General features: G+C 40.1%; 2 protein-coding genes, 1 long non-coding RNA gene and 2 pseudogenes across 8 annotated transcripts; 1 reads left to right on the plus strand and 4 right to left on the minus strand.

The window, feature by feature from the left end:
* Positions 1–7,134: 7,134 nt before the first annotated feature.
* On the minus strand, positions 7,135–54,536 carry LOC106559764 (annotated as a pseudogene).
* A 139-nt stretch (positions 54,537–54,675) lies between these two features.
* On the plus strand, positions 54,676–198,079 carry ZDHHC17 (zinc finger DHHC-type palmitoyltransferase 17). 5 transcript variants are annotated; one of them, XR_005370377.1, is made up of 18 exons: positions 54,679–54,828; positions 81,120–81,223; positions 90,709–90,831; positions 99,028–99,105; positions 99,715–99,859; positions 105,221–105,285; positions 105,916–106,078; positions 113,015–113,140; positions 121,309–121,451; positions 123,170–123,270; positions 130,415–130,539; positions 131,609–131,671; positions 134,301–134,394; positions 135,299–135,382; positions 136,897–137,054; positions 137,777–137,871; positions 157,729–157,910; positions 164,016–165,525. XR_005370377.1 is itself a non-coding variant. In XM_038558507.1 (17 exons), exons 1-17 carry the CDS (start codon positions 54,736–54,738, stop codon positions 179,313–179,315), a joined length of 1,956 nt encoding a protein of 651 aa, XP_038414435.1. In that variant the 5' UTR covers positions 54,676–54,735; the 3' UTR covers positions 179,316–179,436. The 5 variants fall into 5 exon arrangements, 4 of the variants coding, with proteins under 4 accessions (XP_038414435.1, XP_038414438.1, XP_038414439.1 ...); XM_038558507.1 differs by lacking the exons at positions 157,729–157,910; positions 164,016–165,525 and adding an exon at positions 179,120–179,436 and having other exon boundaries at positions 54,676–54,828; XM_038558510.1 differs by lacking the exon at positions 157,729–157,910 and having other exon boundaries at positions 54,678–54,828.
* LOC119869445 lies at positions 80,208–80,384 on the minus strand (annotated as a pseudogene).
* On the minus strand, positions 148,835–162,483 carry CSRP2 (cysteine and glycine rich protein 2). Its single transcript, XM_038558512.1, has 6 exons — positions 162,402–162,483; positions 153,908–154,020; positions 153,364–153,532; positions 150,286–150,415; positions 149,729–149,822; positions 148,835–149,142 (listed from the first exon to the last, which is right to left on the minus strand). The coding sequence occupies exons 2-6, from the start codon at positions 154,017–154,019 to the stop codon at positions 149,066–149,068; spliced, it is 582 nt and encodes a 193-aa protein (XP_038414440.1). The 5' UTR covers position 154,020; positions 162,402–162,483; the 3' UTR covers positions 148,835–149,065.
* Positions 198,080–222,541: 24,462 nt separating the features above from the next.
* On the minus strand, positions 222,542–238,878 carry LOC111099013. Of its 2 annotated transcripts, none has more exons than XR_005369925.1 (3): positions 238,378–238,878; positions 227,346–227,914; positions 222,542–222,731 (listed from the first exon to the last, which is right to left on the minus strand). It is a non-coding gene; the product is annotated as an uncharacterized LOC111099013 (long non-coding RNA). The 2 variants fall into 2 exon arrangements; XR_005369926.1 differs by having other exon boundaries at positions 227,164–227,914.
* Between the last annotated feature and the right edge of the window lie 30,064 nt (positions 238,879–268,942).

The raw sequence follows: 268,942 nt of genomic DNA on the forward strand, positions 1-268,942 counted from the left end.
TTTCTCAGAACAAGGTCCCCGCAGAAGGTTTAGTAATTAGGTTAGCCATTATTAAGATCATGTGGGAAAATAGGTCCTCGCATTTGTGTGTTCCCCCCCCCCCCTTTGGGTTCTCTTTTTGTCTTTGTATTTCTCTTTTTGGATTCTCCTCTTTTAGAATAACATTTGAGGGTTTCTGTGGATGATCTCTCATGGACCTCCTTGTGGCTAGTGCCATCGACTGGGCATAGCAGAGCCCAAACTGTCCCGTTGGTCCACAGGAAAGGAGACCTCTCCCAGGCCTTCCTCCAGTCCAGGCAAACAGGACAATTGTGATTCAGCTTAAGCACTAAGTTTCATTGGAGCTTATATCCACAGCTCCAGAAAGAAATATTGAATGATTTTGTAACCTAGGAAGAGATCCTGTGGCTTTGGGAAGTAACTGGTTCAGGATATCAGATTTGGGGCATTTTGCTGTCTCTTTCTGCCTGTAAGACGTGACTACCATTCAGAGATACCGGTTTCAACCTGGGTGACCTCAATGTCAAGGAGTTAGACAAAAATATTATTTTAATTAAAGGGAATAGTTGATGTCAATTGAATGTTTAGTGTGTGCCAGCTACTGCTTTTAAGAATTTTGAAGTCTTTATTGCTTGAGATAGATGGGGGTGCTTTCTCCCCACAGCTCATATCTTTCCCAGTGTTCTCTGTACATATCACTACTATTGATCTAGGTATTCACATTAAAATCTTGGAGGTGTCCTAGATCCCTTACTTGTACCTTATATGCATACTTTACTCATACCTTATATGCATCAGCAAGTCCTATAGGCTCTACCTACAAATATATATTTCACCACTTCCTAGTTTTTTGTGGTCACCCCTCTAGCTCTCTCTTCCCTAATCTACTGCTGTAGCCCTTTAACTGTTCTACTTCTTCTGTTGACCTACTGGAGTGTATTCTTTATGCAGCAGTGAGAGTGGCCGTGCTATAAAATGTGAGACACATCACGTCCCATCACTCACCCTCCCTAGTCTCTTAGTGGTCTCCAGCATCCATTCCAGGCCTCCAGTATACTTTCTCAGCCTGAGGGGACTGGAAAACTAAGAGGCAAGTTTCTTAGACTCTCTTGCAGTTGTGGCTTGGACACATGTAGGAAATTAGGAGGGTGGAAGTGCAGTGGAGGCCATGTCACCGCTGCTCTGTGATAGCAGATAAGGGATCACAGAGATCAACACCACTAATGTGGTGTTGAGAGATGGTCGTGGTAGCAGCAATGAAGCCTTCCTGTTCCCTGGGTCACAGCCACAGCATGTATTCTGAAAATTATCAGCTCCTTTGCAAACTCTTTTTTTTTTTTTTTAAGATGTATTTATTTATTTAAGAGAGAGAGCATGAGCGGATGTTGGGAAAAGGGACAGAGGCAGAGGGGGAGAAACAGGCCGAGCACGAAGACAGTAACAGTAGTGGGGCTTGATCCCAAGACCCTGAGATCATGACCTGAGCTGAAACCAAGAGTCAGATACTTAACCAGCTGAGCCACCCAGGTCCCCCCCTTGCAAACTCTTGATCGCCCATTTTCCTGATTGTGGTAGTGGTAGAAGCTTTTCTGGCAGAGGCTGGTTTGGTGGTGCTGTTCTGCATCTCATTCCTGAGGATCATCGTAGAGATTGCTCTATAGCTTTTTTTTTTTTTTTTTTAGATTTTATTTATTTATTCATGAGAGACACAGAGAGAGAGAGAGAGGCAGAGACATAGGCAGAGGGAGAAGCAGGCTCCACGCAGGGAGCCCGATGCGGGACTCGATCCCAGGACCCTGGGATCACGAGCTGGGCCATAGGCAGGTGCTAAGCCACTGCGCCACCCAGGGATCCCCCCCTCTATAGCTTTTTTAATGGTTTTATAAGCACCCAAATCTCTTTTTCATTAAATAATGAAAGCATTTTCTTTTCCCTGTGACTGAAGCTTAACTGCTACACTCTAATCACACTTAGAATCAACCTCAAGGGGATCCCTGGGTGGCTCAGCGGTTTGGCGCCTGCCTTCGGCCCAGGGCGTGATCCTGGAGTCCCGGGATCGAGTCCCACGTCGGGCTCCCTGCATGGAGCCTGCCTCTTCCTCTGCCTGTGTCTCTGCCTTTCTCCTCTCTGTGTGTCTCATGAATGAATAAATAAAATCTTAAAAAAAAAAAAAAAAAAAAGGAATCAACCTCAACTCCTCGCCAAGGCCTGCAAATCCTGGATGATCTGCCCTTAGCTACTCTCTGCCGCTGACTCCACTTCAACTGCACTGAGCTCTTCCCTGAGCACACCAAGTTTGCCCCTACTTAGGGCTCTTGCACCTACTATTCTTGTTCCCCCAGATCTATAGTATGACTCATTCGCTTTTTTTCATGTTTGTACTCACACACCACTTCTTCGGAGAGCGCTTCTCTGACCACCTCTCTAAAAGAGCTGTCACTCTTGACCTTTTACCTTCCTTTATTTTTCTTCAGGTACCTAATATCTGCCATTACAGTATGTATTTGGTTAAAGTCTGTCTGCCCTGTTGGAAAATAAGCTCTCTGTTCTGCTAAGGGCTCTATCTTCAAGAGAGTCAAACAATTCTTGGCAAACAGTAGGTATTTCATAAATATTTTTTGAACAGATTCCCATTTTACAGAAGAGGAGACTTGAGGCAAAGATTGATCAAGTAACTTGTCCAGACTCATGACAAGAGGAGCGGCAGCCTGCTGTGGAGCATCTAATGTCCTGTCAAGCACGATACCACGCTGCCTGCCCAGCCTAGCTGGCCTCCAATCACTCACTCACAGACTCCACCTGAAAAAAGACTGATCACACCGCTGCGGGGTGGGAAGCAGGTATAGCAAAGAGGTTGAAAAAGAAAAGGCACAAAAATGCTTAAGGATTTGCCTGCCCAGGAGAGCTACTTCCCACCCACAAACCAACTGCCTGCCTGTGAGGTGGGCACATCCTGTGCTGGGCCATAGCACCGCGCCTGTGGGGCCATCCAACTCCCCAGCGCAGCCGGGTTCTAAAACCACCTATTCCTCTGCTTCCCAATCTCTAAATGTACTGAAATGACTTCAAAATTGCACTATGCTAGGGCGCCTGGGTGGCTCAGGTGGTTAAGCATCCGACGCTTGATCTCAGCGCAGGTCTTGATCTCAGGGTTGTGAGATTGAGCCCTGTGTTGGGCACCACGCTAGGCATGGAGCTTACTTTAAAAAAAAAATTCACGGGATCCCTGAGTGGCGCAGCGGTTTGGCGCCTGCCTTTGGCCCAGGGCGCGATCCTGGAGACCCGGGATCGAATCCCACGTCGGGCTCCCGGTGCATGGAGCCTGCTTCTCCCTCTGCCTGTGTCTCTGCCTCTCTCAATCTCTCTCTCTCTCTGTGACTATCATAAATAAAAAAAAAAAAAAAAATTAAAAAAAAAAATTCACTACCCTACTCAGCACCTGGATCTTCTCTAGGTTGTGGTGGAGATTTTTTTTTTTTAAATACTGCAAGAGCTAAAAACAAAACAAAACAAAACAAAACTGCAAGAGCTGATTTTTACTCTTTATCATTTTCCTTTCTTAAAATTTTTTTCTCTTTTTTGTTCTCTATAGTTTAATAAACAATAGCAGTTCAATGCTGGTTTTATAACATTTTAAAGTTCAGAAGTAACAAAGTGGTACCTTGTTCACATTTCCACTTCAGGCCCCCAGAGAGGGAGAAGTTGATGGCTTTGTATCATCTGTTCTTTTGTCACTACCTGAAGATCTCCATCATTTTCTCCCACATGAAACCTTATCGTATCTCTCTGGGAGTCACCCTAGCTTGGTGGAATGACTCAAGCTCTGGAATCACACAAGCCACAGTTCAAATACTGGCCTACAAGTTTCTTACCTCTCTCAGCCTGATTCTTTACCTCTAAAATCAGAATGAAGACATCTTCCTTGGGGGCACCTGATTGGCTCAGTCCATAGAGCATGCAACTCTTGATCTCAAAGCCGTGAGTGCAAGCCCCACGTTGGGTGTGGAGCTGCTTAAAAAAAATTTTTTTTTTTAAATAAAGTAAAAAATAAAATCTTCCTTGCTGAGATTTGTATTAGAGATCATTTACATAAAGAACCTGGCACAAGCAATAAAACATAAACTATATGTTGGCTAATTGAATTTAAATTAAAAAAATTGAATTACCAAAGGAAAGCAAGAATTTTTCTTTTTCCTCCATTTTTAAAAAGATTTTATTTATTTATTCATGAGAGACACAGAGAGAGAGGCAGAGACACAGGCAGAGGGAGAAGCAGGCTCCTTTCGTGGAGCTCGATGTGGGACTCGATCCCAGGACCCTGGGATCTTGACCTGAGCCAGAGGCAAACCTTTAACCCTGAGCCACCAAGGTGCCCCCTTTTTCCTCCACATTAGAGCATAATAGCATGAAATTAGTATTCTGTGATTGCACATGGAATTAATTTGCACAGTTCACTTCCTGAACATATATGCTTTCTTTTTTTTTTTTTTTTTAAAGATTTTATTTATTTATTCATGAGAGACACAGAGAGGGAGGCAGAGACACAGGCAGAGGGGGAAGCAGGCTACATGCAGGGAGCCCCATGCGGGACTCAATCCTGGGACCCCGGGATCACGCCCTGAACTGAAGGCACTCAACCGCTGAGCCCCCCAGGTGCCCCAAAAGCACATTATTTTGATAGTCAGGAAGAACATTATAAAACAGAACAAAAAAATAAATGTAAGGGATTCCTTAACTGTAGAATTTAAAGAATCAAACAGCAGAGTGGAGTACCCCCAAGCTATCCGTAAGTCTTGCTCTCCCTTCACTGCTTCCCATTCGCATCTTTCCCTGAGAAGGTAACTGGTTCTTGATACTATCACATCTGAGGCAAGATGAGAAAGGCTAGAGTGCCCATGGAGTGAGCGCTGGCCTCTTCTAGGCCTAATGCCCCGGAGAGAACCAGCTCTTACCCTGTACACCCAGCTAAACAGGTTAGGTTCATGTCTTCGCTGTAAGCTGAATGTCTACGTCCCTCCAAAATCCAGATGTCAGAAAGTAACTTCCAATGTGATAGTCCTAGGAAGTGGGGCCTTTGGGAGGTGATTAGGTCACAAAAGTGGAGCCCTCTTGAGTGACACTTGTGTCCTTCGATAAAAGACCTCACTTAGCTCCCTTGCTCCTTTTGCCATGTGAGGGCACGGCAAGAAGATGGTCAGGAAGCAGGTTCCGTCAAGACACCAAATCTGCCTCTGAAATAAATCTAGAACTGAAATAAATCTCTGTTTGTGATGAGCTCCCAGGCTCCGGTGTTCCTTTATAGCTGCCCTGGGAAGTAAGACACTTTCCCTCACTGCTTCCTGGCACTTTCAGTTTCCCTGAGATCACTAGTGTCGGGCAACTGTACCGGGCCCTGGAGATACGCTGTGGCCTTCTTGGAGCTCTGGAGAGAGAAGCCGAAGACACAGTAGAACAATGTGCTGACCACCACTAAGAGGTAGACCCTGGGGTGCTGCGGGCGTCAGGAGACACCTTAGCCCAGCCCATCGCCACCAGCGAAGACTTCTTGGAAGCGTTGATCTGTAGTCCACGTTCACTCCGAACGCACACATCTCTAACCCCTGCAGTCCCACATCCTAGCTTAAGAATTCTTTTACTCGTCATCAGTCAGTTCCATCTCTCATTCTGCTGAGGGACTTCTGAACCCACCGCTGCTTCCCTGACGTAGCTCTCGACCTCCTCACCTTCAGCAGTCAAACGTGTATTTCCAGGAAACCTTGCATTCTTCTTTGCGTGTGCCACTCAGAGTTACATAATTGGCACCTTTCCATTTTTGCCTTTGCTACCAAGAGACTCAGAGTTAAAATGAGAGTCCAATTATTATTAGAGTTTTATACCAGATTCTCTGCTTCTAAATGATTTATGGTTTTTTTAATGGTTTTTGATAACAATGATGCCATTATTTCACGAGGAAGCCTGAGACCATTATATGTCAACTACCTCTACTTTTTTCCAAACGCATTAGTTTTCTGTCTTTGTAATCCTCCCTCCACCCCCCACCCCCACCCCCGTCTCAGGGGAATGCACTCAAATATATGGGCACTGTGAGTGAACTCTCATGGGGTTTCTTCACTGGTTTCCCTAGCCTCTGTAGTCACCTTGCTATGTGACTAATTCTTGTCTATAAAATACCATGTTTCTTAAATATTTTATTTATTTGAGAGAGAGAGAGAGAGAGAGCAGAAGCAGGGGGAGTAGCAGAAGGAGAGGGAGAAGCAGGCTCTCCACTGAGCAGGGAGCCCGATGTGGGGCTCCATTCCAGGGCCCTGGGATCATGACCTGAGCCCAGGGCAGCCATCTAGCCAGCTGGGCCACCCTGGTGCCCCTAATTCTTGTCTATAGATATACACAAAACTTCCCTCCAGGGGACAGAAAGAACTTCCCTTCTCTTCCCTATTGCTTAACTCCCTCTCCCCACCAGTTCCTATAGAAAAAAAAAAGTTTTTTAGTCATTTGTTCTAAATGAATTTGTTCAATTCATTTCAATATTCTTTTACTCCATGTAAGTTTGTGGTTCTCTGACTCCAGATTGGTTGTACCATCTTTACAATTTCCTAATAAAAAATACATAATAATAATCTTTGGCATGCCTTGACTTTATATCTATATTTTACCCCTTTTGAAAACTGTTAACATGTACATAAAATTTTGAAAAATGAAGTCTATCTTTTCTAGTTCCATTTTCTCACTTTTGAGTTACCCATTTAAATCTGTCTTCTGCATCCCATCCCACACCAAATGTATATATACGCTCATCAACTCTATGCTGAAACCATTCTGGAGAAGCTCAGGAGGGTGAACATTTTTCATTTCAGTCTTTGTGTGATTTGCTGCAAGTGATAGTGTTAAGTCCAAGTGATATTTACTGGTGGAAAAGACAAAGGTTCTATCTCATAGTGTCATTTGTATAACCAAAACTGATGATTCTGACCTTGGTTTCAGTATTTTACTTCTTTCCTTTCTTTTTCTTTCTTTCTTTCTTTCTCTTTCTTTCTTTCTTTCTTTCTTTCTTTCTTTCTTTCTTTCTTTCTTCTTCTTCTTTTTTTTCTTTCTTTCTTTCTTTCTTTCTTTCTTTCTTTCTTCTTTCTTTCTTCTTTCTCTTTCTTTCTTTCTTCGTTCTTTTGTTCTTTTTAATTTTGGATGAAAAAGCTGAGATAAAATACTGAAGATATCTACTGTCCCCCATTCTGTATTTATAAAAATTTCTCATCCTGGTGGGGAGAATTGCCCCAGCTATGCAGCTGAACAACCCTGAAGCTTTATACCTTTGAAAAATATGGTGGTCCTTTCCCATAATATCCTGCAAAACTTTTAAGCTTCATTAGGGTTAATGTCCTCTTTCAGATGGAGCACCCCAGAGCTGAGTCCTCAGATCTCTATCTATACTCACTCTTAGGTGTTTTCATCTAGTCTCAAGGCTTTTATATATAGTTCCTTCACTGAAAACTCCTAAATTTACTTCTCCAGCCCAGATTGTTCCCTTGAACTCCAGATTTGTATATCCAACTGTCTTCTCAGTGTCTCCTCTTGGGAATCTAAATGGCTCATCTCACTACTTAACATCTCCAAAATTAAGCTCCTGATCTTCCCCCACCACCTCCTAAACCTATTCCTCCCACAGATTTACCCATCCCAGCAAAAGGCAACGTCATCTTTCTGGTTACTCCGATGAACAACTAGCATCATGCTTCATCCCCGTCCCCACACCTACCTCTTTCTCTTACATTCAATCTATCGGCAAATACTTTTGGCTCTACTTTCAAAATGTGTCTAGACTCTCACCCTTTCTCAACACTACCACTGCTGCCATTCAGTTTCAAGTTTCCATTGTCTCTTGCGTGGATAATGGCCTCCTAACTGACCTCTTTAGTTTTGGGCTTGCCCTCTACCATCTGTTCTCAACACAGCAGACAGGGCAATTTTTATGAAACACAAGTCAGATCATGTCACCCCTCTGCTCAAAGCCCTGCAATGACTGTCCATCTGTTTCAGAGTTAAAGCCAGAGTCCTTAGAGTGGTCTCTTCTGATCCCTACCAGAACCTGGACCTTATCTCCCACTTCTACTTCCTTAGCATTCATGCCTCCTTACTTGTCCTTGAACATACGTAAGCACACTCTCATCTGCAGGTCTTTGTACTCTTGAGCTCTCTGACATCTTCAGGTCTGTCTCTCTCCCTTCATTTACATCTTTGTTCAAATATCACTTTCTCAGTGAAGCCTTCCTTCACTTCCTTATGCAAAATTATAACTGCCCACTAGCCCTACCTTCTAGCCCTCCCTGTTCTATCCTTTGCGTTTTATTTCTCTATAGCACTTGTCATCATCACCTGACATTCCTTGTATTTTACTTTGTTTATTGTCTGTCTCCCCAGGGAAGGCTATCTACAATGCAAAATTGACCAAGTGTTTTCCTTAATGAAAGGTATCCTAATGTCATGTTTATGACCCCTAGTTATAGATATGGAGTCATATCTAAATAGATATAAAGAGACTGCCTGGTTTGAGCCCTGGTTCTATCACTCAAATTCTCTATGCCTCGGCTTTTTTGTTTATAAAATGAGGATAATAAAAGTACTTTTCTCATAGCATTGTAGTAAGGACTAAATAGGACAATGCATATACTTAGCATAATGCCTGGTACATGGGAAATGTACAAATGATAATTTACTGCCTTGGTTTCAGGGCATAGGATATGGGCAGGTATTTGGTAGTCTTTCCTTCTTAATTACTTTTTTCTTTTCTCTTTATTCTTTTTAATTGTCTGGTATTAATTTGGTAATTATGGTGAATAAGTGAAGATTGGTCTGAATAGCTTCAACTACCATTTATACTTGGGCTCAGAGACACTGTAGAACACCCAAGCAAAAATATGGCTTCCTTTGCTCCTTGGGGCAAATAGCAGAACACAGCTAGCAGCAACTCCTGAGTTTTACACATTTATAATTCAGGCAGTGAGCAGCTGACTTGATGCTTTTGGTCTGCAGTCCATTAGCCCAACATGAGCCAGGTGTTCACCTCTAGTTCAATCACTATGGTGATGGCACGGAGTCATGAAGCCTGGGCGGCATGGAGTCTCTATGGAGCTGCTCCCACTGTCATAATATGGATGCAGTCGGCAGAGAGAATTTCTGAAATAAAGCAATGAGGAGAAAAGAGTGCCGCAGGCATCCATTGCATTGGTACAGTATCATTACAGAAACTGTTCAAGATTTCCTACAATGTTTACCAGATTTGAGTCAAAATGATAAGAGGTACCCATAACAAATCTGTAATATTTCAGCTTCTTCAAAGAGACTCCATATCCTGAGTATTCAATGAGGCTCTAACTTCTTGAATATTTTACATGGTAAATCCTGCCCTTTGAGAACAATGTTTCATTGATTTGGGGTTTTCTCAGTTGTTTCTTTGTCTTTGTTTTTGCTCCTTTCTTCGATATATGAGGAGAAAACTGCAGCTATACCAGGGACTGTATGGTTGGCAGCTGATGTTTCTGTATCTTTCTGCCGATTAATGAACTATCAGTATCTGAATTTTTGGTAAATGTAAATTAAATGCATGCACTTGGTGTCTTAGCCAGCCTGGCATGTAGGGCACAGTGTTAAAACCACAAACAAAAATGAAAGCAGTCAGACTGCTCTCACCTGCTAGGAAGCTTATAGATAATATAAAAATATAATTTATGTCATCTTGCTCAGCATGAGCTGATATATTCTTCTATGAAGAGTGTCAGACTGAGAGTTGTAGTCTTAGGATCTAGTAGCACTAGACACTAGATCTCTGTGACACTAGACAAGTCACAGCTGCTCTGGATTCAGTTTTCCCATTTGTAAAATAAATTGATTAGAATAAATGTCTACACATCCTCTCAACTTCTGAAATCTCATTTTGCTAATTGTGAGTCTCAGAGCAGGTAGGTAAACAGTTATTTATAGGACTAACACCTACTATAAAGGCAGGGAGGCAAAAATAGCAAAGAACCTTGAACTCCTCAAAATACAAGCAGACAAACTATTAACAAGCAAACATCAGTTTATCAGTTTAAGTCACTGAGGTCAAGGAAAGCAGTGCCTTAACAAAATCAAAAGGGAAGAGTCAGAGGATTGTGTAGGATTTGGGAAGTCTGGACTCAACGGGGTTTATGGCAGATATGTCAGAGTGAGGGTCAGATTGGGATTGAGCAAGTTTGTGAAATAATAGTTGAGGGTTGGTGGATATAATGAGGTGAGAGTTTTGAAGTGAGTCTTGATAAATAAACCCTGGTTTGGTAAGGGAGGCTGTTGTCTGAGATAAACTCATTTGCAAGGGATTTCCTAAAGCAAACAGTCAAGCTATTTATTGGCTTATGGTTTTATCTTTGGGCAAAGTTAACTGGAACAAACAGCTGAGTTGTGTTGACACAGGTGGTCTCAGTCTTTAAGCCTCCCCGCTCTATCATATTGATGCAGGTGGCCACAGTTCTTAACTTAAGTCGATACAGAACAAAATCGCCTGCAGCAAAAAGTGTTTGATGAAAGCTCTACTCCTGGCCTTTCTTGAATTCCAAACTCATATATTTGACTTCTCACTTGACATTTCTTTTTGGATGCATTATATATTTATCAAATTCCAAGTAGAGCAAATAAATTCTAAAGAGACCTCTCCTCCATATTCTACAGTTCAGCAAATGGCAACTCCCAGACTTAAAAGTATTTATTTACTTATGCAAATACTAAATGTTAAAATAACTTTCTGGGTTTTGCAAATATATTTGAAATCCTATTTCTTCACTTCAGAATAGCAAAATTGAATTGTAGTGATTAAAATAAAAATACTAATTTTTACATGTACTCTATTCAAGCAACTTAGAGTTGGATTTCAGTTGATGAAGGGAGAGGGCTTCCCAGGCAGCACCTGGGAAGGTACCCCTGGCTACAGCATGATGCCACTGAGCTACACAGGTCAGGAAAGCATAGTGCCATCTTGAAGGAAATGAATGCCTACTGAAGGTCTGCGAAACATGCATAAAATGAGTCTGAAAGAGTTGGAGAATTTAGGAAGCTTATCCACTTCATACAACCACAGAACTAGGCCAGAAACTCCTTAACAAATATTAATTGAACATTTACTATCTTCCGGGCACTGAGCTGGCAATGAGAATGTAGAGATTTAAAAAATCCCACAAACCTGTGGTTTCTGCCCTTCTGGTTTTTTCTGTGAAGTGATTACACATATGGAGACCTAAACAGGGTCTAAATCATCCAAGGCCTCATGTGCCAACCTTGAAAGATTTACACAGTAAAGTGACACATTTAGTTTCTAATTTTACAAAGAATAAGTGGTCTGTTAGAATGTTAGAGGATGACTGTGGGTTAGGAGGTAGCTGGTAGAGGTCAGAGGCAAAGAATCTGAGAAACCACATGGGAGGCTGCTGTAGTAAAGCCAAGCAAAGAAATGATGGTGGCCCGAAGTCAGAGAACTAACTGCACCTGAGATGGACATACACAGATGGGAATGCTAAGGACACGGAATTAGCAAAGCCCAATGAATGGTTTGATGACAGGAGCTCAGAATTAGGGAAAAGGAGAAGTCAAGGATGAAAACTGTTGGCAGAGAGAAGGTAAAAAGATCATTGAAAGGATTCTGGTTTTTTGTTTGTTTTTTTGAAGTTTTACACCCCACAGGTTTCTGAGGTAACTTGCTTTCCAAACAAGCAATTAAAAGAACTCCCTACTGTATTAATTTATTCCACAAAATTTACTATTATACATTGTGTTTGTGATTAGAAACCAGCAACTGGTAAGCAAGGAGCTTTCCTGAATTACAAATGTTCTTATCATCCTGATTAAGATTTTGAAGTAAAAGAATGAATATATTTAACAAAAAGCCTGGTAAAGATACCTGTGCTTTCTGTGTGTGTACTAAGTAAACTCTCTGTGTGGTTGGCAAATGCATAGTTTCTCAAATTTTAAAAGAATTCTCTGAATGTAAAGTCATGGGTAGTAGCGATGAGACCACCCACATGGGTTTTATATAGACGAACTCTAAATTATCTATATTAGAAATGTTCTAACCACAATCTTTTCTAATTATCATGTTCTCAAAAAGTACCCCTCAATTAGTCAAATAGTTACATTCAGTCAATTCTTTTCATACATCAGCATAAAGCAGTTTTAATCGTCTCTAAAATTAAAAAAGTAAAAAGAATTGTACTTTTCTTTATAAAATAAGCAAATGAAGCAAGCTTTTTATTTAATCCACAGGTATAGAAAACTGATTATTTCTATTTTGTATAATATATAATATTTTCCAAAGGACTTCCTCTACCAAAGCATAATTCATAAGAAACCTGTGGTTGCATTTATTTACATTTTTAGCAGAATTTCTACAGTTTATGAATTATTCCTTTCTTCTTTAAGATTTTCTATTTATGGGCAGCCCGGGTGGCTCAACAGTTTAGTGCCGCCTTCAGCCCAGGGTGTGATCCTGGAGACCCTGGATCGAGTCCCACATCGGGCTCCCTGCATGGAGCCTGCTTCTCCCTCTGCCTGTGTCTCTGCCTCTCTCTCTCTCTCTCTCTCTCTCTCTCTCTCTCTCTCTCTCCTCTCTGTGTATTTAAATAAATAATAAAAAAATCTTAAAAAAAAAAAAGATTTTCTATTTATTTCCTTGAGAGAGAGAGAGAGAGGGAGAGAGCGTGTGCATGCGCCCAAGCACGGGGCGGGGGGGGGGGGGAGTGCATCAGAGAGAGAAGCAAAGAAAGGTCCCCACTAGCAGGGGGCCTGGTAGTGGCTTGATCCCAGGAGATCATGGTCCTGACCTGAACCGAAGTCACATACTTAACTGGCTGAGCCACCCAGGCACCCCAGTTTATGAATTATTTCAATTGGCATTCTATAATGCAAGAACTTTCTAAGTCTTTGCTCATTAAAAAGATTTTCTACACAAATGGACATTGACATAAGTGTTCTCTGTGTAAATTGTGCAGGCAGCAAATTGGGCAATGGTGAGGTGAAGCACATACGCTTGGACATAGTTTCAGTTCATTATAAATATGTAAAATCTGTAAGAGACGAATGCATTGATAGATACACAAAATCATCTTAAAAGATGACTCATTGCCCGAAGAAGCCCTGATTAGGATCTAATTGATTGCATTAATATTTTCAAAGATAGGAGTTACTAAACATACAAAATATGACAGTAAAGGCAAGCCAAGTCCCCAGTAATTGTCTCAGTCCGTGAGAATGGGCGCCTACACATGGGACCTAATCTGTGGACAGATTTGGGCAGCTTCAGTATTTCCTATGGAAAGGACTTCTAGAAGGCAATCCTTCCATCATGAGAAGTAGAGACCTGTCTTGAAAACTACATTTGCAAATAAGCACATTGTTTTCACTGCAATTTAAGTTGCTTTAGGAATGCTGAAGGATATTGGGGAGGCTCAAGGGCTCTCAAGCCATCCCTTGGTGCTCTGTGAGAGAGCTGAAAGTCTCAGGATGTCTTGGGGGCACAGCAACTCAGAGGAATGTGCCTTCAAATCCAATACCTATTATGCCAATTACTGGTATGATACTTTCATAAAATTATTCAATCTTTCTGAATCTTGGTTTGCTTAGTATCATATCATCTTGATCTTGGTTTGGATATTTGAATCAAGACTGAATGTATTAAATGCCAATTATTATTACAACAGTTTAATGCATTAAATACTTGTCATTTTATCACTCAAAAAATGTTCTGTACCACTGTACTTGTTTCCTGTTGCTGCTAAAACAAATTAGCACAAACGCACTGACTTAAAACAGCCTAAGTTTATTATCTTACAGTTATGGTGATGAGAAGTAGAAATGGGTCTCACTGGGCTAACATCAAGGTGTTAACAGGGCTGCACACCCTCTGAAGCTCTAGAGCAAAATCATTTCCTTGTTTTTTGTTTTTTTTTTTTCCCAAGGTTCTAAACACTATCCTTGGTTTGGGACCTCCAGACAGACAGCAGTCCTGTCATTTGGCCCTCTGCTTCTGTCATTACATCTCCTTCTCCGATTCTGACCTCTGCCTCTCTCTTATAAGGATGACAGTGGGCCTACTGAATAGTTGCAGATAATCTTATAATCCTCTCACTTAATATCTTTAAATTAATCACATCTGCAAAGCCCCTTTTGCCACGTAAGGTAATACATTCACCAGTGTACTAGCCAGGGTGCTCCAGAGAAATAGAATCTATATATATCCCTATCGATCTCTCGGTCTATCTATAGTTTATTGTAAGGAATTGGCTTATATGATTATGAAGGCTGTCATGTCCAAAATTTACAGTGTGGGCCAGCAGCTTAAGACCCAGGCAAGTGGATGGCGCAGATTAAGTCTGAAGGCAGTCTGCTGGAGAATTCCCTATTGCTCAGGGAGGCTACTCTTTTTCTATTCAGGCGTTCGACTGGTGGAATGAGGCCCATCCACATTCTGGAGGGCAATCTGTGTTCACCCATTTAAATGTTCACCTCATCCCGAAACACCCTCCAAGCCTGTAGAGGCCACTTTTTAGGCAAACAGGCTTGAGCAATGAAATACAGACAGGCCCATCAGGTGACCCACCTCAAAATGTGCAGAGGCCCTGACTGGTCAATGGGCTACTTAAAACCAGGCACAGTTCCCACAAAAGGGAGAATTCCTACGTGCCTATACCTCCCTACCTGCCCCCTTTAAATACAGCCCCACCCACTACCTTGTTGTAGACAGCATCTCCTGGCTGCTGACCCGCCCGCAGCTCCCTTGCTGTGTATTCAGTAAACTATCTCCTTTATTCTACTCTCATGAGTTCTTTCATCTCCCATGCCACCAGCGTCCACCCAATCGTTGCTCCACACTGGGGGACTCCCATCCGATTGAGAGACACCTCATTTAGGTTCCACATAGTTGACATATAAAACCATCACAAGAGTTTCAGGGATTAAAATTTAGAATCTTTTGAGAGAGGGGTGATTTTCCTGCCTCCCGCAAATTATCCACCTATCTATCCATATACTGAGCTCTGTGCTAACCACTAAATCCTTAAAAACAGATTAGCCTAGTTTCTGCTTTTAAGGAACTCACATTTAGTGGAGAGGACACATAAATTGATAAGTACAATACAACAGAGTAGGTGTAATGATACAGTTATGCACAGTGTGCCATGGTGATACAGAGGAGAGGCAAGTAATTCAGCTTGGGAGTGGGAAGTACAGGTGGAGAAGGTGGGGGTAACAAAGAAAGCTTTCTAAAAGGGGATAATGCTTAAGCTGAATTTTAAAGGATATGTGGGAGTTTAAAAAGGGAAAAGGCATTGCAGGCAAAGGAATCAACCTGAGCATAGAGAAATAACTACTCCTCTATGTCTGATTCTAGTAGCTTTTTCATTGTATTTTAACTTCATTTGAAGCTTTTTGTGTTTTATAAAGAAATACCATGTTGGCCAGAGAACCCAAGGGCCCAGTTCTCTTGGCAATAATACTTTTCAGTATAAGTGAATAAATGAATAAATAAATGCAGGTGTATATGCCAGTCTTTGTGGTATAGTTAGAGCTATTGGTTACTGACCAAATAACAATCTTGCTCTTATCCAGAAATCCAATTTTGTCCAGAGATTTGGTACTAGAATACTCAGGGAAGGTGGGTCCCTCCTTAGCCCCAGGGGACAAATTGTGAGTTTCTCTAATTCAATAGGAGAAATTCTTTTTTTTCTTTTTTTTTTTTTTAAGATTTTATTTGAGAGAAAGCATATGAGCAGGGGGAGGAGCAGAGAGAGGGAGACATGCTGACTCCCCGTCAAGACCTGAGCCAAAGGCAGACGCTTAGCAGACAGAGTCACACAGGCGTCCCCTAGCCACACTTTAAATACTTCGTTGTCAAGGGCCATTTCTATCACTGCAGAAAGTTCTATCAGACGGTGCTATGTGAGATCTGACAGGAGGGGGAAATTCAGTACTTCACAAATCAGGACACAACAGCAGCTCAGCTGAAAGGTCTCACATTTATTACTGAACCAACCTACTGGTATAGAGGCATAGTAACAGAGAAAATCATTCCCTTGATAAGACATGTCCATTGGCCAGGTAGGAAGGATGTTTCCATATTGATAAGATAGGAACATGTGATCTCCATGTGGCTTAAATATGTGTGCCAATTATGTTTGCTATTTCATGATGTGTGATGCTTCCTCACAGACCCAGCTTGGTTCTTCTCCAGTGTCTCCTCTTGGAGTTGTACCTGATTTTATTACCAGTTTTCATCCGAATCCACTGGGGAATAAGACGATTCTGCTTTTGTTTCTTGGCCAGGAATCACTTGATTCTGAAAGTCTTGTGAGAAGACATGGCGATCACAGTCAACCACACGCAACCAGGATGGCGGCGGAAAGGAGAGATCAATAGGAGAAATTCAATGGAAATATCTATTCCTTTTTGTTCTGATTCCTTTAGGAAAGGCAGGTGACATTGTTGTGGCCATTGAAACAAAAGAGAAAAGAGAAGTTGGCTGGGGAGCTTCTAGAAAATATTTTTCTTTTTGATGAAAACATACATATGAGGAGAGGCTCTTGGCTCTCCTTTCTTGTTTGTTTTTTGACTTTGTCATTTGTAAATGTGACGTTTGGAGCCGAGGCAGCTATTCTGTTACCATGAGGAAAACATTACTACACGCCAAGCATGAAACCAGGAAGATGGAAAGAACCTGGAGTTTTAGAGATATCCTTGAACAGCTAGACCAAAGGAGCAGGGTGGAAGCCAGGGAAGACTTCATATTGAGTGCACCAGACATCTGCAAAATAATCAAGCATTATCTAGATTGACTTCCTCCACATTATTTATAAAAGAGTATTTTTAAAAAATCTTATCATAGTCTAGGATGCTAGACTCCAGGAGGATATAGGAGAAGAAAGAAAATTCCATCCTAGAAAAGATATATTTATTTTAAACATGTTCTAAACTCTTTCTACAAACAATGAAGCTTTGGACTTAGAATTCAGGAAAAATCATCCCACCTTACACTATCCACTTTTCTCTCCTCTTTTTGGAATTTTCTTGTTCTAATTAAGTTTTAGACACTAAGAAAACTTTTTTACTTGCAGTATTTTTTTTAAAGATTTTATTTATTCATTTATTTGAGAGGAGAGAGAGTATGAGTGGCTTGTGGGGGCAGAGGAAGAGGGAGAAGCAGCCTCCCCACTGTGCAGGGAGCCAGATGCAGGGCTCCATGAGGGGCTTGATCCCAAGATCCTGAGATCATGACCCCAGCTGAGAGCAGACACACTCAACCAACTGAGCAACCCAGGCACCCCTACTTGCAGTATTTCTGCACTTACCATTTTATTAGTTTCAACTATGCACAAAATTCTTTTTAGAGACATGCAGAAATGTTTAAATTTAGAAATAATATGGTTTAGTTTTTTCTTTACAAGTTACAATTTTTAAAGTAATCTCTACATCCAGTGTGGGGCTTGAACCCACAACCCCAAGATCCAGAGTCACTTGCTCCACCAACTGAGCCTGTCAGATGCCCCTTTCCTTTACATTTTAATTCATGTTTCTACATGTGTAATTATATCTTTCCACAAGTCTCTAAAAAATGTGAAATTTACATATACACATCTTTAAAATTATGGATTTCACTGTTTTGATATCACATTAACAAATAGTTAATGAATAAATAACTAGAGAATATACCTACAATGAGGATTCCATTCAGTATTTTGGATTTTTTAAAACTATTTTTTATTATTATTAAAGTATAGTAAATGTTCTGAGTCACTATTGTGCATTCTTGCATTATATATTGATTTATAGCACATTTAAGTAGCAATTATTCTCACTGCTGCAAAGTGCTTGTGCTCTGCTCACTCAACATGCAAACATTTTAAATTACAGTACATTAAGATGTCAATGACAGAAGGGAACATTCTAAAAATAAAGTGATTTTTAAGCATTTTATAAAATGACTAACTCCTCTTTTACCAATGAGGATATATTCTACATTCCTTCAAATGCTTCTTAAAAACTTAAAACTTAAAAACTTTTATGAAACAAAGAGACAAACTTCTGATTATTCTATATTGGTGAAATACTGTCTATACTGATTATTCTATATCAGGAAATACTGTCTTCCTGATTCTTTAGCGTTTTCTACCATAGAATTAGACTTGTGTTTCAGGCAAGAATGAATCTTGCTATGTACAAAGATAAATTAATATGATCTTCTTGATGACTTTTTCATTTCCATTTTTGCCTAAAGCACTACATTGATCGGATACTTTTTTTTTAAGGATTTTATTTTCTTTATTTGAGAAAGAAAGTGAGGGGAGGGGCAGAGAGGGTGAGGGAGAAAGGCAGCAGACTCCCCTCTGAGTTCGGAGCCTGACACTCATGATCCTGAGATCTCAACCCTGAGATCACAACCTGAGCAGAAACCAAAGGTTGGCTGCTTAACCAACTGTGCCACCCAGGTGCCCCTGATCAGATGATATATTTAGCCAAGACTTACAGTGATTGTCAATTCTCATTCATGGAATGAAGGAAATGGTCAGAAAGTTCCCCGACTGTGTGTCAATAAAATGAATTTGCCACTTCTTTGCCCCCAACATAGCCTGAAGTGTGTGAGCCAGGAATTTCAATACCATTTTGAGGCTTTGAAGTTTAATATATTTGATAAAACACCTCCTGTTTCTGGATGGGTAATGAAAATATTGTTTTAAGGTAAGTCTGATCCTTGGTGAGCCCAACATTTTGGGTTGCCTTACTCAGAGAAGAGCTTTTTAATTTATTCTTTCAACAAGTATTTATTGAGTGCCTACAATGGGATGGATGCTAGAGGTATATCAATGACCACGACAAAACTGGTTCTCTTTGCTCTGTTTCAACCTAGAGGGAAAGGGATATGGTGAGACAGGATGTAAGAGAAGGAAAACAGCTCACATTAACTGGGCATCTCTCTGTGCTACTTACTGTCCAGGTGTGATCACATTTAAACCTCACAGCAACCCCATGAAGAAGGTATTTTTGTCATTATCCACATTTCACTGATGAAGAACTGAGACTTAGAGGAATATCTAACTTGCTCAAGACTGAAGGGCTCATGAACAGCAGAGCAAGGAATTTAACTCCAGTTTTGCCTGAATTAAAACTCTATCCATTTAAGTACTATGCCCAAATGCCTCTGTTATCTCATGGTGATAATTACCACTGAAAGAAAAAAGATTGTTTTCCTTATTTGAAAATAAAATTTTCCATCATATTGAGTTAAAGCACTTTCTCTATGGGTTTGGCAATCCAATTAGACATCCTTGGGCCTGAGTCCTATCCTTTCTTACTGGTAGAAAGTGGGCTGTCATCTTAAAATAAGCAAACCAGAGTGGCCTCTGTGTGTCTGTGTCTGTATACACCATTTTTTCCATATATATGGGAAATTAGTCCACAACATATGGAGAATTTCAGCAAAGAGATAAAAAGTTTAAAAATTTCAGCAAAGAGATAAAAAGTTTTAAAAAAATGAAATGCTAAAAATGAAGATATGATATTAACTACAAAGAATTCATTTCATGGGCTTAAAAGCAGTCTGGACATAGTAAATAATCACTGAACTGGAAGACATTTGGGCCAACAGACATTACCCAAACTAAACCACAAAGAGAAGAGAGAGATAAAAACAGATTACAACATCTAAGACCTTTGGAACAATACTACTGATCTAAAACATGTAATTGGAGCCCAAGAAAGAGAGATGAAAGAGTCGGGAGTTTCCAGTAATTTTCCAAAATATTTTTAAAGACATTAACTCAACAGAACCAAGAAGCTCAGCAAATGACAAGAAAGATAAATACAAGGAAAACACACATATCTATATTATAGTCAAACCACAACATCTTTAAATTACCAAAAGTAAAGTCAACCTATACTATACTCTAATGGTTCTTTAAAAAGAAATACAAAATAAAGACATTTTCAGATAGATATAAGATGAGAGAGAATTTGCTGACAGCTGACCTAAACCATAAGAAATACCAAAAGAAATTCTTTGGTCTAAAGGAAAAATGATACTCGATAAAAGCTGGGTCAGCAGGAAGAAATAAAAAGCACCAAAAGGCTTAATATATCTTTTTAATATTCCTTATTTCATATAATATTATATGTTACATATATCTTATATGTGCTTACGTAGATAATAGATAACAGAGACAGAGACAGAGATAAAGACAGATTCCTGTAACCTGCAAAAACTGGCAGGAAAAAAAAGGGTCCCGCTTAGAGGGACAAGGAAAAACACCAAAATTTATGGAACACCACCTAGAGTGGTATGGAGTCTTCATGCATGCAATGTAGGCATCGGCAAGGGCGCCCGCACCCTGCAATCCCAAGTTCCAGATATGATTGGCCCAAACCTTCCATCTCCATTCCCTGAATTCTTTCTATTCTCTGCATGTTTGTGTCTATTCTTTTATCTCTCTGTGACTTTAATGCAAGCCAGGGCACATAGTACCTGCTCTGTTCCCCTCTTCCAACCCAAAGTGGTTTTGAAATATAAGATTGTATCAGGTAGCAGAAATTTTACTGAAGATAGAAACCTGCCATCCCACTTTGAACAACTGAACCTTTAGAACATTCTGTTGTAAATGTCTCACCGGTCTCTTCTTCTATGTACTAGGCCTCCATCCACCATCACATAAGCTTCTTTTTGCCTACCTTTCTGATCCTTTTCTCTCTCAAGAACTAAAGAAGAATTTTCTCATGTTCTCATACAGAGAAGCTTAGCCATCCCTCTCATTCATTGCTTTGGCTCCCGTCAACATTCTTCCCTTCTTCGCAGAGGGACTTCACTGCATAGCTCCAGGGGCCTCACGGAGTCCACATCTATCTATATTATAGTCAAACCACAACATCATAGTCAGTCCACATAAATGGGGCTCCCGGGGCTCGTGTCATGCGCAGATTGAACAGCAGTGTGTGGCAGCCCTACCTCTGTTCTGTTAAGATATTTTGCTAATCAAAGACTGTTCCACTCTTAGCTATTATGCTAATAATCACCTATATTACATAAAAGACCTACAGAAACTTTTAGGAGATTGGAAAAAAAGATTGAATAAGTGGAAAAGCTATGCTATATACTTGAACAGGAAATCTAATGTAAAAATGTCTACTCTTTCCAAATTACTCCTAGGTGTCATCAATTCTAATAAAGATACCAACAGATTTTTCTTTTCTTTTTTGGTACATGACAATTCTATAAAACATTTGAATAATTGCACAGAAGAGAATAGCAAAAATAAATCTTTTGGAAAAAAATAATGAGAATAAATATTAGACCTTATAATGATCATTAACACATGTAACCATCAGCTAATTAGCTAGTTTCCCATCAAGCTAGCTATCTTTGATCTATCTTTGGTGAACATTTGAAGCATCTTTCTTTTAATGACATCTTTCTCTTCTTCAGGAGAAGGGCATTACCCCCACTATGCATCCCGTATGGGTTTTGTGAGGTTGCCAATTATAAGACCCTACCCCCTGGTCAAAAAGTGGACATGTACCATAGGCAGGATCAGAGAAGACTTCTCTTCTTGACCATAATGCTTGGCCCAGGGACAGGTAAATGACTCAAGTCACTCAGAGTTTTCCTTGGAAAAATCCAAAATGAAGCTGAGAAAATATATCCTCTTCTGAGAAAGATAACTGGGATGATATAAGCCCAAGGCTGCTGGCAGATATGTTTTCTGCAGTGCAAAAGGCCCATCTGTTACAGGAGAGAGTGAAGCCAAGCAGAAGGAAGTAAACATGAGAGATGGAATGAGTAGAAGGGAAAGTCCTGGAGGTATTAAGTCCCAGACTGAATCTCTGAAAATCCAGAATGCATCTGGTTCTGTAAGGTCTTCTCCATTCTCAATTTCTGTTTCTCTAGTTTATTTCTGATCATATAGCCAGAGATTTAGTGATAGAGCTACAGCAACAGGAAATATTTCACCTCACTCTGCCCATCTGTCTCTTGGTTACCACCCAAAGGAGGAAGAGAAGAGGCACACCCTGATTGGTCAGGATCCCAGACATGTTTTAAAGTTATGATTTGCTATGGGAGGATTTCACTCTAAGTTAATGGTAGTGGTTATGGTGATAATGGTAATGGTGGTGATAAGAATATTCAGAATTGTCAGGCACCTGGCTGGCCCAGTCAGTAGAACACGTAACTCTTGGTCTCAAGGTTGTGAGTTTGAGCCCAATGCTGGATGTAGAGATTACTTAAAAAAAAAAAAAAAAAAAAAAAAAAAAGAATATTTGTCAACATTTTTTTTTTGAAAAAAAAAAGAATATTCCTATTTGCAATAATAGCAGCAGCAGTAGCTCTGCTCCTGGATGTGCCAGGAGGTTCCTGGATGCCCCGAAGTTTCTCTAGATGTTATTTGCCTCTGGGGCTAAAGTGTGAATCAGTTGCTCAGAAAAGTAGATTGTAGAGAAGCCATAATTGGTTTGGAATAATAGCATCTGAACAGACAAATGGCATGAATTATTTTATGCAAACTCTGTGGGAGTTTTACCATGGGTGCAGCTCTACAAAATTCTCCTTTACTAGAAACACTGGAGTTCCCCTTCTTTGGGGGAAATCTGAGCATGCTCAGCCTTACTTTCAGCTATATGACTTCGACCGTGCATTTCTCTTGGTTCTCCTAGGTTGTGCAAGCATAAGGCTCCCTACACATGGAGACAGCAGAGGATTATCATTCTAACTCTTCCTGGCATGCTTTTCTGCCATCGCCCCGCCCCCCCCCCCCCCCGCCCCCCCCGTCACTTCACTTGTATATTTTTATCCCCTCTCATTTTTAAAAAAAATTTTATAATTTTTTAAAATTTTTATTTATTTATGATAGTCACAGAGAGAGAGAGAGAGAGAGAGAGGCAGACACACAGGCAGAGGGAGAAGCAGGCTCCATGCACCGGGAGCCCGATGTGGGATTCGATCCCGGGTCTCCAGGATCACGCCCTGGGCCAAAGGCAGGCGCTAAACTGCTGCGCCACCCAGGGATCCTTTATCCCCTCTCATTTAGGGAGTTTGTAAAACTCTGTTGAGTGTTTCATCTGTCTCGAACATTCGTTCATTGATCCACCCATTTATTCCAATCTATATTTAACGAGTGCCTACTATGTGCCAATCATTATGCTAGTTGTACCCCAGGAACTTTTAACCTGGTAGGAAGACAGACATGGAAACACTTTAATAAACGATTGCTAAACCCAGTCCCAAGTACCAAGGCCTTGATATGGTTGGTCTAGCCACCTTCCCTCAGTAGCTCAGTGTTTCGTGCCCTTTCTTTCCTGTGTTATATACCCAGTCTCCTCCCGGGAGTATAACTGAGGGCGCTTAGTTCCACCTTCTAATCACAACCAATTCAAGCATCTCCTACCCTCCTTATTTCCTTGCTTACGAAACAGGGAAAGAATAAGTGCCCCATCTATAACATGTGATGCTTCCTCCATAGGCACACTGTGTAATACCAGAGCCCCTGGCCATAAGTCCAAAGAATCTGGGTTTTTCTGGGGCAGGGATAGGAAGTGGGGAAAATTATATATCTGTGATCTTGCAAATTACTTCCTACTGCTCTACCAACGGTGGCAATGGAAGGGCAGCGGAAGATGTAAACTTGAAGACAAGGGATTTCACTGTTAGCCAGTGAAAACAGAATTCCATGCAATGAACTTGCTTTCATAAAATAGGATTCAGTAGTTCATTTTTATTGGTATTTGTATTAATCTATTTGTACTCATTTAATCTATTAATGTAGATTAAAAAGTAACTAACCTTGGGCACAGTTGGTTGAGTGTCTAACTCTTGGTTTCAACTCACGTGGTGATCTCAGGGTGGGGATCTCAAGGCTGTGAGATCAAGCCCCGCCTCAGGCTCTGCGCTCATCGTGGAGAGCTTAAGATTCTCTTTTCCCTCTGCTTCTCCTCACCACGTTCTCTCTCTTTCCCTAAAAAGAAAAAAAAAAAAGTGACTAACCTTTAAATTTCACTTTTATATGCTTTTATTTGCTCTCGTACTTTATTGTCCTAAAATACCACCTACTATGACAGTGGCATGTAAGCTTTAATTAATTTTTTAATTTTATAGCGAAGTATAATTGCATTTTCTATTGTTTTATGAGTTGTGTTGTAATGCAAAATTGTGATTAAAAATTTATTATAAAACTATGTGTGTTGTATAAATAGAAGTAGTTGGGAAATAAAAAAAAAATTACCCTGTTTTTTCCTCTCAAATTCTACTTCCCAGAAGCCACATCACTTTAAGGATGACTGATTTTTCTCCACAAATCCCATAAATGACACACACACACACACACACACACACACACCTTATAATTAGCGTTCACCACTAAACAATCTGTTCAATCATATAAATATTCATAGTTTTGATGTACTATGTAGTATGTTTAACTCTATTGAAGTACAATCAGAATAATTTTAGCTTTTTCACTATTACAAACACTGCTATAATAAATTTGTAACATATAATCTTGCCTGATTATGTGATATATCTCTAAGGCAGACTTCTAGAAGTGGAATCAATGGGTCAGTGAGTAAACATATTTGAAATTCAGACAGATACTAGGAAAATGCCGTTTAAAAAGGTTGTGCCCGCCTGTGCTCTCACCAGCAGCATGTATCTGAGAGTGCCTGTTTGTAACCTTTGCCAGTCCGGTAGTCAGCATGGTACAACATTGTTTTGTTAATATGCAGTTCTTTCATCATGAATGGGATCTAGCACCTTATCATATATTTATTAACCATTTGTATTTCTGTTTTTTTGAACTATATTCTTTTTGTGACTGGATTTTTTATATTGCAGATAATTTCCAAGAAGGTATATTATGTACATGTTTTTGTCATTAAATGACAAAATTATTTATTTGTTTGTTTGTTTATTTATTTATTTATTTATTTATTTATTTATTTATTTATTTATTTTTTGACAAAAATTTTTAAACCATATCATTAACATTAGACATAGATGCCAGGGTCTTATATAATGAAATGCTGACTTTTGATATGAGGAAAAGATACCCAATCCGTCTGGGTCCCTGGGACCTTCCTCCTTCCCACATTGCAGAGCACCAGTGGGTTTGCATTTGCAGCGTTGTTTTACAGTATGGGTGGATGATAGTCTCAGACATTCACATCCTCTTTACACAGCTGCACAGCATGGTTTTTGTCGTCTCAAAAACTGTAGCTCAAAAATACAAAAATTGTAGAGGATGGGCTAATTCCATGCCAACAGCACACAAAGGTTTTCAGAGGTTATGTGAGAAGGAGGTAACGAGACAGCATGACTATGCCATGTGTCGCACTAGAGAGAGGAGCTTGGCCTAGCTCTCAGGTGCACCTGTGGAAGACACAGGGGACAGGAGTTGAATGCAAAGAAGATTCTAGTCCTGGGGTGAGATACTGGGACGCCACACAAAGATTAAGCAAAGGACCTATTTGTCTTTGTTTAAATTCAGTTTAAGTAGCTCGCTAACATGGGGACACCCTTGAGCAGAACAAACCAGCTGTTTTAGTTTGTTTGTTGGTTGGTACTGGTGCTTTTTGGTGGCAAGCTCAGGTCCTGACTCAAATGAGTTCAGGCTAAAAAAGAATTCACTAGTTTATGTGAAAGGAAGTTGAGAATTAACTATTTTCAAGCATCAGTGAGTTCAGGGCCGTCCCTTATTTCTGGCTCTGGCCTGCCTTTCTCCACATGGGCTCCTTACCCCATGGGCTTTTCCTATGGTCACCAACAGCAGCAAGGTTTTACCTAACAAATGTCAGGTGATTTCTTAAGTGCTGGCAATATAAACATGAGTGAGAAGACATTATCCCTGTTATTTTTTTTCCATTTAATAAAAATTTATTATTAATTCCATTTTTAGAGAATTCATCTCCCTTCCCTTAAACAGCTAATTCCTTCTCTTCTTGGACTATTTTTGTTCTCTTCTCACCTATAACCTCTCTAGTAAATTCCAAAGTATATACAGTTTTTTACCTTTTCACTTGGATATTTCATTTCAACTTGCACAAGAATATAATTTTTTTTTTGGTAAGAATATAATCTTTATATTTTTATTGATGGTTGCCCATTTGTCCATTGATTCAATATTTTCAGTTGTTTGGGGTTTTTTTAAGAACAGTTTTAGGTTCGCAGCAAAATTCCCATATACCCTCTGCCGCAACATGCCATACAACTTCCCCTATTTATCAACACCTGGCACCAGAGTGGGACAATTGTTACAACTGATGAACCTACATTGACGTATCATTATCACCCAAAGTCTATAGTTTACATTAAGCTTCACTCTTGGTGTTGTGTATTCTATGGGTTATTACACATAAAGATGATATCCATCCATCATAATAGTATCACACAGAGTATTTTCAACACCTCTGTGCTTTGCCTGTTCATCCCTTACCAGCCCCCAACCCCACAATCTCTGACAACCACTGACCTTTTTATTGTCTCCATAGTTTTGCCTGTTCCAGAACATCATATAATCATATCATATGTAGCCTTTCCAGATTGGTTTCTGTAACTTAGTAATATGCCTTTAACAGTCTTCCATGTTCTTTTCATGCCTTGATAGCTCTTTTTTTTTTTTTTTTTTCCCAGCCCTGAATAAAATTCCATTGTCTGGAAGTACATTTACCTATTGAAGGACATCTTGGTTGATTCCAACTTTGGCTATTATGAATAAAACTGCTGTAAATATCAATGTGCAGGTTTTTGTGTGACATAAATTTTCAACTCCTTTGGATAAATACCAAAGAGCACAATTGGTGGATCATATGGTAAGAGTTTAGTTTTGTAAGATATGAACAAACTGTCTTTTTTTTTTTTTTTTTTAGTATTTTATTTAAATTCAATTAAAACTGTCTTTCAAAGTAGAGGTACTGGGGTGCCGGGGTGGCTCTGTTGTTTAAGCTTCTGCCTTCAGCTCAGGTTGTGATCCCAAGGTTCTGGGATCAAGCTTGCATTGGACTCCCTGCAGAGCTTCTCTGTCTTCTTCTGCTCCTTCCCACTACTCGTGTTCACTCTCAAATAAATTTTTAAAAAATCTTAAAAAAAACAAACAAAAACCGAATTAAAGATACCAGTTTGCATTCCTACCAGCAAAGAATGAGGGTTTTTGCTGTTCCACACCCTACCCATTGTTGGCTATTGTCAGTGTTCCAGATATTGGCTATTCTCATAGGTGTGTAGTGGTATTTCACTATTGTTTAATTTGCATTTCACGGATGACATATGATGTGAAGCATCATATGCTTGTTTGCCATCTGTGTATCTTTGGTGAAGTGCCTATTAAGATTTTTGGCCTATTTTTTTTTTATTTTTTATTTATTTATTTTTATTTATTTATTTATTTTTATTTTTTATTTTATTTATTTATTTTTAAATCAGGTTGTTTGCTTTCTTATAGTCAAATTTTAAGACTTCTTTGTTAATTTTGGATAACAATCCTTTAATATATATGTTTTGCAAATATTTTCTCCTAATCTGTGCCTTGTCTTTTTTTTTTTTTCCTTTTTAGAGATGGGGAGGGAGAGAGATGGGAGATGGGCAGAAGGAGAGGGAGAGAGGGAGTCTTAAGCAGGCTGCATGCCCAGCACAGAGCCAGGCACAGGACTGGATCTCACAACACTGAGATCATGACTTAGTCCAAAATCAAGAATCAGATGCTTAGCTGACTGAGCCATCCAGACACCCCTCTTCTCATTGTCTTGACATTGTTTTTCACAGAGCCAAAGTCTTTAATTCTAATGAAGTCTAGCTTATCCATTTCTTTTATGGACCATACCTTTGGTGTTGTATGTAAAAAGTTATCACCATACTCAAGGTCATCTAGGTTTTCTCATCTAGGTTTTCTCATATATTACCTTTTAGGAGTTTAATAGTTTTGCATTTTCCATTTAAATCTGTGATCCATTTTGAGTTAATTTTTGTGAAGGGTGTAAGGCTGAGTCTAGATTCACTTTTTTGCACGTAGATGTCCAGTTGTTTCAGTACCATTTGTTGAAAAGACTAACTTCTCCATTGTATTGCCTTTGCTCTTTTGTCACAGATCAGTTAACTGTATATATTTGGGTTTATTTCTGGGCTATTTTGTTTCTTGATATATTTGTTTAGTCTTTTGCTAATACCGCACTCTTGACTTCTGTAACTTTATAGTAAGTCTTGAAGTTGGATAGCTTCAGTTCTCCAATTTTGTCCTTTTCTTGCAATATTGGCTGGTTATTCTGGGTCTTTTGTCTCACCATATAAGCTTTAGAATTAATTTGTCAATTTTCATAAAATAAGTTACTGGGATATTTATCGGGATTCCATTGGATTTATATATCAAGTTGGGAAAAACTAATATCTTGACAATATTGAATCTTCCTTTCTATGAACATGGAATATCTCTCCACTTATTTAGTTATTTTTGTTCTTCAGAGTTTTGTAGTTTTTCCTCATATAGATTTTGTACATATTTTGTTAGACTTATACTGAAGTGTTTTATTTGGAGGGTCTGCTAATGTAAATTATATTGTGCTTTTATTTTCAGATTCCACTTGTTCATTGGTGGTATATACAAGATGATTGATTTATATATATATTAATCTTGTATTTCAGTAACTTGCTATAATCAATTGTTAGTCACAGGGCTTTTTCTCTTTTTCTTTTTTTTTTAAAGATTTTATTTTAGGGATCCCTGGGTGGCGCAGCGGTTTGGCTCCTGCCTTTGGCCCAGGGCACGATCCTGGAGACCCGGGATCGAATCCCACATCAGGCTCCCGGTGCATGGAGCCTGCTTCTCCCTCTGCCTATGTCTCTGCCTCTCTCTCTCTCTCTCTGTGACTATCATAAATAAATAAAAATTTAAAAAAATAAAAAAAAGATTTTATTTTATTTATTTATTCATGAGAGACACAGAGAGAGAAGGAGGCAGAGACACAGGCAGAAGGAGAAGCAGAGAAGCAGGCTCCATGCAGAGCCCAATGCGGGACTTGATCCTGGGACTCCAGGAGCACACGCTGAGCTGAAGGCAGGCACTATACCACTGAGCCATCCAGGGATCCCTCACAGGGCTTTTTTTTATTGTTGATTCTTTTGGATTTCCTACATAGATGATCATGCCATCTGCAAAAAGACAGTTTCATTTCTTCCTTCCCAATCTGTGTACCTTTTATTTCATTTTCTTGTCTTACGGTATTAGCTAGTACTTCCAGTATGATGTTAGAAAGGTGTGGTGAGAGGGAATATCCTTGCCTTATCCTTATCTTAGTAGGAAAGCTTTTAGTTTCTCACCATTAAGTATGAGCTGTAGATTTTTTGTAATTTTTTAAATCAAGTTAAGGAAGTTCACCTTTACCCTTAGTTTACTGAGAGTTTTTATGATGAGTGGGTGTTAGGTTTTGTCAAATGCTTTTTCTAAATCTGTTGATATGATTATGTGATTTTTCTTTTTTGGCTTGTTGACATGATGGATCACATTAATTGATTTCCTAATGTTGAACTAGCCTTGAATACCTAGGACAAATCCCACTTGGTTGTGGTACATAATTATTTCTATACATTGTTGGATTTAATATTTTGTTGAGGATTATTGCATCTATGTTCATGACAGATATAGGTCTATAGTTTTCTTTTTTTATAGTTTTTATAGTTTTTCTTTTCTTTTTTTTTAAATAGTTTTTTATAGTTTTTCTTGTAACATCTTTGTCTAGTTTTGATATTAGGGTAATGCTGTCTTTACAGAATGAGTTAGAAAGTATCTATTCTGCTTCTATCCTCTGAAGAGATTGTAGAGAATTGGTATAACTTCTTCCTCAAATGTTTGATCAAGGTAAAATTTTAAAGTACAGTTTTCTTTAAAGACTTATGTATTTATTTATGAGAGACACAGAGAGAGGCAGAAACACAGAAAGACAGAGAAGCAGGCTCCTCACAGGGAGCCCGATGCTGGACTCAATCCCCCGACCCAAGATCACACCCTGAGCCTAAGGCAGACGCTCAATGGCTGAGCCACCCAGGCCTCCCTTAAAGTACAGTTTCCATTTGAAAATTACATACTAGCATAGAGTAAAAAAGAGCTCAAATCTTAAGCAGGTATCCTGAATAATTGTCATAGGAAAATGAAGTGCTAGGTCACCTAGAAACCTGTCCTGGGCATTGTGTTAGGTGTTACACATACACACACACACACACACACACACACACACACACACCTATATGGATAAATAAATACACACCCATTTCTTTTGTTTAAAATTTAAAATTTCAATCTTCATATAATTTTAGACCTTTGTTTCAATAACTATGTAACAGTTATTCCATATTTCTATGTGGAAATAGAAAATTTCCACATATCCTTCACCTAAGATTCCTCAAATATTAATACTTTATTACATTTTCTCTTGAGACTTTCAGACATGATGGTCCATTACTCTTAAATACTTCAGCAAATATTTCCTACAAACAGGAACATTCTTTTATATAACCAGAGTATTATGATTACAATTTGGAAATTAACATTGATGCAAAAGTGTTGTCTGATATATGGATCATATTCAAAATTTGCCATTTGTCTTAATAATGTTGGCTATAGCAAAACAAAAGTCTGGGTCATATGTTGCATTCAGCTTTTATTTAATTTGAAATAATTCCACCATCTTTCTTTATCTCATGACATTGACATCTTTTTGGAGTACAAGCAATAATACATTTTGTAGAATATCCCTCAATTTAGGTTTGTCAGATGTTTCTTTATGATCAGATCTAGGATGTAGCAGACATGATGTTTTCTTCTCAATGTATCACTTCAAGAGGCATATAATACCAATTTATCCCATGTCCTTCTTTTTAAAGTACTTAGCATCTAGGATTGGTGACAGATACACAGAGGAAATAACTGTGATATAGTCTGATTAGCACAGTAAGAGAGGCGTGTGTGTGTGTGTGTGACATCTTTTATTCCTTCCCTACAATCTCTTAGCTCCCCTTTTTCTGTAGCTATTTCTGCCATAACCAACTATGTATGCGCTGCCACGGTCTTGCATCAAGTGCACAGATCATCTCTTGCTTTTTTGCACTAAGGGCTTTTTTGCTACCACCATGTGCAATGCCTGCTGCCCATCCAGCTATTTTGGCATAGGCATAGGCTGGGGAGGGTGAGGGAGCTGACACTCAGTGAGGCAACCTTCTATCACTGAGATGTAGAGCCAGTGAATCCATCATCTCCTCTTCTGTGTCAGACAATTCTGATGATTCTGAGACATAATTCACGCAGCTCCCAAAGGCCTCCTCAGTAAGACCAAGCTCCAGGTGGCCACAATATTGACCAGCTCAATAGTTCATCTTTGGATTGGTTTTCTTTTGTTCCATTTGTCATTCTTCTCCAGAATCCTCTACCCCCCTGCTCCTGTCCTCTGGAATTATTTCCCAAAGTAAACCAACTGCATCCAAGTCCTTGTCTCAGACTCTGCCTTTCAAAGGAACTCAGGATAAGATGTTTGATATAAGGAGTAGACCTAGAAAGCAGACCATCAGGAAAGGATTCTGGAATTGAATCCCCTGCCAGTTGGACACTTCCACTGCAGGTAGAAAGTGTAGGTAGTCATAACCCCTAGCCTGACTCAGGATCACTAAGGTTTCCACTGGCAGATGTTTAGAATAAGTAATGATGGAAAGTCAAGCATTTGTTCATGGACTGGGAATGGTCCTTGAACAATTTAAAGACAGGTACTTTTTAAATTCAAGTATAATTAACATACAGAGTTGTATTAGTTTTAGGTGTATAATATAATGATTCAACAATGCTATACATTTCTCAGGGCTCCTTAGGGTACCTGTACTCTTAATCTCTTCATCTGCTTTCCCCAGACCTCTCCCCACCTCCCCCCTGGCAGCCAACCATTTAAGAGTCTGTTTCTTTGTTTTATTTCTTAAATTCCACATATAAGTGAAATCATAATGATATTTGTCTTCCTCTGATTGACATATTTCAATTAGCATTATACTTTTAGGTCCATCTGTGTTACATGAATCTCTTCAAATTAGTGTTTTCATCTTGGGTGGGGGTTAAATACCTAGTAGTGTAATTACTGGATAATATGATAATTCCATTTTTAATATTTTCAGGAACCTTTATACTGTTTTCCACAGTGGCCATATCGATTTGCATTCTTCACCAACACTCATCATTTCTTGTCTTTTTTACTTTCGCCATTCTGACAGGAGTGAAGTGATAACTCATTGTGGTTTTGATTTGCATTGCCCTGATGATTAGTGATGTTGAGCATCTTTTCAAGACAGTAGTATTTGTAAGACCTTGGGATTGGCTCACTTTTGTTAAGGGCTTTTGAAGACTTTTTTAAAAAGAAAAAAAAAATAGGCTCAAGGTACCAAGTTTCAGTTCAAGACAGGCTGTGAAAATCAGAACTCCTCCAAAGCAATATTTAAAGACGTACTTATCTTTTGCACCCATGGGAAAACTGTGTTGATAATCAGATCTAAGACGGATAGATAGTATAGCTACAAGGAGACTGAATACACTGCCTTGACAAGTCCTCTATGCCAAAGGAATGGTCTTGGTAGGGAAAGAAAAGAACCCTAAGACTTGCAACTGTAGCATGTAGGTGGGCAAGTCTGAGAATTCGAACCCCCAGATTCTTTTGAACTCTCTATTAGCACAAGTGGCTCTGTGTGCTTTACTTGAGAAGAATAGCCTCTCATTTTTGGGAGACATTACAAAAACCTCAGATGAGGCAATTGCCTATAATTAAACAAAGAATAGTAAGACTTGGTTAATAATTTACGTGGAAGGATTGAGGATACAGGTGTAGGAATGAATTTTTAAAGTGTTGGGCCAAGGTGAGCAGCATATAAAGGTGGACGGGAGAGATTGAGATTGACATTTATTGACATTGAAAAATACTTTCAAGACATAGCAAGGAAACATGGAGCTAGTCCTAATATATTGCTGAGATGGTTCTCTAAAGTTTGGATAGAATGAAGGGCTATAGGAAATGAAGGAGAGATTCTAGGAATGCCCTAACTGCCTTAAGGAAGGTGTCAGAAGGCTCAGGGTGGTTAGAATAAATTTAAAATACAAGACCTGAGAATCTACCATCTGATTATGTTCCTTGTGAGGGCCCAGGAGACATACCCATCTCCAAGGCAGTCGGAAATACAGTAAAGAAGGTACCGTTGGCATCTTTGAAAAGCTCATTCATAGCTATTCACTGCAGTTGACAGTAAGAGATGCTGCTGTGGAACTGGGCTCCCCAAAATCAATTGGACTGATAAAAATCCAAAATAGCAGAGGCCAGATAGAGCACATGACAGACAGAAGGAAAATGTACATAATTATAATAATGGGCTGCAAGGTCAGAGTGGCAACCAGCGAATCTTCACCCACAGGACTCTGTGATGATGATTAATAGACCATGGTGTTCCTCAGGGCACGTTAAATGAGCATCCACTAGGGTGTTACCTGACCTATGTGTATAACCAGAAACAGTCAACAGCTGCTGAACCGAAGGCTGATGCCAGCTATCTCCATGAAATGTCACAAGCTCTCACTCACTTTACAGATCAAGCAAGTTTCAGACCTGAAACTCATCATTTGAAGGGGAGGCTGAGACCCACCACTAGTAGAACAAGTATATATATACAACAAATATATTTCCAATTATTCTCCAAAAGGACACACACAAGGAAACCGGATAGGTCAGATTCCTCTCACAGTGCTCCCATGAAGTCATAGACCCGGTTTTGCTTATCTCCCTGGTTTCCAAGTGAATGACTGGAAGGGATATACTTAGAAACTAGAAGAAACTTCATTTTGGTTTCTTGTCCTGTGCAGTGAAAATTATTATAAGTGGAAGGACCAGTGGAAGCCCCTGAAGCTGCACATTCTGACTGGCTAAGATAGTGAATCTGAAGGAATATAGCATCCTGAAAGGAAATATAGAGGCCAGTGTCCCCACTGAAGACTTAAGGGATGCGCAGGTGTTGGTAGCCATCATATCTCTGTTCGACTCACCTATTTAGCCTGTTTAGCCACTGCAAAAACCAGATCCATCATAGAAAGTTATGGTGGACTACTATGAATTTAATCTAAGAATATCTTCATCACAGCTGCTGTGCCAGATATGGCATATTTGATAGAAGATAATCACACAGCTTTTGGCACCTAGTCCATAGTTATTGCTTTAGTGAATAGGTTCTTCTCAATCCCTGTCAGTAAAAAGGAGCAAAAGCAGTTATCATTTATGTGGGAAGGGGAGCAGAACATACTCATTTTCTTGCCCCAGAGCTATGTTAACTTGCGGCTTTCTGTCACAATATATGTGGTCCACAAGAACATTGACTTTCTATAGAACATCATGCTACACTGATAAGTTGAGTAGCAAGATGCTTCCACACCTGCTGATAACCATAAATGGACAAATGCAACAGCCTTTATCCAATCAGGCTAAAGCAACGTAGGGCTTTCGCCCCTCCAAGATGAAGAAGCGGGTAAGCCACCAGATAAGCAACCTAGATGAAGCAGAGTGGTGGGAGAGAGAGAGGAAGAATATTAATTATGACCTTGAGAGCAATTGCAGCTGGTAAGGGAACGTTGCTTGTTTCTCTAACGCTCCTGTGTCAGATCTTTTGTGGGCATTGCTGTCAGCTACTGCCTTGAAGGCTCCCTGATAGACTACATGTAAGGCAGGCCACTAGCAGACCTGGGTGACACACATTGTGGAGTATACTAGACATCTCTTACGCTGACCCCAATCCAGTTGGGCAACGTGACTGATAGATGATAGCTACTACCTCTTACTTTCCACCCTGGGGCTTTTCTGCTCTGCAAACCTGGAAGTAGGAGAGTTAATAGGCCCTAAGGCAACAATATCAGTAGGGAACAAGATGCTTCCTTCCATCTATGTGGCAGCGAACAATTCCTAACTCTGCCCTCTTAGATACTCTCCTAGGCCCCTATTGCCTATAAAGGTAACCAGATCAGTAATGTACCTCTGTACTGATTTTTTGGTTACCCTGTTTTATTTCTAGTCCTCTACCCCCAAATTTTGTCCCCTGAGATCATGTCCCAAACTAAGTGAATATGAATGTGAACCTTGTCTCAGATTCTTCTTTTTATAAACCCCAGCAAAGACACCAAAGTAAGATGGAACCCCAAATGTGATGCTATAAGGTTTTTCAAAGAAAATAACAATTGAGTTATGCCTTAAAGTCTCACCTAAAGATTTTCCATGTGGATAAGAGGGAAGAGTGTTCTGCGTAGAAGTAAAAGCGTGGAGAAAAGCAAAGAGGCAGGAAAAGGTGTGGCATATTCAGGAAATCTTAAGCGTTTCACAGTGGTAGAAGCAACAGGGTCATGTACTGGAGGTGGCAGGGGATGTGCAGGGATAAACAGGACACAGGGAATTTTGTGTGCCACGCTAGCTGGGACTTCTTTTGTAAACAATGAAGAAACAATTACATTAATCCTTTTACCAAACTTTCTGCCTAGCCTGAAGGATTGTGAAAACCAGCTTACTTTTTAATTTCCAATTGAAACAGGAGTTGCCATTATCTATGAACACTTAAAGATGAAGCTGTCCTGAGAGAGCTCATTGAAAATTCTAGAGAAGATGTATGGTGACATAAAGTAGACACTGTTGGGGTGCCTGGGTGGTGCAGTCAGTTAAGCATCCGACTCGGTTTCAGCTCAAGTCGTGATCTCAGGGTGGAGCCCCCATGTTGGGCTCCCTCTCAGTGAGGAGTCTGGATAAGACTTTCTCTCCCTCTACTCCTCCCCACCACTCACTTTCTCAAATAAAACTTAAACAAAACAAAACAAAACAAAACAAAACCAAACAGACACTGTTGACTGCCTATCCAAATCCATTTCTTCTCCCCTCTCCTTTCTTGCTGAAAAGGGTCCCAATTTTGTTTGTGCATACGGGCCATACAGTTGGAGCAAGAGAAGGGCTTCCGGACTTCAGGCGACAGTCTAAGCCAGAGGTTAGCAAACTTTTCCTGTAAAGAACCAGATAGTAAATATTTTAGGCTTTATGAGCAATATGGTCTCTGTTTCAACTACTCAACAATACTGTTGTAGTGTGAAGGGCAGTCTTTAATAATGCTAAACTTTATTTATGACACTGAACTTTGAATTTCACCTAATTTTAAAAAAAATGTTTAAAGATTTTAATTCCAGTAAAATCAACATACAGTGTTATATGAGTATCAGATGTACAACATAGTGATTCAACAATTGTATACATTACTCACTGCTCATCTACCTCCTCTCTGGTAACCATCAGTTTGTTTCCTATAGTTAAGAGTCTGGAAAAAAAAAAGTGTGTTTTTTGTTCTTTTTTTTTCTTAAATTCCACATATGAGTAAACTCAAATGGTATTTGTCTCTGATTGACTTATTTCACTTAGTGCTATACTCTCTAGATCCATTCATGTTGTTGTAAATGGCAAGATTTCATTCCATGGCTGAGTAATATTCTATTATATGTATATAGTCCTTCCTTATCCATTCATCTACTGATGGACATTTGGGTTGCTTCCAAATTTGGCCATTATAAATAGTGCATATACCTTTCCAAATTAGTGTTTTTGTATTCTTTGGGAATATACCCAGTCATGGAATTACTGGATTGTATAGTAATTCTATTTTTTTTTTTTTTTAATTTTAAAGGAAACTCCAGGACAGCCCAGGTGGCTCAGTGGTTTAGCGCCGCCTTCAGCCCAGGGCGTGATCCTGGAGACCCAGGATCGAGTCCCACATCGGGCTCCCTGTATGGGGCCTGCTTCTCCCTCTGCCTGTGTCTCTGCCTCTCTCTCTCTCTCTGTGTCTCTCATGAATAAATAAAATCTTAAAAATAAATAAAAATAAAGGGGGGACGCCTGGGTGGCTCAGTGCTTGAGCACCTGCTCCTGGCCTATGGCGTGATCTGCAGTCTCAGGATCGAGTCCCACATCAGGCTCCCTGCCTGGAGCCTGCTTCTCCCTCTGTCTACATCTCTGCCTTTCTCTCTTTGTGTCTTTCATGAATAAATAAATTTTTAAAATCTTAAAATAAATAAAAATAAAGGAAACTCCATACTGTTTTTCACAGTGGCTACATCAGTTTGCATTCCCACCCACAGTGCACAAGCGTTTCTTTTTCTCCACATCCTTGCCAATACTTGGTATTTCTTGTGGTTTTGATTTTAGCCATCCTGACAGGTGTGAGGTGATAGCTCATTGTGGTTTTAATATGCATTTCCCTGATTGTTAGTGATTTTGAGCATCTTTTTCATGTGTCTGTAAGTTATTTGTATGTCTTCTTTGAAGAAATGTCTGTTCATGTCTTCTGCCCATTTCTTAATTGGATTATTTGGGGTTTTTGTTGTTGTTGTTAAGTTGTATAAGTTCTTTATATACTCTGGATACTAACCCCTGATGTCATTTACAAATATCTTCTCCTTTTCAGTTGATTGTCTTTTTGTTTTGTTGATCATTTCCTTTACTGTGTGGAGGCTTTTTATTTTGATGTAGTTCCAATAGTTTATTTTTGCTTTTATTTCCCTTGCTTCAGGGGATATATCTAGAAAATTGTTGCTCTGGCTGGTGACAGAGAAGTTTACTGCCTGTGCTCTCTTCTAGGATTTTTTTTGGGAAATATTTTATTAATTTATTTAAGAGAGAGAGAGAGCAGGGGGAAGGGGCACAGGGAGAGAGAGAGAATCTCAAGTGACTCCACATGCAGCTGTACAGTTTTCCCATTTGTTGGGAAACCATTTGTTGAAGAGACTTTTTCCCATTGCGAAGTCTTGCCTCCCTTGTTGTAGATTAATAGACCATATACATGTGGGTTTATTTCTGGTCTCTCTATTCTGTTCTATTGATCAATGTGTCTATTTTTGTGCCAGTACCATACTGTTTTGAATATAACAGTTTTGTAGCATATCTTGAAATCTGGAATCATGATACCGCCAATTTTGTTCTTTTTCAAGGTTTCTTAGGCTATTCAGGGTTTATTATGGTTCCATACAAATTTTAGGATTATTTATTCCAGTTCTGAGAAAAATGCTGTTGGTATTTTGATAAGAATGGCATTAAATTGGGGATCCCTGGGTGGCTCAGCGGTTTAGCACCTGCCTTTGGCCCAGGGCACGATCCTGGAGTCCCGGGATCGAGTCGCATGTCAGGCTCCTGGCATGGAGCCTGCTTCTCTCTCCTCCTGTGTCTCTGCCTCTCTCTCACTCTCTCTCTCATAAATAACTAAGTCTTAAAAAAAAAAGAATGGCATTAAATCTAGACTGCTTTGTGTAGCATGGACATTTTAACAATATTATTCTCTCAATCTGTGAGCATAGATTATCTTTCCATTTCTTTGTGTCATCTTTAATTTCCTTCATCAATATCTTATAGGTCAGAGTATAGGTCTTTCACCTCCTTGGTTAAGTTTATTCCTAGATATTTCATTATTTTTGGTGAAATTATAAATGAGACTATTTTCTTAATTTCTCTTTCTGCTGCTTCATTATTAGTGTATAGAAATGCAACAGATTTCTGTATATTGATTTTGTATTCTGTGACCTTACTGAATTCATTTATCAGTTCCATCAGCTTTTTGGTGGGGTCTTTTGGGTTTTCTGTATATAGTACAATGTCATCTGCAAACAGTGAAAGTGTTAGTTCTTCCTTACCAGTTTGGATGCCTTTCATTTCCTTTTTCTTGTCTGATTGCTGTGGCTAGTACTTCCAGTACTATGTGGAATAGAAGTGGTGAGAGTGGACATCTTGTATTGTTCCTGACCTTAAGGGAAAAGTTTTTAGTTTTTCACCATTGAGTATGATATTAACTGTGGGTTTTTCATGTGTGGCCCTACTTTTTTTGGGTGTTTTATCATGAATGGATGTCAAATACTTTTTCTGCATCTATTAAAATGATCATTTGGTTTTTATCTTTTCTCTTGTTGATGGGATGTGTCATGTTGATTGATTTGCAAATATTGAACCATCTTTGCATCCCAGGATGCAATGAAACAGCTTCTACTTCATCAATCTGTTCTATTGGTTTTATAGTTTCTATTTCATTTATTACTGCTCTAATCTTTATTTTCTCCTTCCTTCTACTGGCTTTGGGTTTTGTTTGTTCTTTTTCTGCTCCTTTAGGTGTAAGGTTAGGTTATTTATTTGAGATTTTTCTTGCTTCTTGAGGTAGGCCTGTCTTGCTATAAAATTCCCTCTTACAGAAGCTTTTGCTGCATCCCAAAGATTTTGGACTGTTGTGTTTTCATTTTAATTTATCTCCATATATTTTTAAATTTCCTCTTTTTAAATATTTTATTTATTTATTTATGAGAGACACAGAGAGAGAGGCAGAAGCAGGCTCCCTGCAGGGAGCCCAATGTAGGACTCAATCCAGGACCCCAGGATCACTACTTGAGCCAAAGGCAGACACTCAACCACTGAGCCACCCAGGTGTTCCTAATTTCCTCTTTGATTTCTTGTTTAGTAGCATGAAATTAGTAGTATGTTATTTAACATCTATATATTTGTGTTTTTTCCAGATTTTTTTCTTGTGGTTGATTTCTAGTCTCATAGCATTGTGGTCAGAAAAGATGCATGGTATGATCTCAGTCTTTTTTAATTTGTTGAGACTTGTTCTGTGGCCTAACGTGATCTATCTTGCAGAATGTTCCAAGTGCACTTGAAAAGAATGTGTATTCTGCTGTTTTAGGATGGAATGCTCTAAATATGCCTGTTAGATCCATCTGGCCCGATGTGTCATTCAAAGCCATCATTTTCTTGTTGATTTTCTGTTTGGATGATCTACCCACTATAGTAACTGGAGTGTTAACATTCTCTACTATTACTGTATTACTATCAGTTACTTCCTTTACGTTGGTTCTAAGCTGCTTTATGTATTTGAGTATACTCATGTTGGACACAAATATTTATAATCATTATCTTCTTGTTGAACTGTTCCTTTTATTATTATGTAGTGTCCTTCTCTGTCTCTTGTTACAGCCTCTGTTTTAAAGTCTACTTAGTTTCATATAAGTATTGCTACCCCAGCTTTCTTTTCACTTCCATGCATGATATTTTTCCATCCCTTCACTTTCAATTTGCATGTATTTTTAGGTCTAAAATGAGTCTCTTATAGGCAGTAGATAGATGGGTCTTGCTTTTTATCCATTCTGTCATCCTATGCCTTTTGACTGGAGGATTTAACCCATTTACATTCAAAGTAATTATTGGGAAGTATGTACTTGTTCAATTTTATTGTCTTATGGTAGTTTGTCTAGTTCTTCTCATATTCTCTTATCTATGGTTAGCTGGTTTTCTGTAATGATATACTTGGATTCCTTTATTTTTGCATACCTATTACCAGTTTTTGATGTGTGGTTACCATTAGGTTTATATATAATATCTGAAGATATAGCAGTCTGAATTAAGTTGATGAACGCTTAAGTTTAAACCCATTCTAAAAGAGCTAAATTTTTACTCTTCTTCCCCTCCGTGTTTTAGGTATATGGTATCATACTTTAAATCCTTTCATTTTGTGAATCCCTCGACAGATTTTTATAGTTATACTTAATTTTGCTGCTTTTGTACTTCCTACTTCTCTTACTCCTGCTTATGGTCTATCTTTTCCTTTCAGAGTCCCCTTTCACATTTCTTGCAAGGCTCATTTAGTGGTGATGAATACCTTTAACTTTGTTTGGGAAACTATTGCATTTTATATTTGAATTATAGCCTTGCTGGATAGTGCATTCTTGGTTTCAGGTTATTTTCTTTCAACACTATGAATGTATCATGCCATTCTTTTCTGGCCTGCAAAGTGCCTGCTGAAAAATCAGTTGATAGAAGGTTTTCCTTGTAACTGTTTTCTTTCGCTGCTTTAAAAAAATCTATCACTACTCTCTGCCATTTTAAGGTCTTGGTATGGACCTCTTTGGGTTGATTTTATTGTTCTTTGTGCCTCTGGCTCTAGATTTGTTTCCTTCCTCAGATTTGGGTAGTTTTTAGCTATTACTTCCTCAAATTTTCTGCCCTCTTTTCTCTCTCTTACCCTTCTGGGATCTCTATAATGTGAATGTTAATATGCTTGATGGTGTCACTGAGTTCCCTAAATCTATTTTCATTTGTTGCTCTATCCTCTTTTGGTGATCCATTCTTCTGCTTCCTTTAGTCTACTCTTTATTCCCTCTAGTGTATTTTTTTCCTTCTAGTGTATTTTTATTTGTTATTGAGTTCATCTCTGATTGGTTCTTTTTTTATGTTTTCTATCTCTTTGTTGAGGAGCTCACTGAGATCCTCTACTCTTTTCTCTAGGCCACTGTGTATTTTTATGACCACTACTTTAAATTCTCTATCAGGCATATTACTTATCTCTGTTTTGTTTAGCTCTCTTGCTGTGATTTTTGTCTTGTTCTTTCATTTGGAATATATTCCTCTGTGTCCTCATTTTGGGTAACTCTGTGGCTATTTTTTAATATTTTAGGAACATCAGCTATATCTCCTGCTTTTGAAAGTAGTGGTCTTATGAAGAAGAGGTCCTGTGGTGCATTGCAGTGCAATGTCCTCTGATCACCAGAAACTGGCACTTCAGAGGTGTCTCCTATGTGTTGTGCGCACTCAATTGTTGTGGTTAAGCCACGTTTGCCTTTAGTCCAATCATTTGCAATGGCTTTCTTTGCCTTTTGTGGATAGGGTTTGGTCCAGTCTGGGGCCACCTTGGACTTGAGTCAGACCAGGAATTTGCGGGAACTGAGGTAGCACCAAACTCCCTGTGTTGTCCCCGAGAAGCTTTTGTTGGTAGTTGGGGTTGCAATCAGACCAGATGTCTGCCCCTGCCCACTGCTAGGGCCCCAGTTGAACTAGTGCATGTAGTTTTCTTCCTGTCTCCTTGGGACAGAATCACTTTGGAATGGTGCTGCTCTCTGTCATGGCTGTTTGCACACTATTATGCTTGTGGTGCTGCTTTGGATGGACACCCATGTATGTTGCAAGGGGCAGGGCTGCAGTTGACCTTGAGGGCAGGATGTGTTAGTCCAATGCAGAAGGGGACCCGCAGTAGTTCAGGATCTGCTAAGGTCAGACTGGAGGGGGCAGGCCTATATAAGAGCATGGGGGGAGGGCATGAGTATGGGGGGAGGGCATGCTGTTAGCACAGTCTCCACCTAGCTTGCTATCTCCCCCTGCAGGTATTAGTGTATCTAGGCTGGGGAGCAAGGGAAGGAAATGGCACCCTCTGGCTCTTTTGTTCTTGGGGAAATCTCCCAAAGATCCCTGACCCTCTAGCACAGGCTCTGAGGTTAGTAAACATATTTTCCTCCCATATATCCTAGGCATTTTTCAAACTGTTGCTTCTATGCTGTATCTCCATGGGGCTGTTTATTGTGTTGTCTCTTTAAGGGCAGGGACTCAGTTTTCTAGCACCCTTTCATCTCTTCCAGGTGTTGAAGTTCTAGGTGTTAAGCCCCACTGACTGCAATAACTTGAAAAGTTCGGCCCCTCTGGTTTTTAAAGCCAAGTTATGGGAATTCGTCTTCCCAATGCAGGTCCCCCATGGCTGGGGTGCCTGGCATAGGGTCTGCTCATCTCCCTTCTCCATGCCTGTAGTATCCCTCCCTCCTGTGGACAGTCCTGTGAGTCTGTTTGCCCCCCCCCCCCCCCCCCCCCCGCTTTTTTAAAGATTTTATTTATTTCTGAGAGATACACACAGAGAGGCAGAGACATAGGCAGAGGGACAGGCAGGCTCCCTGCAGGGATCCTGATCGGGACTTGATCCCAGGACCCTGGGATCACAACCTGAACCAAAGGCAGATGCTCAACCACTGAGCCACCCAGGAGTCCCGAGTCTGTTTGGCTCCTGATTGTGTCTCTGTCCTTCCTATCCTCTTTGATGTGGCCTTTCTTCTACAATTAGCTTAGAGAGTGTGTTCTGCTGGTCTTCAGGACGCTTTCTGGGTTCTCTATACTGATGTGGATATTATCTAGCTATATCCATGGGACAAGGTGAGCCTAGGATACTCCTACTCTGCCATCTTCCCTGGAAGTCACCCAATTTTTCTGTATCACAAAATATTTTTCTTTTGATTTTTTTGCAACTATTTAAGAATTTAAGACCCATAGCCTGTGGCCCCTACAAAAATAGGCAATGAGCCAGATTTGCTCATAAGCCATAGCTTACCAACTCCTTGTATAAACTAATCAGGGTGGTCTAATTTCCTTTGCCAAAATTGGCTTTACTGTGGACAGGTAGTTGAATCTTGACCAATGCAATCTGAGGAATGGTATGTTGCAAGCTTTCCTTGATTTAAAAAAGAGGCACATGAGAAGGAACAGTCCTTTTATTGCCTGTAGATATTGCTATATGATGAATAATGCCTACAGCTGCTATAGCCATGTTGCAGCCATGAGGCTTCTTGCCTTTTTACTGAGAATAGCAGAGGAGAAAGAAAGAATCAGATTGAATCTTCATATTAATGAGCTGTGGAACTAACCTGGAAATTACTTGAATTCTCCTTAGGAGGATTACTCAAATTACTCAAGTGTTGAATTAACTTGACTGTAGCTTCTTGTTATAAGAAACACTAAAGGTCCTTACTATAATAGCTACTTTTAGTCAAGTTTTCTGTTACTTGAAGCCAAAAATATTCTGATACTAAAGGACTCTGGGGAATACTACGTAAGCCATTAAATAGAATAAAATAGAACTATAAATGCTGCAATGGAAGGATATTTAAATCAAATTAAGTGGAAAAAAGCAATGTATGTAACAGTTTGCACAGTTAGGATATCATCTCAAGGATATATAGGTATATACATTAAAATTTGGGGGAAGACTATGATTAATTATGATTCGCTCTGGGAAGTGTTATTGGAATGAATGGGGAGGAAAAAGACTTAATTTTAATTGTGGATATTACCTATTGTTTAAATGTTTTAAAAAGATGTGCAATTATTACTTTCCAAATTGAAAAGCTCATTAAAAAACAGAAACTTGTTAACATCTAGATAAGCAAATATTGTGACCAGGATTCTGCAGGAGTCTGGAGATAGAGCAACTCAATGCTAATGCCCAAAATGTAGTAAGGCCCTATATTCAGATAAACGATTTCACTTCTATTTTATTCTCTTAATGTGGTATCTTGATCTATGCCACCATCTCTCTGAGTGAAGCTTAGAAAAGTATAATCTAGAAGAGCAGAGCAGAGCATAACAGATACTGCAACTACAACAGTTTAGCTCCTCTTATCTTTCTGAGAGACTGAATATCTAATGGATTGCCTTTGGGTGTTACAACTGCATCTTGTCTCAATTACCATGTGTGTTAATGATTTAAAAGTGGGGGAAAAGGGTACTCAGTAATGGAAGTCTTTCCTTAAGTTTTACTAGTGAGACTTCATTATCTGGGAATGATTTGGGTAAGGAAGATAAAAGAGAAAATCAAGAATACTGAGAAGAAGATAAAATAAAAAGAAGATCTACAGCATGAGGGGTTTAGAATAGCAATCAGGAAGAAATTTCTGATAGTAAAAACTATTACCAACAGAACAGAACAGAGGTTAATTACACACATTGTGGACTTTTCATTATGACAGTTTAAAAGGAAATTATCATCTGTGTAGGATGGTAGTATCACTAGAATCACAAAGATGAAGGAGAGGTTACAGAGCACCTATTCCAAGTCTCTTCATTTTACAGATGACAAAACTGAGACTAAGAAATTAAAGCGACAAAGATCATCCAGTTAATTAGCTACAAAGCCAGAACCAGTGTTCAGTTTCTTATAATAGACTTTATGCCACATTTACTGAGAATTGTCTGAAGGCAGTAGAATAAACTAGACGTCCTTTATAGCTTAAAGATATTACCCAAGAACTAAACCTAATTTATCACAACCAGGGATTTTTTTTTTCACCTGGGGTCCTTGCTCAGGAAGTCTTGAACCCTTTGATATTTATGCAAAATTATGTGTGTGTATGTATGCTTGGAAATCTGTAGTTTCCAGTGCCTTCTTATGATGGACTACTTTAACATCAAGTACCCCAAAAGCTGAATTTGAGATTAATCTCAGAGAATGAAAGTAGGAAAAATCATGCAATCGATGAGGTGATCAGTTAGAAACTAACCTCAGCAAAAAGGGGTGGAGGAGTTAAGGGGACTCTCCAGGTTCAGGGATGCATGAATATTCTCTAGAGCATCTGGTTATATCAGCATATCAAAAGTTGACTGTGTATGGAGGAAAGCTCTCATGTGTTGGGGATTTTTGAAAGTCCAGGTGGCCAACTAAAAGTGCACAAGACTTTTTCTCTTTAATACCTGCCCTCCTCCTCTCAAAAAAGTTCTAGAAAATTCACCAGTTCGGCAACCGAAAAATGAAAGGGGCACACCCTCAAAGTTAAAAAAGAAAAATAAAAAAACTTGCAGGCACACAAAGAAACATGAACATTCTGAAATACCAAATTATGAGATTAGCACAAACATCCCCAAATTCGTAGAGAAATAAACCTAATGCATCTCCTTATATTTTTCATTTTCTCAGTGTACATTACTAGAAATAGCTGTAAGAAAGGCTGGTGAAATGGAGAAAGTGACCTAGGGGTCTGACTCTAAAGAAGGGCTACTCACTAAAATGGGGAGACCATCTGATATCTGAGATTATGTTTTTTTTTTTGATGGGAATTCTCAGCTAGGACAAACAATCAGCAGAGAGAGTATGGCTCAAGTTTTCTAACACAAGTTTTATCTTTCCACACCAGAGCTTATCTCTCCTCCCTCCCATTTCCTTGAGGTACAGAAGAGTAAACAGAAGATGAAATACTCTGCTAACAGAAACTGAGTAGAAACCAAACTGGACTCAGAGATGAAGGAAAGGAAGTAAAAACGTCATCCACTCGGTATCACAGCAAATAGAAGGTCTTTCAAGAGCTATCCAAGCCTGAGCAAGAAGCAAAGAAATGGCATGGCTACCATGTACGCAGGTTATAGCCAGACTGTATGTAACTTTCCCCAGGTCACAGAATTAAGATGGAAGCATTGGGATTCAAATCCAGGGGGTCTGATTAGCCTGGAAAATCTGGATAGAAAAGTGTTTGATTTACTAAACTCTTTCCTAAATGAGATAAAGCTGTTGAGCCAGCTGACTTCCAACTCAGTTTGACCCTTAGATGTCAACAAGCCAACGAAAGAAAGGGACTGTGGTTCCTGTTCTCATAGCCATAGGGGACAAAAATCATTCAGCATCTCTCTCTCCCATGATGGACCAGAAGCCTGGGGACAAAAATCATTCAGCATCTCTCTCTCCCATGATGGACCAGAAGCCTGGGGTAAGAGGTCAGGGACAGCAATGCTGGGGAACATTATGGGCGAGGCCTGGTCACAGTCTAGCTCTACAATAGCTACCACACACTCACACTGCCCTAATGAAGTCCTGCTATAAAAGTTTATGCCTTTTAATGCTTGCTTAAACAGGAGCCTTGGCAGAGGTCCAGCATAGCAGTCAAGGCCCTATTAGCACAACTGTCGCCCTTTCCATTACTAAGTTAAACATGCCTGAAACACGAGTATCCTGTTCTAGAATCTGGGTGACAAGAGAATGGATGTCATAGTTGGGGCCATTTCCTTCATGCATCACAACAACCAGAGCCCTATTTTTTTTTTTTTAAGACAAAATGTGAAGAACACTCAATTTATTCCTGCCACAGGTTTGATCTGTAGTCTTGTAGTCCAGTAGTTTCTGAAAAACATAAATGACACTAACTAAATGACATACAGGGTGCAAGCAGAGGGTGGGCAGAGATGTAGAAAAGATGTGGAAAGGATGCCTGGGTGGCTCAGCGGTTGGGAGCCTGCCTTTGGCTCAGGTCGTGACCGTGGCGTCCCAGGATCAAGTCCCGCATTGGGCTCCCTGCAAGGAGACTGCTTCTCCCTCTGCCTGTGTCTCTCATGAATAAATAAATAAAATCTTTTTTTTAAAAAAAGAAAGAAAAGATGTGGAAGATCACTGAAAACATGTTTTGACCTTTCCAGATTTCCCCTGATTCAGAGGGCAATGGCACAGTTTCTCTCAACTGCTTTCAATGCCTCATGGTAACCACACAAAAGATGTATTTTTATTTTATTTTATTTTTAAAAAATATTTTATTTATTCATTCACAAGAGACAGAGAGACAGAGAGAGAGAGAGAGAGGCAGAGACACAGGCAGGGGAGAAGCAGGCTCCATGCAGGGAGCCTGATGACGTGGGACTTGATCCCAGGTCTCCAGGGTCACGCCCTGGGCTGAATGTGGCACTAAACCGCTGAGCCACCTGTGCTGCCCAAAAGATATATTTTTAATAATAACTAACTTCATTTCCTCTTAAAGTTGTGGCTAATTTTAAGTACTATGTAGATAGTCAATGACAAGAAATTTCCTGGGATTGTTGAATTGTTATATAAAAGCTAGTAGTGTATATGACATTGGATCAAAGAGGTAATTTTATGGCAACAAAACTATCTTTCTATCCAGTCATGATAACATAATCAACTAGCGGGGATCTCTGGGTGGCGCAGAAGTTTGGCGCCTGCCTTTGGCCCAGGGTGCGATCCTGGAGACCCGGGATCGAATCCCACATTGGGCTCTCGGTGCATGGAGCCTGCTTCTCCCTCTCCCTGTGTCTCTGCCTCTCTCTCTCTCTCTCTCTCTCTCTCTCTGATTATCATAAATAAATTTAAAAAAATTAAAAAAAAACAAAACAAAAAAAAACCCATAATCAACTAGCATATATCAACCTAACAGCTTATTACCTGTTGTCTACATATTTGATTTCGGGGCCCATTGATACATCATTAATTATCTGCAAACTACCTCATATGTAGATGTCCTACAGAATCCCATGTAGCCATCATATTAATTCACTGTAAAGTGTTAACTTACCTGTAAAAGGGATATATCTACCATACTTACTTCTTAGCTTCGTATGAGGAATAAATGGGATCATGTACATGAAGGATCTAGAATAATGACTGGTACCTAGAATATGTACCATTAGTCAGGGCTCTTCCAGGGAATAGAATTCCCTCCATATGATGCAAAGAAAGAAGTGTTAGTGAAAGTACAGTGGTGTGGGTAGGGTGAAGAGAATGAGCAAGGGCTGGTAGGAACCCAGAGACTAGCAATGCTCCTCAGGCTGAGGGGACATGGGAAAGAGCCAGCTGCCAGCTAGAACTGTAGAAGAGGGACCACCAGGTAGGCATTAGGCTAAGGGGGATGAAACTGCTGACAGGGAAGGTTTGTCACAGCAGAGGGGGGATGGGAAGAAATACTCTAACCTATTTCTTAATGCCACTGCCTCCCATCAGCCAAACCCAAGCGGCAGCCAGTTTGGCCAGATAGTACAGGACATGCAGTCCTCAGTGATCAATTTGCTAGAGCATAAGGCAGAAAAGAGCAAATCATGGATTTGCAGGGAGTGGGGTGCTGCTAGGGAGAAGGGTAAAGCAGATTAACCAGCATGCTCTAGTTCATGTTCTATTTTAAATTAAAAAAAAAAAAAAAAAACAAAACCAAAAACAAAAAACAAGAAACCCTATCAGAATCCCAACAAAGTTGGTAAAATGCATCTTTTCCCTACTATGAGAAATTATGTAGAATTTTATTCATATAAAGGCTCATATATGCTTTCTTTTTTCATTTATTATTCATTCATGTAACATAATTAGGAAATAACTGCTTTGAGAAAGCAGTATGTCAAGCATTATGTATAGGGTTGGTATTCTTGTCCTTATGGAGATTGTCATTTACAAATCACTCATAAAGGGTAATTTAATATCATGTAAATAATATAATAATATAATAAAAATGCCCAAATTTTCATTTATGTAAAAGGGAGCACTACTTCTAAAAAAATGGAGATTTTACATTTTAAATGTTCCTAGATTTGAGCAGCCTTTTTTGGATCTTATACCCATTTGAAAATCTGTTGAAAGCTATAGATTCTCTCTCCAGGAAAAAAAAAAAAAAACGTGCATATGCATAAAGGCTTTCATTGATCACTGTCCTAGTCTCAAGCTTATTCACTTGAGCCTTTCTTAGATACTCTTCCTATCTCCCCACTGGCAGGTGTTCATAGTATCTTTTTGGACTTAGAGGAACTCAGAAACACTGCAGAGCGTGGAGGGTCAAAAGACAAAAAGAGTAAAACTTAGTGGCCCTGCCTGACATGGCCATACCTTGTTATTCCCCAGTTGTAGTAAAATGATGGAGCCCTGGTGCTTAACAAGAAAAATTTGCTTCCATCTACAGAATAGGTGTTGCCAGGGCTCTGATCCGTGAGGCTCCTGGGCACTCAACATGCCTTCAAAGGGGAATCTTTTCTTCTAGGAGTACACTCCCTCCCTCCAACTCCCCATTTCCTGTCCGCAGGATACTTTCTTTGACAAGTTCAGATCCAGCACTCCATCCTCTTGCTACCTGCGCAATCCTTTCTCCTTGTTCCCCCTTCAATATATACATTGCTATTTCAAATCCTCATTATTTTTCAACACAAAGTTCCACTGTCTTTCACACTGATGGTCCTTAAAGGCTGATCCTAGGTTATCAGTACTGATTCTGTTCTCTTTAGAGATGTGACCACCTGCTCTTAAACATTCCCTAGAAAGGAAGAATTTGCATACCACACTTCCCCCTCCTCCACCAAAAATAATGACAGGGTCACCTGGGTGGGTTCCTAGGTTAAGAGTCTGACTTTTGATCTCAGCTCAGGTCTTGACCTCAGGGTTGTGAGTTCAAGCCCCATGTTTGGCTCTATGATGGACATGGGGCCTACTTAAAAAACAAAAACAAACAAACAAAACCCCCAAATTCAGTTATACATTCATTTTAAGTTAGTAAAACTTAAGAAACAAAACTTTCTATTAAATCAAGTTGGATGTTTTGATCTTCCTGCATTTTTTTTTTTAAGATTTTTATTTATTTATTCACGAGAGACACTGAAAGAGAGAGGCAGAGACTTAGGCAGAGGGAGAAGCAGGCTCCATACAGGGAGCCCAATGTGGGACTCGATCCCAGGACCCCAGGATCATGCCCCGAGGAGAAGGCAGATAGATGCTCAACCGCTGAGCCACCCAAGTGTCCTGATCTTCCTGTATTTTTGTAAGCATATAACTCTGCAAATGATTTCAAGGGTTTTGGGCTTTACATACTGTATTATCTATTGTATAATATATATCTTTTTAAAAAAGATTTTACTTATTAATTCATGAGAGACAGAGAGAGAGAGGCAGAAACACAGGCAGAGGGAGAAGCAGGCTCCATGCAGGGAGCCCAACATGGGACTCGATCCCGGGTCTCCGGGATCATGCCCTGGACCGAAGGCAGGTGCTAAACTGCTAAGCCACCTGGGCTACCCCATAATATAATATCTTATCCCAAAATCAGCAGCTCAGAAAAATAAACACTTAATACTTTACACAATTTTAGTGGTTGAGGAATCCAGGTGCAGTTTAGGGGGATGGTTCTGGGCCAGGGTCTCCCATGAGCTTGCAGTCAAGATGTCAGCTGGGGCTGCAATCATCTGAAGGCTTGACCTGGGCTAGACTATCTGCTACTGAGGTGGCTCAGTCACCTGCCTGCCACATCCAGGAGGCTGCTGGCTGTTGGCAGGAGGTTAGACTTCCTTGCCTTGTGGACCTCTCTCCATGGGGGCTGCATGAGAGTTTTCATGACATGGCAGCTGGATCCTCCAGAGTCGGTAATTCAAGAGAGAATATGAATCCACAATGCTTTTTATGAGCCAGCTTCAAAAGTCACACACAATTTTTCAGCAACATCTTATTGGTTATGCATATTAGCCATATTCAGTGTGGGAGGGCACTACCCAAAAGTGTAAATACTGGGAGAATTGTTGGCTTATCAGTTGACTATCACACATCTCAAATTCCATATATTTCCTTTAATTCTCCACTTTCTTTAATTCTCCAGCTTAATTTTATTTATATCAGTGATTCCTACAGAGTGCAAAAATATGGTTCTCATTTCACTTAAAATAAGATTATAGGGTACTGCTTGTGTGCTTGCTTTTCTGTATTAAAATGGCAATAGCTTGGGCAGCCCGGGTGGCTCAGTGGTTTAGTGTCGACCTTCGGCCCAGGGCGTGATCCTGGAGTCCCAGGATTGAGTCCCACGTTGGGCTCCCTGCATGGAGCCTGCTTCTCCCTCTGCCTGTGTCTCTGCCTCTCTGTGTGTGTCTCTCATGAATAAATTAATAAAATCTTGAAAAAAAAATGGCAATATCTTGCCCTATCCCAGTTTTGAGTAGGTGACATCTAATTTGGTTCTAGAGTCCACAATTCTAATGAGATACAAAATTTATGAAATGACTTCTAGGAAAATCTTGGATTTCCAATGGATCTCATTAGAATCCAAAGGGCTATAACTACTGAACAGCATTTAGCTAAGTCAAATAATCTGTATGGTATCTTAAAAATGATCTCTTTGTTGTGGTCACTAAATCTAGCATTTCACAGAAGAAGTGTTTAATAAAGTATTAAATGGACCAAGTAATAATTCACCCAAGATAATTACAACAGAACCAAGAACAGTAGATGGGGAAGAGTTAGGAGGCTTTCAGACATGGTTCCGCTACGATCTAGTTTGGTGACTTTAAGCAGGTTTCTTAAGTCCCCCAATTATCATTTTCCTATTTGTGAAATGTTGGAGTTTGACTAGAACTGGATGACCTCTAATAGTATCTTTAGCTCCAGTAGTCTCTGAAGTTACATATGAAGCCACTTCTATACAATAATTGCCCATTCCTCTCTGCTTTTAGATCCATTTCACAATTCTCCTCTGACAAGGTCCATGTTCTCTATTTTATTCTCTTTCAGCAACTATTCTGCATTCCTCCATAATTCTGTGCCATTCTTTTGCCAGTTTATCCATTGACATGTCTACTTTCTTGGCTGTCCTTCACAGTACCCTGAATATATCGTCTCAAATCTGCATGTAGATAAGGACTCTGTACTTACCAAGATGGACTTATTGTATCTACAGGGTTCATTTGGGTCCATATTGAACCTCACCCAAACCTCAACTTCAACATATTTTCCCTAAGAATGTCTGCTCTTACTCTTCCTTTCTTCCTTTCTTCCTTTCTTCCTTCCTTCCTTCCTTCCTTCCTTCCTTCCTTCCTTTCTTTCATTCAATAAGTATTGTTTTCAGTCATACAGCAGTGAGCAAGGCAGATATGGAGTCCAGTTGAGTTGCTTTAACTTTTCATTCACTTTTAGTGTTTTGTCCATGTTGTAGAATTCCCGGAAGTCACAAATAAAAGCATCTATGGCAGCCAGGCAATGATGATGAGTGATGTAGGCCTATGAGCCCAGTAGAGACCAAGCAAGGAAGCCCAGATCTCTCATGTTTTCCAGCTAAACTAGGAATCTAGATTTTATATATATATTTATTTTTTTTAAAAAAAGATTTTTATTTATTTATTCATGAGAGACACACACACACACAGAGAGAGAGAGAGAGAGAGAGAGAGGCAGAGACACAGGCAGAGGGAGAAGCAGGCTCCATGCAGGGATCCTGACATGGGACTTGATCCCAGGTCTCCACAATCACGCCCTGGGCTGAAGGCAGCGCTAAACCGCTGAGCCACCTGGACTACCCTAGAAATCTAGATTTTAAAGTGAAATCTCCTGATTTATTGAATTTTGGTATCTACTTCAAAAATATTTGGAAAACTACCATGTAGGCCAAATGAAACATTTTGGTGGCTGAATTTGACCACTGAGCCTTCCATTTAGGGACCCCTGTGAGCCTAGGCGTCCTGGGAAGGCTAAACATCCTCATTTTTTGTAAGCTCATACACCCCAATGTTCCTAACACATGGGCACCTGCAAAACATTCTTGCCTGCTATCTATGCCTTGTGTCTCCGTCACCCCCCAACAATTCAGTATCTTCTTTACCCCATCTCCCAACTGTTGCTTTTCTTTACTCCCATTGTCTCTTTCCAGTAAATGTATGACATAAGGGTAAGGAGGAGCAAGATGAAAATTGAATTGTTGAAGTGAAAATTCTACTTTAGGGCAGCCCGTGTGGCTCATCGGTTTCACACGGCCTCCAGCCTAGGGCGTGATCCCTGGGGTCCTGGGATTGAGTGCTGCCTCTGGCTCCCTGCAGGGAGCCTGCTTCTCCCTCTGCCTCTCTCTCTCTGTGTCTCTCATGGATAAATAAATAAAATCCTTTTTTTTTGTTTGTTTGTTTTAAAGAAAATTCTATGTTAAAATGCATCTAAAAGCAGTTTGGAGCTCCAAAGGGAGAGAACCCTAATTCTGTGTAGTTCTGCAGGCTGGGTGAAAGAGTCAAACCCAAATCCTTGGTTTGGGGTGGGACCAAAATGATGCAAATGAGCTCAGACTGAGAGGAGACCGAGAGCAGCGCTGCCGGGAGGACGGAGGCAGGTAAGCCAGCTGCAAAGTCAGCAGAGGACCTTGCTCTTCCCACCGGCCGTGCAGCAGCTGTGAAGAGCTGTGCCCGCCTCTCCCTCTTATGAATGATGCCTCGACCGTTAGCTATGCAGCATTTCCAGGAGCTAATATCTGCTATTTAGCTATCTTCATGCATTTCTGGGAGCACCCCGTGAAGGAACAGCAGACTCCTCTTGAGAGCATCCAATGCCCGGTCGCTCCCCGCTTTTCCGGGCCCGGCTTCCCAGGGAGCGTCGGATGCAGCGCTGCGCCCCGCCGTCTGCAGACCCTGCAGCTCCCCTTGGCGGGAGCCTCAGCCTGAGGGCAGGCCCCTGACCCTCGCCTCCCTGGGCCCTCCCTCCCGACCTTACCCGGCGGCTGCTCCTGGCTGATGCGCTTGCTCGGGAGGCAGGCTGCTGTCGGGATCTCTAACGCATCGTCCTGGCGGTCTCTGCTGCATCCTCCTCTGAGCAGCTTAGGGCTACAATTTTTAATAATAGCAAAAAAAAAAACAAACAATTTTTTTGGCGATCTCTGCTGCATCCTCCTCTGAGCAGCTTAGGGCTACAATTTTTAATAATAGCAAAAAAAATACAATTTTTAATAATAGCAAAATCAAAGAGGCATGTGTTGTAGGCCTGTTGTTTTAGCACATTTGTAGGAGCCACTCCCCCCCCCCCCCCCCGCCCCGATTCCTACAGCCCTAATATGCGCTTAAAGACGCCCTAGGTCCTTTTATCCGGTTCGAATTTCAGCGAATTCCGTTTTAACGACGTGGGTTCTCAGCCCCCGGGTTACATTAACATGCAGCAGGTGGGGGGGGGGGGCGTGGGCCTCGAGGGTGTACGTTTTTGATGTAATTACTGCTAATTGAAGACCAACGAGGTCCGGCCGGGCCGTCTCCCGGGCCCCAGGCCTCACCCGTTGCTCCGGGCGCCCCCGAGGGTGCATCGCGGGAGGCCGTCCCGGCGGGGGTGCAGGGCCGCACGGGCAACGACCAGCAGGCCTCCCAGGCCCCAGCCGCGCTGCTGCAGCCGCGGGGTCTCGGGGCCGCGCCGCGCACGCGCACAGCCTCCTCCCCCGCTCCCCCCGCCCCGCCCCGCGCGCACGCGCACAGGGACCCCCGCCCCCGAGGGAGGCGGGGGGGGCGCAGGGGGGTGCGCGGGGGCCGCGGCTCGCCCTCGCGCGTGCCCTCGCCGCGCCCGAGCCCCGCCGGGGGGAACCGCTTTCTCCCGGCATGCAGCGGGCGCAGGGATTTAACACCAAGATGGCGGACGGCCCGGACGAGTACGACGCCGAGGCGGGCTGCGTGCCCCTGCTGCACCCGGAGGTGAGGGGCCGCCCGGAGCCGCCCCAGCCCCGGGCCGCGGGCGCCGGTCCCCCCGGGACGCGCGGAGGGCTGCGGCGGGGCCCGGGGCCGTGCGGGGGCTGCGGGGCGCGGACAGGCGGGCAGGCCCGAGCGCGGCCGCGGCTGCGAGCGGATAACGGGGCGGCGGCGGCTGGGCGGCCCGGGGCGCGGGGCGCGGGGGGCAGCGCTGCTCGGCGCCGTGCGGGCCGCGGGGGCGCTTCCGGGGCGGGCGTCCGTGCTGGACGCGGCCGCGGGCACAGGTCGCAACTTTCGGGGGGAAGGCGGGCGCTCGCGGCGGGCGGGGCTGGGGGGGCTCCCGCTGCGGGCTCGGCCCCCGGGGTCTGGCGGCGGGCGGGGGGCACGGCTCGGGGTCCGCCGGCCTGGCTGCAGCTGCGGGCTCGGGGCCTCCGGGCAGCTCGGCCGCCGGGTCGCGGTCTGGAGGCGGGGGCAGGGGGCGGTGCACGGCCCCGGGCCCGCTGGCCAGGCTCCGGCTGCAGGCTCTGGGCCTCCGGTCGCGGTCTGGCGGCGGGGCGGGTCTGTGCGCTGGACGGGGGGGAGGGGGGGTGCACGGCCCCGGGCTCGGGACCTCCGGGGCAGCTCGTCCCCGGGTCGGGGTCTGGGGGCGGGGGGTGCACGGTCCCCGGCCCGCCGGCGTGGCTCTCGCTGCAGGCTTGGGGCCTCCGGTGCTGCTCGGCCGCCCGGGTCGGGGCGGGTCTGTGCGCTGGAGGGGGTTGGTGCACGACCCCGGGCCTTCTGGCCTGGCTGCCGCTGCAGGCTCGAGGCCTCCGGTGCAGCTCGGCCGCCCGGGTCGGGGTCGGGGTCGGGGCCGTGCATGGCCTGGCCTTGCTCCCGCTGCGGGCTCGGGGCCCTCGGGGCAGCTCGGAGGGAGCTCCGGGCTCCCGCGGTCTCTGCGGGATGAAGGCGGGACCACGGCCTCCAGGGTGCGGTGGCGGCGACGGACGTGCACGGCTGCCTGGCTCCCCCGGAGCGGGATGGTTCTGCTGACCTCGGGGTTGGGGCTTCCAGCCTGCGTCGCCCAGTGAAACGTGGACACACACACACACACACTCAGAGTGCCGCGTATTAACACCCAACCACCGTCTTATTCATCACTTTGATTTACTAGAAGCAGATGGGACAGTTCTTTAGGAAGATGCTTGAGCTGCTCTCAACCAGAAAGGGCTCCTCAGGATTTCTGAGAAACAGAGCTGTACAGTAAGTCTTTGCGACCAAGGTAGTGACATTTTTATTTATTTTTTGTTAAGGATTTTATTTATTTATTCATGAGAGACACACACAGAGGCAGAGACACAGGCAGAGGGAGAAGCAGGCTCCATGCAGGGAGCCCGACATGGGACTCAATCCCAGGTCTCCAGGATCACGCCCTGGGCCAAAGGCAGGCGCCAAACCGCCGAGCCGTCACCCAGGGATCCCCAGTAGTAACATCTTTGGAGCTGCCATAGGACATGCCCTTTCTTTTAGTTCACACTTAGGCCTTAAAAAATACACCAGGGCATAAAGTTCTCAGATGATGACTCGAAAATGTTGCCAAGGAATAGGTCTGTTCATGTCTTCTCAGTGAAAGTCTTAAATACTGAGATGTTGATTTTATGTATTCTGACATAGTGTTCTTTCAGTGAACCGTTGGTGTGTGGCGTGGTACATTGTTTGGCACTTTAGGAGTAATTGTAACTGATAACAGATCCCTAGCGCTGTTGCTGGTAGTAATGAAGTGGCCTGTAGGCTTGGAATGGAGAGCCCAGTCTTCGGGTTGCCACTTAAAAGAACGTTATGAGAACATCGGCTTCTCCTTCCGCACACTGCAAGTAGAAGTTGATATGAGATCTGCCATTCTTTTTCATCTGGCAAACACAAGGCCCAACTACTTTAGATGTTTTGAGTCTTAACGCTGTGGTTTCCAGTGTTGCATGCACACCTGGTGCAGACCTGGTAAAGTTCTGCTTCCTTGCACTATGTTCTTGGGCAGACTCCTCTGAGTTCTAGCTTCATCATTTGTATTTATGGTATGAAGTGACAATAACTAATAGGCTATTATGAGGATCGTGATAATGTATTCTTTTGTTGTTGTTGTTAAAACAAGCAGCTTTTGGTCTCAGAAAGAAACCTGTTCTCTGCCTTGGTGGGCAAATAAAATAATAAGACTTTTAACAACTGTAGGAGACTTGGGTTCCAGTTCTGTTATTTGTAGTAATTAATTAGCCAAAGGACTTGAGACAAGTACTTAATCTCTCTCTCTCTCTCTCTTTTTTTTTTTTTTTAAAGATTTGTTATTTGTTCATGAGAGACACAGGCAGAGGGAGAAGCAGGCTACCTGCAGGGAGCCCAGTGTGGGACTTCATCCCAGAAACTCCATCCCAGGACCCTGCGGTCACACCCTGGGCCCAAGGCAGATGCTCAATCACTGAGCCCCCCAAGCGTCCAGTACTTAATCTCTTAAAGCCTGAATTTGTTAATCAGAAATGCAGATGTGGCCTAGTTCACTTGGTTATAAGGGATCAGGCGAGACTGTATGTTGAGGATTAAGAACTGGCACATTGTAGGTGTTCACTTAGTGTTATTTCTTTTTCCTCTACCAGGAGGGAGATGTTACACGTGTGTTTTGGTTTTGGCAAATGGTTTAGAGACTTGTGTGGGTTTTAATTTATGGAATAGAATATTGTAGGAGCAAGTTTTATTTTACTTCAGATTTAACACTGTGTCACAAAAATAGTTTTTCACTTAATATTTGTTGAACAGATGAATTATTTGTAGGATAAAGAAATTAGCCATTCCTTAAATCTGCTCTTAGTATGCATACTGCTCACTATTAAAACCTTTCTCGGGATTATGTAATTAGCTGAACAGGGAAACCTTTTTTTAATTTTTTTTTTTTTATTTTAGAGGTATTTACTGTGAGAAAACTTACTTTTTAATTAATCAAACGATCCATTAATTTAGTGAGTCTTTTAAACATTTGTTTATTTTGTTTGGGTCAGGTACTGTGCTGGGCTCTTGGCACTTTGGGATTTTCGTGTTTAATTCAACGAGAAGCAGAATAGGATGTGGTTGAGAGCCACTGGTAACAAAATCTGGGTTCTGCACTTGCTGTTATTATGGTAAATTTACATTTGTAAAACTGGGTTGTTACTCCTTATAGTGCTTATTGTGAATATTAAGTAAAAAAATAATGTTTATAAATGTTTATCAATGTTTATAGAGTAGCCATCCCAGACCACAGCAGGTGGTCTGCCAACAACTCTGACCTTCTGAAAGCCCTAGCATGTAGTGAATACTGGTGCTATTACTTTGCTTTCTGATGAAATAGGTGATTATTCATTTTATTATAATGGAAGAAATTAGAGCTATTTGGAAAAAGTTGAACTGATTATCCTGGGATTAGGGTGCTAATCCTAGCTCTGTGACTTTAGGCTGTTGGACATTTAACTACTCTTAGTTTCTTTGCTTTTAAGATAGAGAGGCTAGGGGCGCCTGAGTGGCTGAGGTCATTAAGCGTCGGACTCTTGATCTCAGCTCAGGTCATGATCTCAGAGTTGTGAGTTTGAGCCCTGCGTTGGGCTCTGTACTGGGTGTGGAGCCTACTTAAAACAACAACAACAACAACAACAAAAACAGAACATAAAGAGGCTAGACTAGATCTTTTAAGATTTTTTTAAACTCTACTGTTGTAATTGTATGTTGTGATTTTTCAGAATCAGTAGGTTTGAGCATCTATCTTCTACATGCATAGCACTGTCCTAAGTTATATGGATGAAAATAAAATAAGTAAGATATCTTCTGCTTTCCAGAAGTTAATGATCTAATTTGGAATGTATACACATGTGAAACACTTAACAGAAACCAAATAAATGCTGAATTGATTAGCCTATAAGCAGTGTCAGATTTCTGTCACCTAGAATGGTTAGAAGAATGACTTCAACAGAGAGAGAGACCATATGTTGGTCTACAATCCCGTGGACTTGGTATCACCGCTCTTATGTTTCATCCGCTGGTGTATCCTCAGTAAGCCGTCCTAGCTCTTTCATAGAATGAGGCCACAATACCTCCTTTTGCCAGAGTATTATTATAGGGGCTCTGTGTTTCAGCAAGATCTGACTCAGCTTTGAACTGGATTGCCTAGATTATCTAGGGCTTTCATCTCTTGTTTGCTTCCTTTTTTTCTCAATTTCAAAACTTCTGTTACTCCTTTTCTTTAGTTTCTCTGTTTTTTTTTTTTTTTTTTTTTTTTAAATGACAACATTTTTTTTTGCTTCAAATTAATATCTATCTGGGATGCCTGGGTGGCTCAGTGGTTGAGCATCTGCCTTTGGCTCAGGACGTGTTCCTAGAGTTCCGGGATCGAGTCCCGCCTCGGGCTCCTGAATGGAGCCTGCTTATGTCCCTGCCTCTCTCAGTGTCTCTCATGAATAAATGAATAAAATCTTTTAAAAAAATTAATATGTATCTCATTTTTCCCTTTGTTTAAAATGTTAAGCCAAAGTATTACTACATATCTCTTGCCTTCCGATTTTCTAAAATTTCTTTTTTGAAGTTTTTCTTTAGTGAAAATGATTTTGCCTTTTTCCATTGGTATTTTTTGACCTATTACATAGAGATAGACATATGTACACATAACTAAAACATTTGCTTTCAGAAAGTAGATAGAAAATTCCTTTGAAAATTGTTTTTCTTCTTTTGATAGGTTATGGACATATTCCTTATCCCTTTAAAGCGTATCTTTCTGGCAGGCTTTAGAATCTGATGCCTTTTTTTAGGGAGAAAGCTATATGTCATGTTGTTGTAATTTAGATTTAAAAATACTGTAACCACTGAATCAATAGATACAAAATGAAAATGCAACTAATTGTTGACCTCATGGATTGTGGCAAAGCCAAAGTTGAAAACTACTGACCTATACCCCAAAAAATTGTATTTGGTTGTGAGATACCATTTTAAGTTTTGACTTCTTTGTTTTATTTTGCTTGTTTTTATTTAGAGAGTCATCCCAAAAGTATTTATTAAGAATGGATAGTGGAGTGGATAGATACAAGAAGATACAGATTAAAAGTATGAGTAAGGGGGATCCCTGGGTGGCTCAGTGGTTTAGCGCCTGCCTTTGGCCTAGGGCGCGATCCTGGAGTCCCGGGATCGAGTTCCGCGTCAGGCTCCTGGCATGGAGCCTGCTTCTCCCTCCTCCTGTGTCTCTGCCTCTCTCTATGTCTATCATAAATAGTAAATAAAAGAATATTAAAAAAAAGTATGAGTAGTAGTGTTTGGCTGCTTAAGCTTAAATCCTTAGTGTTGCCACTTACTAGCTATGTGACCCTAGGCAAGTTATTGAACTGTGTCCTATTTTTCCAGACTAAAATGGGAATACAATAGCACCCCTGTCTCATGAAGTTGTTGTCAAGGTTAAGACAACATATATAAAATTCTGAGTCTGGTGCTTTGTAACACAATACACGTTAATACTAATGTTGTGGTATGAATTTAGTAATTCTCAAGCAGTAGTAGTAAACATATATTAGATATGGAGGCAACTAAGCAGCTAAGATAAATGAAACTGGGGATTGAGGAGAGGATGGGCAGAGGAGTCTGTCATAAGCTTTTTAAATACTATTACATTTTCTTAAAAATGTGTGCCTTGATATGAGGAGCATTTATTGAACATCTAAATTACAATGCTGATGCTCTGATAGGCCACAAAGTAATGGGGAATATAAAATAAGGCATTGCAGAATAACAAAAGATTAACTGTAGGCCTTCAGATCCCTCACAATAGACAAAAGTGTGTTAAAATTTTGTTAAGAATTAAAAACCCATGGCAAAACCCATTTTCCTCCAGAGGGTATCCTAAGGTTATGTTAGGGTAGTTAGGATTAGTAAAGGCATCTTGATACAGTGTGCTTTTTAATAGAACCTCTTAAAACCACATAATCCCCAAACCATTTCAATATCAGGATTATGTGAAATGCTCTTTCTCAGCATCATCTAACTGTAGTTAGATTTCTACACTTTCTACAGTTAGATGATCATCTAACTGTAGTATGATTTTGTAAATAGATTCTATTACAGATAGGTATTTTAAAAATAAAATATCAAATACTTTAAACTTTGGAGTTTGAAAAATTGATTCAAGGCAATATTTAAAAAATATGCAAATAAAATTCTCATTCAGTATGATTTTCCAGTGGTAGGATAATTTTCTATTGAAAAAATCTTTAAAATAGAGCTACATAGGCAGCTAATTTAAAAGTAATGTGAAACTTCAGTTTTCTGTAAAGGAGATATCACAAAGAACTTAATTTCATGAGTTATAAAGGTATATTTTTTGCTTTTTTAATCGTTGGTGAAAATTTGTCATATGATTATTGCATTTTCTAGGGTTAGTAGATAAAATATGAATCTTTCTTTGATAAACCACAATATTACAATGCCCTGAGCTAGTCTTTCAGATTGTCAATGATTATTATTGAAGAGATGGAGATGAAGGGCCTAAATGTACCTGGAGTATGGTGGGTTTGGTTTCTCTCTCTTTCTCTCTTTTTTTTTTTTTTGCATATATGTTAAATAGCTTATATTTTTAAAAATCAGTTCTTTAATACTAGGAAAAGTCAAGTAAAAAATAGTAACTACTGATTGAGATGTTACTGTACCCTTGTCAATTTTTTTTTAAAGGTTTTATTTATTAGAGAGTTACATGCACGAGATGGGGGAGGGGCAGACTCCCAGCTTGACAAGGAGTCCAATGGGGGTGGGAGGCAGCTCTATCTCAGGACCCTAAGGTCATGACCTGAGCCAAAGGCAGACACTTAACCAACTGAGCCACCCAGGTGCCCCTACCCTTGTCAATTTTTAAAAATAACTTTCTGGATTATCAGCATTTGTTAATTTATGAAGGATTTAATGAGGATGAGCAAAACTATCGCTATTTTCATGAAAAATTAAAAAAAAAAAACTCTTCTGTGAGCTGAAGAGAGAAGTTGCTTGTTTTTTTTTTTTTTTTGCTTGTTGTTTTAGAATCCTTGAGTTGCAAACCCTTTTAAAACTTACTTGGGGGCAGCCCAGGTGGCTCAGCAGTTTAGCACTGCCTTTGGCCCAGGGTGTGATCCTGGAGACCTGGGATTGAGTCCCATGTCGGGCTCCCTGCATGGAGCCTGCTTCTCCCTCTGCCTGTGTCTCTGCTTCTCTCTCTCTCTCTCTCTCATGAATAAATAAATCTTAAAAAAAAAAAAAAAAAAAAAGACTTGGGCAAAAAAGGGAAGTTACTAATTACATAACCCTAACTTAGGATGGCAGGGATGCATTTAAACTCAAGGATACCTGACTTGAGCTGAGAATGTCACCAAGACTATTTTCTGTCTATCCTCATCTCTGCATGTCAGCTCTATTTTCTTCTAATGGGGAGCTGCTGCTTTCTTCTCTGTAGTGGCGACATGCATGCTGACTCCCCTCCCCCCCCGCCCCCCCCATATCTCAACTTTCACTAACCATTAGAGAGGGACTGCATGTCTTCCTTTATTCCACACTGGAAAGTGGCATTGCATTTTCCTGTTTTAGGTTATATTTCCACATGACCATGAAATAGGGCCTGTAATTTGCTAACATCTCTTGGTTGGATTTGGGGAAGAATAGTTTGCTTAAAGAAGGAATGCTGGCAGGCAAAATTATTTGTCTTCTATATTCTTAATGGAAAGAACTGTTTATTTGCTTTGTTTCCAATCATCTAGTTTTTTATATGCTTTAAGAGATATTGTAATTACATTGAACTCATTCTTAATGCCAAATATTCTAATTGGCTTACTGAATAGCATTCTGTATTAATGATCTAGACCAGGAGTTGGGAAGCTTTCTGTAAGGGCCAGGTAGTAAATATTTTCAAGTTTGTGGGCCATATAATCTCTTTAGCAACTGCTCAGCTCTGTGCTGGTCATAGGAGAGCAGCCAAAGGCAATATGGAAATGATTGGATGTGCTGTGTTCGAATAAGACTTCATATATAAAATCAGGTGGTGTGCCAGATTTGACCTAGAGGCTATACTTGCCAGCCCCTTATTGGGACAATACATTGAAACTCCAGGAAATTTATATTAAAATATATGTTTCAATGCCTTGAATTCATTAATCACTTGTGTTCAGTAACTATTAGAACTGGATTCATGTGGGAGATGGGTTGGGTGAACTAAGAGAGAGAGAGAGAATGTGTGTGTGTGTATGTATTAGAATCTTATGGAGACTTTTGATAGAATACACCTATTTCCATCCACACCTCTCAAAGCCTCTAATTTCGTATGTGGATTTGTGCTATGTATATTTTGAAAAAGTCCCAGGGATGATTCTTATACCTCTCTAATACTGGTACATACTTGATAGGTGGGAAAAATTTTACTACAGGAGGAAGAGGGAACCTAATTTGACATTTAATGTATGAGGCATTGTACCATATGCTTTTCATGTTTTCTCTTCAGTTTGATAGCAATGGTAATTGCTAACATTGATGAAATTATAACTATGAGCTAGTCACTGTCCTGAACAGTTTTGCATATATATTCATTCATTTAATTCTCACACTTTTTTTTATACCTATATTACAAGTGAGGAAATGGAGACATAGAATAAGTAACTTGCTGGTAGTGCCCTAATTGAATTTGAATCCAGTTGCTCCTTTTTATAGTGCAGCACAGTGTGAAAGTGATACAGTCGTAGATACGTTTCATTGGATATTATTTACCAGGCACTGGTTAGCTGTGATTGCAAATGCCCTCATTTACTTTTTTTAAAAAAACTTTTAATAGGCTTTGTTTTTTTTTAAGACCAGTTTTGAGTTCACAGCAAAACTGAGCAGAAAGTGTAGAGCTTTCCCATATACTCTCTGCCCCCCATACCAGCACCAGCCTCCCCTGCATCAGAGTCACATGTGTCATGAATGTACCTTAACACTTCATTATCACCCAAAGTCCATACGTTACACTAGGCTTCACTTTTGGTATGTATTCGTCAGGTTTTGACAAACGTATAATGATATATATCTATTGTTACAGTAATATACAGAATGGTTTCACTGCCCGAAAAAATCCTCTGTGCTCTACCTTATATTCATCCCTCCCTCTCTCCCTCCTAGTTCTGGCAACCACTAAATTTTTCTTTCTTTCTTTCGTTCTTCCTTTTTTTTTTTTTTTTTTTTTTTTAACTGTTTCCGTAGTTTTGCCTTTACCATAATGTCGTGTCACGTAATTTGAATCATACAGTCTGTAGCCTTTTCGGGTTAGCTTCTTTAGTAATATGCATTTAAGCTTCCTCTGTATTTTTTCATGACTGGACAGCTCATTTCTTTTTTAATGCTAAAGAGTGTTCCATTGTGTGGCTGTACCATAGTTTAGATACTCATTTACCTACTAAAGAACATTTTGGTGATTTCAGTGTTGCACTCATTTTACTTTTTTACAGTTCTGCAAAGGAGGTGTTACTGAGCTGTTTGCAGATTAGGAAGCAGTCAAGGGGTGAAGTACTTTATTCAGGTTCACGTCATTAGCAGTTGGCAGAGTGTGTATTAGAACCTAAACTCTTGACTCCAAAGCCATAATTCTCATATATATTCTGCTATATAGTTTAATAGGTCAAAACACAAATTGTTTTTGATTATGTAATTGAAAAACTGTCAGAATTACTATCAGCTTTTGTTAAAGGTGTTAGAGGAGGACTCAATTTTGGTAGTTGCTCTAAGTCCACTTCTTTGAGTAGCTATTTGACTTGAAATCCAAAACCTAGATTTTCTTAAAAATACTTTTCTTCAAAATGTTTCTTCAATTTATTCTGTTTTGTCTTTCTCCTGCTTAGTCTGAACCTGTAAGCAAAATATGTTTTCATTCATAAAATCCCTTGAGAGGAAATGAAATAACCCTAGGTGTGGATCAGGGTGGAGGGGCTGGAGGGGTCGGAGAGAAATACTCTTAGTATTAAATCTGTGGCAGTGGCTGATAAGACAAATGTTACTGGCTTGAGTCTAGACACTTGGGGTTTAAGCCTTTTTGAAGAGTCCCTCTTTCATTTGTGTTACCATGCCTCACTGTAATCCTAAGTATTCACTGCTCTGCATTCGTAATTCTGCAGCTATGATCATGAATGAACTGTAGATCTTTCTAATGGAATTTTTGCTTTCTGGTTGAACACCCATTATGAGTATCCAAGATCTTTCAGCTGTTTAAGAAGTTAATTGAGTTGATTTCATAAGTTTCCATTGTTTAAACTTGTTTTTTCCTTATATGTCTTCTTTCCTGTGGATAATTTAATGTAGTCAAATCCTAAGAAAGGCCACACCTGGGGGGAAAAACTGACAAACTGGAATCTAGAACTGTATCATTGCAGAACAAGTAAGAACTTAAACTTTCTGAACTATGATCCCAACATCTGATTTGTTCTATATTGAATAGTGCATATGAATTTTCAAGGTATCAGAAATTTAAATTCCAGTATGGGTTTTATGACTTTTAAAAATAATGACACATGATTATTGTCAAAAATTTAAGAAATACAGAAGGTATATAGTAGAAGGTAAAAGTATGTAACCAATGCATTTTTTTATGAATACACTTTGGATGTAGTCCCATTGTAGCATATAATTATCTTTCCCATTCTTTGTAATGTCTAGACCTGCCTTGTTTAACGTGATAACCACCACCAATGACATGTGCCAATTTAAATGTAAGTTAATTAAAATGAATATAATAGATATTAAGCTTTTCAGTCACACTAGTCAAGTTTCAAGTGTTGATTAGCAATGTGTGCCTAGTGACTACTGTTTGAGACAGCATAGAAATGTAGAATATATCTGTAATTGCAGAAAGTTCTGTTGGACAACACTGGTCTGGATGGTTTTTAAAAAATGTATATGCCTTTAAAAATATTTTCTGCATAACTCTTTGTTAAGGCATATTTTATTTATGATAAATTGTGTGAATTTAAAATGTTTAAGCTGATAATTTTTCTTTGAGTTAAACTTTTTGAGATAGTTTAGATTCACATGCAGTTGTAAGAAAAAGTGCAGAGAGATCTTGTGTACCCTTTACCTAGGTTCCCCCAGTGGTAACACCTTGCAAGATTATAGTGTAGTATCACAACCAGGAGATTGATATTGACTCAGTGAAGATACAGAACATTTCATCATGACAAAGATCCTTCATAGTGCCCTTGTGTGCCATGGTAATCTGTTAATTCATTTTGGGGCACCTGCGTGCCTCAGTCGGTTAACCATCTTCCTTTGGCTCCGGTTATCATCCTAGGGTCCTGGGATTGCCCCCCATGTCGGGCTCTCTCCTCAGCGGGGAGCCTGTTTCTCCATCTCCCTCTGTGTGCTGCTCCACTTGCTTGTGCCCTCTCTCTGTCAAATAAAATTTTTAAAAAATCCATTATCCATTTCTATAGTTTTACAATTTTAAGAATATTATTTAAATGGAATCGTAGTGGTATGTAACCTTATGGGATTGGCTTTTTTCAATCAGCATAATTCTCTGGAGATTCATCTGGTTGTAGCAGTCAGTCATTAGTTCCTTTTTATTACTGAGTAGTAAGTATATGGATATACTACAGTTTGTTTAACCATTTACCTGTCAAAGGAGATCTAGGTTGTTTCCAGTTTTTGGTTATTATAAATGAAGCTGCTTTAACTGTTTGTGTATAGGTCTTTGTGTAAAAATAAATTTTCATGAGGCACCTGGTTGGTGCAGTTGGTTAAGTGTCTGACCCTTGATTTCAGCTCAGATTGTAATCTCAGAATCCTGATATTGAGCTCCACATTGGACTGTCCACCCAGTGTATGGAAGCCTGTTTAAGATTTTCTCCCTCTCCCTTTGCCCCTCCTCCCCATGCACATGCTCTCTCTCTTTATCAACTAATACATAAATAAAGCTTAAAAAAAAGTTTTCATTTCCTGGATAAATGCCCAGGAGTACAATTACTGGGTTATATGGTAGTTGTATGTTAGTGTTCTCAAGAAACTGTCAGGCTGTTTTCCACAGTGGCTGTATATTTTACATTTCAGTCTGCAGTGTATGAGTAATCAGATCTCTGCATCCTCACAGCATTAGATATTGACATTTTCTGATTTTAGCTCATTTTAATAGGTATATGATGATAAGTCATTGTGGTATTAATTTGCATTTCCCTAATAGCCAATGATGCTTTGTTTTCATGTGTTTGCCATCTTTATATCCTCTTGGGTGAAATGTCTCTTCGTATTAGTTTGCTAGGGCATAGAAATACCACACATGGTGGCTTAAATAATGAAAATTTATTTTTTAATTGTTCTGGAGGGTGGAAGTCCAAGATCAAGGTATTGGCAGGTTTGGTTTCTTCTGAGGTCTTTAGCTTTAGCTGCACTTTTGCTGTGTCCTCGCATGGTTTTTCCCTCTGTACTCAACAGTGCCCCTAGTGCCTGTGTCCAGATATCCTCTTCCTTTAAGGACACCAGTCAGATTGGATGGAGGCCCACCTTGGTGACCTCATTTAAACTTAATTCCCCTTCTATAGGGGTTAGCTCCAAATACAGTAACATTCTAAGGTACTGGCGTCTTGGCTTCAGCAAATGGATTTTGGGGGGACACAGTTCAGCCCATAACAATGCCTTTTGCCACTTTTTTTTCTCCAATTGATTCTTTATTTTATTGTTGATTTTTTAAATATATCCTAGACACTAGTTCTTTGTCTTGGTTTGCAAATAGTTTTTCCCAGTCTATACAGTCTTATCAGCCTCAGTAGGGTCTTTCTTATGGCATAAGTTTACATTTTGCTGAGGTCCAGTTTCTACGTTTTTACTTTTATGGGCTGTATTTTTTTGTGTCAAGTCTCAGATTCCCCTTCCTTAGCCATAGATGTCAAATATTTTCTTTTTCTTTTTTACAGTTTATAGTTTCACAGGTAACACTGAAGTTCAGGATCAGTTATTTTTTGCATAAAGTGTGAGAATTAGGTTGAGGTTTTTTTGTGTTTTGGGGTTTTTTTGGCCTTTAAATGTCCAGTTGCTTCAATACCATTTGCTGAAAAGCTTATCTTTCCTCCCTTTAATTGGCTTTTACATTGTTGCCAGAGATCAGTTGAACATATTTCTGTGTGTGTGTGTGTGTGTCTAGGTTCTGGGTTCTCCGTCATTGATCTATGTATCTGTCCCTCAACCAGTACTATACCAGCTTGATTACTGTCGCTGTATAATAGGTCTTGAAGTTAATTAACTGCTTTCTTTATTCGTTTCTTTCAAAATTATTTTAGCAATTTTATTTGCCTTCCTATATGAATTTTAAAAATGACCTTGTCTATATCTACAAAAATTCTTGCTAGGATTTTGATAGGAATTGCATTAAACTTGTGTATCAATATGGGGAGAATTGACAACATTATCATGTTAAGTGTTCCAATCCATGAATGTGGTATATCTGTCCATTTGTTTAGATCTTCTTTAGTTTCTGTCAATAGTGTTTTGTTATTTTCAGCATAAAATTAAGTGTTTGGTTACACTACTTTTTATACTCTTAGGCTGACTTAACAGCGTCTCTCCAGCAGTTCTCATAGTCCTATGTCGTCAGTTTTTATCCTTATCAGAGTATATATACTAGCAATCATTTCTCCCATCCTTAAAAAAAAAAAATTCCCAAACCAAACCATATTTTCATTTGGTCCCACTTACCTCTGACTTCTCTATTTCTTTGCTCCTCTTTATAGCACAACTCCTTAGAAGAGTTGCTTATATTTGCTGTTTCCAGTTCTTTTCCTTCCCATCTTTTCTTTAATCAGCTGGGCATATGCCCCACCTTGTCAAAGTAAAGCAGCATCTATATTGCTGAATCCGGTGGTCAGCATGGACTCTATCTTTCTTGACTTTTCATCGGCATTGATATAGTTGATTTCTCCTGGATACATTTTCTTTGCTTTATGGAATCAAAACAAAGTGTAGTTTGGTATCCATCAGATTTCCTCAAAATTAAGTCTGGTAAATCTAAGTATAGTGAAAGGAAAACTCAAACATTGCTAGTGAGAGTTTAAATGGGTACCACCACCTTAGAAAGCAATTTAATGATAGTAAAGTTGAGTATACTCAAAGTCTTTTTATCCAGAAGTTCTATTACTAGGTGCTTTCCCTAGAGAAACTTTTACAGGCGAGACCTGTATAAAATTGCTAATTGTAATAGGTTTATAGTAGCAAAAATTCTCGTAGGGAATTGTATGTGATCATTCATAAAGCAGTATCTAGCAATTGCATTGAACTACCATGTATCAGCACAGAAAAGTCTCAGAAACATAATGTTGGGTGAAAGATACCAGATATGAAAGAATAAATACTTTATGATATATTTGTGTATATGCTATTAAGTGGGACTTTCTGTGTCATCTAAGGATTTTTCCTAGAGCTCAAAGCTGAGGACAGTAGCTGACAAAGGATCCCTGCAGTGTAAACAGAGAGGCGGAACTTGCTGAGAAGTGGCTATGATTTGTCCTGGAACTCTATTACCTACAGCTTATACAAAATAAAGATTTTAATGAGGAGAAGGGCTCTTTGAAGGGTTACTAATCCAAAAAAGGAATCCAAAAAAGGATAGTGTTTATATCATCCTCTCTGTGGATTGCAAACAATTTCTCTGAAAAATTGAGGAACTTTCAGGAGGGAGAATGTGTCTGTGACTGGATGCCTGCTGGGATGCTGTCTTGGTGGAGTGTTAGAGAATTCATGGAAAAGTGTGATTTGGCTCCCCTGCAGTTACTGACGGGGCTGCTGCTGCTTTCCTTGGGAAGCATAAAGGTAAGGGATATATGAAATTAGTCTTGCAGTGGAAGAGCTAGAAGAGCGGGCTTCCTCTGTGTATGTAGTGACGTTAAGAGTCTTTCCTTTGGACCAGGTGAGCACTTGAGATGCTGGTTAGGCCAGAGCTGTCATGAAAGAAACTTAACCAAAAGATAGTTGCCTGCTTGGCATAAGCAATCCCAGGTTATACCAGTAGCATAACAGCTAGGGAGGAGTTTTTAGACGTGTGCTGAAGAATGCCTGCCTCTCCTACAGCAGAAGATGTTAGAGAGGAGATTCTGTCAAAGAAAACCAGAGCTGGATGGTAGTTAAAGTGGTAAAAATTCATTTCATTCAGGAACTATTGCAATAGGGGGGAAAGAAGCCCCTCAGAATAGAACTGAGCTCAGTTCTGAATATAGCAAGGACAATTGGGAATATGGCCAATAAGAATGAGGGTTCAGTGGATTGAAATACTAACAGGAGACATCAAGGGTAGGGGGATTCTTGCTGAACTGACTTAAGAGACTGTTGCTGAAAGCAGGCCAGGGATCAGATATCAAGGTGGGAGTTTCTCTCAAAGCTGATGTAGCAGCTTACAGACAGCATCAGCGTATATGAATTTGTCCCTTTACTTCTCACTTTCTCTCTCTATCCCTGTCCTGTGGTAGGCAGAATGATGGGCCCCCCAAAAATGTCAAGTCTTAATCCCTGGAACCTATGTTGTTACCTCAATAAGGGAAAAGAGTCTTTGCAGGGATAGTTAAATTGAGTGTTGAGATGGAGACGTTATCTTGGCTATTCAGGTGGATTCTAATTGTAGTTACATGTCTCCTTATAAAAGGGAGGCAGAGGGGGACCCCTGGTTGGGTGGCTCAGCAGTTGAGCATCTTCCTTTAGCCCAGGGCATGATTCCAGAGTTCTGGGATTGAGTCCCTCATCGGGTTTCCTGCATGGAGCCTGCTTCTCCCTCTGCCTCTCTCTCTCTCTCTCTCATATGAATAAATAAATAAAATCTTTAAAACAAAAAAAGGGAGGCAGAGGGAGATTTGAACACATGTGCACAGAAGGCTATGAAGTAGACTAGAGAGATCTGGAGATGTGGGCCTGGAATATTGGAGTAATGTTGCTGCAAGTCAAGGAATGCTGGAAGAGGCAAAGAACAGCTTCTCCTCTAGTACCTCTTGAGGGAGTGTTGCCCTGTTGATACCTTCTGATACTGATACTTGATTTTGGATCTTTGACCTCCGGAACTGTGAGATAATATCTTTGGTTGTTTTAAGCTAATAAGTTTGTGGTAACCTATTATCGCTGCAATGGGAAACTAACACACCATCACATAGTATTGTAATTATTTGTTTGCATAACCTTGGGAACACAGAACACTGGATCATTAACTCTGCCTGAGGGAAACAAAGAAGGCTGTAGTGACATTTGAATTGTGAATCGAAGGATTTGTAAAAAGTGTGCCAGATCTGAGATGGGATATGCCTTCTAAGTAGAATAGCTAACATGACCAAAAGGACCCTGAGGTTTTTTGATAAGCATGGTTTCTTGAAATGGCTGTTATACATAAACATTTAGGATGCTTAGAAGAAAATGGTAGAAAAAGTAATTTGGGGCCAGTTCATGCAATTTTGCATGATTACTGAAATGTTCTTGCTTTACCTTCTTTTACATGATTATAAGGATTTTAAGCAGGGGAGTGATTGGAATAGCAAGATGGACAGACCATTTGAGAAGATGTTGTAGAGGCAAAGCAAAAAAGAGGTGATGGATTTATTTTGAGTAAAGTAGTTAAGAGTTGGTAGCTAATTGCACCTGAAATTTTGGGGACTTGAATGAGATTTAGTGTGGACGTTTTGTCCACACTGTGAACATCAGAATTGTTTATCTCATCTGTAATTTCCTTGTTCAAAATTCCCTGTTTGTCTATTGCTGACTGAACTAGATGTCTAAGTCTTTGTTTATTTAAACTCAACTGCAGATGGGATTTGTGCATTTCTTTTAGGATTTTCAGTGTTTCTTTGCCATCATATTTGCAATTTGGTGATTGAATTTAAAACTTAGTGTACACATGCACTTAACTCATACATTTAAAAAACAAACAAAACTTCTAGTGCTTGAAGGATACTTCCTCAGATTTGCCACAGGTGGGACATTTTGTGTCTGCCCCAGCTTTCTGGGGCCAAGTGGGAAATGTGGCCAGCACTTGAGCTTGGGCTCCTGGTTAAGAAGAGTTAGTTGTGTGTGTGAAGGGCAGGAAGCAGAGAAGTGGAGAGAGGCTTCCATAAGAGTTACAGGCCAACTAGGAGATAATATTAAAAGAATGCTAGTCAGAATCCTATAGTTGGAGGATAAAATTAATCTCAAGTGGACGTATTTTATAGTGAAAGGGTATGGTGGTCAACTGGGCATTATATCCAAATACAATGTTACTCATTCTCTGGAGTAATGTATTTGAATACAATTTAACAACTTTATATATAATGGAGAAAGAATAAAAGGCATTGCCTTTTTAAAATGGAAAAAAAAGTAAGGAAATAAGGATTTACTGTCATTATTTTTTCCTAATGTTGCATTTGATGTGTTTGCCAATGCTATATGCCACAGAAGTGAAAGACCTCATTTACTTGCAGGAGTAAATGTTTGGAGTGCTTGTTTATATTCTTGGACTATTCAAAGAAATCATCAAAAAAACGGATTAAAAAAAAAAAACGGATTAATATTTTCAACCATGTGTGCAGATACGAGATAAAGTTGAAGATTACCAGTACTCTTATGTACCAGTTATTACATTAAGGATCTTGAGATGGGGATGTTATCCTGGATAACCAGCTCCAAAATATAGTGGTTTATGTACGTCTTCATTGCAAAGTCTTTACCAAAATAATTTTCAGAGTTGTATTAGTCAGATTAAGCTGGGTTTTGCTACACTAGCCATGCTGAAGTCTTAGTGGCTTACATGTTAGTGTGCAGTACACATGCACTGTAAGTTGGATAGTGGCTCCTTTGGGACCTGGACTGCTCTCTGGAATATTGCCATTTTCCATGGTGGTGGGAAAGAGAATGAGGAATTGCATACTGGCTCCTAAAATCTGTTCTCTGAAAGCAACATGTCTCTTTTATTTATATCTCATAGTTGAAAAAAGAAAAAGTCAATCACTTGGACTCAATTTAACTTTCAAGGGTCCATGGTGTACTTAATGGGTAGCAGTAATGATTACAGTAGTATTTAAATATAAAAATCAAGACCAAAAAGTCCAAGAAAAAGATTGTATGTGATTATAGAAAGTATAATCCTTGATATATATTGAAAACATAAATAACAACCCCAAAAATATAACAAGTGTTTAGATCAGTATGAAAAAGTTTAATAGGGATCCCTGGGTGGCGCAGCGGTTTGGCGCCTGCCTTTGGCCCAGGGCGTGATCCTGGAGACCTGGGATCAAATCCCACGTCGGGCTCCTGGTGCATGGAGCCTGCTTCTCCCTCTGCCTGTGTGTCTCTGCCTCTCTCTCTCTCTCTCTCTCTGTGTGTGTGTGACTATCATAAATAAATAAAAATTTTAAAAAAAAGTTTAATATATAATCTCAATATGTGAAAATCTGATTCAAATGTATTAAACAAACAGATTTCAGGCTTCAAATAGAATAAAATAGCCAGAGGATAAGAACAGGCAAGTCTCAAAAGATGACATAGAATATAGTAAAGCATATGAAAAGTTAAAATATGAAAGGTTTTTTTTTTAAGATTTGATTTATTTCAGAGAGCAAAGGAGAGCAGGTACCCTAACGGGGTGAGGGTGAAAGGGTGGGGAAGAGGGGTGAGGGGCAGAAGGACAGGGAGACGCAGGCTCCCCACTGAGCAAGGATCCCGATGCAGGACTTGATCCCAGGATCTCGAGATCATGACCTGAGCCAAAGTCAGATGCTTAACCAGCTGAGCCACCCAGGCACTCCTGAAATACCGAGTATTGTTTGTTTAAATTAGGGGAAGAATTCAATAAAAATAAGAATAATGCTAGTGAATTTATGGAGAAATGGGTTAATCATATGATACTGGTGGGATTATAAATATAATCCTTTTGCAAAACAATTTACATATTGTATCATGCATCATAAAAATATTCATTCTCTTTAAGAATTTCACTTTAGGAAGTTTACTCCAGTTAAAAAGAAGAAATACTAAATGAGTTAATGGTAGTATTTTTAATAGTGGGGGAAACCCATCCATTTATTGTGTAATTTTCTTTAAGGGCATGAAATACTATGCCAGGCTCTGTTTGTGCTCAGCGCTGGGAGTACACAAATGATTGAAGATAGCCTTCTTGACTTGTCATAGTTTCCAGTTCGATGGTGAAGAGATGGTGAAGATGGTGAAGAGAAGGAGAAGACAAGGAATGGAATGCCTAGAAAATAACATCTGAGTTTAGTTAGGAAATATAAGCTTAACCTAAATGTGCAGTGGTTGGGAAATGTTTCAGCATTTTTTTTAAAGATTTATTTATTTATTTATGAGAGAGATTGAGAGAGAGAGAGAGAGAGCGCGCGCGGCAGAGACGCAGGCAGAGGGAGAAGCAGGCTCCATGCAGGGAGCCCGACGTGGGACTCGATCCCGGGTCTCCAGGATCACGCCCTGGGCTGAAGGCGGTGCTAAACCGCTGAGCCATCCGGGCTGCCCAGCATTTTTTTTTTTTTTTAAGGTTTTATTTATTCATGAGACACAGAGAGAGACAGACAGAGACACAGGCAGAGGGGGAAGCAGGCTCCATGTGGGGAGCCTGATGTGGGACTCGATCCCAGGACCCAGGGGTCACGCAGATGCTCAACTGCTGAGCCACCCAGGCATTGCTCAGCGTGTTTTAATATATCAACATAATTATTTTGCAGTGGTTCAAAGCATTTCTTACAAAAACTACCTGTAATGGCATGAAGAAATGTAAAACGGAAGATTCTAAAATATGAGTACTATGATTACAGACTGAAAATATTTGGACAAATGAAGATTGTTATAACAGTTTTGAAGGAAATTTTAAAAATTAGGTAAATTAGAAAACACCACTTTCTCCTAAAAACACATAACTCTAGTCTATGAAAAACAAATCAGATATATCCTAGTTGAGGGACATTCTGCAAAATACCTGAGTAACACGCCTCAAAACTGTCAAAACCATTAAAAGCAAGGGGGAAGTCTGAGAAATTGTTAGAGTCCAGAGGAGCTTAGGGAGCCATGAGAACTTAAATGTAATGGGATAGATGGAATCCTGGAACAGAAAAAGGATATTATGTAAAAACTAAGGAAATCTGAATAAAGTATAGACTTCAGTTAATAATAATGTATCAATATTCATTAATTGCAACAAATGCAGTAGTAATGTTAGATGTTAATGGTAGAGGAAACTGGGTGTGCAGAATGTAAGTACTCTGCATTGTTTTTTGTAAATCTTATACTATCCTAAATAAAAATCCTAAAAATTTTATTTTTGAGGAGATGGGGGTGGGGGATGTACATAGAAGCATTTGTTCATCACCTTCTGTGGAAAGAAAAAAATGTATGCCAAATTAATGTATATTGTTACAAATATTTGTATAGATGTAGATTAATTCTAGAAGGAAATGAAGTGAAAACCAGCTTTTAAAGAAGCTACAAGGTGGTGGTGAAGTTTATTGGAAGCAAGCAAGATTAATTTGAGTTTGGATGGAGGCAGTGGTGGTACTACCACAGTATGGAGAGAACTTGTGAGTCAGGTCGGACTCTTATTAGAAGCAATAATCATGTAGTGTTCGGCAGGGATCCAGGACCACAGCAGAGTATGTAATATATGGGATCTGTTGCTTACTGAAAAAATTGATTTGAAATCTTTACATTTTATAATCAAATCACTTTTGTCTAATCTTCCCTTGAAGAGAGCATCAAAAAAAGTTAGAATTCTGTTGAATTGAGTGTAGTGCCATCTGCTGGCACTGTTAACTAAATACATTTTAAAATCATTTTATGATCTTGTAATGGCTACTGCTTTTCCTAATGCATTGTTCCCTTGGTTATATTTGTTGTATGCTTATGCATTCTTTTTGTTATGTTTAATTGATGTTCCTTTTTAAAAAATCCTATGGTATGCCTAAAATTTAATTCATCACTACTTCAGGTTTTAAGAAGATCTCACATTTGGCTTGTCAGTTTTAGCTGGGACTTAAAATAAGTCATGTATGCATAGACCTTTTTTCCTTTCTTCTTGTCAGTAACCCTTTATGGTTAAAACCTAATTTTATCTCATACATTTAATGAAATTAAATTTGAGTGACTCAAAGTATGTAATTAAGTACATTTAGCTTCTTGATTCAGACTTTGTCCTATTAGAATGATACCTGACAGCATACATTTACACAGGGCAGATCATAAGCATGTAGTTGATCCCTGGCTTGCTAAAATCACTGTGTATGTGGGCTGAGCACCAAAGATAGGCAGGTAACATGTGCCTTGTAGGTAACATGTATGTCCCCTAGAATGTTGTTGATTTCTCCCTCTTTGGCGCGTGGGGGGGGGAGGCGGGGATTGGAAATGCATTTACTTAATTAATTTGGAATTGTGGCTTTTTCATCTCTTTTGCGCGTGCACATGGCTTTCTCTCTTTCTCTCTGGCAATTATGTTTTGCCCTCTTTGAATTATCTTCATAGTCTTTGCCCATTTTGTCAAATGTGGTGTTATTTATGCTTTTCTCAGAGCTTAGTTTTGTGTGCACTAGGGCTGTTATTGCCAGTATTCTTATATTTAAGCCTTTGGTCTGGCTGGAAGTTATCTGAAATAAAGAGGGAGGTGAGAATAGGTAGGCTGGAGTCTGGTCCTGTCAGGGGGTAGTCACATCTCAGGGATGCCTGGGAAATTGACCTGCAATTTACCTTGTCCTGTAGTAAACATTGAAGAAAGTCCTAAATTAGCTTTTTGAACAAGTTACTTAGACTTGGTATATGGCCAGAATTTCTGGAACAGTCAGGAAGGTTGCACACTCATAAGAACAGGAAGATGCATCCTTCTCTCAGGAGGAGAACCCCATCCTTCTCTCTCTCAGGTATCTGTATGTTCTTTTTTTTTTTTTTTTTAAGATTTTATATATTTATTCATAGAGACAGAGAGAGAGAGAGGCAGAGGGAGAAGCAGGCTCCATGCACGGAGCCCGACGCGGGACTCCATCCCTGGTCTCCAGGACCACACCCCAGGCTGCAGGCGGCGCCAAACCGCTGCGCCACCGGGGCTGCCGCATCTGTATGTTCTTAGGCAGATATGGGCTGACCTGGGAAGCCTCCATTAGTTTGCCCTGAATTCTGTTGTGTGTGGCCCTGTTATTTTCAGGTGCATTTCAGTATTACCTACCATTAAGGAAACTATATCCTTGGCTATATTTTGTTGACATCTTTCTATCAAGCATATCAGTCTTTATGTTGGAGATTGCTAATTTTTTTTTAAATCAAATGGCTAGCAATTGTTCATTTATACCATATATTGAATAATACATCTTTCCCTCCTGATTCTTTTTTTTTTAAAATTTATTTATTCATGAGAGACAAAGAGGTAGAAACAGGCAGAGGGAAAAGCAGGATCCCTACGGGGAGCCCTATGAGGGGCTTGATCCTAGGACCCCAGATCGAAACCTGAACCAAAGGCAGATGCTTAACCACTGAGCCACCCAGCCCCCCCCCCCCCCCGCCCAATTCTGATTCTCATTCTTCAAGCTCTCTTCCGTTGCCCTGTTTATTACTGCATCACTCCTATTTTGCTTTTGTTTCCTTCAGTGGTAGGGCAAATCTCTTCCCTTACTCTTTTTTTCCTGAATATTCCTAATTTACTCTTTGCACATTTATTCTTTCAAATATACTCTTCTATCAAATCAATTTTTAGAGAACCTTTTCTGCTAGAGCACTTATAAGACATCTGTATTTAGTTGTTAATAAACGTAAGCTCTGGGCCATAGAGGATTCTTTAGTTAGTGCTGCTTCCCTTTTTTTAAAAATAAAAATGAATGTAACTAAAGATTTAATAGGTCTAGCATTCTAAAAAAGTTAACTAGATTGCACACAGACACCTGGCAACTAGTTGATTGGTTATATTCCACCCGGGCATTTGAATAAACATGTTTATGACATCTACCATCTTGATGTACAAAGCCAGCGTTTGCGTCCACCTGCTGTGTGACTGCAGCAGCCTGCAGCTGCTCGGGATCCCAGCTCTTCTCATTCTCGTCTGTTACTTCAGCATTAGAGTTTGGAGGTGTCTTCTCCTTCCTTCAGTTCACTTCAACTATTGAGCTGTAAAATCCTTTGGTTGTTGGGACGCCTGGATGGCTCAGTCCATTAAGCATCTGACTCTTGATCTCAGTTCAGGTCTTGTTCTCAACGTTAGGAGATCAAGCCCTGCCTTGGGCTCCATGTTGAGGGTAGAGCTACTTTAAAAACAAAACAAAAACTTTGGCTGTTAACTAGCTGCTTTAAGGATCTTCCTATGGCTGCCATTTCTTTAGTATAGAAAATCATTTTATGTTAATCTTAGAAGGCATCTTGGAGGATTTGTAATCTAGTAGTTTTTGAACTCTTTTAAAACAGCTGCATCTTGTTCCTCCCCCTTGCACCCCCCCCATTAAAGGAATATTAATATAAAACCTCAGTATCTAAAGACCGGGTAAGTAACAAAGGGCTTTGTTTAAGAAGTGAATGAATTGAGAGTGGGGCTTAAGCCTTGGAGCTCTTGACACCCTGTTGTTGGTCCTTGAGGCACTTCAGAGGATCTGTGTCCTTATCTTATTCATCCTTCTCTTTTTACAGATGAAGGACCCGAATCCTATAGTAGTGAATTGCCTCACTGGGTGTAGCCTAGATAAGAAAGTGGCAGACTTTGAATTCAGGAGCCTCTCAGTCAAGGACTTTTTCTGTTACACCAAGCTGCTTCTAATGGATTTACCACATTCTTAAAAGTTACAGTGGTCTACATATGTATTTTTAAAGTAATACTAATTTCTTGGCAAGTATCAATTAAATTGTTTCTTGGTCCCCATTTAAATCGAAAAATTATACAATTTAAAAGTATAATTAAATATGTGTTGAAAATGTATCTGATATGTAATAGCAAATTTGTAATTAAAAATTGTACGTTTATTGAAGATACACTTATTGACATGAACACAGTATATTTTTTGTGTTTTTTTGAAATTAAAAAAAATGTTTATTCCTAGGCCTAGTGATTAATAGTGATTATCTTGATAGTGTTGTCATTCGTCACAGTGATGAGGTACTAGTTCTACAGTTCAGTTTCCAGGTTAAAAGCGAGAAAAATAATTTGAAATCCATATTACAAAATTTGTTTTTTTGGAAATGAAACAGGTTGGAGATTCGCTTTAACATCATTACTTCTGCCTTTTAGTGGGAATAACTTTACCTCTCTGGAATTACTGTAGGGATATTTTTAAGTTATCTTTTAAAAATCAAGTTTCTTTTACTAAAAAGTAAAAACAAAACCTTGTAGATGGATAAAACAGATTTAATATAAAAATGTAACTGGAAGAAAAAAGTGATTTTTTTGCAGTTTCTGTGGAGAAACTAAGAGTATAATTTAATCATTTTGTATAATAAATGAGGTTTCTGGGGATAAAAATGGAATTAAAGTCCCTGGAAGCATTAGGATAGTAAGCCTTAAAAAGAGATTTATTTTTTATTTTGTGAATATTATTTTTGCCTGTAAAAGTAAATAAGAATAGTAATTTGCCTTAACAGATTTTCATATTGAAATAGGTTTTTTTTTTTTTTTTTTTGAAATAGGTTTTAAAGTTATTACTTTTTAGATCTTACATTGTCTTTATTTAGGTTTTAATTTCTTATTGCGAGGTTCTTGCTTCCAGTATTTGACTTAGGTTTCTTACCTACTTTGTCCTTCCACTCTGGATTGTAAAGTTCTGGAGGGCAAGTGACTGTCCGGACCACAGTGGAGCCTGGTGCAAAAGGAAAAATCAGCAATACTGTTGTTGCTGTCTATATTTAAAAGGTTGACGTTTGGGAATTTCTTTTTCTTGCATTGGCTTTGATTTTTAAAACATAATCTATTAAAATATGTATTTAAAAATTCCTGTATATACGTTAACATATATATATTAGTTTCAGGTATACAATATAGTGATTCAGCAACTTTATACATACACTGGTCATCGTGATAAGTGTACTTTGTAATCCCTTTATCTATTTCACCCATTGCTTCCTCCAGCCATCTGTTTTTCTCTATAGTAACAGTCTGGTTTTGGTTTTTTTTTTTTTTTTTTTTGGTTTGTCTCTTTTTCTTTGTTTCTTAAATTATACATATGAGTGAAATCATATGATACTTGTCTTTCTCTGACTTATTTTGCTTAGTAATATACCGTATATCCATCCATGTTGCTTCAAATGGCAAGATTTCATTTTTTTTATGACTGATGTTCCATACCACGTCTTCTTTACCCATTCATCTATTGATGGACACTTGGGCACTTTTTATCTAATTACTGAATTTTTTGGCAACCTCTTAAACTTAATGTTGGTTCTATCATATCCTGACTTGAGGATGCAGTACACCATATTGTGCTTTCTGGATAGCAGGCCAAACATGTTCAGTTTTCTGTTGTCATATAAAAGATAATTGTATCTTAGTGTTGTGTTATATTGAGGAAGCTATGCATAACAAATTTTGTATTTTCAATTAGCAATAATCGCGCCTCGGATAAACCTCATTGGCTACGATACTGCCCCTGCGCAAAGCTCAAATTTTGTATTTTAAGTAGAAAATTATGTATAGCGTACAAGCTTTGAATGGTTGTAATATTCTGTAAAACTGTTTAAAATTAAGAGTGTTGGCCTATTTAGAAGTATTTAAGCAGACTTATATTTTATCAGAACTGACCTGTTGTTCCTTACTCACTTAATGGTAGATGTTTAACAAGCCCTCAGCATAAAGGAGTTTAAGGAAAGATAGTATCCAAAAATAATAGAAGAATAATTTCCATTGGTTTGTTTCTTTACCACTTTAGAGTTTATTTGGCATGTGATGAAGGTTTTAAAGTGTTAGGTGTTAGAGTGTTGTTGAATGGCTGTGTTGTATACCTGAAACTAGTGTAATGTTTGTTGCATGTCACCTGTACTCAAATTTAAAATAAAAAAGAGTGTTAGAGGCAGCGGTTATGCTGGAATTAAAAAAAAAAAATTGGTCTGAGAGAATGAGAATTGATTTGATGAAGTAAGAGTTCTATGGAGCTAAAGATGAGTTTCAGTTGCAAATTTGTCACTAACTTCTAGGTTCACAGCTTTCTGTTTTAAGAGTATGCACAAGGGGTAGATCTATTAAACATGCTTTTTCTCTGCATCTTTAGAATAAGATAAAACTAATCATTTCAATAGTGAACATTTTTCAAACAGTGCAAAAGTGGTAGTAAAATATTGAAATGTTTTCTGTACCTTTCTTCTTAACTTTTGCCTTTGTGTGATTTACTCTTTAACAGGAAATCAAACCCCAAAGCCATTATAACCATGGATATGGTGAACCTCTTGGACGGAAAACTCATATTGATGATTACAGCACATGGGACATAGTCAAAGCAACACAGTAAGTTTTACGTTGTAATCATTATCTTCTTGGACATAGTATTTCTTGTGAAATATGAGCACATGTATTTATTTATCTTTATTGATAATTCTCTATTTGATACATTGTTCTCATACATGCTCCTTGTATAAATTTAACATAGCTGATATAAAGTCTTTGTCTAGTCAGTCCAATGTCTGGGCCGCCTCAGGGACCGTTTCTGTTAATTGCTCCCCCATCCTGAGTGAGTTACAGTTTCTTGTTCCTTTGCATCTCTTATAATTTTTTTTTGTTGAAAACTGGACTATTCAGATTCTATGGGGTGATAGTTTTTGTTTGTTTTAAGATTTTATTTGAGAGAGGGGGAGAGAGAGCACTGAAGGGGAGGGATTGGGAGAAGCAGGCCCCCCACTGAGCAGGGATCCCAATGTGGGGCTCGATCCCAGGACAGGAGATCATGACCTGAGCCAAAAGCAGATGCTTAACCAACTGAGCCACCCGGAAGCCCCTGAGGTGATAGTTCTTATATTAGATTCTCTTGGGGTTTTTTGTTATTTGTACCATTTCTAAACTAATTCTGTAAAGTCTGTGTCTTTGTCATGTATGGCCACTGAGGTCTCTGCTCAGTTAGTTAGTGGTCAGTAAATGATTGGACAGAAACTTCTTAAGTGCTTTTTGCTTGCCCAGAACCTCAAGGTCAGTCAGACTAAGAGCTTAGGGCCTTCCGAGGTCTTTGTTGAACACGTGCACACCACCTTATGCTGGTGAAGGGCCTTCTAGATCCCCAGGGATCTGTCAGAGCTTTTCAGGCCCCATGGATATCTTTTCCTCAGCTTCCGCTTTTAAGCTTTTTGATTTGTCTCCTGTTTGACCCAACTGTCATCTATTCTCTCAAGCAGCTGTGGTATTAAAATATTTCACAAATAGGCCCCCAGGGAGAAGCTTTTCATGAGTTTAGGTGAGGTTCCATAGATAAGCCTTTCGAGTGGAGTCTTGTTGGGAACCACCAGGCAGGTCAAATAATGACTTCTCTTTTGGACTGAGGCTTTGAGAGAACCCTCTCCCTGTTCTCACTCCAGGTACTGGTGTAACCGAACCATTGTGAGTTCACTCCTTGGTGGGTCACAGGTACCCCGGTGGAGTTGTCCTACAAAGTAAATGTTATTTGCAGCAAGTGAGGAGGTCATGGGGAATAACTTGCAAAGCTGTGACTCCCTGAGCAAGGGTGGATGGATTCCTTTTATTTAGGGTTAAGATGAATATTTTAAAAAGGGATTCTTGCCATCACATGTAGATGCGGGCATGGGTTTGCACACTCGCCTTAAGAAAAAGGAAACATGCCTGACATACATTGTATGTTATGTAGATGAGACCTGTGCTCCTTCTTGGGCAGAGATTTTAGTGTTACAGTGAGTCAAGGTAATTGTCAGTCATTCTAGAGGTTACTCCATGGTCCGTCTGTACAGGTGCACTTTGGGGCTTGGAATCAAACTGGTGTGGATGGCCTGGGCCAGCTGGAGGTCTTGTGAGGGCCATTGCTATCCCTTGAGGGGTGCTTTTGGCTTCCATTTGCGGGAGTTAAGAGATAGCTGGAAAGAAGAGCTTAAGGAAGAAATGTGGGACAGAGGTCAGTGAGTGGGCAGTAGGAGGTTAGTTAGGTCTTGGGGTCTAGCTGGTGATGCTAGTACCAGGAATACAAACATTTTTTCAAGGCTGCTGGGGAGCAGAGAGGCTAGGATTGAAATGTTAAAGTACCACAAAGTTCTCTGTTCTTAATGAAGCTCATTGTTCTTTTTGACTGAATGCTCCTTGGATTGCTGATAGCCTTTTATTAATGTCCAGAGTTCTGAAGAAGTTGACTGTTGACACTTAATGCCAGTTTTTTCTTTACTTTGGTGGAGAGACAAACTTTCGAAGTTTCTTAGTTCAGTGATGTCACTGTACTTTCCTGAATGTTATATAGTTGAAAATCAAAGCACATCTTGAATGTTAGTTATATAGTCGAAAATCAGAGTACATCGTGCGGCCTACTCTTAGCAAATTCTGCTGTGTTACGTTCATCTTTCCTTTTGAAACTGCTCCTTTTGATATCTCCTTTCTCTCATTTTTGATTTATCTGTTTCACCCATATGCATCATTTCCATCAGCAAATAGACTCCAGTATCTATCATATTAAGAAAAAAACAACCACTTTATCCTTCACATACTCTTGTAACTGTTCTATTTCTTGAAAAATATCTATGCTGTCTGTAATTTCTACCTTTGAAAACACTTATTTAAATTGTGAAACATCTCAATTCTTTGGTAAGGTATAGAGAAGAACATAACTGTCAGATTAAGCAGATGCTACTAACATTTTGCTGTAATTGCTACAGGTTGCTCAGTGTGCTACTACTCTCTTCTCCCCAAGGAAACTTCTCTTGAAACTGCTGTGAATCATTCTCATTCCTGTACATTTATTTCGACAAACATCTATAAACAAAATATGCCATTGTAATATATGCCTAAAATTTATATAAATTGTGTTCTACTCTGCATATACTTTACAGCTTGTTTATTTTTTTTTAATAAAAAAAACATAGCTTTTGTGATTTATTAGTGTTGGTAAATAAGGGCCTCATTGTTCAACTGCCTTGCATTCTTTTTTTTTTTTTTAATATTTTATTTATTCATGAGACACATGGAGAGAGAGGCAGGGACACAGACAGAGGAGAAGCAGGCACCCTGCAGGGAGCCCAATGCGGGGGGGGGGGGGGGGGGGGGGGGGGACGACGACGACGACGACGGACACGGGACAGGACGGGACGACAACTTGACTCGATCCCCTGAATCATGCCCTGAGCCCTGAGCCGAAGGCAGATGCTCAACCACTGAGCTACCTCAGGCGTCCCTGCTCTGTATTATTCTCATTCCTTGCTGAGGGACACTTAAAATAGTTTCTGTAGTACTTTTTAAATTGCAAACATTGCATCAATGAATGTCCTTTTTCCTGTGTATACAAGTACTTCTAGGGTAGATAACTCAAGTGGAATTTCTGGCTTCTACATTATGTTCCCTCATCTTTACCAACTATTGCCAAATTGATTTCCAAAGTGTCTGTGCCAGTTTGTACTTGCACCTGCACGGAATGAATTCTTTGATTACTTCTTGCTAAATCCTAGTTTTGTCACACTAACAATTGTCAGGGTTTTTTGTTTGTTTTTGTTTTTTTCCCCAAGATTTTATTTATTTATTCATGAGAGACCCAGAGAGAGAGAGAGGCAGAGACAGGCAGAGGGAGAAGCAGGCTCCGTGCGGGCAGCCCGATGTGGGACTCCATCCCCTGACCCAGGATCCAGGATCACGCCCTGAACCAAATGCAGACGCTCAACTGCTGAACTACCCAGGGGCCCCAACAACTGTCAGTTTAAGAGTTGTGAAATGTTTTTTTTTTGTTTGTTTTGATTGTCTTTCTCTGATTACAAATGGTGTTGAATATATTTCCTGTGTTTATTAGCCATTTAAGTTTATTCCTGTGCAAACTGCCATTTTAAATCCTCTACCCATTTTGGGTTCTTTTGTCTTTTTGTGATTGATTTGTAAAAGTTTTTTATGTATTTCGGTGGAGTCCAAAAGAAGTGAATGGTATCTGTGTCCTCTTGGTGCCCTCCGGAGTCCTGTCTTGCTACTCTCCTCCACCCCTTTGCACCCCCCAGTCATGCAGCTCACCATTCAGTACTCCTTTCCAGGGTGTCAAAACTCGTATTTTTTTTTCCTGCAACAATGTGATAGGAACTTGTCCTCTGGAAACCTGGACTTGCACAGAGGTTCTCTCATCTGTGGGTTGTTGTCTAAGATAGCATCATCCAGGGTTTCCAGAACCCTGTCAAGAAGGACTGGAGCCAGTTTATGGGCCACTGCAAGATCCATGGTTGGATCTGTCTGTATATCTGTTACCCAACACATGGGTGGGTGAGACTTCTCAGCTCCCTTCAAGTGTGGTACTGGATCCGACAACTCCCACAGAGGCACTTTTGTCCATGACTAGATCCCAAATTACTGTTGTTGGAAGGGGGACAGAACGATAGATGTCTTATTCTACTTTGATGCTGACATCACTCTGGTCCATTTCTCTATACTCTTTTTCATTTGTTTCCACATTGTACCAAATTGTTTTAATCGTTTCTTGGTCTGCACAGTTGTCTTAGCTATTTTTAGCCTTTTACTCTCACAAATGAATTTTAGGCTCTACTTGAGAAGTTCATAAGATACTCATTTGTGATTTTAATTAGAATTTCATTGAATTTGTAGACCAATCTGGGGGAAATTGATGTATATATTTCTTTAGGTCTTTAATGTCTTTCATAAATCTTATTTATAGTGAGAGTAGTGTAATTAAATATGCTTCTCATTATTATTTTAGATGGTTTAGCATTTCATATTATAATGATGTAGAAATCTTTAAAAAAAAATTTTTTTTTAAATTTATTTATGATAGTCACACAGAGAGAGAGAGAGAGAGAGAGAGAGGCAGAGACATAGGCAGAGGGAGAAGCAGGCTCCATGCACCGGGAGCCCGACGTGGGATTTGATCCCGGGTCTCCAGGATCGCGCCCTGGGCCAAAGGCAGGCGCTAAACCGCTGTGCCACCCAGGGATCCCAATAATGATGTAGAAATCTGATCCTAAATTTATTTTACTTGGATACTTTGTTATAATGATCTTTTTTTTTTTTTTTTTTTCCTGGAAAAAAGATAACCTCAGAAAGATACGTAATTCCCTTAAGGAAGAATTACAGCATATACTGTATTTACTAAGTCATAGTAATTACTTTTTCAGTATTACTCACTAGGCAAATATTTTACTGAACTTTACCTTGTAAATACCATGTTTTTCTTTTCTTTTTTTTTTTTTATGATAGTCACAGAGAGAGAGAGAGAGAGAGAGAGAGGGGCAGAGACACAGGCAGAGGGAGAAGCAGGCTCAATGCACCGGGAGGCTGATGTGGGATTCGATCCCAGGTCTCCAGGATCGCGCCCTGGGCCAAAGGCAGGCGCCAAACCACTGCGCCACCCAGGGATCCCTCCATGTTTTTCTTAATTTTTATTTTTTAAAAATTTTGTTTAAATTCAGTTAATTAACACATAATGTATTTATTATTGGTTATGATCATCAGCCTTATGTAACACCCAGTGCTCATTATATCACATGCCCTCCTTAATGTTCATCATCCAGTTACCCCATTCCCTCCTCCCTTCCCCTCTAGTGACCCTCAGTTTGTTTCCTATGATTAAGAGTCTCTTATGGTTTGTCTCGCTCTCTGATTTTGTCTTATTTTATTTTTTCCTCTCTTCTCCTATGATCCTTTGTTTTGTTTCTTAATTTCCACATGTGAGTGAAATCCTGTAATTGTCTTTCTGTGATTGATTTATTTTGCTTAGCATAATATCCTCTAGTTCCATCCACATCTTTGCAAATGGCAAAATTTCATATTTTTTTTTGATGGGTAAGTAGTATTCCCTTGTACCACATCTTTATCCATTCATCTGTCCATGGACATCTGGGCTCCTTCCATAGTTTGGCTATTGTGGGCATTGCTGCTATGAACATTGGGATGCAAGGGTCCCTTTGGATCAATACATTTGTATCTTGAAGGTAAATACCCAGTAGTGCAATTGCTGGGTCATAGGGTAGCTCTGTTTTCAACTTTTTGAGGAACCTTAACACTGTTGTTCAGAGTGGCTGCATCAGCTTGCATTCCTACCCACAGTGTAAGAGGGTTCCCCTTCCTCCACATCTTTGCCAACATCTGTTGTTTCCTAACTTGTTCATTTTAGTCATTCTGACTGGTGTGAGGTGGTATCTCATTGTGGTTTTGATTTGTATTTCCCTATGCCGAGTGATGTTGAGCATTTTCTCATGTGTCTTTTGGCCATTTGTATTTCTTCTTTGAAGAAATGTCCATGTCTTCTACCCACTTCTTTTTTTTTTTTCTTAATAGTGTGTTTATTTATTCATCAGAGACACAGAGAAAGGCAGAGGGAGAAGCAGACTCCCTGTGGGGAGCCCGATGAGGGACTCAGTCCCAGTACCCCAGGATCACAGGGTCACAACCTGGGCCCAAGTCAGACACTCAAGCACTGAGCCCTCCAGATGTCCCTGCCATTGTTGAGTTTGATAAGTTCTTTATAGATTTTGGATACTAGCCTTTTATCTATGTCATTTGCAAACATCTCCCATTCTGTAGGTTGTCTTTTGGTTTTGTTGACTGTTTTTCCTTTGCTGTGCAAAAGATTTTTATCTTGATGAAGTCCCAGTAGTTAATTTTTGCCTTTGTTTCCCTTGCTAAATATCCATTTTTAAATGACAGTTCTTGCAAACTATTCAAGTTTTGGCATTTTCATAATTAAAATAAATGGATTTACACTTGTTAACAAAATTATTTCAAAATATTTTAGTGCATCCGCATGAGGTTTTTATAGGTGATATATTTAGGTCTTTCAGATTCTGTATATATAATGATGCAAACATTTCCAAACATACAATTTTTAAAAAATATTCTCTTTACAGCAAGTTTTTTTCTGAAGTAGAAGTAGTTACTTTCTGTGTTTAAAATACTGCTTTTGCCTTGAAGGGGAACAGACTGTCTTTACCCATTTTAAGAATATATGGATGGGGCTCCTGGGTGGCTCAGTCAGTTAAGCATCTGCCTTTGGCTCAGGTCATGATCCCAGGATCCTGGGATTGAACCCCCACATCAGGCTCCACACTCAGTGGTGAGTCTCCTTCTACCTCTACCTGACTCGTGCTCACGTGCTCTCTCTCTGTCAAATCAATAAATAAAATCTTTAAAAAAAAAAAAAAGTATATGATTGATAGCGTACTGTGCATTCATTTACCAGCCCCTGCCCCCACAAAAGCTAGTAACTTTGAAATACTTTTCTTTTTTGTTAAAGGGAAAATGCAGTTCATTTCTTTGCATGGTTAAAAAGATTTTCGGGGCACCTGACTGGCTTAGAGAAGTGTGTAACTCTTAATCTTGGGGGTGTGAGTTGAAGCCCCATGTTGGGTGTAGAGATTACCTACATATATACATTAATTTAAAAAAATGATTTTTGTTGTCACTTATCACTTATTTAAAGTATGAGGTAGATTCTGCTTTTTAATGTGTGTCTAGTTCACTTAACTAGGCACATGTAGGCAGATTTCTGAAAAAGAACAAAGAACTTAAGGTACCACTGTCATCTCCTGTGGATTGTGGAATTCTTGCTCTTCCCAGGTTGATTACCTTGTGCATGTGTGTGTGCATGTGTACACACGTAGTACAGAGCCAGAGAGGGCAGCAGTGTGAAGGCTGTGTTAAATATTAGTGAAGCTTGATTTACTTTTTTTTTTTTTTAAGATTTTACTTATTTATTTATTTATGAGACACACACACACACACACACACACACACAGAGGCAGAGGCAGAGACACGGGCAGAGGGAGAAGCAGGCTCCATGCAGGGAGCCCGACATGGGACTTGATCCCGGGTCTCCAGGATCACACCTGGGCTGAAGGTGGTGCTAAACCGCTGGGCCACCCCGGCTGCCCTGAAGCTTGATTTATTAACTACCCCATGAATATAGGTAGATGTTTTAATATTTACTTCGAATGTCCCATTATGTCCCCCAGCCTCACCCTGTGGTGTGCCTTCTCCATCTTGGAGACCACTCTGGGAAATTACAAATATACTCAAAGCTCATTTAAATTTGCTTTTGTGTCTCATATTTCCAAGGACCTGATATTTTGTTTAGAATAAAATTGATGGTTTTTGAGGCTCCATGATGGATTCTTGGTGGTTTATTGTACTGTTCTTTCTTTCTTTCTTTTTTTTTTTTTAAGACTTTATTTATTCATGAGAGACACAGAGAAAGAGGCAGAGACACAGGCAGAGGGAGAAGCAGGCGCCATGCAGGGAGCTCGATGTGGGACTCAATCCTGGGACCCCAGGATCACGCCCTGAGCCTAAGGCAGACACTTAACCGCTGAGCCACCCAGGCGTCCCTGTACTGTTCTTTCCATTTTTGCTTATGCTTGAAATTTTCCATAATAAAAAGTTTAAGAATTTTATATGGCCACACAGTGATTGAAAGCTGAAGGAGGGAGGAAAGGATCAGGCTTGCCACAAATGCCATTCTTCTTTATCAGATAAAATCATCTTTCCTAGAACTCTCTCAGTATACTTTCTCTTCTCTCTGATTGGCTTAAATGCATAGGACTCTTCTTCCACCAGTCCTGCTTCCCATCTCCACACATTCTTCTTTATTTGCTCTCAGGAATATCAAAGCTAAATTTGTAAACAAAGAATACTGAGGTTGGGAAGCATCCTTTCTTCTTTTTGTTCTTATAAATCATTGATAAGCACTTTGTTATTTTTTTTGTGATTTAATATTTTTTAACATAATTGCATTTGTTATAAAAATCTTTAAATGTTTTGTGGAATAAATGGTGATATTAGTAAAAACAAGCAATCATTAGCCATTTTATTTCTGGTATCCTTTTCTCTTCCAAGTGATGAGATATTGCATACTTGTAGATGAGACATTTAAAACTAAAAGTTTTACTAATGGGATTAGTAAGAGCTGTTGGAATATTGATTTTTTTAAAAAAAGATTTTATGTATTTATTTGAGATTGAGCAAGGGGGAGATACAGCATGAGCCGGGGAAGGTGCAGAGGGAGAGGGGCTTGATCCCAGTACCGCAGGATCATGACCAGAGCCAAAGGCAGACGCTTAACTGACTAAACTACCCAGGCGCACTGGAATGTTGATATATTTTTTTATGGTAAAAAAAAATTATAAAAAAAATTATAAATTATAAAATTATATTTAGATTCATAGCCAGCTGGACTCAGTTTAGATGATCCCAATTTTGTTGGCAACATCCAAAGCATCATAGGAGCCAGTCGAACATATGCTTTCTTCCTCCATCAGGCCTGATCAAGGTGCTGACCTTGGCCACATCAATGTCCTAGAGCTTCTTCGCAGCCTGTTTGATTTGGTGCTTATTGGCCTTGACATCCACAGTGAACAGTGTTGTTGTCTTCTATTTTCTTCATGGCTGACTCAGTAGTTAAGGGGAACTTGATGGCGTAGTGATCAAGCTTGTTTCTCCTGGCGGCGCTCTTCGAAGATATTTGGGCTGCCTTCAGAGACGCAGGGTCTTGGGTTGTCAGAATGTAGGTGACGTGCAGATCTTCTTTTTTTTTGTGACTGTGCACACCTTTCAGCACCGCTTTCTTAGCTTTCAAAGCCTTTGCTTTGGCTTCGGCTTTCGGAGGGGCAGGGGCTTCCTTCTTCGTCTTCGGTGCCATCTTCGTGAAAGGAGCGGAATGTTGATATTTTTAAAGTAACATTTTACCTTGAGAAGTCCATTTTAATTTCCAGGTATCAAAATGGAGCATTATTTTCTTGTAGACATGTTACTTTGGGGGTTAAATTTTTTGTCAAAAGTAGTAACAATCTCATATTTTCTTTCTTTTTAAGATACGGAATATACGAACGCTGCCGAGAATTGGTGGAAGCGGGTTATGATGTACGGCAACCAGACAAAGAAAATGTTACACTCCTCCATTGGGCTGCCATCAATAACAGAATAGATTTAGTCAAGTATGTGTTTTCTGCATTTTAAAGTAATTATTTATTATAAAATTATTATAAGTAATTATGAAAATTAGCAATTTCTAAAATTCATTGCTTTTAAAATGTAGATTTTATGTACCTTTTTCCTGAAAATTGTTTTTTTAACATATATTGATGCTCATTTGTACAAGGTGATGTGCCGAGTGCTTTTCCATGTATATTTCCTTTAATCTTAGTTCTTAAAATAACCCTGAGTGAACACAATAATTACTGTTCTCTTGATGTGAAATTTGATGCATAAATAGATGAAATATGTTACCAATGACATGCAGCTAATAAAAGTTGGAATCAGGGTTTCAATAATGTAACTTGCAGCTCACATTCTAAATGTAAATTCTATAGGGAAAAGCTAGAAAAGAGGGATTACAAAGATAATAGGTAATAATCTGTTTTAAATATTCATGCATACTGTATACTGCATACTTAGTATGCATAGTATGAGTGCATACTAAGTATAAATGATTTTTATTACTTATTGCTAATCTGCTTGCTTAGTATTAATAAGAGGTAGTTAGATAAGCAAGAGTCAGGGTGATAAGAAGATGTCTTAGTAAATCTAGTTTAATATTCTCTGACAGTTTTGACATAAATTCTTTAGATGAAGACATGAATCTGAAATAAACTAGTTGCAGACGTGCAGTTAAGTACAGCATACAGAATCCAGGGACAACTAGGATATTAATGCTAGGTAAAAGAATTCGTCCCTTTGAATACTAAATAAATTACTAAGCATTGAACTCTGAATCATTTCTTCCAGAGAGCATATCTCCATTTTATTTGTTCCTTTTTTATTCTTGTATGTCTAACCTTCCTTCTGCCTTCAATATGGGTCTACTGATATCTTAATTCTTTCTTTTTTGTTTTTTGTCGTAAAATGTTTTTATTTCATCTTCATTTGTGAAAAGATTTTCACATGGTATAGAAATCTAAATTGGCAGTTTTGTTCATTTTATTTTTGTGTTTTACTCATTGAAAATATGATTCGTCTGTTTTCTGGCTTCTGTTACTATTGAAAAATCATTCTAGATATTGTGCCTTAGAAGGCTTTTTTTTTTCCCCTTCCTTCTGCTTTTAAGATTTTTCTCTGTTTCTGGTTTTCTGTAGTTTCATGACGATGTTACCAGGTGGGGATTTCTCTTTATTTACCCTGAGTGAGATTGCAAGGAATTCTCTATTCTTTGGATTGATGTTTTCATCACTTCTGAAAAAATCTCAGTTATTATTTCTTAAAATATTGCTTCTACCCCCTCTTGTTTTGCTCTCCTTCTGGAACTCCAATTAAACATCTGTTTGACCTTTTCGTTGTATACTTTGTGCCCTATATGTACTACTATCCTTTGGTGTGCTTCATTCTGAGAAACCTCTAACTTACATTCCAGTTCATTTATTCTCTATGTATAATCTGCTGTTAAATCTATTCATTGTGTTCCTAATTTTATTTTTGAGTTCTAGAATTTTTATCATTTGTTTTTTTCAAACCTGTATTACTTAAATCATCTGTGGCTGAAATTTTCAGTCTTGTCTTGTATACTTGAACATAGTGAATATAGTTATTTTATAGTTGTATCTGAGAAGATAGCCTGTATCTGTTAATGTTGTTCCTGTGTGTGCCTGATTATCTTTAAATATGTACTAGACATTGTGCTTGAAAATTATTTGTTGAATAATTGGAGGCCTAAGATGAAATTTCCATTTGTTTTTGCTGTACCCACCTTAAATTTAATTTCAAGGCTTTATATTTTGTGGATCATTCAGGTGGCTGAAGACCAAGCTAGGGCCAGGTTTACTTATGGTTGATAATTACCGCTACAGTGTAACTTTTTTGGGTCCCAACCCTTGTTTTGCTTTTGTCTGCTTAGCTTGCTTCTTGGTCAACTCTCCCTTGTCTGCAAATTATCTCTAGGGCAGATGGTGCCCAAGCAGTTTTCTAACTTCTCCAGATTTTAACGCTCTCCTGAATCTGGGCCTGGTTAATGCTGGTTAATCTTCTTAGGCTTTACTTTTTAGGAAATGTTTCTTAGATTTCATTGAACTTTCTAAGTTTTCTTTAATGGGAGGGTTGATTCAAATTATTTAGCCTTCTAAACCTGTTTGTTTTTCAGTTAATGTTATTTTAATCAAAATAATGTGTAGACAATTTAAAAACTCAAATAGTACTTAAAGGCTTCAATGGGAAATGGCAATCCCTCCCTATCCACTTGGTCCTGTAGCCGAAATAACTATTTTTAGCACTTGAGCTGTTTCTTTTGGTATATACTCTTTATTTCATATACTTATGTTGCTACATTTATCTAGAAAAAAATGACAGCCCTTTTGCTTTTTCATATATATACATCTTTAAGATTTCTCATTAACAATGCAAGTAAGAGCTGCATCATTTTTAAATAGCTATATAATCAGTTATATGGGTTTAATTTATTTAATGGTTTTCCTGTAAATGAGTGTTTAGATCGATGTTGATGTTTTTATCATTAACAACTAGTGCTCTAATTGATATCTTGGTCACGTATCATTTTGCTAATGTTCATACATATCTGTAAAATTCATAGGAGTAGAAAAGTTAGATTAATTTTGAATTTTAATAAAATTGCCAACTTTTATGTTGTTAATTCTTATCAGTTACTATATTTTGACTTTCTATTTTGAGATAACTAGATGTCCTAAATCTCCTCACCATTAATAATTCTTCCAGCGCCTACTATAGTTTTAGTTAAATCACCATGCAGAGTTTAGGTTGCTGTATGTAAATTCTCAGTGCTAAGCCCAGAAGTGTTCCATGATTATCTGTTCTTTCCTTGTAGAATTTTGATTTTTGTCTGAAGTAATAGTTAACTTCATGTTTAAAATTTTCTCTATGTTGTAACTAATTCTTCCCTTTTAGAAGTGTACAACTTTTCTGTATGGAAACAGAATCACCTAATCTATCCATTCCATTTTTGGAGGTGAGGAATGGAGGAAATCATTCCTGGAATTCTCCACTTTTCAGCTCCAACCCAAATTGTTTGCTCTTTAGCGCTAACATGCAACCATTATAGGGAGACTTTCCTTTGGTGTTATTCTGGGAAATCATTTTGCTCCAGTGTTGGTCTAAGTTTCCTGGGTCTCAGGTTTTTGTGTCTATGGGGTTGCTATCTGGTTTTAGTAGAGCACAATTTCTGATAGCTTTCTGAGAGAACACTTGGGAGGTTAAAGTTCTAAAGTTACTATCATTTCTGCCCTTATACCTTATTGGTTGCTTGGCTGACCATGAATTTAAAGATTAAAAATAGTTTTCTCAGAATTTTGAAGCATTACCTTATTATTTCCTTAATTCATATATTACAGTTGGGAGTCTCTTCGTTAAAAAAACACGCATTTGGGCAGCCCGGGTGGCTCAGTGGTTTAGTGCCACCTTCAGTCCAGGGCATGATCCTGGAGTCCTGGGATCAGGTCCCATGTTGGGCTCCCTGCATGGAGCCTGCTTCTCCCTCTGCCTGTGTCTGTGCCTCTCTCTCTCTCTGCGTCTCTCGTGAATAAATAAATAAATCTTAAAAAAAAAATACACATTTGTGTTTAAAAATAAAGTCTGAAGTGAGAAATAGAGACAAACAGACTTGATGCTGCCTGCCTTACAAATGTTCCAAGCCACATGTGGACTAGTTAGGTTATAGAATAGTCAGTAATTGTAGCATAGGTGTCTGTGTGCATTATATTTTCAGGTAGATAAACTTAATTTTTCACAGTGCATAATCTACCAAGTTATTTTCCTAAAACAGGGTAAAGGCAGTTTTTGATAACAACTGGTATTCATAGCCTCAGGATTATTTTGTTCTACTGCATTTGGAATTACACCTCCACTTAAAAGCTACAGTATATCCATAGCACAGCAAATAGCATGAACATCATTTTTGCATAGGGCTCCCATACTCCTAGGTCCTGGGGGAGTGGCTTGAGGTCATCCAGTTGGATTTAGCACACATAGTAGGAACTCAGTGCTTTTATAGTAGGAGCAAGCTTGTTCTTTGTTCCACAGGAGACATTACCTCATCTCTCAAGGCTGCTTGATACGAACACAGCTTGGAGAAATGACCTGTGTAAAAGTAGTCAGGACCTTGCATTCTATTCATATACCTGTAAGACATATGGAAATGTGAGAGACCCATGGGGACGTGTCTCTTCTAACAGTTATGTTCCATCAGGGTATATTAAGGGTACTTACTGCAAACAGAGTAGTTGTGTCACTTTCGTGATGATAAGGTGTAAGTATAATGTGGGAAGGCAGAGATGTTCACCTCAGCCTGGATTGTTTGTATTTCTGATGTTTTCAAGTGAAAGTCTTTAAACTATTTTTCAACTTTTCCCCTAATGTAATAAAATAGAAAAGATTAGCTCAAGCTCTTGTCTTCAGTAGTCTTTTGTTACCTTGAGATTCTTTGTTAAAAGTAACTAATAATACTTGATTTCATTTTGATTTCAAGTCAGACCTTTATTAAGGAACATGGGGCTTTGTTAAAAAAATATTGAGTTTAAAATTTTCTGAGAACACATTGTATGTATGGCTTATTCTTCTTCCCTGGGAACATTTTTTTTTTCTTTATGTGAAAAGTTCACATTATTGTGAAAGTTCACATTATTGTGTACTGATATGGCTTGCTTTATTTATTTACTGACTTACTTTAAATCCAGTTTGTGGCCATTAAGTTGTCACTTTTAATCAGGAAACTTGCCTTTTTGGATTAGGGAGGTGTTCTTGCATGTGCCTTCAAGAGTGCCTTGCTTTCATTTTCTCTGTTTGGTTTTTCCCCTTAGGAACTCAGATGCTAACACCAACCAGACTGATTCTTTCTCTTACCATTATCCCAAGTACTTTTTTTTTCTTTTGGTTAAGATTTAATTAAATTAATTAATTATTCATTTTAAAGAGAGAGCATGAGCAAGAGGAGGGACAGAGGCAGAGAGAGAATCTTAAGCAGACTCTGTGCTGTGTGACACCCCACATGGGGCTCTATCTCACAACCCTTGAGATCATGATCTGAGCTGAAATCTAAAATCAGGAGTGGGATGCTCAACCAACTGAGCCACCCAGCTCTCCATATCCCAAGTAATTTTTATCTCCTAATATAGCTATTGTGCTTTGGGGGAGAGTTTCTTTATTTAATTTATCTTTTAGTGCTTCCTTTGAATTTCTAATTTTATTTTTTACATTTTCAATTTCAAGCATTTTTTTTCTTGATCTCTGTACCCCCCCCCCCCCTTAAAAAATATTTAGTTCTTCATATCATGAGTATATTCTCTTAGATTTTGGAGGATATTAATTGTAATTTTCGTTTTGTTTCTTAAATTTTTCTTCTCTATATATTACCTATTTATTTTAGACTTCTGTTTATTTTATCTCCTTCTGTACTTGAAACTTTCCTCAATTATCTGGTCATATTTAGGAGAGATATATCAAAGCTGATTGGAAGTTGTAGAACTTACATCACAACAGGATCCTCCCAGATGTCTGTTTCTAGTTTTTCTGTGGAGTTGTTCAGTGTTTCTTAGAGAAGAATCTTCTAATCTCTTTGTGAGAAGGAGCTGAGTATCTTGAGTATATGCATGCTGACTTGATCAAGGTTATGATTGTTGTTTATAGTGTAAACTTTCATTGAATTATTGTTTTTTTTTTTTGAATTATTGTTTTTTCAGTATAGTGTCTCATATGGTTCTCTGATTTAATTCCATGAGTCTTAAATTTCTCTAGTAAAGGTGTACTGAATATACCTTTGAGAAAGTGCTGAATGGTTGAGTGTTAAAATCAATGTGAGCCTGAGGCTGGAGCCAGAAATCCTCATTCATACAATGAAGATTAGGGATGTAAGAATGATTCTAAACTTTATTTTTTTATTTTTAAAAAGATTTTATTTACTTTTTCGTGAGAGGCAGAGAGAGAGGCAGAGACTGGAGAAGCAGGCTCCATGCAAAGAGCCCGATATGGGACTCGATCCTGGGACTCCAGGATCACACCCTGAGCTGAAGACAGACGCGTAACTGCTGAGCCACCCAGGTGTCCCAATTCTTTAAAAGAAGAGTTTGAGTTAATATTACAATAATTTTAAAATTCTGAGTAGTCACATTTTAAGTTTGAACATATCAGTGCACAAAGAAATACTTATCTAGTACTATCAGCTTCCTGATTGTTTCAGTGTCACTAAAATGCCTGTGATGTTAAATATTGAACTTTCAGTGAAAATATAAGTTACCAAACAACTGTTTTTTCAACTTTTATTAGCTTTTATTTATTTTTTATTTTATTTTATTTATTTTATTTTTTCTTTTATTAGCTTTTAGTCAGTATTTTTGTTTATAGTCTACTTTCTTCATTACATTCTACAGAGGTAACAGTGACCTTTAATCTCTTAGTCTTTCTAGGGTTTTATAACATACTCCATTTCGCTTCTCATTGGTATCCCCCTCTGGAGACATAGGTGTTTTAGCTATTTACATTTTATCTTTCAAATGGTTATTGATATCTCTTGTTCATTGATGATCCCACCTCAAAACCTAGGGATCATTAATTAGTACCTGCGAACATTCCTTGATAATCTCGTAGTAAGCAGGGGGGCTTGAGTTTAAAAACAAGAATCACAAGACCATCTCAGAATTATGTAGTTTTGAACTAGGGTCTTAGCAGCTTTAAAGAATAACATGTTATAAAAAGTTAGTACTTCTCTTCTAGTAGTTTGCAATGAAAAGGCGATAGTTCTTATTTAGTATGCAGAAAAAAGGTTCTCCTGTCCTTATGAAAAAAAAAAAAAAAGGTTGCACTGGAACCAGTCTGGAAGTCACTTTTTTACCATAACCCTAGCAAAGATTTGAAATGTGAATAAAAATAACTTTCAGGAACAAATATATTGACTAAAGAGAAGGTAATAAAATTGCCTTTAAAAATATCCCAGTTTGGGGATCCCTGGGTGGCGCAGCGGTTTGGCGCCTGCCTTTGGCCCGGGGCGCGATCCTGGAGACCCGGGATCGAATCCCACGTCAGGCTCCCTGCATGGAGCCTGCTCCTCCCTCTGCCTGTGTTTCTGCCTCTCTGTCTCTCTCTGTGTGACTATCATGAATAAATAAATAAAATCTTAAAAAAAAATAAATAAATAAAAATATCCCAGTTCTTATCAAAGCTGTTTGGCTGAGCTATACTTCTCTTTGGGCTCAAAAAACCATTTTCAACTATTATATAATGTCTACCAAATACCTTAGGAAAGAATTTAGGAATAGTTAAATGTTTGTGTTCAGTCTAATGTCTCTGATATTTTGGACGGAAATATTTTAGTCTGGAAATATTTTGTTAGGTTACTTTAAACTGTTTTACATGATAGAGTGGAATCTGGCACTTCATTACGTAATGCTTTAAAAATGCCAATTTAACCAATACATAAAGCGATAAAATTCTGAATCAAGCATGTAAGTATGAGTATATTAAATGTTTAAAACTGTGCATTAAAAGTGAATGCATTAGTGATCTAAAGCAGTAATCACTTAGACCAGTTTAAGAATCTCAGTAATATACGGCATAAAGCATTTGACATCAAGGGCTTGAAATCATTTATAGTCAAGATTCATTACATTGATCAATCCAAAGTAAACATTATGATAAGCAGCTAGGTCTTGTTCATTTCAGAGGATATCAATGTTATAATGTTAATATAGTAAGAAGGTTGTTCATTCTTTTTAAAGCAACACAGCTTTAAAGGTATAAGTCATTGTAAGGAACCTCTGTGTTGTAACTTATAAAATTCTTGCATGTATATTGTTTGATTTAATCTACAGTAATTTTGTGAGTAAAGCTCAGCTTCTACCCATGGTAGACTAAGTGGCCTATTCTACACCTTTTCTCTCTATTGCTGCTCTCTGATCCAAGTCCTGTGGTTCTCTGACTGCCACCTTTTTTGTATGATTGTTATTTGACACTGCTCTTCTTTTTTGTAACTAAAAAAAATTACTTTCCTTTCTTCTAGAACAGAAGAGTGATGTGTTTGATAAATTCTACTGAATATATTTTTTAAATATCACAAAAGAGTGTTTATCATCAAGGGCATAAACTAGTATGAGGTCTACAGTGGAAACATTTTTACGTTTTTTACATAATTTCTTAAAATTGAAATGAAAGTTGTCTAAATTATTTAAAATTTTGTCTTATAGATACTATATTTCGAAAGGTGCTATTGTGGATCAACTTGGAGGAGACCTAAATTCCACTCCATTGCACTGGGCCACAAGGTTTAAATTTGCTTCTGGATTTTTTTTTTCCTTTGGTTCCTTAATGAGTCTATAAACAACTTTTCTTTTTTTTATGATATGCTAAAATGAATGGGATAACCTATGCTAATAGTTAATATCAACAGTGTACTAATATATTGCTGTACACTGTTATACCTGCATTGACAGCAAAGTTTATTGTCCCAAAGTGTCTTTAGGGAATTCTCTATACTGATATTAATCCAGTTAGATTACAACTGAGTTAAACTTTGGATTTGTAAATGTAATAATTATGCAGCCTCTATATATTTACAATTAAACAAGTTGCCCAGTTCATGGGACAATTAAGATTATATTTGAGTAGAACTAGTAGTATATAGTAACTATTTTATGTTACATATTTAAATAAGTTATAAATACCTAAAAAATTTAAATGTTATTTCAGTTGAGACTTAAAGACCATAAAATTATCCTAATTATCCCATATGTCTTGACATATACATATTTTAAGAAACTTTAATAAAAATTGTGTAATCTTTTCCACCATTGCCCTATTTAAAAATGATCTTTCCAGGAGATCCTGTTTGAAATAACTTTATATATTTAAGTGTTTATTCTTTTATGTTTTAGACAAGGCCATCTATCTATGGTTGTGCAACTAATGAAATATGGTGCAGATCCTTCATTAATTGATGGAGAAGGATGTAGCTGTATTCATCTGGCTGCTCAGTTTGGACATACCTCAATTGTTGCTTATCTCATAGCAAAAGGACAGGTAAAAAAAATCACAATGGTGTGGCTTTTAATCAGATGTTCTTCATGGTTTAAATGCCTGATATCATTGGTGTTACAAGTGTAACAACCTGGTGATATTTAAATAGTACTTTCTGATAGATGGAAGAGAATAAATAAATAATATCCTTAGTTTGATATTGAGGTATTAGAGTTAAAAATAAGAAAGATAATAAAAAACCAGATAGTGATCCATTAAATTGCATCTTTTATTTCTGAGAATGATAGAGATCTGAGAAAGTAAGAAAATTCAGGTATCTATTCTTTCCCTTAATTACATCTTTTGAGTATATACTCTGAATTCATTTAAACTTTTTTGAACATTTTACTGGTTATTTTTTCTATTAAGTACTTCTCATAGTAGGGAATCAGTTTCTGCTGCATTAAATAATGGTACTTCTCCATTATTACATATCTGAAAACATGATTACATGTCCTCTTACATATCAGAAAACTTATCATGATTTAAATGATTCTTCCTGATTTTTCAAGAGTGTGTACTGTTATAATCACATTAAACAGAAAACAGCTTATATATACCATCTTTTTGTGATAAATATATTTTGTTGAAATTAAGATCACTCAGTTTTTCTTTCATGTCATTTCTCTGGTTATACTTAAACATTAGTTTTATAGCTAAGAATCTCATAAGAGTAAGACAAATGATTTTAATTCATTGCTATTAACATTTATTTTAAATTTTATGCAGATTTGGAATTCGAATAGTGTTTATTTTATGGATTCTTTAAGATATTTGTTGTTGGCAGTGCCACACAATGACATTTGTGTGTTGTGAATTAGATTGTAAGGAAAGTGGCATAGACTGGCTAATTGTTAGATTGTAAGGAAAGTGGCATAGACTGGCTAATTGTTGGAAGAGGGGTTTATTATCTAATATGTGTTAACAGAGTACCCCCAAAATCTAATGGCTTTAGAACAGTGCCAACCATTTATTACTTTGGGTTGACTGGGCTTGGCGAGATGGTAGCCCTTGTGATAATCCCTGGGGATTACAGTCATTGGGGGCTTGACTGGAATGGAGGATGGCTCACTCATCTACTTTGTGCCTTAATAGGAATGGCTAAAAGGCTGGGTTCGGTTGGAGTGCTGAGATAGTGAAGATAGTGATTTCTTCTCCATGGTACCCATTGACATAGTCTTTCTAGCAGGGAACTAGACTTTTTTTTTTTTCTCAAAGATTTTATTTATTTATTCATGAGAGAAACACAGAGAAACAGAGACAGGCAGAGGGAGAAGCAGGCTCCATGCAGAGAGCCTGATGTGAGACTCGATCCCAGGTCTCCAGTATCACACCCTGAGCCAAAGTCAGACACTCAACCGCTGAGCCACTCAGGTGTCCTGGGAACTAGACTTACGTGGTGGGAGCTACCGAAAGAACAAAAGCAGAAGCTGTCTGCCTTTTTAAAGTCTTATGTCTTGAACTGGCACAGCAACATTTTTGTTCTATCAGTTAAAGCAAGTAACAGGGTCAGTCTCTGTTGATTGTGTGGACAACGGGTGTGAACCAGCAGGTGAAGTTTGTTGGGCCATCTTTGGGTACCAACTGCCACAGATTACTTTTGTTTTCCCAAATTTCTTCTAGACTGGGGTTTGGAGCAGTGGATGGTGCTATAACACATGATAATGTTAGTGGCTTTTTATTTTGCAGGTATACATTTATATGTGTTCACTTTTTATTTTGGTTTTTAACTGGGTAAGAAAAGTGGTATACATTTTTTGAGTCTTTGTTAGCTTATTGATGTTGGGGTCTGGATGTTTCAGTATTCTTTATAACTTTGGTGTAGGATGTTGGCTATAAAATTCTTAAGGGACAGGGATTTCTACCTGTCACATTACCTTTTGTATGATAATATATGCATGATGATAATAAATGTCTGGCAATTTTCTTTTTTTTTTAAAGGTATCTTCAATATTTTTTTAAATTATTTTTTATTTTTATTTATTTATGATAGGCACACAGTGAGAGAGAGAGGCAGAGACATAGGCAGAGGGAGAAGCAGGCTCCATGCACCAGGAGCCTGACATGGGATTCGATCCCGGGTCTCCAGGATCGCGCCCTGGGCCAAAGGCAGGTGCTAAACCGCTGCGCCACCCAGGGATACCCAATTTTCTTTTTCATGAGTAGGTTTTTATTTTTGATTATTCAATTCTTTCGCTACAAAAGTAGCATGCTTATTATAAAATATTCAAAGGTAAGAGAAAGAGTATGACTTAGAAAATGAAACTCCACCTTCTTCCCTTAGCCCCCCCCACAATGAGATTACTTTCTTTAGCAGTTTAGTATATATTTTTTCCATGTATACACTAATTATAAAAGGAAATTCCTCTAGTGTTCATGACACCATACTCTAAATGAGGTGCAAAGTCTTTCCCTGCAGAAGGACTACAGAACCATGTGTGGTCTAGTCGGAGATACTCTCAGGCCCATCTTTTGTCATCTTCCTACTTACTCTGCTTTGATACACCAGTCTTCCTGCTGTTCCTTGAACAGCTCTAATATGCTGTTGTCTTCCGGCCTTTGTGCTTGATCTTATCTTCTTCTGCTTGGTAAACACATTCCTTAGACAAACAGTTCTCTTATTTCAATCAGATGTTTGCTCAAATTTTATTAGTTCTGATTAGTTCCCAATTATAAGTAATAATAAATTTAGTATATTTTTTTCTCTTTCCTGTCTTTAACTGACTTTATAATATTGTTTTTCTTAGTGTTAACTTTGTTCTGGTAGGTATAACTACATTTCTTTTAGTTGATTTTCAGCTTTAAGTAATATCCTTTGATTCATAGCTATTACAGAGTAGGTACTTCTACTTTCTTTTCAGCCTTTTTCCATTTTCTCAATTTTTGATTAATTGTATCAGTTTTACATTCCTTAGGACATATAACATTTCCATTTAGTTTGTCATTCTGTTCTTCACATTTGTTTCATTTAGTTATACTGTTAAAATATATTTAGTGCTCACTACCAATTCTTTTGGATGATTTTCAGGAGAAAAGGGAAAATACTAACTTATGGAGCCCTGTTGATCATGGAATCCCCATAAGCTTTTGATCTGGGCTTGTTAATTCTTCCTTATAGAGAATACCCATACGTCCAGGCTGAACTTGGAAAAGAAGTACCAAGTTTTAAACCCCGACCCAAAGAAAGAAAAGGTTGAATTTCATTTTTCTTTTAGTATTCTAGAGATGTGGCGTTATTTTACATTTTTAATTTTACTTATTGATATTTTTTAATACTATCACTTTTTAAAAAGGATATGAAAAGACAACTAAGAAGGAAGAAGAAACTAAAACAAGAATTTACATGTTTGTTTTAATTGGACATCAAATTTAGTTGAGCTCTCTTAAAATTAAGAAAGTGAAAGAAGTAAAATTAAGTTACAGTACTTGGCTCATTCAAGAAACAAGGAAACTTGTCATTTCTGAGAGGATTTTCTTAAGATTTTTATTGAAAAAAATCAATGTGTATATTGGAAATATTGAGAGAGGTTGCATAAGATGTTCCCAACCATTGTTAATGTATATCCATAAATGGATTTGTAATGGATAAGGTGTAACATTTGGATTTCAGCATTCATGATGAGGTACTAAAAGTAATGATGTCCAAGGATGTGTGTTCTAGTTTGTCTGATGTACTGATTCTCAGCATTTTTTATGCTTCATTACACTTGGATAATGTTCATATTTGAGACCTACTCCCATCAATAATAGTGGTTCACAGAGAACTGCATAGAGGTATAGAGTGTTTTGCAGTGTACTCACTATAACTCTCTCCTCTCTGCACTGACTGGCATGTTAGATAACACAACTTGGATTAGAGCTGCTGCCTTTATATAATCCAGGAATGGACGATGCAGAAAAAAAGATTAAGGAACTGCTTATCTATTAAGCGTTTGTTATGTTCTAGGGTATGGGCTAGGTGCTTTACACACATTATTCCATTTAATCATCACAAGGATCTTACGAAGCCATTATTTATATTGGCATTTTTAGATGAAGAAGCTGAAGCACAGAGAATTAAAGTCATTGTGCCAGTTTTATAGCTATTAAGTGGTGCAGCTAAGAATTAAAAACCATGTCTTTCTTATTCTAAAGCCTGTACTTTCCCCAAACAAGTAGGTAGATAAATGTCTTTTTACTTAACAGATGGTTGTTGATAATTTACTCTGCTGGGCACTGAGAATACAAAGATGAAGTTAATATAATTTTAATCCTCAAAGAACTCCTGTTCCTGTTCTAGTTAATGAGACAGATGCCTCAGGCATATATAGTCCAGATTGGAGTTAGGAGAGATAATTTTAAGGAAGTGAAACGTACAGAACCTTTGATGCATCAAGATGTCTTGAAAGATTTAGTTAACTAGGGAAGAGTTTTAGTTGAATAGATGGTAGTTTTAATTGTAATTTGTTAAAAAACTAAGCAAAAGGTTGGGGAAGTATCATAGGAAGGCAAAAAGTTGGCTGGGAGAAGGAAAATAATCATGGTTTACTATGCATTTTTTGCTGGGTATAGTATTCATGTACATTTATAATATAAATATCAAATATTTATAGCACCAAAAATACAATAGATCTCTTGAAAGAATAAATAGGTGTATATTTGTGATGGGGCAGGAAGAGAAAAGAGGGAAATTCTCATTTCACATACTGAAGAGTCTCAGCAGATAATGCCTAAAACTGAAAAATCAAAAAGTAGCAATTCAGTCATCTTATTTTAAGATTTGGAGGACTAAAAGAGATGAAAATAGTGGGGAGTAAAACAGAATTGCTTTATCACCACACACTTTGCAGAATTATTTGACTGTAAAAATGTACATGTGTAACAATAAAATAAAAAGCAAACTTTTTTCAGTTTATTGAAAAGAGAAGTCTTTTTATTCCTCGTTTTGAAATGCCTAGAAATAAACAAGGTTTTATTATTCCTCTTTCATGAAATGGTATAAATCTCTTTTTCACAGACTTCATTTAACTTATCCTCTGTGAATGAAAGATGAAGAATAGATCAAGATTTCTAAATGTAAAACATTGAAAAGGGTGATTAAAGCATCTGAAAAAGGATATCTATAAGTATGTTACTTAAATACATATTTAATGTATAATCCACTAAATATATCCCACTAATGAAAATATTTAGTGACAAATGATAGTTTATTTTAAAGTTAGAAAAGAAAAAAAAAAGTTAGAAAAGAAAAATTTTCAGAAATCAGCCTTAATTGAGTAATGTTACATTGGCTTCTCCTATGATATGTAAATAGATTTTTCTGAGTAAATTTGGTAGGAACTTAAAAGTCAGACAGTAAAAATTTCTTTCTTTTTATTCTATCAGGATGTAGATATGATGGATCAGAATGGAATGACACCTTTAATGTGGGCAGCTTACAGAACGCATAGGTATGTAACCATTATAAAATATTTAAGATCATTTTCAACATATTAAAATGTAAAATAAGTGATGAGAAAAAGCAGTTAATGTTCTATTTACTAATATTGAAAATTCTTATGAGTACATTGTATATAATAAATTACCTTTTTAAATGTTTGAGTCTGGGCTTACCTTGACCTTGGTAATGGTAGTATCTTTATTCTTTTAGCAGTTTTTAAGAATGAAAGATGTTACCTTATTTTTAAAAACTATTTTTTTCGTGTTATTTGTATATTGACAGGTTTATTATATTAGTAAGTTACCTGAAAACATTTTTGGAATAATCCAGATTTAAATTTAAAAATGTGATTGTTTAATTATATGGCTATTAATGACCTTACTCCCTAATCAAAATTAGAAAATGTCAGGACCAAGTATGCCCTCTCTTGGAACAGTATTATTTTATACGGGTGTTGCATATCCTTAATACATCATATTAGAATGTCCCCTCGTTACCAATTATAAGGTTGAGTATAGGCTAGAATAGAAGTGTTCCAAGATGGAATGCAAATGCAACCACGATCAGTTTAGTGTCTGTAATGATTTCTATAATTGAAATTAGGGTTGTTGTTGTTGTTTTTTTTTTTTTTCCTTTTCAGTGTGGATCCAACTAGATTGCTTTTAACATTCAATGTTTCAGTTAACCTTGGTGACAAGTATCACAAAAACACTGCTCTGCATTGGGCAGTACTAGCAGGGAATACCACAGTCATTAGTCTTCTTCTGGAAGCTGGAGCTAATGTTGATGCCCAGAATATCAAGGTAAAAATATCCTATATTGATTATGCTATGTGAAATGTTAAGATCTTAACTCCTCAGTAAAAGATAGGCTTTTTCATAGAGTGTCAAGGAGGGAAGAACCCTCTTATTTAAGCTCAACTCTTTGCTTCCATGCAAGAATTTGTTTGGAAAGACTGGATTATTTGCTTTTGTCTTTTAATATTGAAGTAATTTTCAGATTTGATGGTCTTTTCATTGGTGAATTCTTACTGACTTTTGAAAATTAAGTTCTATAATATGTATTTTCATAGCTGAAGGAAATAGTTTTCTGGTTTCTTTAAGAAGATCAGTACAGAGATTCACAAATTTGTAGTTAAACCACATTATGCATAACAACTTCTAGTAATTCTTTGACTTGTTATTGTCTTATTTTAAAGGTCAAGATCTTTAAATTTGATAGGCACCTTGATGTTTATAGGAGAACCCACTTCCCCCAGATGTTGGACTAATCCAGGAAAAGTACACAGAGTTATCCAAGAGCAAAGCACAGTTAACATTCACACTGAACATTTAGAAATTTGTAGACATTTTATGAGTACTTGAAAGAAAATTCTATTACTAGTCTTAAATTTTTACTTAACCATTCTAATTTTTAAAGCCTGAGTATCTGCCACGACTTTCATCAACCCTTTCTGTGAAATGACTTTAAGTTTTTAAACATCATCTTTCAGTATGTGAATTCATAAGTAACGTTATGCCCTTTGACAAATGTTCTTTAATTTTGACTATAAATCATAGTATTTTCTGAGTCATGTTTCTTAAATTTCTAGGGGATATGTGCTAATTAAATCTGAAAGAGATTTGAGCCACATAATCTGAAATGGCAATCAAAAAGAAGGTTATCTCCTGCTGGATCAGGGCATCTATTTATGTTCCAATGAATAGTTCTTTCTGTATTTGATTACTCTGAGGTTGAACTACTAAAATAATACAGCTTAGACTAACTATATGGAGCCTAATTTACTTGAAATTTTAATGAATTTTTAAAAATGAGTTTCATTAAAAATGTTTAGTTAAAAGTAAATATCAAATATCTTGTTGGAAACTATAAGAAGTTGAGAAAACCATATATTTTCTTTCTTTTTAAAATTTCAAGTCATTTTGTCTCTACGCAAAGTGAACAGAGTGACCTAATATCTACCAGTAAAAATTGAAAAGAGGAAAGTTGGTATACCATAGTGCCTGGCACATGGTGGGCACTCTAAATATTTGTTGAGAGACTGAATGAAGATTTATGTAGTCATGAGCATAACCTGGAAGCTAGTTTTCATGACTGCTAGTATACCTGTCTGCCACTTCTGTAATTCTAGAGAAAAAAGTTTGCTTTCCCAAATGTCTTTAAATAGGAAGCTCAGAAAAGTTCATAACACGGTGTCTAGTAAATTAGGCCGACCTCAGGCCTAGAGGATAAGAAGGAAGAAGTTTGATTAAGGCTGACCAATATCTGCATAAGAAAAAATTAGTGAGTCTACCTTTATGTTTTATATCTGAATTGCTTTAGAGCATTATTTTTCTTCTCTTTGGTACCAGACACCCATTCCTAAAATGATCATGCCCCAGGAATATATTTCAAAATATTTATTTTAGTGTTAATATTAGTGAAAAGATAGAACCAATTTCACCATGGCAAATATTGAGTCTTTGTAGATTCTGCCAAGAGTCAGTCACATCAGTGTATTGAAATAACAGTAATGCTAAAAATTGTGACAACATGACTATACAGTTCTGGAATTTGAAGCTAGTAGTGTGTATTTTTAGACCATTTAAAAATATTATTTCTGTCCATATAGAATTTAGGTAACTTCACTCAAGTCATGATCTTTAAGTATTTGAAGTGTGGTTTGTAAATTTAATGTCTTTCAAATAAATAGTGAACCCCCTTGCACTTCACCTTAACCATTGCCTAAACTTTTATTAGACTTAGAATAAGAAATAATCTATAATGAATTTCAACAGGAAGGTAATGGTAAGAGAGATATTTGAAATGATTTATATGGTTTGTACCTTATATTTTTAATATTTTGTAGGTTCAGGCACATGATCTATTTGGTACCAAGATAGAATATGCTTAAATGTAGCTCGCTGGTTTTCTTTCTTTCTTTCTTCCTTTCTTTCTTGCTTTATTACTTTCTTCCTTTCTTTCTGAGAGAGCACTCAAGAACAGGGGGGCGAGTCAGAGGGAGAGGGACAAGCAGACTCCCCAGTGAGCAGGGAGCCTGATATGGGGCTCAATCCCAGGACCCTGGAATCATGACCTGAGCCGAAGGCAGACACTTAACTGACACCCCGGCACCCTTGAATGTAGCTTTCTTAACTAGTGCACTTCGTATGAGTACCTTCGAGTCCACAGTGTCATATAATTATTGTGCATGTAAAACTTTTTTTTTTTATTCTGAGAGACAGCATGAGTGAGCATGTGTGGAGGGGACAAAAGGAGAGGTAGAAAGAGAATCTCAAGGCGACTCCTCCCATGAGCCTGAGATCATGACCTGAGCCAAAATCATGAGTCATACGCTTAACTGACTAAACCACACAGGTGTCCCCCAAAAGAAGTTATTTTAAATGTAATTCCCTGGTAGCTTCTGGAGTGACAACACCATCATCATTATGTTATTTTTCTTAATTGAGGTATAGTTGGCATGCAACATTATGCTAATTTCAGGTACACAGCATAATGATTGGAACATAGAGTGGGGTGACCACTGCAGCAGATCCAGTCAGTATCTCTCACCATTACATAGTCACAAAATGTCCTTTTTCCTTGTAATGGAAACTCTTAAGATTTACCTTTTAGCAACTTTCAGATATACAGTAGATACAGCCGCTATTCTGTACATTACATCCTCAGGACTTATTTTAAAACTAGAAGTTTGTACCTTTCAACTCCCTTCACCTATTTCACCCCTGCTTCTGGCAACCACCAGTCTGTTCCTCTGTATCAGTGAGCTTGGTTTTGTTTTGTTTTATTTTTGTTTTATAGATTCCACAAACAAGTGAGATTATATTTATCTTCCTCTGATTTATTTGAAGTGACATTATTTTTAAAGAAAATAAAGTCTAAGTAGTTGGTTCAGTTGCTCAGGGAACATTTATACTTTCAGAATAAAAATAATCTTGCTGTCTACACTGGTGGAAAAGTAGAATTTTGTTTTCAAATGCACTTTTTCTGGAACTTAAAAGATGAAATAAGTATCAGCTGTTTTTTTTCTAGTGGAATCTGGCATTCCTAATATGCTGCTCTGTAGTCACCACCTTCTAGTGGAAACTGTTTATTCATTTAGCAAATATTAGTGCTGGGGAGTCCAGGTGTTTTAGACAGATGAAGTCCATATTCTCTCAGAGTTTACATTGTATTAGGAAATAGTTAATTAAAACACACACATGAGACATACAGGCAAATATGGTACAGTGATGAGGGCTATGAGTGACTTGTGAATACCTCTGAGGAGCTAGCATTTGCTTTGAGACTTGTCTGATGAAGAAGGGATCAGTTATACAAAGACACGTGGGAAAAAACTTTGCATGTAGAGGAGCCTGCAAGTTGCAAGTCCCAAGGCCAGGAGTAAGCTTGCCATATTAGAGGTGCAGAGAATGACAGCCTGGACTGAGTGCAGTGAGCAAAGGAGTGAAGTCACTGAGAGAGGCAGGTGCCAGATCATGCAAGGCTACGATAAGTGACTTTAATTATGTTCTCAGTCATGAGAAACAGTTGGAAGGATTTGTGTAGCCTGGCTTTATACCTTGTGTTTTAAATATTCTTTTAGAAATATTTAAAACTTTGGTTGCTGATGGAGAATGCATTGAAGAATTAAGAAAATGGAGAGGATGAGTGGAGCTCATTTAGGCCGTTGTAATCAGGCAGGTAAACTTAGTTTAACCTACTATTACAGGAATAGAGATGGAGAGAAGTGAATGGATTTGGAAATGATATTTCAGAGTAGATTAGATATGAGGGTGAAAGGAAATATTGACGGCTGAATAAGTAAGTGTAATACATATTGAGGTTGTGAAGATGAAGGAAGAGGACTTGCTTGGCGAGGGTGAAAGGAATTGGTTCTATTTTAATCATATATAATTTGAGATGTAGTGCCTTTTAGTTATGTGGAATGGCAAGCTAATTAAGTAAACTTAAATTGGTGTGAATTTCAAAAGGGAAAAATTTATTAATTAAAAATAACCTAGGTTCTTTGTCCAGGAATTTGAGAAATAAAGTTGATTTATGCCTGTTTATTTTTCCATTTTTCTTTTTAAGTCTTAAAGAGAGTCTAGTTGATCATGAATTACAACAAAAAATATGTAGTCTGAAAATCTGGATATGGCTGTAATAGGAGTAAAAGTTGCATTCTTCAAAGAATATAAAAATTATACTTTGTGTTATACAACTATTTTGTTGATCCTAATCTAAAATAGCTACTTTCTAAATAAGATTAAACTTAAGTTTCTTAGAGATTATATCTTTATATTAGATATTTGCCCTTGTAAATTATTTGAATAAGGAATTCGATTCTTTTAATATGTAAATAATGATTTTTTTTTTTCAAGATAAAGTAACTTTAAAATGACTGTTTTGATCCTTAGAAGAACAAGATTAGCCATATAACCTAGATTAGAAATTCTTAATCTGGGACCTACCAGTGAATTTTGGTTAGGGGGTGAGCCCATACGTTGTTACGAAGAAATGACTTGTATCAGTACTTTTCGGGGAGATTGTCAATGGCTTTCATCAAATACGACTCAAAAGAATTTAAGAACCATGGCCCCAGAAAATAGTTACATGGAATAAATCCAAATCTTAAGAAGCGATAACAGTAAGGGAAGGAAAAGTGATTTGGGATACTAAGAATTAAAAAAAAAAAAATGACCTATGTATGTAGTAAACCCTTCTTATGGTAGCATCTCATTTGTGAATTTTTAAAAAATAATATTGTTCACTCTCCCACATGTTTTGGTTGTACAGATAAATGTAGATGAATTGAGTTTTGGGAGAACAATTAATCTCTGAGTGCTGCCCAAGCATGTATAGTTTATTCTTTCTAAAATTATCAAACAACATAATTTTTAGTTTGTGCAGGCTATAAAATTACTGAACTTTGTTAATAGATTGAAAGACTCTTACATGGTTTCTTGAAATGAGGTAAGAACTTTTATCTAAAAATAGTTTTCTTTACCTCTTAAGTACCTGACCTAGATGGTCTCCAGGAAGGAATTTTCCTTAGTTTTCATAATGAAATTCAATCTCCGGCAAAAAGTTATCTTTCACCCTCCACCTTCCATTATGTTTATCTCACCAAAACTTTTGAAAAGTTTCTCTTATTACCAGTTACATAATCTATAAATACTCCATGATTCTTGTTGTTATTGGTCTTGTTTTATCGTTTACTGTTTTGGCTGACAACATGGAGTAATCAAATAGAGACTTGATTCAGAACCTGGGCTTTAGTATCATTCTTTAAGTTAATTGCTTGTTTATTTTACTGACTGAATGAAAGAACTATACAAAAGCAGTCAGAAGACTAGAGGAGTAGTTGGAAGATTTCTTAAAGCTCCCTCCATCTTTTTATCTAGGCAATCCTTAGGTGTCACATGGCCCTCTAGTGGAAGGGATGCTCAGCTGGACCGAGGCAACAGCAGGATATTCTCTGGGAATTGTTACCCAAGGGATTGCTTTTATTCAGGTAATCTTTATAGTTTGGATTAATTAGCTGGTTCTTACAACTTAGGCGATAGAAGTTTTGAATAGGTAAGGAGATATTTTACAGTAAATATCCCTATTTGTGGAAGACTCACCTAGATTAGCCCATTCCTTATTAAATACTATTGACCTTTTATTAAAGGATTGGTTGGGCTTTTTTGTTGTTATTCTTGTGTTGTTATAGTTGTTACTATTGGTGGTAGTGCCGTGTTTTGTTGTTTGCTTTTTATTTTTTAGTATTTTTTTAAAAAATAAAGTATACTTTATACTTGATAATCATCCCTCATAAGTAAGGCACTCTAAGGTTTATTTTTTGTTTTTATCCAGTTTTTCAAAGTAATATTTAAATATTTCCCCTTTTTTAAATAGTTTTGAATATTCATCTATACATTCTTAAAATTTTGGCACACAAAAATTTTCATTTTACTTTTCTATTTAAAAAAGTAGATAAATAGTGGAAACTATTAAATAGAATAGAAATGTAGGTGTTTGACTAATGAGAAAAAGGATTTTGAATTAATAAAGGCACAAAGAAGTATGGATCTAGAATTAGGGGCACTTATGTCTCGTTTCTTTCCTTCCTTAAAACACTTTATTTTATTCACTTATACTCTTGGGCATTCCTCTTCATGAGATTAAAGGGAGAGCTGTAGGTCCATAACCCGAGTCACTATTTTTTTGTTGCTGTTCTCATTCTCTTTGGAAATTTCTGGATGGGTGAATGAATTTAAGATGACCAGAATGCCAGTACAACAGTAGGAATAGAAGTTGACTTCTCTTTTTCTTCCCTATTTTCTTCAGACCTTTGTCATTACTGAGATTAAACTGAGAGGTTTCTGGCAATTTGGTGTTATAGTAATATATTTTGTAGTGATAAGTACTACTAATAAAACCCTTAAAGAATATGAAATAACTGATAAACTGAATGATAGCCTCTGATCCAGCAGGTGCTAAAATACCTACTTTTTGGTTTACTTTTATATGTCAAAACATAAGCAAAAATAGAATCTATAGAATAAGATGAGTAAATATATTTACTGATTGTACCTTGAATGGGAAGCATAATACAAAATTAGATGCTTTTAGCATTTGACTTTGCCCAGTGTCAAAATAATGTTAATGAACTAATTGTTCAATTTGTTTTTATGGGAGTACTTTAAAAGTTGGCAACTAAATTATTTTACTTTTTCTTTTACTTTTAACATGAATTTTTTTCTGCTTATTAGGGCGAATCAGCACTTGACTTGGCAAAGCAGAGAAAAAACGTGTGGATGATCAACCATTTGCAAGAGGCGAGACAAGCGAAAGGATATGACAATCCTTCTTTCCTTAGAAAGCTGAAAGCTGATAAGGTAAATTCATGACTGAAGACTTACATAATCTTTTAAGTAAGATTCATAGGCATACTTTCTTAGCTGAGCATTTTTAGCTTTTATTTATTTATTTTTTTAATTTTTATTTATTTATGATAGAGAGAGAGAGAGAGAGAGAAAGAGAGGCAGAGACACAGGCAGAGGGAGAAGCAGGATCCATGCACCGGGAGCCCGACGTGGGATTCGATCCCGGGTCTTCAGGATCGCGCCCTGGGCCAAAGGCAGACGCCAAACCGCTGCGCCACCCAGGGATCCCCATTTTTAGCTTTTAATTTTGCCATTGGCCAGTGTAATTTTTAAAATACTATATTACCCAAGACAAAATGAAGTCAGATAGCAGTTTCTCAGGGCTCTGCCTACTTGGTAATTTGATAATTAAGAAGAAATATATGTAATTGTTTAAATCTCCATAGGCTAACATAAATTTTAGTTCATTGATTAAGCTTTCCTTTGTTAGTGAGAGAGAGATCATAAGTCCTTACTGTTTAAGTGCACTTATTAATATAATAAATCATGAAAAATTGTAGTTCTAATACGTATCTTTTTAAACTGCTCACAACTCTGACCTCTAATTGATTCAAGCTTCCCATTCTTTTATAGTATGTTGTAACTTTTTTTAGAGTGAGAGAAACTTAGATTCTTCACTTCTCTATAGAAAGACTGTATGACTGTTGGTTCAATTGCCTAATTGTAACACTATGATTTTAAAATTAAGAATATTTCCTCCAAAGAGGGGGTCTATATTCCTTAAAAATTTCCTTCCTTTAAAAAGGAAAAGTCAACTGGCAGTTTCTTTATAATACTTAAATAATTGACGAGGTATTTTGGCTAATTTGTCAGTAATCACAAGTTGAGTAGTATTATGCCTTGACTACCATTTTATTCAGTCTGTTCTAGTTGTAATAAAGATGCTTTATTTAAGGTTAATGATCTATGTGTTATCAGGACAAAATGACAAGTTTTGGACAAAGGGAAACGTGAAAACATGCCTCATTTATTTATAGTTCAGACTTCCTTAATGCGTTGAAACCATTGGTCATTACTTAGACATGAGAAAGGTTAGATTTATAGTTTATAAACTTACCTGTGGGGTGCCTGGGTGACTCAGTTGGTTAAGCGTCTGCCTTTGGCTCAATTCATGATCCTGGGACCTGGGGATCAAGCCCTGAGTTGGCTCCCTGCTCAGCAGGGAGTCTGTTTTTCCCTCTCTCTCTCTGCCCCTCCACCCCAATTTTTTTTTCCTCCACCCCAATTGTACTATCTCTATCATGTGCTCTCTCTCTCTTAGGTAAAGAAATAAAATCTTAAAAAAAAAAAAAAACTTGACTATTTTAGAAAAGAACCTTGACTATTCTCAACCCATAATTGAGAATAATGAGCAGTTTTTGCATGTCATGTGAACTCTTCCATTTTACTATTAGATATAACATAGAAAGTGATTTATTTTAATTTTCTCTGATAGAGCTCTGTCCTCTAGGGTGTACAGCAGTTTTTCTCAACACAGTGAACAAAGCCTGATGTCTCCTAATAACTAAGCTTGTAATAAAAGTGTCTTGTAGTACTTTGAACAGTCCCATAGTATTTATGCTTTCATTTTGTTTAGTGTAAATACTCTAAAGAATTTTTAAAAAATACATTGTCAGATAAAAATGACTTTGTAAATTCCAAATGTTTAATAATATACTTATTATTTATTTTTCTTGTTTTTAATTTTATAGTTAATATAGCTATATACACATTTATCTGTTTAGATATGATTTCTTTTTAAAAAGAGAGCTTCACAATTGCCTAGGTGGTGCATTCAGTTGAGCATCCAACTTTTTGCTTTCAGTTTGAGTCATGATCTTAGGGTCTTAGGATGGATGGAGCTCCATGTGAGGCTCTGCACTTAGTGCAGAGTCGGCTTGGGATTCTCTCTCCCTCTTTGCTCTTCCTACTTGTTCTCTCTCTTTCTCTCTCTCTCAAATAAATCTTTCAAAAGTAATAAATAAATAAAAGAACTTCATTAAAGAGTTTAGCATAATTTTATTAACATTTCTATATTATTGTGATCAGTTCAGAAGTCAAGTGTTATGTATTTTTGGTTTTGCATTAGTATTTTAAAATATATTACATTTTTAAAAAGATTACTATATAAAAATATATGATGTTTGGGGGCTTTGTAAAATTAAGTATTTGTAATTATATAGACTATTCTCTTTTCATCTCATTAGAAATATTTAAATCGTAAGCATGATTTGATTTGCTAATCTGTGAAGTATCTTCTTTATTTAAAACTAAACAAACAGTGACACCTAGGATTCAGTAGTATTTTACTAAAAATAAGTCATCCCAAGGGGGAAAAATATTTTTGGACAGTGCTAGTAGATAGATGTGGAGGGAATCTTAATTTTAGAAAACAGTATTAAAAGCTCATAGATTTTTAAGGTTAGAAGATTTTAGACACAAGTGAGGGGCAAAGGGAGAGGGAGAAAGAGAATGCCTCCTAAATAAATGTTTAATAATAAGTTAGGAGAAAATCTCTAAATTAGTATTTTTCAACACTTAAAAACCCACGATCCCTTTTGTTAACAGTGGAAATCTCATTGTCCTCTTTAACACTGTTTATTATGTGAAAATGAATCTGGGAAGATGGAGTAGATATGCGCTTCCTATTCTTCCCCACTAAGTACAACTGAAAAAGCTGGATGTTATTGCTGTAATGTAAGAAGATTCTAGGGATGGAAAGAAGAAGGCAGAGTGGCTAGGGAGCTCAGGATCTGAAGAATGACATGGTGGCGAGTTCCTGCGTTTCCTTTTTTTTGTTGCATATATCCCAAAAGTGGAGCTGACAAAGCCAACAACTTAGAATCACAAATGGATATGGGCAAAAAGGGCTCCAACAAAATCTTGCTCTCTGGCCAAAGAACCACAGAAGAGGCAGCTTAGCAAGATAGAAGCTTTTAGAAAATAACTTTCTATCACAGCCAGATATTTGGCTGATATACTACAGCCAAAAACTGTGGCTCCACCCTGAATCACATGAGCAAAAGCCTAGACATTTACCCTTACCATACTGTAATGAAGTACCCGAACTTCTTTCCTGGGGTGGTGTCAGAGAAGACTAAATAGGGATTTGGGACTTTCATCCCCTCTGGCTGTTAATGAGGTCTCATCCCTGCTGTATCAGGGAAGACCACATAGGAAGCAATAATGAGGCACTCCTAACCCTCCTGGCCAGGGGAGGTATCAGTAGAGGTATAGTGGGGAGCTGGAAGCTCTACCTTTGCCCAACAGTAATGAGGAGCCCCCTGTCAGGCGTCATTGGAGTCCAGTTTGAGATCTGAACCTCCATCTCACCTGACAGTAACATGCTTCACTCTCCTCATTCTGCCAAGCTACATCAGAGGAATCTATCTAAAAACAAAACAAAACAAAACAAAAAAACAGAAAATCACTCATACCAGATACTAAGAAGGTCCAAAACTGATGAAATGCAAATCAAATAGATGCCAACAACATGATGACAGAGATATTAGAATTACCTGACGAAAGATTTTAGAGGAGTCATTATAAAAAGGCTTCAATGAGTAGTTACGAACATGCTTGAAACAAATGAAAAGTAGCCTCAGCAAAGAAATAGAAATCTAGAAATAGAATATACAGAAGAACCAAGTGGAAATTTTTAAACTGAAAATTATAATAACCAAACTTTGCAAAATTCAGTGTATGGGCTCAAAAGCAGAATAGAGGGGGCAGTGGAAAGAATCAATGACCTTGAAGATAGAACAATAAAAATTAGATATTATAACAAAGTATCTAACAGTGATATGATTAGAATCCCAGAAAAAGAAGAGAAGGAAGTTAGAGCTAAAAAAGTACCCAAAAGATACAGTGGCCCATAAAATCCCCAAATTTGACAAAAGACCAACCTATAGATTAAGAAGTGGAACAGAATAAAATCAAAGAAATCCTGCCTGAACACACCAAGTCAAACTTCTGGAAACCAAAGGCCAAAAAAAATTCTTGAAATCCCCTTGCTAGTAAGGGTGAAATAGATCAAATAACAATGGATTTCTCACCAGAAACCATAGAAGCCAGAGGAAATTGGCACATTTTCCAAGTGCTGAGTGGAAAGAACTGTCAACCCAAAATCTAGTATCCAGTAAAAATATCTTTCAGGAATGAAGGAGAAATCAACACATTCTCAGATAAAGGAAAATTAAGAAAATTTATTGCCAGCAGCCTGGAAGAATAGCTAAGAAATGTTCTCTAAACAGAAAGAAATAGATAAAAGGAAAAATCTTGGAACATAAGATCATGTAAACAAAATTATGAATAAGTACAATAGACTTCTCATCTCATGCTTGACAGTTGGAGCAAAAATTATAATATTATTTGATATATCTCTAAATGTAGGTATATATGTGAGACAATTTATAATCTAAACAGGGAAGGGTAGAGGGACATAAAGGGGTAAGGTTTCCACAGTTCACTTGAACTAGTAAAATGATGACACCAGTACATTGTGATAAGTTATGTTTATATAATATTTGAGTAACCACTAAAAAAACTATGGAGGGATAAACTGGAAAATACTATAGATGAATCAAAATATAATTCTAAAAAGCTTTCCAGTAACCCACAAGCAGCAGGAAAAAGAAAATAGAGAAACAAAAACATAGAGAAGTAGTAGAAAGCAAAAAATATAATTATGAGAAATGCAAATTAAAACCATGACTTACTATCATATGCCTATCAGAATAACTGAAAAAGTTGCAGCACCGCCAAATGCTGGTAAGGAAACAGAGAAATTACTCCTGATTACGCATTATTCATACATTACTCGTGGAAATACAGCACCCTAGAGAACAGTTGGACAGTTTTTAAAAAAACTTAACATGCAGTTACCATACAACCCAGAGGCTGCACTCCTGGGCATTTATCCCAGAGAAATGAAAACTTACATTTACACAAAATCCCATACATGAATGTTTATAGCAGCTCTATTCATAATAGCCCCAAACTAGAAACAACTCTACAGTCCTTCAGTAGGTGAAGGTTAAGCAGACTATAGCGCACTCATACCATGGGATGTTCCTTAATAATAAAAAGAAATGAACTAATGATACAAACAATAACCTGGGTGCATCTCTAGGGAATTAGGTTGAATGAGAAAGCCAATCCCTTAGGTTATATACTATGTAACATAAAATTCTTGAAATGACAAAATTACAGTAATGTAGAGCAGATTAGTGGTTGCCAGAGGTTCATATGCAGGTGAAGGTAGCTGGTAGGAGGGAAGTTGCTCTAAAAGGACCACGTGGGGAATCCTTGTAGTGATGGAAATATTCTGCATCTTAACTGTATCAGTGTCAACATCCTGATTAGGATATTGTACTACTGTTTCTCTAGATGTTAGCCTTTGGGGAAACCTGGGTAAAGGGTCCTTGGGATCTGTCTGTATTATTTATTACAACTGCATGTGAACCTATAATTGTTTCATAATCAAAAGTTTAATTAAAAATAGGTTACTGAATTATAGAATCTAGGTGGTGAATACAGCTAGTATTCACTATAAAATTCTTTCAGACTTACTATATATTTGAAAATTTCTATAATAAAATTCAGGAGAAAAAAAAATAAAATAAAATTCAGGAGAAAATAGATTTTTTTCATATCTACAGAAGCAGCACATCACCATTACATCTTTTTAAAACATCTTTGTGGCATCATAAATACATATGTTAAATAATATTCTGGGAAGAAAAAAAAAAAAGAAAAACTCCAGAATCCCACACATAGGTATTTATCCAAGTGAAATGACTTCTGTTCACACAAAAACCTCTATGCAAATGTTTATAGTGGCTTTATTCAGTCTTCAAATTTGGAAATAACCCTAATCCCTTAGCTGCAGATGAAAGAACTGTGATACTATAATAGAATACTAGTTAGCTTTAAAAGGAACAAACTGCCGATACAACATGGATGAATGTCAGATGCGTTGTCTCAGGGAAAGAAGCCAGGCTTAAAGGACTGTGTCAGTATGATTCCATTTATAAGACATTCCTGCAAAAAACATAGGGGTAGAGATTAGTGTTTGTCCGGGGCTGGGACTGGGAGCACAGGGTATTTCAGGATATAACTGTTCTGTGTCTTGATTTTCACATAACGATGTATGTTAACAAAACTCAGAGAACTATACCCAAAAGAGGGTGAATTTTACTATTTGTAAATTGTATCTTTATTTTTAATAATGAAAAAATTATGGCTGTTGCTGAGGAAGAACAAGTATCTGAACTAAAAACAAGGCAAATTACAGATAATTTTAGAAAATAGTTTTTCAGGGCACCTGAGTGGCTCAGTTGGTTCAGCATCTACCTTCAGCTCAGGTCATGATCCTGAGGTCCTGGGATGAAGCCCTGTATGGGGCTCCCCGCTCAGAGGGGAGTGTGCTTCTCCCTTTGCCCTTCCCCCTGCTCATGCACTCACGTACTCTCTCTCAAATAAGTAAATTAAAATCTTAAAAAAAGAATACTTTTCCAATCAAGGCAAATTACAAATAATTTTAGAAAATAGTTTTCCAGTGACACATCTGCCTTCGCTCCCATCAGTACCCACCCCTTACATGCTCTGTCCTCCCGGTTATACATCTTCTCTAATGTCTTGATATAAAATTCTTGCATACTAGAGATGAAAATACAAATCAGGGGGATCCCTGGGTAGCTCAGCGGTTTAGCGCCTGCCTTCGGCCCAGGGCATGATCCTGGAGTCCCAGGATTGAGTCCCGCATCGGGCTCCCTGCATAGAGCCTGCTTGTCCCTCTGCCTGTGTCTCTGCCTCTCTCTCTCTCTCTCTCTCTCTCTCTCTCATGAATAAATAAAATCTTTAAAAAAGAAAATACAAATCAGAAAGGTTAGTTATTTTATGACAGCATAAAATTAAACTCTGAAGTTATATTTAATTATTTTTCAAGCCAAAATTACACATCATTCAAAATGAATTACAGTAATTGGGAAAGGCATGGCCACTTATATAAAAAATATTTATTTCAGTGGAAGCTAGCAGTATAAAAAGGGGCACTAAAAAAGTGTAATATCTTAGCCTTCAGAAAGGTAGTCAGTGAGGAAAGTAATATTTGTACTCTGAACTTTGTTAGGTCACAGCTGGAAGATCATATGTTGTTCTATCACTTAAGGTTTAACTCTAGAGACTTGATAACTGCCTATCATTTTGTGAGGGGCTGCTATGTGGAGGAGGTAATTAATAGACTTGCTTTGTGTTGTTATGAAGGTAAAATTGTGGTAGGTGTCCTAAGGAAGTAGATAGGTTTTGTATTTAGAAGTAGGGACTTTGTGGGGATCCCTGGGTGGCTCAGAGGTTTAGCGCCTGCCTTTGGCCCAGGGCGTGATCCTGGAGTCCCGGGATCGAGTCCCACGTCGGGCTCCCGGCATGGAGCCTGCTTGTCCCTCTGCCTGTGTCTCTGCCTCTCTCTCTCTTTCTCTCTCTCTCATAAGTCAATCAATCAATCTTAAAAAAAAAAAAAAAAGAAGAAGTAGGGACTTTGTAACAACTAGATCAGTACAAAAATGAAATGGAACTACCTCCAGAATGTTAGACACTGTGCTTTGAAATATGTTCAGGGGCACATAATCTTCATTCCGTGGACTCTGGGACTCTATAGACTGTTTTATTTTCTGTCTCATTTAAGATTTTAATATACTGTTTACATGTATCATTCAAAGTGTCTTCTTCAGGCTAAGCATCCTCACCTTTCTTTATCTGATGTAGCTCTTAGAACATCAAGTTATCCTGGTTCTTCACTCTCTAGTTATCAGTGGCCCTTTTAATTGCGTGGTATCGTCATGAACAGTTTTCTAGTTTACGTGTTGGCAGGTGGCACTGCTGTCTCCCGCATCTGAATATCTGGACCCACTCCTATAACTTACATTCTCTTTTTCCACAATTTTACCTAAGTACTTTTAAATTGCCTATTAAAGCCTATCTAAAAGACTGAGACTAGCACCTTGAATAGTACCTGTGCGTAGTAGGCATATTTGAATGAATGAATTTCACCTTCTGTTGCATGTTTTCACAAAGATAACAATGGTTCACATTCAGATTACTTGAAACATGCAAACTTTCTGACATTGTTTTTTTCTGTACAGGAGTTTCGGCAGAAAGTAATGCTAGGAACTCCATTCCTAGTTATTTGGCTGGTTGGGTTTATAGCAGACCTAAATATTGATTCTTGGCTCATTAAAGGGCTAATGTATGGTGGTGTTTGGGCTACAGTACAATTTCTTTCAAAGTAAGTATGTTGTTTTTAACTGTATTTTTAACTGTTCACGAAAGGATATAATTGGGAACTTGCTATGTAAAATTAATGTTTTGTGTGTTTAGAACACTGCCTTTATGTAATACGTTCCATCTTTATTTAATGTTAAAGAATTTTGGCAGACTTTTATCTGGAATCTTTTAAGTTTTTTAAAGTTGAAATTATTTTTTTCTTTTTCTTTTTAAATTTTATTTTTAAAATTTAAATTAAATTAGCCAACATATAGTACATCATTAGTTTCAGATGAAGAATTCAGTAATTCATCAGTTGCATGTAACACCCAGGCCTCATCACATCACGTGCCCTCCTTAATGCCCATCACACCCAGTCACCCCATCCCCCACCCACTACCCCCCAGCAATCCCAGATCAATCAGAGAAAGACCATTACATATGGTTTCACTCGTGGAATATAAGAAACAGTACAGAAAATCATAGGGGAAGGGAGGGAAAACTGAATAGGAAGTCATCAGAGAGGAAGACAAGCTGTAAGAGACTCTTAACTATAGGAAACAAACTGAAATGTTGAAATTCTAAAGGTACTTTGGGTGACAAAGTCTAACATTTTTAAGGCCAGAATACAGTTTTAAACATTTCAGTAGAAGTAGACGAGTCATTGAACTCTGACTGTAATACACATATGGCCTATTTTTAGGTAATTATAATCCTTGAGCTTACCTTTCCTTAGGAATTATATTTTCTTTGGTCACTTATTTTAGCAGTTAAGGTAGAGTCTGAGCATATGAAGTAAGGCTTAGCCTTGGTATTTTCTCCTCTCTCATTTTTCTTTAAAATATTGTGATCTTTCCCTGTCTTCCTATCCTTAGATCCCTTTCCTTTAAGTTGCCCATTCAGTAAATCTAGGCAGTTGTCTATGATCAGATCTGAAACTTCCCACCTCGTCTCCATTTCTTTAGTACTTTGTTTTCACCTGAATTTCAAAAAAAAAAAAAGTTCTGAAAGTAATTCATATAGAGATGAGAATGACTGGTAATACACTAATGTGTTAACTGTCAGGAAGAAGCTTAATTCTAGGTAATTTAATCTCACTTTAGTATTCCTAGGAGCTCCAAGGGATCCTATAAATAGGAATACTTCCTAATTAGCCTACATGGATAGTTGATCCTGCTTATGTGTAATAAAATTCATTAATACTTATTTTTCCCCCTGTTTAAAATTCTGTACATAATAACCTTCAATTCTATTACACTGCCAGTTCATTCTATTTGAAAAAGCTGTACTAAAAGCTTAACCAGGAGTCTGTAAGTAAGGAGAAATAATGAAGCATGAAGAAAAACTTGAGGATTGCTTTGTACTAGTTTATCAAAATTATAATGCATCTTTGGTGACTAATATGCTGAATGATAAGAGTTACTAAATATACTAAATTGTTGATTTAAGAGGATAGGAGTAGACTGAAATTCTGAGGTTGAAAAGTTCACAGAATAGAATATAATTCCATTTCTTGTCAAATTAGGAACTTCAAAATCTTGCTGACTGATTCAGCTGTGCACTCATTTATTATTGATTACCGTGAAAAATGGTCTTGGTATTTATTTAAGGAGCCTATATTTCTGAATTTTGGTTAAGCCAAAGTTTACTATGTAGAATGTGTATAATTTTCATTTAAAAAATCATTTATTTTTGCAACAAAGTATAGAGCTCAAATTTTATAAAATTTGTATTTTGCAGATCCTTTTTTGATCATTCAATGCATAGTGCATTGCCCCTTGGAATATATTTGGCAACCAAATTCTGGATGTATGTAACGTGGTTCTTCTGGTTTTGGAATGATATCCTTTGGTTATAAAGGTCGTATCTAAAGCAACTTTTGTTACCTAAATGAATGTTTCATAGTAATTTAACATTAGGACTGAACTACTCATGATTTGCTGCGGTAAAACAGTATTTCTAGAAAAATACTAAGTGTGAACCAATATAAATATTGTTTTAAAATGTTTCATATTTAATAGATTGCTTTTGAAAGCTGCTTTTAATGACTACATCAATAATGAGTAGCTATTATTTATTGTTAAAGGGCATTTTCTTAAATGCTTTGTACACCTTTAATATACATTCTGTATGTTAATATTTTTATCTCCACATTTTGTAGATGAGAAAATTTAGACTTAAATAGGTTAAGCTGTTATCCTTGCCCAAGCTCGTCTCTGGTAAGGCAGAGATAGAAACACATACTTGTCTGATTCAGAAACATCTATTTGAAACCTTTTTACTAAACTGTGATTTTCATGGCTTAGTATCAAACTGTTTCTCTAAATATTTTCTTAATATCACAACTTTTTATTTTGTTGTGGTAGGTAACAGTTAATTTTTTCTTTTGTATCAGGAAAAGCATGCAGTGCTGTGTCTTCAAATATTGCTGATTATTTCAGTTTAGTATACTTTAAAAAAGTAATCTTATTTGAAATTGTAAGTATGCATATGTGCATATGTGTGTATCAAAGAAATAAGGCCAATGTCAACTTTTTATATTTTTATATAGAAAAGATCAAATCATTAAGACAGTCTGTTTTATTAAAATAAAGGCACATGTTTCACAAATGTCTGTTAGTAAATCATTTTTCAAAATATTAAAATACAAAGCTGTAAGATAGGTTTTAAATAGAATGCAATTTTTGTTGACTTATGACTGTTCTGAACAATTTTAATTAATACCTAGTTTCACTTCACAGTCTTGCATGTTTTAACGTTGTGTTCTTTTTGTTGTGTTTTAAACAAAAATGAAGTATCGAAAAACAAATGCTTATTTTGAGACAAAGGCACAGAACTGTGGCTACACTTGTCATTCTTACATTTTTATAGCATTATGCTTTTAGAAAGTATAGTGCTTTTTAAATATTTCCTTAGCCTAAGTATCTTTTGAAATATTTCCATGTAGTACTTTTTGCTACCTCATTCTGCCTTGTACTAAACTTTGACATAAAAATTGTTTCTCAAGGATTTATTGAACATTAGGATTGTTTTCTTGGAACAGTTAGCCTAGGTAAAACAGATCTGCTTATTTTCGTTACCTCATCTATTTTAAATTTATAAGGAGCACTGACCTCTGAAATGACATTAGTATTCCAGACATATTTTCTAATTTTGTTTCCTAAATTGGACAGTAAACTTTATATCATGAAAAAACTCAGATTCACATCTCAAAATAATTTTAGACTGTTGCTGTTCTATTAATCTGTTGTACATATAAGTGGAGAAAAGCAGGAAAATTAGTAAATCACAAATAATGAAAACTTCATGCCAGAGAATTTTATGTATTCTGACTTGAACTTTTTCTTTCTTTTCCTTCCTTTTTTGGAGATAGAATAAAATAGCTCTGCAAGCTTCCAAATATAGGGAGTTGAGAATGTTAGAGGTAGATTTTGAAAGGAAGGTCAGCACAATCAAGTCAATTTAACTTGCCCTATATAAGTCGCATGTATTAGTTTAATTTTTCAAATAAAAATTATGGTATGAGAATACCAAGTTTTTATATTTAACCTATCTGTAAAGGAGGGATGATCATAGAATTTTTGAGAAGATGAGTTTAATAAATTAATAAAGTATAGGACACACCTGACATGTAAAAAATGTTAAATAAGTGTGTGTTACTACCTTATGCATGACTTTTTGGATCATCGTGTTCACATGGGCTTTAAGTGTGCATTAACGGTTTCTTTTATCTGAATGTTTGTGTATATGCTGCTCACGGAATGTGGAATGAAATCACAAATAACTTTAAATTGTGATTATAAAAAGAAAAACTTAACACTTCTCTATGTTTAAAAGAACCATATCTCTATGCCCTATGTGATTTTAGAGCCATATTTTGTTTTTCAGTATTAAACTTCGCAGCCAGAGATAGGAGCTCTAGAAACTTATAGGAAGGGAACAAAAAGAGCCCAGAATAATTTATGATGGAAGCACAAGGATGTTAGAAGTTCATGAGGTTCATGATATAAGATGATGATTAAGATAATGGAGTTAAAAATGGTAGCTGTTGTCAGAAACTACCTCTATTGTTGACCTCAGCCTTTTTGCTGTTGTTTCTACCACTTTCCTCATTCAACTCTTGACTGCATATGTAATTAAAGCTGCTTAGACTAGTGAAAAATAGTCAATTTTCATTATTTGTGCTAATTATGCTCTATAAAGTTGCTGCAAACACTGAATTAGCAAATACTAAACCTGTTGCTCCTAGGGAAAAAAGAAAATGTAAGCCTCTAGTCAACATTTTTTGTCAGCCAATCAGTACATAACCTTGGTTTTATGTGTTTCTGTATAAATACCAAATATAATATTTGTCATTGCTTAACATTGAACTAACCGCCAGCAGTATTATAACCCATGCTTGAACAAAGCATATCTAACTCCTATCAAGTAAGGCACACCATAGCTCTCTCACATTTAGGAACATTTGTTACACTTCAGCATTATAGTAGGAGGCCATTTTAAACAGCAAAATCACCGACAAGAAGCGCAAATAGGTAAACAGTAGGACATAGAATCAACCATAAAAAGATACTTGTTTACGGTATAAGAGCTGGAACAAGTAGGCAGACTATTGCCTTGTTGGATTCAGCTGTCATTGTGTACATAGGGTGACTCATATTTTTTGCTACTTTGCACATATCCATGAATGACTGTAAAAATACTGTGAGTATTGATTTTGTGGTTTCAAATTTTAGCAAGTAGGCATGAAGGTCAACTGTAAAATAAACTTTATTTTAGTATCTTATATATGATACCTAACGAGTGTTTCTGTGGTGATTATGAATTTTGTATTGATATAAACTATTCTAACAAATAAGTTCTTATTCTGTTTTGCTGTTCATTAAATAATTATCATCTCGATGTGCCTTACATTTTATTCAGTGCTTTTTGGTTTATAGTTCTTTCAGATATATTGTTTGTCTTGGTTCTCAGAGCAATTCTTTGAGATTAGAAAAACAAACCACACAAATCCTAATCCTGTTTTCTAACTGATGGAGACACTGAGACTCAGAGAAATTGTATGTCTTGCCCAAAGTCCCATAGATAGGTAATTATCAGGAGTCTTGGGTAGGACTCAGCTTTTTGACCTGATAACAGTGTATCTTCAAATGTCTTATCGTACACTCTGAACATAATTTTAAGTTTTTAAACTTTCCTGGAAAGTAGCATGTAGAAAGACTTTAAAAATACCCTTCATAAGTCATCAGATGTAAGTCAAAAATTTATTTACAAAGCTGTTTACCAGAGTACTATTTATAATCGAGAAAAAAATGAAAATAACCTAAGTATCCATCCTGAATGGGGAATAGTTGTTATCAGTTAGCTATGTGTAATAGGGGATAAAATAGCCATTAAAATGCTTTTCTAAGACTTGATGTGGGCATATGCCTAAGACCTAATAAGTGAAAAAATATTGATGATAAGCTATTAGAAATTTTATGTCTAAAAATAAATTAGTTTTCATTCAGGTTTTAAGTTAAATTAAGCTTAAACTAAAGACGGATATAAAAAACTTCTGGAACCTGGGATGATTGCATATATAAAAATAAAGACATTACTAAATTATCATTATCACCATCCTCTCCTATACATTTGCCTCTTAAGTATTTTTTTCCTGTAGTTTACTATTAGGACTTCTTCAGTTTTTTTGTGTATCTTTTCTAATTTCCTTATAATATTCTCTAAGCTTTTTAATACCTGTCTTTCAGTATCCAGTCACCACTTTCTGTGAATTCTGACAATATTGCTATAAATATCATTGTATATCATTTGTGTGTGTGTGTGTTTGTGCAGATGGAAGTGTTTCTGAAGTCGTTAAATATAATCTAATTTATTAATTCATGTGTATTTGACTACTGTGTCTAATGAATGATATGAGTGGGGCTTGTGTCTGTCTTCCTTTTTGCTTATTAGGGAACTCATTGCTTCAGTATACCCTTTCCTCACTCAGTCGCAGCATCAACCTTGATATTTATCAGTTTTCCCATACTCTATTCAGTTTATTGATCTCTCTGCTTGTGCCAGTACTGTTTTATTACTATAGCTTTCTCCTTCCTTCCTTCCTTCCTTCCTTCCTTCCTTCCTTCCTTCCTTCCTTCCTTCCTTCCTTCCAACTTCGTAACTTCCTCTCTCCCTCTCTTCTAGTACAGTTAACATACAGTGTTATATCAGGTTTAGGTGTACAATATGATTCAGTAATTCTATACATTATACAGTGCTCATCATGATAAGTGTCCTCTTGATCCCCTTCTCCTATTTTACCCATCCTTTCCTCCCCAACCTCCCCACTAAAGCTTTATTCTTAAATCTTGATATCTGGTAGGCCAAGTTTTGCAATTTTTTGTTTCTCAGGAATACTTTAGCTTTTTTTGGCCCTTTGTGCTTCTGTTTAAGTTTTTTAGAATCAGCTTTTCAAGTTCCATGAAAAGCCCAATGCAATATTGATTGAAATTCTATTAAAGTTGTAGAAGAATTTAAAGAAAAGTGAATTATTTTGATGTTTAGATATTTGCCACTGCAAAGTAACATTAGATTGGTTAGCTTAAATAACAAGGAAATTGATTTTCTCACAGTTCTGGATAAGGATGCCAGCATGATTATGTTCAGGTGGGGATTCTTTTCCTGGCTTACAGGTAGCCAGCTCCACCCTGTGTCCCACATAGCAGGGGAGAGAGATTTCTTTCTTCTTCTGAAATCTTATACAGCCACAGTCCTGTTGGATTAGGGTCCCACCCTTCTGAACCTCAATTGATCTTAATTACTTCCTAGAGACCTTATTTGAATTGTTACAGTAGAAGTTAGGGCTTCACATGAATTTTGGGGGGTTGGGTGGGGTAGGACATTAATTCAATCCATAGCAGAGAGCCAGGTTGGACTGATGAGAATTCTGGCTTTGTCTTCTCATCCACATTTTCCATACTACTTATACAAGTGGAGGTGGGATTAAGAACTATGGCAGGCAGCTTGCCTCACCAGAGTCGTCTTCCTTTCTTGATCTCCAGTTGAACTTTATGGTATAGTATGGCTTGTCCCCTTCCTGAAGTTGTTGCTGGTATTTTACAGAGTTGATTCATTTGGTATACTGTTCTTTATTTTGTTGGGTATTATGGTAAGTTAGAGCTACAGTTCACAGCAGGCATCAGAATACATCCAAGCAGATTAAAGAGTTAAATGTAAAAAAAGGTTCCATAAACATTTAAATGAAAACATTGATGACACATACTTCTTTTTTTACCTAATTGGAGGACTGTTTAAACATAAAAGCAGAAATATAAATTAAGACAATAAAATAAGGCTTCTTTTGCTTCTCAAATTGGTAATTCTTTGCTTAAAGCTGATGGAAATATAGTAATCACGCAGTATGTGTTGTTAGTGGGATCTTAAATTGGTGTATCTTTCTGGAAATCATCTGACAGTATAAAAATATACATCAAGCCTTAAGTATGTTCATACCCAAAGATACTGTTCCCATAATACCTAACGACCCAGCATCTTTTGCTGAGTGCGTTGGAGAGGCAGGCTAGCACAGATAAAAAGAGCCTGGAATTTAATGCCTGCTCCACCTTAATTTACTCGGCAACTTTGGACTATTTTGTTAACCTCTGTCTTAGGTTTGTCATCTGTAACATGGGGATAGAGTTCTTGTGCAGATTAAGTGGCATCTAGTTGATACAGGTGTTACTTGTTTTATTAATGTTCATAAAAACACTATGATCTCAGTTGTTAAAGATGCAGATTACAAAATATAAAAGGAATTGTTGCTGGGTTGTGGAAGTATTGTTTTTGCCTGTATGCTTTTTAATGTTTTCTGATTTTATCAGAAAAAAAAAGGTTGTTTTAAACCTTTACGAAAAACAACCATGCCATTTGTGGAGAGTTTGTACATTTTTTTCTGTAACTTTACAAAGTTAACTGGTGTGACCTGTTAAAGCTAACTTCGAACTACCGTTTGAAGATATCTAATCTCTTTGCCTGTAAAGACCAAGCAAATAAATTCTATAAGTTCATCTGATATTTGATTCTTGAATATCCTATCCCTTTTAAATCTGTAGTCCTCTCTTGAGTTGCTCCTTAGCCCTCTTGCAGATTTAATCCAGGCTTTAAGAATCTGAGTTATTTACATACACACCTTTTGAAACTGTTATAGTGTATAAAGGTCTGGCTCCTGAAAAATACAAGGTTCAGTATTCTTTTCTTGTACATTTACCCAGCTTTAATCTCAAGAGTTTTAGCTGTTGATGCTTGTACCTACATAAAAATCTTGAAAATGATATTTGAGTATTCAGATATTTTGTGCCTCAGAAATGTGTTGCTGTAGCAACATTATTTTTCTTAGTGTTATTTAAAGTAGTTTTTGATTCCTCATTTATATTTTTAAAGCTTAGTACATTTCTTATATTTTCACTAGGTAGAAAAATGTGAACATAGGAACTCTGTTTTAAGCAAGTTTATAAATACTTTTCTAAAATTAAGGTCAATTTGAATGTGTTCAAAAAAAGGCAATGGAGAGAACTTAAAAGCAGTCTTTTAAATACATGGGTATGGTATCCTAAGTGGTAGATATATAAAGACTTTAATGCATATAAAGGAATATGTTAATAACTTTGAACATGAGAAAATCCCTTCAGTTTTTATCAGAAGACATGATCATTTAAAAATAACATGTTCATTGAATTTTTAATACATTACTGACTTTTTTTAAGTGTCAGATAAGTGTACCCAAATGATTTAAAGTTGGTAAAGAAATCACATTTTTTCTTTTTATATTCAGTTATGAACATAATTTAAAAGTATATTTTGATATAATAAATCAGCTTGTATTTTTAATGGGTAGGTGTGTGTGTGTGTGTGTGTGTGTGTGTGGTAAAATTTTAAAGACTGTAAATTTACCTATAATAGTAACTCATTTATCATTGCTTCTTTAGATTCCTTAACTTCAGGCACATCTCAACTTTTTATTTATCCATCTTCCATTCCTTGCCAATAGTGTTGCGCTTTTCTACAATTTTGGAAAATCTTGGAAATCAGATCCAGGGATTATTAAAGCTACAGAAGAACAAAAGAAAAAGGTAGCCAGATAGAATCTAACTAGTCACATGTGTTTAATTGCCAAATTATCAATATTTATACCAGATATTAGAGTACAAAGAAAGAAACAATCTTTTAGAACATTAAAGGAGTTTCAAACCAAACTGAGGTTATACATAGTTGTTGCTCACCCTTGGTACTCCCAAATGCCTGTCCTTGCATTTTCATGACATTTTAAAGTTTCATGTATTTCCCCTTTATAAGAATTGTAATTGCTTTGAGGAATGAGTACAGCATTTCAAACATCTCTGAAAACCCTCAGCAAATAATACAAATTCAGTAAATGTTTATCAAATGTGTAATTGGAAGGTCAACAAACTGGTTGATAGTTCAGATATTATGTTTCCATTACATGTATATATTTATGTGTATTTTCAATAAAAATATATGTGTATGTATATAAAAAATCCTGGGCACCCCCAGGTGTACTAGCCCAGGTACTTTAGCAAACCAAATGTACAATTCAAAGGTGTCACAAAAGTAGAGAATTCGATTAGACTGGAGGCAGTTGAACTACGTTCAGAGCTATTTTATCCAATCTCTGAAAAAAAAAAATCCTAATGAATTATTTCTGTCCACAGGAGTCTAAAACACTAGCAAGTTCTTAGGGTCTGATCCTCCCTTTTCTGGCCCTGTAGAGATTGCTGCCCTTATGCTTATAATATTCTTCAGACTTCAATACTAATTGGTTTGCTGGGTTTTCTTAGTCATAATACAGTTCTGAAGATTCAGTTTTTTATTAAACTTGAGTTTATTTTCATATCTTAGTGATCAAAACTTACACAACCAATTCTTAGGATAGGTAATGTAGTCTTATTGTCAGAGGAATAGTCCCTTAAGTTTAGAGTTGGGTTTTTATATACTCAAGAAATAAAATTCCTATATTCATATTATAATGAAATAGTAGAAGTAAATGAATAAAAAGATTTTATTACTTTGAGCTGAAAATATTAATTAAAAATGAACATTTTTATTGATTCATATTGATGGCACTATAGTTGGTGAACATTGTTAGTTTTGAATAAAATATATATTTTTTTAAATTTACAGACAATAGTTGAACTTGCAGAGACAGGAAGTCTGGACCTCAGTATATTCTGCAGTACCTGTTTGGTAGTATTTTTTTCTTTATTCTTCCTTCTCTCCTCCTCCCATAGCAGTGGCATAGCATAGAGGGGTGGGGAACAGGAGAACAGCTTCTTATGCTGAGCACATTTCATGCCCCCCGAATGTGCTTGCTCCCGTGATGGTAGACCTTGACTATACTTCTGATTCAACGTGTATTAATTCTTAATCTCTTCTTCTTAATGTAACTCAACAAAGAAAAATCTAAGTAATAAAGTATTAAAAAAATCAAAGGTTTATTATAATTTCCTAATAATTGTTTTCCTAGATATTTTAAGAAAAAATTAAAAAAAAAAAAAAGAAAAAATTTATTCTTATATTTAAAGGTCACAGGGGGGAAATCTGTTAGATAACTTTAAGACAGCAGGGCCTCTAAAATGGTTCAGTTTGAGTAGTTATCTCTTTGTATTAGAGGATTCAAGCAACTTTGAGCACTATTTTATCATTGATGTTAAAAGTTGTCATCTTCAACCAGGTCATAAAGAAAGATATATATGAAATTAAATAACATTTACTTATGGAATCAGGTATAGTAATACATTGTTTATGTTGTTACTATACATATTGCATTTCTATAGAATAATACTATTTTGTGTTTTAATTATTTTCTGCTAATTTTTATAATCAGTTCTTGAGAAAAATATATAGACTGCCACAGTGGTTAAACCATATTTTCCTACACGGAAACAGAAATAATCCTTAAATCATACCTGAAACTGAATGTCCTTTTATACCTTTAAGTTGCACACTGCCACTGAACTAATGTCTTAAAATGTAAATAACAAGAATTGACTTGGTTTGAGATTTGGGAATATGTCTTTGAAATGGAGCTCTAACTCTCCAGATTCTTTAAGGTGTTCCACCTAACATTCCTTGACCAGTTAGGATTTTGAATATTCAAAATGTATATTGCTTTACTCTAGAGTCCTGACTAGATTCTTTTGTATTGTCAAGTATTCTTTAAGAAGGTTTCTGTTTCTGTGCTTTGCAGTGGTTAATTTACAGGCTTGGCACTTTACTGTTAAGAACATTTTTATATTCTCTGGTTCTCTGGACATAAAGCCAAGTATGCACAAAGCCAAGCATGCATTGCTGATATGTTTGCCATATGACAAACAAATTCTTTTGTAGAGTCACTCAGTGTTGTTTCATTGTTAAATAAATACCTGATGGCAAGAACAAGACTAATTTTATCATAGCATAAATGTTTTATTATATATTATGTTATTCTAAGCCATGTCCTTGTAGATAGATAATTCAGTCATGTAAAGAAAAGAGCATATCCTATTATAAAATAATTCAAACTGATAGAGGTATTTGACATTATATGGGTATCCTTCACTTTGATAGACAAGACCCTAATAAGACATGTAAATAAAAATTTCCAAAAGGTGAATTACTCTAAGTGAACCAAGGAGCCTACCATGTTCAGTAGCCTTGTGTCAGTCTTTGTTTAGAATTCATTGACAAGTATTACCAAAGGAGAAGTGTAGCTGAGGGTTACAGCTGAAGTAGCTGAAGTGGGGGTATAATTTGTTTAATGCGTCCTTCTTTCTCCTAAATATATTTAGTTTCATATCTGTGGTGAAGAATAAGTGAGCCTTTTGTTTATAGGATCCACAGATCATTTTAGTACACCTAAGAACTGCATAGTCAACCTATGCTTTTTCTTAGTGCCTCAAAATGGTATATAACCTTATGCAAACTGGTGGAGAAAAGGCAGTGCTTTTATTGAAACACTAATGAAGGATATTACAAATTTCGTTTCTGGCATGGGTTAATAGCTAGCTCTTGTCATGGATCCAGCATTAAGACTAGCAGCCCTCCAAAGATCACTAATGAGGTCTTTATGCACTTGGCTGATTCAGAGTAATAGAGAGTGAAACATTTCACAACACCTAAAACAGTAAGACATCATAAACATGAATTCCTTATTGCCTGTCAGCAGCTGAATAATGTATTTTATGTTTTTGCAAGTAATAGGGGCTACCTAAACTTGCTAATAAGCATGGTGTACGTTCTTAGGTGGCTCATGAAGTTCAGCAGGGGAGATGCTATACCTTAATCTGAGATCTCAAGAGCCACTGAAAGAGAAAGATGTGTACACTTACTGATTTTTGCTAGATTTGTTAACTTTGGGAAGACATTAATGATTTTGAATTTTAAAAGCTGCTTTTATTCACTTCTAATTTGGCCTTCCTCTCTTACTAAGGAACAATTTCATTTTATTAAACAAGAGCCATATCATGACCATTAACCACAATAACTTTTCATTTAAAAGCCTGGAGAGTGAGGTTTTTATTATTCAGAAACTCGAGGGATGTGAATTAAATATAGTACCATTCATCGCAACAACAAAATGGTTTTTGATTCTTAATTATTTTTGTCAAGTGATGGTTCTACTACATTCTGTTTATATTCCACAGTAGCCTTATCCTTTTTATCTTTGTTGCAGTTGAAATCTCATTAAACAAAACAGTAGTGGTTTTTATTTTATTTTATGCCTTTGGAAACATAATTTTGTTTCCTTCATAATTGTATTTTGAGAAAAGAAATGTTCAGCTTTCCTTTCTTCCATGTAATTCCTTTCATAACCTTTTAAAATGCTTATTAACAGATACGGAAACCAGTGAGGTCCAAACATTGTGGTGTGTGCAACCGCTGCATAGCAAAATTTGATCATCATTGCCCATGGGTGGGTAACTGTGTAGGTAAGTTTTATTAATAATATCTAAGTGCATTGTTCTTTTAAGTTATTCTAGGTAACTAATGAAGTACAGTATTAAAGTAGATGATAGAAACTTCATTCCTACATCCTACTGTAGCCTTCTTCTCCCCAATCCTCATGCCTCCCCCACCCCCCCACCATTAATCTTCTAGTTGACAAAGAGCAACTCACTTGTGAGAAAGAGGGGAAAAGTTATAAAATCAGCATCTAGAAAAGATTGATATTTCTCTATCAATTCTTTTTGGTGCCTACTCTTTCCTATTTTTTTTTATTGGGTTTAACAGTGAAATCAACAAGGAGGTAGATAGTATTGCTTTTTAGTTAAACTGGAGAAAGTTAAGGCAATAAAAATATTTGGATGGATGTTATGTACAGAAGCAGAGAAGAATGACAGATAAAAACTCTGTATATACCTCAGTGTTGAAGAATGGTGTGGTCTCAGGAGGTCAACTTAGTGGTCTGAGAGATGGCCCTGGGTTTTTATGAGGTAACAACAGGAAAGCATTGCAAAGATTGCATGACTGATGGGGAGAAGCCTTTAAAAAGTTGGATTGTAAAGTTTATAAAAATAAAGATAGAATAGGTTATGTTAAACCTCACAAAGCAAACAGTAGGTGTTAAAACTCAGAATTTGTTCCTTGGCATTTGACTTCAGAATGAATATCATTGTGGTCATCACATCTTTGTAATTAAAAGAATTCTTATTTTAAGACTTTTAATAAAACATTTATTTTCCTGAAGAACATTTTATAAAATAAATAATGTATGTGATTATTGTCCAAATTGTATCATACCTTTCATGACGTTCTTTTACCCTATCCCCAAAGGGTGTATTTCCAGTTGTTTTTTTTCTTACCTGAAAAAATTACTTCTGTGTTGTTCTCTAGGTGCAGGCAACCATAGATACTTTATGGGCTACCTATTCTTCTTGCTTTTTATGATCTGCTGGATGATTTATGGTTGTATTTCTTGTGAGTACAATTAACTTTTTATTTTCTTAAAACAAATGTATACTTTTACCTACCATATTAGCAAAATAGGGTAACAAGTCTTTTAACTAAAAATTATGGTTTGGGGCATTTTACTACAATAAAACAAACAAAAGATTAGATATAGAACTATAAACAGGGAGGCCTGTCAGTTAAGCAACTGCCTTTGGCTCGGGTCATGATTCCAGGATTGAGACCCAGAGTCACGAGTCACAAGTCACCAGTCAGGCTTCCTGCTCAGCTGGGAGTCCGCTTCTCCTTGTCCCTCTGCCACTCCCCCTGCTTCTCACTCTCTGTCAAATAAACAAAGTCTTAAAGAACTATAAAGATATTCAATATATAATATAAGCAACAGAATTCAGTTAGCTATGTTTTAATATGTGTGTCCTTTGAAAAACATATTAGTTTAATAGACTTTAAAAAGCTTCTGGGTGAAATATAACATTTTTCACATCACGTGCTTGCATTAGTAGCTTACAGATTTTGTGACCGTGCCAGTTGCTCTTTCATACCAAACAGTTGGGAAAATACAGTTAACTTTGCACAGAACTTGAAATATTTCAGAGTAAGTTGTAATTATTGCCTATTAGAGAATATTAAAAGGTGTTAGAAGATCCTTTTTATTTATTTTTTTAATTTTTAATTTTTTTAATTTTTAGGAGATACTTTTTAAAGAATAAATTGTCATTCACTTGATCATATGGGCATAGGGGCAATGATGGGTTTTTATTGCATTGAGAACATGATTTGAAAAGAGTTTAAATGAAGATACTAGTTACTAAGCTTCAGGTCTTAGCATAATATGTGTTAGATCCTGGCTTAAAATAAGATGTGGAAGGATGATTTCCTAGTCCCCGTTTTCACAGATATTAAGAATAATGTCTCTTACTGCCCTAATGAAAAAGGCTCCTTCCTCATATAGGATTAATAGAAAGATTTGGTCAAAGATCTTGACCTAATTTCTGGCCCAACACACCTCAGGGAGAACATGGTCCTGCTAACAGTAGTAGTACTCACAACAGTAGTTTTTTAAGGCAGCATCTCTAAAAGAAGAGATTTTTGTTTTTGGAAAAAGCCCTCCCTCACCAAGGTGATCTTGTGTTATATGCCACCCCCCAAAAAAATCACTTATATACATATCATCTTATGTTTGTATAAAGGTAATATTAACTATTGTATGTATGCAATGCCAATCAAATAAAAACTGTGTATTCTTAAAGTACTGTAGGGTTGTTTCTTTTTTTCTTTTTTTTTTGATTGGCTGGTGTGTTTTTCCATTTCTGTCTTTGCTGTGTTTTTCCACCAGTTATACACTAATCAATATACTAATTTTTCACTAATTATGGGGTTATTTAGAGTATAAAAATTTGCATTCAAAGTCATCAGCTAAATCTAGACTTTTGGATCATGGTTTCCAAGCAGTGCCTACATCAGATGCCTTTGTGAGGTGGTTGGATGATTATTGAGTAAATGTGAACCTTCTGACCTCATTTTAGACTGGGGACTCCACTGTGAGACCACTTACACCAAGGATGGATTTTGGACATATATCACTCAAATTGCTACATGTTCACCTTGGATGTTTTGGATGTTTCTGAACAGTGTTTTTCATTTCATGTGGGTGGCTGTATTACTCATGTGTCAGATGTACCAGGTATGTACGTGATTGGTTCTTCAGTGCACTAAAAACAGTGCTTCATTCCTTGTTAAAAGACAATAATGAAGTCTCTTTCTTAATCACTTCTACTTTCCAAGGATTAAAATTTTCAATTCACTTTTCTTAATCTTCCTTTATTCTTTCTTTACTTTTCCTTTGCTCTTCCTTTCTTTTCCTTTCCTTTCTACCTCCCACTTTCCTTCCCCCTCTCCTTCTTATATTATGAACTTTGTTCTTACATTATGATTTTTCAGTACTGCTTTTGACAGAACTTACTTCTGTTCCTGATTCAGATAGAGCCATTTGGATATAGGTGTGAGCTTAGATCAATGATGCCATTAGTTTTGTGTTTATTGGGAATGTTTTATTATCTACAAATATCAGTATTTTTCAAGAGCCTTTTTTTAATTAAGGATTTTTTTAAAAGCTCAAATTTTTAAGGGGCTGATGGAAAAGTGGTCTATGTAAATAGTGTCCATCTCTCCCCGTGTACAATGCCAGATAACCTGTTTTTTAAACATTTTCCTATTTAACTGGCTGCTTTTCACAGGAGTCAAAGTGATATCGTGTAAACTAGTTTGATGATCTCCTCATGGAAAAAGCAAAAACAAATGTCATCATTTTTCTCTCCATCCTATTCCTCTTGAATATTAACTTATTTTACATTAATATTTATTTTACATCAGAGAATTAATGATTTGCTTTTTCTTACCTCTTAGATATCATGTTTAGGTATTACTACAAATGAAAGAATGAATGCCAGAAGATACAAGCACTTTAAAGTCACAACAACATCTATTGAAAGCCCATTCAAGTACGTACATGTTTATAAATTTAGTATTTTCTTTTGGCATATAAGTTAGCAAATATCTAGTGAATATGTCAAAGAGAAATATTTTTTGGGTATGTCAATAGGATATGAAACGTTTCTTTTGCTTAGCAATATGTAAAAGAGCTCATAAATCCTACTGCATTCTAGGGTTTCTTCCAGACATAGCAGTGGTTAGTTTACCATAACTTAAAAATTATCACATTAACTGTATATAAATTTGTAGCATTCTTTTTTCTTCATTGCACAATCCAAACGCTATTGATTTACTAACAGTTAGTAATATAATGATAATGTATAATGATAAACATGTATCATTATACATTAACATTCAGCTTTAACCTTGCAGTAAGTTTTTACAAATTTTCATTGACAAATGTATCCAGAGAATTGAAATACGATTTAAAAAATACAATAATTGAAATTCATATTTAGGGAAACTTCTCAGTGCAAATTATTGTATTTGCTCTGTGCATGACACAAAAATATCCATACGCATAGTTTTATTTTTCCTTTTTCTAATTGAGGTATAATTGACATATAACATTATATTAATTTCAGATGTACTACATAATGATTCAGTATTTGTGTATATTACAAAATGACCAGCACGATAAGCCTGGTTAACATTTGTCACCAAACACAGCCACAGAATTTTTTTTCTTGTGATGAGAACTTCTAAGATGTGTCTTGGCAACTTTCAAGTATACAACAGAGTATTATTAGCCATAGTCATTACATTATATCCCCATGACTTACCAATTTTATAGCCCTAAGTTTGTGCTTTTTGACTTCCTTCACCCATTTTGCCCACACTCCACCCTCTTCCTCTGCCAACCACCAGTCTGTTCTGTGAGCTTGGTTTTTGTTTATTTGTTTAGATTCCATATATAAGTGAAACTACATGGTTTTTGTCTTTATCTTTCTAATTTATTTCACCTACAGTAATGCCCTCAGTGCCTATTCCTGTTGTCACAAATGTTAAGATTTCCTTTTTTATGGCTGAATAACATTCTGTGTGTATGTATGTGTGTGCCATATATGTGTGTGTGTGTACGCACATACATATGCACACACACAACACATTTCTTTATTCATTCATCCACTGATGGGCACTTAGGTGGTTTCCATGTCTTGGCTATTGTAAATAATGCTGCAGTGAACTTGAAGGCACATGTATCTTTTGGAGTTAGTGTGGGTTTTTCTGTTTGTTTCTTGTTCTTTTATTTTTAGAGGGTTTTTTTTTTGGGGGGGGGGGAGTAGATAAATACCCAGAATTGGAATTGCTGGATCATATAGTAGGTAGCATCATCTTTAATTTTTTTAAGGACCTCATACTGTGTTGCTAGTGGCTGCATCAGTTTACCGTCCCACGAGTAGTGCACAAGGGTTCCCTTTTCTCCACAGCCTCACCAACACCTGTTATTTCTTGTCTTTTTGATGAGAGCCGTTTTAACAGGTGTGAGGTACTATCTCAGTGTGAGTTTGGTTTGCATTTCCTTGAAGATTAGTGATATTGAGCATCATTTCATGTATCTGTTGGCCATCTATAGATCTTTGGAAAAATGCCTCTTCAGATCTTTTGCCCATTTTCTGATTTTTTTTCTTTTGAGTTGTAGGACTTCTTTTTGCTCTCAAATTTTATGAGTTCTTTCTTTATATATTTTGGGTATTAATCCCTTATCAGATATATGATCTGCACAAATTCTTTCCCATTCAGTAGTTGCCTTTTCATTTTGTTGGTTTCTTTTGCAATACAGAATCTTTCTATTTTGATATAGTGTCACTTGTTTATTTTGTATTTGTTGCCTTTGCTTTTGGTGTCCTATTAAAAATTTCACCACCAAGACCTATGTCAAGGAGCTTTACCGCATGTTTTCTTCTAGCAGCTCTGTAGTTTCAAATCTTGCACTCAAGTCTTTAACCCATTTTGAATTAATTTTTGTGTATAGTGTAAAATAGTGGTCCTCCGATTTCATTTTTTTTGCACTTGGCTGCCCAGTTTTCCCATCACCATTTATCAAGGAGATTGTCTTCTGTGTGTGTGTGTGTGTGTGCGTGTGTGTGTGTATAAAATCTTCTATTTAGTCTGATGCTAAGAAGTAGTTTCCTAATTATATGAAATACTTAAAACTTTTAAATTTTACTCAAGCTACTTGCCTACTACCTTCAAGCTTTTGTAATGCTATTAATTATTGCATGCTTCTGGAAAGCATACAAACCTTTAAATAAAAGCAAAAATAAAGGAGTCAGTTGAGTAGTTTTGAGAATTCTCCCATAGGCATGATTGTTATATAAAATGTAAAACTGTGACTGTTTTTCCAGAGGTGTTCTTGAAGTCCTAAAATTCCCTGAACTTATCCTTGACGTTTCTTTTCTTAAATTGTAACTTTTAGATACATTGCCAGCTTCAGAATGCTATTTGTAATTATTTCGTCTTTACATTCTCAATTTTGGATGTAGTTTGTCTCCTTGCCAAAGAGCCACCCATCAAGGAAAGGTTTTATCAAAAGTTACATATGACACAGGAATGAGAGAGATGCAGATTTGAATAACTTTAAAATATCATGGTGTAACCCATTAAACTAGCAAAAGAGAGAAGAAAAATTAGTGTTGGGAGAGCCATGAAGAAACACGAATGCATATATATTTTGTAAAGTTATAAACAGGTTCTATCTGGCAAGTACCCTGAGTTTTTAAGTTTAGAAAAAAAATATATTTAACACCAAAATTATATTAAACTCGTGTATTAAATTATTATACTAATAGACTTTTTCTTTTCTTTTTGTTGCGGGGGGTGTTATAGCCATGGATGTGTGAGGAATATTATAGACTTCTTTGAATTTCGATGCTGTGGCCTCTTTCGTCCTGTTATCGTGGACTGGACCAGGCAGTATACAATAGAATATGACCAAATATCAGGATCTGGGTACCAGCTCGTGTAGCAACATCTTTATCCTATGAAGCATATTGCTGAGTGGTGCCTGAAAATTGTGTCTGTCCGTGTCTCTCTCACACTCGAATCCACACTTTTTGAACAATAGCATGCTATATGTAGGGCTAACAGTGAATTTTAGTCTTTTTTTCAACACTTTTATTAACAAAAGTAAACATGGACAGAGCACACTGCCACTTCTGGGAAGAATAAAGATCATTAAAGGAATTTTAATGGTTCTTAATGTGGGAATTCACAACATACTCAACTTTTTGGTTTTGTTCTCATAACATTTTTCACAAAGAAAGAGTGAACTTATTCTGTTGACAGACATGGTATACTGATTAGAAATGTTCGATTTTAGCTAAAACTAAATTTATGGTATACGGCTAAATTTTATGATGCAATCTACTATGACTATTGCATTTAATTCCAGGAGAGTTGTCTCAAATTGATTCAGGCTAGTATTATGTACATTTTAGAATGTACATGTAAATACTGTGATAAAAATCATGTGGTTTTATTAGGGATCTACTGTAATATGTCTTCAAGGGCACAAGAAAATAATGTTCACAAAAATATGTGCTAACAATATTTTATCGCCATCAGCTGTTGCAATGCTGATATATTTCTAGTTCAGTGAAATAATTTGTAGTAACCTTGCTCTGAGGTTTTATGGTCTGATAATAAAGCACTTGCATGAGTATAGTAAGTCATGTTATTTTGTTCAAACTTAAAAAGCCCTACTAAGTGCATGATACACCTCATAGAATGTTATACTAGCACATACTATCCAGTAAAGCATAAATTAGAATTTAATTTGATGTGCACAAACAGTCCAATTTTTAAGAGTTGAGGTAATTTCAAGGCAGAACAAATAAGTTAATGCAAAATTCTCAGTAATAGAGATAAATGGATATACTTCTAGAATTCTGAGCTGCAAAATAAATTGTAGACAAAATAATGGAGTTTAGCTAAAGATGGAGCATGATCTCTGTACATATAGCACATGCGAATAAAAGAAAAGCTAATGGTATATTCTGGTTTTTAAAAAATGACCTATCTGAAAGAATTTAATCCTCAAGATTATTTCAATTTTCCCAATATTGAATGTTTTGAAATTTGTTAATGCTGTCTGAAACAGTTTCAGAAAGATTTTCTTACTGTTAAATGTGATGCACTGATCAGTTTTTGTTGCAGCATTTCCATACTCTCACGGTGAACTGTTAGTCACTGCTTCCATAAATATTGTTTACAGAGTGAGACTTGGGTTAGTCCTCTTAAGTGCTGTAGCAAACTGTGGTTCAAGCAACCTGTGGGAAACCTGTGAGAGGGAATGGGCTTGGGGGGAGGGTGGGAAAAGAGTGGTCGGACTGCTGACAGATCCTAGACCAGTGTAAAGATTGTGTATCTGTATATAAATAATTTATCAAATAGTTTTCTCTTTGTGTCTATATGTGTTAGTGTATTTAAAGCTGCTCATTTCATTTTATCCAACCAAAAAGAAAAGGGAGATAACTAATGAGCTTCTAGTGATGTTCAATATTGCTGTTAATAGGCATTTATACCCTGCAAGTTCACTGCATGTCTGATGCTTGGTAAAATTAGTATTCTCTGTAAAAAGCAGATCACAGGTATTAAAGCAATCTAGTGGTATACCCGCCCCTTGCCTTAGTAAGAGGAGCAGTGAAACTGTATATAGTTGATGTTCAGTATTTCCAAGTACATTTTTATATAGTAGTTTCTTTGACCATAAGTCACACATCGAAAAGATTACCTTTAGTGTATTTGAGTGTTTTAATATTAGAAAATTGGCATACGTACTTTATTTTTGAAAAGGGAAAAGATGGGTGTGGGGTGGCAATAGCATTGTGCCATTTTGTCATAGAATGTAAAAAATTGGTTAACTTTACAAATGTCTCTGCTAGTTTTGACTACTAATTGGGGGAAATTTTAGATAATTTTTAAATTCAAAGTTATTTATAAAAGGCTAGAATTTGTTTTAATTTTTTGTATTTTGAGCCACTTCACATGAAGACTCAGTTGCAATTTTTATTGAATACATTTTTATTAACAGTCGAATACAATGGTGGGATTCTCAGAGTTTGGATAAGAGTGTTGTTACCATGTTCTTTCTTTGTGGTACAATATTCTTTTCAGTGCAAAAGAGATGTCTTTCAGTTAAATACTTTAGATCTATAAGTACATGGAAAATATTAGCAATGTTAATGCTTTAGTACTAACCATCTCACAGTACCAGTGAAATCTGTAACTTAGAGATGGTCAGATGGTCAGGAGCCAACTATGCAGCAGTGTACCGTACCGTCTGTTTACTTATTTTGTAAGTCCTGTGTGTGGATCCAGCTTAACCCAGTTCTAAAGTTGTGTATGAAGGTGACCCTTTTGGGAATAGTTCATAGCAGCTTAATTGGATACTTTTAGCAAATAGGAACTTATTTCTCAACCTCGGACATGAATTACTTCTCTGGAGGTTTTTTTCCCCTTCATATTTTTTGTTGTTCCCAGGAATTCATTTGAAATGTTAATAGGCATAAAACTGCATCGTTATACTTAAGCTATGGGTATTTTTATTTTATATTTTATTTATAACTGTGCCAAGTATTATTTTGCTACTTACCGTGTTACTCTGTGGAAAGAAAAACCTGTAAAGTGTTTAATAAATTAGTTCTCCTTACATAAATTAAATCTGTCAAAATTTTGTAAAATATTAATCAGAATAAATATTGACTCTTAAATGTGTGCTTGCCTGTTATTTCACTCAGTTCACGTCAAGAAACTGAGGACACTCTGGGAGTGGTACCTGTGATACGGAAAGATTCTTTGTGTATTTATATCTGGGTCAACTAGGAATCAAGTAGCAGGACTAGAAATTAGCAAAAGTAGAAGGTGGTGATAGTATTCCTTCAAGAAATCCAATACTGTGTGTATGTAATTAGTGTTTTTTTATGAAGATTTTATTTATTTATTCATAGAGAGACAGAGAGAGGCAGAGACACAGGCAGAGGGAGAAGCAGACTCCATGCAGAGAGTCGGACGTGGGACTCGATCCAGGGTCTCCAGGATCATGCCCTGGGCTGCAGGCAGCGCTAAACCGCTGTGCCACTGGGGCTGCCCTGTAATTAGTATTTTTTAAATAAAAGGAATAAATTTTTCTTTAAGAATTTTGGATTCCATAGAGTATTAGGATGCTCAGGGACTGTATGAATCTCCAAATTTTATTTTATTTTATTCCTTCTTAAAATATTTTACTTCTTTATTCATGAGACACACACAGAAGCAGAGACACAGGCAGAGGGAGATGCAGGCTTCAGGCAGGGAGCCCAACGCGGGACCGATCCTGAGACCGCTGGAATCACGCCCTGGGTCGAAGGCATACGCTCAACTGCTGAGCCACCCAGGCGTCCCTAAATCTCCAGATTTTAAATCTAAGTGCTGTCTAAAGACACCAGGGTAAAATTTTGGAAAAGGAAACCTACCAAACATTGATCTCAGTTACTTGAAAAGCTGTGCAGGACAACTTCTTTATTGGGGAATTTAGAAAGCAAAAATTGTGAAGGAACTCTTTGCTTCCTGTTCACAGGATTGTTTATGGTTTAATTGAGAACCCAGTCATAGTAAATATTTTCAGATTGGACTAATACTCATTTCACGATTATCTTATGATACTTGAAGTGATCCCTCCAGAGCTTTATAGAGCTCAGGTAACAATATTTTGAACAAAAGTAAAAATGAAGCAAATTCTACAGCAGGCCATCTATGATAAGGATATCTGGTTCTAAGTTTTAGAGATAACTGGAAACCAGTGATACATATCAGGTCAGGAAGTCTTAGCTTCTTGTCAAAAAGAAAATTTCAGTTCCACAAAGTTGTTGGTATAGAGTTATTAAATATCTTTATGTGATGTATAAAATAGAGAAGTCTGTAAATCCAAGTGGAATATTCAAAACGTTCCTTGATCTAGGTCGGCTAAGTCTGTACATCCAAGTGGAATATTCAAAATGTTCCTTGATCTAGGTTGGCTAAGTCACAAACTCCAGGAAACTAGTAGATGTGCCTTTTAAAATTTTTTTGCCTTTGGAGTATGAATTTTTTGCTCAGAATATCTATCATCAGACATTTATTTGGATTGAAAAAAATACATTTTAATAGACAGCCATGTTTCTAGTACTCAGAAGGAGGGACTGTTCCCATTCAAAGCATCAGAAAGCCTCATTGCTGTTGGTTCAGCTTGGTTCTGTAGGTTTACAGTTTTCATCAGATTTGGAAATTTCTCAGTCATTATATCTTTAAATATTTGCTTTCCCTCCCCACCCCCACCCCCGGCTTTTCAGGAAACCCCAGTTACACATGTATTAGGCCACTTGGGATTGTCCTACAGCTCACTGATCAACTCATCTTTTTTTTTTTTTTTTTTTTTAATTTATTCGTGAGAGAGACAGAGAGAGGCAGAGACACAGGCAGAGGGAGAAGCAGGCTCCACGCAGGGAGCCCGACGTGGGACTTGATCCCGGGACCCCAGGATCACACCCTGGGCCCAAGGCAGGCGCCAAACCACTGAGCCACCCAGGGATCCACGTTTTTTTAAAAGATCTTATTTATTCATGAGAGACAGAGAGAGAGGCAGAGACACAGGCAGAGGGAGAAGCAGGCTCCATGTGGGGAGCCCGACACAGGACTCGATCCCGGGACTCCAGGATCACGCCCTGGGCTGAAGGTGGCGCTAAACCGCCGAGCCACCTGGGCTGCCCATGACTAGTAATTTTTGATTGGATGCCAGACACTGTGAACTGGATGCTAGGTATTTCTGTATTCCTACAAAAAGTGCAGAGCTTTGTTCTGAAACGCACTTACTTAGAAGCTCCAGGCCTTTCAGGATTTATTACTAAGCAAGACTTGATAGGCAGGACCCCAGTGGTGGTCAGTTTGTTTTAATTAGTCCCCATTGCTGAGGCAAGACCTGTGTGCTCCGTCTGAAACAGCACGACTCGTATTTCCCATCTCACTGGTGGGAATGAACCGGCTCTATTCTCAGCTCCTTAAGCACCAGACGTTGGTCTAGGTCTTGCAGTTAGTTTGCTCTCTGGTCTTGGGTGTTACCTCACATGCATGCACGATTCAGCCCTCCGCTGGTCGTAGTCTGCATGCGTGTGGTTTCCTGTGCAGCTCTCTCCGGTCCCTCAAACTCGAGTTGCCGGGGTCCCTCCGGGCTCAGCTCAGTCTCCACTCAGTGCCTTCCAGCCCCACCGGTGTTCTCCCTCTTTGTGCCACAGCTACAGCCTGGAAACTCCCTAAAGCAGTAAGCTTTGTTAATCCTGGGACTGGTCTCATTTTGCCTGTAACTGTTCGTTGTTGCCTGCTGTCCAGTGTTTACAAACCATATTTTTTTCCATGTAACTTGTGGTTTTGGTTGTTTCAAGTGAGAGGGTAAATCTGGCCCTGTTGTTTTCACTTTGCTTTAAGTAGAAGTCTGAGTTAATACATTTCTTTAATTTCTAATATGGAAAATGCTGATAGATGTAATTGGTCATAAGCTAAAGCTCCTTGGGGTCCCTTAATAATTTAAGAATGTAAAGGCATCCTGAGATTTAAAAAAATTTGAGAACCAATGATTCAGACCAACATTGCCCAGCACTTAAGGTGTTAGTGGTTCCATGGCCAACTAATTTGGTGTAAGGCTCTGAAGTTAAAACAGAAAGCAAGCAAGCAGGCTTCTCAACTACAGGCTCTCCAGGCCTTCAACGTGCTAGTGTGTGATTCATATATTTATATATACATATTTATACCTCGATACAGGTTGATAGCAATACTTCCATATGGCATTTTAATATCACATTTGGATTGCTTTGGGGGCTGCCCTATTGACCTAACATCCAGATATCGAAGGTGATTCATCCCAGAGCAGTCTACCCAAAGCCAAGTTCTCTATTCTCCTCCGGGAGTCACTGGTAACTAATTTTACAATTCTGTAGTAACTGTTTTGTTGTGGCTCCCAATTTAATTTTTATTACAAGTGGCTGTCTCAATTGTTTATTGGGTAGAAATCTCAAATTACTACGCACCTGGCATTTAGAGTATTTTCCTCTCCGATATCTAGGAGTATCTACAATTTCAGAAATTTAATAGGTATGGGAAAGTGGGTTGTGTGTGTGTGGGGGGGGAGTTTAATAGATCCATTTTGGTTATCTATAGCTGCCTAATCAACCACTCAAAGATTTAGTGGCCTAAAAATGGTATTTTTGTTCATAAGTCTCTAGTTTGGTCAGGACTTGACAGGAATAGCTTATTCTGTTCCACTTGGTGTCAGCTGGGGTGGTTCAAAAAACAAGACCAGAATAATCTGAAGGCTTGCTCACTCATGCCGGCTGATACTGGCTGATGGGCGAAATCTCAGCCAAGGCTACGGCTGTAGCATCTCCCCGTAGCCCCTTCGTGTGTTGGGCTTCCTCAGAACATGGTGGCTGAGTTCCAAGAGTTAGCATCTGAAGCGAAAGACACAGGCAAAAGCCATACTGTCTTTACTGATCTTGTCTCGTCCATCGTATTGTGCTGGTTAAAAACTAGTCACTAGGGTTGGCCTTTATTCAGAGGGAGGGGAGAATCAGTCTCCAGGTTTTGATGGGAATGTCCAAGAATCCGTGGGCAGGTTTTAAAACTACCACATAGGGAATTAGAAGCTACTCCGTAAGCCTTCTTTCATGCGGCCTAACTCCATTTATTGCTGGTTAACCGCCCCCAGGCTAACACAAAGGCCTTCTCCTCTGCCACAGTGGAACTTGGCTTCTAAGACATCGATGAGGTGCTCAGGGCCGTGATGCATGAATTCTTTTCCCTAGTACTTCCTCACGATGGACATCTTCCCACGGAGTCCCTGCTATGTTTTTGATGGCCTGCCCAGCACAGCCCCTGTAACTTGCCATAATAAGTAATAGCAGATGTTAAGATAGGCTTTGGATTAAAATATGCTATTGATCATGTCAGTTCAGTTTTACCAATACACATTGAGAGACCCATTTCACACCCTACCCCTGAAAAAAAAAAAAGGTTGGATTAGTCTTTGATAACTCAGTCTCGGGAGACATAATGAAAGTATTCTCTGTACAGCCTAAAGTTCCTTTTTTTTTTTTTTTTTTTTAAGATTTTATTTATTCCTGAAAGAGAGAGAGGAAGGCAGAGACGTTAAGCAGAGGGAGAAGCAGGCTCCAGGCAGGGAGCCTGACGTGGGACTCGATCCTGAGGCCGAGGATCACGCCCTGAGCCAGGGGCAGGTGCTCAACCGCTGAGCCACCCAGGCGTCCCTAATGTTCCTGTGCCAGGACAACACAACATTCTCTGCAGCATATGCAGGATTGAGATGTTAGAGTGAAGCACTTTAGTTACCAGGATCTAGTAAGTGACCATCTCTCAGATCAGAGTGGAGTCTAAAAAAAAAAATAAGTCCTACCCTGCCTCAGATTCTAAAGTTGTCCGTAGGTGGCTGTTGGTAATAATCTGTAGATTTAGGTGAATCAAAAAATTGTTTCAGTGTTTGGACAGCATGCCCACCAACCTGTGGGTCACTGTCCCTTTCTGGGGAGCTTGTTAGAGGGGCCTCTGTGGCCCTGCTTCTAGAGAGTCTGCTTCTGTAGGGTCTAGGAGGCCGCCTTTAAATACCTCTAGGTGCTTCTAATACAGGTGGTCTCGGAGCCACGCTTTAGAGGTGTAACCACCAGATGGAGTGGGGAGGGAGGAAGGGCAGGCAGCCAGGAGAGGCCCTGAATGCTGACTCTGAAGGGCTAGAACCCGTTGCCTGGCAACCCTCACTCTGGAGGCTTACTTGTCAGGTTAAATAATCTCTTCCACCAGCTGGAGTGTAGACATTAGCCTAGTAAGTCACCTGTGTAATGAGGTGGACCCTCCTGAACCACTAAAGTGCAGGTAGGGATCCAAGTGACTTTCTACAACCTGAAATCCCAGCTCCTTCTCCAAAAGGCTGACTGAGAGACACTCACCAAATCAAGCTGAAGTTTTATTTAACATGTAAAAGAAACAATTCTTGGGAATGCTGACGAATAAAGCAAACGGATACAGTGCTCTCCTCCTGCCAGTCAGCCAGCCTGTCCGCGTAGGGGACAACAGACGGTACTCAAGTGCTGGCACGATTTCACAGTAGTTAAGTGTTGGGTCATCTGTGCCTAGGTGATGTAGCGATTCTCCGTGTGTGATCTCGGTTCTGGGTTTACACCTTCACTGGGCGTGAACAAGGGCTCCTGCTCCTTGGCCGTAGCCAAATCCCTTGGGCCCAAAGTTCTTTGCATAGCATCCTACAAAAGAAAGGGGAGAGACAGTGGGAGACCATTAAGTTTTGCTAGCATTGCTTAAGACCCACAAAACGACACAAACCCTTGTAAGTCTAAAAAAAAAAAAAGTTTGCCACGACCCAAAGAGTTTAACTTATTTAAGATCTAGAACGAAGTGATGTATTAAAGATCTCAGAGCCGCAAAGTTAAGTCCAAACATTTTGATTCCTCAGTATTCTGCTCATGGTCCTACTTGAGTTACAAGCATAAAAAAATCGGGCCAGGCAAGTTACAGATTTGTCTGTTACCTTCATAGCTTCATATGCTCTGCTGGAAACACGTGAAAAAAGACTCTATACTGAGGGGTTTTTTGTCTGATCTTCTGGGGAGTTGGACCAGAACATGGCTTTATTGCATCCTCTCAAACTGTTCTGTGGGTCTCTGCTACCTGCAAGCACCTCAAGATCCTCTATTTTCAAATAGTGGCAGTCTCACCTTTCCCCACTGCCAGAGCTGGGATCTTTTTTGTCTTTAAATGCTGGTGACATTTCCTTGACCCATGACCAGTGTGGGATACTCAGATGGGCGTAAACACATAAATTATTTTTACCTTTACAATAGATTTCACCTTCTTTCTCAGTCAAAGTTGTTGATTCGAGACTCTTCCCACACTTGGCACACCGGAAACAGTTTTTGTGCCAGGGCTGGAAGAGACCATTAAGGCAGTCTGAGGGCCCGGGCTCCTGCGGCGCGGCCCACCCGGCCCAGGAGCAGCGAGCCTCTCCCCCCCCGCCCCCCCCCCCCCCCCCCCCCGCCTCGCACCTGCCCCAGCACCTGCACGCTTGCTAGCGGGCAGGAGGGCCAGGTGCCGGCTGCATGGGCCCGGCCCGAGGCGCCCCTGGCAAGGGCTGCTCCCCGCTCCGAGGTGGGGGCCGTAGGGAGAGAGCACCTGGGCTTCCTGACACTTGGCACCACCCGGCAGGTCCGGGTTTCGGGGCGCCCTGTCTGAAAACAGGTTTCTTTCAAGCAGAGAGGAGGTTTGCCGAGTGAGGGCACTGCTTCAAGACGTCAACGACTCGGGTGGGAAATCTAAGACCCGAATCCGAGGGGCTTGTTTAGTCCTGGAAGGGAGCTGGGGGGGGGGGGGGAAACGCCCCAGCACCCTACCTTCCCGGCTCCGATGATCTTCTCGGCTGCATACACGGCGTCCCCGCAGCGGGAGCACTTCTCAGCGCCTCCGAATTTCTGAGCAAACTTAGAAGTGTTGGGGTTCGTCGTGGGCCTGTGAGGTGGTGCACTGGGGGGGGGGGCACAGCAGGGCTTAGCAGCGGTGACCTGGCGCCGGGTGTCCCGCCCCACCCGGCAGTCGCTGCTACCGAGGCTCCTAAGTCCTGTGTAGGTCAGTGATGGGCAGGGACCACGGTGGGGGTCCCCGAGGTGGGAGGTGCGACTCCAGCGCTCCCTCGGAGGAAAGCTTGCACCGAGGTCCCTCTCTGCTCCGTGCTCTTCGGGTCCCTTCTCTCCAAGTCCCCGGAAACCCGGTTTTCCCCCGCTTTCTTTCGTGAGCTCCCCCTTCACTACACAGGGGTGTCTACTCCGCAGCGTGAGGGCTCGGACACCGGAAGGTCAGAGGACAGCGGCACGTGGCACAGGTGTCCCGTTTCTCCCGTTGGAAAAACAGGTTTTTTTTTTCCTGATTATAGTTTAAGTCACATACATTTTTAAAATAAAATGTTCATTTATAAATGCTGCCTTTTCATAAAACAACGTATTCCAACGCTCCACCTGTGCCTTTATCCGTTCACCTTCGCTGGGTCACGCACCCCGCGTGAGGCTTCCGTGTGTGGCGTTTATGGAACCGTGTTCGCCGGCTCACTGGAAGCCTCACTCTGCGCAGCAGATACCAGCGCGGTACAGGCCCGCGTATCAGGGTTCCCAGTCGCCCCTAATGTATGCATTAAAAAATTCTACAACCTATTGTATATACTTCCCCCCCTTTTTTTTTTAAAGATTTTATTACTTATTCGTGAGATAGAGAGGCAGAGACCCAGGCAGAGGGAGAAGCAGGCTCCCTGCAGGGAGCCCGATGGGGGACTCGATCCTGGGACTCCGGGGTTACACCCTGGGCTGAAGGCAGACGCCCAACCGCTGAGCCCCCCCGGGCGTCCCTACTTCCCTTCAAGAGTGATCTTTAGAAGGTGTTCACCGGGATACTCATCATTTGGATTAGGAGTCTCCCAAGAAAAATTTCCAACACATCTTGCTATTAAGAACTTAGTGGAGATCATCTCCCGCCTCCGAGCGAATGACCCGGGAGGCTGCGGATGACTAACCCCACGGCTCTGATGGGACGTAACTGGCTGGCGAGCCAGGGAATCCGGATGGCGGGGAGTCTGAGCTGAAAAGGGCAGTCCCGCCTCGGAACGTTCCTGCCCACTCAAGGCCGCTGCCTCCCCAGGGGATCCCGTGATGATCTACGGTCCCCATGTGCCATCAGCACCACGGCCCTAAGGGTGCTCCAGGCCAAGGCGCTCCCAGACTCTAGTCACGAGGAGTGGCTTCTGGAAAAGGAATCCTCCACATCTGGTCCTCGTATGTGGCCAGGCCAAGCCGGGGAGGCGGCAAGGGCGCAGGTGGCCGGGCCAGCGCAGGGGGCTTGCCAGTTACTGGAGAAGGTGGGGAAGCGGGCAGAGGGCCCACTGGTCTGCGACTTTAAGACCATTAACTTTTGGGGTTACGGATGAATTTGGTTTCACTGGGGGTAAGGTGTCTAGGTAGATGTGTTCTGAAAGACTTGAAATAAAATCTTGGAATACAAGAATGGATCTGAACAAGCTGGCACGGAGAGCAGAACAAGAACAATGGACTTTAAATAAAGACCACGGTAAGCCGGGCTCCCACAGGCGATGGCACGCAGCGTGGAGTCAGCCCCGTACAGGTGCACGACGGGGCACGGGGGCTCGGGAAGTCTGAGTGTGGAAAAGACCCGAAGAACGGACAGGTGGGCCCTCATGCAGGGGAAAGAGCACAGGTGTGGGCGCTCCGATCCTGGCTGTGTCACTTCCCTGTGACCTGAGCCTCAGTGTCCTGTCTGTAGAATACAGATGACAGTATCTACAGAGGTGCTGTACGGATTACGTGTAATGAACATAACTGTTCCGCAGGCAACAGGTGCTAAGGATTATTTCAGGCAAACCCATGATGTTTGAGACGGTTACACCAGGTTCCTTTCCAGCCTCTACAGTTAAGCAGCAACGTGACTGTAGACAAATCACTTAATTTTCATTGTTTGAATTTGTTAAGACGGGAAAGCCTACGCTGTCAGGTTGCGAGGATTATACGAGGTAACGTGTTGACATTGCACGGCGGCCAGCTCACAGAGCGTGATTAATGGTCTTGTCCAACAAAAGGTCGTCTTGTTGGAATATTACACCAGTTTTGGCTTCTTTAATATAAAATGTTTGTGAAAAACGTGAAGTTCAAAAGAGTGAGTCATTGGGCCAAAAACAGGAATTAAGAGGGAATTGCAAATGAAGAAATTATGTAGCCTGAACATGAAATACAAAGTGAAGGTTAGCAGAGTCAGCATCGTGCTGTTTAGGTACTGGAACCTTTTAAAATTTAACACTGGGCAGCCGGGGTGCCTCAGTGGTTTAGTGCTGCCTTCAGCCCAGGGCCTGATCCTGGAGACCCTGGATCGAGTCCCATGTCGGGCTCCCTGCATGGAGCCTGCTTCTCCCTCTGCCTGGGTCTCTGCCTCTCTCTCTTTCTCTGTGTTTCTCATGAATAAATAAATAAAATCTTTAAAAAAAAATTAATACTAGTCTCTCAAAAGCAGGAAATAATTCCAATTTTTAAGTAAGAGTTTTTAGGTTAAAGTCCTTGCTTGGTGAAGTAGCCTGAGGTGGAAGGAGTGGCGAGTGGCCAGGACTTTTCACTGACTTGTTCCCTGCAGGTGACCGGGCGTCCCATGACTCAGACCCTGCCTTTCTGTCTCATTTGATGCCTGCCCCTGGTCTGGGGTAAATGTAAGCCACGTGCTTCTGAGAACAGGCTCGTTGATACACTGGGAACTGCGGTCACTGGAATAATCAAGGATTTTTTTTAGGTCCCAGCCTGTCCTTTTCAAGCTTACAGAAGAGTCTCTTGTTGATACTAGGAAACTGGCACAATTGGGCTGACTGGGGCCGGCCCTGGGCGGTGCCCCCCCCCCCCGCCCCCCCGTCCCCCGGGGCAGGCGCCCACCTCTCGGGCTTGATGCCCAGCCTCTCGCCGCGGTCGGTGCTCAGCGTGCCCGCGCCCTGCCCATAGCCGTAGCCCTTGGGCCCGTACTTCTTCCCGTAGCAGGACCGGCAGTAGATCTCCTCGTCGTGAATCGCCACCGTCGTGCTGTCCAGGTTTTTCCTGCAAACCACTGCGGGGAAGAGGTCAGGGAAGTCAGGCCTTCAGGGGCGCCGCGCGGCCCTTCTCCTGGGGACGCTGAGGCCAGACGCTGCCCCCCCCGTGACCCGAGGCCGAGGGGAGGCGGGGGCCGGGTGAACGGGGAGGCTGGGGGGGGGGGCGGGGGGGTGGAGGGGGGACGAGGGGGGGCCGGGTGCACGGGGAGGCGGGGGGGGGGGGGGGAAGGGGAGGGGGATCCGGCTGCACGGGGGGGGGGGGGGGGGGGAGGAGGGGGTCCGGGTGCACGGGGAGCGGGGGAGGAGGGGGAGGCCGGGTGCACGGGGAGGCCGGGTGCACGGGGCGGTCACGCGGTGCGGGGGCGGGGGCGGGGGGGGGGCCGCGGACTCACTGCACAGGAAGCAGCAGCGGTGGAAGCTCCTGCCGTCACACTGCACCTCCTCCGCGTGGTACACGGTCCCCCCGCAGGCCGCGCACCGGTTTCCACCTCCCCACACGGGCATCCTGCAGGAGAAGGGCTCGTCAGGAAGAAGGGCTCCCCCTGCCCACTGCCCGGGGCGCCGCGCGGAAGGGGCCGAGCCCGCAGCGCATCCCCCTCCAGTAGCCCCCCCGCCCCGCCCGCCCATCATCCTCCCATCCAGCCCATCCCCCCCCACCCCCACCCCCGCCCGTCCGGACACCCAAGGACCCGGGACCGGGGCCCCAGGAGCCCTGAAGGCCGCGGCGGGGCCTCCGGGAAAGCCGGTGCCCGGAACCCCCTCCCCCTTCTGGTCCCACGTCCCCCCAGATTCCTCCAGGGAAGCGACGTCCCTTTCTAGGCCCACGGGCTTTAGAAAAGTATTTACTAACATGTGGTCTCCTAGGACGGTCCACCAGGCCTCCCCAGTTTCTGATGAAATTCAGCTGAGAATTTACAGACTTTATCATCTTTTAAAGATTTGATTATTTCACTCCTGAGAGAGGCAGAGACACAGGCCGAGGGAGGCGCAAGCCCCACGCAGGGAGCCCGACGCGGACCCGATCCCGGGACCCCGGGGTCATGCCCTGAGCCAAAGGCAGAGGCTCAAGCACTGAGCCCCCAGGCGTCCCATAAAACCTTAATAATTTTACATCCCAACAATCAAGAGCATGATCAGGGGACCCATCCTGTTGAACAGCATAGAATCAGAGAATCAACCTGTAATTGGAAATTAAAACCAGGAAAAAAAAAAACGGTCTTTTACCAGAAAGTTTGAGAAACACTGGTGCAGATGGCATGGACCCCACCCTCAACTCCAGGGCCGGGCACTCGGTCATGGCAATGAGGCCACTGCTTCCTTTGCCCTCTCCCCGGTGCCCTCACCCCAGTGATCTATGGGAGAATGGGCACACGACCCCGAGGCAGGTCAGTGAAGTTAAAGACCGGGCTTTGGCTTAGGATGGTGTGGCCGCAGGGGCGGATCCGCTGGCCGCTGTCTGACCATCCTAAGAAGAGCCTAAGACCGAAGCCAGCACAGAAGAAAAGGGACAGACGAGGTTCAGACACCTTGCAGCTGTGTCTCGCCCCACCCCGGGCACTACGGGAGCCACTGAGTTGCCTTCTGAGCCTCCTTCCGTCTTCCGATGGGGCCCAGGTAATTCCAAGCATCTGCAAACGTCACAGCCTCCCACGAAGGCCTCCCGGGAGGATGGACAGCGCCGGACCAGGCCTGCAGGCTCTCCCCTAGGAGCGGCATACACCTCTGACCCCCTTCCCTGGACACAGGTCGCCACTGTTAGCGTCCTCAGGGAAATCTGAGCCTCACTGTGCGCCCTCGGCCACAAAGCCTGGCTCCGGCGGTCTGCGCTGGCTTGAGCCTGCACTGCGATTAGGGATATGGGCTTTACCCCACGGCTCCAGAGTTACCAGAGTTCTGGAATGCTCGGAGATGCCACAGACATCTGCCGGAAGGACCTAGTGATTCCAGGGGAAACCTAAAACCAAATTCAGGCCTGTAGGTAATGGCCTTGCGATTATTTAAAACTGGATCCCACGGATCAACAGCCCAGCTGGCTTTTAAAATACCTGGTTATTGTCAAGGCGTTTCTCAGGAAGTGTACTATTCGACGTCAATGTGTATTTTCTGTGTTCACACCTGTTTACCTCGGTGCCATCCCCAATAAGGAACCAGATCTCCATCAAGGCTAATGCCCTCTTGGGTTATCTCCGAATAGCATTTGAAAATATAGTTTTCGAAAACTCATCACTTTATGTTATTCTCCACTAAAGAGCAGTCTGGACTTTTAAACAGGCAAGATCTCTCCTTTATGTAATTCACGGTTACTTGAGTTGACTTCTTGTAAGTCAGGTCCGATTTGTACCGCACATGCCACCCCAGCCAAGTGAGTCACTTTTCAGGAAATACCCATCAAAGGGCCTCACCATTCAGCCTACTCTGTTAAAAGCTTCTTCCCCTCGAGGGCGGGGACCACATCTCTTCCACCTACCAGAGTCCTTGGCACATGTCAAAGTGACTTCTGTGGTTTTAAGGAATTCTCCCTTTTGCAATCGTCCGTACAATTCCCAATTCGGTCTTATGCTTGTCAAGACGGAGGCAGCACTGGTCTACTTCTCCTTGTCACATTTTTTAATTCTAAGTAAAAAATTTGGATTCTAAGTAAAATTCCCAAGTCCTTAACTCTCTAAAAGCTCCACCGGGGTTCAGGGCTTTCCTGAGGATTTCTAAATAACCCTCCCCATGGTCCAAGCCGATGGTGTAACAGAAGAGCCTCCTCGCAAAGCTTCGGCCGGGCGTGTGCGTGGTTCCTTATGTTGGATACCGGGGGGCTGGGTGTTCCCTGCAGTATGTCTGGAATATTTTCGAACGGAAAGAAAGGAGGGGAAGAAGGGAGGGAGGAAGGCTGGCTTGGATGGATGTGGCTTAGCAGCACTGTGAAAATGGTTGTGCGACCTTGGCCTTCGTTTTCTCATCCGTAAAATAGGGACGGGTAGCTCGCTACCCAGCAGATGCTGTGAAGGTAAAGGGAGGTAAGCGAATGTCCTGGCCCCGTCACTGTCCCTCCTGCCCTCAGTCTTCCAGCCGGCAAACCCGCTGCAGAAGAGCACGGCTCCCAGTGACAAACAGGCTGGAGAAAAGACTCAGCTGACTGGTCGCGCGTGGATCTTCCCAGGGGGCCGACAAAACACATTGCAACCGTCCTGAGGGTTCCCTTTGCGGCGACTCAGAAATGAAGTTCAAATTTACACTCTTAGGGTGACCCTGACGGACGTCTCCTGACTTTGGATGATCTTCCATGTGTCACTCCTGACCCTGCTGTGCAGAGACAACGACTGTGAAGCTTCGTGGCTCCTACGAGCCTCGGGCCGCACCTCTGCACGACGGCCGCCCCGCGTCCCAGCAGTGGATTTGCACTGAGCGACCCGGGCCACGTGTGCCCCAGGCCTGTGCATTCGCTTGCGGAACGGTGACAGGAGGCCTGGAATCCCACCTGACACATGTTTCGCACAAGAGGCCAAACACAGGCTTCTTCTCGGTTTCTCAGTCTGTTGGGAGTTTTTCAAGGTCTGAGGGAATTCTAACGCCAAGCTTCTTCCACCACGTTAGATTAAAAAGCTTGCTTTACATCTGAACCCCCTGATGTAATTTCTTTTTGCTGCTTCTCCCCAGGCAAAGTCACCACCCCAAATTTCATGAGACTCACCCCTAGGAGAAAATGACTGTCATCCACATCTGAGTCACCTTGTGCTAAAGTTACCTCATTCCCTAGATAAGCAACGGGAGCCGCAGAATGACCACACGGGTCATTCCCATGCCACCTGTTCTGCATTTACCATCTTATTTTAGATTCTATGTGTCTTAAATCTGTGAATTCAGAGTCTACACGTCACCACTTAAGAGTTTAAATTATTTGCTCCGATACCAGAGGCTTGGAGTGAATCGGGTCTATGAACCCAGATCCTAAATACTTCCAGAAGCTTTGATGTTTTCTTACTACATACAGGGTTTGGTTATGACACTAGAATCAGGCTAGAATCCCGTCTCCTGAAAAGGACATCCATCATAAACTGGCTTCATCCTGAGGCCCATCCGGCGGGGTCACTAAAGATCATGTAAATGAGTAGCCTGGTCCTGAATTACAGTGATTTTTTTGCAGGATCAGAGAGTTGTAGTTTGGTCGGAGATGAAGCTTTCCTCTGAGCCCATTCTAAAAATGTTTCAGTCTGCTCCCCAGGCCATCTGGTTAGCCCGCCTCCCTTCTCTAGAAGATACGCCGACCAGGAGGGACTTCAGGGCTCAGCCCCGGTCCCGGCGGCCCCTTCTGCCAGAGCCAAATCTGCAAGGCCGCGCAGCCTCAGGCCGCAGCCAGAGCATGGATTTGGGAGTCGACACAGCGTCATTTCCTTCGTCTGCGAGGTGAGGATAACGTGCCTTCCTTACAGTTATCAAGCGGGTGAGATGGAAAAAATGCTTGCAGGAGGCACCCCACGTACAGGGACAGGCTCCACAGGAAGGCACCCCACGTCCCTCCCATCAGGGCAACTGGCTCTCTGCTTCCCCGAACTTCCCTCCTGTTCACAAGTAGAGGGGCAGCTCCCGCCCCCCGCGCCACGCTCTCCTGCGCGGAGGTTCCACGCGCGTGTGCTAAGCCAGTGTCTACTGAGCCAGGCTGGGGATGGGCCCGCGTCGGGGACTTCTGCTCTGGCCGCAGAGCGATGCACGTGGATACGGGGACAGCGACCTGGGACGCAGAGGGGGCAGGAAGGGACCCGTCCTGGGTGCACCCTCCGCTTCCCCGGGCGATGGGCGATGCTGGGCTCTGGGGGCAGTGGCCCAAGGGTCTGGGTCATGTCGAGGCTCCGGAGACAGGGGCGCCCAGGGCTCAGCGGGGGGCTGTGCTCTGAGGTCCCGGGATCAGTCCCCTCTCTTGGCATCTCTCATGAATAAATACCATCTGAAGCCCCCCAGATGCTGCATGCAGAGGCCTGCGGTCTGGGGGTTCAGCGGGGAAGCAGGTGCCTAAGACCCCCGGTATGCAGGTGGGGCATGTGGACGGTGCCGAGGCTGCGCGGGAGGCCGCCTGCTGGGGTCCCCGGCCTCGTGGCCCCAGACACCCTATGTGATGAAGGGTTGAGACCATGTTGCCGCCCGAGACTCTTGCCCCAAGTTGCCCCACGACCAGTGGGCAGGAAGGCCCGCCCGCATCCCCTCCCACCCCCTCACCCCCAACCTGCTGCTTTCCCCAAAAAGCTCCCGACGTTCCCCTCCACCGCCTCAGCCTGTTCTCACTGCAGAGGACCTGTCTTCTCGTCAGTTCTGTGCTCCCGAGCCTCCCATCAACGACTAACTGTACAGCCTGCCTCCACTTACTCTGCAGCAGGGGCTCCAGCAAATTCCTTGACCTGGATGCCACCTGCCACACCACATATCGCAAGCACAATGCAACTGGGCTGTCAGTTTGGTCACCCCGGCCCCCAGCACCTGCCACTGCGAGATACTTGATTATTCAAACAGTTTACTGTTTGTGTGATTTTTTACTAGTTCTGAGCTTAAACGATATATGGAAAGCATTTAGAAAAGTGCTTGCCATGTGGTAGGTAATAATGATTACAAATACTTACATACAACCTACTATATGTGTCACCTGTATTAAGTAGTTTACTCATACCGCCTTATTTAACTCTCCTACTGAGCAAGGTAGACATGATCATTATACCCGTTTTATGGGTGGAAAAGCTCTGGTATAGAGACCTCAAATGGCTCGTAACTGAAACCAAAACAAAATTACCAGTTCAACTTAAAAAATTGACACCAATAAAATTCAAATCAGCTATAGGGTTTGTTTCACTGATTTTTGCTAAAAGTAAACCACTGTTGGCAACACCGAGATAGTACTGACTTCCGTGGCTCTGGCACAGGTGCTTTTTATTTTTTTTTAAAGAGTTTATTTTATTTATTCATGAGAGACACAGAGAGAGAAAGAAGGAAGCAGAGACACAGGCAGAGGGAGAAGCAGGCCCCACTCAGGGAGCCCGATATAGGACTGGATCCCGGGATTCCAGGATCACGCCCTGGGCCAAAGCCAGACACTCAACCACTGAGCCACCCAGGTGTCCCCACAGGTGCTTTTTAAATTGGGCATTTCTTGTACTACGTGAGGATTCGATTCTCTCTGGACTTCTCTCTTTCTGAAGTACTGTGACGCCACTATGAACCCTCTTTCCTATAGTGAACCAGGAAGCTATTTGACCCTAATGGAGTACATGGCATTTGTCCTTTTTTATTAGTGAAGAACAATTAGTAGTACTAATTGGCACAACCAGATAGTAAACAGAACAGCAAGGAACCTGATATCCTCTGCGAGTGATTCACAGCATAGTTCTATTGGTTCGTCCCCTTGACTGACACCAAAACTTAAAATTCTTAACAATCAGAACTTGTGCCAGGCTCCTCCGCCACCTAGTCTGAGAAAACTCCCAGTCGGGTGCTTGAACGGGGACCACAGATTCCTTGAAATACTGGGGACTGGTGAACTTGGTACCATGTACTTTATTTTACGCACTTAAAAACCTTTTGAGGGCACCTGGGTGGCTCAGTGGTTGAGCATCTGCCTCCGGCTCAGGGCGTGAACCCGGGGTCCTGGGATCGAGTCCCGCGTCGGGCTCCCCGCAGGGAGCCTGCTTCTCCCTCTGCTTGTGTCTCTGCCTCTCTGTCTCTCATGAATAAATAAAATCTTAAATAAAATTTCTTTTTTTAAAAAAAGGCTCAGAGGTTTCACCGGACTGCCAGAAGCATCCACCAGACAAAAACAGTTGAGTATCACCATTCTGGGTTATCAGGGCCCCACGGGAGGCTAGAGACTCCCCCACCCATAGAGCCCCAGGGATGCCATGCAAATACCAGCCCAGGAAATGATCAGGTCGGTGCCTTGAGGAAACCTGTGAATATCTGCAAAAGAAGAAACCTCCCCCAGGCAAGGCCCAGTAGCTACTGCTCAGCTGGCTCTCGCTGGTGGCCATCTCCCCATCCGTGCAGCAAAGTTCATAATAGCGTTTAATGACAAGAAATCTCTCCCTGGCTGAGCGGGGCTCTGTTCACAGATCAAGATCAACAAGCCTCTGACAACCCCTCTGTACATGCCATTACATCCATTTTATAAGATGAAGTAGCCGAGGCTAGAGAGTAAAAGTAACTTGCCCAAGGTCATCAAACCAGTGGGTGCTGGAGCTGGCACAAGACTTGGGGACTGGGCAGTCCTACCCTTTTCACCAGCCCAAGACTCCTCTCCTCGAGGGGAGGCCCATTTGATTTGATTTACCTCATTCTTGGCAGGAAAGAAAAATTAGAGGCTCCCATCTCCATGGTCAGTTGGTGACAATATTGAGGCTAGAGCTAGGCTTCTAAAGCTCCTCATTTATTGCCATCTCGTCTATTCTATGCTGACATTCTTGCTATTTTAGTGTATAATACAATTTTCCCCAAATCCAAGTTATTTGGCAAGTTCATCAGACCTCCAGTGAGTATTGCCTTCATCACAGTATTTAGCATATCAGTATTTCTATCAATCAATATTTGAATACATTTTGGAGGAATCCATTAAAAATTTATGATCGAAACCTTAGATGAAATCTGCTAATGTTATCTCCTGCCTGAGTTCAATTAAATATCTATCCCCTACAATTGCAATCTTACTCCTTCCTTTCTTCATTCAATTAACCAATACTGGCTCTTGTCCAGCTGTGTTCAAGGCACCCGGGCAAGTATAGTGAGTCTCAAAGACTGATGAGATGCAGACCCTGCCTCTTGTAACCTCCCCCTAAAAGAGCAAAGAAAACTAGAATCCAGAGTAGAAAGAACACAGAAATATTGATCAAGTACCAGCAGCGGTCGGCGGGAGAGAACAACGGCCGAGGGCAATGAGGGTGGACCGGGGCGCACTGCGTAAGATCAGTGATGGTCTGGAATGCAGTTTTGAAATTCTGTGATTGCTTTGTAAACCCATCGGCCATCTCGGTCCTGAGAAATCTGAGTCAAATTATAGCCAAATGTGTGGTTGTCCTATTTGAATTCTTGGCATTTCCTAAATAGACCTTTCAAACAGGTTAATTAGAAAAGGACTAAGGAGACCCCTTTTACTGCCTGAGTTAAAAAAATTACTACCCCAAACTACAAGATTGTCTCTACTGAAAGCACAAAAAAAGTGAAAATGTGCTTAGTCTGCAGACTGCAAATAAAGCAGGTTAAACGTTTTGGGTAACTATTGAAACAAATGCCCTTACAGAAACGTCGGGGTGGGGCAGGGGGTTGGGGGGAAGGGCCGGAGGCAGGGCTGGGGGCAAGGGGTCTGGGTGGGGGGGCAGGGGGGTCGGGGGACCGGCCGGGGCAGGGGAAGGGCCTGGGGACAGCTCGGGGCAGGGGAAGGGCCTGGGGACAGCCCGGGGCAGGGGGAGGGCCTGGGGACAGCCCGGGGCAGGGGGAGGGCCAGGGGTAGGGACCGGGGCAGGGGTCAGGGGGAAGAGCCGGGGGATGGGCCAGGAGCCGGGGGGCCCGGGGCAGGGGGATCGGGGCCCGGGGGGTGGGTCGGGGGGGCAGGCGGCGCGCCCCCGCGGGGACACCCCTCCCCCAGGGGCTGCCGACGTGGAGCCGGCGGACGCGGGCGGCGCGGCTCGGGACCTGTTGCGGCGTCTGGGGGCCGCGCGCCCGCGCTCGGGGTTTGCACCTGAGCCGCAGCGAGCCGGGACAAAGCCGCGCCGGGTGTCCCGGGGCCGCAGGGGAGGCTCGCGGCTCGGCCCCGGAGCCCCCGCCCTGCTCCCCCGAGTCCCGGGCAGCCCCCGCGGCGGCGGAGACCCCGGGCCGGGGGCGGGGGGCGAGAGGCCGGGAGGGGGCTCCCCCGCCGCCACTACTCACTCGAGTCGGGCGCAGACCACGCAGGCCGGCGGCGCTCGCGGGACCGGGGGCACAGCGCGCGGGCAGGCCGGGGCCGCGCGGGGAGCGCCGCAGCCTTTATAGACTCCCGGGGCGTGGCCTGCGCGCCGCCCCGCCCACCCGAGGGCGTGTCCTCCTGACGCCCCGCCCACCCGGGGCGTGGCCTGCGAGCCCGCCCCGCCCCGCGGGTCCCGGACCCCTCGGAGGGCAGGGGCGCCCGGCGGGGGCCGCTCTCGGCTGGGCAGCGGCCTGGGCCCGGGGACAAAGCGCCGAGTCCCGCCTCTTCCTGCGGTTTCCCGCCGCCTGGCGTCCGCGCCCCGCCCCGCCCCCTCCCCTGGGACCCGGCGGCGGGAGAGGAGGCTTCCTCGACCCGCAGAGACCGGGGCGGGGCGCGGAGGCTCCCCCCAGGCGCTCGGGCCCCCCGCCCCCCCACGGGATCTCTGCGGCGCACGCGAGCCTCTGCTCCCCTTGCCGGCTTCCGCGGATCCAAACCTTCCCGCTCCCAAAGAGCAGCGGGTCTCAGCGACACGAAATAGATGACGTCACGAAAACGTGAGGAATGGAAACGTTATTCCCACTCCCACGAGTGCTGAGTCGGGGGCGGGGGAGGGGAGAAACCCAACCCCAGCCGGAGCCCAGGGTACCCAGGAGTCCGGATCTCATCCCTGAGCTGCAGGATTATTTATTGTTTTATTTCATTTTTTTTAAGATTTATTTATTTATTCATGAGAGACACAGACTGAGAGAGGCAGAGACACAGGCAGAGGGAGAAGCAGGCTCCTGCATGGACGTGCCTGCATCCCGACGTGGGACTCGATCCTGGATCCTGGGACCAGGACCTGAGCCACCCAGGCGCCCCTGATTTATTGTTTTAGGTGAAAACACAAGTAGACCACGTCCGCTTCCCGTTCTAGGCCCCCTGGTGACCCCGGGGCCAGACGCCACGATCCCTGAGAAGTGGTCTATGGCAGGATGGGGAGCTCAGAAGAGGCTGTCTCCGGCCCCACCCCTCCAGGCGCAGAGCCACGGGCCTTCCCCCCGGGGACACTCGGCCTCTGGGGGCCTGGGTCGTCCTGTGTTGTGGGGGCCTGCTGTGCGCATTGTGGGGTGCCCCCAGCATCAGGCGCCAATATCACCCTTCCCTCCTTTGTAAGGATCAAAACCAAGATGTGGCTTTGCCAAGTGCCCTCGTGGGGAGAGGGCAGAGGGCACCTGCTGAGGCCGCTGGCCCCCCCCCCCCCCACACACACACCTGCAGGAGGGCTTGCAGAGCCGGCTCCGGCTGCTCAGCTGGGCCCAACCCAGGGCAAACCCATTAGGACAGCAGCCTACCGTGTCTGTCCCCCCCCCCCCCCCCCCATGCTGTGCAAAGACACAGGGTGCTGACTGACACTGACGTCGCCTGATGTTGGGGCAGGAACCTGGAAGTACTGCAAAAGCTCATCTGCTCTGAGCTTTCCTACATCCACATTTTCAGGATTTCAGCTAATGTAAAAGTGACATGAGGCCTGGGGCTGACATGACCATTCGGTCCTCTGATTTCATATTCACTCTCGCTCCGTTGCTTACAGTACTTTTTTTTTTTTTTTTGCATAGGTTTCTGGAGTGTTTCTACAGAGTGAGACTCTGAACTTCGCCGCTGCACTGGTTTTCAGCAAACCATTGCCCCTTCTCTCCTACCCTTGGTTTCCTCTTGATGCCTCCCAGACCTGACCTGTTTGCTTTCTGATAGGCTTATGTCATCCCTACACCTCACAGGCTCATTCTTCCATTTGAAGTTGGGCTTACTTCTAACCTAAAAGTGTTTCTGCTCTCTGATCCTACATATGTACTTGTCTCCGTGCACTTTACAGTGCGTCTGGAGATAATGTCCAACATCTGAATTTAAATGAATTGGTATTTGTATTTACTCATCAACATTTTAAAAAGTATTTTAGGGATCCCTGGGTGGTGCAGCGGTTTAGCGCCTGCCTTTGGCCCAGGGCGCAATCCTGGAGACCCGGGATCGAATCCCACGTCGGGCTCCCAGTGCATGGAGCCTGCTTCTCCCTCTGCCTATGTCTCTGCCTCTCTCTCTCTCTCTGTGTGTGACTATCATAAATTTAAAAAAAAAAAAAAGTATTTTATTTACCTTTAAACATTTCTTGAAGCTGTTGACTCTTTTCTTGTAAATATTAAGAAATTATTTCAGATCATTAGGGAGAATGGTGCAGAAAGGAAGAGCATGGACTTTGGAATCAAACGCATGTGGTTTCAACATTCAGCTCTGCAACCTAGTAGCTCTGGGAGCTTGGCCCAATACTTAACTTCTTCACACCTTTTTTTTTTTTTTTTTTTAATCTGTGGAATGATGATACTACACGATTCTTAGGATTGTTAGGAAGACTAAATCAGATTATGTATGTAAAATGCCCAGCAGAGCACCTGGCTCATGGTAAATTCTCAATAAATGATGGTAGTTATGTTAAGCAAGGCTATCTTGAAGTCCTTTTCTGCCTCGAGAAAGAAACAGAAACTGTGTTTTGCTGAGCGTTCATCTTATATTGTCTGCTGAAAGGTTTGGTAGTAAGACGGTATTTAAGTGTTTGCCAAAATAATTAAGAGCCTTCTGGTAGAAAGTAAATTGTGTGCCTGGGGAAGAGCTAGTGGGAGAAGAATAAGCCCTTCTGAATTCCATACAGGCCTAGTCTGTTTGACCCCTTCAGTCTTACAAGAAGCAAAATTGAAGGTTAAATATGTCCAACGGGATGTTTCTTTCCCCCCCTCAGAAATGCACATTATACTTGTAAAAGCTCCTTCGTTCTCTGGAACCCATTAAACAATTTCAAAAGAAAAGTTCTTTGTCGAGGTCACTGTCCTAAGGCAAGTTGAACCAAGGTTGCCTTTCTTCATGACCTTGTGCTCAAGTTCAGATTTTTCAAATATTTTTATTATTTTTATGTCATGCTACTTTTTCTTAACAAAACTCTGAGCCAGATGAGTGTGAACATAAACATAGGGCCTCTTTGTTTTATTTAAGGCAAGGATTCTTTCCCAGAAGCCAGAGAGGCTATGGTGAAGAGGAATTTTTTGGTATATGTGAAATAAAGGAAAATATAAATTCTGACTTTGCTAATCTGCATGTTTAATAATAATAATAATAATAATAATAAAAAGAAGCAGCTGTTCCATCTTGTTTCTTAGCCAAGATTTAGCAGCAGTGGTAGGAATTAAAAATTCCTCATACTCAAGCCGAATAGTCTGCGATGCATTTTCTGGCAGAGAAAAGAATCACATAAATTACATACGCTTAAATCTTGAAAGGTAGATTAGAATATCTTATTCTTGATATTTGTCATTGTTGCTTTTTTTTTTTTAAACTTATCTGAAATTCCCATTTTGTTGTAACTTGCATCACTTCTTAGCCTTCTTTCTCCAAAGAATACTATTTCCGGGGCGCCTGGGTGGTTCATCAGTTAAGCATCCAACTCTTGATTTCCATGCAGGTCATCTTAGCGCTTGAGATCCAGCCCTGTGTCTAGAGTCAAGAGTCAAGATTCTCTCTCTCTCTCCTTCTGCTCTTCCTCCTTTCCCCCCTCACGCATGCGCAGCGTTCTTCTCTCTCTCTCTCTCTCTCTCTCTCTCTCCAAAAAAAATTACTATTTCCTTCAGTGTTATGACTTCTGTTACAGGATTGTTGATTTTTGTCTCCTCTCAGAGCTTTTCCAGCTCTGCTTATACTTTCTTGTCGCAGCAGAGGTCTCCTAGCTCGACGAGGATGACAAGTCTGGTTGGCTTCATCCTCCAAGACAATGCTCGTCCGCCCTCTCTCAACAGTGTGAGCGCCCCGCTGCTCCTCTTTCCCTTCTCTTCCTTGGGTTGGGTTGGTGATCTCCCCATCTTCCTTCGCACCCCCAACCACGGCCTACAGCTCAGCCTACCTCCTCAGACAGGCTGCCTTTTCTCTCTTGTCCCCGATGTCAGAGGAAGAGGTGGTGGTTCTCCAACCCCTTGCAACAAATGTCTACTCCGAAGGTACCTTTGGTTCAGTTTTTCAGCATTCTCCATTACATTTTCTTGCTCTTCAATCTCTCCGTCTCGACAGCTTTCCTATTGCAAAACTGCTGTGTACTCTGTATCTTAAAAAGCTGGCAAGACTTCACCGCCTTTTGTAATAGGTAATCGAGGTGGCCCCCCAGCATCTCTTCCTCTTTCCCAGCAGCCTAGGCCTTTGTGTGGTTTTGGGGATGGAGTACTGGAGCCGGTCGAGGCCTTCCGGCCCTGCTTTGGGTGGGGTGGGGGTCGTGTGACCTAAACCTATCCTCTCAGAGTGAATCTCTGAATGCTGGGGGATGCGGACACAGAAACATGCTTACCTGTTCTGGAAGGTTCTGTGTGCCTACATGAGGCTCACAGTTGATACAGTCGTTTTTGCTGGTAGGAAGCCTCCCTGAGGATGATTCGACACAGAGAGGACGGAGAAGTGGAGCTGGAGCTCTCAACAAAGCACTTGGGAAGTTTGTCTGCAGGCAGGATCTTTTCATTTCGGGAGCCAATGAATTCCCATTGTTGTTTATTCCATTTTGAGATAGACTCTCTGCTGCTTGTAATCAGGACTTCCAACTGATTGTGGTGGTTTAAAACCATGTCCACAAATTCTTTGATCATCGGGTGGAATTTCATTCCCCTCCCCTGGAGCAAGTGCTGGAGTTAGTGTCTTGCTTCTAGAAAATAGAGCAGAGTGTAGGATTCTAAGTAGACTTCTTTCTCTCTCATCCCTCTCACCCCCTTCTATTTCTGTCTCTGCCTCCCTCTCTCACCACTTGCTCTGGGGAAGCCAGCTGCCATGTCAGGAGGACACTCAAGGGCCTTGAGGGGGCCACAGGGTGAAGAACAGCCAACAGCTCGGAGAATTGGAGCCCTCTCCCAGCAAAACCACGAGTGAGCTCGCAAGGAGTTTCTACAGTCTTGTTAAGCCCGGAGAAGCCCAGCTGATGCTTTGCACCCTTGTGGGAGACTCTGAGCCTCTCCCCATGGTCATCAGAGAGTCCCAACCGCTGGATCACTTACTGTTTTTCAATCTTTACCCTCTCTGACCTCTTGGTTACAGGACAACATTGAGTAAGTATAGGATTGTGTGCGCATGTACAAAATGGAATCTTCTAAGGTCACATTTCTGAAGTTTCCCATAAATGTTAACTTCTCTCTTAAGACGTTGTTCTGATGAGAATCAATTCTTAAAGTCACAATCACAAGGAAACGTATTGCTTCTCTCCCAAAATTTCACTGTGAGGAATAGAGTACACTAGAGGATGTACGAAATAATTTTTTATTATCTCATTTGTGATAAGAAACACCAGCCACTTTCAGGAAAGTAAAATATAAATATTCCAGTTTTTTTTAAATATTCCAATTTTTAACAGAGTTTTGTTTTGTTTTGTGTTTTGCTGCAGATTACATAAAAATAAATGTGTATTTATCCACCAAATTTCAAGGAAAACTTTTAGAATTTGTAATAGGGCTTATCGAAGAATTTTGATTCTTTCCTCCGTTCAGAAAAAGTCTAAGTAAATTAGTCTAATTTGGGATTTAAAAATTAGTATTTGGATCTATAGTTTATTTCAGATGTAGTTAAACTAGACATCCATATGTATTTTGGTCCCTGACCAAAGCTCCAGAGAAAAATCTCATAAAAATTTCCACTTAAAACACCATTCATGTACATACACGTTTGTATACGTATATACGTACATACATGTATATATCCATATATTACATACATATATATAATGCTTTTGGGGAAAGTGATGTAAAGAACATTAACAGCATTTTGGAAACAATGCACAATTGCTGTAATTGGTAGCCACTTGATTATTTATGGCATTTGCCTGCCAGGATTTTTCTGTAATGGTCCCATATGGGAATGAAAGTCATTTGTAAAATGAAACTTCCCTTGTAAAAGAAAATTAAAAAAAACTGTCATGTTTCTGCATCTCTCACCTCGTAAGAAAAGTGTCGAGCTATAGGCAAAAGGTTAATACCTTTAAAAAAAAAAGCTCCTATAAATTCTGTATTTATATGTTTATAAGGAAAGCTGACTTGGATTTTACTTTAAACATTATTGGCCTACCCCATTCCATAAAGGATTATGAGAATACCCAATTCCCATTCCTAATTCTTAAATAATGCCATGTGTTAAAAGACTCAAGTTTTTCATTTATTTGTGCCTGCGTTCACTTCAACAGAAGACTTGACGTGCTGAAGCAGAGCCGAACCCACCGGCCTGTCAAGGGCTGGGTATGAGCTCACCTCTGTGTTTTCATGGACTTGCCAAACTATCAAGTCCTCTGTGGCAGGGCAGTGGGCTACCCTGGAGCGATTTTACCCTGGAGCGATTTTCGTCTCCTGTCCAAAATCAGCTGTGAAATCTTAAATGGGGAAGAGCCAAAGTGCACACACCATCGGCGGCTCTTCAAGCCGACAGCATGAGGAGCAACCCCAATAACAATAACCCTTTGCTGCAAATCCCTTGCATGTCAAACGTTTCTTCTGGTCCAAACAACAGCCTTTTTAAGGTCGGTATCTTTCTTTCCATTCTTCAGATGAGTAAAGTGAGCCTCGCGGAAAATGAGTAACCTGTCCCCCAGCCACGTAGTAAGTGGCAGAGCTTGGCCTCGGGTCCAGGCTGGATCAAGCCTCACACTTTTCGCTACCAAGTAGGGCCTTTAACCAAGAAGAGCAGGAAAGTACTTCGGCCCATGGTGCTAGGGACCAAGAGCTCCGGGGGTGCACGTCTTCTCCAGGCACAGCAAGGGGGACCCCTGCAGAGGGCAGGCGAGCTCCAGGCCCCGTGTGGCTGGGATCAGGCCATGACACGACGTGGCACCGCGGATGAGCCGGTTGCGGGGACCCGGGGCGCGGGCGGCCATGGGGTAGGAGCCGGGTGGAACCCCGAGGAAGCCTAGGCACCGAGAAGGCCTCTCCCCATTCCTGGAGCTCAGGCCTCCAGATGGGGGGGGGCCCTTAGCTCCGAAACAACACGCTTGGATTGGGGCACAACCAAGTTTGACCCATGACCTTTCTGGGGCCCAAGGGTGGCCTAGATGCCCTACGCGGGGTGCAAACGAGGCTCGGGGCCTTCCCTCCACCTCCATCCACCTGAGGAAACCGGTGAGTTATTTAACCTTTTCGAGCTTAATTTCCTTCTAGGTCTAGCCCCGATCACCCAGACCTTTGACCCTAACCCCCGTGGCTCTACTAGCCGCAATGATGTATTACCGCCCTATGTTATTTTGGCAGGACAGGTGTTCGCAGGTAGTTAGGTGCCCGATAGTTGCAGGTAACATCTCCCGAGTGGAGCCGCGCAGCACCCAGGGCAGCAGAGCGGGCCTCCAAGAGCCCCCCGCGCCCTGCAGGTCCAGGGACACCCTTCTGTGCCCAGGCCGCCCCTCAAGGTCTGCTGTGCCACAGTCTGAGGGGGGCCTTCCGGCTCAGCCCCCGAGGACATGCCGTCCCCGACCATGGGTGTCACCTCACTTGCCTTCCTGACACCTGCTCGGGGCGTGGGTCCCCCCTCGGGGCCTGCTGAAAATCCACGGGTAATCAGACCTTCACCAGGGGATCCACTGAGATGTTAGCAGTGTTTGCTTTGATCAGAAGTGTAACTGCCTTGGGCCCAGGCCGTGACCCTGGGGGCCCGGGATCGAGTCCCCCATCGGGGCCCCGCAGGGGGCCTGCTTCTCCCTCTGCCTGGGCTCTGTTTCTTTCTCTCTCTGGGTCTCTCAGGAACAAATAAAATCTTAACAAAAGAAAAGAAGTGTAACTATTCATTTCTCTATCTCCGCTCTCTCTACCATGAATATTACTTACATTATGTTTTGCAAGAATGATGCTTCCCGCCTTCGCTCCCGTGACTCTGCAGGCATAAGGTGCGGCCGCCTCTCGGTCTTCTGGCTGCCTGCTCCCGAGACACGGGCCCCAGAGCTACACCTTGGAGATCCTGTCGGAGAGCGTGTTGGTTTTTTCTTCCTCACAGCATGTATCTCGTTGCCCATTATTTTTTTTAAATTTATTTTTCAAAAGATTTTATTTGTTTATTTGAGATAGAGAGCGCGGACGGGCGAGAAGCAGGGGCAGGGGGCGGCAGCAGCGGGCCACCCCACCCCGGCGGGGAGCCTGATGCGGGGCTCCATCCCAGGGCCCCAGGGCCTTGACTTGAGCCCGAGGCAGACGCCTAACCGAGGGAGCCACCCCGGCCTCCACACTGCCCATTGTAAAACGGTGCTAACTTCTCTTACGACGTGAGATCTGCGGGATTATGCAGTTCTATTTTGTTTTTTTAATTAAAAAAAATTTTTTTATTGGAGTTCAATTTGCCAACATGTAGCATAACACCCAGTGCTCATCCCATCAAGTGCCCCCCTCAGTGCCCGTCACCCAGTCACCCCCACCCCCCACCCACCTCCCCTTCCACCACCCCTTGTTCGTTTCCCAGAGTTAGGAGTCTCTCATGGTCTGTCTCCCTCTCTGATATTTCCCACTGATTTTCTCTCCTTTCCCCTTTATTCCCTTTCACTAATTTTTATATTCCCCAAATGAATGAGACCATATGTTTTCCTTTTTCCGATTGACTTAGTTCACTCAGCATAATACCCTCCATCCAGCTCCATCCACGTCGAAGCAAATGGTGGGTATTTGTCATTTCTAATGGCTGAGGAATATCCCAGTGTATACAGAGACCACAGCTTCTCTATCCATCATCTGTCGATGGACACCGAGGCTCCTTCCACAGTCTGGCTATTGTGGACATTGCTGCTAGAAACATTGGGGTGCAGGTGTCCCTGCGTTTCACTGCATCTGTATCTTTGGGGTAAATCCCCAGCAGTGCAACTGCTGGGTCCTGGGGCAGATCTATTTTTAACTCTTTGAGGAACCTCCACATAGTTTCCCACAGTGGATGCACCAGGTCACATTCCCACCAACAGTGCAGAGGGTTCCCCCTTCCCCACATCCTCTCCAACATTTGCTGTTTCCTGCCTTGTTAATGTTCCCCATTCTCACTGGGGTGAGGTGGGATCTCATGGTGGTTTGGATTTGTATTTCCCTGAGGGCCAGTGATGCGGAGCATTGTCTCATGTGTATGTTGGCCATGTCTAGGTCTTCCTCGGTGAGATTTCTGCAGTTTTGTTAACGAAGATCAACCTGAACTGTAGGTCCTTTGGACGAAGATCACACAGCTATGCACACGGCAGCGGTGGAACAGGAGGGATGAAACTGGGAAGGGAGGTGAGGGGTGGATAGACCACGTGGGGCTTTGAATGCCACGTTAAGAAATAGGGACTCGGTTCAAATCTTATCTCCTAAAGAAAACACACACACACACACACACAACTCTTATCTCCTCCAGAAAATACTAAAATATATTTCATCTATTGCTTAAAGATTCATTTTGAACTTGGAACCGCTTATGAGGTTTCTAAATCAGTAATTGGGATTCATAAAAATTTACTTAAATAATTTGCTTTATGTAGTGCCACAGAAAATGCTGTGAGCTCTTTAGGTGTTAGATGGCTATAATGCCTTTCTTGTAAAAATCCTGAGTTTGATTAATGTCATTACTTAACCTAGTGTTTTTAAAGCACCTGCTATACGCGAGGTATTTTTGCTAGGCTTTGGGGGAAACAGCATGTAAAGAAAATTTCTCTTCTCCAAAGGCTTTATGGTTTAGTTACAAGAGTCTAGACATTCATAAAACCCTGCAACAAAGAGCATAATGTGAGACATATTATAGCACGGGAACCCGGGAGCCCGGGGGGAGCGGGCCCTGATACAAGGAAGTGAGGACAGACTTTTCTTTTGAAGGCATTGGGGAGGAAGGTGGGCGGGGAAGTGGGGCGTCATTGATGTGTTATCCGGCCAGTCACCTCTGGGAAATGGGAGCTTAGTCCTCTGGGGACACCAGGAAATGACATGGACACGACCCCACAGTCATTCCACTCAAGTCGCACAGGAGATGAGGTGCTTTTTCACCAGTGTTATGGACTGGATGTTGTGTTCTCCAAAATTCCCATGTTGAAATCTTAATCCCTTATGTGCTGGTATTGGGACATGGGGCCCCAGGAGGTAATTAGGTTTTGATGAGGTCATGACAGGATTAGTGTCCTTATAGGAAAAAGACGCCAGAGTGCTTGGTATCTCTGTCCCCATGTCCTGTGAGGACACAGCAAGAGTCAACTGACTCCAACTAGGAAGAGAGCCTCACTGGGAACCAAAGCAGCTGGCCTCTTGATTCTGGACTTCCCAGCCTCCCAAACCATGAGCAATAAATCTCTGGGCTTCCGCCGCCTAGTCCAGGCTATTCTATCACGGGGAGCTGAGCACATTAAAAGGACCAACTGCTTTCCATCAGTCTTGGAACAGGGGGCTCTCTGGAAGGGGTTCTTTCTTTAGCGCTTCTGGCCCACCGAGCATGGGCAGGGCAGCCGGCTCCAGGTTTGGAGGAGGTTCTCAGCCAAAGACATGCAGCTTTTATTTTTATTTTTTTTAAAGATTTTATTTATTTATTCATGAGAGACACACACACACACAGAGAGAGAGAGAGAGAGGGGCGCAGAGACACAGGCAGAGGGAGAAGCAGGTTCCATGCAAGGAGCCTGATGTGGGACTCGATCCTGGGTCTCCAGGATCACACCCCGGGCTGCAGGTGGCACTAAACCGCTGCGCCACCGGGGCTGCCCAGACATGCAGCTTTTAGCAGTTGAAAGTCCACCTGCAAACCCTGCAGGTAAAGCTGGAGGTGTCTGGGTGAGAATTAGCAGCATCTTCTAGAAGGTGAATCCTAGAAGGGACGTGAAAGTCTTCATACTTCGGGGAGGATGAAGTCTTTCAACTGAGCCTTAAAGAGGTAGGATGCCAACAGACAGGAAGGGACAAGCCATGCCAAACACACGGGAAAGCTGGAGCCTAAACCAGGAGAAGGCAAAGTTTGGGATACTTTAGGTAACGAATACGATTTCTGTAATTCTATTTTATTTGTTTTCCTCCTTGACAATATTTAATCCTTGGGTTTTCTGTCTAAAAAATTGCTTGTACCTTAATTTAAAAATAGTCTATTGCTAAGAAGTGCTAACCATCATCTGGGCTTTCAGTGAGTGAGAATCACAGATCACCACCACAAATATAATAACAATAATGAAAAAATAGTTTGAAATATTGCAAAATCACCAAAATGTGGCGCAGAGACATGAAGAGAGCAAATGCTGCAGGAAACACAGTGCTGATACGGCTGCTGAAAGCAGGGTTGCCACAGAACCTCAACTTGTAAAAGCCTTGAGCGCTACAAAGCGTGATAAATGAGGTATGCCTGTATCTAGATTGTTTTCAAACTTTATTCTAAGGAATATTCATTTAATCAAGAAGTATGTATCCTGTACAACATGAAGATGAGCAAGACAGATCAAACGCAGTTTAGTAGGAGATGCGGAAGGTCAGTCTGCAACAGTTGACCAGGCCTCCGCCCCTGGGAGAACAGGTGATGCTGCAAGCCCCTGGTGGGCAGGGCACTGCCTTCTTTACAGTCAAACCCCCTGTAAGCGTCAGACGGCCTGGCCCGTAGGAGATCCTGGGTGACACTGGCCAAGTCACAGGAGACTGCGCCTAAGCTGGGTGTGAATGGCGTAAGAGGAGAAGGTGAGTTGAGGTTTTGTAGGAGTATCATGGTGATGAGCAGCACTTTCTTCCTCTACAGCTTTCTGCATATCCTGACACATGAGGCTTATTACCCAGATATTTTCTTCTGTGATATCTTTAGCTTAGGGTGAAATATATTTCATTTCCTTGGAATGTGGTCGGCTAAGACCACCCCTCCCTTCTTGCATCATAATATACCAAGAGAAGCTTTTCTTTAAATTCTAGAAACCAATTTTATTTACTGTATAAATGTCTTCACCTCGGGTGGCTTCACCGAAACACCCGCCCAGGCCTCTGGCTTTCTCTTGAATTGCATTTCTGTCAGCAATTAACATGTGTAATGTTTTATCTTGCTAAGTTTTGCATCTCATTAAAACAGTTCATGAATCACTTTTTATGGTTTCCATGTAGGCTGTGGAATGAGCTCATTTGCATATAGATCCGTGTCCCTGCCAAATTTAGGAGACCACCTTTGGAATGTATCTGTTTTCTTGCTAAGACCCCCCCCCTTTCTAATATTACCTCCATCTCCACCTCCTTTTCCTTTTAATAATTTTTTTCCATCACCAAACCACCAGCAGGCATTTCCCTCAGGGCCACTTTCACAAGGCCAACAGACTTTTATGACTGACTGTAAAAGCCGCTGTGTGAAGAGCAGCAGACTAGGAAGCCGCGCTAGGGGTGTGTTGTGGGCAGTGGGCTGAGCTCATTCATTAGCCGGGGCACCCACTCCCCAGGCTCCGTCCAGCTCCATCAGAATCCCAGGCTGTTTCGGTGATGGAATGTCTCCTGACAACCGGCTGGCTCTGAAAATGGTAGGCCTGCTAATGCCAAGGGTCTGCTCCGGTATTTCTGAAACTGGCTTCCAAGGAACATTAGAGAGTTTTGCCAAATAAAACGGTTTTGTGGTCAAATAAGTTTGGGAAACCTTTCATATTCTTTCTCTTGGAAAATTTATAAAATATATTAGCATATTACAGGTTCCTAACCCTATTTAACCATAAAGACCTTTCACAAAGAACCTATGAACAACTCACAGGTTACTGATGTTCTAAGGAATGTTATTTGGGAAAGATGGATCCATATCGTTTCTACAGAGTTTATTTCCTGGATTTATCAGATAAGAGGAAATGAACAGCTTTTCTTTAGTTCTTGATATGTATGTCCCCAAATACCTTCAAATAATACATTTACTTATGCTTGTTTTTCTCTGACAAGCTTTGCCTTGATTATCAATATGGTTCACACTGTGTTACTGATTCATAGATGAAGATCACCTGATATGTTCTTAGTTAAATTCGTTTAACACAGTAGTTCTCAAAGTGTGGTCCTAGACCAGAAGCTGCAACATCATCTGAGAACTTGTTAAAAATACTGCTTTTCAGGTCCCACACCTACTTACTTAGAAACTCTGCGGGAGGTCTAGGAATCTGTGTTTTAGTGAGCCTTCCAGTTGATTCTGACGCACAGTGAAGTTTGAGGACTATCAGTTTAACACAGTTTAAGACATTTGCTTTCAGCTCAGGAAGGGCAACAGGGACTAAATTTATCCTCCTATCTGAAACAACTGAAAAACTGGACAAAATGTATGAAACAATGGTTCTCAGATGTGGGACATCAGGCAGCTCAGGATAGTCGTCCTTGAGAAACCAAAAACAAATGAAATAACCCCTACCACTGCTCCAGCTTAGCACCTAAAGAGAGTTTCTAGGTTGAAGTCACAGAAAGAAGATCCAGAGAGCTGCAGAGGGTTCCCCTCAAGTCCTATGCTGATTGCTGATTAGAGCTTGAGCATGCGGAAGCCACCTGAGGGAAAGATCTTCCCAAATGGAGCAGAGAAAACAATCCCAACAGCTCACACGGGACTGGGGTAGGTCGTGCTCCCACCATCCAGAGGAAGAACCTTCTAATTCACCGAGCGCTGGTAGTACCCAGAGGGCAAAGTTGTCTCTCGAGTAAGGCTGCTCTGGTCCTGACTAATAAAACTTAAAAGTCTTGAAAGGATCCAACTACTTCCAAATAACATAACTATGTCCCAGAACAACATTCTAGAATATTGATAGCAGAACTTAACAAGGACTGGCATCTAAAACAATCCATAATAAAGAGAAATAAACCAATAGAAACAGGTCCCGGGGCAATGGGGTGGCTCAGTTGGTTAAGTGTCCAACTCTTGATTTCAACTCAGGTCATGATCTCAGGGTTGTGAGATTGAGCCTCATGGCAGCTCTGCACTAGGGATGGAACCTGCTTAAGATTCTCTCTCTCCCTAACCCTTCACTCTAAAGAAGAAAAAGAAGAAGAAGATCTAGAAGTGACACAGTAAAATCAGTAAATAAGGACATGAAAACAGTTATAGCTGTATTCCATAGGTTCATATGATAAGGTAGAGAAATGCTTGAGCCTGTAGAGACATGGAAAACAGTAAAAAGGCCCAAATTGAACTTTGAGAAATTAAAGATACACTAAGATGAAAACTGCAATGTATTAGACTCAACAGAATAAAAAAAATTACATAAAGAGAGCAATGGAAATGATCCAAAATGAAACTCAGGAAAAAAAAAAAAAGACTGAAAAAAAATGAGTAGAGCATTAGCGAACCGTGGGGCAATGTCACATGACTTGATACATGTGCTTAGAGTTCCTGAAGGAGAGGGACAGTGAGGATATTTGAAAAATAATGACCAGACATTTTCCAAATTTCATGAAGATTATAAATCTACAAATCCAAGAAATTCAGTAGAGTCTAAGAACAAGAAATTTGAAAACAATACCAAGGTATATCATAATCAAATTGCTTAAAACCAGGATAATGATATGAGAAGCTGTTGGGGAAAAATGCCACAGAATATGTGGAGGAGGTTTGGGGGCAGTGGACACAAGGATCAAAACGACAGCAGATGTCTTGTGGGAAACCATGTGAGCCACGGGACAGTGGGGCAATATCGCAAAATGCCTTTCGAAAATGAAGGTTAAATAAAAAGTTTCTTTCAGGCATACACAAGCTAAAAGAATTCATCACACCAACAGACTGAACCAACATCAATTTTTAAAAGCAGTCCTTCAGGCAGAAGGAAAATGATATTAGAAAGAAATCTAGAGGTACTGAAGGATAGGGAACACTGGAAATAGAACACAGATAAACAAATATAAAACCACCCACCCACTGCTTGGCTTTTTTTAAATAATCTGCTTAAGGGACGCCTGGGTGGCTCAGCAGTTGAGCATCTGTCTTCAGCCCAGGGTGTGATCCTGGGGTCCCGGGATCGAGTCCCATGTCAGGCTCCCTACATGGAGCCTGCTCCTCCGTCTGCCTGTGTCTCTGCCTCTCTCTCTATGTCTCTCATGAATAAATAAATACAATCTTTAAAAAAAATCTGCTTTAAAGATCAATGTTTAACAGAAAAAAATGCAACATACACAATGCACTGTAGGGTTTATAATGTATAAATCCAATGTCAGATGTATGACAATAATAGCACAATGACCTGGAGGTAGGAAAATGGAGTGTGCTATTGTGAGGTTTTCATACTCTCTGTGAAGTGGTATATTATCCCTGGAAGTTGACTGTAATAGATTAAGGATGTACACTATAAACCCTAAAGCAGCCACTAAAACAAAATAAAATAGTTACAGCTAACGAGCCACCCAAGGAAATAAAATGCAATTACAAAAATATTCAACCCAAAAGAGAGCAAAAAGATATTAAAAAGAGAGAACAAATAACAGATGGGGCAAAGAAAAAACAAACTGCAAGATGATGGATTTAAAACCAACCGTATCAGTAAATACTTGGACATGTAAACAAGAATTTTTTTTTTCCTATAGTCTTAGGCAAATAAACGAGCTTTATCTCCTATCGGCATTAGGTTTCTCTCAAAAAATCGTGCAGTGAAAGATTAGAAAGTTGAACTAATCGTGGTTGTAACAGCAAAATGATCTTGGCAGTGAATCTTATTTGAGCTTCGGCACAGAGAGGCGTCCAACAGGTTCAGCCAAGAGACACGAGCTGAAGGCACTTGGCATTTCTTGCTTCGCAGAGATTTAGGTAACTCAGGTTGCTGGAGGGTAACAGCCCAGGCGTGGAGGCTCCGAAGGGATTTCTTGCTCACAGGGCTGGGGCTTAGGAATGCTATTCAAGGACTTTCTTTTGTTCCCCAGGAACCTCTCAGGCCTTCTGAGCCAACCCTGTGGTTGGGCGCTGGAGTCTGCTCCCTGCTCTGATGGCACCTGCTGCTCTTCGGGCCAGGGGCTGCCTCCTTCCCAGCACTTCTTCATCCTCCAGACCCATTCACTTCATTCATTCCTGTTCACCCTTTAGAGCTTAATTCAAAAGCGCCCCACTACTCGCCTAACCCCCGTCCCAGATTCTTACCACATTTAAAATCACAGACAGTGGGGTAGGATTATTGGGATGGTAGAGAGGGAAGAAAAAATAACATCTGTATTTTTCACTCCCTCGGATTAAAACAGTCCAATCTCTGGTTGCCACTTGGTGCCTCCCAGCCACCCCCCTGCTCCTCGACCTTTTAAGAAGTTCCTGAACTTTATTGTGCGGGTGGGTGGTAATCAGTGGAGGGAACACTTGAAAAACAGGTAAGCCTAGAGGAGCCAGGATGGAGAAGAGAGGAAGCAGAGGTCATGTAGAAGCGGACTTGGGCAAAGGGAGCAGGCACAGGAAATGAGGGAGGACAGCAGGGAGGTGGAGGGGGTGGGAGGACTTTGGTGAGCACTGGCTGGCAGCCAGGCCCGGGGATGACATGAGACAGGTGGGATACTGGGAGCGACAGGAGAAGGACACCAGCATATCAAGGTGTGTGTCTGTGGCCGGGAGTTGAATCCCTTTGACTGTCACTGAGAGGCACCGTTAAGGATAGAAATTGCTGTTAGTGGAACTTGGGTCACAGAGGGTGGGCCACACGGGCCGCCCCAGTGGGCAGTGCCTCGGTGTCTGGCTGCCACTGTCCGTGCCCCTCCGTTTGGCAAGGCAACCCCCGCATCTTCTGAGCACCGACTCTCTTCCCTGCTCTCAGCCCACAGGCTCCTCCAGGTGAGCGTGGGATGCAGGCCTGCCCATCAGGGCAGCACGAGCCCCGGCCAGGATGGGTGCAGGCAGCGCGGGGAGTCCTCTCTGAGCCGGTGACAGTCCCGCCCAGGATGTCTGCCTGCAGAAGAGAAACAGTTCTGTTACTACTGGATTTGAACACGGGAATGGGAACTGAAATATAGGTGAACTGGCTGAAGGAAGGAGATGCGCGGCCTAGAAAACACCTGGAGCCCCTGCAGCAGCCCCTGCCTCAACTAACCCTCAGCTTTTTAACTACCTGAACCAATAAACACCTTCTTCTTCTTCTCCTTTTTTTTTTTTTTTTTTTTTGTTATTTTTTTAATGGCACTGTGAGTTGGCATTTTGGCCACTTGGAACTGAAAAAGTTCTAAATTATACAGCGTTCAACTCCTATGTGCGCTACATTGGATGGGGCCTGTCTCTGTGACGACTCTGCCGAGGGGCGGGATGAGGGCCTCTTTGGTGCTCTGCTGTGCCCCTACCACCTTATGTACTGTCTGCAATTTTGTTGGGTAAATGCGTGCATATTTGGGATTGGTTGTTGTCTGTCTCCCAGCTAGATGTAAGTTCTCTGAAGGCTAATATCTCTCTATATATGAAAATCTATCTCAGATGCTCAAGCACAGAGCCACCCAGGTCTCCTATTTCTAGATTATTTTAAGTTGTCACTTATCAATGACCAAGAAGTGAATATCCAGGAAAGGCCCTAAAAAGTCCACGAGTAATTCCAATCCCCCTCACTGGAGTCATGCAAGCACTGAATCCATTCCACGACCAGAAAGAAAAGTTTCCATCATTTCCTCTCCCTGTTTAAGTATTATATATGATTCAACAAAGAAAACAATTTTCTGGAAAAGACTTGGATGGTGCGAGTTCCCTGAACCATCTTTAGTAGTGGGGAGAAAAGGTTGAGATTCCAGGAAAATGTGGTTTTATCCGGGCCATCTTTCTTGTCGGGACGAGGCTGGTGAGCAGGCTTCGGAAATGAGGGGACGCATTCCTTTTCTCCAGCAAGAGCAGACCAAAGCCAGACCAAGCCTCAGAAACAAAGAATAAACGGAAAGCAAAACAGCACTTTCCTTTGCTAATCTCTGATCCTCTTCTCGCATCTGTTCCTTCTCCTCCGCCCTCTGTAGGTGAAATGACCCATTAAGTTCATGCAGAGGAATCTCCGATTTCTTAGGTTGATTTTATCAATTAATTAATACATGATGTTGTTGGAAATTGTGGGCGTTGACTTGCATTATAATGAGCTCTAGAGAATACAAAAAATGTCAAAACAGTGACTTTCGTTGTAATGAAGTCATGGTTAGAAAACAAGTCTGAAGGGGCAGCTGGGTGGCTCAGTCGGTTAGGCGTCTGCCTTCAGCACAGGTCATGATCCCAGGGTACTGGGATCGGGTCCCAGTCAGGCTCCCCGCTCAGCGGAGAGGCTGCTTCTCCCTCTCCCTCTGCTGCTCCACCTGCTTGTGCTCGCTTGCTCTCTGTCACATAAATAAATAAAATCTAAAAAAAATAAAAGAAAACAGGTCTAAAAGAAACAATTAACATTCACTGTGTGGTGAGTTAACATGAAAGACTGAGCTCAGAGAGGGGGAAATGTTTACTTCTTTATGTTAAGTCTGGAGCAAGGATTTGAGAATTTATACAACATGGGAAGAAGTGAGTGCTTCTTTGACATCAGGACGAAAGAAATGTGTGCCTTTCAGCCACCATCCAGCTTGACTCTCCCCTCTACAGGAAACAATTATGAAACTATAAGGTAAATTCTTTTTAGAGAGAGACATGAAAAAGTATTTGCTGTACAATAGGAAGAGTGTGCTGTGATCAGAGCAATAGCCCGCTGATGTTGCATGTGTTCTGCTGTGAATATTTATACGTCCACGCTGTGGACTCTTGACAATGCTATTTATTATAAGAGGATTCCATTTGTGCTATTTCAGTGATAAAGTGTCAACCATTTAAATAGTACTCATCCCCTGAATATGCATATTCTGATGTAGATCCTTAATAGCTAGGACACCAGAGTCCCGAGCATTTGTTTGTACCAGATACATCACAGGTGCTCATCAAGTGTTGAAATAAAATGATAAAATGCTGATTTGTTTCAGCAAGCATGTATTTTAAAGTTTCTCTAAATTCTCATCTGGAATTTTTGCCAAGAGTAACCTGATGTGAATTAATGTGGTTAGACCTTCCCAGTGATGAACATAGAGATCCTGCAGATGTCTGGAGCTCATTTACTAGCCTTCTGAATCTGACACTTAAGCACTCTTTAACTTATATTATCATTATAATAGCTTTGGGTGCCAAAAGTACTTAGTAGTTCTTCCCATGCTTCATACATAGGAAAGATTGTTTCTCTGTGGGTCACACCTTCAAAGCAAGTTTTGCAAATTAAAGAGGAAAAACATCTGATCAAGTGTTTTGTTTTTAATCACCAACTACTACTTTAAAATGTGAATCCATGCGATAAACATGGAGGAATTAGGATAGTTTGTTACTCAATGATCAGTTCTTACTAAAACGAGTCTTTGAGATGTTTTTTTAGCGAGTCTGGATAATGCTAGAACATTCCTCTTAAGCTTACAGTGGCTCAGGACGTTTGCTGGCCCTGATTTTAAGCATACAGATTAAAGGTGTGAGGACGTTGAGGTATGCGGCTGATTATGTTTTCCAAAGACGGTCACCACAATACACCAACTCCTACCATGTGATGTTGATACTAGTCCTACTAAGATGTGGCCTCTCTTTCCTCCCCTTGAATCTGATGGGCTTGCGACTGTGGTAGAAATGGCCCTATGTGGTTTCCAAAGCTTAGGCATAAACAGCAAGACAGCTCCTACCTTGCACTTTTGGGTCACTTGATCTTGAGACCCAACCACCATGTGTGAAGAAGCCCAGATCACGGACTGAGGCTGTGGGTGGGTGTTCAGACCACAACTTTGGCTGACATTCCTGCCAATGGCCAAAATCCATGACTATATGAATAAAGAAACCTTCAAAATGGGGTGCCTGGGTGGGCTCAGTCATTTAAGTGTCTGCCTTGGACTCAGATCGTGATCCCAGGACCCTGGGATCCAGCCCTGCATCAGGCTCCCTGCTCAGTGGGGAGTCTGCTTCTCCCTCTCCCTTCATTATTGCTCTCTCTCACTCACTCTTTCCCTCAAATAAATAAATGAATAAAACCTTAAAAAAAAAAAACCAAAAACCTTCAAGATGACTTCAGTACCAAAAACTGTCAGACTGCATGAGAAAAAATACTCCAAGAGAGAATTACCCCTCTGAGCCAAGGAAACCTTCAGACTTGCGTCAATAACAATAAAACGTTGCTGTTTTAAGGGACTAAGCTCTAGGGGTACACATTGTGCAACAAAGATAAGTAGAACAAGATAAAATGAGGTTCTCTTCAATTCCCTCAGTGGTCTTTGGAGGAATAAGAATTCACGGCATTCCCTCCACCTGGGAAGTTTCCTGATGACATAGCAGCAGACAACGGACAGAGAAGTCAAACTGGTCTCCCAATCGTGTAGCGATCTGTGATCATCTTATCTCTCAGTGCAGTCAAGCCTATTGGGAAAACTACAGAAGCCTGACAAAATTAGAGGGGTATTTTTTTTAATAACTAGCAAATAGAAAAAACCAACTACAAAGAATATGAAAAATAGAGTATCATTTTCGTTTTTTTTTTTTTCTTGGTACCTAACCGAGCTCATTGAGGGCATAGGTTTTCTTTGATTGTTTTTCCTCATACTGTACCCTCAAAGCCTGGAATCATGCCTAGCAGGGAGGCTCACTAAAAATGCATTGAATGAATGAATGAATATGAACACATTGGAGAGAGTGGGCATCAAAATTTATTTCTGGGACGTAGAATTATGGATGATTTTCTTCTTGTTTTCCCTAAACTCTCTACCATGATCATGGATTACTCACAGATTCTGTGAAGGTTTGAATTAATTAGTTGGCTTATTTTATGGTCTTCTTGTAATCTATTTAACTCAGCTGGGATTCATTTGTCTGCCAATTTAAAAACATGGGGCCATCACTTTATGCCAAGAAAGGCCCTGAGAGCAAGTGTCTTGCCACCAAATTTAGGATGGAAAAGAGATTTCAGTCTGCGTGCCAGCTCTGATGGACAGTAGCGGAGGGACCCCCTGGAGAAGGATCCTTGGTAACGATGATGCCTCATCCCTTAGCAGTATCTGCTGTGGATCAGGTTAGAGGAGGGGGTGTCATGGCCTGCGGACAGCTGACTTGGCCAATGACTATCTTCATCTGTCTTGTGTCGAGTGCTACTGGTTTAAACTCACCATGGGGTGGGTTTAAGATGTGATCATTGAATAATCCTGGAAGACGTCCACATTCTCATCCCTGGATTTGGGGTAACAGTGTTGACTGAGCTGAGAAGTAAAATGATCACGCGTGGCAACATAATTGGGTGGTCTGGTTAGACTTCTCTTTCCATAAGTTGTTGCTTTGTGAATACATGATGTCCCCGGGGCAAAGGGGAGTCAGGGGCTGTCGGAGCAAATTACCAGCCAGCTGACCTTAAGGTGGGAGGGACCCTGGGTTACCCAGGTGGGCCCAGTGAATCAGAAGGGTCTTTAAAAGTGGAGGAAGGAGGCAGGAGAGCGATAGTTGTTCTGAGAACCAGAGAGCTGGTCGTCGGAAGGACTCTGGTCCAGTTGGTGACTTTGAAGGTGGGGAAGGGTGCCGGGAGGAAGGTGGACTCTAGAAGCTGGAAGAGGCACGGTGAAGGTTGTGTCCTCGGGCCCCAGGGAGCCATGGGCCCTGTCAGCACCTTGCTCCCAGCCCCCTGCATCCACGTCGTCCTTCTAACCACAGGGAGGAAAACGAACATTCCCTCCACTTCTCTGAGTTCACGGCTGAGCCCCCTTGTACTTAAAGACACATGAACGAGAGAGGCAGAACCCAGAAGCTTGTTACCAGGAATACCTCATGGGCACAGGGAGACGCCCAGGGAAGATGAACAATTCGAAGACGTAGCTTTGATTTGGGACTAACTACCACCAGAACAGGGAAAGGAAGGGCAAACATATACCCCTTAGGGGATAGTAAGTGATTTTTGCGAGAGACAAGTGGGCCCCCAGAAGAAGAGCTGGAAGGTATGATGGTTGTGACAAAGTCTGTCTGGGTGTGGGGGTGACCCCCATCTCCTCTGCAGCGAGGAGTCCGTCTTCCCTGGTTAATGAAACCCCAGGGAAGGGGATTCCTAACAATCGCATTCCTTTTGCAGGAAGGGGAGATGGGGGGAGCTCAGAGAAAGCCCCTCCCTACATCTGCTCTTCTTCAAGTGGTTACAGCTCAAAATGACCAGTATGCCAAACCGGATCGTTTTGGGGACGCATACTCCTTTATCTTTCTTAACCTGCAGAACTGTAAGGTAATAAATTTGTGTTAAGTTAGTTGTAATTTGTTACAGCTGCAATGGAAAAGTACAATATGGGTTATCCTACCTCTAAAGAAGAAACTGCTATTCCACAGCTCCCTCCCCGAATGCTGACCCATTGGGTTTTTTTTTTTTTTTTACTCACTTTAAAATTCATGGCCAGTTTCTTCTAACATTTTGAGGCTCCAGTCTCTCTCAACCATGTTATATTGTGCGAGAAGCAAGCAGGTCTTCTCATGGCTGATAAATGGTCTAATTTCCCTTTATCTCAAATAATTTTTCCATCCGGCAAGACCACATTCATCGGACAATTATAGAACAAAAAAATAAAGCATTTGAAGTTGGATTGCCATAAGAAAGGGAGAGATTAATATTAGAATTCTTGATTATGTCTTTGGGGAAAAACTATAATCACTGAATATTGGATTTAACAAAAAGTCCCCGCTTATTGGGGTGCCTGGTTGGCTCAACTGGTAGAGCACGTGACTCTTGCTCTCAGGGTCGTGAGTTCAAACCACATAATGGGGTAGAGATTACTTAAAAATGAAATCTTAAGAAAGTTACTGCTTATTGAGAAGTAATTGTTTCATATATTCATATTGCTTCATACACATTATCTTGTTTAATCTTTAGACCAACTTTCAAAGGGAGGGACTTTTGTTTCTATTTTATCAATGAGGATATCAAAGGTCAGTCTAGGCATTAACTGGTTCAAGTTCAAGTAGACCTGTGTAGAGGTTCCCTTGATGGGTCCGATAACATCTTCCTTTGTTTGTTTGTTTTTTAACATCTTTCTTTGTGATAAGATATTCCCTATGGCCTCCTCCCAAAGCCTTTGTTTAAGGACAGTGTACACATTTGGAGGAGTTACACGCAGATCTCCCTCCAGCTATGGGGACAAGCAGGTGATTCGCTTTATTCTCAAGAACTATCATTGGCTTTAAGAAGCAATAGCTCTAAGATTTAATTATAGCTGAAGTAATGTCTACAGCAGTGCTTCTAAAATGTGACACCATTTTAGAAGCACCTGGGGAGCTTTTAAATATCCCAATGCCCAGGCCACACTGCACATCAATGAAATCCTAAACTCTTGGAATGGATTAAGACCTCAGTAAATTTTTAAAGCTTCTAAGGAATTTCCAAGTTTAGGAGCTCTTGATCCCCAAGCCAGAACTCCTTTGTGGTTGCTCTGTCCCTGGCATTAACTGGTTTATGGTATGTAATAGTCGGTTCCGTGAGCACACAATTTTTTAAGTGAGTATTTTGAGGGATCACCATAACTGTAGTTCCTCAAAGTTAGAAGCTTGATGAGATTCAGGTTGTCTTAAACCACAGATTCATTTTAACAAGTTTTGATTTCTGAGGATATATATATTTTTTAAGGTTGTATTTATTTATTGGAGACCGAGAGAGTGCACAAGACGGGGGAAGGGGTGGGGGAGAGAAGAAGCAGAAGTAGACTACCCGCTGAGCAGGGAGCCTGATGTGGGGCTTGATCCCAGGACCCAGAGACCATGACCTGAGCTGAAGGCAGACGCTTAACTAACTGAGCCACCAGGTGCCCCAATTTCTGAGTGTGTTGATGAAATTTCCTTTTTTCTTAACTTGTATATTTCTTCTATTCACAGTTCTTCTAAAGCCTTCATTCTCTCTAACTTCTCTACTTATATCACCATACATGTTTAGAGACTATCTTTCGAGCCTTTTACTACTGAGGTGGTCCTACTGTATTGACTTAAGACAAAAACTCAGAAGCAGGAAAACCTTTTAAAACGTAATATAAATAAAGGAAATCCAAACAAAGACACTACCAGTGTCTTGTGATGTGGGGTAGAAAACTCCTGTCCCAATGGGGCCAGGCAGGAAATCTAAACAAATGAAATCGGCTGGTGTTTTTGAAGCGAATGGGAGGGGGAGAGAGAGGGAGGGAAATGGGGAATATAGGGTGTCCACTGTTGCCACATCTTTTTTTTAAAGAGAAGCTGAAATCAGGTCTTTTAAGTGTGTATATACTTCTTAATGTCTGCTCAAACAATTTAAAAATACTGTGTCATTCAAACAAAACATGCATGTGCTTGGGACTCAGCCACACTGGCCTCCAATGTTTCATGTACGGATGAGGGTGGATTTATAGGGGCAAGTGTCCTCCAGTGAGTCTCCTTGGGATCCAGCCTTGATTAGAATGATAGCAGATGGCGCAACCTTGATTTTTTTTTTTTTTAATTTAGAGGTAAAATCACTGGCCATTGATTGGACATTACTCATGATTAGTCATTATTGGACATTGGTTGTAAGAATGATCACAAGATTGAGCAGTTCTGTAGTTAACAGCATTGCCTGGAGTACTGTTCTTTGTATGCTCTGCACAGCTAGTATATATTATTTAATAACAGCATCTATCAGTACAGAATTAAGACTAGTCCATGGCTATGGAAGAGATCATGGAACGGTGTTAAGAGTAATTTTTGAGGTAGAAAAAAGCATTGAAGGATGGGGTGTAGGGTGTGGAAGGAGAGGAGAACTCAGAAAAACTGCATTCGTATTTCTTTGAGGGAAAACTGGTGGAATTATTTACTTAAGAGGTTTTGATGAGGATGAGAATTTTAGAAATCCATTCTTATAAATACTCTCATCTCTTGCTCTTCTTGTCATTATCAAACTCAAAGCAGGGATTGCTTTTTTTTCTTTGCTGCTTATTTGCAAAGCATGTATAGATCAAATTCACTGTTTGACCTTCTTCCCCTATCCTTTCAGCTTTCATTTCCTTTGTGCTGGATGCTTTGAATTACATACAGTAATAGAGACTGGCTACAGTTGACTAGTTCTGAGGAGTGTTAAGATAAGTCACTTGCAATCCACAGAGGCTAGAAGCATAAAGAATCTCTTAATTTGCCTAACCTCTGACTTGCAAATATGCATTTTCTTGATAAACTTGCTATTATCCTTCCAGCTCCATCCTCTGTTCAGTTTCCTGACGTTTGTTAATGGAAAACTCTTAATTCCCTACAATAAAATTAACAATCAAAAGGCCAATTTATGCTAGCGCCTTTTGTTATAAGCCTAGCAGCAGCTACCAAAGGTGAAAAGGAAGGGGTGGTGGTAATTCTGTTTTTTTTTTTAAACATCATAGAATTTGATAGCTGGCAGGCTTTAAAACCTACCTGGTCATGCCCTTGTTTTCACAATGTGGGTTAGTGACTTGGATAATCACACAGCTGGCCAGTGGAGGCACTAGACCCTATGCCACATGTTTTGACTTTGACCTCATTATAAAGCACTCACAATTTTCAAAGCATTCCCATATTTGGTCCTTTTAATGGCATTATGAAATAGGCAAGGTAGGAATTATCCCATTTTACAAATGATTTAATCAGGACTCCAAAGTATAGAAATATATTCAAGGTCAAATGACTAGAAGCCAGAGATCTCCATCTGATTCAGGACCTTTTGGAGGTTGAAATTGCCTAAGCTAGTTGCGTTTCTTGAAACACCCACTATCTTTAAAACTCCTCAAAAAAGATCATGTTTATTATAAAGGTTTTCATTTAACAAATCGTTTCTTCTAACATAACCCCTCACTTCCAAAGATGACTCTATGTATAAGCTCACATGGGGGTGACTGGGTGATGGGCACTGAGGGGGGCACTTGGCGGGATAAGCACTGGGTGTTATGCTAAATGTTGGCTAACTGAACTCCAATAAAAAATTTTTTAAAAAGTATGAGCTCACATGGAGATAATATCTAAAGTCTACATTTCAGACTTTAGTGAGGGCCAGGCCAACTTGTCCTTTTGGATGATCCCCAACCCTGATGGAGGAAGGAAAGGGAGAGAGTCAGAGAGATAGGGAGACCATAGCACCTGCCCCGAATAAAACACTCAAACTTTGAGTTTCTTAGGCAACCCCATAATTTCTCTGTAGAAAGGGCAGCAATTACTGGAATCCCTGGCTTAAAGCTGCATTTGCACAGTACTTTAAGAACATTTATCAAAGAATGAAGACAGGAGTAGAGGTAAAAACTGGTAGATCGTATTCGTTGTAGATGGAGGGGCTCAGGTGGGAAAGTTGGCCAAACTATCCTCAGCTCTCTCACCTGTTTTTGATTTTTTTTTTAAGATTTTATTTATTTATTCATGAGAGAGACACAGAGAGAGGCAGAGACACAGGCAGAGGGAGAAGTAGGCTCCATGTGGGGAGCCCGATGCGGGTCTCGACAAGGACCCTAGGATCATGCCCTGGGCCAAAGGCAGATAGATGCTCAACCCTGAGCCACCCAGGCGTCCCGTGTTTTTGATTCTGTAGAGATGGACCATCAGCAGACTTCCTTCACAGAGAAGTGAATAAAATCTCAATCTAAACCCTCCTCCCTCTCTTTTTGCTTCATTTCAAACAAGAGTGTTCTATTCTTTTTTTACTTAGCGTGGCTTTAAATAAAGAATTCTTTAGATCCCCTCTGGCTCACCACCTCTGGCTCTTTTCAGAGAACTTCAAGAACCAAGGACCACAGTGAAAACTGAAATAGAACTGTGAAAATCTCTCACTGTAAAGCTACTCCTAGTTTTGAAGACCTTTTCACATTTGGTCCTTTTAAAGCACCACTCGACAGGCAGGATAAAAATTATTACCCTATTTTACAAATGATTAAACTGAATCTTGGAAGGGATAGAAGTACATACAAGGTTATATAACTGTGACCCAAAAACAGTTTCCACAGTTCCATTTTAATTCTATAGGTTCTCTAGAAGGACACTTTGCTAAGGGCTTAGAACTTGGGGAAAGCTCATGCCTGATTTTAAAATCCAGGATATTTTAATCTTGTTTATCACAGTATACCCAAAAACTTCAAGAGTTTTGGGTGTTTGTGTTTTAGTGTTTACGAAATGGTGCAGCTATTTTTAAACCATTCAGTATTTATTTTGGACTCTAATCCAGATTTCATTCACTCCTGCTGTTTCCCAGAGGTCAGCTCCTTCTATGCTGTTAGCTGTTTATCATGACCATGATCCATTTAGGGGGGATTTGAGGGGGACAAGTCAGAATTCTTGGTGTTTTTGCTATTGAGCATTTGATAGATGGGTTTTGGGGGAAACTTCCCCATATAGTACTTTTGACTGATGAACACTCCACAGAAATTAGTCTTCCTAACATCATGGGAAACTGTTCTTGTTTGACATGAAACAGCTCTTCAAAGTGCTGGGATGTATAATTTAAGGCTCTGACTACTTTTTATTTTTGCAAGGAACTTTCACATATGTGGTCTCTATATACGAGTGGGAAGACTATGTGCCATCCTTTCAGCTTTCACAGTAGGAAAAAGAAAGGCTAAATTGGCCGTGTTGTGTAGATAATTAGGGGCAGACCAAGAACCCTAACTAACTCCCAGCTTGCTTTTTGACCATCCTTTCTACATGTTGACATAACAAGGGAGCAAAGACTGTGGCCAACCAGCTGGCATTTTAATATTTGAGGAAAATAACAGTTTGTATCCTGTCTCTCTGTGCCAGCCACCAGTTCTTTACTATCTTTGGCCACATTAAAGAATCCTTGGATCCTAGATCATAGGAGCCCCTTTTTGATGGGAGATAGTGGCTGCTCTTTTGTCAACATCCTCATTATATGTAATATGTATTTTGCCACTTGGCTTGTATTCACTGTAGCTCTCTGGTGGGCCATTTCATTTTTTTATTTTTTTAAAGTTTGTTTTATGCCTTTAACCCTAGTCTTGCCAATATAACAAGGTTTTTATAGGGAGGGACTGACCAACTTTTCCAGGTGCATTCTTGATTTCAACTACTCATTTTGTTTTTTAAAAAGATTTATTAGAGTGCCTGCATGAATGGTGGGGTGGGGGGGGGGTGCAGGCTGGAGGCAGAGGGAAAGAGTCTTTTTTTTTTTTTTTTTTTTTTTAAGATTTTATTTGTTAATTCATGAGAGAGACCAAGAGAGAGGCAGAGAGAGAGAAGCAGGTTCCTCGAGGGGAGCCCGATGTGTGACTTGATCCTGGGATTCCAGGACCAGATCCTGAGCCCAAGGCAGGCGCTCAACCCCCTAGCCACCCAGGTGTCCCCAGAGGGAAAGAATCTTAAGCAGACTCCCCACCAAGGGGGAGCCCAACACAGGGCTTCTCATAACCCTGAGATCATGACGGGAGTGGAAACCCAGAGTCAGAGGCTCAACTGACTGAGCCACCCAGGAGACCCCTGGTTTACTTTTTTCCTCAAGGTGATCTTGAGTTTGACTTCACAAGATGTGTATTAAAAGATTTTCCCCTCTCTTATCAGTTAGTTATCTTCTGCTGGAGAGAGATCCAGGACCACTGCTGGATGCTGGTTTCTTCTTACCTGCCATACTTTACATTTTCTTCCAAGTGAAAGGATCTCCTTTTGTTTCAAATTAATGTCCAGATTCAAATGACAATGAGGCCGGCTACATGATGTGTAGGGTCCAGTGCCAAGTGAAAATGTGGGTCCTCCTTTTCAAAAAGGAGAGAAAAGGGTCATTAAAGGTACTAAAATGTAAAACTTTCTTTAAAAATATTTTATGTATAAAACTTAATAGGGGTAATAGTGATGCATAAGGAGTTTTATAAATTACAAAAAATATTTTTGGTGTCCTAATCTTATAAACTAAAATTATACTTTATTAATGTGGCATCTCGATGGATCATATAATTTTGTGGCTTAATTTTCTGCAATCCTAAATTTTATTTATTAAATCACCAAAAGTTATACTTTTTCATCAATGGATTTAAAAGTGATGTTAGTCACCATTGGCAGATTAAAGATTGCAAGTAATTTTTGATATACATTTGAAATCAAGAGAAGGATATTTGTAATCAGAATGCTGATGGCACCGTTACTGGAGCTGTTAAGAGTATTTTATAGAATGTAACAACACTGGGATAAATTTCTGATATAAATTTCAGTACATCTAGAACTGAGGATTCTTGGAATAATTTTTCTAAAAAAAATACTTCATACAAATCATTTTGTGTAGGTCTGAATTTAGTTTTAAATGTAAATTTATACAATGGCATTTTAATTTTTCCTCTGGAATTTCCTGTGATGTGAGGAGGAGGGGTTCAGACAAGAAACAAAGAGACCTTAAGGTCTGTATATTGTTAAATATTCATTTATTCTATTGTGTATCTTCAATTATAAGAACAAAACAATTTAAAAATTGTTTCCCTTGTTAATATTGGGTTCAGCCAAAGGTTCACATGAAAATAGTGGTCTTTTTCATGGACCATGATCATTTTTAAGTTATTTCCATTTTTAAGGCTGTAGATATTTGCTTTACAGTATATGGCAGTTTCCAAATTCTTTGAATAATTCTAATAATTCACCAATATGCTTTATTTTCATGTCCATGTATACACTTCTATTTTGTAATAACTTACTGACCAAGTTTGCTGCCTGAGTATGGCATCAGTGCTGCCAGAGGGAGAGTTAATATTTGTTCAGATATGGTAGGGACACACCCTGGGGACACATGAGCAAGCTCGCCTTCCACTCAAGCCCCTTGTCTCTCCTGTGGCCGTGGCTGTTGCCGCATTGCCCATCTAGGCCCAGCTCCCAGCCCCGCCACCCCTCAGGCCCTGCACCCCGCACTGCTGTGCATGCCTGCTGGCAGCTGTGCCCGTGGACCTGAGCCCAGGCGTGTGTGCACCACAACTGCTTGCACGCATGGCTGCCTGCTTTCTCTGCTCATGCCCAGGCCCCACAGGCCCATTAGACTTTGCTCCGAAATACAAATTCAAGAATAAAATAGTAAACATTTTAAGACGGCCCAACAGAACATGGTAAACCAGGTGTGGTGCTGTGCAAAGGCGCAGGTTGCATGCCCATGAAGCCAGCCTTGGCAAGTAGGCCTTTATGAGCAATTTCTCCCTCCCCCAAATCAGAGATTATTAAACAAAGTTAGAACTGTCTCTACTGCCCTGCCTGCCTTTGTGACACTGCCTAACATCAACCCCACCCACTAAGTTCAAACCTGCCGCAACAAGGTTTATGACCACCTATCTTTGCTTATCTGCTAGCACCACCTGCTTTGAGTGTCTTGTACTCCCTTTATCAGCAAGTCGTGTGTACTGACTCTTGTCCTTCATCCTTTGGCTAATTCTTGTTTATTTTTATTTTGCTCCTCTGTCCTTCAGTCCTGATGCCTGGCACCACTTTGCAAACAGACTCCCTACGTGTGTGCCTTTATCTCAGGCTCTCCTGACAAGAGAACCTGGATTCTAACCATTGCTACAGCGCTTAGGGAGGTGTGCTTTGGGGGGCTAATTTTACTCAGTGATTAGCTAGACCTCTAACCATGTTGGCAATCCCAGTTCAGATACTAAAACATTCACTCATTCAGCAAATACTGAGTGCTTACTCCGTGCCAGGCACAGAAAAACTGGAAACAAAACACAAAAATTCCTGCCTTTGTGGTGCTCATGGGAGAAGTGTTATGGAGAAAAATAAAATGGGGGAGGAATTTTGCAATTTTTTTTTTAAAGATTAATTTGAGAGAGAGAGCAAGAGCATGAACAGAAGGGGCAGAGATGAGAGAGATAGAATCCTAAAGAGATTCCACATTGAGCATGAGCTGGATACAGAGCTTGATCTCCGACTCTTAAGATCAGGACCTGAGCCAAAATGAAGAGTTGGATGCTTAAGTGACTGTGGTACCCAAGTGCCCCAAGGTTTGCAGTTTTAAAGAATGTGTCAGGAATTGCCTCCCTTGAAGGACGAAGGGAGCCATGGGGAAGCCTGAGAGAAGAGGTTCTAATTAAAGGCAGGACGAATGCAAAACCTCTGAGGTGACAGGGGCCTGACTGGCCTGCAGGTAACGTGGGGCCATCATGTAGGGCAGTGGTCACGGGCAGGGTCCTAGCCGACCAGGTAGAGAAGCTAGGCCAACTCTAGTAGGACCATTGAGGGCACCATATGGACGTTGCTGTTTATGGGGGAAACACATTTTCTGCAAAACAGTGACTCGATCTGCTTTGCTTTGCGTGTGGAAAGCGATCCCAACTGGGTCTCACAAACTCAACCAGTTTTCCCAATTCTTTCTCTTGGCTTTTAAACAATTTTAAGCAGGCCTTTCTAAATTTTTTTTTTTTTTTTGGTAAGATAGTCAAACTTCTAACGGTATGACATTCTTTGATTTCTTGATTGAAAATGCTTTTTGAAACATTTTTATTCAGCACGACACGTAAATTACATATGCTATTGTCTTTATTCAAAAGAGACCTTTTGTTCACTGATAGAAATACTCTGTCCGTCACTGCCTATATTCTTTGAAGATCAGCTTAAGACGTTGTATATCTAATTATTCTCATTGTTTGAAAATGCATATTTTCCACTGATTTGAATTTGCATTTTGACTTTTTCTTTGTTTTGCAATAAAATATCATTTTGTTAGCCAAGTATGTAAGTGAAATCTAAACCAAATTGCTTTAGCTAAGAGGTAGGGCATGAATGTATCATTCAATTTTATATGGAACCAATTATTTTCTCTGCCGTAATGAAGTCAGGATGGCATAAAATTAGCTTTCTGGGTCTTTAGTCAATAGTGTTTTTGTTCAAAGTTTTGAAGATCGTTTGAAGTAAAGCTGCTGAATCCTTATGAGGGGGCATCTTTCCCAGAACTATAAACAAGTGTTGACAGCAGTAGACCAATATTTGTTCATACCCCAGAAGGCACAGCTCAACCTGTATCACCTACTTCCTCCCACTCCCCACTCATTCTTCCCTAAGTTTCTGTTTCTTTTTATGCTTCTGGTCCTTTCTTCTTATACTCTGCTCCCTTCCTCCAAACCATCTACCTTAAAAAGTCCACCAAACTGCAGTTGCGAGGGGGCGTGTGGGGATCTAGACTACAAGCTGGACAAATTGTTCTAGCTCCACTGGTTCTTGCATCAAGAGCCCCATCTCCATGCTAGTGACCTGTTCCCAGTGCCCAGAGAATGTTCCCACAAGAACAAAATGTTCTCCTCCCTTGACCAGATTAATGACCTGTGAAATCTGCAGGGCAAAATGCTTAAAAGAAATGTAAAAGAACTCACACACCGGAAGAATTCAGTGTAACAGTTGAAACTTTTTTCTCCTCGTAGGTTCACTACTGTCAGTTCAATGAGGGCAGGGGTCCGGGTCTTTGTGGCTTGTTCTTCTTTCTCCAGCAGTAAGTGAAAGGTCTAGAATGTCGTCAGCACTTCAATATTCCTGTTATAAATGAACACAGAGCTCACTTTACATAGAGCATTGTAGTATTTGGTTTATTAAAGACCTACCTGAAAGGAGCAACAAGATTTAGGAATTGGTTGTTGAATCTGTTGGCTAATATGAGTCAAAAAGAACAAATCGGCATTTGCCCAAACTCAGATAATCACTTCCGACAAATGGCCTGTAGCATTTGGGTCGATTGGATGGTACTGAATCTTGCCACGTAACATATCAAATTTGTTTTGTTATGTAGAGGGACATTTGGCAATTAACTCATCCTCATGAGCTCATCGGATTGAAGTCCTATTTAAACATTTTTCTGAAGTTGCTGTGGAGTACACATCTGTTCTCTTTTGGCCTAGAGCACCCATTCACCAGTCATGTCGAACTCCTCTTAATTTGGTTAATGTGCTATCAGCGGTGTTGCCTACTCTAACCAAAGCTAGGGGATTCAGGTTCAGCCATTCAGAGCATCACACTCCCCGGGCCATATTGTTGGATTAGGGATGGTCTCATGAGCCAAACAGAGCTAATAAAATGCAATGATATCTCTACTAAGCCACTGGGAAGGAGTATAGTTAGGAAGCTACTGTCTTCAAATGTGGTGTTCTGGGGGGGGGAAAGAGGCTGATAATGATGAAACTAACACAGTGGAAATGAGAGAGAAATAGGGTCAAATTTGGGTCACTATAATATATAATTAAAACCCTTGATGAGCATATATCTAAAGCCATGCCTAGCTCTGAAAAAATGCCTAGCTGAAAAATTCAATATTTATATAAGTTTATGCTGTGTTTTTGATCCTTTTTGATAAAAAGAATTAAAACTAACACATAGGGGATCCCTGGGTGGCTCAGCGGTTTAGCGCCTGCCTTTGGCCCAGGGCCCAATCCTGGGGTCCTGGGATTGAGTCCCACATCAGGATCCCGGCATGGAGCCTGCTTCTCCCTCCTCCTGTGTCTCTGCCTCTCTCTCAATCTCTGTGTCTATCATGAATAAATAAATAAATAAATCTTAAAAAAAAACAACAACTAACACATATTTCCTTTTCTGTTTGTCTCTTGGCTTTTTTCTTTGTGTTTTTTTTTTTTTAATCACTTCTATGTTGAAACCTACTTGAGCTTCATCCCATAGGTTTTAATATATAATCTCATGTTCAGTTTTAAAGTGTTATCCTATTTCCATTTTGATTTAATTTTTAAAAAGATTTTTGTTTGATAGAGAGTGAGACCACAAGCAGGAGGAGTGAGAGAGGGAGAGGGAGAAGCAGATTCCCCACAGAACAGGAGCCTGATGCGGGGCTCCATCCCTGGACACTGAGATGATGACCTGAGCTGAAGGCAGATGCTTAACTAACTGAGCCACCCAGGCGCCCTCCATTTTTATTTAATTCTTGATCCACAGACTCTCTATAATTACATTTAACAATTTTCAAATGTAGGTATTTTGGCAAGTTATATTTTTCTTAATATGTTCTAGTTTTAGTGACTTGTGAGTAGATAATGTAGTGAGTATCATTTTTTTTTGAAATACTGAGATTTACCTTATGACTTAGTATAAAGTTGGAATCTATAAATATTAGATGTTTGGAAAATTGTGTTTAGTATTCATATACATATTTCCATTAGCTCAAGCTTCATCATTATTTTAAATCCTTAATATTCTTACTACCGCTTTGCTCTATCTATAAATTGCTGAAAGAGATGTTAAAATCATCTATTATAATTATGGATTTGTAAATTTCTTATACTTGTGTCAATATTTTAGCCATGTTAGCTAACTATATACTCAGGATTATTATATCTGGAGGTAAACTGTCTTTGTCATGTCATATTTTTGCCTTAAAATCACATTAATATGATATTAATATAGCTGCACCAACTTTCTTCTGGTTAGTATGTATGTTATATCTTCTTCAATTCTTTTTCTCTGAATTTTCTATGTTCTTATGCTTAAATTTTTTTTGTCAACACGTATTTTAAAACCATTATAAATTTTATCTATTAAAAGGTTAATCATGAAAAGAGAGATAATACATAACTAAAAAGTTAAAAGAGGAAAACAAATGGGATCATAAGAACACTTGATCAATCCAAACAAAAGAAGAAAAGAATTAAGGAACAAAGAATAAACAGGATGAATAGAAAACAAATAGTATGAAATTTAAATCCAGTGATATCAATCATTTTAATTATAATTCACATTCCAGCTAAAAGATGCAGATTGTCAGAGTAGATTTAAAAAATTGAGTGTATTTTCTGGATTCTTTCTCTGTAGCAAGCGAGATTATTAGAGAGCTCAGCTTGGACTATCTTACTCTAGTTTACAAAATGCTTGCTTCTGCCCAAGCTATAATATCATGCTGTCTGCTTGTAGTGTGGTTGATATAAGAAATGGCCATATAAGGATATTTTTTGTAGTATATGTAGACCCCTCATTAAAGACCTGACGTACTGTGTGGCTCAAGGTTTTGTATAAGGTTTCATGCAATAAATCCCTCCCAGAGTTCATGCTAGGAAAAAGTTTGGTTCCTGACAAACTAAAAGTTTTCTCTTATTAGTTATATAAAGTGACATTTTTCTTTCCTGTCTTGTATGCAAGAGCTTAGGGGGGAAATCTTGTGATTATTTTTAGTGATTGTCTTTCATCCGAGTTTTTGCTAGAGCTAGTTTTCCCTCCCAGTTAACCACCACAGTGATTGAGCACTAAGCCTATTTAGAGAATAAGGAAACAAAGGATTCAAATATTTAAAAAATGGTAAAGACAGACACATAAAGAATTACGTTATAGTTAGGGAGTGCCTTCATAGAGGTATGTACAAAGTGCTACAGAGATGTAGGTGGAAATGCTTAATTTTACTTGGAGTGGTGGAGCTAGGAAGGCTTCACAGAGGAGGTGACATCCGAAGTAGGATTTTAAGCACGTATGGGATCTTATCAGGAGAAAAACATACACTATAGCAGTGCTAGCCAATAGAAGTATAATACGAGCCACATAGGAAATTTTACATTTTCTAGTGGCCACATTTTAGAAGTAAAAAGAAATTGATAAAATAAATTTTATTTTTATTTTTTGATAAAATAAATTTTAATATATTTTATTTAATCCAATATATCTACTATATTATTGTTTCCACTATACTATACTGTATGATCAACAGGTAATCATTTTTTAGTAAAACATTGTGATACTTGACATTACCTTTTGTATTTAAAATCCAGTGTATATTTTATATTTATAGCTAACAGCCAATTGTGGCTAGTGACCTCCACATCGAACAGTGCAGGACTACTGCATTTTCAAAGACAGAAGAGAAATAGGATATCTGGGAAACTGTAAGTAATCCTGTATGGTTTGACCATTGTGTGTGTGTGTGTGTGTGTGTGTGTGTGTGTGTGTGTGTGTGCTGTGCACATGGTGTGTATTTTGGGGAGGGGGTGGCAAATGGAAGAAAAATGACCAGAAAGGTAGATTGGGGCAAGAAAAAGAGAGATGTTTGATTTTATTACATTGGAATCACTGAAGGTTTTCAGCAAAGAAGGATATTTTCACATCTGCACTTTAAAACTTTAATTCTGGAGGCCGTGTGAAAAATAGATTGAACTTGAATCTGTAGTTTTGAAATGGAGGAGGAAAGAATTTGGTATTTTGAAGTTAGCATGAGCAGAACTTGGAAACCGTTTAAACGTGGGGAGTGAACAAGAAGTGAAAATGACATTAGGTTTTGAGTATATGCAGCAGTGTGAATACCATTAGTGAGAGGGAATTAAACAGTAAAAACAAATTTTGAAAGGGTAATAATTAGTTTGATCTATTTTGTGCATATTAAGATTTGTAATCGGCGTTTGAAAATTCCAAGTAGTACCAGGTCCAATCATGGGAATATCTGCATGGTATGATTGGAAATCTCTACCCAATGGATATCCAAATTTCGTGTAAATTTATCATAAGTTAAATTTTTTGAATTGACCGGATTATTTTACTTATTTCATGTAGAAGAACAAACATGTTAAAGTTTCTAAGCAAATATCAAAAGAGTTGAAGAATAGAAGAATATACCAAACAGTAAATCCAGGTGTGCATTAAAATACATTCAAACTGCCATAATCAAATTGCATAAAACAGGAGCAAGAAAAGCACTGTCTAAAAAGAGAAGATAGACTCAAAAGAGACTAGAAACAGGATTTAGATGACTATTTACCCAGGTATAGGTAGGGTTAGGCGGTCCACAGGGAGTTTGAGGCACCACACCAGCAAGGATCAGAGAAAAAATATTCCGACCTCTCTCCTTCTGATCTCTGATCTCTTGCCAGTGTCTCCCATTGGCCAAAGAGAATATACAATCAGGAAGCAAGGGGCCTGGGTGATGCAGACCCTGGCCAGTAGCTGCCTGGGATGAGGGGTTGGGCAGAGAATGAACCTGAGAGAATAGAGTAAGGCTAGCTAGCATATGCGGACTAATATAGGATAGTTGGCGTTCCTATCTATTAAGGGGGAAAAGTACTCTTAAAAAATGGCACTAGCTATCCACTTGGAAAAAAGTGTTTGAGTCCTATAATAAAAAAAAATTCTAGATGGATTAAAGTTATAAATGGCAAAACAACATTTTATAACTTCTGGTTGAAGGAGGCCTTCTTAATCAAGAGCGGAAACTATAAGAAAAAGAATTATTCATATCCACATAGGTGTGTATGTAAAAGATATATATTTATGTATACACATATTATATACATAAATTCTGAAGGGCCAAAGTCATTATGGACAATATAAAAAGAAAATTATGGGCCAGGAAAAAATATTTGTAAAATATACAATAAGTGGTTAATATAGCCTATATTCAAAGAGCTACTAAATAAAGAAGTTAATTTTCTTTAAATGGGCAAAGGATATAAATAGGCATTTCATAGAAGAAGGAATGCAAATGACCAGGATACATAGTAAGAAAGTGGCCAACTTCCCTTTTTGTCAGAGAAAGTCAAAGCCAAAAAATGGAGTATAATTTTCATCCATCAGATCGGCACATTTTTTCTTTTCTTTTATTGAAAAAATGCCTAAATCCATACTGTAAAAAGGCCAAATGCTACCAAAAGGTATGTAATGAAGCAAGCCTGCCTCTTGTAAGTCACTGGTACCTCACACTCTCCCTTTGGGGGCAGCCACTGTAAGTTTACTTATGTGTCTTCCCAGAAATATTTTCTGTGTATCAAGTACACGGGGTGGGGGGGGGAATATATATATGTAACAAATTACAAACAGGAACATGGATGATGATGCTCCATTCCCCCACAAGACTCTTCCCCTGTTCCTCTGGCAAACCCCTAGCTGTCCATTATTCTGGACATTGGTGTTTTATTTCATCTCTATTTGGTCGTGTTGTAGAGCTGTAGAACATTCTGTCCTTGGGATGCGTCGTAATTAGTCAGACCTTTAAGCTGTTTCTAGACTGTTGTTACAAGAAACAAAACCACACAGACCCTGCTGTTCCAAGGACAGCTGCGGGACCAATGGAGAGGTGGAATCGCTGAATCCAAGAGTTTGTGCAGTTCAGATTTTCATTGTCTTCCAAAGTGGGCACAGCACTGTCCCTCCCAGGAACTGTATGTGTTGACACGCATCAGGCTGTTAGCACAAGTTACCTTAGGGCCCGGAATGGGTGACAGGCAGACTTTAAGGCTTTCCTCGTGCACCTGAGATTTATTTTACTTATTAGAGGACCCACAAATTACTTTGTAGTTATTTTTTAAAAATCAAATGAAAAGCAGTCCGACAACCCACAGACGTACATGGGGAGAGGGCAAAATTAAGCAATGTCTGGGCATAGTGAAAAAGCCCTGTTTAAATGCACTTTTCTATTGTAGGCCTTTCTGGAAGTAGGAACCCTACACATGAATATAAGTATGAAATATATCCGTGCCTGGCTCAAATGGAAATTCTAGACTTGTTTTGGTGTGGATGAACCCCTAAGGAGATGAAGGTCCATTATCTCCACCATTTACCTAATTTCTTTTTTTCTGCATCCCATTAAAAGGCTGCAAAATGTTGGTGCCTCTTCCAAAGTGCTGCATGAACTCCTCTCAAAGATGGTGATTTATTTGGGCCGTTAACAAGAGTGCACCCCTGACTCTTCCTCATTAAGTGCAAGTTATGTTTTAAAGATCTCTTTACATATTTACCTCCATTTTAAAAAATATTCCATTATTTTTGTTGTTGCACTTCCTGCTGGTAGCCCCCTTTTTGATAAGGGTTCTATAGGCTCTTGGAAGGCTACGGCCGTGAGAGGGTGCAGCGCAGAACAAGGGCATTGTTCACCTGTGAACAGGTGTCTTCTGTGCTTTCCGTGCCTTCTGGCAGGTGCCCTGTACTAGGACCGACCAAGGCAGGCCCTGCAGCTGCGGGTGCACTGAGCCTTTAAGGAGACCTGGGAGGTTCCTGTACCTTCTTGGGAAGAGGAAAAGGAGTGGTACCTCGGGACTTTCCAAGAGAAGATGGTAGGCACTAACAGTGAGATTGGGCAGGGCTACGCACAAGAGAAATTAAGGCTGGGCTGCTAAAGGATTTCAGAAAAGAGTCCCATAGTAGCCTTTTTCCCTTAATAAGTGATAGTGTTAAATAAATTATTAAAGACTATAAAAGCCCCATGAATAAGCATTGGCATTTTGGAGTGATTTCTTTTTTTCTTATTCAGAGTTTTATTTTTAAGATTTATTTATTCATGAGAGACCCAGAGAAAGAGAGGCAGAGACCCAGGCAGAGGGAGAAGCAGGCTCCATGCAGGGAGCCTGATGCAGGACTCGATCCCAGGACCCCAGGGTCACGCCCTGAGCCGAAGGCAGACGCTCGAACACTGAGCCACCCAGGCGCCCCTTATTCAGAGTTTTAATACATATATCATCCTATTTGGGTGGGTGGGGGCTGTGTAGGGAGAGGAGGGGAAGGAGGGATGGGGGGGGGAGAGAGAGAGAGAGAATCCTTTCCTTTCCCCTATAGGAAAAAAGTCAAACTCTTCTTAACTTGGCATGTAAAACACTTGACAATATCCTGACTTGACTGAAACCCAGCAATTACCAAGCATAGACGTCATTAAAAATAAAAAAAAAAAATTTTTTTCTTGAAAAGGTTCATTGTTGATCAGGGAAGACAGAAGTAAAGTAAATGATTATGACATGTATGACCATGTATGGGTGGGAGCCATAGAAACCCTTCCAAGGAGGGAGGGGTGGCTCATCCTATGTGTGGGGTCAGGACACACTCCTTGAGGCGGTGACATCTCTGGGGTGTTTTGTTTTAAGATTTACTTATTTATTCATGAGACACACAGAGAGAGGCAGAGATACAGGCAGAGGGAGAAGCAGGCTCCATGCAGGGAGCCCAATGGGGACTCGATCCCAAGACCCCAGGGTCACGCTCTGAGCCACCCCGTGTCCCTCCAGAGTGTTTTGAAAGAGAACGGGAGGCAGAGGAGGGCAGAGGCTGGGAGGGCTCCAGGCACCTGCGACGGTGGCCTCCCTGCCCAGCTCCCTCACTATGTGCAGCAACACCATGGTCCCTACTCTTCTTGGAGGAAAAGCAGGAAGGGCGGGGGGATGAGATGATGTTGCTCCACCCCCCCACCCCCCCCACAAGACTCTTCCCCTCTTCCTCTGGTAAACCCCTAGCTGTCCTTTAAGATGCTGGTCAAATGTCTCTTCTTCTTCGACTTCTCCACTGCTGCCTGCTGTGTACAATGGTGTTAATGTTAACCACACGCTATAGCTACTTGTGTAGCAAGGCCTCCCACCTGAGAGCTGGTTGGCTGGACTTTTTCTGATAATCTGGGGCAGGCAGATCTTCTGGAAATGTGTTAGGATAAGGGACTGAGGAGCATTCTGGGAGAAAACGTTTGGGAAGAAAAGCCAAGAATAATAAGCTGTCCCGTAAGAAAGCCTCTGTTGTTAGAAAGCAGGGCAATCTGAGGACCATGTGATCATTGTTCGGCCCTTGTCCATCACCTCCAGATCTGTGTTCTGTACACTTTGTGACACTGGGGCTGGGAGTCTGTTGTGCTGAGGAGAAAGCCCCAGGGGGAAATGGGAATTCAGACAAAAAAAAGACTTGCTTCTCTGCTTGCTCCCCATTCTGTATCTAAGTGACCGCGCTCCACCAAGTACAACCGCTGGCTCCAGGGGCAGCTGGGTGGCCCTCCTTCTCAAGGTCAAATTTTAACTTTGAGGGTCTGCTCCTCCTGCCTATGTTGTAAAAATCCCAACCTCCATGAATATATAGATATGAATCCTGGGACATGTGAGCTGAAAGATAATTTTCTGCAAAAACAGTATTTTAACTCCTCCTGGAGAGCACGGTCCAAAACTGAGCATGTTCTCTTCATTTGACCACAGACTCTTTCTGAGACTCTCCTGCTGAGGAATTCTCTTGTGGGAGTCCGTGGAATCTGAGCTTCAGAGTTTAATATGGCACTAACCAGTTGAGAAGGGCGGGGGCGGAGGACAGGAAAATTTGACTGATGACCAGGCAGGAACATACATGAGTAAAGTGGGTTAAGTCAGTAAAACAAGAGAGAGAAGTCTTTGGAAAACTGGAACCAAGTACCTTGTCAATATGGGCAACTACTACTCAGCTCCAGCCCATTGCTGCCTTGTGGGAATGTGGGGCCCAGGATGGTCTGGGTTTTTAAGAAAGCCCCAAATCGGTATTTTGAGGGAAAAGTAGCCATTGGTCACTATTCCTTAAATCTGCAGGAGCTAATGAGATTTGTTCACAAGATTTGTGGGAGCCTTAGAAATATTTGATCCTGAGGCACCTGGGTGTCTCAGTCGGCTAAGCATCTGACTCTTGACTTCAGCTCAGGTCATGATCTCAGGGTTGTGAGATCAAGCCCCACATCAGGTTCCCACACACTGTCTCATGCTTGCTTGCTCGCTCGCTCTCTCTTCCTAAAAAGAAAAGAGAAGAAACACCTGATCTTGGGAGATCTCTTTGCAAGGATCTTTGTTGCTATGATTGTAGATGTGGGTAGGAAGCAGTGACACACAGTTTGTATTTATTCATGCTTCTTCCTTATTAGATGCTGAGCTCCCTAAGGCGCAAGGGTTATAGGGGAAGGGCTTATGTCTAATCCATCCTTATATTGTTAGCCCCTGATGTAATTCTTGGAATATAGTAGTTCTAATGAACGGCTGAATGGATGAGTGTGTTATGAAAAATAATGTAATTTGTACAACCCAGCTTGGAAATTAGACTTGGGTTCTACTCCTGGATTTATTATGAGCTGTGTGGCTTTGGGAAATCACTTACCTGAAATTCTCTCATCAGTAAAGTAGAAATACTAATAACTACCTTCCAAGGATTTCTGTTTTTTATTATTTATTAAAAACCTCTCTTGTGAGTTTTTTTTTATTATTCATTCTCAATTTATTAAGATAATGAATGTGAAGGTATCTTGTGGAAGGATTAGCTCGGAATGGGGGTGGGAGAGGCGTTCAAACGTTTTGTCTTCCTTCAGTAGCTTGCTCTAGATCCATCGCACCCCTGGAACCAAAACCGTGTTGCAAGTGTCCTAGCCCAGTGGTATTTCCCCTGTGTGTGCTGACAGCCAATAACACGTTCGAAGAGAATTCTATTTATTGCTAACGTCGAATTGTATTTCCACCAGAATGACTCTGCTATGTTGAACACTGACCCGCCATTCAATGAGGAAAACCTTCCACATTACCCACATTTGGGCAGCTTAAATCTTTTAAAGTATCTTAAAAGGATGTGTCTTTGATTAATTTTCCTTTTCTGGAATATCTAAGGTTACGATTTGAGCAAATAGTCCTCTTATGAAATGTACTTTTTGGATTTCTTCCCAGAAGTCACTTACTTTTCCTTTTCTCATATTATTTGAAGTAATGAAACTAGTGCTTTCATGTAATGCCAGTCGTTAATGTGCTCGAGGTGTTTATGTGGTGAAATGAGCTCTGGATGCCACCAGACAGAGAGCTCCTTCCTCCTCATTCCTTTGCTGTTAACTTTCTGTTGCCTCTATCCAAGGCCACGTAGCATCTCCACTAAATATTATAACCCCGAGGTCCCTCTCTTTATTTCTCCTTTATGTCTCCATGTGGCTGTTAGTCATCAGCCAAATGTGAGTCAGGTCAGGTGATAATGGAGCAAAGGCTGATTTTTCTCAGAGTATACAATCCTGGAAAAACAAACTTCATAGAGTTAAATTGGTTATAAATACCTATGTTCGTCGCCCACCTAATTCACTTTGACCTGATTCACTTGGTCTAACTATTAAGCTTTTTTTTTTAAAAAGATTTTATTTATTTATTTATGAGAGACACAGAGAGAGAGAGAGGCAGAGACACAGGCAGAGGGAGAAGCAGGCTTCACACAGGGAGCCCAATGGGGGACTTGATCTCAGAACCCCGGGATCACGCCCTGAGCCAAAGGCAGATGCTCAACTGCTGAGCCACCCTGGTGCCCCCAAATTATTGAATTTTTTAAAGATACCTTCTGTTTTACTTCCCTACAGATTTTGAATTGTCAAGCCTCCACATTTAGGGGAGTCAACTCCTTAAAATAAATTATATGTCTATATATCTACATACAGACGTAGAGATCTATCTGTACATCTAGGTATGTAGATAGGGATATAGGGATTTAGAAACAGAAAATATAGAGCCGACAAGATGGGTGCACATGTGGATATATAGAACCAATGGGACACATCCTGTTGGTTCCATGTATTTATGTCTATACATCTATCCTGTTGATTAGATGTGTCTATTCGTATCTATATCTCTCTCTCCACACACACCCTGTTCTATTTATCTGGAGAATCCTGACTAATAGAAAATCATAAGAGAAAAACGTATAAATTAAATTTCATCAAAATTAAAAACTTTTGCTCTGACAAAGACACCATGAAGAAAATGAAAGTCATGCCACAGATGACAGATATTATATATATATATAATACTATGTATATATCTTACGCATCTATACACACATAATATATGTGGTGTATATGTATGTTAAAAATGATTTATATTCAGAATATGTGAAGAATTTCACCACTTAATAGTAAAGCAATAACAAATGACTGAGATCTTAACAGGCACTTCAAAAAAGATGTGTGAATGGCCAATAAGCACATAAAAAGATGTGCATTGTTATTATTGTCAAACAAAGCCAGACACTAGTTAAAGTGGTGAGGAAAGCTTTTTATTTGGTAATTCTATTACAATCAGAAAAAGAGTCCAGTGTGAAGCAAAATCAACGTTGACTTGTGCAGCAGTAATGGAGTATTTTATTTTATTTTATTTTATTATTTTATTTTATTTTAGTAATGGAGTATTTTAAAGGTTGAGTGGGGGGATAGGAGTGGGGGAAGAGTGGGGGCTAAGGTAGAGTCCTCCTAAGAATCCTGTACATTTTGTTGTCAGAAAATAATCAACATTTAGAGACCTTATAATGGACAAGACCAATTCACTTCTTTATCTTCACAGCAAACCTTAGACTTGGAATGCTTAAAATCTAATTGTCACTTCAGAACCTTATTATTCATCACTTTACATAATCTATGCTTTCCTTCTTCTCTATGATCGGCACTTTTAATCATTCAATGAATGTGCAGACAAGCAAAACTTATAGATATTTTTTCACAATGAATCCTGATGATATTTGATCTGTAGGAAGCATGTCCATAGCACTGCTTTGCATTGTCTGTGTCACTACAGCAATTTTTTCAATATGAAATTTTTTTAGATTTTTTTTTTTTAATTGCTGAGAGACACAGAGAGGCAGAGACATAGGCAGAGGGAGAAGCAGGCTCCCAGCAGAGAGCCTGATGTGTGGGACTCGATCCCAGGATCCCGGGATCATGACCTGAGCCAAGGGCAGACGCTCAACCACTGAGCCACCCAGGTGCCCCTCAATATGAAATTCTATAGCATATGAATAGTATGGGTAAAGTATTTTGTTACCATAGTATGAAACTTTGGTGTTCTGTTGTTTTGTTTTGATAAAAGAAGAAAACCATCATTCAAAATATCTTTAATTTTCCCTATAAAAATTTAGGCATCATTTTAAATAGGTTTTAAAACAAGTCTTTAAAATTAGCAAATGGAATCAGGCTTAATTTTCTTAATTAGAAAATTAGAAAACTCAAATGTTTGAATAAAAGGTTATATCTTTCATCTTGGAAAATTTTATTCACGAATTTATTTTTATTCACATGAAGAGAGTTTTTAGGAACTTACATAAAAAACTACATTCCCTCAATAGGATAAATTATTAGAAGTACTTACATGAAAGCCCAGTGTAGTTTTTAAAAGATTTCTTGTTTATCATCTCCCTTAGATTAAAACATGAAAATCAAAATCACATGTTGAAAGTGATGAGTTACATTATTTTCTTCACTGTTTTCTTGGTATAATTTATTGGGGCCTGTACATAACCTACAGATGATTTATCTAGTTTATACAGTTTATACAGAATAGTAATTTCCCATGTAGTTTTACCCAATTTCTCTTGGAACTCATTTTGGGCTAACTTCGATAGTTAATAAATTATTAGAATTACTTTGTGATAGGTGTAATTAATAATCAAGACTTCCAGACTCATTTTTCAAAGCCTTTAAATTAATCAAATTATGTTTCCAAAGGCAGCAATAGGTACCAAATATATTTTTGCAGGAAATATAAATTATATTAAGGATAAATATCTTGGAAGCATAACCGTCTTTTCAGATCATTGGTTTTGTACTTTTATTTGGTAAATTGCTGTAGAAATTGAGTTAAAGTATATATTTCTTGTAGGTGATTTAATTCTGAAGAGAACAAAATAGGAAAAATGACAAATATTGAAAAAATTTGAAAGAAGTTTAAGTTTCATTCCTTTTTTTTTTTTTTTTTTTTTAGTTTCATTCCTTTTTAAAAGATTTATTTATTTACTTATTAGAGAGAGAGAGAGAGCGGTAAAGAGAGAAGAGCACATATGTGCCAATGTGCACGGGGGACAGCACAGAGGCAGAGGGAGAGGGAGAGAGAATCCCAAGCAGATCTGTGCTGAGCATGGAGCCCACGCGGGGCTTGACCTCACCACCCCAAGATCATGACCATGTGGAAACCAAGAGTCCGGTGGCCCAACCACCTGTGCCACCCAGGCACCCAGAGTTTCACTCTTCCTGGGAAAGGACAAAAAGGAGAATGTATTCCAGGATATTTACTGGGGCATACTTTAAAGAATCTTGTGGTTTTATAAGTTTTCCTTTAAAAACCTACATTTTAGAGGTTCTTAGGAGAGCCTGTCCTTCAACATGGATTAATAGATCCATCCTACTGTTGGAAAATTGGTGTAGAGTGGCATGGTGCCCCTTTCCTGATAGGGGTTGAGTCACCTCTCTCTCAGACCTTGGCTAGTCCTAGGAAAATGTATAGCAAGGACATTCTGGTGAAAATCCTATCTCCTGTGTGTTGGGCTGCAGACAACAGGGCTGCTGGTAAAATCATAGTTCAAATGCACAAACCACATTTAAATGTTTTGCATGTGTAAACATGCATGTGTAGACATGTAACCCTAGCACGTCATCCTCAGTGCTCTGGATGGTCTGACACCCACCCCTGCTTTCTTGGTCTGGTGCTGCTGGCAGTAAGCCAAATTTCCAGGCTCCCTAGAGAGGTGCTATAGGTGGATGGTCTGTGCTGCCGAATTTGCTTTTTGACACAAAGCCACCAAGTCCAGGGGGACAGGCATTGGCACACAAGGAGACTCTGTTGCTGCTAGCTGGGTCTTACTGCTGCTTGGTGTCTCTGGGAAATAGGTTTATCAAACAGTTAGTCACTAGTATCATTTCAAGAGATTTGGATGTTAAGGTATCTTAACGGAGTGCACACTCACTCATTTACACGTACATGCAAATTAGAGAAATCTTTCCCATCACCTCATAATGACAGAACTTTATGAAGCTAAATAAATATAAGATGACGGAGGCCAACTTGATTATTCACCATAGTTTTAATTGCACAGGAGGAGAAATAGCTGTTGATTCAAGTTTTAATGCAAGCATTAGGTCTACAGGTTAAACAAAACAATGAAGAACATTGAACCAAACATCCCCAGCTCAGATTATCCCTGAATAAGCTGATAAGCGAATTTCGGCAGGTGCGCTAGTAATTCAGGATCATAAGTTGGGGTATGAATGTCTGCATCACAGTTTTCTCGTACAGGGAGGAATGCTGCAGAAAACAGACCCCGAGAGCCATCGTGGGAAGCTTATAGCCTTGGCATTCAAGATCGTTTGACTGGTTAGAAAGGAGAGTGGCACTAATAGACTTTTCTGTTGCACTCAGGTACCTTGTTTTTCCAATTTGCGATTTGAAATACACTGTGGTATTTCTCATCCATCCACACAAACTTCAGGGCTTCTGAATTTAAAAAATAATATAAAAAATAATAAAAAAATAACACTCCAATGGAAAGAATGATGATTTGAAACAAATTGCAGGGTAACTTTGAGAAAGTCTAGGAGCAAATTCCCCATAGAACGTACTTCCAATATCTGACTAGTGAGTTGTCGTTGTTTTAATAATACAGGGAACAATACAGGCATTGACAAATATGGCAAATGTCTTCAAAGGCTGCTGTAGGGTTGTTATGCCGTCCCCTGGAGACATCAAGTTCAAAATTGCTGCCACCTAAGATAAAAGAGAGTGTGTGTGTGTGTGTGTGAGTTTTCCATCTTGATCTTCTCTCTGCTGCCCCTTAAAATCAGAGAGATTTCCTTGTCTTCATTCATTCATTCAGTTCAAAGCACAACTTAATTTTGCTGTAGAGACCCTTAATGCATCAAACCATATACAACTAAACTAAATCCTGTTACGCTAAGTATAATATATAGATTTTTTTTTTTTTAAAAAAACCTTCTGGGCAGCCCGGGTGGCTCAGCGGTTTAGTGCTGCCTTCAGCCCAGGGCATGATCCTGGAGACCCGGGATCAAGTCCTGCGTCAGGCTCCCTGCATGGGGCCTGCTTCTCCCTCTGCCTGTGTCTCTGCTTCTCTCTCTCTCAATCTGTGTCTCTCATGAGTAAATAAATAAAATCTTAAAAAAAAAAAACCTTCTAATTGCTTCCTATTGTATTTAGATACACTTAAAAAGAAAAGCTCAACTCCAGACCATGACCCACAGGGGCCTCCATGACTTGGCATGTCCACCTCCCTCCATCTCCTCCCCCATACTGCAGCAATAGTGGCTTCCTTCCTGTCCACAGACCACACGAAGCTTGTTCTCACCTCAGGGCTTTTGCTCTTGCAGGGTTTCCCTTCCCCCCAACTCCTTGTGACTGGCTGCTTTTCACGATTTCGTTTTTAGCTCAGAAACGACTCCTCAGAGAGTTGAGTTGGTGGAACTGAGTGGGTTGAAACTCACTTTGTTTGATGGGCTTGGCCAATTTTTAAAGCATCCAATGGTTTCAGAGGCACTTACTACTCTGTCAGCCTACGTTGCCTTTCTCTAGGCCAGAAGCCATGTGTGGAAGCCTGTATTAGGGTAACACTACCAGTTGTGAGAGAGAAACTCCATATTCTCAGTGGCTTATGGTCACATGAGTTTATTTCTTGCTCAGGTCCCAGTGCAACGTGTATTTCTGATACATTGGCTTCCATACGCTCCTTTAGGGACCTACACTTTTCCCATCTGTGCTCTGCCTACCTCTAGAAATTTGGTTCGGACATACATGTATCTTAACCATTTCATCCTCTCTCCTTTCACTCGTCCGTTCCATTCAGTCTCCTTCCATTGGCCAAATGTAACCACTCGGGCGACATGTTCCTGCCTGAGAGTCGGGGGAAATTAGTCCAGCTGTGAGCCAGGAGAAAGGCAATGGGATTTGGGAAGGCTGTTAAATTAATTAACCAAGGAGGCTGTGAGACTGAGGTGGCCCTAATGCCACGGCGGCCTACATAAGCAAACCAAAAATCTGAGCCTGTAATTGCTTCAAGGTTATGAAATCAAAACACTAGAGATGACCAATCACTAGCAGCCAACAAGGCTTTAAGCTGTAGCCAATCAAATAATTTCTTTTCTTCCATATCTTCTGTCTTCTCCGTCATTCCTGTTGGCAGCATGCTCCTAACTATTTCCTGTTTGGCACTGCCCCATTGGAATGGATTTTTGCTCACATAAATTCTTAGAAATTTTAATGCCTCAGTTTTAACAACACACAACATCCTCCTTCCCTTTCCCCCACATCCAGCTGTGGCCCAAACTCTTGTTAAGGAAGCAGAACTTTTCTTCTGGGGCCTCCTCTGGTTGTAGGTCCTGATTCAGTTAGCTCAGGATTTCTCCAGAATGATCTTCGTAGACCCTGTGAAATCCTATTTCCATTTATTTTCTTTTAGCCAGGCAGTGTTCTTTTTTTTTTTTCCAGGCAGTGTTCTTAATGTACATATTCAATGGCATTTTTATTGCCCCTGAACCTCTGTTATTATTTTAGTCTTGGTCTGTCTACTTCCTCTTGGTCATGGATTCGTGTAATAGCTTATGCCTTCAATCTGTATTTTCTCACATTCCAGACTCAGCATATCCTTGTCCGCATCACTTTGCATAGTTCTAGCACCCCCCTAATTCTCGGTGCCGGGTCGCTTGCATTCAGTTCATTCTAACCTTTGTGATTATCTCCCTCGGGGGATTTGCCTTCTACTTCTTATTAACTGCATCACATTTTCCTAGAAACTCTACACAATACCATGAAACTCTTCCACATTGACAATCCATCATCAAGTTTTGGGGAGTTTTTCCGGAGTCATTTACCAAAGCCTGCTTTTACAAGAGCAGCCTGGTAAAATCACGGAAGGGGAATAGCATATACTTTGGGATTCGATAGATCTGGATTTAAATCTATATTCTAATTTATTAACCGAATGATCCCACAGAGATGGTGATGATATTACATAGATTTATCATGAGGATTAACTAAAATAACAGAGTGCTTAACAAATAGTTTTTCAAACTTTAATGGGTACACGCATTACTTTCACTTATTATTCCTACTCCTAGATGGGAACTGGGTGAGATCATATCTGGTGAAAAGAAACAGATGACTAACTTGACTTTATAGTGTCAGGTAGTCTCTGAGTGAAGCTTTTGGCTTGCACAATGTGGAGTGGAGGCTCCGGAATTGGTTCATGAGTCTGCATTCTGGCCAAAGTTTCCTGGGGGAGTTCTGAGCCACCATCTAGGACTGCACAGGCTGTACACTGCGTAACTCAAAGGGGTGCCTTTTCATAACTAATGGTGTAAATGACACTTCTGGGAGCTGCTTAGTGAAATGGTCCTAGGGAATATTGGATTGGATTTGGTTGAAATAATTTTCCTGATTTCTTTCATTACAGTTCAGAGAAGTAAGATTTTCTACCTATGTGCTTTAAATTAAATGCCACTTAATTATCTTTGTTCTGGTTTTAAAAATATAAGACGACCGTATCAGAGGATAGAAAAGTTAACATTTACATGTGCAAATTATCTTAAATATTATCTAACTAAATTTAATTATTTTTCAGACTTGGTAGAGTAGGTTGTCAAATTAATACAAGCTCCTGGTCAAGGTGAAAAGAAAATGATAATATTTTGTTTTTAGTAATTCTTAGATACTTGATATTCTTTGAAAACAAGACAGAATGGTTGCTAGTTATCATCAGGCTCAACGAACAAAGTGTATTTTCCTCCTCTTGCCTGCTCATTCTAACTTAGTCCACTTGGGGCTCCCGTATAGCACAGATGTGATTTCCCGGACCTGCTTAGCCAACTGGTGAATGGGAATAGGTTTTAGATTTACAGATACTAGTGTACCGTGAGTACTATGGAAAAAGGCAATATTGTACTTGAAATTTTAAGTTCTCATCAGAATAACTGGCATGGATTTATATAGCTACTGTCACTGACACCATGCCATGAATGTTTTATAAATTTTTGATGTAGTCCAAAGAAAACAAATTGCAACAGATCCCTCCTGCATTGTCAATTAGGTGAGCAGATGTAACTGCTAAGAAGCAAGGCCCTTGGAGAGCCATTGCCTGTGTTACCAAAATTAAAATTGGGCTGGATGTTTGGGGCTCCCTGCTCAAATCCCCTAATTACATTTACCAAAGCAAATCATTTTTTGAAAACATGGCTGCTGCCTCACTGGTCAAGATTTGGAAGATATTATCTAATAGTCTATTAAGGATGAAGGCAAAATGATTAAATGCCAGTTACTATGATTCTTGTACTATTTTAGGCGTCGAGATTCTTCGGCGGGTGGTGATCCTATTTTAATTTTCTCGGTGCAACTGAAATGATCTTGCCCATACTAATGCTGGTTTTGCTTTCCAGCTTATCCTTTGACATTTTTACCATCCCCAGGTGTCTGACTCTATCTTTCAGATTCAATTTAACTGGAGAAGAAATGAAATAACTTGAAAATGGCCTTGTTAGTTTCATATGCTATCAAATTAATAAAAGGTCTTATCCCTGTATGCAGAACCCCTACTCCACACATTTTTATTAGGAATGAGGTTTTCTTTGTCTGGCTTGGATTTGTGTGTGTTCTGGCCTTGGCCAAGCCCTCTTCATTTTCCAAATAGAAACTTAATGCACATAAAATTAACGACAAATCTGATTATGGTGATTTGCATAAATTAGAAGACACTTTTATTAATTTCCAAGGGCTTATCTCTACGAGAGGACATATAAATTTGGATGCTAATTAAGCCAGGATTACCTTTGTTAATGAATATAAGCATCCATTAAGCTCTCTAATGAAGAGGAGAGTGAACACTCATGGGTGAGGACACTATACCGTAGGTGCTGGCAGAAATTACAAACTTCTGTTGTTATATTTCACAGCATGAGGATGGCTCATTTATATTAAGAATAATTAGTCTAGCTGTTTTTGTTTTTTTTTAAAGACCACCGCAAGAAAAAAAAAATCAGAACCCTCTTTCCTTTGAGGGAAGACCAATTTGAAAGGAAAAGAATGTCTCCTGTTCCTGGTAAAATATTAACAGGAATCCCCCTGAAAACCTGTGTGGAGGTTTCTCAAAGAGTTAAAAATAGACCTGCCCTACCATCCAGCAATTGCACTGCTGGGGATTTACCCCAAAGATACAGATGCAGTGACACGCCGGGACCCCTGCACCCCGATGTTTCTAGCAGCAATGTCCACAATAACCAGACTGTGGAAGGAGCCTCGGTGTCCATCAAAAGATGATGGATAAGGAAGCTGTGGTCTCTGTATACAATGGAATATTCCTCAGCCATTAGAAACGACAAATACCCACCATTTGCTTCGACGTGGATGGACCTGGAGGGTATGATGCTGAGTGAAGTAAGTCAGTCGGAGAAGGACAAACATTATATGGTCTCATTCATTTGGGGAATATAAAAAATAGTGAAAGGGAATAAAGGGGAAAGGAGAAAAAACGAGTGGGAAATATCAGAAAGGGAGACAGAACATGAGAGACTCCTAACTCTGGGAAACGAACAAGGGGTGGTGGAAGGGGAGGTGGGCGGGGGTGGGGGTGACTGGGTAACGGTCACTGAGGGGGGCACTTGATGGGGTGAGCACTGGGTGTTCTGCTACATGTTGGCAAATTGAACTCCAAAAAAAAAAAAAAAAAAAAAAAAAAAGACAATAAAAAAAAAAAGGAATCCCCCCTCCCAAGGAGAAATCACTCTACATTCTTAACTGGCTCCCGAGGACAATGATCGACTCTTCCGTTGGCCGTAATCACAGGTGTACTTCCTCCTGTATTTCTTTTGCCCTGTAATAGTTTCTTGACATTATCGGCCATCAGCATGGTATTGGTGCTAACGAGAGCTGTGGAAAATCTGGAACAGGTCAACAGCAAAGACATTCAAGAAAACAGCAGGACATAGAAAGCAACGCAGGGAGAGCCCTGAACAGAATTTTGAAGAAGATAAAATTTCCTCCTAGGATTTCATCTCTTTCTTTACTTTTTCTTCTTTTGTTTTTCCTACATGCCGTGTGTTTCATCTTCTTTTTACATTTCTCTTTTGTTTGGGTGTTTTATCTTCTTTCTAAAGTATCTTAGGGCTATGCTCTCTAAATTCTCAGAGTAGGCCGCTCTCAGAGGAGGGACCCTTGCTCTGAACCTCTCCCCGTCAGGCCTCCTTGTTCCGCGGCCCAGGGTTTGCTGGGTGGTCGGGGAATCCGATGAGCAGCCTCAGAGCAAGCCCTAGAAGCTAGAATGAGCTTGAGTTGGTTATTCCCTGAAAGTAGCCACAAACTTGTCACACCATAAAGCACACAGGCCTGAGTCCCACGTTCAGGTTCTTAACACATTCAAGGTATTGCGACTTTACGCAAATCATTTAAGTTCTCGGAGCTTCATTTCCACGTATCCATAACGTGGGGCTAATTGACAGATTCAGGGTCATGTAATAAGTATTACTCGAGTATTTGGCATATGCCAGGCACCGTCACAAGGGCTTTACATCTCTTAATGCGCCATCAAACGATCCCAAACCAGCGAGCCCTACTAGGACCCCTGACAGAGGAGAAGAAAGACACACAGAGATGTTGATTAATCGAGCCAGCATCTCTCCTGCTGGATTACTGCACTACATTCCTGCCTAGTCTTCCTGTTTCCATCCTTCTTGGCGTCTGTCTGGTCTGAGTCCCTCCTCTGCTCAGCCCTTTCTGGTGGCTTCTCCTCTTACCCAGAGTGAAAGCCCAAACCTACTGCATGTGCTACAAAGTGGTTGTGATTGTGTTGCCTCTCGGGCTTCACGGTGTTCCAGCCCTTCTCTCGGGCCCCCACAGCTCCACGGCTACACCTTCCCTGCCCCTCCTCCGGGGCCATGAGGCTGCCTCCTCCTCCCTCCTGCCCACTCTTCTTTCAGAATCTCCAAGGCTCCTTTCTTCACGTTCTTTTCCCAAAAGCCCCTTAGTAAGCCTTCCCTGGTCACCTCATCTAAAATGACAGCCCCCCTCCACCCCCTAATGCTTCTTATCTCCCTTCTCTGCTTTACCGTTTGCTTTTCTTTTCTTTTTTTTTTTTTAACTTTGACACCTGTGTGTCCCCTAAGCTCTCACTTGCCTGGGTTGCAAATCTTGGAGGATTTGATTCCCTGTTACCAAAGGATGTAGGACTCCCAGAGGATGGACTGAGCTTCCCTCCAATCTGGGTGTTTCTTTCCTATCCCTAGTAGCCAATCACACACGGGAGGGGGTCCAGCCCCGGGGGGCAGGGGGCCCACCAGTAGGGCTCTGAGTCACAGGTGCTATGAGAAGGCCTCCCAGTGAGGATAGCAGCCACCCCCCTCCGCCTTCTAGTCTTGGGCCTTCTCTAAGGCCTCCCCGTCTTCCTTTCCTTTGCAGTCAGTCTTCCCAGCTCTGCCTCTGTCCCCCACCACTGGGCGGCACCCAGGGGAGGCCAGGCCTGGACCCAGTCAGCCTTCCCGGGCCCTCCCCAGCTCTGGGACCCCACCTGCAATCTGAAGTACTTCTCCATTAATAAACTGCTGTGTCGGGATCCCTGGGTGGCGCAGCGGTTTGGCGCCTGCCTTTGGCCCAGGGCGCGATCCTGGACATGGAGCCTGCTTCTCCCTCTGCCTGTGTCTCTGCCTCTCTCTCTCTCTGTGACTATCATAAATAAATTAAAAAATTAAAAAAAATAAATAAATAAACTGCTGTGTCCACACTTCGTGGGCTGGTGGGAGCCGAGAGTGAGAAAGAGCCTTCCTTGAGAGGCTGCCATGGTGAGAAGTGGAGCCCCACGGGGCCGGCCAGCGTGGCCACCTGCTCCTGCCTGAGGCCCCCCCATCCTACCTGGAGCGGGGCGCTCCGTCCAGCAGCCTGTTCTTGTTCACGGGGGGCTTTGCATCTCCCACGTGCCCCATGGAGGGGGGGCCCCCCCCCGAGGGCCCTCAGCCCGGCCTGGATAGACCAAGCTGGGCCCTGCCTTCAGGGCCTCCCCTGCCTCGGTGGGCCTTCTTGGTCTGGTCGTTCAAGTCTAGAAACAATCAACTACAGCTCTGCTCACGCGGTAAGCATCAATTGCAAAATAGGGCTTATTCACCAGTGTTGCAAGTTGAGGCAGGAAGAAGTTAAGGAAAAAAGTATCTTTAGATACTTTGAGGAAATGCAGCTCAGACATTTTTAGGGAAATGTTTCAGGTGTAGCAGCATGCAAAAAAAAAAAAAAAAAAGGGAATCATGGCAGTCCATAAGTTTTTTTAAAAAAAGTGAGTGTGTTTAAACATCAAGTAAAGGAGTAAATGATCCAATGTCATCTTTCATAGAGAGTGGGAGGCCCCTTCCTTTGTGACCTTCTGGTGTTGCTGTAAGTCTCCCTGCGTGAAAATGCCCCTTTCCGCCACGGAAGACAGGCTGCTTGGCCCTCCTGAAGCCTTACTGCATGTAAGGGGCGCGAATATGCTTATTGGCCCTGGAGAAGAGGCCTGCTGACCTCGGGGGTGGCCCAGGAGCATTCACGTTGCACACTGTTCCTTCTGAGGCGACTTCTTTCCATTGCCTGTAGGCACCTCTTGTTTCTTTTTCTTTCTCTCTTTCTCTTTTTTTTTTTTTTTTTCTATTTTTGGACCTCTTGGAAACCCATGGTCTTAAAGAACAGAAAAGGAATGGAACAACACATTCTCACTTACAGTCGAGCATGGATTGAGGCAGGGAAAGAGAAAAAATTGGCACAATCAGGACGGTAGCAACAGCTAACAGTTTTGCAGCTTACAACACGGCAGGCACTGTGGCTAAATACTTCATATGCATTATTTCATTGAATCCTCGGAGTAGCTCCTCTTACAGATGAGACAACTAAGACCCAGAGATGTTAAGTTCATGCTCCAAGGTCACCCAGAGAGTCAGAAGAACAGCTACCTTTCATCTAACAAAAAAAACTAGTTGGTTTGTTTTTGTTTTTGCCTTACGTTACACAGAGCAACAAAACCTTCTTATGGCTTCTAGTTACATATTATGAATTTTCAGGGAAATTCCTGTTTAAGAAATTTTTTTTTCTCAGCCCTGTTTGTATCTTTCCTATTTTTCTCCACTTCCCTTTTTTTCCAGGCCACATAGGATAGTAGAAAGAGAAAGGATGTTGGATATGGGCAAGGTTTATTCAGTTTTTACTATACAGCTTTCTAAAAATAAAAGATGAGGCAAATGCTTTAGTCTCTTGAACCTCAGTTCCTTATGTTTTAAAAAATAATAGCTCTTTCTTAAAGTAGGATGTAAAGTAGGATGTAATGATGCAATATAAAAATGCATGTGAAACTTGAATACTCCAGCCCTTCTTAAATTACCTGAAGTTTCCACTTTGTACAGTATTTTATTCAATGGAACATATATCTACTTCAAAAATCCTAAGAAACAATACAAATCACTACTGAAGTGTCTAAAAAAAGAAAGGAAAGAAATAAAGGGGTAATCTTATTTTTCAACATTTATCAAAACCTCTTAAAAATTCTCGGGCACCTGGGTGGCTCAGTCGGTTAAGCATCTGCCTTTGGCTCAGATCATGATCCAGGGGTCCTGGGATGAGCCCCACATGGGGCTCCCTGCTTAACGGGGAGTCTACTTCTCCCTCTCCCTCTGCCCCCCAACCCTGCTCATGTGCTCGCTCTCAAAATCTTTAAAAAAAATTATCTTCTCCCTCAAATCATAATTCATAGTTCAGCTACCCCAACTCTGTCCACAAATACTAGTTCTTCCTTATTGCTCTCTCCCCCCAGTGTCCTTACCCCAGGGCCACATTACCTGGTCCTGCAGGGATGACCATTCCATTGTCTGAGCTTTGAAAAGGTGGCTTTGTCTCAAATCACTTCTAAAGCAGTTTTGCTGAAACAAATACATGTAACAGCAAAAACCTTCAACTTTTCCTCCCTTTCTCCCCATTTTTCTTCCATCTCTTCTTCCTTAATTACTTCCTAAATAAAAATGATGTTTATTCCTTAAAGCGAATAATATTCGGTTGAAGCCTGTATGATAGCATTTTCTTCTTTTTGTCTTTTATGGTTAACTGTGTCTAATTTTTCAAATTGACTGTAAATTCATTGATTTAGTTAGGAATGCTTTTGGCTGCAAGTAACAGAAAAATTTGACTCGAGGTGCTTAAATGGAGGTTGTTTTTCTTATCTGCAAAATGTTAAGATGAAAGAAACCAGCTGTTGGCATTGGTTCAGCAGCTCACTCTTTGCAGAGCCAAAGTCTCTGCTCTAGTTAAGTCTTTCATTTAATCAAGAAAGCTTTTCCAGAAATCTGAGCAGAGTTTATTGTTGTTTTTTATATCTCACTGGTATAGGCTGTGTCAAAAGGCAATGCCAAACTTCAGGGAGGAAAGAGATTGAGATTAGGCCTTTGGTTTGCTTCGCTCTTAAAGACAGAACATGTCTTGGCCCACCCTTCCTCACTGTACCCAGTGCCACCTCTAGACATAGATAGTACTCAATACATATCTGTTAAATTGGCAAATTTATGAATAAATAAAAAAAGAATGTAGGGACGAATGACTTTTCAGCTGCTGAAGCCAACTCTTAGGTAGTACTCGTTCTAAGACTCATGAAGTCAGAATGTGACATGGAGAATTTTCCATGCTGAAATGAGGGAAAACATAATTGAAATAATCCACACTCTGATTTTTAGAAACTCTTCAAAGGGCCAAGAAAGGTTCAAAGGGCTTACTATGATCTTTGGTAGTTGCACTTGCTTCAGGATTAGGAAAAGTATTTCTAAAGGAATCTAAAGGCATTGATGACTTGAAATTGATCAAATTATGGCTGTTTTGTGCTGTTTTTAAAGACTTGTTTTTATTTTTTTTAAGATTTTATTTATTCATGAAAGCCATGGAGAGGCAGAGACATAGACAGAGGGAGAAGTAGGCTCCCTGTGGCAGCCTGATATGGGACTCGAACCCAGGACCCTGGGATCATGACCTGAGCCAAAGGCAGACGCTCAACCGCTGAGTCATCCAGGTGCCCTAAAGACCTATTTTTAACCTAAAAGTTTTAAAGTCACAGGACAGATGAAAGGATGGGAGAAAGATATGACAGGGTGAAGGCCTCAGTAGAAATACCCACATGAAGTCAATCCTACTCGGCTTTATTTAATACAGTCCTTGAGTCTTAGAAAAATCTCTTCATGCATAGACAGTAGCCTCCTAGGAAGTAGGCAGGGGTAACTTTTGTGGACTAGCTTCATTCCCACTTCTATTTTTTTTGTTGTTGTTGTTTTTATGGCTTTCTCTTTTTCTCATTTCTCATTTTTTTGTGTCTTTAGAAGTTGTCTTAAATCCATCTTGAATAAGCAGTGGTTAGGGAGCACTCATGACACTATTTTCTATGCCCATTTCTGAAACAAAAGGCTGCAATGACTTTCATTTTTAAATAAGCATTTTCAGAAACAGTCACAGAACTTGAGATAGAACTGAAAGTGTTAAAGATTTCACTTGACACTGTATGGCAACCAACTGGAATTTAAATTAAAACCTAAAAAAAAAAAAATGCACTTGAAAACATGTCTAGGCTTCTTTGAAGTGTGACACATTGTAAGTTCACTGCCAAGCTATGAATTTAGGTACATCATATGGTGTTCATATTTATGATGGTCAAATCTGTCTTTCACAATTGCCACCCCACCTTCCCCAATACTAACCCTAATATTTCCTGGGCAATTAAAGAATTGTGATTATTATCTTATTTGAATTTTTGCCTTCAATTAGGCATATATGAAAATAAATCTTTTCTTTTTGTAGGACTTCATTGAGACCTATGAAACAAATGAGATAAAAAGGTTTCTTTTCATTGCTGCTTGCTAGATAAGAAATGAGTCTAGCCAATGCCTTATTTTTAAAAGAGCTTGTCTTGGGAGCAATTCTTCATTTAGTGTAAATTCTCAGCCTGCATTGTGGAGTGAGTAATACTGAAATCTTAACAGGTGGCTTAGCAATTGATGCACAAAGAAAAAGAATTATTACAACACCTTAACTGCTTGCAGATGTCCTGGGTAGGAAAATAGATGCTTCTTTTGTTTCATAGTGTGGTCTTTACTTTTCATGTTTAGTGATTTTTTAAAATTCTTGACAGGAATGTGTATACATGAATCCAACTGATTTTTTTAATTTATGACAAGGAGAATGTCAACCAGGGAAGGAGAATCTGTGCAATGGAAAGAAGAAAATGAGAATTGATAGAAATGGAATGAATTGTTTGTCCTTAAAGTGAAACTAAGGAAATGTGATTGAGTAGTGAACACAAAGGAAATGATATTTGGATTCTAGGAAACTCTGTTTCATGGTAGAACTTTTCTGGAACATGCATTTAAATCCCTCTATTTTTAATTTAGACTTTGAAATTTGGTTGTCACAATCCTGCTGTTATGTGAGATTTATTAGCGTATCCTGAAATTTTTGAAAAGTCCTATTTCACACTGGCTGGTGAAGCTTGTGTGGCCTCCTCTTCCTTCCCCTCTTGACTCTAGCCTAAGTGTTAGAGAGTAGATGGTAATAGATACTATTCCCAGCCCCCTAATCACTGAGAAGCATCAATTCTCTTTGTGGGTTTTGTTATAAACCTCTAGAATGCAAATATGAACACTTAATGAAATAATGAATGTGAGCAATCATCTTCAATTGTTGCTAATCTCACAAAGAGGCAATAAAAAATTAGGTGGCTCCTACTGGAAATCTACAGCACCACCTATAAAATATTTTTGTCCAAAAAAATCAAAGTTTTATCAAAGCAAGCTTTAGATCTAACTAATTTATAGTGAATAGAAGGAAGAGAGGAATATATAAAAAGGCACCACGGGGATTTATTCATCAAATTTCGGAATGTGAGAAACTCTATAGGACAAACAATCTGGTTTCTTTGACACATGAATTACAAGGGAAAAAGGGGAAACTATAGATGAAAAGAGACAATAAATATCAAACAAAAACAATGTATGAACCTCCTCACTTGGCGTCCAGTTCAAGCAGCAACTGTTTTGTTTTTTTGTTTTTAATTGTTTATTAATTGTTAATTAAATTGTTTAATTTTAATTGTTTTTTTCCCTGCAATTGGGGGAAATCTGAACATTGGTTGGTTATTTAACAATACTAAAAATTATCAGTGATCTTTATGTGTAGTGATGGCATGGAAATAATATTTTAGAAGTCCCCACCTCGGGATCCCTGGGTGGCGCAGCGGTTTGGAGCCTGCCTTTGGCCCAGGGCGTGATCCTGGAGACCCGGGATCGAATCCCACGTCAGGCTCCAGGTGCATGGAGCCTGCTTCTCCCTCTGCCTGTGTCTCTGCCTCTCTCTCTCCCTCTATATGACTATCATAAATAAATTTAAAAATATATATATTAAAAAAAAAAGAAGTCCCCACCTCTTAACATGTCTGTAATTTGCTTCGAAATAATTTGGCTAAGGGAAGATGGGTGGTTTAAATGACGTAAGTTTGGCCATGAGTTGGTAATTAATGCACTTGGTAATGGGAGCTTATTGTACCATTTTCCTACTTTCACTTGAATTTTCGTAAATCAAAAGTAAACAAGTGGTGCCTGGGTGGCTCAGTTGATTAAGCATCTCACTCTTGATTTCAGTTCCGAAATCGAGCCTGACATCAGTCTCCGTGCTGGGTGTGGAGCCTTCTGGAAATTCTCTTTCTCCCTCTGCCCTGTGCTCTCACTCTCTCTCCCTCTCTTAAAAAAATAAAAAATAAAATAAAAAACATTGCTTGTTTACTTTTTTTTTTTTTAATTCCCACAACACAAGCACACAATATCGCAGATCTTTGTAAGAGCTCCGTTCTATTCTGACAATTTCAAGCCTGGACCAGGAGTACTCCCTTGTCTCCCCCAAAGCCTTTCTTAGAAAATGCCCTTGTGCTGAATTGCCTTCATTTGCATCAGCTCAGTGCTCTGGACTTACTGCTCTTGTTTTGACATCATATTGTAATTGCGTGGTCACCTGTGGAGGAGAATAATATTTTCAGAGCAGCTTTTTGTTTCCCATATTTATCCTTACCCCTTGGCCAGCTAAATAGTTTGTGTGAAGGGGGTGATCGAGTGGACATACAGAGAAAAAGGAGTTGCTTGTTGACCTTTGAGTTCCAAATCCTGGGGCTAAGAAGTACCCATGTAGAGATGAGATTTGATAGAAGTGATGGGCTAGAGAAGCGCTAACTGGTAGCCACAATTCCTTGAGCTGGAGTGTGGAGGACAAAGGGGAGAAGGTGGGGCATACCCTAGTGGGAGACAGAGCTGGGATCTAGGGTTAGGGACCAGGTCTGGAGAGTTCACATATACAGATGTGGAGTTAGTCTCCAGAGAGAGCTTGCTCACACTAGACCACCTACTAGAGTGAGTGCTGTTTGGCAGCAGTACCAGGGAACCACGTGAGAGCTGAGTTAGCAGCCTTAGATGGTCCATTCCAGTGTGGACTGCATATCACCTTAGTACTGGGGTACATATCCTCATTAGTACTGGGGTCTGTTAATGGGAAGAGGTAGATATGGAGAGAATATAACCTGGTGGGAGGCAGAGACAGATGAGATCAGGAGTTGTGGGATATGCCTAAACAAATTCAGAAGTAAAACCAAGAAGTAGCAAACAAGGGCCACGGTATCCCCTTATTATTGATAAATCCTAGGTTGGAGATGTAGAACCTGGGTTACAGAACCCCAGATGAGAAGAGTGTACTTCTCCTCCCCATAGGCAGTGCTCGATGAAGGCAGGCTCTCCCTCTGGGAGATAGTGGGATGTCCCAGGAGGCATTCGACAGCTCCCAGTACTCATTCTGGCAAGCAGGCTTGCTCCCAAGAAGGAAAAGAGAGATGATAGGAGCATGACCACTTTATTCTCCCAATTTTATCAGATAGAGAAATGACTACAGTTCCTATCTGATAAAATGGGGCAGGAGAGCCAGCAGTTAGATCTGTTGTGCTTCTTTCAACGTTAAAGGAAACGCAAGGAAACACTGAGACACACTCTTCCTCAAGAGACTCCCTTCAAATAGAACTATCAAACCACTTATAGATCATCTGGTAGAGTGACCTCCATCTGCACAGGACTGTGCTCAATACCCAGTCAATTGATCCAAGTGGGCCAACCACCATCTCAAAATCTCAGGACTTTTGGAAGTACTGTGGTAGAGACTATGAGCATTAACCCCCCCAATGGGCAGTGGTAGCTGTAGATAAAGCCTTGACCCTCCCCACTTACTCACAAAAGTGGTGAAATATATTTTCATCATTTATTCCTTTTTTTTTTTTTTGCCTTCACCACACACTGTATAATATTTTTGAGGGCAAAGATGAGGCTTTATTCAAAGTTTATCAGTGTCTGCCAAAAAGTAAGGACTCAATAAAAGTTTACTGAATTGGATCATCATATCATTAAGGGAATTTTTAGCAATCAAACCACTATCTTGACAGCTGAGCTCAAGTCCACTTGTCTTATGAATTAACTCCCTCCACAGACCATTATAATGCCACAGCTGCTCACTTCTAGGCAACCATCTATTACTACTTTTATCAGTAAATCTTCAAAACAGTTACTGTCTTGAGACGTGAAAAATGACTACATTCTCCTAAGTAGTTGAAATAGTTAATAGAGGCTATAAATTTACAAATATTTCTTCCGTTCATGCCCTAGAGTTGTGAAAATCAAGCAACTTAAGTGTCTTAACCATGTTTCTAGTTCAATACAGTGTCAGCCAATGACTCCGTGTTGAACTATTTATGTCCCTCTTAGAATTGAAATATAATTTTGTCAACTTAGAAAACATTGTGCTTAACTATCAAATTTCTTAGGTTGTGCAAACTCTCATGCATGAATTTATCTTGTAGTTGACATTTACCACTTGTTGACCACTCAGCACCAATACCCTTTCCTACTTGCACTCTGATTGTGTTTAGGGGACTTACTTTGTCCCATCATGTGCTGCCTCACTATGGTGGTAAACCCAGGTATTTGCTCTGCCATTGGGAACTCTGAGGTGATTCCTGTAGGTTTTTTCTAGCAGATGCTTTCTCCTGCCCCTCAAGGACCACCACGGGGGTAGGCACGTGATATTGTTAGAGTCTCCTGCAACTCTGCATAATCACGCAATTATACGAAACTGAAAGAAAGTACTGGAGCTCCTGGACGGCAATGGTACCATCTGGGCAAGGTTGACAACAGTTCCTGCTGCAAAGAGTCACCTGGTTCCATTTCAAGACTGTTTTTTTTTTTTAATCTCTTCCTTCTGATTTGTAGTCCTCCTGTATCCCTTTAACTAATCTTTCCTTTTGTGTTTGTTTCTGCCAAAATGGTTTCTGTTGCTTGCTACCATAGAACCTTAACTGACTCACACAGCTTGGGAGGAAGCATCACGAGGTAGAAGAAACCCGGAGCTGAGAGTCATGATGTATGAATTATAGTTGTGGCTTTGCAACTCACTTTCTTGGAGACCAGGAGAAATCCCCCCAAACTCTTTGGCCTTTGATTTCCTTTTCCAGGAAGGCAGCAGGCCAGATAACCTTGAAGCCTAAGTTTTTAAAAAGCCAACTCCATTAATCCTATTGTAATTGGTTAGGAACCACTATGAAGAAACAACAATGTTCTAAGCACTTTTGTAGATGTTTTATGCATACAAGGTGCTGTGAATATTCCAGCTACATTAATGCTTGACTGAGAATTTACTCTGCAGGCCACCTCTTGGGTGGAGTGACCAGATATTGGAGCAAATTTCAACAACAGAGAGTAAAGGGGCATGTAACTGCCTGTTCTTGGAAAATATTACCTCAGCTCACTGGGGTGTTTATGACAGAGCTAACCTTAAAGATGATTGATGGGATTGGCTTGAGATCCAGAGAGTAGGGAAATGCTGACACGTTACATTAAAATTAAAATTAAAATTAAAATTAAACTTATTCAGCAGATATTTATAGTGGGTGAGGCACTCTGTCTTTCAGAGAGCTTGAGCCTCTCGTAAATTTGAGGTAAATATACACAATCTTGAGTTTGGGAGTGGTTGTCACTGAATGTTTCCTAACATTTGTGAGTTTTTCCTTGTTTCTGGTTTCATTAAATTTGGACTATTCCAATGTGGATTAGCACTTTCAGTGACCCATGGATGATCCAAACACCAACGGCCAGTTGCTTCCGATTTGAACTAGACTTTGTGGTAATTACACTTGACCTATATTTACAACTCAATAATTCAGTAAATAATATCATAGCAACACAGCATCTAACAGAAGTTTGATGATTACCTAGATACTTCTGATTCCTACCATCCATTTGGATACTATAAAATACCTGTAAAATCTACTTTGAGATTATAGTGAGTGACCTGTTTGTAGTTTGCTCGGCTGCCATAATCAAAGCATACCTACTTCATTTGGCCCTGTATGGATACCTGGTCCACAGAACTGATGGACCACTTGGTTTAGGGTCTTATCTGAGACCTTTACTTCAACCAAGCTAATGACTTTTCACTCCTCAGGTTCCTGCAGTGGCTTCCCATCTCATTTGCAATAAGAGCCAAAAGTTATAGAAGAGCCTATAAGACCCTATGTTCTGGTCCTGTTGACTGTCTTGCTTAGCCTCCTTCCATCTTTCTTTGTTCACTGCTGCCACACTGGCCATCTTGCTGTTCTTTGGACATACTGAACTCTTGGCTGCCTCAGAGAGTTAGCCCTGCCTGAGTAAAGAGCCCTCTAGTGCCCTCAGAGCTGTACGGAGGAGTTCTTCACTACCAGTGAGGTCCACCATGAAGCACTGCATCTTGCTCCTGTGGGAACCAGAGGGTCTGATGGTGGGTAGGAGGCCAGGAGGCTGCCAGCGTTTTGCTTGCTACAGTCTTTGTGCCAAAGTTGTCTGTTATTCACCAAAGCCATCTCTGTACCAGTTTGTTGTGCTAAAGCTGAGTTACCAGGCATCTGGGTGGTTCAATTGGTTAAGCGTCTGCCTTTGGCTCAGGTCATGACCCCAGGGTCCTGGGATGGAGCCCTACATTGGGTTCCCTGCTCAGTGGGGAGCCTGCTTCTCCCTCTCCCTCTGTCTCTCCCCCCACTTGTGCATGCATGCTTTCTTTTTTGAAACAAATAAATAAAATCTTAAAGCTGAGTCACCACTTATACTAGTGCCATGCCCATGGGCAGAGTGCAACATGACCATTTGTTAAAGGTAGTAACTAGTATTTGTTGAACGCTTAACTACGTGCCAAGAACTTTACTCACTTAACACTCATAATAGCTCTGAGGTAAGGACTGTTACCATCCACATTTTATAGATGGCAATGATGGTCTTTGAAAGGGTTAACAATTTTAAACAGATAGCAAGTAGAGAGGCTGGATTCCAACCAAGGCATTATGATTCCAGAAGTCATGAACTTAATGGCTCTAGAGTCAACTCACCGTGCTGGGTTAGTGGGAAAGAACCCTTTCTTCCACTTTTTTTTTTTTTTTTTTTGTCATTTTAAGCACCATGTGTTCATATATAGTTTTCATCCAAAAAATATAACTGTAATTTTGTTCCACTTGTACCCGCCGCACCAGGGCACCAATCTGTCACACTCTCGCATAAAATCAGAACTAACCTGGACATTGTGATTAGATTTGATGTAAGACGTAGCAAAATGTGGGAAAGCTTTCCTGTACGATCTAAATTAAAATAATGAGAGTGATTATTTTGAAGAGACAACTCAGACAGTAGGAACAAGCACAAAGTCAGCTTCCTGGCCCCTCCCTCTCACTACCATCTGCAAAGTGGAAAGCACCTCCACATATGTCCTTTTATTTGTTTTACTTTTGAACTTCCTGGCACGACTTCTTTTGATAAAGTGTTCTGATGCTTTAACAAAGAAAGAGAAGAAATCCCAAATCCAGAGAGCCATTATGAATGTTCCTTCCTCTTCCCTTTTTCAGTTGGGTGTGTAGGGGCCCAGTGAGGACATAATTCAGGATCCAGCCTCCTGGGGATTTTGTCAACAAGGATAGTATATTTTGATAAGGACCAACACAGAGGCCCTCAGCCTTCTGGACAAAGGTGGAGTTCCTGGCTAGGATGCCTTTGAAATGTTTTCTTCAGGTTTCTCTTTTGAAGTACTGGGATAAACAAAACCCTCCTTTAAATTCTTTCTGCTGTCTTTGATTGATTCTCCTTTCCCTGTGGATAAAAATAAAATGAAAAAAATTATAGCTATTTCTGATATTGGTAGTTCAAAAAGCTCAAGTATCTCCATACAGGGCAGTCATGCAGTTATTGGGGCCACATGAAATTCTGATTCGCCAAAGGGATTGTGACTCAGTCTGAAGCCCTGCCAGGACTTGTAGGTTTAGGGTGGTACAAGGGGGGAGGAATTTTGCTGCAACAGCTGCTGTGCTTTCAAAACTGTGAGAGCAACCCCACCTTATGATTCCCATCATTCTTCTCTCGCATTCCCACTTTAGTTTAAAAACTGCATTTAAAGAGGAAGAAATGATGTGCAGATAAAAATTGAAATTATTTTATCCCCTGGCTAAGTACCTTTCAAGCTGAGCATTTTATGAGTCCACAATAAGATGTAGTGATGCACGTGTACAAATACCTCTTCACATTTTAAAATAACCAGCTCCACAGGTGCCATGAGAGCATTGCATAAAATATGACATTAGGAAAAAGAAATCTCAGCGTATTTCAGAACATAAGACACTGGAGCAAGTTTGCTTTACATTTCGTCTGTAGTAGCAGAAAAATTATCTCATAATGGTGTATTCTGTTCTCATGGTTGGGTTGTCTTGCGTACAATCCTTTTATGGCTCTGCATTGATGTCAAGTAATTACTAGGCCACTCATTTTTTCTTTTTCTTTTTTTTTTCACACTATTTTGCAGTCTATTTTTTCCTCCAAAGAGGTAGAAAATGGATTTCTCAGTGCCTGGCCCTGTAATAACCCATAGCAAACTCTAGAAGTGTTTGCTGAATGAATAAATGAATGTGGGTACTTGACAGTCCACTGAAAACAAGCAGGTTGAAGCATTTATTTGAGTCCCATTATCTTGGTACTTTTCAACTAGAATCCTATTTTTCTGAGTTTGGCAACCTCCTAAATATCTGGATGTGTACATAAGCTGTATTCCCATTGATTCTGTTAAATTTGTGAAAGAGCCAATGGATTATTTTGGGACAAACCATCAACCACTTGAAGTTTAAGCTTAGAGATAAAGCTGAAGTCGTTTAGCACAAATGCGCAATACCGAGCTTGGTATATAATTTTTTCTGTTTGTCCAATTGGAAGTGTTAACTCTTGTTAACCCTTTGGGGCCCTCTGCCGCCTCAGCTGGAGGCAGGGTTGTCTTTTCGCCCTTTCTGTCGAATGACCACTTTGAAATAGGAGCCAAGCTGGAGAATTTATTCCTCCCTCCAGATGTCTGTTGCTGGAACACAGCTCTTAAAGAGATTATGTCTCTGGAGGGGACCAGACTGCTGATATTATTTCTGACTTCAAAATATGTCAATGACAAAAATAGGGTTCAACATATGGAGTTGAGCTTTGTAGAGCCAGCATTCCACACTTCTGTATAGAGGGATCCATCCACCCAAAGCAATGTTAAATATAGGTTATGATATATTTTCTTAACATCCTGTAAATAATTTGCTCTGATTTAGAATATCAACCTCAGAAGGGATCTCAGAAATATAGCTGATGCATGAATCTTCTGAATCTATATCCAACCTCTCCCTAAATTACTGTACTCTGTAAATGTCATTCCCTTATGAGATGCCAAATCTATATTTAGGGTAGATCTAAAAGTTGAATAGTTCTTTCTCACAACAAGTGGAAATGTCTTTTCTCTATCAGATGCTAGTTTGCCTAGACACCTTTCATAGGCATCCAAGGGATGAAGCTAGGACTGGTGGGTAGAGTTTACAGACTAATTTTTATTATCAAGAAGAATTTTCTGCTGGTCAACACAGTCTTGGCATGGAATTAGGCTATATAATCAATGGGCAGGAGTGTTATTGAGATTCATGCCTACTAAAAGTACTGGAATTCATCCAGTGTTGAGACGTTATGATTCATTTTATGATATGCTTCTTTAGATGTGTGCTCTGGACATTTAAATGTATGGTATACATCATACATGTGTATCAAACTGCCTACTTGAGATCTCCACATATTTAACCCTGAGCCATCCATTTCTTGATTTCTTCTTATCCTGCTCATCCAACGATCTTCTGCATATCAGTATATGGCTCCTCTGCCTAGCAATCAGAATAATTCTTTTAACTCATCTTACCTCCTGTTCACTTTGCCTGAAATGTTACTCTCTGCCTCCATATACCTGTATGATAAGCTCCTCATTGCCTGGACTCTGCTCAAATATCACCTCCTCAGAGAAGCTCCCCTTGACTATAGTATCTGATGTAGCACTCCCTGTCGCCCTTCCTTGGTATCCTCTGTCCCTCTTACTTTATTTTTCCATGAGAAACGGACATCACCACAAATTTATTTAGTTGATGATTGTCTGTCTGTGCTAGAATTTAAGCTTCTTCAGGAAAGAGAATGTGTTATATTGACTGCTCATCCTTAGTGCTTAGAACAACTTCTGGCTTATAGTAGTTATTTAATAAATATGTATTGGAAGGGGACACCTGCTACCCCAATGTTTATAGCAGCAATGTCCACAATAGCCAAACTGGGAAGAGCTGAGATGTCCATCAACAGATGAATGAATAAAAAAGGTGTGGTATAGATAAATGCAATGGAATATTACTCAGCCATCAGAAAGGATGATTTGCATTGACATGGATGGAATTGGAGGGTATTATGCTGAGGGCAATAAGTCAATCAGAGAAAGACAATTATCGTATAGTTTCACTTATATGTGGAATGTAAAAAACAGCACAGAGGATCATAGGTGAAGGGAGGGAAAACTGAAAAGCAAGTCATCAGAGAGGGAGAAAACCTTGAGAGACTCTCTTAAATATAGGAAGCCAACTGAGGGTTGCTGGAGGGGAGGAGGATGGAGGGATGGAGTTACAGGATGATAGGCATTAAGGAGGGCACGTGATGTGATGAGCACTGGGTGTTACAAGCAACTGTTGAATTATTGAACTCTACATCTGAAACTAATGATGCACTATATGTTGGCTAATTTAAATTTAAATTCACATATGAATAATAATAGAAATTTAAGCAGGAAAATAAAAGGTAAAAATGTAACATATGCTATGTGTGACAAGCAAAAGAAGAGAGATAGTGCTTATGAATTTTTTATACTAAAAGAAAATAAATTAATGATTTTGATGCCTGTTTGTAAAATTATTTTCCCAAAGCTGCAATCTTCCTATGAACCTCACAGAGTCACTTAGTGTGCATGTTCCTTCTTGACCTTCAGAAGGAATGGAGACGTTGTAAACCTCACCAGCATCGGCTGTGATCCATTTTCCTAGAGAATATGAATCCCCAGATACACCAAATATCAGGTCTGGGTGACACTGACTACTAGATGTCAGGGGTGAGGAGCAATCATTAATTTTACCTCTAAGTCAGTCTTTGAAGTAGAAGATAAATCCATCTGTCGTATCTAGAGGGCAAACAAAGCTTTCTTATTTACTTTTCCCACAAATAAGATCATCCCCATTCTAAACCCTGTGAGACTAGGCTTCCTAATTTGTACAAATTTTATTAATTTTCAGGGTCTTTGTTTCTGTATTTACAGAAAACTCCTATCTCAATTAAACTTGAATGGGATGACAGACTCACTTTCAATTTTGTCACTAGAAATGGTCATTTCTTTGCCTTAATAAAGTAGCTTTTGTCCTGAATAGTAATACCTGGTGATTTATACATTTTTCTAAAATTAATAATGCTGTGTTTTATATCTGTTTTTCAGTCTTTTTAATAACAGAAAAATGGACATCTCCAGAATGAGTACACTTTAAATCTTTCCTATATAATAAGAGTTTTAAGTGCTAGTGAGAAAAGCCATGAATTTTTATTTTTCTTGAGACCTAAATACATTATCTTACAACTATCATAGAATTAAAACCTGAGAACAAGTTTTGTGGGAATAATTTATTTTAGGTCTTGGAGCCTCTTGTGTTTTAAAGAGAAATGCACCCGGGAAAATAAAAATGTCTCAAGATTCCTCAAGGAATGAAGTTATTTTTTTAAAAGTTACATTTAGGGTTGTGCACCGAATGGGAGGAAGGATGCTGTAAATCCACGGTCCATTCTGAAACACAACTTAACAACTCATAAAATATCAGACTCTTTGACCCAGTACTCCCACGTCTAAGCATTTGCCCTGAGGAGATGTCACATAAGAATGAAAAGATGTAGGCATATGAGTGTTTCTTATAAATCTGTTTTTAATGTACAAAAATTGGAAACATCCCAGACATCTATCAATAGAAGACTGATTAAGTAAGTTATTGCACATAAATGCAATAAAATTCTTAAGGCACTAAACTTGATGTAGCTCAATATTTATTGACATGGAGAGATGTTTGTGACATAGTGTTGAGTGGAAAAAAACAAGTGAAAAATGCTCTCAACATGATTCCATTTATGTAAAATTGTATCCTTCTCTTTAGAAAGACATTCATTGAAATGTTATTTGTGGTTATTTATGGATAATGAGATTTGGGTGATTTATTTTTGGGGGGGGAATTTTTTTTTTTTTTTGGTTTTTAGATTTCTATTGTGTGTACGTATAATTCTAATAAAAATGCAAATTCATAAATGAATCTCTCATAATGAAGTAAAATCTAATAGGAAATATACTTTTAGACCTATTTGTAGCAGCAAATATAACTGTAGTCAATTTAGGATCAGTCTGTTTAACATAGGAAGAAGAAAATTGGAAATAATGTTATATAAAGAATGTCTTATCGAGAATAAGATTTTAGAAAGCATTTTAAAGATGATGTCATTTAAACCCAATGTGGAAAAAGATAGATTTTCTTAAAATAATATTCCTAGAATTCTAAAAATCTTTTCACTTCCAGTAACTTTTCATGAAAATAATGTTTTAGATGGATATTTTAGAGCCTGCTGATTTGTACATAGTGATGAACAGAGGAGACCTTGGAGCATGTGGAGATCCTGGTTTTGGGGCCAATGGAAATCTCTGGCATCAAACCTTTTCTGATGGTGAACAGTGTTTAGCTGAATCATAAACTTTCTCATCTGATCATCATTGATCACTACCATCCTTATTATCTATATATTTGGAAGCTTTTAAACTGTACAGTTTTAAATGCAAAGAAATAGAGATTTTTTTTTTTATTGATTCCCATTGGTAAAGATTGAAACAATTGATACTACACTTTTAACACAAGCTCCCAGGAACATCCTCATGAACTAAGAAGTTTGAGAAACATAGTTGAGAAAAGCTATCCACCTACAATGATGAAGACAATGAGAATGCATGAACATTCTCCAAGGTGGATTCCATGATACATTCAGCATTATAGTCTCAGAACACCTAAAAATCAAAGAAGCTGATACCATAAATCTCCTAGAAGAAAACATAGGCAGCAAGCTCCCCTTGACATTGGTGTTGGTGATGATTTTGAGAATCTGACACCAAAAACAAAAGGAGCAAAATAAAAAATAAATAAGGAGGACTATATCAAACTAAAAAGCTTTTCCACAATGAAGGAAACCATCAACAAAATGAAAAAGCAACCTAATGAATGGGAGAAAATATTTACAAATTGAACATCTGAGAAGGTGCTAATATCCAAGATATGTAAAGAACTCCATAACTCAGTATCAAACCCACAAACAATCCAATTTAAAAATGGCATTTGAATAGACATTTTTCCAAAGGAGACACACAGATGGCCAGTTTGTTGAGCAACGTGAAAAGATGCTCAACATTATTAATCGTCAGGGAAATGTAAAAACCATAATGAGATATCACCTCACATCTGTTAGAATGGCCATTATCAAAAAGGCAAGAAATAACAAGTGTTGGCGAGGGTGTGGAGAAAGGGGAAGCCTCATGCACTGTTGGTGGGAAGGTAAACTGATGCAGCTACTATGGAAAACAGTGTAGAGTTTCCTCAAAAAATTAAAAATAAGTCTACCATATGATCCAGCAGTTCAACTTCTGGGTGTTAATCCAAAGAAAATAACACTAACTTGAAAAGATATTCATTGCCTTATGTTTGCTGCAGCATTATTTACGATAGCTGAGACATGGGGAAAAAACCCTAAGTGTCCATTAATGGATGAATGAAACAGGAAATTTTGGTACACACACACACATATACACACAATGAATATTCGGCCATATAAAAGAAGGAAACCTTCCCATTTGTGACAACACAAATGGACCTTGAGGACAATAGATTAAGTGAAATAAATCAGATATACTGTATCAGCTCTCTTATATATGGAACCTAAAAAAAAAAAAAATGAATCCAACTTCATAGATACCGAGAACAGAATGGTGGTTGCCGTGGTGGGGTGGGGGTGGGGATTGGGAAATGGGAAAAATTAGTGAAATGAGTTAAAAAACCAGAAGACTGATATACAACCAAGCTACTTTTTTTCCACACAAAGTATTTTTCTGTATATGACATTAGATTGTTTTCCCAGGATTTGATCCTATTTAGACACAGAAATCTTACCAGATATTATATTTTGATTATAAAAAAACTCAAAGGAAACCCTTTCATTGATTGATTCTCTCATTTTTCATCTACTCATATTTTGCTGGTATGGATCTAGCAGGTGCAGTGCAGCTCTGGAGCTAACAGTTGCATCAGCACTTCACTAGATGGCAGCTGAGATGTGTTCCTCCAGTAACAACTGCAATTGTAGTTTTAACTTACCTGCTTTAGACCTGGTTGGGTTAGCAGCTCTTCCCTCTAGGTCTTTCCTACTGGGAACTGTTTCTGGAAGCCCAATCTACAACCGCTCTTCTAGTTCTTTCAGTTGTGGTGTAAACACCTAAATCCCCATATTAGATAACTTTCTGCAAGAAACACCTAATGTGGTTTTGCTCTTTATAATTGAATTCTAACTTCCTCCTCACTCAACCCATGTTTTGGCGGGTAATTACATTGGAAATGTTTTCTCAAGTTGTTTCCCATGTATCTTTATAGTGGACATTGCTATTGTTCGCACAGAGACTCTCAAACTCCTTTTACTTCTGTTTACTCTTCCAGCTTTAATGGGCTTTTGCTTTCAACTCTTGAGCAGCCATCTTCCTCGAAGGACTGTCCTCAGGCTATTGGAGCAGCTTTGTTCACAGACACAGAGAACTGGAATGGCCTGGGAGTTAATGATTCCTTAGAGTGATGCTTGGCTAGTGAATGACCTCAGTGGGAGATGAAGGTCCAATCTCTTGTCTTGGGCACAACAGTTTTGAGGCTATGACTTACACTCCAGAAATCTCTTGAGGAAATCAGGCTGAGAGCCCTCTAGGAACTTGCTGAAATGAAAGTCTCCTTCGTTTCCTTTTCTTCTCCGTTGTGCTTCTCTCTCTTCCTTACCAGTTTTCTCTGAGAGCACTTCCTTGCACATAAAGTCTCATCTCAGGGTCTGCTTCTGAAAAAACTCAACTCAGACAATAGGTCAAACATTGCTTTCCAAAGGCTCCTAACAGTTTTCCAGAATTGAATCCAACAACATGATATCTTGCCTTCTACGTAGACTAAAAGCTCTTTGCTCTTCAATGGCAGTTGATGGTGATAGTTATTCCCCACTGAACCTGGAAATATGGTTTATACAAAGCAAGTTAATAAATGGAGGCAGAGGGTCAGTAGTCAGTGATTTTTTTGAGATTGCATCTAGATGGATTAAGTGAAAATTCTGTGTCTCATTATGATTCCCGTGCATAAATTAGTCTGATGTGTCCAGACAAAAGATGCTTTACTCCTGCAAAGTACTCCTAAAGGCTAGGTAACATTTTTAGTATATGTGCTGCCGAAGCGAGCACTAAAGGCTAGATAACAAAGATGAATTCCATCTTGAACTTTTTTTAGTTCTAGAGAATTAGATGAACAGGACAGTACTGCCTCTTCCCTCAGTTATGATAAATTGCCTCATCTTTTATATTATGTTAGCAAGAAGGAGTGGCTCTTCCTGTTGTTGCTTTTAAATTTATCTTTATTTGCATAGCTCTTGAAATGAGAGGACATGTGGGTTGTAGAAGTCAAGCTTGTGAGCTTGTAATCGATGTAATATGATGATATGTCATCTAATTGAGGCCTATTAGCCTTTCTTCATAATGGAGGCATGGAAAATAATAAGGGAGATTAGGTTAACTGGTGATATTTTACTATTCAAGTCTAGCATGAAAATCAATTTCCCAATGATTTGATTTAGTTCTATGCAGCAGGAAGTGGATAACTAAAGAAAGATTACAGTATTAATTATAGATTCTTTCCTTAGCCATTCATCATTAGAAACCAATAAATATTTATTCATTACTCCGTGGAAAAGTTAAATCCTCTCATCAGATAAAATTTTCACTTTCCATTTAGTGATTTTCATAGTTTTAGTGTATGTTTGCTGGTTGGTGAAAAAAAAATGACCTAATGTAGGGAAAGATTTTTCCTCTCTTCTCAGAACTTCAGTCAATAAATATCTAGATTAAAGATCTTGCAACTTGTCCCCTCATGCAACAGGGGAGCTGAAGCACATCTTTTCTAAAGGTGGATCCTTGAGACAGGAGTTCTGCTAGGCATCACTGAGAGAGCAGTCCAAGTTCTCCAAAGGCCTAGCATACACCAAATAATTTGTATTCTTTTTTCTTCAAGCATTTTTGGATTGTATACCCTTTTGGAGATGCCCTAGTTTTGGAACCACCACAATTATACTAATTGGATCAAATGGTTTAACAAATATAAAGTGCTTAGAAAAGCTCCTAGAATATTTTAAGTCTTCAGTAAATACTAATTATGACATAGACCAATAATTGCTTCTCTGAAACCCTTGGAGTCAGATATGTATTTTGGAATTCAGAATTCTTTAGACTTTAAAACAGAAGGTGAATATTCTGTATCTTGATATCTCCAGTACCCCCAATCATATTACGTTAGTATTTGTACAGCGGAACACATTCACACAAAGTTATTGTAAACAGCCTCATGTTAACTCAGATCAGACTGTGCCACAGAAAATCTATTTTAAAACTTCTGGGTTTTAGAGGTTTTTTGATTTTGTAATTATAGCTGAGGGGTTTTGAACTATATCATCATCATTATTTTTTTTTAGATATATTTCATTTTTTAAAGCAGTCTTAGTCACAACAAAACTGAGTGGAAGCTACAGAGATTTTTCCATATATCTTCTGTCCCCACACATGTATAATCTTCCTATTATCAGCATTCCCCACCAGAGTGGAAAATTTATTACAACTGATGCACTTACATTGATAAATCATTATCACACAAAGTCCAAGATTTGCAATATAGTTCTTTCCTGGTGTTGTGTATCCTGTGGGTTTGGATAAATATATAAGGACATGTATCCATCATCACACAGAGTATTTTCACTGCCCTGAAATTCCTCTGTGCTCCACCTATTCATCTCACCTCCTCCCCCAGCCCCTGGCAACCACAGATCTTTTTCGTGTTGCCATAGTTTTGCCTTCTCCAGAATATCATATAGTTGGAATCATATAATATTTAGAAGCCTTTTCAGATTCTTTCTTAAGTTGCGTCTACTAATAAGTGCATCAAAAGCATTCTTCATTTATGTTAGTCTTTTTGAATCTCTAGCATTTTGTTTTGTTTGCTTGAATTTCCATCTCTCTGTTTACCATTGCTCATCTGTTTTTGCGTGTTATCTGCTTTACTCATTAGAGCCCCTTAGCATATTAATCAGTTGTTTTAAATTCCCAGGCCAATAATTATAAAAATCTGCCATATCTGAGTCTGCTCTTGATGCTTCTGTCTCTTCAAACTGTGTTTTTTGCCTTTTAGTATGCCTTGTATATTTTTCTTTATAGCTGGACTTGCTGTACCAGATAAAAGGGACTGCTATAAATAGGCTTTCAGTAATATGGTGGCGAGGCATGGGGAAGGAGACGTGTTCTATTGTGCTATGATTGGGTAGGTCTTTTAGTGAACCTCTGCCTCTGGACTGTGAAATTCCCGTGTGTTTCTTGGTTGTTTCCCACACCCACCACCCCTTTAGGTGGGACAGGATGGTTAGAGTTAAGTATTTCCCTCCTCCCATGTGGAAGGCTAGAGGGAGTTGGAATTCTATATTCCCTTTCCCCAGGTCAGGTAGGCTCTCATAACACTCCAGCAGATTAGGCTCAGTTAGATGGTTTCTCCTGAGTATGGAAGTTTTAAGAATAGTTCCTATGTATTTAACAATGATTCATTTTCCCTGCCCCCTACCAGAAGCTTGAAGGGATTTTTCTCTGCTATTTTCTATGAGAGTCTGGTAGAGTTCCAGAAGGTAAAATTCACGTAAGTGTGGAGGCCTCCTGTTGACTGGGCTCCCCACCCCCCCTTGAGTTTTTCTCTCTCAGATTGTCCACATAGAGCCTCTAGCAATTGACCAATTACACTTAAGGTTTCGCTGCCCCAGCACAGGGATAGAGGGTGAGTGTAAGCAAACCAAAGCTGGAGCAAATTGTGAGACTAAGGAGTTTGCAATTAGGATGATTTTACCTTCAAGCAACGACAAACTCTTATTCAAACTGGCTGAAACAATAGTAAATGCATTACACGATGAGAAGTGCGGAGCCAGAATGGGCTCCAGGTGCGTTATCGCAATTCCTCAGCACTTTCTTTGCTTCTCTGTGACCTTTGGGTTCTGCGCAATTCTGTTACTTTTATCTCCAGGCGTCCTTGACAACATCTAGAAGAAGAGGAATACCTCAGTGTGATGGTCACTCACTTCTCATTGGTTAGATAAAGTTAGATGCCTGTTAACAAGCCAACTGGTTGATGCTGATTTTCTGAGGCAAATAGATGTCAGAGAGTCAACAACGGTGATGACAGCAAGACAAGATTAGCCTCTTTAGGCTTTAAAGGAGGCAGGGTTGTTCATGTCATGTTGCTTCATATGAAACAATTATTAGTGTCATCTTGGTCACTGGTGAAGCGGTGTGAGGTGACAGCTTAAAGAGTCAGAGAGATCTGCGAAGCGGTGCATGTATTGGCCTTGGAGACCACCTCTCTAACTGTAGAACCTCTCAGGCAGTTCTTAGTTCTTGTAGAGTTCCATCCTGTGATGCTGGTAACTCCAGCAGGAAGACTGTGGCTCTTGATTAAACTCATGTTTATTCATGGAGTTAGACTCAATCAGCTTGAAAGCTTGCCTCATGCCCAGTTTATTTTAAATTGGCCACAGCAAAGTTTTACAAAAATGAGTTGGTTAGTGAGGAAGAGAAGATGGTGTTTTGGTCATGAGATTGGAAAGCCCACCAGCTGTTGCTTAGTTGGCATAATCTTAACACTTTTCTTTAAATTATTATGGGCAAGCTGTAAAAATAGCAGAAATGACTGGATTCTGAAGTAAGAATCTGGCCTTGCCATACTCAAGAAAAACTCTTGTACTAATGTGGAAAACCCAGGTGACGTTAGGAACTAGCAAAGACGATCTTTAGTTGAAATTTAACTTCAAATCTTTTTCTCTTTTACGTTCAAATGCTTTTGGCTAAAAGCAGTAATGCATCTTGCCTTTAATGTGGTAAGAATTTTCACATGCTCAAACTTTAACCACACAATTTAGTAACCTCTTTAATCTTGTTTGTATCGATTTATTCAGCTGAAGAGTCCAGTAGAATAGTAAAGTGAAGACATCAAGAACAATATTCATCGTCCAAATGTTTCATCAGAGGACTTTATTTCTTACTTTTGGGACATGCTTTGAGGGAGCTGGTAGGGAATAATAAATAGGCTATCTTGTGTATTTTGATACTTTCAACTTCTCCCCAAATTTCTAGCACACGCTATCATAAAGGTCAAGCTTTTGAGAGTATTATTTTTCAATGGTGACATTATCCAAGTTTATAAATATCAAATAATCTCCTTAGTCAGAATCACAAGGGTAGAATTAATGTAAGCTCAACCCATTCCCATAATCAGCTAGATCAGAGCTGTAGAACTTTTTTTAAGAGTTAAATAAATATAAACTAAAAAAGTCACGTAAACCAAAAAAGAATAACATATGCCTTGACTTCAAGGTGCTGTCTGGTTAGGTTTCAGTTAGGTTAAGGTTAGGGTTAAGCCTAAGCAGGAAATGTTTATACCTAACACAGTGAGTGACTTATGTCAGACATTGTTCTAAGCATTTTCCCTGTAGTAATTCACTTAAGCTTTACAATAATCCTATGAAGTAGGTACTATTATCCTCATTTTGTAGATAGAAGAATTGAGATACAGCAAGTTTAAGGATCACATGGCTGATAAAGGGTGAGACCAAGATTGGCACCCAGGCAACTGGGTGGTGGTGCTCATATACTCACACATTACAAAATTTGGCCCTGGACGGGGTTAGATAGCCATCTGAAAAATATAGCTCCTGTAATGCCCAGAATCTTCAGTAATGCAGTGTTAAGTACAGGACTGCTTAGAATTTAAGGGCAGAGATTATAGAGCCAGACCCCTACCACTAGTAGAGAGGTGACCATGGGTAGGTTATTTCCATGCTATTTCCTCTGAGCTATAAAACTGAGCTAATTGTCTCATCTAACTAGTCCCCAGACTCAGTATGCATAAAATTCTTAAGAGATTGTGATCCAGTAAAACTACGTAGGGTTCAGGAATCTGCATTTTAAATAAGCGCTTCGAGTAAGTCTGGTGAGGTCTGTCTTCAGACACTCTTTGGGAAATATGGAATTCTATCTCATGGGAGAGGAGAAGCCAGGCCTATAAAGCACTGGGCACAGTCCTGGCACATGATTGGTGGATGGACACCACAGCTTTCATCTATTTTGGTGTCACCAAGGCAGCCCCAGGTCAGGAGAGAGTGGGAGGAGTCTCTGATCTCAGGAGTGACTGCAGACAAAGGGACACCCATGTTAGGATGAAAGTGAAGATGAAGACGATGATGGTGACCGATATGCTAGTATTCTCTGCTCTGCGAGAGGGGTAACGAGGAGGAGAAAGAGAAGGCTGCCAATTCCTCTCATTCTCATTTCCAAATCTTAGAAGGATTTCATTAGGTTTGCCTTCAGGTTTAACAAAAGAAATCTACTCTATTCTCAGGGTCCCTCTGCTCATTCTCTCTCCATATTTCCTTACATATTTTTGCACGTGCCAATTTCCTTTACTAGAAGAAATCTTTCCCTCTCCAACTTACTGTGAAAAATGCAAATGTCTAGATGAGGTAATGTTTTGTTTGACTGTGTTTCAGCAGCATCACGGGTTAGCCATTTAACAAATGTCTATACCCACTTAATAAATCCTTCCTTGTTTTGATGGGGCAAAGTAGTGAAGGAAACGAGCTCTTACGATTCCTAAAACAAAGCAAGGAAATCCATGAGGATGGGCAGCAGGATAAGGTGCAGAAAGAGTACTGAAGCTGGCTCACTAACTACACACTGCGTCTAGCTTTGATTGACTTTGTTCTTTGAGCTGGGCTGGTGCCCTTTGGAAGCCTATAGAAAAGTAGTTTTGTCATGTAGCTGCAAACACAGCCAGCTCTTTTGCATTATTTATGAACTTAAACTCATTTTTTTCCAAAGGACTTTTTAATGGAGGCAGATTCATACTGTGGTATAATGTCTGGGCCACAGAAATGCAGTCCAAAAATAGATCCACAGCCTATCTTATTGCAAATAAATGTGGATGTGTTTTAAGACTAATATAACACCATTTACACTACCTCCAAAATATCTTGAAGTAGAACATTCATAGGTGTATTCAATTTCTTTCATGTATGTTAAAAATCACGATGCACACACGCATATTGGAAGTCCTCAGGGAACCGTGGCTTGGGTGCCTTTGAATTTTGGTGGAAAACAGAAGTTTCCAAGCCCTTGGAAGTAGAGCATGAAGTCTGAAATTAGGCTCACTAGATGGGGGATTTGTGTGACGTTTTGCAAATCACTTAACATCTCTGAAACTCAGTCTTTTTGTCTGTTAAATGATGAATCATGAGATTTTAATAAAATATTGCATTAAAAATCCCTATTACAGTACCTGGCACATAACACAGAGACATTCAAGATGTAGCAGCTCTTATTATAATTTCTTAAATTTTTGTTATCTCTGTATTAGATCATCAATTGGTTATATCTTCAGGCAACTTTATACTAAAATTTGTATTCTGGGCAGCCCAGGTGGCTCAGCAGTTTAGCACTGCCTTCGGCCCAGGGCGTGATCCCGGGATCGAGTCCCACATCAGGCTCCCCACAGGGAGCCTGCTTCTCCCTCTGCCTATTTCTGCTTTTCTCTTTCTGTGTCTCTCGTGAATAAATAAATAAAATCTTTTTAAAAATTCATATTGTTTTAGGTGCTAAAATTTTGTGTATATTATGGTTCATAGTATTTGAAAGTATATAATGAATACCATGATCAACACTGATGTTATTTTGAGCATTAGAATCAATTTAGAAAACACCCTGATGTTTGAAAGTGCAGCAGGCATACTGTAACCATCAGACCACATGCATGAGAACAGATTATAATGTCTAATCATAGTAAAAGAGAAAAATTGGCAATGCCTGGGACGCTTACATGATCACAGAATAATTATATTAGCCCTGCGCTGCCTACCTCTGTATACCTTGTTATATCAGAAAAATCAACTCCTTTTTAAGTCACTGTAGTTTGATTTCTGTTACTTGAGGATGAATACATTCCTGTCAATTAATAAAGACTAAACTATTCTGAGTGAGATAAGCAGAGCAGATGGTTCAGCTGACAAGATGACGTATGGTTGAAAGTAAATACAGACTAGGTCATTAAAACTCCTAGGACTGAAGTGGCCAAAGGAGCTTTTAAGAACTATAATGCCTATTGTTCAAAGTTGCTTGCAGTATTATGTTGTTGTGGATAAAATGTATAGACCTTATAATTTTTTTGTGAGTGGAATCTTGTAGAAATTAGAGTTAAATTTCTCACCTGGACTGAAATGGTACGTAACTGAGAGAACGTATGTGGAAGTAGGAGTCCCAAGGTCAAGTTGACATTCAAAATATAAGTATGTGGAGTCCACAGAAATTTAGGAGTGGGTCCTGCACTTGCACAGGGTGTGGTATTTAGGGTTGAAGTTTGGACCAATTTTGACCAGTGTTGGAGTTGGAAGGTTTTTGTCTGACATTTTAATTGCATGTCTTTAACCTGATGGTTATAGCATCCGGTTGGCCAAATTGAAGAATCTTAATTGTACTTTTATATCAGAATCCTTTTAAATATGTTTTATTTTTCTTCTTCTACATAGGAGAAAACTAAAGATAAAATGGTGAATTGAATCTTTTCATGCTATAAAAGTATACAAATGATAAAGAATGCCATTTGTGTTAATGCCATACATTAGCCCACCCAAACTCCATTCTTCTAGTTTACAGGTTAAAAAGTTAAAACTACATTTCCTAAACTCCGTTGCGGCGAGGGTTCCGGAAGTGAATTCAGTTCTGCCAATTAAAATACCCAAGAGAGGTCTGAAAGGTAGAAGTAAGGTGAAACCATCTTCCTGTGATTCTTCACTCACTATTCCTGCTGACACATAAGATGTTGGAAGAGTTAATGTTTCTCACAGCAGTACTCTCCAGCTTCCTGGGTGTTGAGGGGCAGTTGCAATGTTAGCAAAAGCCATTCTTATTTCTGAGGATGGTGTCCTACTCCAGATATGTGTCCCCATGGCCACACAGAATCTGTGACTCTGTGGCCTTCTGGCTATAGACGATGAGAGACCAGTGCATATATTTAGCTAGGCCAATCAGGGTTTCACTCTCTCCTGTGTGATTCAGATTTAGCACACGATTCTAGTTCTGTGGTCCTCAAATTTCAGATGGATAAAGATCATGAGGAGCTTGGGAAAAAGGAAGAATCCAGTGCTTTGCTTCTGGTGGGACCCAGAAACCTCCATTTCAATAAGGACCTCTATCGGATTCAGATGCAGATCATACTTTGAAGCATGGCTACTGTTGGGCAGGTCAACTGAGACGTCATGGGGAGCCAGACTTCAGCAACCATTGTCGGCCTGCAAAAGCAGAGGAAAGTGACTCTGCAACTTTAGGCAATTTGTCATGAAGGGGAAGGAAAGACAAAAGGCAGAGAGAGGTAGATGGAGGCAGGGGAAGAAAGGAGGGCCAGAGAGGAAGAGAAGGGAAAAGGTACCTTGGTTCTTATAGTTCTTGGTCTCAGGTAGACCCTTCTGAGTCCTGGCTACAGTGTCTGACTGGGATGTCATGATATTACCCAATTTAAAAATATCCACTTTTAATTTAAGTGAATTGAACATATTTCTTTCTCTTTTTAAAAAAGATTTTTTTTTTTTTTAGAGAAAGAGTGAGAGCAAGGAAGAGCAGAGGAAGAGGAATAAGCAGCCTCCACACTGTGCGTGGAGCCCAACATAGGGCTCAATCTCATGACCCTGAGATCATGACCTGAGATGAAATCAAGAGTCAGATGCTTATTAGACCGAGCCACCCAGGGGTCCTGAACAATTTTCTCTTTCTTTCTCAAAGATAAAATGGTGAATCCGTTCTTATGAATTGTAAGAATTTTTATGAATCTGCCAAAGGCATTTTTATTATGTTGTATATTTCTGGGTATGAAAAGTTATTTTTAAAGGACACTTTCATATATCTCAACTGGGGAGCTGCTACTGCCCTTAAACACTCCAGAAACTGGAGCACGAGCTCTGGAATTACGCCACTTTAGAGTTTCATATTTCCATACCAACAATAATGTATTGGGTATATGTTGTTACCAGTCTTCTGACTTTTGCACTATAGGTGAGGCCAGTTAGGCTTAAAGAGAAGAATAGCTTACCCAAAATACATGGCTAGTAGATGCTAGTTCCAAAATTTGAACTGAGGCCATTACTCCTATCTCCTCATGTCCCTGCTTCACAAGCACACATTGGTCTACGGAAGTGAACAAAGGAGGACAAAGTTCCTGACGTTACAGAGCTAAGGTTCTAGTGAAGAGAGATAGCAATAAACAAAATACTGTAAGCACTAGAAAGAAAAGTCAGTTTTTAGAAGTAAAAATCTATTTCTGCTTGGTAAGGTAAACAATGTAAGCATTATCAGAGTGTACGCTTTTTCATTTACCTGATATCCAACCCTCCCCAACTAATTTTAGAATTCTTTCTCTCTCTCTTTCTTATCTCTACCCAAACCCAATGCTAGCTTACTCAGTTCAAATTCTTTTTTCTGTAAAGGACCAGGTAGTAAGCATCTTCGGCTTTGTAGGCTGTCACTCTCCTGCTGTGGTGTGAGAGCAGCCATAGACCATACGTGAACAAATGAGCATGGCTGCGTTTCAATAAAACTTTATAAAACCAGGCTGCATAAAAAAATAAAAAATAAAAATAATTAAAATAAAATAAAAAATAAAACAAAAAAATAAAATAAAAATAAAAATAAAAATAATAAAATAAATAAAAATAAAATAAAAATAAAAATAAAAAATAAAAAACCAGGCTGCAGGTGAGATTTGCTGGGGCTACAGCTTGCCAACTCCCGATCTGCAGCACTGAGAAATTGTTAAAGAAGAGAGAACTGTTTATAGCTACTTAAGTTCTTATGAACTTTGGTAGAGATTCTAGTAACTTTGATTTAATGGTGGCTCAGGAAAAAAACTAAAATAACAATTTTTAAAGAATTATACCCACTTCTTTGAATAAGTCCTACTTTTCCTTTGCACTCAGACATTGAAGAGTATCAGAATAGAAGAAGAGAAGGAAAAAGTTGAGGCATGCCAGGCCTGCTAGAGTTAAAGTGCTAGCCGAAGGTCACTGTGAACACAATGTGGTTTGTAGTATTTTGCAATAAAGTAAATGTTGAAGTTATTCCAGAAAATACTGTAGCTGTTATACAGCTGTAACCAAGTAGAGCCAATTTAGTCAAATAAAAACCAGTGCAGTGGAGTGCAATTTAATGTATTATGGAAGATTTTCATGAACTTGGAAGCCTGGTTATGACCATGGTGACTAGACCCAAGAGAAGCCAAAGGCATTTTACTGGATGCTTGAACATAAGGAAAAGGGGCAAGATTGCATCGGGTATAATCAGCCCTCCTACTTACTGTGCTCTCTAGTCCATTACAAGAAATACTAAGAGCAAAGTAGAAATGCTTACATGACGTTAACCAGGGAAGTGGCTACGTGGAGGGAGGGAGTGTTGACGGTGGGAGAATGAATACCTAACAACTGACCGCCCTGAAGAGGTGTGGTGCTGGGGGGGTAGGTGACGGAGGAAAAGGCAGTCGAAAGAGGAGAACTAAAAGATTTCACCCATCGGGTATATCGGGCAGATTATTATCCAACCACTACACCCAAGATTCTAGCACAAAGCAGAAGTTAGGACCAGGCAAGTCTTCAAGACCCGGAGACGTTGTCCTCCTGCAGCAGACACCTCGGGGAGGCTCACCCCTTTGAGACGGTCTCTCCGGTTGTTGGGCTGATCCCAAGGCTGCCACCTTCTCAGAAGAAATGAGGATGGATGCGAACCTCCCACGATCCAGGGCAAGGCAGATAGCGTCACTGCCTCGGCTGACGGGGACCACTGGAATGAGGCTCTCCCTCCGTGGTGGACACTGCTCGTCGGTTGTAACAGCATCTAAGTCCTTTTCACTCTGTGGAATATCCAAGCCGGTCTGTGGAGATAATCATTCTTCATCTGGTTTCCTCTCCCTGAGGAGTAGGCAATAGGAGCCTAGAATTTAATACGTGTGGTTATACTTGGGGCGGACAGTAAAATGTGCATTAGAACTTGGGAACAGGGAAACGCTGTAGCTCTCTTGGAGTTCAATCAGTCAAATAACACCAATCACACATGATGGATGGATACCTTAAAAAAAAAAAAAAAAAAACCCAGATGTGTCAAAGGTCAAAAGGAAGAAAGGCAAGGACTGGAAATCAAATCCAGATGGGATGTGAGAGAAAGTAATACCCTAAATGTTACTGTTCCATGTGAAGGACTTCTCCGGGAATAAGACAGATTCAGGAGGTGGGCTGGAGACAAGATTGACATCCTGAGGAGTAGGAATGCTCTAGGTGTCACCAGCTCTGCCCTTTAGCCAAGGATCCTCTGACCAGGTGATGGGAAATTCCCACCCAATTGGCTGTTACACTGATGCAATGATTGTCCCAGAGTTTATTTGTTCTGCTGAGGGCTGTATGTCCTAACGCCTTCCATCGTGAGAAAGCCCTAGGTGATTATCATTACGTCCACTTAGCCCACCAAGGCTGAGAGAGGCCACATAACATACCCCATAATGTCTCACAGCTAGTTTGTGGCCCAGCTGGGACTTGAGCCCAGACTGCCAGGAATGGAAGACCAAACTCTTGAGTCCCTGCTCTAGTGCTCCCCATGTATGCGTGTATGGTCCCCCCGCCAAGGGTGGGGAGATTAGGCCACCACAGGTCGATCCCACGTCATTCAACTAACATACTCATTTTTTACAAAGAGTTTATTTAGAAAGTATCACAGTTTAAACAAATTGTACCAGTCGGGTTTTCTCTTAATACAAGACTCGTGATGCAAAGCTGAAGCCACTCATGAGGATTATGTTTCTCTAGAAAGTTGGGTTGTTGTTGTTGTTGTTTTAAGGAACATTTGTGAATCATACGTAATTAGCAAAGATCTCCTTTAAGGCAGAGGCTGGCCAGGATCCTGCTCTGTGGTCTTCTGCCGCAGACCGTCTCTCCGTTACTGTGTGTCCACCTGCTGTACTTCCCAAGCCTGGGAAGTGGGGCAAAGAGTGTTGGAAATGGGGGGATTATTATGAGACGTGACTCGAAGGCAAGGAACATCCAGGTATATATCTTAAGGGAGCTACTGCAACGGTGCTCACTGTTCTGTGTGACAGTAAAAATGCTTAACAACCAGGATGGCATGGCTTACAGGGAGGCTGGCAGTGGTAGCACGGTGGCCTGTCAGCCCTGCCCCAGCCCTGCCTGCTTCACTCTTTGGTCTTGAGGTCAACTTAATCCTCTCTTCATACAGCAGAGAGCCAGCCTCCTCAAAGGCAGACAAAGTACAGTAAGCTTCTAAAATAACCACTTAGAAGCAGAATCTGAAGCTGCCTCCAGCTTGGGGCTGCAGCAGGGCTAGAGGACCTGCTGGGTCCTGATACCCAGACTTGGGAAAGCTCACCTAAGACCTCTGGCCCCAGATGACAAATACCACTAGAATTTTTTTTTTTTTTTTTAAGATTTGATTTATTTATTCATGAGAGACACAGAGAGGCAGAGACACAGGTGGAGGGAGAAGCAGGCTCCATGCGGGGAGCCCCATGTGGGACTCGATCCCGGGTCTCCAGGATCACACCCTAGGCCGAAGGCAGGTGCCCAACCACTGAGCCACCCAGGCCCTCCTGCAACCAGAATCTTCCTGGGTTACTTGTCAACATGCTGGTTGGGGTAGACCAACCTACAATGGCTCAGGCACAGTAGAAGTTTATTTCTCTCTCAGTCAACAACTGAAACAAGGTTACCAAGTGACTCTCCTCCACGTGGGGAGCCAGCAGTTCAAGCTCCTTCCCTCTTACATCTTGGCCACCCCCCCTTAGTGTCGTCTTGTCCCTGTAACAAGCTGGAAAAGGAGAGAAGAAGAGATGGAAGAGGTTTTGAACCAGACGCATCTGAGTTCCAATACGAGCTCTGCCATTGGTGAGCTGCAGCCTAAGCATGAACCCTCTGAGCCTCAGTTCCTCATCTGAGGGTTAAATGAGGTGTCACGTGTTGAGTGCAGTGCTCAGCTCAATAAGTAGTTGTTTATTATTAGGTACCCGGCATACTTTTTTTTTTTTTAAGATTTTATTTATTTATTCCTGAGAGAGGCAGAGACACAGACAGAGGGAGAAGCAGGCTCCCTGCGGGGATCTGGTGGGGGACTCGATCCAGGGCCCTGGAATCAGGATCTGAGCCAAAGGCAGACGCTCAACCGCTGAGCCACCCAGGCGGCCCCCGGCACACCTTCCTAGACACCACCCTGTGACATTGGAATGATGCCCATTTACGGAGGAGGATCCTGGGTTCACGCAGCAGGTAGATGGCGGAGCTGGGCCTGGGATCCAATGCACAGGCTCCTGATCACGGACAGGGCTTCCTCCTATGTGGGGGGACCACTGCCTCGGCATAAGAGAGCTGAACTCCTCACGCTCCCTTTAAATGTTTTCAATATTAGCTAGATCTAAAATGGAACTGGCATCTCATTCTCCTTTTCCCAGCTACCCTGGGGCTGAGGAAAGGCAGGCTGCGTCCAGTACATTCTATGGCTGGCGAACAGCATGTGGAAATGCTTGCTGACACAGACCAAAAGTGAACTCGAGTGACTTTTAATTTCCAAAAGAGACCAAAAGAGACCTTTAAAATACTTCCTTTTAGAGAGTAACTACCAGAAAAGGTTATACTTTAAGAAAACAAGCTTGAGTGGCAAAGATGGAGGGTTTTTTTTTTCAAGTATTATTTTACTTTTTTACAAGTTAGAAACCATATGGAATTTCCACTTTCACATAGCTCGTAAATGACTTTGCCTGGTTTTCTTGAAACTTGATCTTCCAAACTCCAAACTCAGCAAAGTCTGATGACGAGTTGGTGTCTGGAACTGATATTCCAGAGGCTAGATTGTGATACAGGATGGATTGTTCAGGAAGGAAGGAAGGCTTATAGATTGCAGGGAGTGAGACATCTTTTTCAGCTATCAGGTTTTGACCTGATCTTACCTCTGAAGGCCCTAATAACTTTTCTATTTCTGGACTAAGAAAGTATTCTGCTTGTTATTAACTTTTGACATTTCCAAGAAATGAGGACGTTTAGTCCACTGCCCTAAGAGCACGTCTATGCCACAATCCACATGCAAAGCAGGCAAAGTTGAATGAAAATATAGAGGCTCCCTGACAATCTATTTGATGTCTTTTGGATTAAATTTTTTTTTCTTTTTTTTTTTTTGAGAGAGAGAGAGAGAGAGAGAGGCAGAGACATAGGCAGAGGGAGAAGCAGGCTCCATGCACCGGGAGCCTGACGTGGGATTCGATCCCGGGTCTCCAGGATCGCGCCCTGGGCCAAAGGCAGGCGCTAAACCGCTGCGCCACCCAGGGATCCCTGGGTTAAATTTTTTTTATTTTAGTTATTCATCCTTTGTTTAATGGGGGCATGGTTGTGACTGAAAAACTAACTTTTGGTTTTTCACTTCAGGATATTTTCTACTCTGGCATAAGCAGGAGCAACACCCATTTTCCCAGTTACAGCTGTGAAAGCTAGAGGTGGTTGGCACGTATTTCTAACGGGTTCTTATAACGTGTGGGTAGATCTTTTTTTTTTTTTAAGATTTTATTTATTCATGATAGAGAAAGAGAGAGAGACACAGACTCCATGCAGGGAGCCCGACATGGGACTCGATCCTGGGACTCCAGGATCACACCCTGGGCTGAAGGAAGGCGCTTAAACCGCTGAGCCACCCGGGCTGCCCCGTGTGGATGAATCTTTATGGGTTGTTGGGCTAGCCCGGTCCTCAATCTCGTTCTGATTACTCGCCTTCCCTTGTATCAATGGTTGAGTTAGCAGTTGCTGAGTAACAAATCATTTCCAAATGTAACGGATTAAAACAATCACATTTATTGTTACTCACTAGTCTATGGGTCCACTGGGCAGACTGGCTGGCCCCACCTGGGATGGGCTTGACTGGTATGGGCTGGGCTTGTTCATGTGTTTCCGGTGGGTTGATGGGTTGGTTGGGAGCTGCCTGGTATAGAAAGGTCTCTACACAGATCAACTCTTCACCAGATGGTCTCTCATCTCACACCTGAATAGCCCAGACTTTTTCTCATGGTGGGAGAAAAGGCCAAAGCAGAGGCCACACCCACCACTTCTACTTCATTCTTTTAGCTGAAGTAAGTCACAGTCTAGCCAAATTTAAGGGGTAGGGAAATGGACTTTCCCAGATGATAGGAAGAGCGCAGTCACATTGCAATGAGCATGATCAATTAAGGGTGGATGGAGAATCGGGGCTATATTTACAATCCATCCATGGCCTATAACAGTAATATTATAAAGTCAAGGAAGTTTGTCTTTGGTAACTCACTGTTCCCTTTCCTATAGCACATGTTATTTGAAAGCTTAGTGGATTTGAAGTCCAAAGACAAAACTTAAGTTCTGGCTCTGGAATTTCCTTTCACAAACCATTCTGCTCTGTAAGCACTAATTCGTTCATCTTTAAAATGGTGTGATGGGGACGTCTGGGTGGCTCAGCGGTTGAGTGTCTGCCTTTGGCTCAGGGCATGATCCCGGATTCCCAGGATCGAGTTCCACATCGGGCTCCCCACAGGGAGCCCGCTTCTCCCTCTGCCTGTGTCTCTGCCTCTCCCTCTGTGTCTCTCATGAATAAATAAATAAAATCTTAAAAAATAAAAAAATAAAATAAAATGGTGTGATGACATCAGTCCACCCGTGCCTTGTGAGTTTTTTGTTTTTTGCTATGTACGCTCTCACGTGTTTAATAAATAAGGTTAAAACGAGACCCTTTCTTGGGCCGCCTGGGGGGCTCAGTCAAGTAGGCATCTGCCTTCAGCTCAGGTCATGATCCTGAGGTCCTGGGATCGAGTCACCACATTGGGCTTTCTGCTCAGTGGGGAGTCTGCTTCTCCCTTTACCCTTGATCTCTGTCTAATAAATAAATACAATACTTTTTTTTTAAAGAGAGACCCAAAAAAAATAAAAATAAAAATAAAGAGAGACCCTTTCTCTTAGATGTTCAAAGCCTTTAGGCTGGTTCTTGGCCTCTGAAGCCCCTCTACCACCACCACCACCCTGTCCCCACTCCATGTAAATATCCTTGTTCTACTTAAGTTTGTCTTTCCACACCTGTTCCCCCATCCTGTTCTGGACCTGCCCCAATTCTGACTTCATTCCTCCATTAAAGTCAACTCTCCTAATGTCTTTTTCTTGCCTTGAAATAGTTTAACTGGAAATTGATAAATGACTTCAACCAAAAATGGTATTGATTCCAGATAAAATTGCCATTTTAACGTCAGCCTTCTGAGGAGAACAGGACTATTTCCACGCTTCTGTTAAGCTCCGGTGGGTTCTCAAAGCACTTTGCATGCACTTCTTCAGTAATTACAACCATTTCTTGAGCACTGATAAGGGCCCTGGATACATTTTTTTTTCCTCCTCCTATTGACTAGATGTCAAGAGCTCAGCCCTGTCATTGACTAGCTGTGTGATTTTGGGTATAGCACTTCTAAGGAAGTTTTATTTCCTTAGAAATAAACAAGCCAATATTTGCCTAAAAACTTTGTTTTATTTGTCTCACCTCTAAACTGAGGAAATTTGACAAATTGACCTTGAAAGGCCCTTGAGATTCTGAGAACTTACAATATTCTAGAATATTTACAAAATGGAATATGGAGAATCCAGCATTGTTTTGAATATTTCTTTATTTTGTGGTTTAGTAGATCAAGTAGCCAGTGATGACTTAGAAAAGAGGAAATCCAAATTGAACTCCAATAAAAAAAAGGGAAAAAATGAGGAAATCATAATCATAATTAAAGTAACTAATATTTATTGAGTAGGCTCAGACTGTTGCTTGACAAGGAGTTGTTTGCTATGAAAACCATCTCATCTTTGTTTTATAGTCCAATGTTAATTGAAGAGTTGTCATATTGTCATAAAACTGATTGTATCTGAGAAAGGTTTTCTATATGGAGGGGTGGATGACAGAGGAAGAGAAAAGAAAGGAAGGAAAGAAGGAAGAGAAGAAACTGATACTTACTGAACTTTTATTATAGGTGTGTGGTAAGAGACAGTTATGCACACTGTGATCCTGGGCAGAGAGAGCCAGGTGTTCTTCAAATTCCAGGTCCTCTTCCTGGGTGCTCAGCCAGGTTATATTGCCCAGCCAGCCTTGCAAACATACATCTCCCACTCTTGCCCACTTCCAGCTTACTTAGATGGAGGTGATGCTCATGGTGATCTTGAAAGTCATTTGTCCAAGATAGCAGAACTGCTGTTAACCTCTTATGCTGAATTTTGAGAGTCTATTTGTTACGACAGTTTAGACATATGCTTGCCAATATATGACGTTAAATTTCAAATCATCGCTATGAAGTGGAGACTCTTCATTTTTAAAGATACTTTATTTACTCATGAAAGACACACCGAGAGAGGTGGAGACACAGGCAGAGGGAGAAGCAGGCTCCCTGCCGGGAGCCCGATGTGAGACTCAATCCCAAGACCCCAGGATCACGACCTGAGCCGAAGGCAGATGCTGAACCACTGAGCCACCCAGGTTCAGACAAAAGAGGTCCAGACTCTTTTCATTTTTATAGATGAAAAACCGAGGCACAAAGTGAGGAGGTAAATTTCTTGGGCCATACCAGTGACAAAGCAAGGTTTAAACTTCAGCTGGTCCAACTCAGTCTACACAGAAGACTGCAAACATTCTGTTCATGCATAGAGAAAAGCCTACCAGAGTTTCACAGTAGAAGTTCCCTTCATATTTCTACATGTTGGACAAAGGGCATCTTTTCATGAATTAACGAGTAGTAAGATAGTAGTGCCTACAACATTCTGAACTCAAGATGAACAAGAGGCAATGTGCCGGCATGGTGTTAGTCTGACATAATCCAAAGGGGCCATTTGCTGACTCTTTATCATAGGCAAATTATTTCATTTCTGTGGGTCACAGCTTTCCTATTTGGAAAATTAAGGTAAAAATTAAAATTAAAAAAACAAGCCAATATTTGCCTAAGAACCATTGATGAATGGCTATCTATCAAAGTTTTCTATTCCCTCTTCCCTTTTATCAATAGCCCTTACTCAAAAAAAAATTTTTTTTTTAAATTTAAATAAATAATAGCATAACTTATATCCCGATTAATCAAATAAAGTTGATCTCTCCTGGGGTATAAAAACCCTCAAAAATTAGGGTTGAGTGTTAAAAGAAATAACATTTTGAGGATTAAAAGAAATAATAAATGTGAAGTATGTAACACAAGGCCTACCATATAATAGGTGCTTTCAGTGATTCCTTTTTAAAAAGGCAAAAGGGGGGATCACTGGGTGGCTCAGCAGTTTAGAGCCGCCTTCAACCCAGGGCATGATCCTGGAGATCTGGAATCGAGTCCCACATGGGCTCCCTGCACGGAGCCTGCTTCTCCCTCTGCCTGTGTCTCTGCCTTTCTCTCTGTGTTTCTCATGAATAGATAAATCTTTAAAAAATAAAATAAAAAATAAAATAAAAAGGCAAAAAGGAATCCTTATTAGTACAGTGTGTTCAGAGCCGCTTGAGCATTCCGGGTTTCCTTTTCCTGAATCTATCCATTGGGGTGTGATTTGCCTTACTATTAGCATAAGTCATAAGCATCCTGCACTGTTTTTCAGGAAAAGGAGGTAATTTGGGCTGCAGCCATGTTCTCATTAGAGAAAATGAGGGCAGTTAATGGTTAGTGTTCAGGAACAACAAAGCTCTCTTAGTTGCTTAGCAACTGGAGCTGGGGGGTGTGGTGGGCAGAGGGAGAGAGAAAAACAGAGAGGAGCATAAAAAGTGAATTTAAGGTACAGGCCACTCCCAGGTGGGCCAAGAGATGTGTGCATACAGCGCTGGTAAACACAGCTCTAGCTCATTTGTTCCATGACTGGAAAATTTAATGAAATACTTTGGAATTCAGCAGTGGTGAGTTACAGTGGACATGCGTTGTTCCAATGCAATGTGTAAACTGTTTAGGGAGCAAGTGGATTAGGAATGGAATACGGTGAGGATTTAGAAGTCCTCTGGATTTGGAGATTTGTCCTTCTAAACAGACACTACTGCCACCAGGTGGACAATGCTGGGAACCTGCTGGGAGCTGAAGGCTGAGGGATGGGCTCCATCGCTGGAGAACCTGGTGCTGGCCTGCAGGTGGTTTGCTCTTGGACTTACCCCTTCGGATAATTCTGAAAAATTCTGGTCTATTTATAGGTTGATGTGTAAAAGTCTTCGTTATAAATTGAAATGGTTGTTAGGAATATAACCTGCTATGGTTTTATCACCATTTTAAAATAAAACCGCTGTATCATTCCTTTAAATGTGGACAAGGGCCTCTAAACGCCATAGGGATTTTACGTGTGTGTGCACTATTTTAAAATTACATGAGAAAGTTTTTTTTAATGAGTAATAGTCACATAATTCCTTTTCTCCCTGAAACTTATATTTGAGTTCCAATTCCCCAGCCGACTTATGTCCTAATGTTTTATATATATATATTCTATATAAGTATAAAATGTTATGCATATAATGCTACATATATTTTTATATATATTTTTCTTAACAAAGCTAAGTATATAAATTAGAGTTTACTTATCTATTTTCTGAATTTTGGCCTTTGGCTGGCTCCTTTGGTAGAATGTGCAAAACTTTCATTTTTTAAAATTTAATTAATTAACATATAATGTATTATTGGTTTCAGAAGTAGAGGTCAGTGACTCATCAGTTGCATATAATACCCAGTGTTCATTACATGACATGCCCCCCATAAGGCCCATCATCCTGTCACCCCATCCCTCCAATAGTTCAATTTTGCCTTTGTTTCCCTTGCCTTTGCAGATGCATCTAGCCAGGAAATGCTGCAGCTGTAGTCAAGGAGGAGGTTGCCTGGGTTCTCTTCTAAGATTTTAATGGATCCCTGTCTCACATTTAGGTCTTTCATCCATTTTGAGTTTATTTTTATATATGGTGTAAGAAAGTGGTCCGGTTTCATTCTTCACATGTCCCAACACCATTTGTTGAAGAGACCATCTTTTTTCCGTTGGATACTCTTTTCTACTTTGTTGAATATTAGTTGACCACAGAGTTGAAGGTCCATTTCTGGGTTCTCTATTCTGTTCCATTGATCTATGTGTCTGTTGTGTGCCAGCACCACACTGTCTTGATGAACACAGCTTTGTAGCACAGCTTGAAGTCCATAATTTTGATACCATCAGCTTTGGTTTTCTCTTTCAACTTTTCTTTGGCTATTTGGGGTCTTTTCTGATTCCACACAAATTTTTAGGATTGTTTGTTCCAACTCTGCAAAAAAATTTGATAGGGATTGCATTGAATGTATAGATTGCTCTGGGAAGCAGAGGTATTTTAACCCTGTTTATTCTTCCAATCCATGAGCATAGAACTTTTTAAAAAAATTTCTTTGTGTCTTCCTCAATTTCTTTCATGAGTGTTCTATAGTTTTCTGAGTACAGATCCTTTACCTCTTTGGTTAAGTTTACTCTTAAGTATCTTATGGGTGTTGGTGCAATTGTAAATGGGATTGATTCTTCTATTTCCCTTTCTTGTGTCTCAGCGTTAGTGTGTAGAAATGCAACTGATTTCTGTGCATTAATTTTATATCCTGCTACTTTGCTGAATTCCTGTATGAGTTCTAACAATTTGGGGGTGGAGTCTTTTGGATTTTCCACATAGGGTATCATGTCATCTGCAAAGAGTGAGAGTTTGACTTCTTTGCTGATTTGGATGCCTTTTATTTATTTTTGTTGCCTGATGGCTGAGGCTAGGACTTCTAGTACAAGGCAAACAATAGTGGTGAGAGTGGACATCCCTGTCATGTTCCTGATCTTAGGAGAAAGGCTCTCAGTTTTTCCCAATTGAGAATAATATTCACAGTGGAATTTTTGTACATGGCTTTTACTATATTGAAGTATATTCTTTCTATTCCTACACTGTGCAGAGTTTTAATCAAGAAAGGATGCTGTACTTTGTCAAGTGCTTTCTCTGCATCTATTGAGAGGATCATATGGTTCTCATCCATTCTTTATTAATGTAGTGTCTCACTTTGCTTTGCAGATGTTGAACCACCCCTGCAGCCCAGGAAAAAAATCCCACTTGGTTGTGGTGAATAATCCTTTTAATATACTTGGTGAGACTTTTTGCATCCATATTCGTCAGGATATTGATCTATAATTCTCCTTTTTTGGGGGGATCTTTGTCGGGTTTTGAGATCAAGACAATGCTAGCCTGACAGAAAGAGTTTGGAAGTTTTCCTTCCATTTCTATTTTTTGAAACAGCTTCAAGAGAATAGGTATTTTTTAAAAAATTTTTTATTTATTTATGATAGTTACAGAGAGAGAGAGAGAGAGAGAGAGGCAGAGACACAGGCAGAGGGAGAAGCAGGCTCCATGCACCGGGAGCCCGACGTGGGACTCGATCCCAGGTCCCCAGGATCGCGCCCTGGGCCAAAGGCAGACGCTAAACCGCTGCGCCACCCAGGGATCCTTTTTTTTTTTTTTTTTTTTTTTTTAAGGAGAATAGGTATTAATTCTTCCTTAGATGTTTGGTAAAATTCCTCTGGGAAGCCATCTAGCCCTGAACTCTTATTTGTTGGGAGATTTTTTGGTTACTGCTTCAATTTCCCTGCTGGTTATGGATCTTTTCAGGTTTCCTATTTTTCCGTTTCAGTTTTGGTAGTTTATACATTTCTAGGGATGCATCCATTTCTTCCAGATTGCCCAATTTGTTGGCATATGATTGCTCATAAGATGTTCTTATAATTGTTTGTATTTCTTTGATGGTGTTTGTGATCTCTTTTCTTCCATTCATCATTTTATTAATCTGGGTCCTTTCTCTTTTCTTTTTGATAAGTCTGGCTAGGGATTTATTGGTCTTATTAATTCTTTCAAAGAACTACCTCCTAGTTTTGTTGATCTGTTCTATTGTTCTTTTGGTTTCTATTTCATTGACTTCTGTTCTAATCCTTATTAATTTTTGTCTCTTGCTTTGTTTAGGCTTTATTTGCTGTTCTTTCTCCAGTTCCTTTAGGTGTAAGATTAGTTTGTGGAGTTGAGAACTTTCTTGTTTCTTAAAAAAGGCTTGTATTGCTATGTACTTCCCTCTTAGGATCGCCTCTCTGTATCCCAAAGGTTTTGAACAGTTGTGTTTTCATTTTCATTCATTTCCATGAGTTTTAAAAATTCCTCTTTAATTTCCTGGTTGACCCATTCATACTTTAGCAGGGTACTCTTTAATCTTCATATATTTGTGTTCCTTGCAAATTTCTACTTGTGATTGAGTTCAAGCTTCAAAGTATTGTGGTTTGAAAATATGCAGGGAATAATCCTAATCTTTTGGTAGTGATTGAGACCTGATTTGTGGCCCAGTATGTGACTATTCTGGAGAATGCTCCGTGTGCACTTGAATTTATTTTTATTTTTTTAAAGATTTTATTTATTTATTCATGAGACACACACACATACACACACACACACACACACACACACACACACACACAGAGGCAGAGACACAGGCAGAGGGAGAAGCAGGCTCCATGTCAGGAGCCCGATGTGGGACTCGATCCCAGGTATCCAGGATCATGTCCTGGACCAAAGGCGGGCGCTAAACCACTGAGCCACCCAGGGATCCCCTCCATGTGCACTTGAAAAGAATGTGTATTCTGTTGCTTTAGGATGGGGTGTTCTGGGTATATCTGTGAAGTTCATCTGGTCCAGTTGTCATTCAAAGCCCTTGTTTCCTTATTGATCTTCTGCTTAGATGATCTGTCCATTGCAGTAAGTGGATGTTAAAGTCCTCCACTATTATCGTATTATCATCAATGTGTTTCTTTGATTTTGTTATTAATTGGTTTATGTAATTGACTGCTCCCAAGTTAGGAGCATAAAATATTTATAATGGTTAGATCTTCTTGTTGGATAGATCTTTTAATTATAATGTAATATCCCTCTTCATCTATCATTATGGTCCTTGGCTTGAAATCTAATTTGTCTAATATAAGGATTGCTACCCAGCTTTCTTTTAATGTTCATTAGCATGTTGAATGCTTCTCCACCCGTTCACTTTCAATCTGGAAGTGTTTTTGGCTCTAAAATGAGTCTCTTGTAGACAGCATATCAATGGATCTTGCTTTTTTATTCAATTTGATACCATGTATCTTTTGATTGAGTCATTTAGCCCATTTACATTCAGGGTAACTATTGAAAGATAATAATTTAGGGCCATCGTATTACCTGTAGTCACTGTTTCTGTATATTGTCTCTGTTCCTTTCTGGTCTGTGTTACTTTTGGGCTCACTTTGCTTAAAGGATCCCCTTTAATATTTTTTGCAGGATTGGTTTAGTGATCAAAGTTCTTTTAGTTTCTGTTAGTCCTGGAAGCTCTTTATGTTTCCTTCTGTTCTGAGTGACAGCCTTGCTGGATAAAGGATTCTTGGCTGCATATTTTTTTAATTTAGCACCCTGAATATATCCTGTCAGTCCTTTCTGGCCTGCCAGGTCTCTGTGGATAGGTCTGTTGCCAGCCTTATGTTTCTATCTCTGTAGGTTAAGGGCTCTTGTCCTGAGCTGCTTTCAGGATTTTCTCTTTGACTCTGAAATCTGTAAGCTTCACTATTATATATGTTGAGGTGTTGACTTATTTTTATTGATCTTAAGGGGGATTCTCTGTGCCTCCTGGACTTGAATGCCCAGCTAGTATCTTAATAATAATTATTTTGAATTTTAGCTCTGACATTTTACTAATATCCATATTAATTAAGTCTCTGGCAGTCAGTACGACATCTTGTTCTTTTTGGGGGGTGAGTTTTTTTGTCTTGTCATTTTGTCCAGAGAAGAATAGATGAATGAGATAACAAAATACAAAAACATCAATCATGACCCCAGCAAAATATATTCTAAACAAACCAAAAGAGTTCAGAAACCAAACAAGGAAAATAAGAGAGAGTATAATCAAAACAGGTGGACAGAATAGAGCAAGATACTAGGTCCTGGATGTATTTTGGTCTGTTTGTTGGGAGAAACTAGATCTCAAAAGTGTAAAGAAAGAAAAACTTACATACATACAAAAATAAAACTGCATACAATGAAAGGAAGACAAAAATGAAGAATACATACATATAAAACATAAACGTAAAAGCGAAAATTACAAAAGACTTAAAAAAAGAATTTATAAAATAAGACACTCAGAAAAGGGGAAAAAGACAAAAGAAATTTGAAGCTGAAAGGCTAAGGGATCAGGAGAAAAGATCCTTGAATTCTCTGTACTATTTTCTCCCAGCCCTGGAGGTTTTCATTTCTGTGGGGTGGGTAAGGCCGGTGTGGACTGGGGTCCCGGCTGCTCCTGCCAAGGGCAGGCCTGGTTGGATGTCCCCCCAGCAGAGTGGGCTCGGCTCGGAGTCTCCAGGCCCTGCAGCCCCTGTGGTGCACACGCAGGCCCTGCTGGGCGGAGGGGGCTTCACCTCGGTGCTTCCACTTGGGGGGCCCTGCTTGGAGGGGGCACCTGACTGACCCCCGGCCCTTGCCTATGGCAACACAGAGCCGGAGGCCCAGGCCACTGCTCTATCACCTGCAGCAACCAGGCCCCAGGGTCCCCCTGCAGTCTGTCTTCCCAGACCCCTCAAGTCACTTCTCTGCACCTCCTACCTTGCAAAAACAGGACACTTTTTAAAAGATTTTATCTATTTATTCATGAGAGACACACAGAGAGAGAGGCAGAGACCCAGGCAGAGGGAGAAGCAGGCTCCATGCTGGGAGCCTGATGTGGGACTTGATCCTAGGACCCTGGGGTCAAGCCTTGGGCCAAAGGCAGATGCCTAACTGACTGAGCTACCCAGGCATCCAGGCACCTGCAAAATAGACATTTTTTCATCTAGACTTTGAACACTCTATCACCCATTATCTCAGAAAAAGTAGTGATTTTGCTCCAATTTTGTTGTCAATGAACTGAAAATGTGCTTTATAATTAACCTACTGCTACTATCAAGAATATAATATATAAACATTTCTTCTTCATATAGAGTTTCCACTTTCTCCACTTAGTAAATGAATTTAGCTTTTTAAAAAAATATATTTTAAGTAATCTCTATACCCAATGAGGCTCGAACTTAAAACCCAATTGAGCCATCCAGGCACCCCTAGATATGTTTTGATTTATGTACCATTTTTCTTTTTTTAAGATTTTTATTTTATTTATTCATGAGAGACACACAGAGAGAGAGGCAGAGACACAGGCAGAGGGAGAAGCAGGCTCCATGCAGGGAGCCCGATGTGGGACTTGAACCCAGGACCCCAGGACCAAGATCTGAGCCCAAGGCAGATGCTCAACCGCTGAGCCACCCAGGGACCCCACTGGTCACTTCTCTATTTGTAGAATTGCAGCACGTCTTTTTTTTAGAGCTCAGGTTGAGTTCACAGAATGATTTGCCAGCTATCCAGCTGAATTCCAGGGACCAAATGAAACAAGGGTCTCCTACTCCTCGGCCATCTTCCTCCCAGTCTATAAATTAGAATGTAAATGACAAAATTTTTCTGTGATTATAAGGCTTTAGTTATCTATACTTTTTAGTACACAATTGATTCAGAAAACACAAATATGTTACAAATGTTGATCAATAATGATTAAGCATTAAGAAGTAGTGCTTTATTTAGAAATCTATATCTTAGATGGGGTTTTAAAAATTAGTTCACTTATCTATGATGAATATTCATTATTGCTAGAATGGGAAAGGGAGCAAAATCAGCATCCAAATCTTATATATTTAACATTTTTTTTCCAGTTGTAAGCTTCAAGAAAATTCATTCACAGACATAAGTAATGGGACCGGAAGACATTGTATTAGGCAATGTAACCCAATTCTTTAACTGATTTCTGAGTTACTTGCCCAAAATGGCCTACTATTCTTCTATTTATTTGTTTGTTTGCATTAACAATCAGTAACAACTGGCTTAGTTTTGCTTCAGTGGTGTTGACAGCAAACGAATTGGAAGCTCCCTGACCTGCAAAAAGATTTGATACCCAGTCATTAGGATTGTTTACTTTCTCAGCACAGATACTAATACTTAAAATCATCTCTATGATGAACATCCCATAGATTTTATACTCCAAACAGTGCATTTTTGTAATCTTTGGCTGGTGGGACATAAACTCTTCTTTAATGGGAGAAAGAGCTTAGAAAGGGGAGATGGGAACAGAATATTATTTTAAAAAATCAACACATTATAATGTGTCATACAAGAGTAGCAGTTGGCCAGAGGTTACCAAGGCTATTAAGTTTATTAGGCTTAGAAATTACCAAGATTATCAGTTATGATATGATTTAAAAATGAATACAAATGGAATTAGAAGATGGAAGTCGATTTTCTTTCTTTCTTTTTTTTGGAAGTCGATTTTCTTATAAATTATTTGAATGTATTTCTATCCCTTGAAAATTCTTAATACATCCCAGTTTGAAATCACTGGTTTATCCCAAAAGCCTCTCTGTGGTGACACTTGCCTGAAGTCTCATACCAAATTGGGCTGTGGCAGCAGGGGCTGAGGTGGGCAGAGTTAAGTTTTCAGGGTTGAGTTAATTGAGTTTAAATAATTATTCCTTATTTTGTTTAGTCTTCCACATGAGATAGAGAAAGAAAGAAAGATGGTGTTGTGAGATGTTAATAGTGATTTTGGAAAGCCCATGCTACTGTCAATTCCTCACTTATTATGCTTTTTAAATTGTGGCAGTTAGGAGAGCCTAAATTAAGATGATAACCTCAAATCTCAGTGATTTGAAAACAAGTTTTATTTACGTTCATGCTGCGTGGTCATTGCAGGTTGGCTATGCCTCTGCTCCTTGCTTAAGCATGTGACAGCACAGCTCTTCCTTGGGACATGTGATTTCTTGGCAGAGGGAAAAACAGCCCTAAAAAACCACGTGTGGTCTCTTAAAGCCAAAAACAGTCCAAAGGGACTCTCATCACTTCCATCTACAATTCTTTGGAAAAGTAGGTGGAGAGCCTGAGTCCAACACAGTGAGGATATACAGACGTCCCCCAGGAAGGGGCAGCAGATATCCTGACTGATGTTACAACCTCCAGTAAGGAGATGCTGATCATTTTCTAAAATTATTATATTAAAATAAGAATGTATAAAATATAAAAATATTAATTTGAATTTTAAAGTTATAAAACATTTCCAACATACAGAAAAGTAGAAATCCACATAAACCAAAACATGAGGACTTATATTCTAGAATTACCAACTGTTAACATTTGCCATATCAACTTCAGATCCCCTTGTTAAAAAAGAAATAGGGGCGTCTGGTGACTCAGTGGGTTAAGGGTCTGACTTTTGGTTTAGACTGAGGTCATGATCTTGGGGTCCTTGAGATGGGCCCCTTTGTGAGCCTCAGCTCTCGACATGGAGTCTGCTTGAGATTCTCTCCCTCTCCTTCTGCCTCTCCCCCTCTTGCATGCATGCTTCTGCGCACTCTCTCTCTCCCTAAAATAAATAAATAGAATTTTTTTAAAAGTAGAAATAAAACATTGTAGATGCACCTGAAGCCCCTCACCAGCCCCATCTCATTCCCTTTTTAAGTCCCTGCCTTCCAAGAAGTAATGACCCTGATGCGCGAGTGTATTCTTTGCATCTATTCTTTTATACATTTATTACAAAAGTGCTTTAAAAATATACATAATGTAAAAGGTACATGTCTCTTTACATTTTACTTTTTCCACTCAATATTACGTATTTAAGATATACCTATGTTGATGCGTGCAAATCTGGTTATTTCATTGAAAGTATATTCTAGTAGTATGTGATGTGAATAGATCACTGTCCATGTTGTTGGAACTTTGTAGCTTTCCGTTGTTACAAAAATGGAATGATAAATACCTTTTTATGTGTTTGTATGTATAAGAGGAGAGTTTCTCTAAGATTTATGTCCTCGAAATGATTGAAACACTTCCCTAGAGTGGCCTTGCAGGGTTGGAAAAGCTAATTGCCTTTGCATGCCAAGCTGAAGCTTTATAAATAGTTGCTCCAAAGGGGGGGCAGGCTTAACAGGACAGGATGCCCAGTGTTATACGAGACCATCTGGGCAGAGTCAGAGACAGCCGCACAAGACTTTTCTGGGCCCCTGAGGCATGCAGGAGGCTTTTAGAAGACCATCACCCTAGAAAACTAGCAGCTTTCCTTGCCCTGAGACCCAACAGACTTGGGGCAGCCTGTGGTTGGACGAGGAAGACCCAGTAGGAGATCCCAGGGAGGTGGAAGTGGGTGTAAGGAAGTCCCCGTGGATGTCAAAGAAATACGAGGGACCACAGAGCAGAAGGAAAAATGTTCACCTCAGCTGATGTCAGTTTGAACAGATAAGGACTGGGGCACCTGGGTGGCTCGGTCAGTTAAGCGTTGGCCTTCAGCTCAGGTCATGATCCCAGGGTCCCAGGACTGAGCCCTGTATCGGGCTCCCTGCTCCATGGGGAGTCTGCTTCTCCCTCTGTCTCTGCCCCATCTTGTGCTCTTCTCCTTCTCTCTCTCTCTCTCTCTCTCTCTCTCTCTCTCTCTCTCTCCTCTCAAATAAATAAAAAATAAATAAGATCTTTCAAAAACAAAAACCAACAGATCAGCGGTTTGTCCCCCTACCTGTGCTGTGAAGCCACATGGCTGGAGGGAGACGGGGGGGACTGGAGGGAAATTGCTCTTGTAGGCCCGCCTCTATTTCCTGCTTATTACATTCTAACAGAACCCAGTTTTGTTCAGGTGTCAACCCCACCCCTGTAGAGCCCATGCACTCCAGCTGCAGGGATGGGTCTAAAAGGCATGAGGGTAATGCTCTACTCCTTGCTCATAATTGGTCTAGAAATGGACATGTTAGGCAATTTGGGCCAATAATGAGGAGGGACTTTCTGGAGGAACTCTGTGAAAGTTCTCTCTTACTCCTCTGGAGGCCCTTTCAAAGATTTGTTTCTTCTCTTCCTTTGAACTTGGCTTGTATGAAACTGTAATTGCTGTAGTTGGATACAACTGGCATATAGGATAAAGCAGAACAAAAGGGATTGGAGTGAAAACTGAGCTGGAGTCGTCCTGCCTCTACACCTCCAGTGATGTACGCCCAAGGCCCTTGTTGTCGGAGCCTGTCTGAAATATGTTTTTAAATACTTGCTGCTGAGAGGGCTGCTTCTAGAAAGAGGCAGGGAGTGGGTGGTGAGGGGAGGGGATTGAATTCACTGAAATTAATGTCTGCCCCAAGGTAGAATGAAGGCTTAAAATTAAAATTAATTTCGATCACACAATATATATGAGCAGTCCTTGCTTTGCACAGTTCTGATACGCGCACGTCCGTTACCACGGTTTAGGTAAATAACACCAGTCCTCCCACCCACCCACCCACCCAATAGCAGGACTCAAATCTCAATTACTATGATATGATATATTAACCAAAGCAATTGCATAAAGTACAAACTTTGCTGCTTCAGCCCACAAATCACTATCTAAAAAGCAGATGCCCACCAGGACCCATGTCCAGTGTCACTCCTTTCAGTTCATTGTTCCTGCAGAGTCTCTCGGTTCACACAGACAGCAAAGCATATAGTCATGTTGCATCTTTCACCCGATGGTGAGAACACATGACATTTTAATAAAATTATTTCTCAGGCTTGGTCAGCAAAGGTGAAAGTGGGGCAAAGAAACAAAAAAGTGATACTATTTGAATTGAAATTTGAATCGAATAGCCACATAGTTTAGGAAGAAATAGTGGACAGTGTAGATGTTGACGGTGTCACCGCTTGAAAGGTGCCAGAAATGCAGCTACAGGCATTTAATGAAGGTGAGATCATCAGCATAAGTGGCGATTATGGTGAAAAGGACGAAGATGCCCCAGACGAAGTGATGCCTGCAAACACTTGACATTAAATGAACTCTTGGAGATAGTTGATGGACTCAGGAGTACAAAGGATAAAATTTGGAAATTCACCCAAACTTAGAAAGGAGTGTAATAATCCATCAAGACATAGGAAAGATCATCAGTACTTACCTCATTTATATGATGAGAAAGCAAGTGCTGTCCAAACTATTCTTGATATATTTATTAAAGATTAACTTGAAGATCGAGAGCAAGAGGGAAAAAGCAGGGGAAGGGGCAGAAGCAGAGGGAAAGAATCTCAAGCAGTCTCCCCACAGGGCTCTGAGCCCACCGTGAAGCTGGATCCACGACCCTGAGATCATAGCCTGTGTTCATTACATCCCAAGCCCTCCTTCATGTCCGTCACCCAGTTACCCAGTCCCCCCCGCTTCCCTCCCCTCCTGTGACCCTCAGTTTATTTTGTATGATTAAGAGTCTCTTATGGTTTGTCTCCCTCTCCGATTTCATCTTGTTTTATTTCTTCCTCTCTTCCCCTGTTATCCTGTTTTGTTTCTTAAATCCCACATGTGAGTGAGATCACATAATTGTTTTTCTCTGAGTGAGTCATTTCTCTTAGGATAATATCCTCTAGTTCCATCCACATCATTGCACATGACAGTATTTTTTTTGATGGCTGAGTGGCATTCCCTTGTACCACATCTTTGTGCATTCATCTGTCAGAGGACATCTGGGCTCCTTCCATAGTTTGGCTATTGTGGGCATTGCTGCTATGAACATTGGGGCGCAGGTGCCCCTTCAGATTCACTACATTTGTATCTTTGGGGTAAATACCCAGTAGGGCAATTGCTGGGTCATAGCTCTGTTTTCAACTCTTTGAGGTACCTCCATACTGTTTTCCACAGCAGCTGTGCTAGTTTGCATTCCCAATGGTGAAGGTTTATCGAGTGAATGATTAGCATGAGTTTGGTGGAGTAGGGCTATGCACGATCTGATGCTGGTTCGAAGCTGTTGCTTCTTGTACTCACCATTTTCATTTTGCCATTGCACTTGAAACTACCCCAGTCACAGGGTGCGTGATTATGTACCCTTCAGCTTGGTTGACCACTTACTGACACACTCATCGAGCAAGGTGCTAGGCTGTAGATAAGAAAAACTTAATCCCTGCCTTGGAGGGTGTCTCAGTGTGGTGGGGAAACCAGCTCCTTCTTCCTGAAGGAGGAACATTTGAACTGGATTTTGGAAGATGCATATGAAACAGCCCCATAGAGAAAGAGAAGTGAGAGTGGGAGTTGGGTCTTTTAGGAAGAGAGGATGGCTGGGGCAAAGGCAGGGATGCAAAAAGGGATATGAGGAATGTGTGCATGATTGACAGTGGGTGGGTGGAAGAGAAGGAGGGAGCAATGGTGGAGAGGAGACCGCTGGGATTTGTGTAGAATTTAGGAAACATTCCAGGTAGTTCCAGCAGAAAGTTTTTAATACAGGGAATTTGGTGCTCATGAAATCACTGGAAAGCAGGGAAAACAGAAGTTGGGGTTGTTGTGAGGGGTTCAGATTGTCATCATGGCTGCTACACAGTTTGGGGGAGTATGGTTGGGAACAGCATGAAACTGTGGCCAGTATCACAGCTGGTCCATGACCTTGGGCTAGACACTTGGATCGCGTGTGGTTGCTGCAGAATCTCAGGGCGCTGCAATCTGTACTTGAGGAATAACAGCCCCAGCTTCCTTCCTCTCTACCAAGTCCTGCATGAGAGTATTTAACAGACAGAAGCTCAGCTAGAACCTGGTAGCAAGGGCATCTGGGAAATGTAGTTCCCAGGCTTTCAGAACCTGTGATCAAGAACTTGGAAGAGGAATGGAATGAACCTGAGGGTCAATAATCTCTAGCATGGCTGTGAAGGCAGGCTGGGGCCAGACTGTGAAGGGACAGGAAAGCCTGCTAACAGGGTCAGGAGAAGGCTGCATGGGATGCCTCTGGATGCTCAGAAGCAGAGTTATGACAATTCAATTTATTTTATAAGCGTTGGCGGCTTGGTAGAGGCCATTCTTTAAACTAAAAGAGAGGGGCACCTCGGTGGCTCAGTTAGTTGAGCACCCGACTGTTGGTTTCGGCTCAGGTCATGGTCTCAGGTCATGGGATGGAGCCCCACATTGGGCTCCAGGCTTGGCTCAGAGTCTCCTTGGGATGGTCCCCCTACTTTCTCTGCCCTGCCTGCACTTGCGCTCGCTCTCTCTCTCTCTCAAATAAATAAATAAATAAATAAATAAATAAATAAATAAATAAAATCTAAAAAAATAATAAACTAAAAAAGAAAACACTACAAGCTATATTATAATTACTTAACAGCTGTTAGGTATCTAGAACCATGCAATGAAAAAGCCTTCGAAGGTTGTTGGGTTTTTTTCTTGTTTTTGTTTTTTTTTCTTTTTGATTCTTTGTGGTAACTCATCCTGCAATGCTCTTTCCTCATTTTTTTATTGGGTGCACATTTTGTGGCAGACACTGTGATATAAATAATCTATGGTCTCTGACTTTAAGAAGCTAATATTGAATTTTCTTTTTGGTGAAGAGTAAGAAAGTCCTAGAGGGTTGCTTAGTGGATTAATCTGTTGCTTCTCAAAGTAACTTTTGCCAAACTGTAGTTTTGCACTTCAAGAAAAAAAAAGATCTATCAAACCAGTTTAAAAATTTTGTATATATATTTCTTCTTGCAAATTTAAGTCTAACAAATCCTGTAGTAAAGATAAACTGTTTAAATGGGTAACTGGGATTACCCGTTTTTATTTGATTCTTAATATCTATTAACAGTTGAGTTCTCCAGGGCATAGTTGGGGAAAGAATGGATGCTCCAGTTCAACTGAAGATTACTAACAGGCTATTTACAAAATGGGATGGAAAGAAGAAAACTATTTTAGGTTTATTATTTGAGTCCTTAAGTATTTTCAGGTCAGAAAATACGTTGACCTAATCAAACTGATCTTAACACTAAAAAATTAATAGCTATCAAAAATTGCTTTTATGAGATGTTAAGTGCTTAACAGTCATACAGTCATAGAGGAAAATGCAGATCTTGGACAATGGAAGTTTATTTTATTTTTTATTTTAATTTTTTTTAAAGATTTATTTATTTATTCATGATAGACACAGAGAGAGAGAGAGAGAGAGGCAGAGACATAGGCAGAGGGAGAAGCAGGCTCCATGCAGGGAGCCTGATATGGGACTCGATCCCGGGACTCCAGGATCGTGCCCTGGGCCAAAGGCAGGCGCCAAACCGCTGACCCACCCAGGGATCCCAGAATGGAAGTTTATAACTATCGTGACAGGATGTTAAATAGCGAGCTTGGCTGTAGGACCAAATTCTAATAAATGCTGCATTCCAAAGAACTGATCCAGCAGGTTTTGCAAATAAAATACACAACGGCTGAATCCCTTCACCATAGGCCTTGAAAGGGTTGAGTAAATGGAAATAAAAATGGAGTTTGTGATTTCTTTGGAGAATTAATGTCATGGTTC

The sequence above is a fragment of the Canis lupus genome, chromosome 15 (genome assembly GCF_011100685.1).
Source record: "Canis lupus familiaris isolate Mischka breed German Shepherd chromosome 15, alternate assembly UU_Cfam_GSD_1.0, whole genome shotgun sequence".
Classification (NCBI taxonomy): domain Eukaryota; kingdom Metazoa; phylum Chordata; class Mammalia; order Carnivora; family Canidae; genus Canis; species Canis lupus.

Bases quoted from the DNA above. Each gene is read 5' to 3' on its own strand.
- ZDHHC17 (XM_038558507.1), top strand. From the start codon at position 54,736: ATGCAGCGGGCGCAGGGATTTAACACCAAGATGGCGGACGGCCCGGAC. The intron at 81,224-90,708 runs GTAAGTTTTACG...TTTCTTTTTAAG, and splicing joins GACATAGTCAAAGCAACACA to ATACGGAATATACGAACGCT. The intron at 113,141-121,308 runs GTAAATTCATGA...TTTTCTGTACAG, and splicing joins GAAAGCTGAAAGCTGATAAG to GAGTTTCGGCAGAAAGTAAT.
- CSRP2 (XM_038558512.1), bottom strand. From the start codon at position 154,019: ATGCCCGTGTGGGGAGGTGGAAACCGGTGCGCGGCCTGCGGGGGGACC. The intron at 153,533-153,907 runs GTGAGTCCGCGG...TCTTCCCCGCAG, and splicing joins CCGCTGCTGCTTCCTGTGCA to TGGTTTGCAGGAAAAACCTG. The intron at 150,416-153,363 runs GTGGGCGCCTGC...CCCCCCCCCCAG, and splicing joins CTGGGCATCAAGCCCGAGAG to TGCACCACCTCACAGGCCCA.